The sequence below is a fragment of the Passer domesticus genome, chromosome 3 (assembly GCF_036417665.1).
Source record: "Passer domesticus isolate bPasDom1 chromosome 3, bPasDom1.hap1, whole genome shotgun sequence".
Classification (NCBI taxonomy): Eukaryota; Metazoa; Chordata; class Aves; order Passeriformes; family Passeridae; genus Passer; species Passer domesticus.
The window spans coordinates 32073714-32344611 of record NC_087476.1 but is presented as its reverse complement, the minus strand read 5'-3'; the positions used below and the strand labels follow the sequence as shown (position 1 = coordinate 32344611).

General features: G+C 37.5%; 8 long non-coding RNA genes across 14 annotated transcripts; 5 read left to right on the top strand and 3 right to left on the bottom strand.

Annotated features, from left to right (window-relative positions):
* Positions 1 to 28040: 28040 nt before the first annotated feature.
* LOC135296295 (uncharacterized) lies at positions 28041 to 140422 on the top strand. 4 transcript variants are annotated; one of them, XR_010358360.1, is made up of 5 exons: positions 47430 to 47523; positions 114790 to 114974; positions 123952 to 124182; positions 124530 to 124643; positions 140189 to 140422. It is a non-coding gene; the product is annotated as an uncharacterized LOC135296295 (long non-coding RNA). The 4 variants fall into 4 exon arrangements; XR_010358359.1 differs by lacking the exons at positions 47430 to 47523; positions 140189 to 140422 and adding an exon at positions 28041 to 28513 and having other exon boundaries at positions 124530 to 127656; XR_010358358.1 differs by lacking the exon at positions 140189 to 140422 and having other exon boundaries at positions 124530 to 127656.
* On the bottom strand, positions 111729 to 146653 carry LOC135296297 (uncharacterized). Its single transcript, XR_010358362.1, has 3 exons — positions 146559 to 146653; positions 112254 to 112469; positions 111729 to 111903 (listed from the first exon to the last, which is right to left on the bottom strand). It is a non-coding gene; the product is annotated as an uncharacterized LOC135296297 (long non-coding RNA).
* A 5281-nt stretch (positions 146654 to 151934) lies between these two features.
* Positions 151935 to 172468, top strand: LOC135297994 (uncharacterized). Its single transcript, XR_010359948.1, has 3 exons — positions 151935 to 152566; positions 172262 to 172364; positions 172435 to 172468. It is a non-coding gene; the product is annotated as an uncharacterized LOC135297994 (long non-coding RNA).
* Positions 172469 to 192332: 19864 nt separating this feature from the next.
* On the top strand, positions 192333 to 217732 carry LOC135297993 (uncharacterized). Its single transcript, XR_010359947.1, has 4 exons — positions 192333 to 192651; positions 214231 to 214354; positions 216647 to 216716; positions 217564 to 217732. It is a non-coding gene; the product is annotated as an uncharacterized LOC135297993 (long non-coding RNA).
* On the top strand, positions 193758 to 195327 carry LOC135297992 (uncharacterized). The gene is made up of 3 exons (XR_010359946.1): positions 193758 to 193855; positions 194760 to 194829; positions 195059 to 195327. It is a non-coding gene; the product is annotated as an uncharacterized LOC135297992 (long non-coding RNA).
* Positions 193851 to 196693, bottom strand: LOC135297991 (uncharacterized). The gene is made up of 3 exons (XR_010359945.1): positions 195656 to 196693; positions 194384 to 195203; positions 193851 to 194305 (listed from the first exon to the last, which is right to left on the bottom strand). It is a non-coding gene; the product is annotated as an uncharacterized LOC135297991 (long non-coding RNA).
* A 10933-nt stretch (positions 217733 to 228665) lies between the features above and the next one.
* Positions 228666 to 248811, bottom strand: LOC135296292 (uncharacterized). Of its 3 annotated transcripts, none has more exons than XR_010358352.1 (3): positions 240293 to 248811; positions 239400 to 239987; positions 228666 to 233716 (listed from the first exon to the last, which is right to left on the bottom strand). It is a non-coding gene; the product is annotated as an uncharacterized LOC135296292 (long non-coding RNA). The 3 variants fall into 3 exon arrangements; XR_010358353.1 differs by lacking the exon at positions 228666 to 233716 and having other exon boundaries at positions 234182 to 239987; positions 240293 to 240376; positions 241783 to 248811; XR_010358354.1 differs by lacking the exon at positions 228666 to 233716 and having other exon boundaries at positions 234182 to 239987; positions 240293 to 242717; positions 243624 to 248811.
* Positions 248812 to 262366: 13555 nt separating this feature from the next.
* Positions 262367 to 270032, top strand: LOC135296293 (uncharacterized). Of its 2 annotated transcripts, none has more exons than XR_010358356.1 (3): positions 262367 to 262401; positions 266412 to 266654; positions 269883 to 270032. It is a non-coding gene; the product is annotated as an uncharacterized LOC135296293 (long non-coding RNA). The 2 variants fall into 2 exon arrangements; XR_010358357.1 differs by lacking the exon at positions 262367 to 262401 and adding an exon at positions 262430 to 262717.
* The last annotated feature ends 866 nt before the right edge of the window (positions 270033 to 270898 follow it).

The window sequence follows — 270898 nt, the reverse complement described above, 5'->3', positions numbered from 1 at the left end:
GAGCATGAAACAAAAGGAAACAGCAAGAGAGTCTCAATTTACAGGGTAAAAAAAAAGCAATTTTTCTGTCAGGTAACAAGTTGCTTTATCCAACTAGAAAGATATGACTAAAAAGGAAAATAGAAATTAGGGTGAAAGATATTGAAAGGTGAGTCCCTTGAGGACCTGATCTGTATAGAAAAGCCTGGCAGTGGGAGATTTTTTATTTAAAAAATTAGGCTTGTGCAATTGCTATGCAAAAGGAAAAGGCTCAAAAGTTTTCCAGTAAAAAGACACGAACAACACAAACAAAAAACAGCCAATGGGTTTAAGAATCAGAAACTTTACAGCAAGTTTCACTCAGAGAAGGTGGGTGATGAGTAGCTGCATTTATCCATGGCTCTGGGGAAGTTTTCAGCTCCTTGTAGGACCATGATGCATACAGAGAGGGACAATAGGGTGGAGCTCCCTTTATCCAGGATTGTGAAGATTTTCCAGGCGTCTCTAGAACCCTGATAGTGTACAGACTGGGACTGTGTGTGTTTTCTTATCCTTAGGTCAATATCCTTTCAGAAACTTGCAACATTCTCCAACAGAGTGTCAGAGGAGGTAGAGGGTGGGACAGTGACATGGTCTGGTTTCACCCCTGTCCAGGTACCCAGATGTATTAGTCAGGAGAAGCAGCAAAAGAGAAGCAGCCACTCCCCATTGCCATGGACATCAGCCTCTGCCAGCCCAGGCAGCCATCCCGGGCCTCCTGTGTCACCCCTGTGACACAGCCACCAGCAGCATTCTACCTGCAGTAACTCAGCCATGGCATCACAAGGATTGGTGTCTGGAGTTAGTGCTGCGTCACTGTGACATGGCTATTGTTTTTCACTGTTCAAGAGAGAAAAAAAAAAAAAATTATAGTAAAATCTTGGCAACTAGTAATGCTAGGGAGGAAAATTAAGTAGCTGTACCAGAAAAGTGAAGGACAGCAGCTCAGCAAAGATAGAAAGAGAATTAAGCAAGTCCTACCTACTGCTCATCTTTGAAGATTTATAGGGTACTTGCTGCTGGCATTTGTAGGTTTGAAGACTAAATGTTGGAAGAATGATGCTTGTCAAGTTGACTGAAGGTAATATTTTACAGCTTTCAAATTAAAAACATGTCCAACACCAAACTTGCGTCTACGAGAGGATGACACTGCTGAGGAGGTTTCATCATGCAATTTAATTTCTGGCAAACCAATGATTTTGACAGAGACTCATCTTTAGCCATCACTACATACTTCAGCTGGACACCACAATGAAATACATGAATTAGCTTCCATCTACTTGATTCACTCCAGGACATTACGTTATCTTTAATTGACAGGACAAGGTGCAATTGGTGCAAACTGCAAAAGGAGGTTTCATCTGAAAAAAGGAAACCCTTTTGCACTTTGAGAGTGACTGATCACTGGCACAAGTTGCTCAGAGAGGTTTTAGAGTCTCCATCCCTGGAGATATTCAAAAGCCATCTGGTCATGGTACTGAGCAACCTGCTCTAAGTGAACCTGATTGAGAAGGGAGTTGGATCTGATTAACTCTAGAGATCCCTTCCAACCTCAAATGTTTATTAATTCTGTGCTCTTTGGTGCATGAAAACTCTTTCCTCATATGTAATTCCTCCTTAATTATTTTAGTTTGACAATTGTATAAGTAAAACTGGGAGCAAGGAAATTGATTATGTATGGAAGTGAGATGACCTTTAAGTAATCAAGTTCAACTTCAAATTATAATAAACTTCCAGTGAAATATCACACATCCTTTAACTGCTTCAACTTCTGTGTTTGCCAACTGTACTTACTGTTGCCATTCAGCGACAGGCAAGCACGGAAGTGGCTGGAAATTACAGGATCTTGTTGTTTAGAGATAGGGTACAAGAATATTTAAAACATACTCCCGGACACCCTTAAGAACACAGTATCCAGCTCACTCAGCTGGTGTGTAGAATATTTCTAGCTGGTCTCTATGCCCTCTGCTGCTGTGTTTAACATTGACCTGAGAGCAGACACTGTGGGCAAGACTATCCCAGCTTCTCCTTTCATCGTTTTGTATCCTTTGCTTCTAGGATGCCTTGTCTAACTGTGCCCAAGCAATTGCTGGGTTTCAAGATGCTCCAGGTATTTTGGCTGCTATTGACTGGACTGCGCTTTGTACATTCTACACTAGACAAGGCCAAAAAATGCATTAAGAAAATCACTTGTTGCTGTTGGCTACCATGCAATAGTTTCACAGTAGATCCTGGGAGCTCATGAGATCAGGTGAGGAAGTGTGGTGCTTCCCTTCCAATTGCTGTGATGAATTAGTGATGACCACTACCTTGTCAGCCCATTGTCAGTGCCAACATAAAATAATCATGTATTTTATCTCCCAGCAACCATCACACACTTTCATTTTCTGTTTTAGTCAGGTTTTGTTTGTTTGTTTTTTGTCAGGATAGGGTAGGACAACTTGTAAAAAAACAACCAAAAATAGAAATGAGAGAGCAAGCACCATCCAGTGCATTACTGCCATTTCTTAGTTCCTTCAGATGTGTTAACTTTATCTGTTCCTGGCATATGCAAACAGTCCCTGGGAATGTGGTTACTGCTCAGGAAACAAGGGTTTTGTAAAAATAGTTACAGTAGTAATAAAATATGGTACATGTCTTCAAAGGTGCAGAGAAATTTGTTTCAGCTATCCAAAGAAACTTATGGTCCTATAGAGTCGAACACTGCAGAGTGGTACTGATTTGAGAGAATTTTAAAACTTGCTTATCAGTGCACAAAAAAGATAATAAAGTTTCCAGAAGGGCGAGGGTAGGAGAGGATATAAACAACAAAACACAACAGAAACCACAGAAACCTACTGAACAATGTATCAGTCTGTTTATTTTGGCTTTAATTGGATTCTCATTTTCCTTCCAATCTATGGATTATCTGGCTGTTGAATAGTTTGAAAGGGCTGTCATGGTTATGTCACCAAAGGCTGTGATCTACTTCAATCCTCCCTCCTTCCACTCTTCAGAAACTGGTGTTCTTTCAAAAGGACATGGAAGAGAAATGGGTCTGTCAAGATTTAATGATGCAGAAAACAATAAGGAAAATATGTTTTAATGTGATAGTCTTTGTATTTTACACGGGAAATACAAAAAGGCAAAAGGGATTTAAAAGATCACCTTTAAGGCATCCAGTTCTAAGGTTTCAATAAACACGCTGAAAAACAAGGTCTTTGATTATTTTTCTAGCTCACAGAGAAGCAGCAGTAAAATCAAGAGTACCATTATAAGATGTGAGTAAGAAGCAGCACCCAAGGAAATGAAAAAAATATTAGAATTGTTATTATCTATGCTTACAATAGAAGTATTGCATAGTAGATAAGAACACTGGAAGGATGCTTTTTTCATATCTTGCATTATATCTTTCTGAACAAAACCCCTCTGTAGACAACAGAAGCTGCTTCTAATAACAAAAATGTTGGCTGAAATGAAATTCTTGACATACCAATCATTCTCAGCAGCAAAGCCATTTTTCATATAAAACATGCTTTGGAGTAGCCTTTAATGAAGGTCTCAAACCAACTCATGTAGCTTATTTTCTCAGGGATGGGAGTATTTAAATAAATTTAATATAAAATCTACCACAGAGACACCACAAATGTGCCCTGCTAAATCAGATTAGGTATTTTTAAAGGACAAAATCGTTCACTCTTCTTTCAAACCTTTCGCAAACACACAATTTTTTAGCCAAAATGGCTGGTGTTTTTGATTAAAATTAATTGCCCACTGTGAAAACTCCTCCCACTGCACCACATCAAGGAGAAAGTTTCCAAAATAAACAGGCTTCAGACCAAATGCTCTGAAAGGAGAAACTTTTTTCTGCTATAGCTACAGCTTCTCTCTCACTCTGAAGCAAAACTTACGGGCTAACATAACATAGTTGAGTAACTCCTTATATAATCTGTTATCTTGTTCTCTGAATTCATTTGCTATTATAACTTAATGGGAAATTTAAAGTGATAATTTAGGAGTCTGAATTTTCTAAGGTCTTCATTTTAGCAATGCTAAAAGGGAATTTGGTGCATGTTCTTTGGATGCCCTCAAGGTACTGCTTTGCAAGAGTACAGTCTGCTTATCCCTGTTGTAGTTAAATCATAACTCATAAGCCAGAAGTTGACAGCAAGTGTAAAAGGCCATATTAAGGATCATGTCTATAGGTTAAAAAAAAAATCATCAGTGGATGAGTTCCCACTTGGAAGGAAGGAAGGAAGGAAGGAAGGAAGGAAGGAAGGAAGGAAGGAAGGAAGGAAGGAAGGAAGGAAGGAAGGAAGGAAGGAAGGAAGGAAGGAAGGAAGGAAGGAAGGAAGGAAGGAAGGAAGGAAGGAAGGAAGGAAGGAAGGAAGGAAGGAAGGAAGGAGATTAACCCCAATTAACCCCAACAAATGAAAAACCTGATTTGATTTCTACATGGATAAACAGAATGCTAGATTACACCTCAGATAGCTCCTAAAAATTCACAAGAAAAGTTTACCTATATATTCACTAGCCACCCTGGAACAAACAAGCTGCACAGAGTGATCTTTAGGTTCAGCTTCATTTTCTGTCAGTAGGTGCTTTAGGAAACATTTGATAACATTAAAAGAAAAGTAGGAAATAGAAGTTGAAGGCTTTTTGGCTTTCCAGCCAGCTCAGTGGTTTTCAAGAGATGGAATTTAATTCCATTTACCTCATATTAAAAAGTAAATCAAATTTTCTATATTTCTTGAAAAAGAAAATAAATATTTTAGCTTGTAAACTATAGATTTGTTGTACCATGTGTCTCTTAGATAAAGAACATCTCTGTGTTGTCTTCTAGACACTTCAGCATTCCTCTGGAGGGAGAGAAATCAGCAAAGACATAAAGAAAACTGCCCTATAGCTGGAGGCTGTAAGGGGCAGCAGGAGACAGCACTGACAGGCAGTGCAGTGCACGCAAGAGTAGCTGCAGCCTCCCGTCTCCACAGATTCAGGAAGCTACATTTGTCTCATAAAGCAACATTATTGTGATCTTTCTCCAGCCTGTGCTAAATAATAACAACACCATTAAGACAAAGTAGTGGGCCTTTTAAAGATGGGGAAATTAGGCCAGTTGTAATGACCATGCCTGAGTCGTAGATTGGGGGATATAGGAAGGGCAACAGGAAAGGGTGGCAAAAGAAGCAGAGGTTTATGCGGTATAAATCCACACAAAACGAACAAAAAAAATTCTAAACAATTCAGAAAGGAAAATTGCTTTGTGTCACATTGCACTTACATTTTATGCTGGAAAATAAAACAGGTCTCTGAAACACAACAGTTGGTTGTAGCAGCAAGTTCTTCCTGAGCTGAGGAAAAGAGCCAGATGTCTTATAGATAGGCAAGCAGCTGCTCTGCAGACATTTGATTGCTGTTTTATATCCAATATCTAGCTCAAATGTGCCACACAACTATCATTTATTTATATCGCATGGCTCATACTTACAGGTTAAAATCTGACTTTTAAGGTATTGTTACAAATTTGTGTTCAAGCTTTCTTAACCTGCCCTATTTTACATTCCATCTGTCCTCCTAAACCAGAAAACAAAACAATTATGCTTGCCTATTTAATAAAATGTGTAACCTAAGTTCTTATTCATCTTTATCTAACATATTACTTCTTATTGGGTTTGGCTATTTACAGCCTGTTTCAAAATGTAAAAAATATCTCAGTGTAGTTTCTTTCCTTCAGCGAGTTAGTTCAGTCCCATACACCATATCCATTTATTAACTAGTCTTCTAGTTTGAAAAATGCACAGAAAGACACTGGGGGGGGGGGGGGGGGGGAAGTGTAAGATTCAAGCCTGTTGCACAAATCTCTATGTTGGCCTAGGGGGCAGGTTCATTTTATGGACTCCATCTCAGAGGACCAGCCTGGCAGGTTGCAGACTTTTGGAGGTCATGGTGGATGTGCTGCTTTTGAACACCTGCTGAAGCAATAAATATATTTTCCCAGTTGTGAAAAATGTATAGATTTTCTCAAAAAGTCCTTCATAAAGTACTGAATGTTTCTCTTCTCCTTCTAAAAGAAAACATCAAAATCAGGAAGAAAATGGTATTAAAACATCTGCTTCCTTTGGAAATTCTGGTTTATAAATGTATTTCAGATATACTAACAGCACAATTTTACAGTACCTTAACTTTCAGGGTCACATGACATCAATTCATGATAGCGCTTGTTCTCATCTGCCCACCAATCTGTCATCTCTGATTAATTTAACATCCCAATCTCTTAAGCAGCTTCCAAATGCTTCCAGATTTAAAATGATAATAATAAGACAAATTTAGTGGAGTAGTCTGCTAGAAAACATATTTCTCTATTTTCTTATCAAATACATGTTTTTTCCCAAAGACATCATGTCTTGAGGACTTGAAATGGAGGATTTAATGCAATTATTAATGTTAAATCCATTTTTAATGCCCTATTTTGTTAGAACTTAGAAGCTAAATCCATTTCTGACTTTTAAGTTTGGGGGTGGATAAGGTAATGCATTATACAGTGACTTGGTCACATAGCAGAAGTGCTGTCTCCCATTATAGCACTTTCGTATTTCCCCTTTAGAGGTGGACTTGTTTAGCTGTGCCGAAACTCAACCATCTTTTTGAGAGAAAGAAAGGAAATCCAAAATTATTCCAGCCTAAGTCATAAATACCTTCAAAACTTTCCTGAAAACTTTTGTTGTGCATTGTAGTTCACAAAGAGAACATGCTCCAACCTGGTGTGGCACATTAACACTCCAGATATCAGCAATACTCTCTGAAAGCTGATCTCACTTCTGTTACTGTGACATAGATGGGGAATGGCAGCGGCAACATAGTTCAAAATTTCTCATATTTTTAGAGTGTATCTATCTGGTGAAAGGGTTTGCTGGAATTTGGAGCAGTCTGCTTTCTGTTACTGAATTGCACTGTGACATTATTTTTAATTGTCCCCCCCTCTCCCTGAAAATAGCATTCAGCCATGGTGGCATTTGGGGGATTTGAATGCCTAGAAATGAACTTTGAACCAAAATCTGCTTTAAGAAACTACTTAATGGGCAGATCTGGATAATGAATATAGCTATGGAAAGTGATGGTAAACAACTACTCAAGGACAAATCTTAAACAGAAAAAGAGCTCCTTATGAAAACTTTTAAGTAGTTCTAATAGTGAAATTATACACTTCTTAAAAAAGGCCATTTGCTTTTCAGTAAATCTGAATCCAGTTCTAAGGCCCTCTTTGTAATAGACAGAAGTGACATTGCTATGCAGTAGGACAATTACAGGATGCTACCACTCCTAGACAGGACCAAGCTACTGCATAAATATTGGAACAGCATGTTTTCTAAAGAATTGAGAGTTCTCAGTTTAAAAAGTTCAGGACTAACTATATCAGAAACAAAAGGAGATAGTGCACAGGTTGCTCATGAGGATATCTGCAGTCCGAGGCATCACAGGATCTCACCAATGTCCGGCACCAAACTGCAAGGCAGGTGGGGTCAAACCAGGACAGGCACAGAGCCCAAGGATACTGATTTCTTTTCTTCCAGGATTGCCACCACAATGCAGATGGCAAGTGGCTTTTTAGAGATGTATGTTTTACCAACTCATGATCATCTCATAATTTTCTATGAGCTCCTCACTCCTTTTCTGAAATAAACACACAACAACTACATGAGGACTCTTGTCCACTGCTTGGATAGATGGCTAATGTTGTCCAAGTACAGATCCACAGACTTTTTCCTGTTGAATTACCTCCTGGTTTGCCTCACATCTCTTCTCTAAATTGTTGTGAGTGTTTTGAGTTTTAATCTGCTACGTGAATTCCCTCCTAACTAGGTATCATTTGCAAATATATAAGGCACCCGCACTTTTCCATCAGCCAAGTCATTGAAGAAAATATCAACTAATTCTGGAACAAGCACAGATTATTCCTGAAAAAACCCCACTCAATATATTGCCGTAGTTTGATTTCTTTCCTTTGCAGCCTTTTCATCCAGACCATATGTTCCCAGCTTACTTACAAGAGTGTTCTAGGAGACAGTGTCCAGAGACTCACTAAAATCAAGATGTGGTATCTGCTGTTTTTGTGAAGCCATGTGAAGCATGTCCAATGACAAATTGAATTTATTTTGGCTTGATGTGGATTTTATTGACCCTTCCTTTCTCTATGTATAGTATTTTCTAAATGTACATAACTAATATGTTATATCTCCCACTATTTCTACAGGAAATAAATTTTCTCCATGTATTATAATTTTAACTGCATTCTTCTATTTCTTTTTAAATGTAGGTACTTTTTATCTTCTGTATTTTCAGAATATAATTTTGGGCTGGCTGATCATATAATAGTTCATTTGCTTGCATAACTTCAAGTGTTTTCTTTCCCCTTTTAAGTTCTTGCCCTTTCTGTCATGATACCATCTGCTTATAACTGACCTTTTGAGTGAAACAAGGAAGGAGCTGAATCTATCAGCTTTCCAGGCATTGTTTGCAAATGTCCTTCACTCTGCAGAGAAGTGGGCTAAGTCTTTCTTTAGCATTCTCTGCCTGTTGGTGCACCAACATGCTGAGAAGCATGCATCACCTATGCACCACATGGTTTCACTCTCTGCCTTTGATTTTCTCTCTTTGGTCTCACATGTTCATCCATTCATCTTTCTTTAAATTCTTTTCCTTGGTGAGTGATCTACAGCTCCTTCCCTTCCTCCGCACTGTCATAACTTGCAATTTTGCATAGTTTTCTTTTGCATAGTTTTGCATAAACTTGCATTTAACACAGTTCCTTTAAAGATCTGCCTACTTCACTTAACTCTCTCTCAGAATTGTCTCCCACAGGATCTCACTTACTGGTTCTCTGAATTCCTATAATCTGCTCTGCTGAAGCACATTGCATCTCTTCCTGTTTGTCATGAATTCTGCTGCCTCATCGTTGCTCAAGAAGTGCCCGAGTTGCTTTTAACTTTTGCTTTTTCCTTTATGTTCTACCAAATTGGAGAATCATATTTGGAAAATGTCATCTTTCTTTGCATTTTCCAAATTCTACATAGAAAATTTCCACTAAAAATTCTCAAAAATTAGCCAACTGCCTGAGGGCATTCCTTCCAACAAGCAGATTTTTTAAATCAAAGTATGCTGATGGCACTGAGTGCTGAAGGTTGGATAATTATGCTTACAAAAGGCTCAGCATGTGATTTCCTTGGTAGCTGTCTGACTATTGACTCCCATCCAGTTACCAACACTTTTTTCCCTTTAAACTGTACTCAGAAATTATGAGACAACCTTTGAGCCTCTTTATTATTAACCTCAGAGCAAGAGATGCCTATGCGTACATTAACATATAAGGTAACACCTACGTCCTTTTCTCTGTCTACTTGCCCTGAACAAATTCCGCTGTTTATATGAATGTTCCTGCTAGATGAATCATCCCATCAGGTCTTTATTAGGTCTATTAAGTCATAACTTTGTAATGTATTTATACTGCTACTTCCTCTTGCTTTTTCTCTGTGCAACTGCTGTTCAGATATTCCAGGGACAGAAAAATGAACCTGACTACAGAAAACAGACTAAGACTCCTAGGGAACAGCAGACATCTGGCTGTAAGAGACGTGCAGAAGAGAAAGAATGTTCTGGTGGCACTCTCTTGTATTGAATACTTGTGGAAGAAAGCAGCACTCAGGCTCCTGGACACTCTCCACCCATTCATGCCAAGAGGCTGGTGGAAGCCAATCTGCTGCATCCAAAGCAGAACCTGCTACAATCAGCTCCACAGACAGATTCAATCCTTATGCCTACTCTTGATCCCTGTTGTTCAGATTTTTAGTGGTAACCAAACCCCTGTATTAAATTCTTCTCCATCTGAGAATGATAGAATATTTTCTGTCAAGTGAAAAACATCTTCTGAAGATCAACATTAAAGAACTGGCCACAAATCCCTGAAAGCATTGGACCAACCAGTAATTTGAAAAGATCTCTGATGTTAAGTTATAATGAAAGTTAGAACATCAGATAAATCTCAATGATTCAAGAAGTATTAATATTGCACAAGAAAGATTAGAAAGATGACAACCATGTTTACAGGTTAGCAGTTTGCAAGTGGTAAAAGAATAATAATAGAAAACAGGCAGGATTAAGAAATGGATAGAAAAATGAACTACACCACTGGCTGTTAGATGTCTCACATACATTCATGTATGAAAAAGACACATTAATAACCAGGCCATTCTTGTAAATGAAAAGAGAATTATACCAGTTTAATCCTAGGTTCACAGCATGTTCACTGTGAGAAGAAGCTGATTGAACATTTTTTTTTTTTTTTTTATTTACTGGCATAATCTAGTGTGATTTGGGAGTCATTCCTGTAACATCAAGAGACTGAGGAGATTCAACAGGGTAAAACCACACAAAGACTGAAATCAAATATAGACTGAGCAAATCAGACTTGCAGATTGACACTTGGAGCATTCCTGTGTCACATGATGATCCTTAGCACTGAGGGAAAGGGAAATTACTGGCCTGACAAACAAGTTACTCAGGGTGACTGAGGGATTTCCTGTGCCTTCAACAGCCTTTGGAGAGGAAACCATCTGTAAAGCTCAGTCTATTACACTTGAGAAAGGAATCACCTTCCATTCTGGAATACTGGAATGTCACCAGTCCTTGTACCAAATGAAATGCATGTTTTATGTGTTTCCAAATAATGAGCTTGCTTGCATGTTAGGAATAACACTATTTTGAATAATGTACATGAGAAACTGTTATAATAACTTTCTCTTAAAAGCAAATTTGAGAATTGCTTTCATTCATATAGAAATAAAGATGTGTATGAAGCAAAGCTTGCATTCTGCCTTCTAGAGACAGTTTTTCAAATTCTTTAGTGCTTTGGAAAACAAATAAATGTTCTTCATTCCTTGATAGCATTGATCTTAAAATAATAAATTTTAAAAAAATCTATAATTCTGTAATGTTGATAACAATTCAATAGTTATACCTGGCAAAATGTAAAGATGGCATTTTATAAATTAGTAATTTTTCATAGCTGGAAACTGCTGCTTACAAATCTTATTGTATCTTTCCAGACTATCAGTTGGAAACAACCAAACTTAGCATACTGGATTGAATTATTTATTTTGGAGATAAATTTGAAATAAAATATTGCTAAAACCATCTCATTTTATTCACTAGATACTACCAATTACATTAAAACTACAGTAAGCAGAAATAAATCAAGTATTCTAGAAATAAATTTTTTCTTTCCACACTCAGGATATTTGAAGTACCTGTTAGTTATAAAAGTGGTGAAGTGGTGAAGTGAAATTTCAGAATGCTTCTGTAGCTTCTCAGTCCAATTTATATGTTAAAATTCATCACCTGCCTTGTACTCTCTCAGGTGTGCTGGACAGCTGGTGAGCAGGCCAAACACACCAAATATGCCAAACATACCAAACATGCCAAACACACCAAACATACCAAACATACCAAACTTACCAAACATACCAAACATATCAAACATACCAAACAGGTATGTGCTGCTAAAATATCTCCCAGGAATTCACCCTCTGCTTGTAGAGGTGGCCTTCCTCTCACTCTTTGGATGACTCTGAATGCAGTGTTGCTGGAAGGTTTTATAGAAAAGGTACCAAAACTGTGCCAGCTTCCACCTTAGGCAAAGCAGAACATAGTGTTTTATCCAAGAAGACCTAACCACAACCTTTCTGGTTTTTTTGTAATGTGTATGTGTATAGATAGATAGATAGATAGATAGATAGATATGGTAAGTATTTTTTAATTTAGGTGTAACCTCTTCACAGCCACACAGTTCACACAGACAGAAGGATACAAATCAATGCTAAAAACATGACCACTTCCTGAAGCCACACTTGTCAGGTTTTTATATGCAAATAAACCCAACATTTTTCTGGCAGCTCTATGACAAAAATAAAAGTATGTAGGGTTTTGCACAAGCCAACAGATGCTATGCCAATTTGAGTAGTGTTGTCCTTCTCAATAGCTTAAGTGCAGCACTACAAAAAATCCTGTTCGATAAACAACCCATAGCACATGCTCATGAAGAGGTGAATATACTGAGATATTTATTTCTACCCATCAGTCACATTTGGAATTGATCCAGATAACAGAACAGGCTCTTTTTTGGGAGCTATATGAAATTCATTGATGATCATGGTTTTTAGTAGATCTATAATAGAACCACTAAGGTACTCAGCACTAGAAGACATCTGAACTTTTCCTATAAGGCAGGAATTTGGTGAAAACAATAGAATTAATCTCTGGGGCAGTGCAAAGAAGTCTGAATTACCATCTTTCAGACACAACTTTTCTTTCGGCAGCCAAACACAGCAGTCTGGGTTTCACTCTGCCATAAGGCATAAGCATCCACTTCACCATCATGCCAAGTTCAACATTTGGTCTGTTACAGAAGTTCATGCCACTTTCAGATTTAATTTTTACCAGCAAAGTTTGAAACATATAAAATTTTAGGTAAACATGCAAAATTTTTAAGTGTTCTGATCTCTCTCTTTTTTTTTTTTTTTCAATAAAAGGCACTAAAGCTTTATTTCTTATTCTGTAACCACAGAGTGCTTTTGCCTTTCCCAAAATGTCTGCTCTTGAACTCTGCCCTTGTAATAACTTAGTAATGCAGTTCAGTAGGATCTCCAAAATTGTAAATACAAACTAATGTTGGCTACTGTAAAAATAAATTAACATTTCTTAGATTTGCTCTTAAGTATTCCATGCAGAATATTAATAATCTATTCCAAAGTCTATGCAAGATTCCATTTATAGAAAGATCTTTCCACAGACTAATAATTTACATTAATACACAGTAACATTATAATAAGGATATAAAATGAAAATTGAAAAGACAACCTTTGAAGGAAAACATACATTTGAAATTGGCCACAGCCTTGGACAAACCTTTTTTTACCCTTAAGCTGTCATGATCATTTGATGCCTGTTAAATACAGAAGAATTTGAAAAATTATCCAGTACATCACTATCCTGTTGATAGATTGCTTGTGGGTTGGTGATTCACATATATTTGTTTATCACCTTGCTTTTAGAAGGTATTTGCCAATTATACACCATATATCTCAGTAGATATACAGTAGCAGCCAAGAAAGAAAGTGCAGCAGTCATCTCTCACTTTAAATGTCATTAACACTTCACAAAATCAATCTTTCCCATTAGAAAGGAAAATATATCCTTGGACACTTGGAGCTTACTTACTTTTTTAAGGTTTCTTGAACACCATCTAAGATTTGAACCCTGTTGGGTTTTTTGTTTTTGTTTTTGTGGTTTTTTTTGTTTTGTTTTTTTTTTTTTTTTTTTGTTTTGTTTTGATTTGTTTTGTTTTGTTTTTTTTTTCAAATCTGAAACCTATGCCTAACCATATGAACCTCAGAGAGGAAATGGCTTATTCAACCCAAACCTAAATACATCTACTGCTTCAGATGCCCTCTTTGCTGTCTGTAATTCTACAGTTTCTAGGCATCTGCTTCACTGCAGTCTTTAGTTAAGTCTGCACCAATAAACCATTGGGGCCAGGGGATCTGTCAGTGTGTTGCCATGTAGCTGTTCACACCAATAATTTCTGATCATGCTCTATGGCTTTGCCCTAGGCCAAGTGGCATTTCTCCTACGTGGTATCTTAGGTTTACAATGAGCACGTGACTACATTCTGAAGGTTGTATGGACATTGCTCTTTGTTTTGTAATGTAAGAGAACTCATTCCTGTGGATATGCTGGCCAAGTTGCCCCCCTGGGCAGAGACAGGCCTCAGCCTGCTTTATTTACTACTGGAGATATTGCCACATTTTCAAGTAGTTCTTACACTTCTACAAAGCTGTCAAAGTTCATTCCTACCAGGATTTAGTGGAAGGGTATGTAAAGTGTCTTCCATTCTTAGTAGAGAACATCCTTCTCTCTATATTATGTTTATTAAGAGAGCTCTTAGCTCTGCAATGTCTGCTGCAGTACAGCTCTAAAGCAGCCTCTCTCTGGGAAGATTGGTTAAGAAGGAGTAGCAAATTAATAACCTAACACTTTAACAGTGTTAAGTCCTTTATTTTAACTCCTAACTTGTATTTTCTTAGGCTTTCCTTAGGCTACAAATAGGCAATAGGCAATTTTCCTAGGCTACAAATCTCTTCTAAGAATGTAACCCCACAAGCCTGGCCCTATTTCCGAATGGACTACCCTTTAGGACCTGGCTACCTAGTTTAACATGTTTCCTGAAGTGCTGATTACCTTAAGATGTATATATTTAAAGCATTCTCCACAGTTCAAAGCCAAAATGTGTGGTATGGATTAAAATGCAATGCACCAACTGGTTAATGCCTCTAAATACTCTAAACAACTAGGTGCTTAGATAGGGTGCTGGTTCAAGCTGCTTCTTTGTTCTTGAGGATGTACCAGATTTTCAGAAACTATTTGACAGGATATTCTAGCCCTGAGGAGCCCTTGCACAGTTAAAAGAGACCTATTTCACTACTATCTTTGTTATAAAGAGTAATTTTAAAATAAGCAGGGGGAAAAAAAAAGCCTAATGTACTACTGGAGTACTCATAAAAATCTCCAGCCTTTAAATCTCCAGTTTAAGCAGGGAAAACTAACAAACTCCAACCTACTCAGGGTGATAAAATGTGCCAAAACTACTGAGCCCAGAAGAGGATGTAATTTACATAAAACAGAGGCGTAGAGATAATTTTCCAAGTTATAACCTGGACTGTCAAACTCTTGTAATGTACGGACCAGAAAGTCATGATTTGAGAAAGTGATTTTAAGACACTGTAGTTACACTTCATTTCTAATATGATTCTATTTCTTTGTTCATTTCCTGCATGACATTTACCACACACGAAGTCATCGTGGGATGTATAGTTATAATTATGTATCTACTGGTGAATTACATGCAGTTAGTCTCACAGAACTGTTTACCCAAAAGAAGTGACTGTTTTATGAAGGATGATTTTAAGTACTATTCACAGCATTGTTATTTTTAAGGGACAGTGAATCTGATAACTGTTTCCTGGCTCCTTGAATAAATATTTTTAAGAAATGTTTCATCTTGCTCATGCCAAGCCTGGTACTGAAAACTCCTGTCATCTTCAGTTTCTGCATGAAATACCAGCCTGTACTTTGTAAATAATTCTCAGGCAGATGAAGAAATAGATAAAATTGAATGCCAGAGACATTCGTTATTTGATTAACAGTAAATGTTCTTCTCTGTGAAATGCATTGAGGTCGTTTATCCATACACGAGATACTACCCAATTTCTACTCACAGTAGCAGTATCTGGAATCCTCAAGGCATCTTTCAGTTGCTACTTTTTCATTCTATTTTCTAGATAGATAATAACTTACCTGTGTCATAAATATTTTGTATACTGATGTATTCTATTTTCTGGTAATAATTTAGTCTTTCATTAGCATTATCTTTACTCACCCTTTGCAGCACCTTTTTGCTTCATTTGCTGCCAACTTAACTGGCCTCTATCACACCCTTTTCCCCATAAATGAGGGTTTTTCTGCAGACTGTCTACTGTTCTACTTCTCTCTCAGGTCCCAGATAATTTTCATACTGAACAGTTCAGGTACACCTCAAGTTATAGCTTTACAACTAATTCTTTCTTGTTTAAGCAGCTACTATTCCTTCCTTCACTTGTTCCTACACCGGTTTTGTGCAGCCACACAGTGAAACAGTTCAGCAAATGCATTCATATTTTCCCATGTTCTTTCTAACCCTGCTCAGACCCCAGTTTGACTCAGTGTGCAGCTGTCCAACAGCCAGGCCTGTATAAACTGACAGCATACAACCAAGGGCTAATGACCAAGGAGCACATTTTTCTACCAAAAGAAGCACTCTTCTCTACTTATTCTATTACTATTCTATTCACATATCAAATATTGCCATATTACAGAATCACAGAATGCTGGACAGGACAATATTCTGAGTTGACATGACCAACACAGATAATTGAGTCCAGCTTCTTGGCCCTGTACAGGACCATCCCCAAGAGTAACACCATGTGCCTGCGAACATTGTCCAAATGCTTCTTGAGTTCTCTCAGGCTGATGCTGGGACCACTTCCCTGAGGAGCCTGTTCCAGTGCCCAGCCATCCTCTGGGTGAAAAACCTTTCCTTGATATCCAATCGAAACCTTCCCTGACAACTTCCGGCCATTCCCTCAGGTCCTTTCTCTGGTCACCACAGAGAAGAGATCAGTGCCTGCCCCTCCTCTTCCACTCATAAGAAAGCTGTAACTGCAGTGAGGTGTCCCTGCAGTCTCCTCCAGGCTAAACAGACCAAGTGACCTCAACCACTCCTTATGTGGCTTCTCCTCAAGGCAATTAATATTGGAAAATTTCAGTATTGTAAGGGAATTTGCCTAAAAACCAAAATAATACAAAATAGGTTTAAATTCATTCTATAGGAGAAGAGAATTTCATGGGGAATTAATTTTTTCCCAAACTGTTTGGAAATCAATGACTGGAAAAACATCTTATGCTATCATGACACGATGGTGGCACACTCCTTGAGGTAATGCCTGAGTTCCTACCTAGCATGGATTGGGTTGAAGTCATGGAAAACAGACATGTTCTGGAATGGGGACAGGAATATCTTCAATCTTTGACAGCAATCTATTTTGCCAAATTAATATGATCTAATTTCACAATGAGACTGTCGCTTGTAGGCGTGCACACAGGCAGCTACAGCTCAAGTTGGCCCTCTCCGGATCCCATGATTGTGTCACTCAGGCTGATGATCCTGTTTGCTGGAGAAGTGAAGAGTTGTCACTCATCAGCACAAAGGCAACACAAAGGGAAGCTGAAGGGGAGATGCACACACGCATGCACACAGCTGTTTTTAGGCAGACTTAAGTAGCCATTATCTCAACAGACCCCTCTGAGTTCTGCAGTGGCAAGATTGTGCATATATTTTTGTGTGCTGAAATCATGGGAGTGAGGGAAGAGAAGCCTGGGGTGTATGTTGGAGATGTGATTTGATACTGGCCCACCCCGGAGGCCTTGTCAGACACTTCTGAGAGCAAAACTGGTGATAGGTATTTAGTTTGTTGCTTCTGCTTGTCAGGAAGCTTGTAGTATTTAAGGGTATAAAAAGCCAAAAACCAAGACAGTATGCATTAAGGGCTTAGGTCTGGAGTAAAATTTTCTTCTCCCTAACCCCTGTAAAGAAATCTGATAAGCTAAGTAACTGCTTACTGTTGCAGTGCCTAAAGATGGATTTGCAGGTAACTACATTGCATAATCCTTTTCATAAACTAATCAAGCTCCACTCTAAAATGCTTTATTTTTTTTCCCTGCTTCTCAAAGTGAAAGGATTTTTTTGTATTACAATACTCTGTTAATTAGGAATGTCAGTTGAACTTCCCACTTAAATCTATTCATGGCTCATTTAAACATATATATGTACTTGTGGCAAAACTGTCCTTAAGTAGCTCTTTTCCTTCCCTGGTGTTTATCTGTCCTCCTCAGTATGCTGACAGATGATAAGCATATCTGTTCAGTTTTTCTTTTCTTTGGTTGAATAATTCAAGCTCTTCTACTATTTTTTCTTGGACTCCCTGTTTACACAAGTATCATAATAGCCTGCCTCTATACCTACCTTGGTTTGAATTCACCTTTCCTAAACACTGGCAACTAGAGCTGCATAGATCTTGAAGAGCCAGACAGTCAGGATTTTGACAAGTTAGGCATCCTCTGCCAGTCTGGCTATAACCCAGCAACTTAAACACAGTCATAGAGACAGTCTCTGGGGGAGAGCAGTAACCAACAGAGTCTGAAATGTTTCCCTGACTTTCCCCCTATCTCTTTCTACAGTAAATACCCTTCTAATATTTTGAAAGAATTCTAGAAGTCTGGCATCCATTTTTTTTCACAAGAGCTTCACAAGGGTTGGACCTATGTTCATTACACATATTCTTGATCCTTCCCCTGACAATATAAATTATGCTTCTTTCTTAGAGGGCTTGTTCCAGATCAGTTTTTGAAGACTCAAGCAATACAATGTAGGCAGACCTATGAGTCCTTTAGGTTGGATTTTAATGAATTTTAAATTTAGCAACAGTTTGGACAAGAAATAAAAAGTTGAAAGGAAATTAAAGCCTGTAGAATTCTTATCACTTTTTCTTGTCTGTTATTCCCTTGCTCTTATCTGAACTCAACCCCTTTATGCAACAACAAAAGTCTGGGATATGATTTTGCTGTAGGTGTTTTGACTGCTTGACAGAACTCTAAGCAGAAGAGAAACATCTTCAAGTTCAGTATTTGGACAGCCATGCTGGGACTCAGCAGCCTGAGCTTTTTCTCCAGTCTTACTGAAACTGCAGAGGGAGAAAATATGTCTATCTGCAAGAAAATAAGTTAATACTTACACAGAGTAATGAGGTGATCACAGTTATAACTAGCTAATGTCCAGTACAAGGATCAATTTATTGGTAGGAAGGCATAGGCTGAACTACTGTCCCAAGAGTAGAGTTTCAAGCCCAGGAATATCAAAATATAATTAAAATACTAAAAAAGTGATAGATTAATTTTGAGGGCATGACTAAGACAACTGCAAATTTGGTCCTTTATGTTGCAAAATAAAGCTGTCATTGTAAATATAAACCATGAGATTTCTTAATTTGTTTTATCTGAATTCCAAAGCTGCTAATCAACATGATAAAGCAATTTAGTTTAGTTTGGTGCACTAGAGAAGTGCTTATTTTTCTTTCCCTTTTTATTTAAATCAGTCTCATCTGATACCTAACTTCTTTTTTATCAAAGTATGTCTCATGATATTTCAAAATGTTAAAAAGGAAATTGAAGCAACTTAAAAGAAACAAAACTTGTCCATCAGAACTCAACAACTAAATCTACTCAGAAACAACAATCTGAAAGGAAAATCTATAAAGTAAGATGTGTGGACATGGTTTCAGGTTTTGGTAGAAAGTCAATCTATGAACTCAGTGGAGCAATTTTAGAAGAAAATTAAATTCAGCTGGAATAAGTACTGCCAGTACCCTTTAAATTACAAATTGCTCCAGTCACCAATTTTGAGCTTAGATCTGTTTTACTTGTTTTGATTTTGAAACTTGTATTCAGATGTAACTAATTTTCTGTAATTATGTCTCTGCATTCTTATGTATACTCTATTATGAAACACGTCTTGATAAATGATGAAAAAACAATTTTAATTGCAACAACAGTCCACATCCATGTTTTACCTGCACCACTGGAGTGCAGCTGAAAACCAACCTGAGACTGTTCCAGTTTACAGCTTGAATACAGAATTAATCTGAAGCTCACAAGAGTTACAAGTCATTCCCAAACCTGCAGTGCCTTTAAGATGCAGTGGGAAAAGTCTTTAGTCTCTTTTAATGCGGAAGAACATTGAAAGATCTGCTTTAAAAAAATCCCTTTCGTGACACTCATTAGTTTAGATAGCATCTATGCTGACAATAAAAACAAGACTGAGGAGAGAAACTGGATTTCAAATTATTGATTTCCAGACAGCTTGTTCTCCTACATTCTTGCAGTTTTAGTCCAAGCCAACTAGCAATCACTGGGCAGGGCTAGGCAAAGTTTGGGGGACACAAAGGATCAGGAACTATTCACAAAGGATCAGGAACTATTTCCAGGAGGCACCAGGAGCTGCAGCAGGTTTCACTGGGTGCTGGGGGTAAGGTTATCTGGTCCAATTTTGCCTGCTCAGTTATGGGTTCCCTAGAGAACTTTACTCAGAATTGTATCAAGATGGCTTTTGAGTATCTCCAGAGAAGGAGACTCCACAATTTCTCTGGGCAACCTGTTCCAGTGCTCAGTCACTTTCACAGTAAAGAAGTTCTTCCTCGTGTTCAGATGGAAGTTCCTCTGCATCAGTTTGTGCCCCTTGCCTCTTGTCTTATTGTCTACCCTACACAGTCCTGCAGCACAACTGCAGGAAATTTATCGCCACCAAACATCCATGCAGCCTTCAGTCATGATCTGAATGTACTACATTAACCAAATCTCCTCCTAAGGGCTGTAGCAAAATCCCAGCATCACCTCAGAGATAAATAAAATAAAATAAAATAAAATAAAATAAAATAAAATAAAATAAAATAAAATAAAATAAAATAAAATAAAATAAAATAAAATAAAATAAAATAAAATAAAATAAAATAAAATAAAATAAAATAAAATAAAATAAGATAAAATAAAATCTCCCTTCCCAAGACAGAAAGTCATATTACACATTGTATTTCTGGAAGGGCCCAAGAAGAGATCCAAAGAAAAATGTGACACATCTAGCCTATACAATATGGCATCAGGACCAACACTGATGATGTTAAACAGAAGTCAAAAGGAGTTATACATGGTATAGTATATAAATAATTTTCTGAAATCTAGGGAGAATATCAAGGAATTTATGAGGGTAGAGGCACAATGTATATTATATTCTATGTGAAAAAAGGTTTTCCTTGCTGGAAGAATGAAGGTTCTAATCCCAGAGAACTGAATCAGACATCATCTGTTCTTTAGATGCAATACTCAAGAAAGGACATGGAACATCCCTGTTAAAATACTTTTCTCCACACTCAATCTCTGTAGTTTTGGTGAATACAATCTGAGTTATGGAAATATCAGAATGGTGAGAAAAAAGGACAGGAGAGGTGTAGAAAAAAAACATGAGTGTGAGGACATTCCCTGTATTTTACCCAAACATATTGATTCCATCTTAACCAAGAGTCACAGTGCCTTAGGTGTGCAAGAGGTCCAGTGGTCCCAGCCTCCTCCTGCTCCAAACCCTCCATGATTTTACCAGCCCTTCACTGACTTCCTCCAGTATGTGCATGTCTCTCTCTTGCTGGAGAGCCCAGAACTGGACTCAGCACTTGTTTCACCAGTGCAGAGTGGAGGGGAAAGATAACCTTCCTCCACCTGATGGCAATGCTTCCCTCCTCATGCAGCCCACGAAGCTCTTGGCTTTTGCTGCAAGGATGCTTTGCTGACTCATGATCAGCTTGCTATCAAGAAAGTCCCCTAGATTTTTTTCTGCACAACTTTGCCAGATTTTAAACAAGATGGGAAAAGGACAGTTTGGCAAGTGAATTAAGAATAATGAATATTTGCATGTATCTCTCTAGCTTAGCTTTAAAATGATGAGCCTACTAATGAACCAAGTGTTAGAGCAAGTAAGACACTGCCTTCTGGTTATTTTCAGCAAGTCTCTAATGTGGCCATGTAATGCACCATTATGCAAATATGTTACATAGTTTGGGATCTAATCAGAAAGGCACTTTTCCTTGAATGAGCAAAAACAATTGCACACCAGTTGTTCATATTCTGTGAATAATATTTCCAAAAATATTATGCCATGAATTATAGCTTTATTCCATGAATAGTATTAATGATAATAGTTAGAAACCTATGAACCGCATAGAAAGGATCTTGGTATATTTTAGGAGAAATCACATTTTTACATTTCTAATAGATGTTAAACTTACATAATTCTCCAGGTAAAAATGGATATCTTAAAAAATATTATTCCATTACACAATAATAATTAAAAATCCCTGCCTGCCCAACACTGAATTTTCTAGACATTGAAGAACAACTTGTCTCTTTATTTTTCTCCAAATCTTTTATAAAAAATAAAGCACTGAATTATAGAATGGTTTATATTGGAAGGGACCTTAAAGATCATCTTGTTCCAGTCCCCCTGCTGTTGTCAGGGACACCCTTCCACTAGACCAGGTTGCTCAAAGTCCCATCCAACATGGTCTTGAACACTTCCAGAAATGAGGTGTCCAAATATTCTCAGGGCAACCTGTTCCAGTGCTTCACTGCCCCCACAGTAAAGAATTTCTTCCTAATATCCAATATGAACTAACTCTCTCTCTGTTTAAAATTATTACCCCTTGTTCAGATCTGATAATCTTTTGTAAACTACTAGAGCTTTGCTACATTTAGAAAATTTTAGAAAAGTCAGTTTATGAGCCTTTAATAAGTCAGTGTCTAACACAGAGTGGCTGATGGTGAAGCTGTAGTTAGGGAGTTGTAATTTTCATGATTATAATATGAACATTTGGAGAAGAATATAGAGGGAGATAAATCTAGTTGTTAAGGCCAAAAAAAAAAAAAATCAACCTAGTACAATGTTGCTTGAAATATACAAGTGCTTGTCCGTATACTAATTATAAAATTAAAGGAAAACCCACATGATTTTCAGGATGCTAACTTGAACAAACTACAGAAGATTTTAATTTTAAAAGGAGCATCAGCAGCACCTGTGTTCCTGGAGACTGATAAGGCTGCTGGCTAGATATGCCTAAAAGCCTGAGGTCATCCCAAACCAGTGGGGGCCCAGCCATGCTTACAGCACATGCCTGCTGCAGCCACATAAGCTGGCCAACCTGACTAGAGACTCATAAAAGAAGACACAGCAAGGGACATTTTAAAAGAAATATGTTAAATCCTACAGGTATATAAAAAAAATATGATAAAGCATTCATTTGTATACAGCAAATTGCTCTCAAGTTGTACCAAATGATTCTGGCAAATAGAATAGCTGAGGTGAAATCCATGTTTAAGACATGGAATATGGGTTTAATTCCTAACAAAATTAATATTGTTCCAGACTTCCTTTTGCTATGTGTCATCTGCATTTATAAGATAGCTGATTTTTTCCCCTTACTTTAGTTGTTTTTTTGGGTTTTTTTTTTGCAATATTGTTCTGCACTGTGTTAGCAGAATGCCTCTGCAGACTAAGCACTGCCACAGTCTAAATATTGAATCCTAGTAATAGTAAATGAAATGTGACAAGCTGGTGTGGTAATTGTATTGTACATGCAAAAGCATCACTCCAGAGTCACTTGTATATATGTATACAGTCTTCAGAGACCTGTTTGTTTGCAGATGAATTTTTTTCTTTGTAGGAACAGGACTGGGGGTTTTTGTTTACCCCATTTCACTGATGCTGCAGGTCTCACTGGTAGCTGAGTAATATCATACAGAGTGGTCATACAAGCATCAGAATAAAAATGAAAAGAAAATAAATCTGTAGTAGGGAGCATACAGAAAGATTTTTGTTTACAGGGAAATTTTAAATTCTCATCTTCCCTATTTAGGAAAGTTCTGGAAGGCACTTACTGGGGAGCAAAAAAAGAGAAAAAAAGGCAGTACAAAACCCCCAGATAGTTGTCCATAACCCATTATATGATGAAGGTGACAATCAGGACTAGTTTTTCACTCATACAGCACATTGTCAGAAAATAAAAAGTAGTCAATGGTTGCATTTTGTTTGGTTGTTTTTCAAACTAATTTAGCAAATCCACCATCACTAGAACTGCAATTCCAATTATCTTTGTGTTTTCACATGAAAAACAGCACTTATCAAGGATCTAGTAATTTTGAAGCCCTTTACACCAAATATAAAGAGCGAGGCACTCTTTTAGGTCTCATAGCTGCCATTGACTGCCAGAAATGGGAAAGGGAGAGTTCACACAGATTTGTTCCTGTTATCAGGCATGTCATCCAAAATGAAACTTCCACCTTTTACCTTAACGTGTCTTCTCCCAGTGCTGTGACAAGAACTGTGATTCCTTTTGCTCATTTTCTTCTTCTAGTGCATTTTTCATAACAGTCATTCTCAAGAAACGCTTTAAATGGGAAGAATTTACATAATAAATAAGCATGCTTTGTTCCATAATGTAGATGCTGTAGGTAGTATCTTGGCTTTGCTTTAAAGCATGAAAAACTTATGTCTCAGTACAATGTTCTCATGTTTCTATGCTGACACACCATTACATTTTTAAAAGTATACATTTTTCCCACAGCTAAGTCAGTTGTTCATGATGACTAAAAGTAGCTTTGTTGGACTGTATGACAAATAATAAAAAGTTTCTTAGAGATCTAGTAACAACACAAACGTGTTATTAATGCTTATCAAAGTAAGACAGCTGAAATTTCATTAGCAAAGTAGATTAATCTTCCTCAGAATAGATATTTATTACCTATAAGAAGAGAGGCAAAAATACCTTTTCTGCTGAAATCCTTAAAAACATAGGAAAAAATTCAAACAGGAATTCAAAAATTCATAAGAAAAGGATTCAAACAGACCTTATAAGAAACTGGATTTTTTCCATGGGATTTCTACAAAGCTGTGTCCTGTTAAGATTACATGGGATGAGGTTTCAGAACCCAGACAAAGCAGAGGGTTAATCAGGCAAAGTTTTACCATACATTAAAGTATTTGGAAGGATCCAAATTTTTCTGATGGATACAATTTTTACAAATTCTCTTTAGTGGCATTTCTGTTTGACTAAATCTGCCCCACATAACTGTTAGGATTTGAAGCTAAGAGTGACTGAGCTTAGCTCTGCTAAGATGTGCTTTGTTTCAGTTTCCACACTCAAACAGAAGACAACAAGCCTCTGAAAGTGGATTTCAAGAGAGCAATTTAAAGCTCCTAGGAGAAGCTGTACTGACAGTCTCTGAGCATGCAGCATCCCTCAACTGCGGCACGACACAGCACAGCCAGGGAGATTGCCTGGCTGCCTACCTGCATACATTTCTCCACTCCCAAGGAACACGAGGTTTTATTTCTACTACGGGAAAAAAATCTTTGCAAGATTTACTCAAAGGCGACAGCTAGAGTATTGCCAGAAGATTAGAAGAAGAGAGAGCTTCAAAAGATAGACTAAACAGAAAGAATTGCCTTCGTCCCTGGGATGTGCCCATCCATACTTAGTGAATGTGCTGTCAAGGCTTTACTTGGTTTCATTGCCTTAAAACAGTCCCCAAAGAGAGCTCCTGTTAAAACACATTTTCAAGAAGAAAAACCTTACTTTGAGAGTAATGCCACCTACACAGGCTTCAAATTCAGGGGCTAATGTCTCTTGGGGCTTAGGAGTTTTTTAAACACTTTCCTTTATGTAAGAAAAGTAAGAATTCTTTTTTCAGCACCCTTCTTAAACATTTACTGGGAAAAGGAAATAACAATTAACAATGTCAGTAAAGTTATTGGTGAATTTTTCAAGAGACAAGTGAGTGGGTTGTTGTGACGTTAAGTGCCTGATGCAAAGAGTTTATTCATTTATTACTGTGATGTATGTCCACAGTACATCTTCCAGTGTTTTGAAGAAAGATGTAAACCCCAAGAAAAACGCACATCAAAAATCTCAGGAGTGAGAAAAAAAAGTTTTCCAAATATTTCATCATATTGACCAAAAATATAGAAAGAAAAATTGAAAATTACTGCATGCAAAAAAAACCAAAAACAAATGGATCTTCATTAGTAAGAATGTTTTCATATCAGAAGAAATAAGGAAAAAAGTCTGCCATATCAGTAGAGGAAACAAAATAAATATATACAAACCCAGAAACTTGAATATTTTGAACACAAAATTAAGTTTGTAAATTTTGGTCCTTGCTAGTCCAATTCCCGACTACTAGCAAAAGTATATTTCAGTGCATTCCAACTGAAAAAAAGGAAAAATATTTACAAAAATGCTTTGTGACATTCTGAACCATAGAAGGGACTCTGTATTGCCATATGCATTAAAAACCACATTGAAACATGAATCTAACCCATAACATATTTCAACTTTATTTTAACCCCATTTTAAGCTTTTACCCTAAACTACATTTTTTCTACTTACTAGCCTTCATAAATACCTCCCTGAAAATTCAGAGTGCTGCTCCTAGGGGTGCTGAAAAGGAAATACCTTGGGGTAAACAGCCCATGGGGTGATGTGTTTCAAGATTTGTGGCCAGAGCAGTGTTGATAGCACATCAGTGGTTTAGCTGTTGTAGGCTGAGCATGCACAAGTATTTGGGAAGGAGACTCAGGCAAGACACATGACCTGAACTGACCAAAGAGATGTTCCATCCTCTGTAGCACTGTGCTAAGGATTACAGCCCAGGTAAGTAGCCCTTGCTCTGAGACTGGCTGGGCTCCAGTCTGCTGGTGAGAGCTGGTGAGAGATTGCCTTGGTATCACTTCATTTTGGTTTTGTTATTTTTCTTCACTTACCAAACTTTTTTATCTTAACCTATAAGTTTTCCACATGTTTGCCCTGTGATTCTCTCCCCCTTTATGCATGAGTAAAAAACTGGGTGGTAGCTTAGCTGCTAGCTGGGGTCAGCCCACCACACTATTTTTGTCCCTAAGGATGATGTTAGGTCTTTATCAGAGCTGGGGCTCAGGAAATGGCTTCTCAGGAAAGCACAGAAAGTTGAATTTCATTGACCTGAAACAAAGCCATGATGGTCCTGCTCCTGGCACAGGAAAAGCTGGGGGAACAAGAGAGAATGTGAGAGCCCTGAAAAATTCAGCTTGCTGGTCCTGTTCTTTCCAGACACTTGCAGGGATGCAGACACAGCAATTGCTGGTGTTGTTAAAAGAGTGTGCTCCCACTCTGTGTCACACCCTCCTCCAAGGGTTTTGCACACACCTTGCATTTGCAGGGGCAGTGGCAGCAGCCAGCCTGGCTTCCCAGGGGTCAGAAACGGGAGAGGTCAGAAGCAGCACCTGTGCTGTGCTGATGCCCCCACAGTCTGCTTTCCTGGGGAGCAGAGTGGTTTGCCTGGGCTTGTAGCCAGCCTTGAACTTCAGGATGCTTTTAGAGGATGGAGTAATCTTCCACTGCCTTCAAAGTGCCATTGTCTTGAGAACAAGGACAATGCATCAGCATTTTCTGTAAACATTGTGACAGAGATGGCACCACTGCTTCTTGCCATTCAGGGATTCCCCTCTTCAGAGAGAACATTCTGTTAAGAAAAAATGAGTAAAAAAACATCTAATCTCATAACCATGAGTCCCTCTTGACATGTAACTCATTAACAACTAACTGTCTGGCAATTTTATGAGCTCTTAAGGTTTGGAAATGGGTTTGTGTTTTGTGTTGTAACAATACAGAATCTTTTTGGTTTCAAAAATGGCACCCTACTGAAGACATCTTTTTCAGATCAATACCAGGTTTTCATTTCAGATCTCTATTCCAAGCTGCCATTAGAAGTGACCAGACTGCCTTGGATCTCATAAACCTTTCTATTGCAAAAACTTCCTCAAAATCAATACCTTGTTGCAAAAAATGTCTTTTTTGCAATAGGACTAGACAGTCCTATTTTCTCTTGGATAATTCTAAAGTGACAGAAAAAACTTACTTTTATATGAACTGATAGATGAATATTTTAGCACTGGTAGCATATTTTAATAAATTGTTTTCAGACACCTGATGAAATGCTGTTTGAAATGCTGAGTTCTTACTTCTGATTAAATTAAATAAAATGTCACCAAACTGGTGAGGCAAAAAAAAAAAAAACAACCCATAACAAACAAACAAACAACAACAACAACAACAACAAACAAAAAACAAACAAACAAAAAACAAAAACAACAAAAAAAACAACAACAACAACAAAAAACCCACAGGACAAAAATTCCCCAAAATGAGAAACAGGATGAAGAAATTTTGCAGTGGTCTGAAAAGCCAGGGTGAAGAATAAGACCAAAACTATCCAGGTGGCTGCATTTAAAGCAAACACCAGGTCACAATTCAGATTGATATCCAACTGATTCCAAGAGAGAGCAGTTAAAGTACAGATAAAGTAACTCAGACAAAAACTTTCTAGTGCAATTTTAGCTGGAATGAGCATGTGATTGCAAAAGCCAGTGACTGGTAAATTAATTCTTCAGACAGCCAAAAACACTCAGAAAAACTTAAGGAATTTGACGTCAGACTTCCTAATGAAGCTACTGGAGAAAGCGGGATAATGACGTTCAGCAACGTGGTTATATCCTGGTGTTTGTAGTGGCAGACTTTGACCAGGCATATCTATATACAGTAACAGAGAGGAACATTTCTTGTAATTTTTTATATCACCACCTACAGATGATGTTCTGTATCTTTATAACAAGATTCTCAAGCCCTTGCTGTTCTCTTTTTCATCCTCCCACTTCTTTTATTCAAGTTATAAGAGAGAGATAGGCTAAAAGATATGTGAAAAAGATCACAAATGTTTCAAGAATGTAAAAATTTAAAAGTACCTCCTGTGCATTTTGTAAATGTGATTGGCAGGTTATTCACCAATTAAACCTCAATTTCTAAAGCCAAACTGCTGATGTAGAAGATGCTGACAGAAGTGAAAAAAAATTTCTAATATGCATTCACTCCCCACGTCGCCTCAGAGCTCAGGATCTGATTGATACAGACACCTTTAGACTGAGAGGTGCTTGTCGGATCAAAGAGTGGTTTGGGTTGGAAAGGATCTTAAAGACCACCTTGCTCCAGATCCCTGCCATGGGCAGGCACACCTTCCTCTACACCAGGTTGCTCAAAGCCCCATCCAAACCTGGCTTGTTCATTTTCAGACAGATGCTGTCAGTGGATGTGTCTGCTTGGCCAGGCAGTGCTGTGCATCCAGCTGTCCCGGTGTCCATGATTGTGCCCTCAGGCATCCCCCTAACTCCAGACCATCACAAGAGGTAGGTGATTGCCTGAGCTGTGTAAGGCAGGACTGGGGAGGTGAGCTGGGGTGCTGTGGGCAGCTGGAGCTCCGGTGTGTGGGGAGCACAGAGGAAAGCATTTACTCTGTGGCACAGCCACTCCTCACTGCACACTTTCTATGCATGTCACTGATGACTCACCTCCTCCTTTCCGCTCCTCAACCGTGCCAGCAGAGTGGAATACAGCACACTGCTGCAGTGGATTGAAGAAACACAAGACAATTTATGCTGGGAGGCAGAGCTTCAGCCACTCATCCCTTCCAGGCCCTGAGCCTTTCACCAGTCAGAGCAGAGGGTCAAATGAATGGTCATTGCCCTCCCCAGATTTGACACATTGCTTGTAGTTTTCTTTCTTTGTTTTTGTTATTTGTTTAGGTTTTTGTTTGTTTGCTTCATTTTAAGGGGAGTGATAGTGGATAGGTGGGTACCTGGTGGCAGCCCAGAGACTATGCAACACATAGATGTAGGTTTTTTATTGCTGAAGATCATCTGTTTGAAATTGTTTCAAGTTACATAAAGCCTAATTCAAGAAGTCTACTCTTCTTGTATCCTTATGAAGGTGAAACGGGTTAATAAACAAAAAAAAAGGGGCGGGGGGGGAATAGGTGAGAAACTCCACCTGTGTCCTAAAGAATTGCATGCCTTCAGAAATATGCCTTCCCAGCAACTTGAGTGGCTTACTCCCACCTCCTCAGCATCCCCAGCTCCCCGTGCTCACTACATTCAGTACAAGAAAAGCATATGTGCCTGAGCCAGTGGTGCAAATGCAACTCCTGAAGCTGCTCTACACCTGGCACTGGTACCAGACCACCAACAACTGCAGCACTGAGCATTGCAGCATATAAATTTCCTGTTGGAACTTGCCCCTTATCTCTTGGGGTGATAATTCACCTCCTCTGAAAATGTATTTCCTTCCTGTGGATGCTGGGGTGCCTCTGGCTCTAGACTGGTATATTTCCACTTTAGACTCGAAGACGCTATGTTTTAAGAGGTGAAACAGTTTTTTTAAAAAAAATTACAGTCCATGCAGAACAATGCTGTATTCTTTCCTCCCACTTGCCTCATTCCACAGGAAAAAAAAAAATAGAAATCAGTTAGGAAGAGTTGGATGTCTTTTTGTGAAAAAAAACACTTGGGATCTTCCTACGAGCAGGAAGAGAAAGCGTGAGATTAAAGAAACTGTACTGCCTTTCTCACCTCCTCTGTAATACGCAAGACTGGATTCATGTTGCCACCTACCAGTGCAATTTGGCACTGATGTAGTTTACAGATTTCCATTTTGTTAATTCTCTTTCTCTTACAAGCCCTGTGCTCCTGTATGCTTAGGGGAGTCAAGCTTGGATAAGTCTCAAGCAGAGTAAAAGTAGTGTTAACACAAATATCATTAAAATTGTCATCAAAACCAAAAATATTGTTCTGTTTGCAGGTCAGGAGACATGCTACCTTTCCATTCTTTCAAAGATCCATTTGTACTATTTTCCTCTCCCTGAGCTATGGAGTCTGTGTAGCCGTACATCTGGGACTTCTCATTTGAGAATATATGAGCAGGTATTCCTTTGTGCTTTGGACATCTGCTTAAGCTCTTTAAATTTAGAAACAGAGTATTCCACCAGCAATAATTTTAGACGAATTAAATAGTATTTATTCGCAGCAGAACATCAGGAAAGTTCTTCTCTGTCACCAAGATGAATAGTACTAGAGAATTATGCTAAAATTTCAATACACATATGAAGTCTTGTTCATTTCAATCAATTAACTCAGGTCCCTGTTAACATGTCTTCCAGCTGATAAATTACTGCAGCTTTGGGACTACAGCAAAAACTGTACCTATCTTCTATTTTTAAATTATTTTAGTTAATAAATCTTCTGTGGTTTTTATACAACCACCCTCTAAAGGATTCTCCAGTTGGTCAGTTGGATGATGCATCTGACTTCCAGAACTCTAAAATTTTTCAGATTAGTAATACCTGCATTGAGCTAGTCATCATAGCCAGCTGAGATGTAAAACCTCAAAACAATGACATGTCCCATACACAAAGAGAAGAGAGAATAAAGAAAGTAGCTGAAAATATTAGATGTCTATTGTTCATATGCTAATGCATGATAGATATGAAGATTATTATGAACAGTACTATTCATCCTTATTATCCCCCCTATAGCATCATTATTTCCTTAACTTTCTTTAGAATAAATGTGAGAAAAACTTTAACAAATTCTTCTTAGAAGTCAGTTTTGGTGGCAGCTACTGTTAAAAAAAAATCTAGTAGGTTTTTTTTTTCTCCAACATAACGACAACAAATTAAATGTTTCATAGGGAAATGTCATGAATATGCCTGTATTTCAGTCAGCTCTTTAAATACATATAGTTTAGGACATATGCTCCTGCAGTTTATATTTGCAGAAACAAATACATACCGCCCTCTTTCTGGATCTTCTTTAAAAATCTACAAAACTCGATTAGATGGGCTTTGATCAAAAATTTGGATGCCTGAGTACTTAACAGACAAATTTGCTAACTGAAATGGAAACGGATTTGTTAAAATATTTTCAACATATTTTCTGAGATACAGAAAATAAAAATCCACATTTTGGTTTTGAAATCAGAATATGCTTAAAATGACTAAACAAGTGACATTTTCAAGACATATTATTGGATTATGAAGGCAAAAGCAAACAATGGTAGCAATAATTCATATCCCTGCTGAAGTATTTTTAACCTTTTTGCAGTCTCACTTTTTCTGACAGATCTTTCTTATGCTTTCTCAATAATTAAAATAAGAGGCAAGAAAAAAAGGGAACTTGGAGGTACCTGCACAATTTTTATGAAGTGTCTAACCAGAGCCCCCAGTAGGAGGAAACATTCCTCTCTGTCTTAAGTTTGGTGTTACATCTCTACATAAATCTTGTAGATAATCACATATGGCACTATTCTGCAAGATGGCAGGTGCTCTGTGTGAGATGCTCTGTTTTCTGAATTTTGAGTGGGAGTTGAGAAGTGGTTTGAACTGTGTTACACTATGATGAGAAGCTGAGCAAGAATTGTTTATTTTCATGTTTACAGTTCTGACTTATTTGAATAGAAAAAAAAAAAGAAAACAGACAGAAAGGGATAATTAAACTCAAATTCCTGCAATTATTTGACGCCTTTGGAAGGAGACAATCAGTGTATCCCTCATAACTGATTCAGAGCGCTTAAAACCAGAGGCAATGGGTATACTTAGGCTTCTTTAGAAATCCCCTTCTAGATGTTTTTACAGAAGATCCAAAAACTTTAATGCAAAAAGTTCAGAACATTTTGTCCAGGTGAAAAGATGAAGTACTTTGGGGAGAATTAGCTCCAGCAAGACACAGAAGAGGAAAAAACCCCAAACTGCTGGCTAGGAAACATTTCCCCTTCTGTACTTTCCTCGTCTTTGATATCAAAGCAAGAATTGCAATTTGAGTAAGATGAAAACATGTTCTTGATGTTCTGGTATGCCTGGCAAGAGTGGGCCCCATCTCAGAGACAGCAGTCCAGGAGCCTGACTGACTAAACTTCATGATGCTGCAGCAGGGAGCAGGTGCCAGCAGGCTGGGAAGCTTCATGGCAGAATTATGCTTTCTTGTTCTGTCACCAAAAGGGAAATTATTGCTAACAAGATAACAGTTGTTGTTCTATTTAAATTATCCTGGTAAAATAATTTTTTCTGACACCTATTCCCTATAATACGTCTAAACAACACATGAGCAGGCACTGTGCCACCCAATAAACTAAGCAAGACAGTTGTAAGTGCAGGCAGCTTGCAGATGATTCATTTTTGTGATTAGTGGTAATGAGCAGTGCTCTTTCTAGAAATGCAATGATTTCTGTTGGCCTAGTTTCATGGACCTTAATGTAGGTTTGAAAATAAAAATCCTTATTCAAAGCTTGTTCTGTCAGGTGTGGCACTATGGCTGGTGAAAAACTTGCATGGGATTTTATGGTGACTTTAACACACAGCCTGCTGTAAATCAGACTCTGACCGTCAGTGGGGGATAAGCTCTGACTCACTGGGAAAGTTGATGTGAATGTGGCAGCTTCGACATATTTTGGATGACAAGACTGTCTGACAGTTTGAATCCCACAGCTGGTCTTGTATAAGAGAGAGTTGTAGCCCACCCTTCCTCTGTTAGGGCAAGCAGAATTGCTGGCCATGATCTTTCCCACCATAACTGTAGGGGTGCTGGGACAGACAGTGATCATCTTTCATACAGGACAGGGACAAGGCATGGCACCAAACTGGCATACCTCAAGCACTCATACAAGTCTAATTATAATTTACCTAATAAAGTCTGCCTCTGACTCAAAAATCCCTAGAAAACATTTTCCTGGCTTTACCAATTCTCAGATCTTTCTTTGCTGGCTTCATGTTGCCTTTACTATGAAACTGATGAAAAGAAATATGCCCACTAAGAATGAAAACTAATTTATTTGCTTGTTTCTCTTGTTTATTGAAAGTAAACCTCCTAGTAGGTTGCCTTCATCCTTTTAAGTGTGCATGTTTTAGTAATGTTCTTGTTCTTTAAGAAAATGACGACTCCTATTCATTTCTCCACTCATTTCTATAAATATTGGAGTTACCAATTGTAATACAACAGACTACTTTTAGAAGCTCATCTGACAAGATAAATCATCCCCTCTCCTCACCACTATCACCAAAATCCCCACCAAAAGGTCCGGCAGTAGCTAGCAAGTACATAGCACAAATATAATACTTAAAACATGAAAAATTCACAATAAATAATACTTTTAGTAGTCAACACTTCAATAGAAGAGCTCCCTGAGCCTGAAATACAGAATAATAGAAGGTCACTGTTCAATAAAGAGGCTGCTTAAGTACTCCTAAATTATGTGTAATTCTAAAGCATTTTATTACATTCTTTTTGATCTCAATTTTTGCACAAACCCAGATTTAATAGAAAATCTGGTTTTTACCCTAAACCAGTAATTTACAAAGGAGCTCTGAATCAATGGACATTAAATTCTAATATTCTTTTGAATCATATGTGTTGAAGAGTTTGCCTTTTCAACTTTGATGATAGGGTTGCATGGGCTCCATATAAAAGGTTTTAACTGAAATTTGGAACACGGGAGCAAGACTGGGGTATAATTTTTTGCACTGCATGGAGCCATTCAAAGTTTTAATGTCTGTGCAAGGTACAATGATTATGAAAAATACCAAACCTCTGCTATTTTCTGGAAAATTACATGTACTCAGAGGGGAATTCCCTCTGTTTTCTCTCTTTTGTTCCCAGCTTCTTAAAAAATTGAGAGCCAGGGACAAAAATCTTCATACCTATTGGAAAACCATAATGTGAGAGCAGAAGCTGGCAAATTTAGTTTTTTGGGTGCCATGCTAATTTAGGCAGGCATTATAAGGGTACAGATAATGAATTTTTTGTTGTTGTTGTTTAAGCAATGCAAATTTCACAAGAACTCCCACAGAAGTCAGATGGTGTAGAAGAAAATTTGTTGGCAGAACTTTTATAGAGTATCCAGCAAATCTCATGGAGCCAAGAGGCCCAATCACAATACAGGAAATATTTGAATCAGGATGAAACAGGAACATGCCATGTCTCCTTATCATAAAATGTTGTAAATATTTTTCATTTAATTTGAAAAGACAACAAGAATTCATAACGTCTTCAGATTAATTGATGCCTTGTTCAAAAATAGTTAATCTCAGACAAAACTATGTTTATAGGAAATGTGAGGTGTGCATTTTTAAAAGAATTGTTGATATGGTATGCAAAATTGGAGGCGTGGAGACAAGGAAGAAGGGCAGAAAGAGGAAACTCCTTACAGGAAGATAGAATGAAGGTGAATAAAACTCACGATATCTGCTGGAGAGCACAGGAGCTGACTCAAGCTAAGAGTACTCTCATGAGTATGTAGGTTTTGTAGCATTTTGATGCATTACTATAGAAATTCTGTTTAAAGATAGAAATAAAACTGAATTGAAACAAACAGTAAGGGCATCTTTATGCATTAAGCAAATGTTTGAATCTGCCTCACTGGGACGACCCCACTCTGGGGAAACAGGCTGTTTGAGAAGGAAATTATGCCAAATATATCTTACTTCTGTGAAGTGTGGTTTGTGTGGACTGCTTGTTATCACCAAACTGAAATAAAAATTAAGAACCACCTAAAGCAGCTGCAGGCTATCACCAAGGCAGTGGCAAACAGAGCAGCACACAGTGTCAGCAGGACCTGGGCACCACAGCCATTAGCAGCTGAGCACAGGAATTCCAGTATGACCTCTGTAGAAAAAACTGATATTAATGATTCTAAGTAGGTTTGCATAGATCTGGAAGCAGACTATGCTAAGGGGGCAACAACTCAGAAGATGCTCAGCCTCCTCTGACTATACAGCTAAATAAAATAGAGCGTGGGAGAAGCACCTTCGTGCATCCCTACTGCTTGACTGAGTGCACACTGTTGCCTTAGTGTTGGGTGTCACTCAGAGAAATAGCTTAGACCAAAACTGACACACTCTGAAGCAATCCCTGGGTCCAGTTTAAAGCCAGGAATGCTGCAGACCATTGCAAATGTAGTGTAGACAAGACAGATTTGCATCTTTCCACAGCCTTCCAGCACAACCCAAATACCTCCAGTTTCATGCTATGAAAACAATCACCATAAACCAGTTTGACAGGCTGGATGTAGCTTCAGCATTATTTCAGAGACTGAATTAAAACAAATAAATAAAACTAAAATATATGCACAAACAACAAGCAGTGCATCCTAGGATCATAGTGCCGGAAGAGCATCATACAGAGGCAATAAGGAGACTCAGGACCACTGCAGTGGAGTGTGGATGCAGTCAGTCTACACCACTTCATTGAAGGCCACCTCTAGCACTGCTTTATTTAACTTTATAAGCACAGTTATTCAGGGACAGTGGTGAACTCCTTTTGGTAGCCACTCACAGCACAGGACCATCCTGTTCTTGCTGCTGAGCTGGACTGGGATGTGGATGCTCTCCTCTCTGCTCTCTGCTCTCTGACAGCTCCACAGAAGGATGGGTTACTCTCTTCCACAACTCTGCCAAAGCTCTGTTAATTTAAAGCCATTTGATTAACTCATTGCTTGAGACTGAAAAAGGCTCCTTCACTATGGAGAGTCACTCAGTTTTCTGTGGGGATCCTTAAGCCAAAGAACCCTAAAAATTGACTGCAGGCTTCGTTCTGTCACATTTTTGGCAGATATCCTAGAGAGGCCATCAGCTGACCCATGGAGAAGGGGTAGAAGGAAACTTGAGGTGAGTTTGGAAAAGACTCATATGAGGGACATACTGGTTTAGGATTTATGGGATATAGTGGGTAAAATATGAATATAAAGATATACAAAGAATATATGGTACGAGGTATCAGACAAGAACTCCTGTTAATCAGCAGGAAGGAAGCAATACTTTAGTGCAATTGCTATCACTTCTGAGCTGATCTAAGGAAATTAACTTGTTGGTCATATTCTCTTTCCAGCCATACACATCAAAAATACATCAAGCCTTCTGCATGGTCAGTGTTTTTAAAAGTCTCTATTCAGTAGACACTCAAAACTGAAGTAATAGAGAATATATTAGCAATCAATTTTACTGCACTGGGGTCAGCTCACTTTCCCAGTAACATCCCTTCCATATTTTATAGGAAATAAAAATGGGATAGTATGCCAAGTATTTCACAACTTCCTAGCTGGAGAACACCAAAACCCCAAAACATAAATATGAAGTGGATATTTACAGAGGGTGCATTTTTCATGTTGCACCTCTGTCTTCTGGCAGCAAGAATGTACACTCACATTGTGCAAATACACAGTGGACAAAGAGGATAATATACATCAGGGAAATCCTATCTTGCCATAACTGTATATATTTGTAATTCACTAAACTAAACTAGTTCTGACTACAAGCACAGTAAACCAAACCACATCAATGGCTGTGACAGAAGCATAAGGGATTAAATATGGGACTAAAAGAATATCTTAAACAGTTCATTTAGCATATATATTGGACCAGCACACCTTAAAATAATCTGAAAAACACTGTATCCATTTGCACTTTAAAGACTGAAGACACAATAAAGGCAATCTTTGAATTTGTGCTTTGTTAGGAATAGTCTCCATAGGCTCTTCATTTTATTTCAGATGCAGTGTTTTGACGTGTGATCAAGAAAGCTTGATACAATGGCAGTGAGCTGATCAATGCCCCTTCTTCTCCACTTCTGCCTACCCAAGAAGTATTTGGAGAGCTAATTTTCTTACGCTACAAAATTGTGATCCCAAATTTGCAACATCCTACAGCCACACCAGGACATCCCAGAAAGAGGGGAGAGTTATGAGGAGAGGTATTTTTTTCCTGGTTCCATTATCTGATGGCTTCAAGGTTTATCAGTATCAAATATTTTATAGGCAAGAAAGAAATACCCTTGCCACAGTCCACCTGTTAACCTTGTTCACTGTAGCACCTCAGGGTCCAACCATGGAGCTGTGCAAGCACAAAGGAATGGGTGGTCCCTGCTCTACACACCTTAGCATTGTGAAATGGGGCTGGAGCACATGGGGCCTGAGGCACTGCACTGCCACTTTAGACCACCTTTGAGACAGGTGCACCCCATCTGATCCAGCAGCCCTGGTGGCCTGTAAACTGACCCACAGTCAAAAAACCTCCCTAAATTCTGCCAGTGACACCAGGCTGAAAGTTAGGTATTGATCTGCTGTTTCTTCCTGTTTCTTCTCTCATCATTCCCTGCAAGAGAAAGGATAGAGCCTCGGGATTTCCTCTGATTGAGATAATCCGAGGTGTGTTAAAAAAGTGTCTTTTCCCCAACCCAGCTGTCTGAGAAGAGATCAGAAGTCTTCGGCTGTCGTTCTCAAGGTTGTTTATTATTTCTTATCTAAAACATTTTCTGTCTGGCCTGCTGAGGTCTGTTCTGCAGGTCAGTCTGAGGAACACTCCCCGCCCACAGGGCTGGTGCTGTCTTTTATACTACAAACTACATATTCGATATTTACAGTTATTTTCCAGTATCTATCATCTATGTTAGACTGTGACTTTGTACTCTAAACCAATCCCGAATTGCCACCATCACCGAGAAGATGGAGGCTAGGAAGAAGAAGGAAGAAGGACAGGACAATGCCCAAATCCCTCCATCTCGTCTCCTAGATATCCATAGTAAAATTCTTCAAAATTTCACCTTGCACCCTGTGACAACTACTCTTATGCTATCTAAACTTTTGTGACTTGTAATTCTTTATATAAAGTTGGTAATTTGCTCCATGGGTTGCGATCGAATTCCCAGGTGTCTTTGGCTTCCTGCCAGGGTCTCCAACCCCCCCCCCCCCCCATCCCGCCAGGGCTTTGAACCATCCAGGGCATCCAGAGGGATGTCCTGGTTTCCAACAATAGAGGAGGGCATTGCTTGTGCTCCTGATCCCTTAAGCACACCCTGCAGCTGACACCTGAGTGTCAGCAAGTTGCCCCTAGAGCTGTCCCTGGGCAGCAGTGTTGTTCAGGGAGCATGCAGAGCTCAGAAAGCCCATGGCTTTCTGTGGGGTGGATGTCATTCCTCTCTGGCTGAGCTGGCAGGGCTTCAACATCCTTCCTGCACATTTCCACATGAACTGCTGCCCAAGCTGCCACACCATGCCCTTGTTGGCAGTGTTGTTTGCTACCAGCACTCCCTAAGGGCTTCTTTTATACATAGTGGCGGCTTGGCTCCCATTGCTCCTGACCCCAGAAATGCCTCACCAGCATGAGCTGCAGGGTCCTGGCAGCAGCCATAATAAGTATGGTTACATACTTATAACACAAATTTATATACACAATTACACACAATTATAACACATACATAAGTTTAGGCAGTTTAGGCATATTCAAGTTTAGAACATTATTTGACTAATGTGTGTGTTTTCTTGCAGAGGTAGTTTGAACCAATTACACTGAAGCTGTTTTAAACTGCGGTCAAAATAATATCTAAAACTTTAATTTCTACTTCTTCCCTCCTGAGGGAGGCAGGGAAGAAGTATTAGAGAGAGTTGCAGTTACATTTCTTTATTTCGAAGAAAAATTGTGTATCCTTTGAAACGCAAGAAAGCGAGAAGAGATTCTTTCAAGACTCTGCCTTGTTCTCCTTCCATAATCTCTTTCATGGTTTACAAAGGGGTGACAATGTGCCATAGCATGAGAATAGCAAAGAACAAGATGAAGGGCTTTCTTTTGGTTTGTTGCTGTACAGTCAGTGGGTGGAGCATCACAATCAGGGCTCACATCGCACATTGCCTGCAGCAACATTCAACTCTGTAAGTATGTACAAGTGAAGAAATAACTCCCAGGTAAAGAAGAGAAAGTGGTAGTGATTGATGTCTTTCTTACTTCATGTGCTTCCACTGAGAAAATCTTTCTTCTCCTCACATAATTTTTTTTTTCTCTTCTGCTGAGAGCTATTAAGAAACTAGAGCTGGAGACAAGCTGAAAGAATCAGTCTGAATAATGTGTATAGAGATCAAGGATAAGATACAAACAGAATTAAACATTTCTGAGTTGCAGTGGCAACATTTTTGAATTATTTGTGTCCATCAGCTGAGTCCATGACTGTGTTCACTTAGCATGCCCCAGCCCCAGATAAAAATAGGGTTTCCTAAAATTGGGCATGGGCAACCATGGTTGTGAATCACTTGATTCACTCACTAATTGACTGCAGCAACTTAGCTCTCATCTTAACAAGGCACCATCAAAACATGAATGTATTTTTATATGTGACAATATTCACATGCTCTGGAAGAATATTAACACATTGACCTACTCAGTTTGAAACTGGTTATGGTTTAATTCAGATACTGAAGCTGTCTGAGTCTCAGGAGATCCTTCCTATCAGAAAGTGCCTTCCTCACCTCACTGATATTGGAAATGGCCTTATTTGGGACATATTAGGTCAGTGAGGCTCAACACCTTTGTTGGCAGACAACATTAAAATTAAGACATTTTGGTTAAAGCTCTGTAGCTCTTAAAGTAGTATGGCAACAGCATCTTCTACCCAGGCTGCTTTGGGGACCCACTTATAGACCAGCATGGAAGAGGAAGTGTGACTCTCCTCTTACTACAGATGGGGAGCAGTACAGTCAGATTCTCCAGCTCAGTCCCTCACACTCTTTATTATGATTTAAGAGCAGAACTAAGGAAGAGGCTCTGTTTGTCATTACTTTTACACATGAAAAACACAGTAGGACCTCTGAGGCCATGCAGTGTGGTTACTGTTACAAGTCGTCATATATTTCTGCATTCTCTTTGTTTATTTTTATGCAAGAAAAGTTTCAGACAATTGTTACAAGTTTATCAAACCAGCGTATTCTCTTAGACTACTCAATGTAGAAAACATGCATACTAAAGGAGTAATATCCACACGCTTCAACCTTGATGTCATTGGGATGTCATTGGGATGAGCTGTCAAAAGGCAGAATCAAATGCAGAAATGTTATTAAGTGTCTCTCAAGAGTACAGATGTTCATCAAGAAACAGGAAGTAAGTTTTTTGCATTACTAGTGCTACAATTCAAATGGCCTGGTATGAAAATAGTCCTATAAGTGTAATAAAGACCTCTATGTACCCTGTACAAATTATTATGTCTGCAAATAGATGGTGGAGCAAATGGAGAAGAATTATTCCTTTAATAGTATGTCCATGATCCCCTATGATTTAGGAAACATAATTGTTCTGCATGGTCTGGAGGAGAAACATAGAAATGTTAATGCATTATTCTCATTTAATTATCCTGCTCTTCTCATATTATTGTAATTCAACACTTAATTTATCCTGAAAGCTAATAGCTCAGTACAGGAATTCAATGTCTGTTCTTTTTGTCCTGGAAGCTATACTTTAACAAAAAAAAAAAAAAAAAGAAAAAAAAAGAAAAAAAAACCAACAAAGACTGAACATATCTGCAGAAATACAAAAGAGAAAAGAGAATATATGAGTGTTTTAATATAGTCCCAAAATTCAATTTTGCATTCTGTGTTAAATACCATTTGAGAAAGAGAAAAGGTAATTCACTGATGCTCCTGATCCTGATGAAAGATATATAGAAGATTTGGAGAGAAAAAAATAGTGATAAAGGATACCACGCATGAAATTCAGGATAGTCACTGAAGGCAATTCTTAAAAATGTATTGTTTTGTGGTCAAGAAATCATGCATTATTAATTATAGACAGCAATACTCATAGAGAAACATTATCCTGATTGGGTAGCACAGTCAAGCAGTCAGTGAACTAATTGATTTTATTTATATCTGCAATTAAATGTAACAAAATGGTGCTACCATTATTGATAAGGACAAAAGGAAAGGTAAGTTGAGATGTCAAGTTCCAATAACCAAATTTCCTCTTGAAATCAGAGGAAGTGTGGCCTAAGTCCCAGTGCCACATTTTGGCTCCAAATTCAGCTTAGTTTGATGAGCTTTACTGGGCAATGTGTCTTAGGGAACTGAGTCACTGTGAAGATATAATGTTTACAAATTGGGGAACTCAGCACATGCAATGACTTCAACACCTGGAGCCTTGCATAGACATTTTTAGTAGCAGTTTTGGAAAGTATCTATCATATGTATGAATCTCCAGAGGTACTAGGGATTAACTTCTCTTATCCACAAGGGAGGCAGTTTGCATTCACTGCAACCCTGAAGTGTGAACTAGGAGATTGAAAGTGAGAACGTAAACATCCTAATCCTTGTTCTCAAGGATATTGCTACACAATATCACTAATGTTCTGAAACATGCATCTAAACTTAAATAGCCAAAGCTATACATTTTTAGATATCTTGTGGACATCGTGGGGTATCTCTATTTAGCAACAGGAGAAAAACATCTGTGTAAATATTTAAGCAGTAATATGATTATGTTTTCCCCCAGTGACCAAAAATTCAGGTTTTAGGATTTGAAATTTCAGCAAATGTATTCTCTTTCCCTTTGTGATTAAGACTTGTAATGAAACAAAGCACTTTTTTTGTTTTATTTTGGTTTGGTTTTTTATTTTGGTCAGAGCTGTATAAGTATTCAAATACTCATACAGAATTGTGAGGGTTTTATCTTGTAATTATTTCAGGACTAGCTAAAACTTCCCATCTGTTAAAAAGATTACTACTATTGATAACTCAGGAATAAGCTGCATACATCTTTTTTCAGGCAAAAAGCCAATACATGATTTAAAGGAATTAGGATATATAGAGAGGAGATTAGAGTCCTTCATAGGCCTTTTCTGCTAAAGGAAGTTGAGTAAGAGACTCCATACAGGCTCACAGAACTCTACACTTAGCAGTGGAATTCTGCCCTACTGTAAGTGAAATAAATCTAAATTTTCTCTTCACACATCTTCTTCCTCCCTATTTAAAAACATGTATTCCTCTCTGCTTTGCAGGAAAATACATTTTGCACTGGAAGGGTTTGTATGCTCCAGATATAAAATTTGCGTTGTGAAAAACATAATTACAGCTGGCACTCATCACCTCTGTGTGCTGCTGCTCTTGTCCACACTGAGCAGGGCCCTGAGTATTCCAGAAGAATGGTGTTTTATTTGCTGGGGATGTAAGTCACAACCCAGCATGAACAGGGTCTCTTCAGTGAGCAATTAGTTTCTCTTCCAGTTTTTTAGTTTTAAGAGGCCTTTGGGATTGTCAGAGCCATTGACCAAAATAAACAGTAAATGTTTTAAAAAAGGAATCTGTGGCTTCACAAGACACCAACCCTTGCAGGTCTTGGAGGTGTTTTGTTAACTATCCCCTTCTGGGTCCCTCAGGCAGCATGCTGGACTTAGCTTCTTGATGTTTCATGAAGCTGAATGGATTGCTGACTAGTATTGCATGACTTTTATTTCCCATTTTATTTCTATGTCTAGCTTTGACATTGCTCACACCCCTCCTTTGCAATCCACACCCCCTCAAAAAATGTTCTGACTGAAGCCATAAGGCAACAATCTCATTCTCAGGCAAGTTTCAGCATCTCCTTATGGTTCTTGGAGAACTTCACATTTCTTGCCAGGCCTAAGTATGGATGGGAGTGTGAGAGTAGGTGTATGGGTCTTTTCAGCCAACCCTACCAGCAGGAAAAGCTGAGTTAGTCAGAGGTGCAGAGGAATTGCATGTGATAGGGAGGGCTGAGAGAACAAGTTGTGTGAAGAGGTTGGGTGTACTATCAAGAATCCAAAAGCAAGATAGGAGATGATTTTTATACATATTTTTCCAAGCCTGCTAAGCTTGCACAAAAGGCTCTATCAGAGTACATGAAAAAGGTGCAGAGCTGTTAGGAATCTGCTCCTAAAAATTCCCATGTCAGCTCTTATGTGAAGAGGACTGGCTGAATTTACAGGCTATTTCTTTGGTAGATTAGTTTAGCATCTGTTGATTGAATGCAAAAGATTCACTCTTCTTTATAATAAAAGAGAGAGACAAGGAAAAAAAAAAACAAACAAGACAAATATGAAATTAAGGACTGAACCATGGTGACACAGTCTAGCTCTTCTTACTTGAATGGTGGGGACCTGCCTTACTTTAGAATGGACACCATCCCAACTGCAAATTCCCCAAAGGGAATATGATACACTTCTGCTCTTAAAATGAGCTGTTCTGAACTATAGTTTATAGTATTACTTCTCAGGTCCTCTCTTCTCATGAGAGAACATGTAAGCTGGGCATGGTTTATTTTGACAACTAAAGATTTATGATCCACGTGCACTGTGGGAAGCGCTTTCACTGTTGGCTGTCATTTTAAATTGAGTGCATGTTGAGCCCAGTTTGCATTTATCATTTCTGCTAGGTTCCTTCCTCAACTGTCACACTAAATCTGTTACAGAAAAATCCTGTTTTTAAATGGAAGTCAAGCAGGAATATCAGCATTGCTTACAAAAAAATGAACTCTAACAAAACAAAAACTTGCTGTCAGTTTGCTATGCCTTTCATCCTCTTAATAGTAGCCTGAAAAATTACATTGGCCGAGAAATTTTAAGGATGTCAGCTTGCAGAAAGCAAGAAGTAATCACTTACACATATCTTTTCATAACCCAAGCCATTTAATTTGCATACTCACAGTTGAAATGGGTCATAAATTCTTTTTAAATGGGGGATACTCTGTTCAATTGGTTTAAAAGTAATTTATTTGCATATTTTATTGCTTCTATATTTATGACACTATTAAGATCACAGTGAACTTATAAATCTTCAAATACCTGCTGTAACAACCAAATCTTGCAAATCTCTTTATAAAACAAAAACTTTCAAAGGGTGACACCTTATCACTTTTCTATTTTCACAAACAAATACAAAAAAAAAGGCTTTTGGACCTTCATATCCATTTAACAAATAAAGAAATTTTCTGGGTCCAAGCTTTGCCTCACTTTCATTTCTGATGTGCAGAGCACTCAATTTCCTATTTGTATGCTCCCAGCCCTCTCTACTTTCAGCTCTGGAACTGGAGTTTGCGCTGGCATTCCTCACCTTCCGCAGCTGTAAAATGGGCAATATATTCCCCTGACACTAGCCAGAGACCTCTCCAAAGTGAAGAACTCAAATTATTTCAAATATATATAATATGTAGAAGTATTAGAAGTGTTTCTAAAATGAGGTAATAGTATTTTCCCTACAAAGAGACACTTAACTATGATAAAAGAGCAAATTGTGTATTATATTCTTTAAATATATATATTTATTTTTTTTCTATGTCCAGTACAAGTTTTCTGGAAAACAAAAACTATCCTCTAACTCTGTTTGAAGCTAAAAGCACATTGAGACTTGTTCTCCTTCAGGAAATTAAAATGAAACAATGGGTTTTTGCTAACACAAAAATAAACATAAAAAGGGAACACAGTTTATAGGAAAGGGACATAAGGACAATAGATTTACCATTTTGTTCAGAGGTTCACTATTTTAGCATAAAAGATTTTAGAAAAGTTTCATTTGGCTGTGATTTTTTGGTTTGTTTTGGGGGGAGCGGTTGGGTTTTTTCTGGTTTTCTTTGCTTGTTTTTTAGACAAAAGAAAATGGAGCAGGATGGTAAGGAAGTAACGACTATCAGGATTAAAAAATTGTCAGAAGTCAGTAAGAAGAGCATTACATACTCATTTACATCACCTTTCAGCCAACAGAAACTGTTCAAAATGCACTCCCACAAGAAGCAGATTAAGTCCCTGCTCTTCCCAGAACAGGACTGGCACTCCTTGTGCCAACCTTTTCCATAGGGTGTGACTTCCTATGTAAATCAAATAATAAAATTCCTATTATTCATCTTTCCAGAGAGAGTAGCACCTGAAGAGTAATAGCCCAAGAGTTCCTGTGCCTCTCACAAGCACCATGAGGCCTGGGATGGGATGTACACTTGTGAGAAATTATGAGCCTTTATGGCCTGGTGGCATTAGCCTTTGGGGATTCAGCTTCATGCAGTCCCCTCCCACACCATCTGGGAACCTCTGAAGAGCAGCCATCTCCTGCCTGGGATTTGCTTACAGCATTGTGCATCGCCTCAGCTCACTGGAGGATGAGTTATGTTGATATTCAGCTGATCATAAATAAATAATCCATGCAAAAGCTATAAATTAAACAATAACAGAGCTGTACTTATATTCCATTCCTGCTTCTTCCTGCAAGGTTACTGCCTCTCTAAAAGACATTTTGCTAACCTTTGTGTCAAATAATCAAAGATGTAGAGCAAAAGAACTATCAAAGGTAATTCCAAAAAGCACCTCACAGTATTTTTCATTTCTCATTGAAACACTTGCAAGGGTAAAACATCTGGACATAACCAAATATGTCCATCAAAGAATAGAACTCCAAGGTTGCTTCGAGGTTGATCCAAAACATGTCTAGATATTTCTGTTGGGCAAACAAAATAATTTGTTTCTAGGTACCTTAAAATTAAGTTACATCACTTTTTCCTGCTGCAATGCTCAAAGAAAATAAAAAGAACTCATTCTCTCTGGATCCCTTAGACTGGTCTCTCACAGTGGACTACATTCTTACTGCTGTGCCATTACCAGTGTTATTGATTGCACCTCACTAGTCCAGGCAAGTTCACAGAAGGAAGAGAATTCAAATGGAGCAGCTCAGAAACATCTGCATACAGCACCTTGATTTGAAAACCCCACATCTTTCAATCTGAGACTGAAAAACTATTTTTGACAAATAATGAAAAGTAGCTATAATTAGTGAAAAATCCCACAAGTAACATCCCTCTGCCCCACAGACCCTCCAATTTTAAATCAAAAAAGATAGTCAGTACAGGGAATTTGTCAAGGTGCAATAGTATTTTCCGTTTACATTGTGAACAGAAAATTTATAATTAGAGTTACAGTATAGAAAAATATTTTAGAAAGGTAATCTGGTTCCATATCATTTATCAACTGGTTACATAAAATTTCACTTTTCTGCCTTCTTGGTATACCTTGCCATCCTTTCTTTTGCCAGTTTGCTGCCACCTGGAGCATTTAACACAATGCTCATTTTAGTGGGCCTCTCTCAGAGTACAATGTTTCCATTGGAATCGCTAACGCCTACAGATAAGGCTTGAGTCAGTAATGTAGTCAATTCTGAATATAAAATAGACAAAGGAGGTTTGATGTAAGTTGGGAAATACTAATCAAGCCCTGTGAATCAAGTATTAAACACCACCATTACTTTTAAACATATCAACACAAAGTACAAAATTACTGGTTTACAGGACTCAAGCAATGAATGCATGACTTTGGAGGAGGTTTGGTTATACAAGATTAGGAGGAGAAAATGCAGTAGTTGAAACAAAAATACTCCATGAAGAAAATTTAAAAAAAAAATCACTAACTTCTCTCTACCACAGTAAATTTCAAGTCAAATGTGTGCTGAGGGCTTTACAATCAATCAGAATCTGATCTTGATGAAAAGCAGTCAAAAAATAAGCAATGGCTTGCTTCAGATTTGTTTCTAAGTCTTTCTTTTCTACTGAAAGGAAAGTCACACATGTCCTTAGGGGAGAATTCAAATTTTTCTCTGATGTTGTTGGTTTGAGAAGAAAAATGAATATTGAGACACCATGTTCCTAAGCTCTGGAAATGCCATGTGGACTTGAAATACATGGTTTGCATTTGTAAGTGCTGTCACACGGACATTGCCTCTCATCTGAACACCACAAAAACAGAACAGCTCATACCACCAAGGACTACTGTTTGAAGAGAGAATGTAATTTGACACAAGGTCTCTAAATCTGGAAACAGAGAATTTGAAAGAGTTCTGTTTCCCTTATCTTTTTGGTTTTAACAATTTAGACAGCCTTAAAAATTTTGATGACTGACGAACACATTAATTGGGAGTGGGGGTTTGAAGTCACTGATACATTTTGACAAAAATTTGTTTTATATTTATATTTAAATAGATGGAAAACATTTTCACCACCAATTTCTAGCAATTACCATTCTTAACAGCTGTGTTGTTAGAACCTGCAGCTGCTTACTAAAATTAAATTCTTAGCAGTCACAATGTAAATGTGATAAAGAAATCAACAAGAATCTGAAAATATTGCAACCAACTGCAGAGCATTCCAAGGCTCTCACCTTTGAGACAATCCAAATAGTAAGTTAAAATGATTGCAGGCAGTATAGAGGCTGATTAATGTCAGTAGAGGAAGAAACACAAAAGAACATCAATTTTGTGAAGCTGAATGTGAAATAACTGTATTGTGATTTTATACCTGCTGCTAAAAAACAAAAACCAAAAAAAAAAAAAAGAAAAAAAAAAAAAAAACCCAAACCAAACCAAACCAAACCAAACCAAAAAAAATTACTTAAGAACTATGTGTCGGATCAAAAGGAAAGGAGGGAGAGGGAGGGAAGAGAACTATTGAAAACCAAAATAAATGTATCACTATTTGCTTCCCAGAAATGCAGGGAGGTCTTACTTTTGAGGGCATGAGAAGTAGACTCAAGCTGAAGCATGAGAAGAAGGAAAATTGGGCAAGTAAAATGCTTAGGTAAGACTATTCTGAAATAATTGAAATGTTACATTGCTGAAATGCTAACTGTGATATGCAACCTTTGCCAAAGGATGGAAGGTGACAAACATACCATCAGACTTTAAAATGAACTTTTGGAGGTGTCCTGTGACTGGCAGGATATTTTAAGCTTGAAGTTTAAAAAAACAGGATAAGTAAAAAATATTTGAATGTGTATTCATGGGTAATTATTATAGCCTTTAAAGGATACAACAAAATGTTTGTACCAGGGAGTCAAGTGCATAAATCTGTTAAAGTTCTGTGAAGTCCATAAATGCGTGAATAGGGTCACTTCAGGGAGTATACAATTGCATGCAATTTCTATTTTCAAGGTCTTCCCCAGATTCTCTTTAAGAAGGCACATGGGTATAAGAAAGGAATTGTCTGTCAAAGGTTCTTAGACTGGTAGGAACCCAGATGATAAAGGCTACACATATATTTATTGCAAATTGTCGTATTTGTGGGCGGCTACCAAGAGGATGTCCAAGAGATTCACTCTGCAGCCTACATGTTTAAAGATATCCTTAACAACTGTGAAGAAAGAAAATAAAGTAACATAATGAGAAAGTTTTATTATAAAAGACAATAATTCAGGTTCATAAAAATTTGAACTGTCTATAAGATTTGCTTGATCATCTTATAATTCACTCTGACTGGCAATAAAATGACAGATTCATTCAGTGTTGAAAATGCAAAAGATGAAAAATTAAGTGAAAAAATCCCTAAATAAATATACATAATAATTGATTGCAAATTAAATTTCACCACTTTCAAGGAAGACCTAGGAGTCTTTGTAGATGGTTAACTGAATGTGTGAGCTAAATGATAATCAAAATTGTAAAAACAAAGGTAGGAATTATTAGGCAGGAAATAGAAAATGAAGCAGAAAGATTCATTCTTCCTCAGTATATCTCCTTGATGCAGACACCTCATGAAAACCTTATGACTGCGCAAAACAAAGGGACATAATGGAACTGGAGGGATGAGTAGAAAGACTCACCAGGAATGTCCGGAGAAAGGATTAGGGTTCCTCAATTTGCAAAAGAGCTTTTAAATAAGGAATGCCTCTCTACTTCTCATGTTATATATTTATGCTAACAGGCACCTAGGGAAGTGAAAAAGCAAAAAAACTTCAAAAGAACATGACAAGGAACATTTTCACAAGATAAATCCTACAATCAGATCAAATTAATCCCTCTCAAAAAGCCCCAAATTTATTAATGTCCAAAACAAATAATGAAGATCTGCACTTCTGTGAGTTATCAAGATACACTTTCACTAATTGTTTTGAACTAGAGTTATTGTCTTTTAGCACTATTCAGCATGAACAAGGGCTTGAAACTTTCCCACTAGGTATTCCTAGATGTCACAGATGCAAGAACAAGCTTATTTTAATGCACTAAAATTTCAATATATAGAAAATAGAGAAAAGCAATTCACACAAGCAAATAAAAATAATTACAAATATCCCTTTGCTCTGCAAATCCATTTGTTCAAGCAAAAAAGACATTTTTGGAATGCGAGAAGTTAAACCTAATGTCAGATGAGAGGCTCCAAAACCTGTAATAGCTTCCAGAAAGGGGGATCAAAACAAATTACAGGCATTTGCAGCAAGCACAATTTCAGATATACCTTGACATGGGTCAGCCAAATCAAATGTCTAAAACCTGCTTATATCAGCTACTTTACAATCAATACATGCATAATTTATATCTTCTAAGTTGAAGCCACTGAAGCATTTAACTTTATCACCAGAAGAATGAACCTTTGAAAATAAAAAAAAACTGTGTCATGCTTCATTTATTCTTTTCTCTGACAGAACAACTGACCCTGGTATTCTGTTCTCTTCAGGCCTTGGTAAAACAGTGAAAGTTAGAAAGTATATCAGTGATTCCTGTGTGGCACATTCTGGATGTCCCTCCTTTTACATGTATACCTACAATATTTGTGCTAGGCAATCTAGTGGCATTTAGATCAACTTATTCACCACTCTCAGTTGAACTCTAGTCTGTGGTACCTCAAGGAGCAACTCTTTCCTCAAATGTTTACTGTCTTGAATACTCCCTCTAACAAGATCAAGAAGCTTTTGTCTTCCTCTAATAACCATTGCTTCTTTCCAAAAGTGAGTAACTAGCAAGAAGATAGCTGTTTTGCACTCCTAAGCCAAACATTTGCTTGCCTGCAGAGAAAAAACCCTGTGACAGCATATGTGTGGTTCAGCACAGCACTCGGAGACATCTGCCACAGTGATGTGTTTCACCAGCTCAGACCACCAGGGACCAACTAAGAGCACTAAGTTAGTCATCAAGGCTAACTGTAAGACATGAGTCCCTGGTGCTGTCAACTCACAGCTAATTTAGGATATGACTATTGAGGACCGAGTGCTGTGAATAACTAATGATAATGGTTGCTAAAAGTTGAGAAATTTATTTCTGGGGAAGCAGACTGTTAATGAATTTTAAGTTAGTGCAGTTTTGTTCTGAAGTGCTAACATGGCCTGATTTGCCATCCTCTGCACTTGTGACATTTTCAGAGTTTTCAAATATCTCAAATAGCAAAAAAATGCTGTTTCTTCCAGCAATATTGCCAACTCTGTGCTCCTCTGTTTCTTTCACATAACTGAGCAAACCTTTTACAAGATCCATTCTCACTCCAATATTTCAAAGGACACGATTGCTCACTATCTTCTTACTTGACAGGAGACTGTTTATTTCTACTGTTTATTTCTACTGTTCAGTTGATGCTAGTTTCTGCCTAAAAGTGTGACTGTTCTTTTCAGCCAAGCTTTTCACTTTTTGAATCTCCTCCTTAATCAAGACCTAATTTCTCTCTTTCCTTCACAGAGATTTACTTTATCTTGGCATAAAAAGTTCCCTAAAAGGGTGTGTCAAGGAGCTATATTTTCTAATTTTTTGTAGTAATTTTTCAGGTTCTCTTAGAAATACGAGATAACTTATTAAAAAAACCTTTTAAACTTTTTTTTCATTTTTTCATGTTTGTATCACCTTAGTATCCTTGCTACAATCTGAAGACTTTTTCAATTGTGCAATTTTCCATCCTTTCTCCCATGCTTTTGGCATGCTTGGTTTTGTTTTGCACCGCCAGTCTGAAGAGGCAAAAGGAAGGAGAAAACTATCTTTGTCATAGATTAAGCACTAACAGTGACCTGAAGTTTGATGTGTGGGTTAAAAATGAAATTTGATTTATCACCAGAGTGCGTTGGAGAGTTCCTACCTGAGCTTGCTGTACTGTCTGATTTCTTTTGATACTTATGAGCCATTCCTCAGCTTTCAAAATGTCAGTCTACACAGGAAACATTTCAATATTCCCAGCCAGAAAATGTCACTCCGAGCTGGATTTCTTTGTGAAATCATGTAAACAAAAGGCCGTCAAAGCTGGTGAAATTGAAAATTCTGTGAAGTTAAACATGTCTCAGAGGCCCATTTCCTGCCTTCTGGCACTGATCCTAAGAAACACAAGTTCTCTGAGCATATATTCCATTAGTGTATGCTAAAATTAATCTGTGGTATTAGTAGCAGGGAGAGGTGTGCTGGAGATAAGATTAGTTTGTTTTGAACACTGTGTTTCATTAGGATGCAAAAATATCAAGCAAAAGAAGGAAAAGAAATAATCGCCCCTGGAAAAAAAGAACCTTTGTCACACAGTCTGCAGGGAGTAACCATGCAGCCAGGATCCAGTTAATACAGAAATAAATGCCCCTTTAAGCAAGCAAAACTCAGACATAGCTAAGAGAAATCCTTCAGAAAGGAGAATAATTACTACGTTATCTTAAGACACACAAAAAAAAAAAAAATTGGCAGAATGTTTCAATGTTTCCTTTAAAATTACTTCTTATAAAAATACATAAGGAAGAAGTGCATGCACACACACACACACACACACACTCACATCTGCATGTACCCTTGAAACTGCAGTGAAATTGGTTAGTACCAGTAACTGATTTGTCTAATGACCTTTGTGGGTTTTTTAGCAATCAGTGCTCCTTACTTTGAATATTAACAGGAGCCTCGAGATGGGGCACTCGAAGGTTAGTGCCTTCTGAAACAATCACCCATTTGGAAGGAGACTAATTAACAGATTGCCTTCAAGACTGTAGCGTGGAAAGGGTCCGCGGAAAAAGGTCTGAACTTACTGGTCAATTTAGAAAATAATAGACAAGCTTTGGGTTTCAAAGGCCCTGAAACCAAAAATTTCAAAGTCACTTATAAGCTGAGAAAAACTGCTTTGAATTTAGCAAAGCAATGTTAGATCAGCCACCAAAGGGAAAAGGTAGCTGTATTATGCAGGGGGTAGAGCTAGCAGAGAACAATAGCAGGAAAAGGTGAGAAAGAGATTATCTCCTATAGATAAACGAGTGAGACAGGGTATTTATCACCAGTGGTAAATGGAAGGGCTGTCAGGAGCTCGGAGGAAGATTACAATGTGCTTTAACACTAATATTCCTCTTCAGTCTAGGATTTTTAGTATCTAATATAGTTGAAGATTTCTTATGCCTGTCTTTCTGGAGTTGCTTGCTATCTCTCCCTCGAGCATTAGCAAGACAAGTGATTGTTTCATAACAAAATGGTAATTCCCTGTTTTGCATGCTTTATGTGATCCTTGTAAGAGTTAATTCTGATGGATGGAAATGACATTGATTTTTCCACACATCTCACATTTGGTATGTTGCTGGAGTACATTGTGTTGTGGTGTGCTTGTATTAGACCTGCCTGTAAGATTTTGGTCATTCTGCAATATGCAATTCTGCATCAGGAGACAATGCCACCCTACCTATCACCTGCAAGGTTTCACATGGCACTCTCTTTTCCTCCCTCAACAACCTCTTGTTGAGGTGAAAATAAAAGAATACAACAGGATAAATGAGAAAAAAAAAAAAAGATTGATATATCCTTTAATAAAAAGAGGCTGGGAAGTAAAACTAAAATCTCTAAAATTTCTATTCTAGTAGTGTAGTCTGTATGGATAAATAATGTGCACAGTGAAGAAACAATCTTAATTTTGCAGTCTAAAGACAGGTTTTGTACTAACTGGTCCAGCTCAAGAATGGACTCTTGTGGATGAAGTATTTTGATGAAAATACCAATTCAGTGCTGATCAGGACTAAGCAGTGCAAACAAGATGTAGAAGCTGGGAAGAAATGAGTAAAACACTACCTTAAGACTGTGTAAGGCCCACAACATCTTGAATACTCTATGCATTGTTGGTCTATGCATCTCAGAATGTGTATAGTAAAATTGTAAATTAAACCAGGAAGGGCAGCAGGGATAATATAGACACAAACAGTGAAATACTCAACAATGACTCTCTGGCTTGGAAAAAGATAAAATAAAGGAGAATAAAACAATTATGAGTGACACAGGTGTAGGCAATAAGGAACAGTCAGTTTTCATCTTTGCATCCAGAAATAAAATGTATTAAATATAGTTACTGCTCGGCAAGTTCTTACTGATAGTACAGAGTTATATGTGCAGGAGATGCTGCTAGTTAATATGGGTTCAAAAAAACTTTAGAATGTTCATGGAACGAAAAATGCCTGAAAAATAAGAATTCCACACGATGTATGAAATTCAGCAACCACTTCAGACTGCTAGAAATCAAAAGACCATCCCCGTGTACTGGACTAAATTAGACTTCTGCTTCATTCAGTAAATACACTTTTCTGTCAAGTTCTTCTATATTCCATCAGGATGTCCACTGAGTTCTGTCAGAGGCCTCAGCAGGTGCCTTGATGTCTTTGTACAGTCATACATGCAAACTGATAGTGGCACCTCAGGTATTTCTCTAAAGACATCAGTGCCTGGAGGGAACTTACAGGAAAGAGGGGGCAAGACTATTTACAAGAGCATGCAGTGACAGGATAAGGGGGAATGGGTTCCAATTGAAAGAGTGGGTTTAGATTAGGTATTGGGGAAAAATGCTTCAGTGTGAGGGTGGTGAGGTACCAGAACAGGTTGCCCAGAGAATCTGTGGATGTCCCATCCCTTGAAATGTTTAAGGCCAGATGGGATGGGGCTCTGAACAACCCGGTCAGCAGAAGGCGTCCCTGCCCATGGCATGGGGGTTAGAAATGAATGATATTTAAGGTCCCCTTTCAACTCAAAATATTCTAGGATTCTATGATTCTATTATCATGATATCAAGAGATATAATGACATTACAGGATATTATCGGAGTATTTTGGAAGATAACAAAACCTCATTAGGGTACCAAATCACAGTTACTCTTCTATCACTGATCTCCTTATAGCTATTGTGATTATCTGTTAAAGACATTTGAATTTTGGTCAACTTTTTGTCCTTTTCCATAGCAGAAAGTCTTTTGCTGGGAAAATAAATATTTCTGCCTCTTGTATGTTTACAGTGAGCCTTGGAAAAAAGTAAATATTTTATATTAAGTCCTTGCTTTGAAGTCACATGATTCTTTAAGAACCTTTGCTTTTATTTAATAAAAAATAAGTCTCTTGAAGCTTGGAAAATGTGTTAGATGATAAATAAAAAGAACCTAGTAAAAAAAACACCCACAACTCCCTTTATTTACAATTGTATTTTAAAGAACAAAGAAATTGTGAGCATTGTGGTTTATAGTACTGAGTAAAATGTCCTTGACCCACAACATATTGATATTCCTGGTAGATGCATTTTTCCCATTTATGGAATGAAAATTCTTAATAATGACAAAGAAAAACTCAACAAGAGTAGAAAAAAAGAGAGGATGCTTGGCAACGAGTTGTATCAGTGCTCCTTACATGAGCAAAAAAAAATACAGTAGGGACACATCAACAAATACTTATATAGGTCTTATGGGTCACTGTATGAAATATATGGTGTTTTCATTGTCACTTGGGCAGAAATAAAATGCTTATGTACACCAGGGTCATTTAATGTCCCCCACAAATGCCTCAAGGCTTAATAGAATACTTCTGACATGTAGATTGCATTGCATTTTCTTATATGCCATACAGAAATGGAGCACACACAGTATGGAAGTACTTCAAATATAGAACTCCTACACACCAATAAAACATTTTGCCTTTAATTTCACATAAGGAGAGATGCAGAAACAAAATGCTACAAAAATTTTGTAGGAAAAATATGTCAGCTTTTGTTCCTCTCACTTAAATAAACATGAGTTTTGGCAAAGGTATCACACCTGCTCATAAGTCTGCTGAACAAGTCAGAGATGCAAGATCTCACTCTCAGTTGTACAAAATGGAGTAAAAAGCCTGCAGCACCAGAATTATATTTTTAGCATCTGCCTAAAACCTGAATGACAAATAATGCATTGTTGTAATTTCTCCACATAGTCTTCCTCATGAAATAAAGTGGCTTTCCTTTCCAGTCTGTTTTTGTGTTTCACTCCACAGCATTAGAAGAAAAGACATTATTCACTTGGTCAAGAAATTGAAACCAAACAGTATTAATGGTCTTTTCCAACATCCCATCTGATAAATTTCAAAATTGGAGGCAATGTTTATACATCAGGCAAATCGAAAAGGGGAACAGGGAGATGGACTGCATAAACACTATTGAAAAGAATAGTTCCAACTCCCTTTTCAAATCTAGATTTTTCTGTGTCCTTAATGTCAAGTGGACAGAAGGAGCACTGGTGATGCCTGCAGGTTCTCATGGGGTATTTTTTGCAGTAATGCATACAAGTAAAGGGGTGAAGAGAAAAATGCCAGCTGTGGAAGGATCACCGCAGATAGATAAAACAGAAAAGAGAGTGAAGGATTCAAGAACCTTCTGATTTGGAGCAGGAGCATACTGAGACCTATGTGACATTTTTGGGAAGTTTCTGAAATATAGGAAATGGAAAGGGGGCATGAAGAGGGTGCTGAGATGAAGTTCCTGATGCTTATCAGTTCTCTCAATCCCTGCAGCTGTGACGTGTGAGGCACAACAAGGGCTAAAATGCTGTTAACAGTAGCAGCAATACAACCATTGCACTGCACTGATGATGTGGACATAGAATGTTGGCAGTTCAAGCAGTGGGGTGAGACTTGGGTGGTCATCTCCTCAAGGATTCAGTGACTTTGACTGTTTCATATCTGCCAGTCAAGTCTAGTCTGTAGATCAAATTAGCCATTCTGGGGAAACTAATTAGGGAGTTGCAACCCTCTTGGTGATTGCATTCATTTTAGATTTGGAAACAGCTGAAAAAAGTTTGTATATCACAAGTGTTTGCTACATACTAATTCATTAATCATTATTGAGCTTGGAAGGTGGCCAAGAAAAAAAAAAAGCAGCAGTTTCAACAAGTGAAAATACACTTATTCAGTTCATGCCCCAGTTTGGGGAGTTTTTGTTGCAGTGTTGAATGTCATAGTGGTATGCTTTTTTTGGTAAGGGACTGATCAAAGCAATAGAGTCAAGAATATATTGCAGGAACAACTCCCTGGAAATTTCATTAAACATGCTCAGCTGGTTAAACAAGAAGCAACTTCTATTCTAGGAACATTTATATCAGACAATTTTCTTACTACTTTGTCTTCCCAGTTTGGGACCTTGATACTTGTCCTTTCCCCTATAAAAGAAAACAGGACATGGCTCAAGCTGCATGCTAACCCCTCCTAGAATTCATTGGCATGGCTAAAAATGAAGACGTTTATGTTTAATGAACAAAATAAAATTATCTACAAAAATTATGTAGAGTATTTCCAGCCTAGATATTTCTTCCTTGTAGAAATCAAAGTGCAAAATGCTTGACTTGATGACAAGAAGTTGAATTTTCCCCATTAAAAAAAAAACAAACAGAAAACCCCCAAAAAAACAAAAACCAAACCAACCCAACAAAAGCCAAAATCAAAACCCAACCAAACAATCAAAACACCCCAGAAAAAAATCTCCTCCTCCTTCCACAGCAACTGAATGGAATTGTCAGAACTTCCATATTCCATAGTGAGAAGAAAATGGTTTACCACAAAACCAGATTTAAAATCAAATAATATTGAACAAACTTTTTCCCATTTGAATCCTGTATCAAGAATATACTCTCTTTATTATCTTAAAAGTTGTATGTATCTTGAAGCATGACAAGTTACAGACCCAAATCTCTTGCCAAAGAACTTGCACTTTGTGAAAAGAAGTGGAAAAGCCAAAGTAAGGATTGAGTCTCTCATCTGCTCTTTTTATGTGTAGTTTTTCAGGGAAACAGAAGAGCAGCTAGTTCAGCCAGGCCAGCACCCTGCATAAAAGGAAGTTTTCCATTCATGGAAAAATACAAAAGACAAGGGACATGAGATAAGAGTGAAAAATTCAAATTATCAATAAGACTTTTACTAGAACTTAGGGATATCCCACAGACAGCAACAAAACAATGGGATCAATGCAAGGATTCAAGGTGCAAAAGTATTATGGTCAGATCAAGAGACTATTGATAGCTGTATTTGCAAAAGCTGGGAGAGGGAATTATATGTGTATTAGCACAGAGAAAACAAGACCTTATCAAATGCAGCTATTGTAATATATTTATTTTATTTTTGTCCTCACATTAAGACAATTCATATTTTTTTTTTTTTTGGTCAGCTATCAGAAAAGCTCTAGCCAAGACTGAAAAGAAAACTTATTTCTGTAGGATCAACAGGGCCCAAACAGAATAATGCATGACTGCTACTTCCATCATACAGGAAAATTTAAAAAAGGAAGGATGGCTTTCTTTATAGCTCTCTAAAACAACTATGAAATTGTATCTTTCCCATAAGCCTTGGGAAGTTCAAACTTACAGAAAAGTTATCTTAGTTCTGCAGATTTTAGTGCAATTTACTGAGGAAGAACAACATTAATTCATTTTGTGTGTGTGTGAGATACAAGGAATAACAATATGCTTACAGATAATACAATTATAATAGGGATAATGCCCACAAGTGTCACAGTCAGCAAATGGTAATAGTAGCATTATTCTCAAGACATCACAGTGTAAGTATGCACTTATATACTGGATCCTGAATATTGGCTAACACTGACAGTAATTAATGAATCAGCAATACTGCTTGTAATAACTATACCAGTGCAAAAGAAAATACTTCCATGACCATCTCATATCCACATGCTTATTCACAACAGACATAAAACAATACAGATATTATTTCAGCATTATTAGGCCAGAATCTTGTCTTTTGTTTTTAACATCCTCCCTTACAGAAATTGAACGTAAAAGCAACCTCATAAGACATCAAAGCCCTGCTTTGAGCAGGAGGCTGGAGTGATAACCCTCTGACATCCCAAATTATCCCGTGTTTCTGTGACTATAACAGCCCTACATGCATACATAGTTTCAGAAAATGAGTCTCAACAAGCATGAATGTTGATATAAGCTACCCCAAAATATGCTGGGTTTTAGAAATGTGATATTGTTTTGTTAATGCATTCAACCAAATTATAAAGAGAGCCCAAGGGCCTTGAAGTAGGTCAGAATATTTGATTCTCTTCCCACTGTCCTCCTTCTGTGTCATTCTGAAGTACCACTTTGATCCTGTCTTAGGTCTTTGATTTTTCTGAATAATAAACATAACTTTGAAAAAAATCCTCTATAGAAAAGTTTGATGCTGTTGTATATAATATTTAATCCCTCCCAAAATTATCAATTATATTTCATTTGAAATAATGAATTCCAAATAATTTCATCAACAACATTTTAAAATAGGATTTCCTTTTAAACTAGGCCCAGTAACTGATTGAAACAAACATTTCAGCAGGAGCACTATCAATGACATTTACAGAGGCATATATGGTTCTAGTTAATTCTCTCTGGCATCACCCTGCAAAATAAATGGCTCACTAAAATAAGACTGATTGTTTTCAAGTGATCTAATAGTTCACTTATACAAAACCCAATATTTTTCAGAAAAATACCTTTTTGTTCCAAGTCTGTCTGTATGTGAGTCTACGAGGCCTCATGCTAAATTTGATGATATTGTTCTGTTCTTCCACAGCTTTCAAGAGCCACACACTTGACAGGCTTAAATCACTAGAAAAGTATTGATTTAGGAAGGTGATAGTGGGCATTAATCAAGAAAGGAAGGAAGGCAATAATTCCCAACCCCTTCTCTGTCTCTTAGATCGCAGCCTGCCCTCTAAAGCAGGATGATGGAGCACAGTTGCCAGCTTACCTGGAGCAGACCTACAACTCTTCTAGGTCAGCATAAGCTCCGTGTCTCCTAAACACAAAGCAGCACTGTCTGTGTCAGCACTTGCTGACCACAGCTGACCACAGGTGCTGATGCTGTGTTGGACAGCAACACCTCAAAACCATACAGACAATCCTTATTAGAGAAAGAAAAACACCCATGAGCCAGCTCCCAGGTATGAGCGCTGCCCTAGCAGAGAGGAGGGAGCATCAGTGGTGGGGAAGGAAAGGTGGTCAGGAAAAATACAGAGAAGAAAACATTTGGGGATGGAAATGCAGGAGATGCAATGGACATGCTGGCTTTGAGAGAAGATGTTGTGTGTGAAATCCTGTTGGAAGAACTCCTTGTGATGTATGTCATTGAGTAAAAGATGTCTTGGAGAGAAAGGGCTGGAAAGGAGCAGGTGGATGTATTATCTGCAGTGGCTTCACTAGGTAAAAAATTATAAAAAGAGATCTGAAAACATTAATCTTATTTTTGAGGTGCTGAAGTGGTCTTATCCCCTTTCACAAAATATTTCCAGTAACATGTACACTTGTTTCTGAGGTGCAGATCTTTCCCTTAATAGTCCTCATAAAAGACAAAAATGAACATAGCTATTTGAACTGATGTATTAGATTATGTTTACTTTTGAGATGGAGATTTTCACACAGAAGTTTTTCAAATGTGCATTATGAAATTCTGTATAAATTATCACACTGGATTGAAGACATATTCCACCTCTGCTGTACATTTTTACAATTTTTGTTTACTGCAAACCCATCATTCCTCATTCTGGATTATGATGCCACACAATGTGCCTCTGAAATGTTCAGTACACAGAACAGTGGGTCACCATTCCTTAATCTGTTTTATTCTCTCCTTTAAAATTTCCAAAGAAGTGGGAAGAAATTCACTGTCTTCAGTCTGCTGACATTCAGAAAGTTGCTGTCACATTAGTTTACAAATATTTTCAAGTTCACTCATACTTTTATCTTTCATCTTTAAAAATGTTAGAGGTGCAACATAGGCTACATGAAGCAAAAATAATTTTGATTGTCAGCTTTTGATGACTCCTAAATTGTTGGTGTTTAAAAGTTTCAAAGTAAGATTGCACGACTCTTTCCAAATTCACATAATTTTCAATTACTACTGTTGAATCCAATTTCTGTATAAGAGGAAGTTGGATACTGTGGGATAGAACTAAGTTCTCAAGAGGCAAAAGAATATTTTCTTTCCTCCACAACTAGGCAAAACAGTAAAAGATGTAAATTAATCTGCTCTATATTAATCCCATGCTATTTTTTTTGTTGTTCTGTAGAAAAAAATTCAACTGGCTTCAAATTAAATAAGCTGAAATTTATAACAGTTGAAAATTAAACAAAGGACTGTTTTTCTGAAGGTAGCCCTTCCCCAGTGACCCTAGTCCTTTCAAAATTGCTGTGGAAAGCAATCTTTCTTTTTGGCAATACTGTTAAAAATTGTACCAAGAGATATTTAATGCCATGGAGTTAAAGTTCAGCTTCCTTTCCCTTTCAAAGGGCTTCCCCATGCCCCCCCTCCTTCAAGCTGGAACACGTTGCCAGAGCTGACCTAAAAGGTTAAAGTGCTGTTTGTGAAGAATCAGTGCCACCTCCAGCAGCTGGGGTTCCTGGTTGTAGGGCAGGGAGTCAGACACCCTCCACATGGGTTAAAGAAAAGAAACAACAGGATCACAGAATGGTTTGTGTTGAAAGAGACCTTTAGAGGTCATCTAATCCAAGCCCCCTGCAATGAGCAGGGACAGCTTCTGGTAAATCAAGTTGCTCAGAGCACCATCCAATCTTACTCGGAATGTTTCCAGGGAACAGCAGTGTAAACCATTGCTGTGGTTTAACCCCAGCCAGCAGTCTCTTGCTCATTCCCCCACCCACAGAATCAGGCAGAGTTTGAAGGGTAAAAGAGAGAAAATTTGTGGGTTGAGAGAAAGACATTTAATAGAGAAAGCAAAAGCTACAAAGGAAAGCAAAACAAGGAGGTAATTCAGCACTCCTCATGGGTAGGCCAGTGTTCAGCCACCTCCAGGAGAGCAGGGCCCCATCACCCGTGATGGTGACTTGGGAAGACAAATGCCATCAGTACAAATGCCCCCCCTTCCTCCTTCCCCTTCTTTACATACTGAACATGATGTCACGTGGTCTGGAATGTCCCTTTGGCCAGTTTGGATCACCTGTCCCAGCTGTGTCCCTTCCCAGACTCCCAAGCATCCCCAAATTCCTTGCCAGTGTGGCTGCACGAAAACAGAGCAGGCCTTGGCTCTGTGCAAGCCCTGCTCAACAATAACAAACTCCCCCCTATATATTATCAACTCTGTGTTCAACAAAAGTACAAAACACAGCCCCATTTTAGCCACTCTGAAGAAAATTAACTGTACTCCAGCCCGAACCAACATAGGCATCTACCAGCTTTCTGGACAACATGTTCCAATGTTTCACCACACTGATCACAAATTTCTTATACCTAATCTACCATACTTTACTTTAAAAACATCCTATCACTGCTCTGTTAAAAAGTCTGTCCCCATCTCTCTTAAAAATCTCATTCAAGTATCAGAAGGTAAAAAGGAGCCTTTATCCTCTTCATCAGCTTCCCCACAAGACTATTGATAGTTTAATTTTTTTAACATATGGTGTGCCTTAAGAAGCAGAGGGCAAAACATCAAATATAATGAAAGGGGAACTTTCTTTCTTATTTATGTGACCTGAGAAAGGCAGGGAAAACAAAATTACATTTGACTGAAGAGAGGATAATAAGATCTTCGGGTTACAAGTGGAGTGGGAATTCTCTATGCCCTGTCCTGATAAGGGCAATTAGGAAGGCATTATCACAATAAAACCAAGTGTTCTCCAATAATCAGGTGCAATTCTAGTGTGTGCTGGTGCTGACAGATCACAGTCCAAAGGCAGAGGCAGATAAGCTGCTCTCTGAGCAACATCTGAATAAAGATTTTTCTTTAGAGAATTTGAACTAGTACATACACCTGTTAAGGAGATAGTTTAGAAAAAGAATTAGCTAGTAAGGACAAGAAAATAATGGGACAAATGTAGAAATTATTGTCACAAATATACATTGAAAAGTTCATAAAGTAGATGTCTTTGATAAAACATTGTCTTTAGTCATGAGATTGCCTATGCTTCTGAGGTACTGTAGGGCATAGAGTGCCAAACACTTTGAAATGTCTCAGAAACAGCTTCTTCCTGGCTAGGAGGTGCTCTTTCTTCATTAATTTTCCTTTTGAAAGAGTTTGTTAATGTTTATAGTTCTCTTGAATAGAGGGATGGAACACATTTTTAATGATACCTAGCAGAAATTGTCCTTGCCCATGGGAGGCGGGCTGGAAGTAGCTGACCTTTGAGGTCTCTTCAAATCATTCTATGATTCTATGACTCTGTGATATATATTAAAACACAGTTAAACTGTTCATAATGCCTTTTCCAGGTGGTTAATAAAGCCATGAGAAGACTGCAGCTAGTACAGCATTTTTGGTATCAAGATACTAAAACTAGAGACATTTTTTGCTATCTATGACAGCTGTACAAAACCTAGCAGATGATTTATAACCAAATTAGCATGCTAATAAAGCACTATCAAATAATCTCTTTCATCATGTACCTATTCATCATCATAGCTTAAGTGAAATTATGGCTCTTACACACTATTCTCTAGGACAAGGCACATATGTCTCTCAGGACACAGGGCACTCATTTCCAAGAGAAAACATAATGCCTTAGAGATCCACATAGTGTTTTCACAAGCTCATCTTCCCTCCTTTTGCAAGATTGTAGCTTTACCATCCATGGTTTTTCTAGGCTGTGGAATTACTGCTTAAGTTTTGCAGTTGTGTTTATAGCTGTCCTTCCAGTCTTTTCTCCAAAGAAATTGAGAATCTTCCACGAATAAAATTCCTCTTCCCCCCTAACCCTGCAACTCCTGCCTGAGAGATGTCAGGAGTAAAGACTCAGGTCTCAGCCTCCAAAACGTCTCAATTTTCAAACTAAAGATTCAACTCTGACTTCTGTGTCAAGAATATTCATGTTTCATACTCTTTCATACTCAAGATTTGAAACCAAACCTGTTCTTTTGCATATTAATCACATAAGAGCCATGTGTGTAGTGGAAGAACTAAACCCAAATTTGAATAGAGAAAGGTCTCTGAAGACAGGCCAACAACAGCTGCTGCAGTTACTGACAAGGCAAAACAGAATGAAATAGGTCAGTATTTTGCATAAAAACGTACCTCCTACTGGAGGTGAAAAGGTGAAAAAGGTGAAAAAGTTCAGCTCAAGTGCTTCATGAAGCAATTTCTTTACCAATATTAGTCTTAATATTGATAAAGACAGGAATATTCCTGTCTTTCTCCAGTTAATATTCCTTAAACAGGAATAGATTCAAGGACCACTATACTAATGAGCACTGAACATAGCTATTGTCTTGATACCAAAATTTAAGCAAATGACAGAGGCAGAAATTAAATAAGAATGTGAAAATTCATAGGAATATAAAATTCAGAATAGGAAAGGTAATAACTATGGCATCACAAGAAAAACAGATAGACTTCACATTTTCAGAAGAAGGAAACCTTTCCATAAGTAAATTATTCAGGTGAGCTGTGAGGAAACTGTCATTTCAGAGGAGCTAAAGCATAACCTGCTAAGTCCTTGCTCCTCCTGACTAATTTCTTACACCTTCAAAAGCCCCATTGATTTCAATTAGTGATTTCCTAAGGAGCTCCAGTGGGACGTGCTGTATACGGTGATTATCAGGAGCCAGCTGTAATAATCTGTTTTCTCCAGTTCTCTGTGTTTCATATAAGAGAATGACAGGAAGACATTTGTGTAGACTACACTAACATTGCTGGATTAAATATTTGTGTTTCCACACCCATGTTTTGCATGATTCCTATAGGTTTTGCTAATCAGAAAATGAACAGAAAAGCATAGGTGAGCATTCTGTTTGCCTCAAAAGTTTTTTTATATGAGTCTAAAGGAATAAACTTGTCTTATTCTTAAGGTGCAGATTGCTCGGAAAATATTTAATGATATTTGTCTAAAAATTAAGATTTTGTTAACACCAAAATAATCAAGACGTTGAACTGAAAGTGTACTAATGTCAAACTTTTACATCAGATCATTAAAAAATGGCATAACTAGGAAAGATAGTTATTATTAAATGAATGATCATTGTTATAGTTGTTCTTAGTAATCTCTCCTGATGAGATTTTTTTTGTTTTCTTTTCAATAAGAAATAATTACAAGTACATAATAGGCATCAAACTCTCCTTGTCTTTCACCAGAATATAATAAAAACAAAATGACAACACAAAGAATACATTAGTTAAACTTCTGTGAGCATTTTTAAGAAGCTTCAAAAGTCTATTAAAGGCTCTTGGTCTGGAGTTGTTAATAATGAACTCCATCTTAAACATAGCAGATGAGATAAAAAGATGAAGGTATAACCTAAAACAAGGAGAAAAATCTATTACGGTAGTGCAAAGGAACAAGGAGGGCTGCATGCAGGTTTGTTATGCAAAGGGGTATTCTGAATTCAGGCAGAAAATCCCTGTATTTTATTCAAGGTGAACAAGATATCACAGCAAGGGTTTGAGAAATATAACTGGAACAGTGGGAGAAGAGAATGAACTGCTGTGAAATAAAACACAAGCTCAGATTCTGTGGAGGTCAGTCTCACATTTGTCAGTATGACACAGCTCTACAATAATTCTCATGACATCCACTAAAACCTCTCAAAATAATGATAAACCTCCTTATCACTAACCATTTTAATTATCAGTCTGGTGGTAATTTTGGGCTGCTTTTTCTTCCAAGCTCTGTCCATCATGTAAATAATGTTCTTGCTCTCATAGCAATTAATTTTTAATTAGAAAATAATAAAACATACTATTAATTTGCTTTAACTCATAAAGTTTTACATCATTTTTTAGAATTACAATCCCAATTCCAATCCCAGATCAAGTAAAAATCATACAGAACCAATTCAGTGGGTGAAATGGGCAGTGGTCTCTCCTTCCAGTGCAATTTGTCTTAAATAAATTGCATAGACAGCTAACATGAAAAACCTGTTAGCATTCAAAAAGGAGCCTCCTCTCACTAATGCAAGTCTCAAGTCTCAGAATGTCTGGAATGTCCCCAGCTGCCTTCAATGCAAAGATGTGAATATCTATGCAGAGATGTTCTTATCACACTCAGATTTGAGGGCACATGAAAACAAACACCAACTTTTGCCTGAAAAGTCTAGGTTTTGCTGAGATTTTATTGGCTTTATTCCTGCAAGAAAAAAAAAGTCTGTGAATAAAAGAGCAAGAGACATTCTGTTATTGTGTCTGGCACAATATTTGGGTAACATATGTTAGGAGTAGTCGCATTTATCCTTCTTTTAGGAATAAAGTTTATTTCTTAGGTCTACAGATAACTTTCAAGTGGTTTCACATTACAATTGGAAGATGACTGACCCTCAAATATGATATGCACCTATGGTTACTGTAAAGATGTGGCATTTCAGGGTGTTACCTCACGTTAAACAAACTCCAGCTAGACCCTCATTTAGGTATCCAGAAAGTTTGTTCTCCAGCCACCAGAGAGGAACAGTCTCTTTAATATTTTTTTATACCTTAGCCTCTTTCATATAAGTTTTTCTATAAGTTTTAGATGTGAAATTAGACATGCAATTTTTCTCTATATCCTACAGGCAGTGAACACCTGTGGACACAGACATGGGTATTTGCAGTGTGCACAGTGTACAAGCTTTGTGTTTAGAGCAAATATCACAAAAGAAACATCTTTGATTGAAAGCAATAAAGGATTGCAGGGAGCAGCAGAGACTAAAGTAGACATGAATATATCGACAGTTGTCTTCCTACAAATCTACATTTCTTGCCTCAATCCCACTTTGCTTCCAAGATGCATTCTTTTAAACACAATATCAGCAAAATAAAAGGTCTCAATTAATTGGTTTTTATGATTCATTCATTTATGAATGAATTTTCTGATGAAAAATAACATCTGCAAATTACTATAAACCTCCTGTGGTACAATAGAAAAGCTTGATGTGAGATCCTTTTGAGCTCCTCTTATTGCTTTTTTCCTGTCGCCTTTATAATTACCAGTTTCTTAATGCATGCAATTTGCTTTTGCTGCTTCCAACCTATTGTTGAACTGATCGTGTTATTGTTGACTCTGTTTTGTTCATATTGACCAGTCCTGATACGAAAACAACTTTATTTCAGAAAGAAGTCCAATCTGTTGCTGATCTATGAGGAAGATCTGGCTTTTGGGGCAACATCAACATTTGCATGATATTGTTCCATTTCAGTGACAGATTGCCCAGCAAATAATTCAGGATTATAAGTAAGAGTTTACATGCAAGAGATACTTTATATTGTCACAAAAAAAGGCACCCTTCATTAAATACTATAAATTATCTGCTTTGCTTTCTAAATCAAAAATCAACATCCACTGCTAGTATTAATACAATTGTTTTTACTGAATTTTAGGGAACAACTGAATTAAAGCAAATCCAGTTCAGAACTGGACTACTGATAGAATTTACATTAAAATTACAAGATATTAAATATTACTGAAGTTTTCCAAAGACATTTAAGCAGTAAGTTACAAGCTTCAAGTGAAATTTAAAATTCAGCATGTTAAAATTAGAATAATTCTATTATTTTTTTACACTGGGTTGACAACTCTTTTGCATTCTAATCAAACATTGGGAAAAGCCCAATGAGCAAGCAAAATTGCCAAATTCTATAGTCAATTTGATGAATGAAGTCAATATGTTTACAGAGTATGCAAGGATACACTTGACAGTACATCAAAAGCAGCATATTTGTATATAGAGTAACAGGGATTCACAAGAGGGATTAATTTGGGATTTCATCTTGGTTACTTAATAAGGAAATTCATCATGAATCCTCCTTCTCTGGTCAACTGGTCTTTGCTACCTTTTTAGTTGAATTGACTATTCACTGCAGTGGGTTTGGACTAGATGGCCTTTAAAGGTCCCTTCCAATGCAAATTGTTCTATGATACTGTGATTTTGCTTTTGAAAAGAAATATATTTATTTTCTTCTGCCTTCTCCAGGCCCCAGTAATGTTCTAGGTGAGTGACTAAAAAAGTATTCCATGCCCAAAATTGCAGTGGTCTTGAATATGAAAGTATTCTGACCACTCTGGACAAAATCTATGCCAGTTACACAATGATCTTGGCTACTAAGAGGCTAACTTAATGCATAAATTTCTTTGGAAGCTGCTAACAAGAGGAATTTTTCACTGTCAGTTTAGCCAAGTGAATCTTCATTTTCCACAGAATTACATAAATTAGCTATAATAGGTTCAAGAAAATGTCATTCTATCCTCGTGTCATATTTCCTAAAATAATTGCCATGAGATATAGAGGAAAAAGTATTTGACAAATGCAAGAATATGATACTTTCCCTCATACATTGCAGTAGGAAGAGGTGATCATGGGGACAGTAATGAAGACCAGAGCTTTCTGGTCATTGTTTTATGGCCATCAAGGGAACGGCTTGGGCACAGCCTTAAAATTGCCCTGAGCAGTGTAACTGATAAGGAATGGAAATACGAGAGTTAGGGAATATTTCAGGAAACTTGTGTGAAGTTTCTGATGAGTTTCCAGAAAGAGTTTGTGGGACTGTATAAAATATTTGCATAAAAATGCTCAGGGAAAGGACCAAATATTAGGAAAGGAAGGCTGTAAGTCACAGGACCATAGCTGTATGTGCCAGTAATTTGCTACTGGCCAGACCTGCACTTCTGCTGGATTTGGCTGGCTCTGCACAACCTTTAACAAGAATGTCTGTTGCAATCTATGATCTCTTTCTGGAATTGTGACAGACAGAACAGGTACAATAACTGCCTGTTTAAAAGGCATGATTGTCTTCTCTCCATATCTTGAATATATCTGTGATGAGTTCCACCTGTCATTTTATTTGTCACTGAGTCAGCATCACAATGCCCTTCTGTGACTCTGCAATAGGCTGTCATTTTTCATACCCCAGATAACTTTGTGCATCTGTACATTTTGCTGCACTGAGAAAGCTGACCATCAATTCCAGCTCTTATTTTTTGATGGGTTACATATCTGTGTAGTGATTATCTCTACAGTCCCAGTAGCACCAAAGTTTCTTTGAAAATATTTTTGAGCCACTACTCAGAGAAGAGATGCCACCTGGATTCTGCTTGATCTTGTTGCCTGTGATTAATTCAAACAACTGACAGATTTGTGAAATATTTTTTAGGAGCCATATTGACACTTCTCCGACAAACTCATCCATGTTTTCTCATTGCAGTCTGTATCCTCACTCCTCTCCTTCCCTTCCTCTTCCATTCCTCCCTTTCTCTGAATCATCTTCTGGTGACTTCATCTTATGTCTATGTTCATTGACAACTTGGCAGTCTTCTGCCACAGTTCATAGAGTTTCTTATTCTCAAAATATGCTCCAATTATTTTTAATATCCTTCCTTATTCATCTGGAGCTCTGCCCTGAAAACTCTTCCCTTGACTTAGATAAAGTTGCTTATTAGTATAAACACCCTTGTCTTTGGGAAACCCTGGACCTGTCGTGCACTCAAATTCTGAGTCCTTTCATACTTTTTTTTTTTTAAACCTCCCTCTGAAAATTTAAATCTGGACAGAACTAATCATCCTGTTTATATTTTCACCAAAATTAAACAATCAACTTGCAGAATGTTGATCCAAATATTTTGCTTATAGTTAGATTCTAGATTAATCAATTAACTAAAGCAGGCCCAACACAGGGTTACTTGTTCTTACATTATGATCCACTTAATGAAAAAAAAGAAAAATTTTGTTAGACCCAGAAGTGTTAGACCTTAATATTAGGAATAATATGTATTGCCTAACAAGTGTTTCAGAAGTTAACATTTCTCATAAGGACAGCATTTCTAACAGTATTCGTCTCTGCAGAAAAATTAGCCAGGTCTGATAGTGGCATTCAACAGAAGGATCCAATCATTCACTTCTGCAAGGGAAGTCTTTGTTCTTCCCCCAGTTATGCCTTTTTAGGGGGTTCTGTTTTGACTGTGGAAATACTTCCAGTTTTGTACTGCAAATTAAAGACAATAGAAGAGGATAGGTAACCCACTATTTCATTCTCCATGAGCAGCACACAATTCACAGTTCTGTTTCAATCATTACTTTCCAGGCCTCTTTCTATAGCTCCATCCTGTGCTGACTTTCACCTTGTCCACATCTCCTGTTAATTCTTCCATTTGGTTTCCTATAGCCTTGCAATTGCTTTATAAATGCTTTATACACTGGTGTGTTAAACTGACCACTCTCCGTCCCATCTTTCATTAGGTACTAATTGGATTGCAACACAGTTTTTGCTGTTACAATATTAGCACTGTCTTCTTCATTGATCTTTCATTTTCTTCTTAATGATATTACTTCATCCACTGTCACATTTTAATTCCTCTTTGTTTTATTGGAGGTTTTATGTCCTTTTTAAACTAAGCTCCTTGATCAGCCATCATGTAGTTTGGCTCTGCCATGCTCCATTACCCCTCAGTACTCTTTTGGCTGCAATCAGAGGCAACTGATGCAAAGAAGTTTAATGTAAATTTTAATGATCTAAGAAACTTGAATTAGGTTCTTTTGAAATCCAGGTACTGACTAAGCTAAACACACCACAAAAAGATGACAGAGTTGTTTACAAAAATAAAGGGACAATCTTAGTATTATTTAAAACTCTGTGATTGTTTGACTGTTCTCAGGTTGAAAAGAGACTGCTTTAGAAATGCAATACTGAAGTTTAGTCCATTTGTTCTTCATTGCAAGGGCTGAGAAAGCTGAGTAATGAGGATTAACACGGGACACATTATTTCATGTTAGCTGTGGCAATGAAAGTCTGTAATTAGGAGGTATTTGAATTAGAGACTAGACCAAACGCCAATGAAGAGAAATGTTTCTACTGATTATTAAAATAAATATTTAGATTGGTCTGTAATAGCCAGAGTTTGATGCAGCTGGTGGTGAAGTTAATACTGATTAAGGGGGAATAGAAGCCAGTATAAAATGTTTCTCACCTGACCTTCTGTACATCTTAGTGTTCTGATGTCTCAAAAATGTCTGAATAAGGATATGCACAATATTAAGGATAGAGGTCTGGTTTTCCTATTCAAGTTTCCTTTAAAATTTCAGGAATCCTCTACAGGTGTTGGCAACTGAGAAATGTATTACTTTTAACCATAGAGGTTCAAATCTGATTTTTACTTTCAAATTTATTTCATAGTCTCTTGAAAAATAGTTTTAAAGTGTTCACTGTTTTTCTGAGGGATCAGTCTGCAGAACAAAACATGACATGAATGATGAGCATCCTAGAGAATCAAAGAGAAAGGGAAAACCCGAAACCTACTTGAGAAATTATGTTTTTTCAGAATCCCCAAGAATACTACTCCGAAGTACGGGATTTGCTCTGAAGCCAATGCAGGAATTCTGCCAGGAGTCCAGGTCTCAGCTCCCATACTTATTTAACTTTCTCTTACACATATCAGATGCTGCTGTGAAGTGTGCTCTTCCCACAGAAGGGGAGCCCCTCAGTAAAGAATCTTCTTTTGAGTCTAATGTCTTCAGCTGTTTTTTCAGTATGAGATGCATGCAGTAGAGAAAGTTTTGGAAAGAAAACTACTTTGAATTGGAAGTAAAATTAGGTCATTATAAATTTCTGTCAAGAACACCGGACTCACCTGTTTACACCTTAACATAACTTTTGGGCTAACCCTTTACAGAAAGCTCTTAATAAGAAGCTGTAACAGTTCCAACCAGTAAATGGCACAGTTAATTAAATTAAAATGTACTTTCATCCACCAGATATCTTATTTTTTAATTAGACCTGAAAGGTTATTTTCCTTTCATATGTTTTAGTTGTGAAGGAAACCTGTAAAATAAGCCTGACCGAAAAGAAAAGATATTGAAAAGGTAAAAAATAAGAGAGCTAGAAACATGATTTTTTGGTTTGCAAAGTTATGTCTTGGTCCTAAAAAATAGTTTGTGAAGATGACAGCACAAGGCAAATTATATTTTTTTCTGTCACAAAGCCAGGATTAAAGCTGTGAAAATAGTTTTTAAATATTCGTTCCAACCATGCTGCATAGCAAGCGGACATCAAAAATTTATCTTATGGCTATAAGCTACACATATAAATAATCTGATAGTCCTTTTAGAATAAGAAGCTGCAGAATATTATGAAAAGGCTCTTTGTTGTGATCATGACAAATATATTGTGGGGTGTGCTGACACATTCAGAGCCAGCACGCTGACTTTTTACAGATGTATTTTGTTGTGACAATCTGAGTCACAAACTAACGAAAAATGGGTTCCTCCAGGAAACTTCCTATCACCCTCTAATCCCTTCTAATCTGCTCCAGTTCAGGAATTCCAACATTTACCCCTTGTGATTACTGTCTCCTGCAGTATGTCCTCTCACCATGAACTGCCAACCTTTCTCCTCATCATCATTTAAACTGCTCCCACAGCTCCCAGTTGGGGAAGGCATCCTGCTCCTGGTCATACCTAAAATGGAACCACTCAGATCCTGATGGGCTGCTTGGCACCAACTCAAGTTTAACAACAGCTATTCCTCTGCTGAGGGAGGGAAGAGGAGACAGCAGCAAACTGAATCTCTCTCCTCCTTCCATAAGAAACTAAAGGAGCACAAAAGCTTTGTGATCTCTACTGAACCATCACATATGGCTGGAATTATTCATTCAGTCAGCTTCCAAGTTCTCTGGGAAAAGAGGGGAGAAGATAAAGGAACAGAAATAGTATGATTTAAAAAGCCTGTTTTCCTTAGAAAGCAAGGTTAAGAAAATATATAATTGTGTTCTCAGTGATGGTGTTTCTAACTAGATGTCAAATAGTACAGCCAGGATTTCTTTTGTGAGTAGATTTTGCAGAACCTAGATAGTACAGAGAGCTTCCAAACATCAGTGGCTAACTGTTCTCAAATGTGACATCTTTTGAGGCTTACTGTATTATTCTGGCATTGACTGACCTAAAAATGCACACTTTATGCACAACAGAGAGAAATGTTGGATACCAAAGGGCTATTTAATCTAGTGGAGAAAGGCATAACAAGAATCAATGGCTGGAGCTTGCTGCCAGATATATTCAGACTTATAATGAGGCAATTTTTTAATTGCAATGGTGATTAACTATCAGAGCCATCAAGTAAAATGATGATATTTCCCCAGTTGTTGATTTGAGGAAAATCAAGACTGACAGATGTTCTGGGGCAAGCTTGAGCCCATTACCAGTTATCTGGCTTACTACAGAGCTTAACTAGGTGAAATTGTACTGCTGGTACAATTGCTGGGGTTATATTTAGCACCCTCTGAGTGATCTAGTGATCTCTGTTGGCCTTGAAATGTATGAACTGATGAAGTAAAGCTGACATAAAAAGCTGGAATTTGCAAACAGGCAGAGTTGAGGGAATAGAGGATGTTTCAGTTTGGTCGTTGAACAACAAAGAGAAGAGTGGCTTGCACTGACTGAAACACATTTTATGCAGAATTTAAGCAGTGCTAAAAAGGAATGAGAAAGGAAAATGAATAAGTCAATCCAAATACTTTGTCTTATTGTCAGATTATTTTCTTTTCATTGTGGCCAATTATTAAATTAATAAAATTTTCCTTCAGAAAATATTTTTTGAAGATTGAAGATTGAAAAAAAAAATTTCCTTTCACTGAAATTAAAAAACATATATAAAAAATTATTCACAAAATATCACAACAAAAGTTGTGATAAATTGGCTGTAAAACTGCAATTAATATCTGGTCATAATTAATTTTTTGTGGAATATATAGTTTTATATACACTATATACAGTCAGGCAAGCATTGAAAAATAAATATATTGATAAGAAAGGTTATAGATGCAGCTATAAATATTAGCATGGCATGTCCTGATTGAGAAATAAAAGGTGGATTGACAGATAGAAATTACTCGAGGGTAAACTAGAAAATGGTTAGTATGACCATTAAGAAAAGGTTTCCTACCACAGACTGAAAGTAATGGTAGTTTTAAATAAAACCTCGATAATATTTTTCACATAGTTTCCAATATGAAATTAAAGAAGACAGAGGTGAGAGCTCAAGCAATTGATACTTGTGTCAGGCAAGGGTAACAGTTTATTCAGATTAATAAATTTATAAAAATTAATCCAATGTAATTCTTGAATAAGTGTCTAATATTTTTTCAACCAAAATTAATCAAAATAATATTCATAATACATTTAGCAATTGTTTGTGATATTTTCTTAATTTATCCAAAATATTTATATTTTCTACTAATTTATGTTCAAAAACTCTGCCCGGGACAAGGCAGATTTTCCTACTACAAGGTCTTTTGACACCAAGGTGATGAGTGGCTTTTTTTATCTGTCTTCATGCCGTGGCTTTCCTGGGGCAGTGCTGCAATATCCCATGGTTCCCCTTCTACCACTGGCCTTCCTACATGGTCAGCTGCATTTCTCCAGGTATCTTCAAGGATAAACAGTCAGCTTTATTTCTTGAGAGTAATTAAAGAATATCAAGGACCATGAGGAAGGTCCCAAACCTGCCCATTTAGCTACTTTACCTATATCAGTCTCTCAAAAATTCATCAGAAGTGATCAAACATGGAGATTCACCAGCTTGCTGCCTTGGGACTTTGACATTGTGCTGATACAGCGTAATGTATCCTGTTTGTTGTCAGAGCCAAATTTAAAAGCAGTCCTGTTAAGTCTACTTCTCCTCAGTAGCAGCAAGAATTGTTTTCATGTATTCACACATAACTGAATTCTCAACAGAAACCCCAGCACATCAGTATGCAGTTTCATGAGCCATCATAAGACACGGGTCTGTTTGAACAGGCCAGCCGTGCCTGTTTTCTTCACAGATTTTGATTTTGCTGATCCCTGTGCTGTACACACAACAAATCTAACACTTTACATTCCTAATAGTTTTTAGGCTGTTAGTGAAAGTGTTTGCCCATTAAAATACAGTAAAAATGGTACGGGAAAACAACAATTACTACAGAACTGAGAGAGGTCATATATGAATTAAAAACAAAAAGGAAAAATTCTACTGTCTAGAAATGTAGGATATTTTTTCCTACTCTTCGTTTTGCATCTCTTACCTTTTCATTCTATAAATATACATTAAAAATATAATTAAATTGTTACCTTGTGCTTAAACACAAGAAGTGAGAAGTTGCACTCTTGATTACATTTGTGTTTTCTCATAGTTTTCCAAGAGAAACACATACACACAGAAAAACACACATGCATACAAACTGAGCAGTAGGAACCTTTTAGTTACGCTAAAGTGGATCTTTTGTACATTCTTATTTACAAAGGATAATGGGTCCTACATTTTTAACTATTATTATTTTTCACATCGGAAAAAAAGCTGAAATTCATAAAGCTGGATTAAAAATTCCCACAACACATGTTGTCTTCTGTGGTTACCCACAAATGCTAACAAAACTTCATGAAGATCCTTGTTAGGGCTTAGTCCTGATAGCTTTAGATGAGTTTAGTTTTGTATTCTTATACAAGATTTCAACTTCAAGCATTACCTTTCTGGTTCCAAGTTCAGCATTGACATTGACTTTCTTCTGAGTACTTTGTCATTCTGCTGTCACAGATCAATTGAGACTGTCCCTTCATTCTTCAGGTCATCATCAAAAAAGTGATTTTTTTCCTTTCAGTTGTCAGAAAAACCCACAAGCAATGATGACCTTGTATTACATATAACCTTGACTAGAAGTTCACTTAGAAACACTCACAGAAAGCTTTTTTTTTATTATTGAAGCTAGCCACTGGCATCTTTTTGTCACTAGTGAAATCCATCACATCTTACTAAAACTGTGCCTAAAGTGGGAGAGGGCTTTTCCAGATGCTACAGAGCCAAGTTTTTGAGAAGAAAATTGCAGTCTTATGTGGGAGCACTAAGATGAAGACCACACTGAAAATTTTCACATTATTCCTGTCAGTGAGTTTAACCTGACACACTGCAGAAATTAATCAAATTAGTCTAGAGAAGCATGAAACCAAGGAAATAAAGACTTGAGATATGTGTAAATGTCCTTCTTTTGGAAGATGATATTTAGTACTGCAGAGAACAGAAGTCTGTCTGTACTGGACCTCACTGTCAAATGAACTACAAGACTAACTGGTAGCTACCTTTTAAAAATCAGTCTTTCCCTACAAAATGCTCTACCATTTTGACTGATTAAGAGAAAGACAGCCATTCTTTCCCTAATGCAAAACATTAGTATTATGTGTAAACTTAAATACTCAAGTAAATTATTTAAATACCTCATGTTCAGCAGCACCAAGATTAACTTGCTTTAATATATTTACTGTGTGAGATACTGCAAGCACAGTTTTGGCTGCATCTTCTCCAGTGCTGATCCTGACCTCGGCCGATCAGTGTGCATGGAAATCAGGGGAGCCAAAATTTCCAATCATTTTTCCTTCATCTGTCTTAAACAGATATTTTGCTGAATGCCAAACAAATACAACATAGGTGAGACACTGCTCTTTGCTCAATTCATCCCCTTGAGTACTATGAAAATCATCCAATGGCATAAAGAAAAACTCTGTTCCATGTGCTAATTCTCTCAGTCCATAACCCCAGGCAGATCCTTTTCATTCACACATAGTACAACTGTAACTTGACACAGCTCCATAAAAATCACTAATGACTTTCTGCTCATTCAGTTCCTTTATTTCAGGCTCCCTTTGATCTGCATTTTAACAAAACATTGGAGATATTAAAATCACACTATGTCTTTTCCTCCTGAGCTGATACTCCCATGACACACAGCACAACACAGTTCAAGGATTAACACTAAATCCACACACCATGTTTGGTAGGATGATTTACATCGAGGACACCACATCAAGCTGGAATCAAATTAGGCAAGAAAAATTCCTTGTGCCATAACTTTGTGGAACATGCAGACTTCACAGTGTGCTCAGCATGTGTCAGCAAGTGCACCCACTGAGACTGGGATATCATAGAATAGTAGAGTAGTTTGGATCAGAGAGAATCTTTAATGGTCACCTAGTCCAATGCCCTTGTACAGACCAACTCTCTTCAGTCCAAGGAATTTTCTTCAGATATAAAATTAGGACAACTGTCTTCTATAAACCAATATGATAATGATTTAATACAGCTGAAAGTAAAAACCTAAATTTCAGTACCTAATTTAAAACCACACTGCTGCCACTGCATGATCAGGGTTTTTTGGGCTGTAGTCCTCACAAAGAGACATAAGTTTCAGGGAAGATTCTAACAGATATTTTTATTTCTTCAGAGGGTCACTTCACTTGCTCAACTATTCCCCTAAAATACATACTGTTTCAAACACGGGTCTATAAGTGTGTTGTGAATCACAAAAATTACTGGTTCAATACTTCATGTTGAATAGACAAATGGATAGATTTGGTTGGCCAAACCATAGTTTTAAACTGTTCCACAAGCATTCTATATTTTGTTATCTCTCAATCATATCATCATGCAACATGCAGTTCAGTTGATAAAATCTCTCTGGCAACTTGCTTGCATTTTTTTGAAAATTGACTTTATATTTTTTCCAGATTACACTTAATTTTATGTTCATTTGGTCTCCAAGTTCAGAAGTTGATACTGTGTTCTGTAAGTATTGAATATAATTGAGTGGCTACATTCTGCCCTTAAAGATCATATTCTCAATATGTCTCTGGGTCACCTGTCACACCCTCTGTGATTCCCAGCCTCTTATGTATCAGTATCATTTATTCTAGTATTTTAATGATTAGGTAGCATGTGAATAATATAGGGGGTACTTTTAAGATGGTCATGTATAATTTTTTCTAAAATTGCAACTCCTTAGCCTTCTGAAAACACTCTCTGATTACTTGATGTGTGGTAACAAATGAAACTACATAATTCCACATATGTAAAAATAGTCTAAAACTAGAAGATGGCCAGTAGAAAATTATACTGGCCTAAGAATGGAAGGAGAAAAGTTTTTGCAAAAGGGGGAATACAGTCATTTTTGCTAGACAATATTTTTTCCCTAGCAGATTCAGGAGCTGTCAGAGCTGTCTGAAGCAGAACATATATCTTCAGATATACAAAAGCATCTGAATGTTCTTTAGTGAAGGCAAATATACATGATACCCTCCCACCTAAGTACCAGGGTTTTCTAATTTATAGTCGCTTGATTACTGACACAAACCCCAAAATTTCTGTTCAGTAAAAACACATCTCTTTGAGCGGTTCTTATCCCACACTCAAAATAGTTATTTTGTCTAAATTCAGAAAAAGAATACCCAGGAAAGGAGGAAAAGCATTGATTAAGGAAAAAGGCCAGAAAGAAGGTCAGCCTGAAAGCATTCAAATATGCTCTGATAACTGTAACTGCAAAGACTCATACATCCAGACTCCTGCTATTGAGTGTGACTAGTTCCTGGGATAGAAATTAAGCAGGCAGAAGTAAAGAGCCGTACTCCACATGGTAAAGACTTCCAGTAGCACAAGGATTTCCTGAAGAGAAACACACAAAAGTGTGGTGTCCTGATTCATACACACTTTTTAATAGCCTTTAGTGACTGCATTATCAAAAATTTGTATAATACTAAATGAGAATCTCATGTTATTTTGGTCATCTACAACATCCTCTGATTCAGTAATTCCTTGTCTATCAAGTTTATATTCCTCTTCAGTCTTGTAGTGAAATCAAGGTGAAATGACAGAGCCCAAAAAGACAAACTGAAAAGCCAACACAAGACTCTTTAGTCATTTGGGATTCTTTCCTGTTTTGACACCAAATCCCAGTATTCCAGCTCAGTGTTTTGGGGCATCTTGACCTGGCATTAACTGCAGTTCCAAGAGCAGGTACAGTAGACAAAACTCATCCCTCAAATGACAATTTTGTACAGATTCTGAGAAAGATAACAGAAGAAAAAAAATCTCTACCAGGAAAACAGACAGGAATCCTCAATTCTTTGTGTGCGTGAAAGAATAGTCTCGAATAACCCACAGGAGCTATAGAGACACTCAATATGTTAACCATAAAACTATAGCTTATCAACCATAATAAGCTTACTGGAACATTGTGTACTAACAAGTGCTATTACCACTGTCAATGCAAGGATGCCACATGAGAATAACAATGAGGAAAGAAGATGATATATCATTAGACTTAGGAAAAATTAAGGATGTTCAGTTTCATTTTTCCTCTGCTAAATCCTTTCAAAACTAGTGTTTGAATCAAATCTTTGCCTAGACCAGTGACAAATAAAAGCCCCAAAACCATATGAGTTTTCTTAGAAAAAGGAGAACTAGTCTAAGATCAGAAAAGATGAAATCAGTAAAATTTTTTGATATTTTGAAAAAATAAGAAATAGCAGCAGGTAGGCTTAGAATTAGATAAACCCCACAATATTTAAGGAAATGATAAAACAAAGGAGCAACAATTTTGCATAAGACAGGCAAGAAAAACCTGAATATATTTCAAAACAGCTTCACAGATATCGCCAAGAGAAATTAATGAAGGAAAATTGGAGGACAGGAACAGAAGAGGAAAAGAAAATTACAAATCTTAATAATAGAACCTGTCAAGAGTGGAATGAAAGTCAAGGTGCAATACTTATGACTTCATGCTTACTGAAATGGTTTGCAAGTAATGCATCACCTTTCCCTTAAACTTGGTGAATGCTACGTGCTTGACAAGAAGAAATCCTGTGCTCAAGAAATCCTATAGCAAACAGCTGCAGAACAGCTGGGGGTTTTGTTTTCATCTACTCTATAAAATTCACGACTGGTTTGTTCTCTGAACAAGAGTTCACAGTCCTGATCCATCCTTACCAATTTAACAAGATGATCAAATATCACATTCTTAATAAAAAAATAATAATAATCTTTGTCCAGTCTAATGTGAGCCTGGATGTTCTCTCCATCCACATAAATGCTTCATCATTTTCATACCTAGTAAATTCTTGGCATCAGTGAGATTTTGTGACAGAAGGTTTAATGGATTAAAAAGTCCTGAAGGAAATGCTGTTTTTCAAAACATATAATTTAACTTTCAATTGTATTTACTGAATGGTAGTTGTCAAGCATATACTTTGCCTTGTCAGTCAGTATGATTAGTTGTGTGATGCTTCAGTGCTTTAGTGCATCTCTAATAAGCTATTACTTAGCAATAAGAAAGGAAAAAAAGTCTTCAATGGTCTGGAAAAAATCATTATCTAGTTTTCTCTAAACCTTTGACACCATGCAGTCTGTACCTTCTGAATTGTGGTTGTTCACTTTCTGAAGCCTTTTGTCAATAGTAATTTTGACGAGGATTTACTATTTTCAAAATATTCACAGCTTCTTTTCAAATTGAAATCAATAACAAACATTAGAGAAGAGAGAGAAAAACAGCATTACACAATCTACCCTGCACTTTCCTTGAGAACAGAAACCTGTTTTATGCTGGATGGTGCCATTTAAGATTTTATAACAAACATCAGTAATCTTGTTAGCTACCCAGCACAGTGAATGGGTGACCAGTAGAGGATTTTTTTTTTTTTTTTTTTTTTTTTTTTTTTTTTTTTTTTTTTTTTTTTTTTTGCCAGGACATGGTTAGTTTGGGTGCACTGCAGCATGACACAGACAGATTGAGGACTGCAGCCTTGAAACACCCTTAAACAGAATGTACTTTTTATCTCTCCAAAAGCAAATTGTCTGTCTAATAAGCAACAAGTAGATAATACATTTTATCACTGGTGTGCTTTTAAGTTACTTTAATAACACAGAGGAAAATTGCATGTTAGTTTACTGCTTGAAGGGTTTCTTCCTTTTCTGTCCTCTCTACAAACCTTCAGTGCAGGTAAAGATGCATATTTCATTTCTGCAGATGCCACTTTAAAAGAAGGGAAGACTCATCCTGTCACCTAATGCAACCTGTAAAATGATCGGGGTTTTTTAACCTATGCAAATCTTCCAGTTTGGGTCCAGGGTTTGTCATGCATGGTGTTTGGTTAATTTGTTCATTGCTTGCTATGTCCTGCACTGTGTTTTCTTCATGGTGCAGGATAGCAGAGAGGAAGCCTTGTCCTGGCAGCTATTTTGAATCAGGTTGATCCCCCTTAACAGAGTGCAGGAGTTTGTCTATCATGGAAACTACTGAGAATGCCAAAAGCGAGCAGGTCCTCAGAGACAGAGCCAGGCAGAAAAAAAAAGAGGTGCCATGCAAACACAGAGATGGAGACTATTGGCAGTGATGAAACCTAGGACCAGTCCTTCCAGAAACAGTGGAAAAACTTGTCTTTAAGATGCACAGACAACTATGTAGAATTCACTTCATGTCCTTTAAAGCAACACTAAAGAGGAAGAAGTATTTGACAATTAACTGATGTACAAACTCTTGCTATATTCATTGCCCTGAGTACGGGCTTAGTTAGCTCTTCATTAGTCTTGTTCATATTCACCTAAAATCTAGCTGAAATTCCAAGCTAGTTTTCTAGTTCCTTGTGATCTCTCCAAGAGGAAAACACAGACACAACTACCCTGTCCAGGTTAGGATCCCTGCAGGCCTTGACTATTTTTAGCTAATTTTTAGCCCTGCACCAAAGACAATCTGTCAAGGAGGCATGAATTAATCTTTGCATGTGTCAACTGACCATTGCAAGCTGAGGAGACCTACAGGGAGCATGAAATTTCACAAAAGCATTAATTCCTCTAATATGATGTAGGTAGGGGATACAGTTTCACCCATGCTGCACAAAGACCTGACCTTTTTATCTTTAGTGTAGAGGATTTAGCTCTCAATGGAGGTAAGCTTAACTGAGGTCTTTTATTAATCCAAAATTCATACCTTGACATGTTTTTTTCCTAGTGAAAAAAAAAAAACAGCAGGGAAAAGTACTAAGTTAAATACTGGTAGCTGAAGGCACTAAAAAGCCAAGGTTTGTGGCTGTCTATGGCAGAGATGTTTCCACCAGATGAAAAGGAAGTGCAAGTACTGTTCACTATTAATTTTTAGTGTCTTTTGGCCTCATTTTGAGACATGGTCTATTGTTAATTTAGGAGAGAAGGATAGGACTTGCCAAGGAAAACAGAAATGCAGGGATTCACAGTTGAGAAGTGTTGGCAGAATGTGTCCCTAGAAACAAATATTTTAATGAACACTTCAATACTGTTCCTATACTCAAAGCTTTATAAAAGGCGCAGCTAACTGTGTGTCACAAATGTGATAATAAAATGCAGCCAAATAGAAACAGATTCAAATAACAGTTCTGTAAACATTAAAACAAATAGAATATTTTTAGTCCTTTTTCTGAACTACAAAACAGACTGGAGATTCAGTTGATAAAAAGCACTAATTATCCCAACTCAAGGAATCCAAGGATACCTCAGGAAATGCACAGTAAAAAAAAAGATGGTCTGGCCATATGTATTCTGGCAAGGTCTGAGGTTTTCAGCTGATTTAACTGAAGGAACCATCATAATTATAACCCCTAAATAAAGTTAGGTACTGTCAGGACTAATATTGTTGAAGCAGACAAAGGTCTAGATTGCGCTGTAATGATAAAGCAGCAAGTAAATGAGGACACTTAGAAATATGATGGTGTGGCAACCGGAAATCATTTAAACTCCAGGAAACAAAACCTGTGATTTCAGCTATCTTGGATTCAAAAAGGGTTTATAAATAAAATAGAGAAGCTTGCCTGCTGCAGGCTCCTGGGATATCAGAATGCAAGAGTACTGACACTCTATAGCAGAAAGGACATAACCATTGTGCAGAAGCACAAAACCTTCCATTCTTTTCAGACACATTTAGCTATTATCTGTAGTGAAGTACTAACCTTTCTCACCTTTGTGCTTCCTTGAAAAGCATGGCAGGAGGCCAGTGAAAGGATGCCTTTAATGATACCAGAGTCTGTTGCAAAACTCAAAGACTTTAGAGATTACAGCAGTCATAACTAGTTCCACATACAACATGTCCCAGTGGAGTGTGAAAAGCAGGGACAATAAAGGAAGCATGCAACACAAATAGTGTTCAGGAAATGCCACAGTAAAAGCATGGGAGTCTGAAGGGATAAAAATTTCCCTTCAGAGCAGCAGATAACCTGCTTACCCTCAGCAGAGTTGCAGAGTTCTGTATGCAGCCATAGCACATTTCATAACCTCCAAATAACCACAATGAATCCCACTGAGCTTTATATCTGTGCCTATGCTCAGGTTGTCTATCAGTTTTGTTTTGCACCCCCGTTGTGAGCCAGATACAATATCCTGCAAACAATACTGCCTGCTCCACATGGCACTGTGTAGAGAGACTATGAAGTCCCTTGTACCTTGGGCATAGAGTAGTGACTGACTAATTAGACTGCAATGGAAGGTGCAGGTCACACCCAGGTTTTCTTTTCTCTGAGCCTCCTCAGGATAAAATGAGCACTGTTCTCTGAGACATCCATTATAATGGACACTGCAGCAGATTATTGCACTGTAAACTACCCATGGGGGCACCTTCTTCCTCATCCATCACCAACAGAGCTGACTGTGCCCCGAGGAAGCGGGATGCTGCATTTTTGCAGCTGGAGTGAAAGAATCAGATCTGCAGGGAGCAGCTCTCCCTGAATCAGAAAATGCCCCTTTACACATGCCAGCAGGAAGATTATCTTACAATGCTCCTTTCTGAAGTGTTTAAGGTTATCAACGTGCTCTGTAATACCTGAACAATGTCCTGACTTTTCATCTGTAACTGTTCCAAGGTGCTATTCATCACTAAAGGTTAGTAGCTGGAGTTTAAAATCACTGATAAGAAAACAAAACAAAAATTTCTGAAAAAATTCCCCAAACAAACAAACCAAAACCCCAAGCAGGCTCCAGTTTTGTTCCCTGCTCTCTGAAAGACGTTAATCACAGTGAGACTTTTCTGCAATAGAAGCCAGAATTTTTTACAGATGTGAGTTAACTTTCCCTTTCTCAGCAATGGAATAATTCAGATTGTTATCATTCTGGGCCACTTATGATGCTAGCCCTCACTGCTGGCATTTTCTGAGAAGGTTCAATGTCACAGGACAGTCTTTGTCTTCCTAACAGTACCCACAGCATTGTGCTGCATGGTATTCAAGTCAAGAACTTAATACAAAGCTTCTCCAGAGGTGCTGAGTGTGGAATGCCATACTAATACCAAAGACAGGGACACAGATATTTTCTCCACCACTGCCCTTTCAGTGGCAGTGATAAAAATGAACCAAACTTAATTTCCAGAAGTGTAATGAAAAAATAATATCAGCAAGTCTGTCGTTTACAGTGACAGTACTGTGATACCTAATTACACTTACTGATAATTTCCAGTGACTGCAAGCTCTGTAAACATACACATGAGCAAACACATACACTCAAAAAGGAAAATATTGCACATTTAGCAGATTATCAAAGGAAGTTTGCTATGGGGTTTATTCACTAGGTCTCATTTTTTGCATCTGAAAACACTGCGCTAAAGTAGTGCAAGTAGGACTCATCTGAAAACATATATAAACAGAACTGGAGCAAGGGAGGAATTCAAAACTCAGTAAAGAATACACTACTGACACTTCTGAAGCTGCTGAACTAGGAGAGCAAGATAGGCTGATAGTGGCTGCAGAGGACAACTGAGATAAAGCTAGCATTAATCCTACCCACCTACTCTCAGCCTTGCACCTGCATGACACATCCCCATTTATCGAGGTTCAGAAAAAGAGTCTGAGGCTGCAGTTCTGAAACCAGTTCATGTAAATAAAATGGATTTTGGATCAACCATTTGTAAAAGCACCAGCCACTCTTCTCACAACTCAGTTTTCAGTATCAACTATCCAGGTCCCTTGTGGCTCTCAACAGAAATCTGCATCAGATTCACTTGTGGCAGTTCTGAAGATCAGGAGGCTCATTTATTTAAGAACTTAAATATTGACTCAGATCTGAGCAAATGCTGAGTCCATCAACATTGACAATTCTGAAAGAAATTACTGAAAAGAAAGCATTTTTTTACTCTGTGTCATACAGATTTTAACAGGGGATACAGCTGTTTACTCTGATACTACTTCTTAAAATACTGACCACATCATGGATGATGTGGGTCCTAATAAAAACAACTAGAAATTTTATTCCTGGATAAAACCCAGGACTTCAGTCTTGATTAATGTGATTGAGATACAATTATCTTGAAAGAAGCATAATGAGTATCAGTTCTTGCATTTTTTAGAATCTGGAATGTGTCTGACCAGTACTTTTTTCCCTGCACTGGACTCTTCAAACGTGAAAAAAAAGAATGAAATGTTTGTTTTAATCAAAGCCCAACAAGTGGTGCTGGAAACCATGAGTTCTTCAGAAGAGGTTGTAGTTGATTTAATACAATTTATAATGCAGGCAATGTTGTTTCATCCCATATTCCTGTTGCATCAGGGTTCATTCATCCACAGCAAGAGCTTCAGCTGTTCTACAACAGTGAGTTTCATAGCTGAGTTTTACAAAAAATATAAACTTCTGCTAACCATCTGCTGGATACTCATTCCACATCATATAAAATACCAATATCAGCTGTCATTCCATATAATAAGAGACATTCCTCAAGGGTTCCCAAAAAGCAGTGTCCTGGTTTCAGGTGAAAAAACAAGCAAAATCACAAAGAATTCAGACTTTATATATCATATGTGTTATATGCTAAATATCCACTGCTTTAAGTTATAAATGAGATATATAAAATTTATATGTCTGCATATGTGTATATATAATTTAAATTTAAAATATACACATAATGTATTCCTTAAATTTTATATATATATATATATATATATATATATATATATATATATATATGTAAAATTTAAATCCTGAAGCAATAGGGTTTTTTGGTTTTCACTTTCAAATGTTGATTCATTATTAAATTTGGCTAAACGAATCTTAAAAACCCACTCCTACCAACACAAAACCTGCCATTTCAGCTAAAATCTTGATACATTTTCCTTACAAAATAGAAACTTAAACCAGAATTCATCAACCCCCAGACTCAACTTCACTATGAGACTCAAGAAAGTTTGTTTTGCTATGCTGAGCATTCAGCTTTCTGAAGACACACTGTCTTAATCCACCTTATCACTCATCTGATGAGTTCTAATTTAGTAAGGCAGAGTGACTTGACTGTTTGCAAGCAAGCATTTACCACATTGTACTTATGAAGTGGGATGTCAGTGGTAGGTTCCATTTAAAAGCTCTTTTTTAAAATCTGTCCTAATCTGAGTTACCTTCCTTAAATATGATATTGCAAAACTGCACAAGCTTTGCAAAACAATTCCTACATACTGCTGTGATAGAAAGTAAACAAAGGAGATTAACTCACCTTTTTTGATACCTACAAGAACTGACTGAACTCTGATTTTGGGTAATACACAACCTCATAAAGTATTCACCTTGAAATATACAACATGTTTTATCACTGTTTGCGTATCTTGACATTGCATTCTCCATGCCCACATTAGTTGTCACCATCTTCTGACAAGTATGGCCAGTGCCACTTCTTTGTCAATTTCAATTTAAAAAAACGTGTGCTATAAAACAGAGGTTACTTCTTTCTAAGCTTTTAATTAATGCTATTACATATCATCCTAATGTCTTTGCTTCATTCCTCGAAGATTTTGTTATTTCAAGGGAAGGGAGGAAAGAAGGAGGGAAGGAAGAAGGGAAGCAGAATCCATAAAATAAAACCACATTATCTTTTCTGTGGTTAGTTTTGGTTTCTTTGGTTACTTTTTGCATACGTTTTGGAGTGCATAGGACAGGATGAGTGGAAACGATAAGGAATAAAAAGATTTTAAAAAAATAATTATTAAATTGCCTATGTCCCTAATAAAATAAAGATATCTTCATGCTAATTACATTACAGCCTGAATTTCTAGAATGAGAAATGTTTTTACCAATTCATAAATGAAAAACAACAACGTCTGTGTGTTGTATTTAGCTTCAGCATAGGTCAAAGAATTACATTGCCTCTTTTTGTAGTTTCCTCTGTCTCCATCAGGACAGAGAACCCTTCTGAGAATCTATGCACTTTTTATAGCATTGATTTTAAATAACATGCATTTAGTTTCTGTGGTTTCTTTTCTTCTTTGAGGTTGGAACCACCACTTGCCAGGCTTTTCACATCTCTGGGTAGCTAGCAAAAGGTTTTTAAAATTTGGTGGCTCCCTATGCTTTTATGATCTGTGGTTTAGATTATTTGAACGCACATGACTTGACACTCTAACACTTCCCAGAAGCCACAGCAACTGTTTGGTGGTACACTTGATGAAGTGACTTTTGTCATGTGCCACTGTGTTTTGACTGAGCAGAACTTTGATCTGCTTATAAATGCAGTTTGAAATAGGTTGGTTCTCCTCCAGAAAATCTGGTGAGATTAGCTGTCTCGGAAAATTGCTCTCTGCAGGTTTTAACACAACAGCAGAGATCAAGTGAAGCACTTTCATGCATGGTCTACGATTTATACCTAGTCTGTGGTCACCAGAGACTAACTACCTTTGAAATTAAAGCAAGCGGGGAATGTAAAGGGAAGCATCCCTCAGAAGCTGAGGGTAAGCAATTTCAGACAACATATTACACATGTCCCACTACACTTTCCAAGAATATAAGACTGTGGGATTACAGTAGATATAGCACACACCACTAACTGATAAAATCCCCATGCTCAATTAATCACACTTTGTTTACAGTCTGTGTGGGCAGTACAGGCTTCCTGAAACAGGCACAGCGATGAGGTTACTCTTAAAAGGAGGTCAGGCTCAAACAGTCTGTCCACTTTGCTCACTACAAGCAGATGCAAAATATTTCTGCAATAGAAGCACTGGAAAATAATCTTTAAGATTGTCCAAGACCCAAACTATATTGTTTTGTTCATTAAAAAATGGAGATACAATTCTGAAAACACTGTCAACTTCAAATTATGTGCAGGTGATGTTTATGGCACATGGACAAGCTGTATGTAGCTAAGTCAGGTGAGTACCAGTGAGCAAGGCATATTGACTTAAACTCACTTAGCTTGAACTCAGTGCTCAGTCAGTGTGATTATTTTCCTTCCACACCTCTCTTAGGTCTGGTGAGAATATTGCATGAGTATTGCCCATGACAGGTTAATTCCAAGCTAGAAGGACAGCATTACTTGAGTTTTTCCCCTTCAGCTGGACTATTTGAAATACTCATTTTTCTGGATGATGAAGTTTAGGTGTGGGAGACCTCGTAATTTCCATTGGACTACAACATGGTTTTCCAATAACACTTCGCTCCTGGCTGCAGTAGAGACACACTGTTCATTCAAAGTTGTTTTTAAATAAGTACAGCACAGCTACCCTAAGGCTTTACAAATTAATTCAGAAGATTTTTTTTTGAAAAGCAGATGTGCATTAAACCATGCAGGAATTGGTCGAAAGAAAAAAGTTTTTAAGCTATGGTCATAGTTCCCTTCCTTTATTTAAAATCCTGTTTACAATCTAAGTCACCTGGAAAAAAGGATGAAATCACAAAATATTGCATGGGGAATGTGTTCTTTCATAAGATGCTCTTTTTTGCCTCAAAAAAAAGCTTAAATGCTAGTCAGGCACCACAAGTTATCAGCCTCAAATGAGTTACAAGTTTCACTGTCTAGTTTTACACTTTTCAAAATAATTTCTGCAGTTTATCTGGCAAGTCATGTGGTTTTTTTAAATAGGTAGTTGATCACACATCTCTTTACAAAGTAATTAGACCATTTGTTCAACATTTGGAATCAGATTTGCAAGAGGAGTTTTTTCCATTATTTCTTTGAAGAAGAATACCATATCTGCTGCTTCAGGTGAAAGATATGGGTAATTGCTGTGACTCAGGAACTGACTATCCTAGATACATTTACAATTTTAAAGTACTAAAGATCAGCAATGTTCATTCCTCTCCAACCCAGCCAGAAAGTGCTATACTGTATAATAATATGTCATGTCATGTCATGTCATGTCATATCATACCATATCATATCAGGTTATGTTATTTTGTTATGGTATGTTAATTATATTATATTTATCATATCTTATTATTCATATTTTATATTATTTATATACATGTCCTCCGCTTTGTCAGTATCAATGGATTTACAAAGAATTATGTGTTGACAGGAATAATTTCTCAGTAGCAAAATTAGTTCTGCAAGCTTCTGAAGAACCACTGACAGCAAGCAACATATTCAATATAAAAAGTTCTCAGATCAGGTGCCAAGATTTGTGCAAAATTTCATAGTTTTTCTGAGCATATTGTGTGGTTGTGAATGGCTGTTAACATTAGCAAAACTGCTGAGTGACAATTTCAAGGCCATAAAATTTTAGCAGTACCTACTGTATGTAGGTCTGGCAACTAATTAATGACAAGAAGTTTAACTTCTCTTTCAGAAATAAAACACAGCAGTGAAGATCCTATCACTTTATATCTCTGGATTGTCAGGTAAAGTTTGTATATCTTACAGTGCTTATCGAATGGCAGCCTTCTGAGAAATAAAGCTGACAATTAAGTGAGTCTGAAAATTAGATGAGTGTAAATTCCAGAGTCACTGACAATATACTGATTACAATCCAATGACTGAAAGCTGTTTCTTGTGTGAGTATGAAAATACTCATATCAGGCCTAGGGGTGTCGGTAGACCATAACAAGTAAATATTTTATACTAATTAGAGAATGAGGAGTTAAAGTCTCCATCTGTTGAGACCATGTACTGCACACAACCTGGAATTTACCCCAGCAAAACGTCAAGGGAGACAGATGAGCAGTTGGCAAGAGTCTGGATTCAAACTCCTTGCTTCTCCACAGTGAATTTCACCTGCACAAAACATGTGACTGTTCAGATCCCACCTCTGTTAAGATCCTAGCCTAAGTGTAAAGAGGGATTAGGAGAGGTGCAGTTATAAACTTACAGGCACACAGGTTGTGTAATCTTCATAAGTGCATTAATACATGTGGGTGTATGTAAGGCTAAATGATAATATTTCACAGAATCACAGATTGCCATGGACTAGAAATCACCTTAAAGACAATCTAGTCCAATCCATTTCTGGCAGCTACAAATGGAATCCTCTGACACTTACCTATTAAATCATGCTTCCCTTCCCATTTAATGTTTTCCAAACTTGAACCAACTGTATCAAGTGTCTGGTCTAAGCAGGATTCAATAAAGAAGAATAGACTTCCTGGAATAGAAAGGATTCGTTTTGAATGGAGAAATAATAGTTTACCCTTCTGAAAGAAAGACCAGTTTGAGCACTAAATCATTGTTCTCAGCATGGGTTTAGTTTTGTCTTCTCCATCATAAATCCCATCCTTCAGATGCCTTAATTATTTGACTTTGACAGCATTCCCAATTACCTGGTCTTATCTTCACTTTACCCCCTTGGAAATAAGGCCCAAATAAGTTAAAGCCAAAACTGTCAAAAACATTCACTAATGTGGAGCACTTAACTGGATTAAGCCATCATCCTCCTGAACACTTAGCATTTCACAGGACCTTGTATGTTCAAAGCGCAATTTCAAGTGATTTTAGCCACAGTTGTGAGCTCAAGACTTCCACAGATCTGTTCCTGGATATTTCATGCTGAGCACACAGAAATGTAAAACTATCTCTCAGTTAGTGGCCCACTGTGAAAGAACTGACTTTTTGCTCTTGGCTCAGTTTGAATTTGCTTTGCTTTTAAAAAGGACTAAACCAGATAATCATGCGCTACACAAACCTGATTAATTTTAAAGCACAGTTAATCTTGTAAGCTAAGTACTAGTGGAAAGAAGAACTGCAGCAGGCCAAAAAGTACCAGTGAGGTTTGTATTTGTTTGTCTATTTGTTTTAGAGGGATAAGGAGATCTGTACAAAAGCAAAAGGCTCAGAAATGTCAGCAGGATTTTGACAGTGAGGTGAAGAATAAGGTGTGAAAAGGAAAGAGTATGAGGGAGTATGGGTGAGCTCTCTAACATCTCTCATGAACCTTCAATCCCCCATTCCAGCTGATCTGATCTTTGATGGTGTCTTGTTCCCAAAGTCTGACTTCGCTGCCTGTGTTCTCCAGGCTACTTCTGCAGCAGTGACCCCATAGCAGAGGGCCAGGACAGATCCTGCCACAGGATATGAAAAAGAATGTGGGAAGAAATGACAAATACTATGGGGGGAGCCATCTCCCCTTTCCCCAAACCACACAGCATTGTTTTATGCTCCCTTAGCAGCAGGAGCAGCAAGCCCCATTGTGTGTGAGGCTGTGCAGGCAAGAGGCAGCCTGGCTGCTCAACATGAAGTGCTGCTGTGACAGATGGCCCAAGCTGCCTTGAAGAAGAGACAGAAATTCTATAGTCAACAAAGCTAAAAACCCTTCAAAGGACCCCAGTATTGCCCTTCCAAGGGACATTTAATTTTAATTTTTCCACTATGGATAGCCATGAACTTTGTGTCCAGTACTGGCCTTGTCTCCAGATGCGTATCCAGAATGGAAGGCAGGTGGGTAAAAGTGAGTAAAAGAGCCTCTCAGACACTTTCTCATTCCCAGCCAATTGATTTTGCAGTGAAACATACTTTTTAATGTAAATTATTTTGGATGCATAGACAGCAAACAAATCTAGAAAATATTAGAAATCTCACAAAGCCTTGAAGAATGCCATTATCCCAGAGCCGGAGAAAATAAATGGACAGGCAATCTGCTGTGCAGGATCTTTCCATCCATCTCTGACTAATATTCAGAAAAAATCTGTAATACCCTTCACCCTAATAATAACACTTGCATACTAAAGACTCCCATTAAAGTTAACAGTTTTGTTGATCCTGTAAAGGGCACAAGAAAGTAATATAACAAAAGAAGGATTACTTTCTCATTTTTTCTATACTTTGTAGTGAAGGTAAAGCCATGTGTCACCAATACTCAATAAACCTGATAGGTAATGTCCCCTGCCTGCAAAGAAATGTGCCAGAAGTCACTTTAGAAACCCCAAATTTATTTATATCTATTGATTTAGCTATATCTTCACTTCTTTGCTTTGAGAAAAGCAGGACAGTCTAAAACATGAACAGACCATTAAGAAGATGGTACTGCATGAGTCCACGTGCCCACTTCCTTCATCAGATTTCCACGGTTACTGGACATTTGCAATTATTATCTCATTCTATAGAGTTCTCTAGTGGGATGTTTGTTGCTAATTTCATATGCAGCAGAGCTTGGTAGCTTTGTGTACACTGTGCTCTGTTAGAAGGCATTTGGGACCAGAAGATGCTGCTGGAGCTTAAGCTCGTTAAACTGCCTATGACACGAATGAGAGCTGCTTGCAAAGATGAGAGACACATGGTGACCTCAATGAATACAAAATAAAACAACTTTAAAAGAAGGTCTTCCTATAAAAAGCTGCATCATTAACTGACTGTGTAACTTGAAATTGTCTTTGGGGACATATGTATGCATATATGAAAAGAGAAGAGTGCTTAATGCATCTAGCCTTGAAACATCAGTACAAGATCAGGAAATGATTGAACTTTATTATTTAATTTTTTCCCTTTGAGGAAATTCTAGATTTTTAATGTTTGGGTTTTTTTTCAATAGAACAGGAACATTATGTCTTATAAGAATCCTCTCCCCCTAATATTCACCCATGACAAGTTGCGATAACAAGTTTAAGAGGAAAATATTCTCATTATAACAAACAGCTTTCTTTTCTCTCTTCCACTTTCAGTCATGCTCCTACAACCCAATTTAGATATCTTCATATTGCCCCTTTTCTCTTTATTTGTTTTAACTCCCCCCTCCTGTATTTTGAATAATTTAGAGATGATTACCCAAACATATATGGTATTATCACATATCTCTTCATAAAAAATGAATAAAATATAATTTTTAGATGCACAGTTCTACCAAATAGAAACATTTTTTTTATTTTTCAAATCAGGTTCCAGTATATAATTGTTCCAGTATTCCTTGCACAAACTTATTTTATTAAGAATTGCAGTTACTTAACACTTCTCAATTCTTACTCGTATCCTCCTTCTGATTAGACATTTGTTCTTATAAGCTCTTAAATCAGAGCCTTATCTCTTTCAGCCCTATATCAACACTAAATACTCTACTTTTCCCGACTATGTAGCTGGACTTTATAGCATTAGTATTAATTTTGACCCCTATTTCCAAAGCCTCATTTTCAGCCAGCTTATCCAAACTTGAACTGAGGTAAAATTTCACCTGCCATTCGTAGGTAGTTTGAGATGATTTCTTTATAAAACTCCAGTAGACTGTCCAAATTGCAGATTCATTTCACATCTCCCTTTTGCTCCTCATAAGAACCAGCTGTCAGTGAAGGCTCCACATAGATTTGTCACTCTGCAAACTCGAGGTCCTTGGGACTGTCTCTGCCATTGCAGCCCTGGATTGCTGAGGGCTGCTGTAGGCTCTGCTGAAACAGAAGTTGGGAGACATGAAATTTGAAACAGAAGTAATTTATTTCTTTATATCCCCAGTGTAGCCTCAGCCAACTGCACACTGTTTCTTACACTGGCTTTTAGTATGATGTCACATAAGTGGAAATGTCAAAAGAGAGAAAAATTGAAAGGAGAAAACAAACTTTTCCAAAAAGATTAGGAAGAAGGAGAAAGACTGAAAATGAGGATGATGGTGGAATCAAAAATAAAACAGCATTTGCACTGAATGTGGGGAGGAGATAGAGGAAGATGAGCTGAAGAAGGGAGGGAGAGAGACCAAGACCTCTTGGTAAGAATGAGTGCAATGGTAGTCAGGAACAGGGCAAGAATCTATAACAGAAGAATAAAACAGATTAGGAAAGTGGAAATCTGTAAATGCCTGGGAGACAAAACCTAGAACTGGAAGCCAGGAGACATAAGGACACAAACAGCTTAGCAAAAAGATGAGAAGGGATGAGAAGCTGCAATACAAGAAGACAGTCTGGGGAAAAGGGAAAAGACCCAACATGTGGGCCTTGGACGAAACAGCAATCAAAGACCTTGTGATCAATGCAGAAGTTTCTGTGCTCACCAGTTCTCTGCTGTCAGCAGCACAGAACAGCACCTTTGCCATGCAGAGACACAGCACTCTGCCCTCTGTGAGCACAGGTCCAGTGATAACAGTTTGTCACATTCCATTAGACACTTTGTTAATTCAAGTGGGAGAAGTCTCTGCAGAGGATGAAGAAACATTCGCCTCTGCTAGTAACCCCAGCAGATGTAGATACAATCCCATATGCTCTAATGACTTCAGTGCTTATCTTTTAAAAGCTGCATACAGCTTATAAAAAAATCATGCCTTTGTAAAATACTTTAGACTAAATTCTTATAGATTACAAATTCATGAGCCATTTTTATATACAATATTTGCATTCTCCTTCTCCAACATTGGAGTCATGTATTACTTTTTTAAAGGCTCTTTCCTCTCTCGCTGTACTGAAGGACTATTATTTTGGGAATGGAGGATATGCATCTCCCAAGGAAGACCCACATATATAACACCTGCCTCATTTGTTTCAGAATGAGCATGGCAGGGATATATAAAGACTTTCTCCTTGTGAATTGCATCTACGGGATATTATATGGGCCTACGTGGTACAACAGCTACCCTATAGCAGAAGGGCAACATAAACTTCTCTGATATTTTTCAATCAACATCTTTCCAACGACAGTCATAACATGGTCAATATTTTTGCTGGTGTATTTCTGAAAAATCCTGATAGATAATCTGTAAGGTAGTGAGGCAGCAGACAGCAAATGAATACATTAATGAGTATTAAAAGTTTTAAAAAATATTAGGATACGACTTTACAACGATATAAAACCAAAGCAAATCATTAGTACTTAGACTTTATATTCTATAATTTTCTATAGGCACTTGGAAGTACCTAAGTCCATTTGCCAAACTTTCTCTAAATACTTCAGAGTGAATACTTAACTAAACTCCACATTTTACATATATAATTGAGTGAGTGTGCAGAAAACAGCAACTGACATCAAAGGACTACAAATCCTTTTTGTCAAAGCTCAGGTGAAACCTGGACTGTTTGTTCTCCTAGTCCCTGCCTCTGCCTTCTGTTGCAGGGGCAGTGTGACTGGACGACTTGTTAATGAAGACTGAGGTGAAACAGACACTGAGTATCTCAGTCTTCTACATATCCTGGGCAACCAGGTCTCACATTTCCTTCTGGAGAGGTCCTATATTTTCTCTAGTTTTGCTTTTATCATCAATATACCTATAGAAGCTTTTCTTGCTGTCCTTCATGTCTCTGGCCAGATTTAATTCCATCAGGGCTTTAGCTTTCCTAAGCATTCCTCAAGGCTGAAGACTTCATTGTGTTCCCGGAAAACTAGTGCCAGTGCGCTTAGTCACCCCCACAGCAAAATAAAGAAAAAAGCTTCTTCCTATGTCTAAATGGAATTTTCTCTAATTCAAACTGTGTATGTTTCCCCTGGTTCCATCACTGGGGACCACTGGAAAGAGTTTGGCTTTGTCTTATATAGTCCCTCCATCAGATATTTATACACATATATGTATCATAGGAACTAAGAACATGGTGTGAGAGAGGGAGTAAAACATGTGAGATAATGAGCATGAATGAGAGAAATTATTTTATTTGAATTTCACCTGGTCTTATGTATGGTCTTACATTGATTTTTATTACATTAATAGCCTAAATGTTCTGATGAACAGAAGCTTAGAATTTTTCAGCCAAAGAAAAAAAGTAGGTATGAATGTGAAAGATGTATACCAAACACTGAACAGCATAAAGAGAAAACATCCATGAACAATGTGACACATACAAGTCAAATTTCAATAGATTAGTCATTATTGAAACAGAAAATGAATACAAGTGGTAAAGTGTTGATGAACAACTTCCAGTATTTGTGTGGGCAGCCATAGACAGACACACAAACAACTTCAGTAACACACGTTCTTTCTGAAGCTTATTTTTTTCACTTAATCTTTCATATTCAAAAAAATACAAAGGACATGCTTTAAACACAGTGGAAAGTGCTGTAAGAAACCTGGACTTTCCTGAGCCGTAGATTAAATACTTTTAGTTGTAATCAAATAAGCAATCCATACAGTTCAGCAGAAATGTAGATTTCCGACCTCATTATGTACCTATAATATGATTTCCTTTGCCTATGATTCAAGGACAAAACCACCCTGCTGCAGCAGTGACTTGTCACTATATATGCAAGTGACAACTAGAAACAGTGACAAAATCCATTTGCACAGATATGAGATTATAAGTTAAAGTAAACACACTGCTGTTCAATCTAAATTCAGATAATTTTCATCACTATTCACAACAGAGAGGGAAGAATTCTGAAAGTTCTTTTAATACATCCTATTACAATGAATATTCACAAAAGAAAGACATAATAAAAGATCTAGAGTTGAATAGATAAGAGAGGACATTTTCAAGTGCTGTAATAGTGTATTAGATTATTTGACCCTTTTCTCACCCATGCCTTGTATCATCTGAGACATAATAACATGATTACAAATATGACCGTGTACCTAACTGGCTTACTCTGACCTTGTAAAACCACTAAAGCCATTTACAGTGTTGAAATACACCACCACATTGGCATTGTCAAGGCTGAAAACTAAAAGTGAAATAAATGCAAACATAAGATTTTGTCATGAGGCTACCTGAATTGCATACCACAGCTAAACAAAATAAAACGATTCTATCAGGCAGAACTAGTGTTATTGCTACACTAGTTCTGAGTCTTCCATCTTGAAACTCTTGTTTTGGCCAATTTGCTCTGAAAAGTCTAGAAGCCATTTAAATGAAAGCTGTTGCATATAATTACTTGACAATATTTCTTTCCAGAAAAAGAATTAGATCACATGCTTACATGTTTTCTGATAAGTGCTCTTATAAATATCTATTTAAAACCCTGGAAAGGTTTTACAAACAGATCATGATCTCAAGGTCCACAAGTCTCCAGGGCTTCATGGATGCCCACTGCCCATTAAAACTTGACCTTGCTGAGCAAGTTAAATTATTTAAACGCTATGAATGGAAAAAATCAGACTTCTGTTGCCACAAGGTTTTACATTGATAGTCATGTAAAAATTTGAACCATTTTAAGCACTATTATAGTTATTGCATACATTAGTTAACATACATTGAATAACGTATACATAAAAGGAGATCCCATTTTGATTGACCTATTGCAGGTCCATCAATTTGTAAGCACATCAATTCAAGAAAGTTCATTTTTTTCAGCTCTAGCCATGTCTATCCATTAATGTTTGGGAAAAAGAAAATCTTTTTAATTACTAAAATATTGTTCATAAAGATATACTTAACACCGAATTTACTGTGATACATAGATCCACATTCTGCTTTTGCCATGGAATAATTACAGCTCTCAACATTTGATTTTGTTTCAAAAATATTCTGGAATTTCAAAATTATAGGGCATCAGCATTTTCAGTGGAGAATATTCTGTCTTCATCAAAATTTACAAAAGGCAGAAATATTGTTGAGTACCAGCTTTTGAGTTCCTTGGCCAAATAGAGATTCCTTCCCTGAAGTGATTTTGGCATTTCTTTTCAGCTAATGAAGAAAAAATTATGGATGTTTGCAAGCAATTAAAAATGTCAGTGGTCAGTTTAGCCAATTTCTAGACAGCTACATGAGATTGCCTATCATATCAAGCTGTATGCCACCACAGCTGCACATGAAGACCATAAAAAAAAATCAACTTAATCAAAAATTTACAATTCTGAAAATTTTGTGGACAGTTTAAGGAACAGCTCAAGAAAACAACTCAATTTTTAAATATACTCCATTTTCCTACTTACCTTCATATCAGCTATAAAAAGGGATTACTCTGGTACTCCCAAAGTCACTGAGACACTCAGGACAAGACAGACAGCTTGTCCTGTCCTGTGCTTTGTCCCTTTGTTTGCTCATGGCCCTCAGCCTTATCATGAGATGCTCAGGGTACCAAACCTGGGGATTAACACCAGGAGTGTGGCTGTGCAGAGACTGCAGTACAGAAGGGTGGGAAGCCAGCAACAAGACACACAAAAGGGAATGTAGGTGAAGATGTGCACTTCTGCTCCCATTGACAGACCCAAAACCGACACTCCTGAATCGTCACAACCAGGTCCTGTAGAAAAGAAATGCTGTGAAAACACAACAGTGAAAGGCACTGGCCCAATCTCTCTGCCTTTCATCTTTCCCCTCTCTGCTCGAAGCCACAGGGGTGAAGAACATTCAAACAGACTGTCAGAAGTGTCTAGGTGGCACAGGTACAGAAAGTGGTGAAAGGCAGGCACTCAGAGAAGGCATCCACACACCAGAATAGAGACCTCAGTTTGGGACAGGATGAACTATTTCCTAGATTTCCTTCCTCTTCACTGATCCAAGATATGCACCTTTGTATCTTGACTCTCTTTCCCACCCTAAGTTACACTTAGGTTTGGGCATGAGGTGTTGCTAAAATTTTACTTCCACAGCCTGACAGAGAGAAGAAGAGACAGAAGATAATTAGATTTTTAAAAGTAACATATGAACAGTAACATTATTCTTATACACTCTTTTGCTTTTACTCTTTTCCATATTGAGGTACAATGTAGATTAAAAAAAAACAAATTCAACCAAACCAAGCCACAACAAACCAAACCAAAACACAACAAACAACAAACTTAAACCAAAAAGGAATATTATGCCAGTGAAAAGTTATGTTGAATGATTTTTCTCATGTCATGAGAAAGAAACTTTTGTTCTGTAAAACTTTACAGAAATTTTGTTCTGTAAAAGCCAGCTTGACACTGCTTTTTCTGTTTCAAAAAGCAGTTAAGGGAACAACCCATATTAAAATTACCCTAAGTATTTTAATTTTAACTAAAACATATGCATAGTTTAGTAATTGTACTACCACATAATTTTTCTCGCTGCAAGTATTTTAGTTCCCTATTTTGCCTGTAAGTGTAAGATTGCAGTCAGTGATTAAATGCAGAATAAACTCCAAACATCTAATTTAAATACAGCCATAAGAAAAACAACTGCAAATATCACATATTAAGACAAAGTATGGATTTTGCTCAATGAAAATGAGCAGAAGGTGCATCAAATTAACAAGGCTTCAGAAACTTCTGAAACTCTCAACTCTTCATTTGTGCAAGTCTTCTGAAGGAAATTCATAGTAACCAGAGTTCCAAAATATTTTCTCAAGGAGAAACAAATAGGCATGCTGATGGTATCATGCACCCCTAAAACCCCCCCACCTCCTAGACGGATAAAGTAGAACTATACAAATTATGGATTTTTGAAGGTCAATGACAAACAAACAAAGAAAAAGAAAATAGTTAGGATAGGATTAGGATTGATAAATTAAATGGAATCCAACACAACTTTTTTCCATCCTTCGTTAGTGAAATTGAAAAAATACTTTCTGGTCACTGTGAATCAAAAAAAAAAAGAGATCATAAGGAATTAAGATGACAAACTCAAGGGAGATGATTGTAAAAATCAGTGGCTGTTATGGGCAGCCAGGTCACTGTAGAAATAAAAAACCATTATAATAACTCACAGCTCAAGGATAGCCCCTAGCTGGTGGACTACTACAGCAATAAGCCTCTTAACTTTATCATTTGCAGAGTTTTACTTGGAGCTGCCCTATCCTGTATCCCTTCCTGTATCCTGTATGTAATGCATGTTTCCTACCACTCCCTTTGTCAAGAGGAAAAGAAAACATACCACCATTAGTGACATTTAGTGAAACTGGCCTGAAACAGAGGTTCAGTTTCTCTAGACTGTTGATGAAATTCCACCAAAGGGATGATTTTTCATCATGAAACTATAAAAATGAGAGGAAAAGGAAAAAACAAAGATGGAATATATTCACTCACCATTCCGCTAATGCTTTGTCTTGGTGGGCACATTACTTTATTTCCCTTATCATCGCATTATGTGATAAACTTTTCTGTATACTTTCTATGCAAAGGTAATCTCGTGGGACTGCTGATTCAGGGACAATATTTTTTTTTCCCCATAACACAAAAAACTGTGGTTTTCAACAAAACATAAGACCTCTTCTAGAGAATTTGCTCACAAGAGATCAGGTGCTTAAAATTTTTCATCTGCTTTCTGAGAAGCACCTGGAATGGTTAGATTGTGGAAATGTATTGTGAATTACTCAAACCATTAAACTTTTTCTTTTATTTAAACTGAAATTCAGTGCTGTGGTAAAATTTATCTCCTTCAAAAGTTCCATTCACCTTCTACTTTCAACAGGGAGCTGAAAGGAGATGGGGGGTGGGGAGGGGGGAAGATTAATATAAAGTTCATTTAATTTTTTTTCCTGGAAGTGGCAACATCTTTTGGGATAAATTTTTAAGGCAGTAGAATTTTTGGGCTGCAGCAGAGCTGGCAGCACAGTGGTGACTGCACAGACATTTCTACCACCCCAAAGGTCATTTGCAAACTGCAGTAACTCTAAAATGTCAACTAACTGATGATGGATGGATGCAAGTACTCCTATACTTTACTTTGGCACCTGGATTGTGAACTCTGTGAATTGCAACCTGGCTATAAAATGAAGGAAGTTCTGTGTCACAATGTGCATAAAGGAGTTGCTGAACAAATACAAGTACTGCATCTTGCCTGTACTAATTGTTGATGTGGGCTAAAGAACTGCTACAGGCTGAGTTTCTGTTCCTTTTGTTTCTTTACAGGAAAGTCAGAAGGGAATGGGAGATATTGTTCCAGTTTGGTTTGGAAAACAAAATTATCTGTAGAAATAGAACAGAACATTTTTATACATCCTGTCATTCAGCCCTGTGTGGGGGAAAATTATGTGTTTAGTGTTTGCATACTAAGAAAACAGCTACCTGTTTTCAGCTAACAATTATCTGATCAGTTCAGGCAGACTCAAGTGTGAACATAGTTTTTATAATGCATATATTCCTACTCTTGGAAAATTCCCATAGACAAATGAATTGCAAAAAAATCATACCCCTTTTTTTCAGTAAAACCCCCTATAGAATAGAGTGAATATTGAATCAGTTGGGTTCCACAGAAGTGGTATAAATTTCTGAACAAATCATAGGAGAATCTACAGCATTTAAAGATAATTTGAGGTGTCTGGAATACATAAATACATCCAGGGGGTCTCAACTCATTGGGTCTATAGAATAAAGTCTCTCCCTGACTTTAGTTTTAGTTACTTTATCTTAATGTGAAACAACTCATGTTCAGCACTAATAAATTAGTGTTTTCGCAGGTTACAATGATTATAAATGCATTCTATTGTGTAGGAAAGGAATGAGTACAATTAGCAGAATCCCAGGGGACCTTAGAACTAGAATATGAATCTCTGCCTGTTCTCAAACTGACAGTAGTTTGGCATTCACTGCTAAGGGGACTCCAAGGAAAGCTGGAGTCTGCGAGTCTCTGTACTGAAGGAGCACCAAGAGGAAGCTGAGAAAATTTGCTTTGTTTGAACAGCGTTGTAAATTCTACACATATAAATATGGCCCACATCTGTTGTTAAAATGTGATTCCATGGAGAAATTGATTTCAATAAATGATATTCTGTTAAGGTAAAGGAAATGGAGTACTCTGTAAGTACTCTAAGTAACATTTCTCCAAAACATTTTTCTTTACAAGTACTATGTTGCAAATTTTCAAATGCAGAAAAATACCATTTTCCAGTCATGCTTCAGCATCAGGGCCCTGACCAAAAACCAAAGTAATGCTAAGGCTTTTTAGGGTAAAATATTATATTACCATCTCTCATGTTGTCCTAATCAAACCATGTTCTCTCAAATCAATGTCCACAATCTCTGAGGCAATTTAATGAACACCAATAACCTGAATGAAAACGTAGGACTACCATTTAGTTTCACAACTCATGCAAATCTGATATGAATCCAAATTCAAGGATAATCAAGGAGCAAGGAGGTTCACTCATCCCATGGCTTGGAGACTTCTTACTCTTCTCCATTTTTCAAATTGGCTATTTCATGAAGAGTTTAAGATTCAAATTTGTTGAAGCAAGAAGGAACAAAGGTATAGAACCACTGCATAGATAAAGAAAATTGGTTTAAAAATCATTATTACAGCTCTTCTAAAAGAAAAAAAGGCAACCTCAGTAACAATAGACCAGCAGCTGAATTCTATCCCTATTTACACTTTTAAAATGAAGGCACTGAAACAAAGATCAGAGACAATTTTATCATAGGTCAAGTTATCCCCAGGTGAAAGCTTTGGTACAGAATGATCACAAAAATGATCAGTCCTCAGAAGTGTCAAGTTATACTTAAGAAAAAACATTTGCAGAATTGGGATCTAAAACATCTGTCTCTGAAGTAATTCAAGGAACATTAGTCACACTAATGTTTTCAGATTTCATTTGCACTTGAAGAGATATATTAAAAGTATTCAACCAACAACAAGCCAGTTGTTCTGAAATGTACTCTTTGAATCAAGCTGCACTAAAGCAAATCCTACACAGGGCAGGCTGTTACAGGATTCATGTCTTCCCTGCAAATTCTCCTCTACACATTATCTAGGTAACTTATTCAGTAATAAAAACAACTAGAAGCATCTGCTTCCAACATCTTAACCTTCTCATGAGAATTTGCCTAGATTTTTAAAATGTGACAGCTAGGATTGTCTATTGAAGAACCTGAATAATTTGTTTAGGCCACATTAGGAGTTACCAGTGGGTCAAGGGAGTTTATCTTTGTTTTATCTTTGTCTTCTACTCAGCATTGGTGAGACACACTTGGAGTGCGACCAGTTCCTGGCACCCCAGTATGAAAGAGATCTGGAGAGACTGCAGAGTCCAGGAGAGGGTCCAGAGACCTATGGCTGTTCCACGTGGAGAGGAGTAGGCTCGGGGCAGTTTTATCAACGTACATGAAGATCAGAAATGAGGGTGTACAGAAGACAGAGGAAGACTCCTAGTGATAGCCAGTGACAGAACCAGAGACAATGGGCAAAAACTCACAAACTGGGACACAGAAGGTTCTGCCTGAACATCCCTATTTTACTATGAGGGTGATGAATCACTGTCAAAGTCCCTGCATAAAGTCATATGGGAGGCAGTGATAGGAATTATAGCTGGTTCTCTTCCAGGGGAGTGTCCTATGTGATGGGATCATATCACTTCTTACTGACTTTACCTCCGGTCCTTCAAATTCTGTATTTCTCACCACAAAATGGGGCCAGCATGCCAAATGAATAGAGGCTTGAACCTAGGTTGCACAGATCTAATTTCAAACCAAGCTGAACCATGAAAAACAAGGGTTTGAATTCTTCCCTTGGTAAAAATTTTACCTGCAGTGAATGTTGAACAATTTACCTCTAATAATGCAATGCTTGGAAGACTGCTGTACTTCCTGCTCTGTGCATCACTACTGTGATCTGCTATACTTGTTTGTATTATCTTTTCCAGATAAAGCCCCTTTAGGGACTTTGGAGGGCTGCCAGTCCTGGGAATCCTGAGGGGCAGACAACTGCAGAGATTCTCCATTCTGCTAATAGGGTGGCAATTTCACATGTATGGCTGTAGGATTTTAGCCTTTTATAAGTCTTCTAGAGAAAGGGGAGTTTCTTATAAGTTAACTATGATATTGGGACAAGTCTGTCTGTGGATCTTATCTGCAATGCCTCAGTATGCACACCTATTTCTGAAAGGCATAGCATGTAGTTATAGCAACCTGGTCTGATAACAGCACAAAATTAGCCATATAGTATTTCCTTATTTTCCATTCAGAAACATGTTTTATTTTCCACCTGTTTGATTTTGTACTGGAAATATAATTCAAAAAGTTTGTGTAGTTTTCATCCTAGGCAGTTTTCAAGGGCTGACTAGATGAATCACTGAGCAACTTCTGATCTCAAACATGCTGCTTCTTGGAGTGGGAGGTTGAACTGCAGATATTTTGTGTCTCTTCATCTCATTTTTCCTATGACCCTATATCATGCTTTCTGCTTTATCTAAATTTTGCCACAAGTTTTGTTGGTGCTTCTATAAAGGTTTAAAGTAAAAGACAAAATCTGACTGCTCTAATGTTGGACCCATCATGAGGTCATCAGAATATAAGTTTTTTCTGATGGAAAAGGTCTACTGACATGGTCCTTTCTTTTTGTTTCTAATTGACTGGAGCTGACTTGTCTTTTTTTTACCAGGTTGGACAGATAAACTCAAGACAAATTTAGGAATGGATTTTGTACAAGCAAACACTACCATGGGCACTCACTAAAATATCAAAATATTATTTGCATTTTGAGTTGTGCAAATGATCACCTGCATTGTTCAAAACAGCTTTTGCTTCTTTCATTAGATGGCAGAGCCCTGGAAAAGAAAAGCTGCCAGATTAATTTCAAGCTTCTTATGATTCTGCTGAGAGAGAGAGAAAAATAAATGGAGAATTATCATATAAAAAATTCTCTTATTTTCAGTTTGTCTGAGTAAATTAGCCCAGGTGAAATTTTCTGGAGAGTAATGAAATGAAAGATCTCTTCCAATGCATGTCAGACCTCTTAACTACTTTCAGCACTATACATGCCATATCCTTCTGCAACAATGTGCTTTTCCCACATAAACATGCTGTATGGTCCTGTAATGATGAAGTTGCAGTTGGCCTCAAGAGTTTCTACGTCTTGCCTTTTCACTTGATTAATGGCATCCAAATCTGACAGTTGGCATCAGGTCCAGGGAGCCTCAGTCAAGAGCTTTCTTAGCTGCATTTCAAAACCTTTTTCACGTCTTACAAGAACAAGTCATTAAGTGGACCTGTTACTGAGGAGTAAATTATTCTAATAGTAAACATGTTTTAAAGCACAGTTTAGCATAAAACCCTAACCCTCTGACAAGCATGCTGATGGTGTGTCCCTTAACAGGTTAATATGATTTTATTCTGCTGTCAGTTATGCAGGATGGTGAGCATCCTTTATGTTAGAGAGAAGTGGGAATTAATGGATATTGGGAGGGCTGAGCCAGATGGGAGCCTGAGGAAAGGAAGGGAGAAGATGGGGTGGTAAGAGGGGAGGGCACAGGGCTCTTTTGGGATCTCAGTAACAAAGACCTAACCACCACTGGCTTCATAAAATAGCTTGAAACAGAATAAAGAAAGGAGGACAGATATTACACGTAATGTCTTATATCCCTTCAGATGGATGGAACCCCATGGTGGTGCTGCATTGATGGATGGGATCTGCACAGCAAGTTATGGGAAAGCCCATCTATGTTTTGTCTCTCTCACCTTATCCCTGTCTGCCTTCCTACCCTGCCCAATGTAGAACATGGGCAAGGCTGGTTAGTGATACCCCATTCCCAGTAGTGCCTCATGAAAATACAAAGAACATGAGCCCAAATTGAATTACAGGAAGTTACAGTCAAACAGAGCAAAAAACATGCTTTGCCATGAGTGCAGACATGTCCCGCAACACAGTGTACATAGGGCCTGTGAGCCCCTGTGCTTGGAGACACTTGAAACCCTGCTAGCTCCATGCAGTCTGTGTTGGCTGTGTTTTGGGCAGGGCAGTTGGACCAGACCATGTACAGAGGTTAATTCCACCCTCGTACACTGATTCCATGAACTAAAGTAAAACGCGTTTTGTAGCCTTTGCAATTTAAGTTATTATTAAGACAAAGTTTCTAAACAGAAGCCAAATCTTTTCTACTCCAGCTAGTATCTTACCCAGAAGATTAAAAAAATGAAAAGAATGTAGGATGTGTCTGAACCAAATTATTCAGAAGCTGAGAAATGTAAATTATGTGACTGCCTTAGCAAACTTTTTTTGATGTTTGCTTGAAAGATGATTTCTAAAAAGTTCCTGACTATCCTTATCCAATCTTTTTAACTCTTTAAACAGCATTAGTCATTAGATCTGTCAGCTCTTCTAATGAAACAATGAATACAATATCACCTATCTTCTTGTGGGCATGTATTTTGATGCAAAAAGGAGATTGTACAATATTAAACTTTATTTTTCTCATTTTTACATCTAGTGAACAAGCAATGAGATTCTAGTCACTATTAGCTTTGCAGTAGCAGGTTAGAAATACTTTTGTGTCTTTAAGATGCAGAAAAAAAAATCTTCATAGCAATTTATGTATTCAAAGCACATCTCCAAGCAACTCTGCCTGCAGCTGTGATTGCTCAGCAATTATTTAAAAGAAGCTTCAGGTATCAAAAGTTGGATCCCTTGATAATGCACTTTCAATGCCCAGTTCTGAAGATTTCTGCTTAACTAATATGCCCTTTCTCATATACTAACTTTGTGACAGAGGCAGGGACAGAAGGCCATTTCCCAAGCTTACATTCATCTTCTTTAACCTTTCCAGTTTCTACTCTGCCATCACCCATATTCTCTGCATAACACTCGGCTTCCTTATCCAGAGAGGCAAGGAAGGACCCAGCTACCTCTGCTATGCAACCTTAATTCTGCCAAGGGCACTGGACAGTTGGACACTGAGCAGTAACAGATACATTCTGCCTTTTGAAAGAACTGTGACCACTGAATAGAGATTACCAAGTACACAGCCTGACAGCTAAAATATATTTGAGCTAACAAATCTGAGTTTCCTGAGTAGTCATTACAACCCTGGCCAATACTGAATACTTCCTTCTAGCACTGGGTAAGTGCAGGAGAAATCCCCTGTGCTCCTCAAAATTTAAAACCAGCAGTTCATGTTCCATAAATCAGAAAGAGTTTTAAATCTTCTACATCCACCTTTTAAACCAATATACAGCTGTAGCCACATCACTTTTCCATATGGAGCAACCACAAAATGGGAAAAAACTGCACTCCTTGTTAAAATGCCAGTGATTTGTTGATCCTGGAGATATGGCAAGGCACCAACGCCCAAGCAGTTCATTTGTAGCTGTATTTTTTCAGAACATCAGCCCTACTTATCTGTTTTGGGTCTTCTCCTATCTTTGTTATTTTTTGTGGCTAGTGTTCTTATACATGAAAAAACATTCAGTGCAGTTTAATCTCTGTTACTGAGTACTTTGAAACTGCCATGATCTCCACTACACCCTTCAGGAATTTTGACTTGGAGTTTAGGATGGTCTGCATTTTACCCAAATACATCGAGACATTTCCCCCCACACACACACTTTAAGATTGATCACCCTGGTGAATCACATTCTATCACTCCTCCAGTGTCACTCCACTCCACTCATCCACTCATCATCAGTGACCTTAAGCTGGTCCTCAAGGAGTGATTTTTGCTAGGATATCAATTGTGTGCTCAACAGAGAAGGAGAAATTACCAAAAATATGCTAATAAATCTGGGTGAGATAATGTACCCCTGTATAAGTTCCATTACACTAGAAAAAAGATTGCTGAAAAAAAACATGCCATAATAGTCTCCACTTAAGATGAGGTCTCTAGCAGCCAAATTCCATGTATATTTATAAGAACAGTTTGTGATGATAGTTAGATTTCCCAAGGATATTCTAGTGGGGAAAAAAAATGCTCCATGCTCACAAAGCACAAGCAAAAAGAACTGCAATATTCACTTGTTCTGTTCTCCTTGCTGTACTGGAGCAATATTTATTTTAAACTCTGTTTGACTTGATCACACTTCCACATTGAAAGTGTCTCTATTACTTGTTGCATGTGTGACTCAATCATTATTTATGCTTTCAATTTAAAAGTCTTCCTTGGACTTAAGCAGTGAATTATCTATTTTAAAGATTTGTCAAAGTCTTTGGTCTAGATATAAAACTAATATTACTTTCTTTAAAAAAAAAAAAAAAAAAGTTTATATCATTTAAGTCATATGTCAGCATTTGCTTATTTATTCCAGAAATATGTGGGCCAGAATCACATGTGAGCTACAAATTTCTATATTAATTGGCTTAATTTTTAAATAAAATGGCTCAGAATAATTTCTAAAGATTGTAAAGAACAGGTGTGAGTGAATTTCTCATGGAGTCAATTTCATAGGAACAAAGTGAGTCCTTGTTAAACTAGCAGACCAATAGGAAAGGACTATTTTGAAAGAAACAAAACTGAGTTCCTGTTTACAGACAGCAGGAGTAAAACTAGAATAGCTTTCTCTTGGTGAGGAAGAAAAGGAATGATCAATAACAGAGTAACTTTGAGTAGAGGAAGCAGAAAAGAAACTTGATACACACAAGTTCCATGGTAACTTTTATGACAAAGTTCCCTGTAATTGGTGGATTACTTTTTAGCTCACTGCCAGTGACTTCCAGGAATTCATTCTGGTTCCTTCACAATAAAAGCATGATCCAAACAGCAATAATGAAGCTCTAGATTGAACCAAATACCAGCAAAAGTCATGTTAGCAGTCAAGGGTCTCACTGTCATAAAATCACTTGTCCTGGAAAAGACCTCTAAGATCACCAAGTTCAACTGTCAATCCAGCACTGCTAAGTCCAGCACTAAACCATGCCCTAATCTTGAACATTTTTGTTCTTTTGCAGAGGCCATTCTCCTTCCCTCAGTGTTACTTCAAGGCCCTTATTTCTGTCTCTGCAGAGGGGTCTTTTTAGGGCCTATTAATAGGCCTTGTTTATACAGGGAAAAGTTATAGTTCAGAGTGAAAAATAATTTATATGCAGGTAAAGATGTTCAGGAGTGTTTAAATGACAGGAACCACAACACTCTCTAAAAATAATACTGACTTTTGAAAATGCCCATCTATTCTTTCTTTACCCTGAAAACAGACTAGGTCTGCAGCTGGTTATAGAGAACCAAGACTAGTAATGGGTGGTTCAATGTTTCTTGAAGATGAAGGACCCATCTGCTGAAACATGAAATAATTGAAGTTATCCCAAGTCAATGCATATAAAAAATATTTCATTTCACAAAATAGCTTACATTTTTCTGCTGAAGAAGTTATAATTTTGCTTAAGCAATCAGTATATGATTGAACAGAAACAGCCTGAAGTGAATATTTCATTATAAGGAATTTTCCTCTCAACTATACTCAATAAAACAAAAATTACTCTGACTTGCTTGTAAAACTAAACGAATTTTGGTCTTTTACTTTCCTGTTGTCTTGCAGCTTTAGTACAAAAATCCATTCCAGGCAACTGGATACAGTTGTCTGCTACCTCATACCTCAATTTTAAATGCATCAACTGACCAGTGTAAGTAAATTTCAGGTATATAAAATTATTTTTGTTATGCTGCTATTCTATCTTATAAATGTTTATAACACCATTAAAGATATGTGAAAAATGGCAACAGTACCACCTGAGCAAGCATTTCAAGTGCTGATGTGTTATATAGTAGTTATAAATTAACACATTCTTTCCCAGTGATTACCCAGAAACAGTAGTCCTCTTTTCCTGTTCCTTATTTAGCATCTTGGAGCAAAACACCAATCACCTAAATTCCGTGGATTTTTAAAAATAACTAAACAGAACTTCTGAAGGAAGAAAAGGTTTCACTTCCGTTTCTGGTAGCAAAATGTGTCTCATCACATTCCTATTATAGAACCCTGCATCACAGAAGTGAACGTGGAAGACATATGCTCTCATCTCTGCTGCAAGGCAGCTCTTCTTGAATAAACATTTGAGAGCAGTAGACATAACAGCACTGTAGGACCACTTATAGTCCACATAAATAGGGATATAAGGATATATATATTAAAAAAAAAAACAACAACAACAAAAAAATATATATAAAGTTAATTCCCATACTATATTGAAATAGATGGTAGAAGGTTGAAAAATTTTTCAGTTTTGTTTAAGGAAACTTTGTTTTGTTTGTTTTATTTTAATTGTACAGTTTCCAATATGAATTCCTTTTGGTAATATTTAGCTTTATGCAAATCTCAGTAATTCAGTTTCATATCTCAGCTATTATGATTTCTTTTTCTTCAGACTATCAATTAAAATCAGTTAGTCAAGTGCTTCCGTTACTTCTGGGATCTATTTTTTATAGTAAATCTATTGGCATAAAAGGGCATTCGCCTTCTGCTTTAAATCTCATTTACACATATTTGTTCTTCCCACACTTCTCCTTCCCTTTCCCTCCTATAGAGATGATTACCACTTTCATTTCAAAGAAAAAACAGGGTGGAGGAAAAGAACAGTTCTTAAAAGCTAGGTTGCGAATTAGCTAGCAGCTATTTTCACAGAATTTTTTCCCAAATCTTTATAAGCACTCCTTTTCTAACTAACAGGAAAAAATAATTGTTTCATAAGATAGGCTTATGAAAATAGATAAAAATTTGGTAAGCTGCTATATCGTGGTAAAGGAAATATTCACATGGGGTTTTTTCACAGAAGGGTCAATTGTATAAAAGGCTTCCCTAAATCAGGGAAATACAGTGCTTGTTCACTGAGAATAGGACAAGGACCAGTGGATTATATTATTAAAGTGCTTGATATTTAGGAAACCCCTTAGGATACTGAAGTTAAACTGCTAGAGTTTTCATCACTAGACCTCTCCTCTCCTCTCCTCTCCTCTCCTCTCCTCTCCTCTCCTCTCCTCTCCTCTCCTCTCCTCTCCTCTCCTCTCCTCTCCTCTCCTCTCCTCTCCTCTCCTCTCCTCTCCTCTCCTCTCCTCTCCTCTCCTCTCCTCTCCTCTCCTCTCCTCTCCTCTCCTCTCCTCTCCTCTCCTCTCTTCTTCTATCCTCCATTCTACTTCTTTCCCCTCCCCTCAGTTCCTCTCCCCTTCCCTCCCCTCTCCACATCAAAGTAGCCCTGATTTCATGAAAGGAGTAGGGTAGGTTTTACAGGTTTTTTAATTAAAAAATATTTTAGTTTGAAGTTCATCCATTTGCAATTTTTTTTTTCAAACCTACAGAAGAACCACATATTTAATTCTATGCCTTTAGGAAATCATCCGCAGTTTGCCGAAGCAAAACAAGCAAGCAATACTCCTTCAGAAGCTCATTACATGCATTTTCCCATCCTTGCATGGCACTGGAGCTAATCAGGGAGTCCCCATGGGACAGTCATGGGAAAATGCTGTGGCCACAAGAGAAGCTCCCAATCCTTACAGGAAAAGACAGATTTTCCTGAAAAAAAAAAAAAATAAATCAGTGCATTTCAGAAGAGGCTGCCCATGAGATCTTCTCATGTGTGGTCTCATTACCTCCTCTGCCCTACTCCCACCCTCAGTCCCAGCTTCCCAGCTTCTCTGGGGGAGCTACCCCTTGCAGCACCCTGACACCCTTTCTTATTAATTTTCTCAGAAAGTTTGCATTGTTACTGAAATAAGGGCACAAATATCCAGAATTTGGGAGAACTCTTGCAATTCCCCAGTTTCAATCAGCAAATTCTCTGGGCTTTCTGGTTTTTCTATTTATTTTTATTTTTATTTTTTAAACCTGATATAATTTATTTTGGTAAATTTGAAATGAAAATTGAAAATGCTTGGTATTTTCATAAAAAAGCAGTAGTTGAGGGAAAAAGTGTGGAAAGCTATAATTTTTATTCATTGTTCAGTGGTGGAAAGGTAAACACTGATCTGTCACAGTGTGGCTGCCATCTCCCAAGGAGTAAAGACATTCTCACTTCCCTCTCAACTCCACCCAGCTACCTTTTATTTTGCTTTCCTCAGTGCAAAGCCCTGCTAGCTATTCTTACCTGTAATCTATGCCACACCCAGAGATAGTGACAGACCATCAGGAAGGAGTATTACACCTGCCAAAAATGGGGCAAAGAGGTAAAAAAGCCCCAAAGAGGTAAGACATCTGCTACATTAAATGTTTTACCATAACCAAAAGAAACTATGCATGTCAATGGAGAAATTATTCCTGTGCTCAAAATTAATATTGTACATCTTTTCTTCTGACACCATCAACCACATTTGCAGGTTTAAGAGTAATTACTGCATGCCCATTAAAAGAGTAGGTTGAAACTTTTGGTAGAGTCTGTTGATTGTTTGGGGACGGTTGTGCTGAACCAAGAAATAAGCAGTCGTGCAAGAGTGACTGGAAGAATGATTGGGAATTGCCCCAGGGAAATCTCACTCTGTGTGTTTCACACGTGTCAGATCTAACATTTTCAGAAACTTCCTATCCACAAATCCACCACATGCAACATCAGATTCACTGAGTGGATGGATGCCACCAGCTGTTTTCAAATGATCATGCTGTAGACAGCAAAAAGGGGTTTATGAAAGAAACTCAAAAGTAGACCTGCAAGTTTGTTGCATGCAAGGGACACAATTAGAAGTCATGTAGCTTTGTGTAATATTGAAGCATAGGATGGCATATCATTGTGCTGTTGTGGTTTAGGAATGGTATTCCTCAATTTAGTTCTCCCACTAAAACCACATGCTGCTGCCCCCCACTGCTCCAACTGAAAGCACAAAAGGCAAAGATCATGGTTGAGATAAGAAAAATTTGCTGGAAACATCAATGAGATAAGAAAACAAACCCTAAGTGGCAAAAATAGCAATGACAGAGAGTATAAGAAAATAAATTCTTGCTGCAGAAAAACACCAGACTATAACAGAAAATACCGTATGTCTCCCTGAACTGAACAACTTCTCCCTGAAAAAAAGTCACTTTCCCCTGCTCCCACCAATCATGTGAGGTGGTATAGAATAACTGTGTCCTGGCCATGCCCCCTCCTGTCTACTGCAAAAATTAACCCTGGCTGGAACCGGGACATATGTCTAAAGATCCCGCCTATGTACAATTCTAGGATTTCTACTGTAAATGAAGCCCTTAATACTGCCAGTTTTGGCACCACAACAGCTCTGTGGGAAAGTCACCATATAAACCCACTTAAAATAATCATATTGAAACATAATAAGACATATTGAAATGTTTTTCTGGAGATATGAGGCAATTCGAAATGAAAGTCAATGCTCTGTGTACTTCCAGAGTTCATTGCAGCAGCATGAGATCAGTGCCAGAACAAGTGGGAGCACACCAGCTGCTGCAGTGTGACATGCCAGCCAGGCTGGTACACCCCACCCCACACAGCACAGGTTATTTGTTTAAGGAACACACCAAGCTGGTTCTTACCTATCACTGGCTACCTCCAGCAAGTGGATGTATGTCCCCCTTCATCACCCTGCATGGTGTTTTCACATTTTCCATTTCACAGTAAGTCAAAAGAAAATATTGCCTCCGTGTTCCATGCTCTAGTGCTTCACAGGCAGCTACTACAGGTTTAGAAGTCTTCATTCATTTCTGAACTTTTTGATTAAATACTAAAGAGGGAAAAACTCAATCACCATCAAGAGGTACAAGAAGTCAAATCAAGTAAAAAAATGGGAAAAACTACAAGGTGTGTAACTGTGTGGGCAGAACAGAATGAGATACAGAACCTCTGACCTCTGCATTTTTTGGTTAAAATCTCCACACAGCTTTATAGTCAGCTAGTTATAAAATGTCTCTTGCCATTTGACTCATTTCTGTATGCCAAACTTCTGAAGGAAATTTATTCATAGTTATATTTGAATCACTGTCTATATGCCTTGACACTTCAAATCAAAACACTAGAGGAATCTAATGATTTTAATTCTAATGATTTAAAAAAAGAATTAAAATTAAGTCCTACCTGGTCTTCTGTATAATTCTACCACTGGGAAATCTCAGGAGTTGTTTCTAAGTCACAGACTGCAAAACCTGATGAAGTTTCTAGAATGAAAAGTCATCTTCTTGCTCCAACAAACCTATATCTTTTTGGTCATTCCCTTAACGTTGTCCATCCAACCTTGATTTGCTGTTCCTCAGGCTTTGTACTGTTTGTTTTCCCACTGGGGACATGCATTTTCTAAAAAGCAAAAATACACTCATAGCCAACAGTAATAATATCCACAATACAACACAGAAGGTACATATATCACTTCTGTAGACTTGAATAGCCTTAAATTGATTTGCTCTTTTGTCCATAGCAGAACAGCTGTGTAGTTCAGTGCAATCTGAAATCCATCCAAACTTGTGTTCAGAGCCAATTTCACAGGGCAGTCATCCAATGTGAAAATGTGAGGTCTCTATACATTAATTTCACTTTTTTTCCCAGACATAATGTTGTCTTTGAGCCCATCTCTATATTTAGATGTCTGCATCCAGGATGTCACAGGTGTGTCATCCTCAGTATCAGTCACAGTTGTTTCAAGCCAGTCCATATACACAAACATGTTTCAGCTACATCAGCTAAAATTCAGCAGAACACTTATTGATGTATGAGATAGAAACCTCTTTTTTTTTTTTACAGCAATTAATTATTACCACGCTCTGCACACTCAAAGTTAGGAAAATCAAGACAAAGGGAGAAAAAAGAGTTGCTTGTTGCAGTGTGTGGACAACCCCCATGAACTACAACAAAATGTCAAAATTGGCAAGTTGATTGGAAGCATTTTGTACTGTAACTTTCATCCCACACATTGAAATCTTTTTCCCTACAGTTCTTATGTTCTTACTAATGCCACAGACACCACACTGGGAGACACAGTGATCGCATATGAAAAAAAGTTTGAAGAAAGTGGAAAACAAAATGTAAGTAACAGAAAGGTACAGAATTAAAACATTTGAATATTTAAATCTGCTTGGAGATTTGGAAGACAGAAATGCAATACAAACAACTTCAAGATGTCCAAGTTCTATGTTTTTTACATGTGTTATAAAGTACAGAGTTGTACTTCACAGAAAAGTGGGAAAAAAAGGTGTAGTTAGCTCCAAAACATTCAGCAAACATCTATGCTGTATCTCAGAACAGCTTAGAGCAAATATAAAGCCAACAGTAAAGCACAATAGCAGCAGCCATGAGGACAGTGTGATAGTAGATCATAATCAGCACCTTTTTTGGGCAAGCAATACTGGAAATTAATCAGAAATCATTTTCAGATAGACTGTACTGTGTTCTACTATAGAAAACTACAACAAAACAAACATCCTCCCTTAAAAGCATCTCTGTTAACCTTATCAAGATAATATTTCTTCTCAAGTTAAATCTAGTCATCAGTTGAACTCTGGACTATACATGTAGGGCAGACCTGGTTATTTCCCAAAAACATTAGTCCTAAATCTCCCAGTTATTCAACAAAAAGCCTGTCTTCTGCTGAAGTCATTCTTGAGTGTCTGAATTGAGCATGGCTCCAGAAACAAAACCAAATACATGAGTTTAATGAGTTAAATGAAGGAAAAACACTAATGTAAGTGGACTCTACTTCATCTGTACATCCTGACAGTGTTGATGTCCAGTACCAGTTGGTATCATGCAGACTTCTTGAATTTGCAGAGAAAAGCAGAAACCTGGGAAGGCTGACCTCCAACACCATTAGCTGTGAAGTTGTGTTACTAACCACCAAAGCTGCGCTGGGCTCCTATAGCTCTTCCAATATAAATAGAATAAACTCATTAAAACTAATACTAGCTGTTTCCACTCATTCTGCAACACTCAAAACCTCTTCACACAGCTAAAGTACAAAGTTCTGGCTTTTCTCACTTCAGTCCTGACACTGCCTTTTGCCAAAAGAAAAAGGGAAACATTGCTCTGAAATGAACAGCTGAAAATTGTAACAGATGAGGACAGCACAGCAGGGTTAGATAAATGCTTAAGAAGCAGAAATATTTTAGTCTTTTCATGTAAATATTCCTAGTGCTAGATAAAAAATTAAAAGGTATTGTTTGCAGGGGGTTTCTGAGTTTTTGAATACTGCTTTTGAACTTATATATCAGTTAAGCATATTTATCCTTTTAGTGTTGAATGCTGCCATAAAAAGCAGAAGAAATAAGTTCTTGCAAGTTCTCAGCAGCTTTTTCCAGCACACTAGAAGCAAAAGTAACACAGGGGATGGAGGTGCGGATGTGCTCCTCACATGTTTTTTGTCAGCATGGAGAGAAAACTAACCCTTTCTCAACACTGTATTATCTATTGCTTCTGTAACTCACAGCAGCAGCGTGAAGATTTCTCAGACTTAACAGCACTTTAGAGAGAGGCAAAGGCTAAGTTTTATTATTATTAGCTTAATTTCTACTCTTTTTCTTCACACAAACACGTACTACTGGGGCACAGGGAAAAATTTACAACAGCAGTCTCATTTCTTGTTTTTAATACTGGTTTTAATTAAATGTTGTTTTTCTCCACTTAGCCAGGTGGCATGGGACATAGGAATTATTTGAAAGGACTTGGGAGTGGACTCAAGGACTGGTATAGTGGAATTAATCATATCTGTGCAAAAGGAACGACCAATTTTCTCTCAACTTCTTTTTAACCAGTCCCTGTCCATAGCGCTGTGACTTGCTCCTGCAATGTGTCAACCAAGATTTCCATCAGGTAAGAAAAGCATGATTGCTGCACTATTCCTATGCTTGGGAAAAAAAAGGAGTATCAGATATTTGTGACATGGTCAATATTGCTTGAAACCAGAATGCAGAAACCCTTCATTTCTCACCTTTATTAATCTTTTATCATACCTGAAACATTTGTCTGGAATTGGTCAACCCAAGATAGGGAACAAAGATAATTCACTGCTGCAAGAACAGACTTGCACTAAAATCTGCCTCCCTTCTCAAATTTTAATCTGGCTTCAATTAAGAAAAATAAATTGATTTTTTTTCTCTTCTCTAAAAATGAGCCAATAAATCCCTAACTGTATGCTTCTAGGAATTTGCCTGTAAAGAACCAAATCTAATGCTTATATGCATGGGGACATCTTTTATGTAGCCAAACCTAATGGGAAAGGAGCAACATATAACAGGGGAAAAAACAATGCAGAAGAAAGTTGATAATATCTTTTCACAAAAAAAAAAAAAAAAAAAAAATATATATATATATATATATATATATATATATATAAAAACATAGAATTCCTTTCAGAAAAAAACAGCATGGATTCTAGGTACCTGAATTTCTGATAATTTATGGCAACACTTTATTCCAATGATTATTTAATTAAAGTAAATTGAGAGAAATGCCTATACATTCCAGGAATGTCTTTTTTTTATTTTTCTTCTTAATTTATCCTCACAGTCATCATACGAATCCTGACTTGACAGGGATGGATATAAAGAAGAAATTTTGATTTAAAGTCTAGTATGCTAGGAGCCAGGAGACTAATTTAAGCTTAGTAAACAACAGAAAAAACAAGCCACAGGCAGTTTGGCCTACAGTTCTTGTGATCCATAGAGGTGTACAGACAACGTGAAATTATTGGAAAAACACATCTAATCAAATCATGCTCTAACTCCTGGCAACACAGTATTCAGTCTTTTACCTTTATACAAACTTTAGTGGATTGCTTCCAGCAGCTGCCTCTATCCATCAATTACCACCATGCCTTCCAAATTTTATGCTGCTACTTTTGTAGCTGAGATAGTCGCTGTTTGAAATGGGTTTTCTCTTCTCACTGGTTATTTTGTGGGACACACACTGTGGTGACAGTAGCTGCAGAAAGGATTTTGGTGTTTGGGAGCCCATGGACTGCTGGATGTGCATCACAGAGCTGAGCAATCAGGAGCTGGCTATGCACTAGTGGATTGCTGGCAAAGGGCAGCTGGGTTGCAGAGTTACAGAAAGCATCTCCAGAGTCATCTAGACCAACCTCAGTCCACATCTTCACAGCTGTTCTACAAACTTGGTCCGTAAATCCTGCAGCAAGAGGGATTCTACAAGTGCCTAACACTGTGGGATTTTTGGGCTCTACCATCAACCAAACTTATTTACAAATCACCTTCTCTCAACAAAAAATCTGTTTCACTCATTCTTATGTTCTGCATAAGGAAAATTAGAAATGGAAATTTTGTTTTAAGGATCTTCTTCATCTATTGAAGTGCTTTTCATTTGAAAGATAAACATTCCAAATCTAGGAATAAAGATGGAAATTTTATGCTAACCCAAATGCAACCAACAGACCTGTATGTATTGCCATTGCAGTATAGATTATTGCACATTTAGATGTCATTCTCTTTATTTCAAGTATTCCCAAATACCAAGTGTTAAAACTGAGAGCAAGGGCAAATGAAATGGCTCTGTCATAACAGTGCTTTGAGAACACTTATTTGGACGCATGATAGGGACACCTCTACGTTCCATCTATCTCATTATTTCCAATGTTTTGATATTGCAGAACCTGTCAAAAGAGAGAATTTATACCCATATCTTAAATCCTTAATAGTCTAAAACAAGAAAAAAAAAATCTTCTGGAATCATCGTGTTCAAAATTATATTATTTCAATTAAAATACAGCAGAAAAAATTGAAATGTTAGAAATTAATAAAATTTAGAATTACTAAGAAATAGAAATTTTTGGTAATGCCAGAAAAGATTTTTTTACTAGATAAATCTTTACATGGTGCCAAAAGCTCAGTGGAGTATAGGGCTTTTGTTCTTCTTCTCCAAGTATTTTGAAGTTTTAGTCTATAAAATATTGCTAATTAATTTACAATCAAAAATATCTTTAAACTAATTCCAAGAGTTATGAGCCATTATTGCTGCCCAGAAGACATTTCCCTTTGCTAATCCTTGCTTTCAATGAAAATTTCTAGTCACATATATGTACCCAGGTGAGTTTATGAATAATTAAAAATAGTGTCGTTGGTATGATATTTTTAATGTAAAATACATTCAGAATCCATAGATAAAACCAGATAGTTGTTAAAGGTCGTGAGAATGAAGATTATCAGATCATATTAGAATAAAGACCACAGCACTGAAATTCTCAGAGTAAAATTACATTTGGTCTCTGAAACACATGAGTGTTAATAAATACACAACAATTAACTAATAATAACCAGCAGCAGCTGTCAAATCTGCAACATTTCTTTGTTCATTTTTTAATTTGTCCTACCTCATCTGGAGCTAAAATGAAGAACATGCTGTATTTTTCTGTTTGCTTCTGAAGGCAAAGAGTAACAGGGAAATGAACTACAGGATAATGCATGTGGGGATGCAGAATGACAGGTACATGAATTGCTATTTTTGTTCAGATTTTCCTTTTTGCTTTATTAGCAACAACAACAAATGAAGAAAGTCTGATTTTGGCAAAGTGAATAAATCAAAGCTCTCATGGAAACTGTAATAAGCTTTTTAGCTGATTAGTTTCTCCTCCAAGGACACTTTAGCATTGTCTACTAAATCTACAGCGAGAAAGTAAATGCAACTTGATTGAGGCAGTTTAAGGACTGTCAGCACAGACTACTGTCTGAGATGTTTAAAGCCAGGGACATCTGCTACAACAATGTGTTGGTGTAGCAGAGTATAAGCCACATATTACACAGTGGTTTAATGTTGCTTAATAAAACTGCCACGTTTTAATCTTGTTTTAATGGTGTCACATGGTGAAGGACATTTAACAGTACATTTGTCTTCCACTTGACTCTCACAAGTCGGACCATCCTCACTGGTCAGAGGCAGGGAGGATTTCTGGCTTTTCACAAGTGAATGTGTATAAACTGAATATTTATAGCAACAATTAAAAAGATAAATACTTGTCTTCAAATACCTGAATATCAGACAGTAGTCTTAAAATATGCCTCTGATCTATGTTTGCCACAACATCTTGTTAGGAATAGTTGTTATCACTTAAAATAGATTTTTTTTCCTTGTTTATAGATATTGTTCTTCAATAGCTAAGAATAGCTCACGGTCTAAGACTATTAGTAGTCTGATACTTGCTGGTATGTACACATACAAGAGCTCATTGCAAAATTCAGGACTTACATTGTTACACTAAGTTCCTTTCACAATTAACTATTTTTTAATTCCCTCCAAACACATAAAGCAAATTAAAAAGAAAAAGAAAAAAGAAAAAAAGAAACAAAACGTCTTTTTTTCTTACTTTTGTAGAAGCAAAGCAAGTGATACTGAATATATGTACAAAAAGAGCTACATTTATTTGTCTAGCTACTGCCTGTACACCACACTGATAGATTGGGCACTGTTTTTTCCAACCATCTTCGGTACCTTCAAAGAAAAAATGAGGAATACAACAGTGCAGTTGGAAAACATGTTTTTCATCCAAGTAATACCTGAATTTGCTGTGATATAATGAGAAGAAGTTTTTCAGTTATTTATTTTTCTTTGTGAAATTACAAAAGATTTATCTAAGACCTGAGTAAAGCACAGAACAGAAAGAGGAGATATACTGTGAAAACACAGCTATATATCTTACAGGCGATGTTTTGGAGGAAATGTTTTAGAAAAACAAAAGAAAATACTACATGAGATGCAGTGCTGCTTGAATCTCTGAATAGGACAATATAACTCATGTGTCCTTGGAATGGCACCTCATACCTGAATGCATGGTCAGATGGTGTGGTGCCCAGTGCATCTGCTGTAGACAAGTGCTAAGAATGAGATTCTGCCCAGTGGATAATATTGAAGGTGTCTGGAGAACTCTTCCCTCTGTCCCTATCAGATTTTCAGTAATAATTCAGAAATAGGTAGATTTCTACATACTAACAATTATTTACTCACAATACTTTCTTGATTACATTTAAGGTGAGCTGATTGCATCAGAGTGCATGCCTGGGGCAAGCTTTGTTACATCTTTCCCTTATAGAAAGGGACAAACTTTGAGGAAATGTATGTTAGATTTAAGAACTGTGTTAGTCATTTGTCTGATGTAGAGTTTTTGTAAACTTGATAAACAAAGCCTTCAGCAGGGGTAGCACAAAACTATTTCTTACCAAGAGATGGAAGGACCATGATTTTATAGGTTTCCAATTCCCGCACATACTACTTGAAAGATAAAATACCTTTGTATCTGTCTGTAGACACCATGAAGAAACAGCTACTGAGGAAGATGGAAGTGAAGACAGCATTTTTCTCTATCAATGCAGATGTTTAAATGGATTCCAAGAATTTCTCATTTTAGAATGAGATATTCATTGGCACATGTAGAAAAAAATGCTACATTTGCACAAAGATATTTCAGAATTATTTACTTTAGCCCTCAACTCCTTTCATCATTGTTTAAGTGTATACTTACCTCCACAAATAATAGAGAAGAGTAGCATATCCACAGTCCTTTTTGCCAAAAATGACACCTAAAAGGCTTTTACTCACTGCACTGTCTCAGGTCAACCATCAACAGCAATCCTAAGCTTGTCCAGTTATCCCAGCTACTGGAATCCTTTATTGTTGTTCTGACCCAAAGTACCATATGTATTGACAAGAACGGAACCAAAGATAACAATATCTTTCATTCACTGGATGGTAAATAATCTATGAGGGGAAGCAAAAAACAACACCTGTTTTGAGGGAAATACTACTGCTATAGGAAAGGACTCATTACTCTATTGAACTTTGACAAGTAGTTTGCATCTGTTCCTTGCTAAGACAAATTCCTGGCTTTAGTATCCCCCTCTGAAGCTAAAAGCAGCTACAGCACATTGTAGTGTGAGTTTATTTGTTTAGTAAGTTCCATCAACCACAGAGTTTTCTAGTCTAAAATATTTTGTCAGTTACTCAGCTACTGGTTTTCAACTTCATCAGTGTTAACTTCTTGCTATAGTACAGTTACATAAATTATTAATTTATCTACTTGATGATAGTCACTAAAGAACTTTCCCATTTCTACTGGGAAGGGACTGAGGCAAAAAAAGGCATGAATCCATGCAGGTATTGTCAGCAGCAGAGCTTCATCTAGTACTTTACTCCAATATCTCCTCTACTGACATTAAACTCTTCAAATTTCTTTATTGCACCTGAAAGACCTTATTTTAGTTGAAAAAACTTACTATCATGCCTCATGAAAAGACTAAAAAATACTAATACTTACATTTTTTATCTCAACTTTTAGGGTGTTCCCCATACATTCACTTTTTATATTGCTATCTCACGTATTTTATTGATGTGAGGATATACCCTCAAGCAAGTTGTTTGTTAGCCTTCACCAACTTCACAGAAGAAATTATGGCCATTTGCTTGAAGTATTTGCCTCTAGAGCTCAAAACATAAAAGAAGTTATAGCAAAATGATGGAGTAACTCAAGTGACATTGAAAATCAGCAGTACAATACTGTGATGTACTGACCCTCAGCATATAAATGTCATATATCTTCCCATCATCTTTTATGAATTAGCTATATCTGGAAAAGCAGCCGATGCTTAAATTTTCAAAGTTTTGTCAGCATATTCTGATGCTGAAATGAGACTGGTGAAATAAATCTGGGTGACTTTTAATAATCCTTTTGTACTGAAATGGATATTTCAGCACAGTAGCTTTGTTACTTCTTGTTAAATTATTTTGCCTCCTTATTAACAGCACTTGCTGTGAAGATTTCTTTGTTTTCTTGGTGTTGTCAGGGAAAAGGAGGTTTTTCCTTTACTTTTTTCTTTACCAACAACAAACTCAAAATTTACAGAGTTATTGGTTTGTATGTCCCTTACAACAATTAGGGTGAAATCACTCAAATTTAGAATTTATTCTGTTTTAAATTGTCCCTTCCCATACATAAGGCTCATGTAGGCTATGACCATGTGCTGTGTGAAATGTCTCTTTCAAGGCAAGCAAAGAACCACTCAAGATGTGTTCACTGCACGCAGCACCCCAGCTGTAGGCCTTTATTCAAAAAACACCTACTAGGAATGAACCAGAAATAATTGGAGCAGCAGCAAGGCAGACATTAAATATTAACAAGGCAACAAGGGAACCCCTGTCCCAGCATGAAGGATGGGACAGTGCAAGTCTCCACCTCCACATTTTTGTTCTGGTGGAAGGTGCAGTAAGTGCATTTCCACTCTGAGGATGTTGATGGGGCCCAAGCAAAGATTATGAGGGAATAGGAGAACCAGAGCCACTGCTCTTCTATTTTACCGGAGGTGTTACAAAAGAGGAAATATAACTGTGTGTAAAAAGAGTTGAAGGAGGAGCAATCTCTCCACCCACCCAGTCACCCAAAAAATAGGATAAAAGGAGCAGCAGGAACTGAGATGCAGATTGAATTAGTGAGGTTGCCAAGTACTGAGTATAACTTCTTCGGCCCCTTTATTCTTTCATCCATTGTAAAGGACAAAAGGGAGACCTTTGAGACGTGGAGAAGAATTATCTCATAGCTGCTCAGCACATGGCAAATCAAGCACTGAGTCAGCTTAGTGCAACCTTTCTACAGCCATTCTTCTTCAGTGCTGCCTTTCACCTGAAGTGCCCTGATGACCCTTGGCTACAGTTCACCATCAGTCCTGCAGAACACACAAGACACTTACATATTTCACAAATTAATGGAAAGAGTATTGAATTTTAAAAGGTTTTGTTGGGATTTTTTTCCTTCTGTTAATGGCTTTGCCCCTTCCAAAATTACAATATTTATAGTAAAATATTTACAATATAGTTACAATATTTATAGTAAAAATAAGAGGATAGTTCTTTTTCTGCTCTGGAAATTATTTTTGCATTACTTTTCAGTCCTCAGAAAAATTAGGCAACCTGGGTTTTCTTTCTTTGGTTTTTTTTTTTTTTTTTTTGTCTGGATAGAGAAGTGTAGTCCACCTCTAGCAGTCTCCATGCAAATCCATGAGAAAGGAGAATGCCTTTTAAAACATAAAAGCATTTATAAACATGGAAGTAGAAACACACCCTGAAAGCAAGTTTCTTTCAGTAGTTCTACAGGCTGTTTGTGACAACCCAGCTGCAAGCCTTTTACTCTTCTCTTGAAGCTTTAAAAAAAATGAAATATAGATGAAGGTCACTTTTTATTACATCTCCCCCCACTGTCAATAGGTTTATTTCTTTCTGCTTTTACTGCTAAGAAACTGACAGTCTCAGCAACACAGATAGTAAAACACTTGTATTTCCCTCACTATACTGTAAGATTTTTAACAGATGGGCAAGAAAGTGAAGGGGGCTCTTGATTCGTCAGAGGATAGATTTAGGAAGAGATACAAAACACAACCTTCACTTATCCTCTAATTTAAGGACTCATATGAAAGCAAAGCAACCAAGAGCTGAGAGACAAGAATGACTGCAAAGAAGAAAAGTCCCCTGACTGGGAAAAGGAACCTCCTACTTGTCTTTGCTCCAGAGCCATCCATACCTCCCAGAAAGCTCTGAATGAAAATCAGAGACATCTGCACCTTCTGCTATTAAGATTAAAGCCAATACCTCTCCCTTCCAGAGCAATAGGGGTGCATGCTCAATATAGGCACTCTTCTTTTTAATTTGACAAGTGTTTTCCCAGTGAATTTTCACTTTTTTTTTTCATATGCTCTTGGTGATCTATTGTCCATGCATGTGCATAGGTATGCCGAGAAAGCTTTTGTGTTTGTGCCTCAAAGGGGTAAGTCAGACCCTATTAAAAAGCTAGATTTTTTTTTTAATCCTACTTTTTTGCTTTTCTTCGTGGCATCATGGAAAAATTTCTCCCTTGAAAACACACAAATAGTATAAAAAACCCCAACATAAACAAACCCTTTCATCTTTCTTTATGATTAAATCATCCTTTCTTCTCTCAGCTACAGAACAGAATCAGTAAAAAATTCAAAATTTGTAACTAGAGTTGTAACAAGGAGAGTACCCAAATGTAAGTAAAATCAAACAGAAAGCAAAAGAGATTCCTTCCTCTCTTCTGTTGATTACAACTGTCACAGTTCTGGAAAGGGAAAGATTGTTCTGAGGTAGTAGCAGCAGCAAAGTCCTGAAGGGCTAAAACCATATAACATGTATATTTGTATGCACAGGGCTGCAGTGCCCCAAATACCTTGACATGGCACATCCAATGACAGTTGTTACAAAAGGCTAATAGTTTAACTGCATTTACATAATGCAATGGATATTATAAATATTTAAAAGAGCAACGGAGTGTCTTTTCAACCTTTGAACTGCTTAATGCATTATCATAAAAACCCTTCCCATGATGGGCAGAGGTTTCTCCAATGCTGAAAGTGGCTGAGTTTATAGCTCTGCTGTTAAGAAATCCAGCTAAAATGTACAGAAAGGAAAGTGAGCACACAGAACAGCATAGGAGATCTGTTGTGGGTCTGCTAAAGACATCAGATGCTGAAAAGTGCAGCAAGAGTCTGAGAAAAAGAGAACCTAGAAGAGTTAGATTTAACAAAAAGTGACTGCAAATATCTGATAAGTATGCTTTCTGTTTCCATAGCAACTTACATCAAAGAGATGGAAAGCACTTTAAACATCAATCACTTTACCCTCAACAGTACCGAGTGGAAGGCAAAATATATATTAGAAGAAGTAAAATTGCTTCCTGGTGATTGCTGGGCTGTATTTTAGAAGTCCTTTTTGCTATCTCTGCACTAACTTCCTCATTAAGATTCAGATTTTCAATCTGTCTTTTCCATGTTCTCTCACACAGATTGTTACCTAGGAGGAGTGATCAGAGACGTTGGGATAAAGAATGAAGATCTTGGGAAGCAATGAATTTAGCTATTACTGAACACCAGATCCATATAGCAACATCTAAGCAATCTTATCTCACTGCAAGAGAGTCTCTGCAATGGCAGATGCCAGAACAACAGCGGCTTCTTTCATTAAGAATTTGGCCAAAGGACTTGTACAAAACCCATATTTTGGCTCTCTATGTTATGTAGGTACAGCATGCATATAATGCCCAGTGGGTAGGCACCATGACCCAGTATGTGCCTGCAAATGATGGGTGGCTTTAAAATATTTTAAAAATAACTTTATAGAGTCAGTATGTCTAGAGATAAAAGAGAAACCTAGCATATCTTCAATTAGTATGTGTGACATACCTGTCCCCAACAAAAGAAAATAATGTCAGCCTAGTTCTTCCTGCTCTTGAATTTTAGGAGTTGGGAAATCTAAAGCCTGAAAATAATTTTTCTGGTCTGGAGCCCACATAGACTGAAATTGAAATGGTCATCTATTGGCAAAATATTGTGGTAAATCTTTATGCTTTCTTTTATTATTCAGATGGCTCGGCTGGCTGGAATGAAAGTGAAGATGACAGACAGGATATTGGTCTCTGGAAAGAGAAGACCTTATTGTAAGATTGGATGTTGCATGATCTCCACCACTGTGAAGAAGGTTAGAGCTGGTTATGGCAAATAAATTAGCTCCCTTCCACCATCTGGTTTGGTTTCTTTGCTAGAGAGAAGGTTAGAGTTAGACCACAGGAGTCTAAAGAACAATGAGAAGTTTTTTCCCTGTGTTTTGGATTACTCTAAGAGTTTTTGAGGAACACAAAGGCCCTTTCATACAGTATTTCACATCCACTTTTCCAGAAGAAGGAGGTCCTCTTAACTAAAGTCAAGCTGACAGCTAGCATTAGCATTTGGGATCTAACAATTTAAAATTTTGGCTGAATGGCATTTCAGAGTTCAAATGAAAGTAGATGCTTCTGATGAGCAGTATTTTAATAGGTTTACTACTCACAATGGATCCTTGGGATAGAATGAATTTGAAAGTAGGAGTTAGGGCTTGGATTTTTAAATCTAAAAAATGAAAGAGTTCCTTTTTTTGCTGTGTGCTAGGTGGGTCTGACTGATGGCAAGAAGGCAGGTGCCACATTCAGTATTCACTGTTTCAAAAAAGATTGATTCCCTTAACTAGAAAGGAAAGGTTAAAGTTAACGAATGGTGTCAGAATTTGCTAATCCAGAGGGACAAAACTGTAGGTCTGTAGAGTTAGGCAAAAATTTTGTGTCAGCTCTAGGCAGTATGAGATGAATTTTTTCATTGCTGGGGTAGCTCCCCTGTACTTAATTACACTAAGATTTAGAACAAAGCAATATAAAATATAAAATACACTCTTTGTTGAATGATAATGGGCCTGAGAGTGGGAAGAGGTAAGGTATTTCTTAAGTGCCATACCTTATGTACATATTTTCTGAGGAGATGGAACCCTGGGCTATAATTAAGGTTAGAGTTAGGGCTACTGGTTGTATCTCAAAAGCAGAGATCCTGACTTAATACTCAGTGCTGCATGTCCCATGGTGAAGAACTTCACTGCTGCTGTCATTTGGGGCTGATTATTTATGCTTCCTTTCACTGCTCAGGTAGTTCTGGTAGCTATAATGAAGGCAAGAGCTGGTTAAAGATTCAAAACTCACAGGCTGAAGAAATTATCTCCTTGAACTCTGTGAGCTACAGAGATTTTGTTGTGTATTCCACAGAGCTGCTATACTAAACACATCTTGTTTCAGCAAGAGTCGCCATACCAAGTTTGCCCACTATATTAAATCTCATATTTAAGGCTGAATGCATGGATATAATTCTAGAATTAGTTAAAAGTTTAAATAACAAGGCAGATGTAAGAAATTGCTCTCAAAATAAGGAATTAAAGTCAACTGACTTCTTTTTAGCTTTGAGATGTCTCTGAGCAAAGGAAAGTTTTTGGAGAAAAATGTTTCTCAAGTTATTGCCAAACACGGTTGAGTACTGCTGTTTTCTTGGGTTTCTTGCAAGTTATTAAGTCTTGTTCAGGTAGGAGCTTCTTAGCTAGATATACATCAAGCCTTTGTTTTAATTTTGATTTTAGAGCAAGCAGGTAATTATGGTTTCAGGGTTTGTACCAGCTTTCAGCCTCTGCTTAATACTAAGGAAAAAGAACAAATCATTCTGAGGATTGAGAGTATGCTGTAACCTGCAGGTCTAGAGGAATGCACTCAAGTTTATGGTATTGTAATGTTTAATAGATTTTATTCAAAACTGATAAACTTCTCATGTTTATTTGCTTAATTTATATGACACATGAAAATACATTAGTAAGAAATTAAGGTTTTATGTATGTTGATTTTTATAAACAACTTCCAAACCACATTGCCGTTACGAGTAAGTTTTTCTTTACAATTAAGGTTTTACCATATTTAACCTGAGAATATCTGAAAACGAACATGAAGGAATAATCAAATATTTTCAAAATCTACTAATCCTGTCTATGCCTTCATCACCAACCTTCCACACAGAGCACACCCAACAAACCACAGAGGAAAGAAGAAAAAAGAAACATCTCAGTTAATCTGAATTTATGATCTATAGATATGTCAGTCTTTCAGAAGAGAAAGAATTGATGTCACATGCAGTGATGATGTCACAGAAAATATGTTTGCCTTCTGTAACTGGGGAGATTTACATCTAGCTTCACTCCTGAGTGATCTTCAGTAAAGATAAGTTTAGGAACTGATCTTCATGTTGTTTTGGAGAAGTTAGTTCCAAAAAACCTGTTTTACTGAGGTCTCAAAATGATAATATTTGTTTTATTTGGGTTGCTTTTGAACAAAATTGTAAGGGTAGCTGGAAGACAGGACACAACCTGCTGAGATGCAACCAAGACAATGTTCTACAGAAAAGCATTTGCACAGATATATATTAAACACACAAACAAACACAATATCAGACCTCTTTTGTTATCTCCTGATCTTATTAATGAGAATTGAACCATGGGCACACTAGGGCAAAGGAACCATCTGTTGTAATTGAGGCTCTGGTTTCAGAAAGAAAGTAAACAAGGAAAGAAAAACCTGTAGGGCTCATACCAGACTTGATCACATTTCTACAGGCTTCAGATGACTGATTTCATCATTCTCTAAAAGCTGTTTTATTGGTGAAATTGCACCACAGGCAATAAGGAAGATCTATGCTGCATTTGCAAGTGAAATGAATGGGCACAAAGCATGCTACACTTTTATCTTTGCAATTCATCATATTAAAACTAATCATGGCAGGTGTAATTATGTGAGCACCAAAAATAAATTAGTAAGCAAATAAATAAATAGCTCTCAAATTTTCATAACCGTTCTGCTTTTCTTAAGCATAATAAATCTATGGGTTGGAGGGGAGGTTGCAATCTTCAGTACAGCAGAAGATATTTTGGAAGAAAATGCTCGTTAGGAAACCTGCTAAGATTCTCTCTTACTACAGAGAGAAAGGATAAGAATGGATGAAAGAAGAGATGAGGGGGGAAGGAAGGAAGGAAGGAAGGAAGGAAGGAAGGAAGGAAGGAAGGAAGGAAGGAAGGAAGGAAGGAAGGAAGGAAGGAAGGAAGGAAGGAAGGAAGGAAGGAAGGAAGGAAGGAAGGAAGGAAGGAAGGAAGGAAGGAAGGAAGGAAGGAAGGAAGGAAGGAAGGAAGGAAGGAAGGAAGGAAGGAAGGAAGGAAGGAAGGAAGGAAGGAAGGAAGGAAGGAAGGAAGGAAGGAAGGAAGGAAGGAAGGAAGGAAGGAAGGAAGGAAGGAAGGACATGACTTTACTGTCAGCAGTTTCTCAGTGTGTAATCATTTTTGACAGAAAAATCCATACCTCTGTATGGAGTATATTCCAAAATCAATTTTTTTTTTACAATTTGAGTCAATTCTATTCCAGCTGCAGACATTATGACAATAGCAAGTTATTTCCCAGACTGAGGATGACTACTCCATGCTACATTAGTGAACAGAATAAAGTCTTCCAAACATCTCACTTAAATCCATATCTCCTTGGTACTGGCTTTTGCACTTTGTTCACACTGAGTGCAAATTTAAACAGCATATCTTCATGTAATCATTGAAAGTCCTGAAACAGCAACTCCTATGATAGGTGGGCTCTATTCCTTCAGAGAAAGGGAAACAACATCTTGAAAGTGGAAACAAAAATGTAAACATTTTTGTTGTTTCAAAAGGACGAATACTGCAACACCTACTTCAAATGAAAAAAGTTATACCTTTTAAAATTAATTTTCTTTCCCTATAATTATGGTTAGAAGCTACTGATTTGGGGGGGAAAAAAAACCCAAATCAAAAAACCAGTAATCCTTCACAAGGGAAACTGTATTTCAGGCAATAGAGAGTTTTTTTTCTTTTAAACTGACTGTTTCTCTCTATGAAGAACTTCATTACAGTGGATACAAAGAAATGTAGAAGAGTCTCTGCCACCAAGGAGTTTATAAACAGGAATATTTCACTGCTGCTTTTCTCATTAATAGTATTGTACAAGGAGCAAGGTCCTATTTTTTTCCCCTATCTGTTGCTTTGCCGGCATACACTGAATTTTCACAATAAGAGAGAAGACTGAAGCATGCTGCAAAGTGGCAGTGAATAGAGCCATGTTTCATATTGTGTATCTTGATCATAGTATTTCCAAGGTAAAAACCTTCAGGAGATTCAAGGAGCTATTCTGGCAGAGGTGGCACTGAGCAAGTATGGTCCATGGACTGCCAGATAAACACAATATTGTTGTGTCAGATCTTCATCAAGACTTCTTCCACATACATATAAGAAAGTAATTTTAAACACTGCTCCAATTGCAGTCAAAGTCACAAGAGAAGATGTTTCCTCTGACTTCTTTTAGAACTTGGGTTTAGACTGAAATGCCTAAAATAGATAATATATTGTGATCCAAGGTTAGCTGAATGCAAAAATCAGCATTTTGCTGTTTTCTTTTCCTTATGAAATTTCCTGCACCAGAGCAAGATGTCTTTGAGAGAAATTATGAAATTTGAAGGATACCTTTCTGAAATATATGATGCCCCTGAAAATACGGTACTACTACATTTTGGAGGTAATATTAAAAGTAATACTGTTTAGTGTCAACAAGAAGAAATTCTATCTAAAAGATAACAGCACATCACAGTACAGAAAGGGCTTAAGGATTTTTTAGTATTGGTAGTCATCTGGACTCATAGTTTCCCTGGCATGTAAAGACATAAACCTTTGAAATAAAGATAAAATTTCTAGGATGATAGACATTATAGACCCTAATGGCTGATCATAACTACAAAATATGCCTGCATCCCAAAAACACAAAACTCCATATGTTACCAGAAAATCCTTAGCTTCTGCAAACTTCAAGAAATATATTAAGACAACTATTTAAAATACTAAATATCTTCAGGCTGAGCTCTTCAAAGTTCAAGAATCTGTTCGATTTTTCATGCTTAGCAGTTAACACCTACCACTGCAACCAGTAAGTAAAAAGCTTGAAAAACATATTTTTCAATCAAATATGTGTCTGGTATGCCAACATTACATTTCCTGATGCTGCCTACAAATCTGTTTGGTTCTCTTGGAATATATATTTCTACAGTTCTTTCACAAGAAAAATATGAGACTCAAATTTGACCTTTTTTTAAGTCTTAAAGAAAATCAAGAATATTGCTCACCCTGTCAGAACTAAATTAATTACTGCAAAACTTGAAGCTGGATAGTAGTTTTCAAATGATGAATATTTACTGGTTGTCAATATATTTAGATGTTTTATGAAAGCAATAAGTTTCCCATAGAGATATAAATAATTACAGTGTTTTCAGTTCAGACTTGTATAAGTTACTTGATCTGAATGCTAAATTTATAAACCTAGTGATGATTCTTTGCTTTTGGATTTAACTTTTCATTTCCTATTGCTCATCATGGTAGTGAGTATTGCTCACTGGGAACTAAGTTGTGCCTGAATATCTGCAGATGAAGGAATGTAGGAGAGAGATGAATGTCTTACTTATGGTAACCACCCAGGTTGAGCATTAATCCACAGTATGCAAATTGCAGAGTTAAATATCATCTGTACTAATCATTATATCTGAGGCTGACTGAACTGAAATTAATCTGTGGTATGTTGTGACATATTAGTGCTCAGTGTCAGCTTATTTCAGAAGAGAACTCTCATGACAAGCTTCTGTCTCACATAAATAACCAGAGTCTTGTCTATGTAACTCACTTTTCTTAATTTTTCTCATTCTTTAGTAAGTTAATATCTCTGGCAATATTACCTTACTAAATAAATACTGACTAACTTAGGACAAGTAAAGGCTGTATTTTTATGAACTTTCACAATATCTTGTTGTTATGTTCACAGGATATTTTCTAGATCATCAACTGATTTGATGACTGCATTATTTAACTGATCTTATTGTTAAGGATCATTTTTAGAGATGGCCATATTGGAATATGCATACATGAGACTCACTGCTGTACAAATAACACAAACAATATTTGTTTTGAAGCTTGTAAAAGTAGAAACTGTTAGTGTTTGTTAAACATTCACTTTTAAAGGCCCTGGACCAAAATTTCAAAATACAATCTATCTGCTCATAATTAACCTTCTTTAGCACTTGCTACGCAGTTAAATAACCTCTGGGTATACACTAGTTTTTCAGGTAATTTCATGATTCCAAATTACACACAAAGAAATTTTTGAGCACTACAAATTTTTATACAAAAAAAACCAAAACATATGTGATTGTGTTCTACTTTTGAGTATTTTAAATAAGTTTGACCAAATGTCACCATTTGTTTTAGCCAGTTACTGGCTAATAATACTAAAAATGAATAATTATTAATAATTAATGAGTGATGCTAATAATTAATATTAGGCAGCCTCCAGTTTTCATCAGATATGCTAGAAGAATGCAAGAATGGGCACACCCCAGTGATTTAATTATGTAAACAGTAGCACAATAACAGACACAGGAAAAAATTAATCTAATATCTTTTATGTCTCTCTTTTTTCCTTCCTACTGAATTTTTATACACTACAAGAATCCCCTGTCTCTGTTCATAGATCCCTCTTTACCTGCAGAGGCCCAAAAACTGTTGACACTCAAAAGGCACTAAATGTGTGCCCCTGCCATGCCCAATATTGCCCTTGGATCTCCCTGGGAAGGGAGAAGGCTCTTTGGTAGGGCTCCTGGTGGTTCCTTGAGGAGACAGGCAAACCTTAGGTGACTGCAGCCAACCCTTAAGTCCTGCAGTCTGATGCCCTTACACTCTCCTGCAGCTGCAGCTGCTTTACTTTTCCCCCTTTTAGTCCAGGAAGGCTCTCAAAAGGCAACTGGTTGAGAAGCGCCAAAGTTCCAGATCACTGCTTTATCTTGTTGGGGATGAGGTTTCCTGTGGAGCTGGCTGCTTTTGTTTAAAGGCTCTCTCTCCAAACTGACATACAGGAGGACATAGCTCCTAGACACTATCCTTTGCTCTTTTTATCCTTGTCCTCTCAATTTTATGTTACCAAGGTTGATTACCACAGTAAAACATGTAAAATATGAAACATTACTATATAGCAGTGTTGAATCAAAATCCTAAAGGTAAGATATAAGCAACCTCTCCAGAAATAAAATGCTTGAGCACACAGAAACTTGTGTAAAATCAGCTCAAGATAAACCCAATCACAGCTGTGCTTGCATTTCTCTACTGTATAAACTCAGGCTGATCAAATGAATTAATCAGGACACCACAGGCTCCTTTCCTACGTGGCACTAAGTGGTGAATGAGCATGACCTGGCAGGGACAAGGGCCACTAAGAAACCTCCTCAGAAAGAAGATTCCTGAAAAACATGGACCAACATTTTAAGCTCCTCAGAAGATCTCCACTGGAGTCTTTTCAGGCTCTTTCTTCTATGAATGGCGTCAGTGGGTGCTGCACTGGCATTTGGCCAGTGCCTGTGCCTTATGGCTTGGATTGCAGAGCACGTGAGCATAGTTAGTGCCACTTAAGGGAACAATAACTAATCAGTTTAGGGAAGAGATGATAATGCTTTCTGTAATTGAATACATGCTTTACTCTCTTACCTAATCACATCCTCCTTTTTTCTCAAGAACACAGGAACACTTCACTGGAAACTGAATGGGATGAAAATATAAAGTGGAACAAGAGCTGGATTTAAAGCTCATGTATAATCACGCTGTATGAATGAGATGAAGGCTCAGTTCAGTCTCCTCCCCTCTTCCCTGCTCAGTGGGTGCTGACACAAGAGTAGAATTTATTGCACAGTAACTATACCACAATTGCTATTTGCAGTAGTTCCCCTTCAAGTTATAACATTAAGAAATAATATTTCAGGGCCAGATGTGTTATTTAATCACTCCTCTCCACTCCTTCTCCATTTTTGAGAACATTGTTAGAAAAACAGGATGGTGAATAACAAATTAACATAAGGTCTTGATCTGGATGTTGAGGGACAAGTTGTTTTATTACCTGTCCTTCTCTTCTGTAATTTTCTCATAGTTTCATGATTCAGAAGGCCTGAGTTCAGGAAACTGTGATTTAAGAGCATTCATGCTTCCAGGTAACATTCTGAACTTGCTTTATGAAACCCATCTCAGAGGTTAATCTGTAGCAACTCCTTCAATATATAAAAGAGGAGGAAGCTGTGTACTGAGTTTGACTTTGGTGGTCACCTATGGGACTGTCCATCCTAGAGTCTGCATGCATGAACAAAGCTGTTTGAAGATCAGAAAACTGAAAATCAGGTATGCCACTGTTTGCTAGCCTATTTTAAATTCAGTTTACTTCTTTTCAAGGGTTGGAAGGATAGGATGGGCATGTAAACAATGTCCATCAACCTGAAAATGCAATAAAGAAACAACAACCAGCAAAAAAAAACACCTGCTTTTTGCACTGATTAAAAGAAACCAAATAAATATCCCCCAGCCTAGAAAAATTAAAATTAAAAAAAAACAACTAAACAAACAAAAACCTTAGCTTATATGAAATCTTATTTTCTTTCATCCCCAGAGAAGGAGAAATTATTTCTCCAGTTCTCTGCAGAACAATTATCTATGAATTAAGGGAGCATTTATCAAGCGAGTCTAAAGCATTAATTGCTATTTCTGGAGCTCCTAAACCTTCTCTTTGTGAACAGTGCTTCAGTGCAAAATACTATTTCTATAGAATTCATAATCAATTGGATCTTTGTAATTTTAGTTCAGGCCATAAAGAATCAAAAAGGTCTTGGTCTTTTTGACACTCCAGGAAGAAACAGAGACAGAGAAACATTTCAAGTTTAGAAAAGGCAAAGAAATCAACAACAGGATATCACTTCTTCAATGGTATGCAGAGCAGAAACCATCCTGTGAACTGCCCTGTAAAGTGGTGTGAAGATATAAACACCAACAAGCATCAGTAAGAATGGGAAGTTTCCTTCTAATCTTCTTGTCAAGTTGTATTTTCAATTAGCTGCAGATGATCTGACACAATATCAGGTTCTGTGAGTTAAGGGCTTAAACAAGCCAAAGTGGGCAGTGGCATCAGAACTACTCTTAAGGCACAGTCTCCAGACAGCAGGTAAATTTCTGAAGGTCAGTGTGACATTTTTATCAGCACAATCAGGCAAGTGATGCCAAAAATGCTGCATCAAGACAAAGAGGAGCATATGAAGAGACTTGGAGACTGAAACACTGAAATAAATATTTTGTCACTAATAATATTGCATTTAAATAAACAAATATGAGAAAAAGGTCTGTGTTTGGCCCAGTGCAGTGAACCAGTTCAGGAAATCCTGCTCTGACTAAGATCCAAAATGTAGGAACTAAATCAATTTGAGGCATGGCAGAGAGACCCTTCCACTCCCACAGCAGTGTAGTCCTCTGACCCTTCAGGTCTTTTTATTTTGCACCAGCCTCTGATTTCCAGAATGAGAACAGGAGGGGCAAGGGTTTTCCTTGTTTGCAACCATACAAATTTGCTGAATTCAGCTTGTCTTTGGAAAGTTGAATATAATCACAGATCCTGATATTTTTTTTCGCAGAATTAAATTACAAAATGAGCTTAAAAGAGTTCAGTTAACAGTGCACTTTAGACTTATTGCACTGGCTGCTGTTGTGTTAAAAGACAGAGCTTCCATCTCTTTCTCTTATTCTGATATGTTCCATCATCCTACAACCTGGTCACTCTGCTGAATGGTGAAATACCTCTAAGAAGAGTATTAAGATCAGAAACTCCAGTATAAATTGAGAAGGCGTGACTGCAGCATCACCAAAACTGTGTTAACCCACAGTACCTTATTGTCAGGAATACCATTTCAGTCTTGGAAACATGATCCATAATTCAGTCCCAATGTTTTTCCTCAGCCCTTGCTTTCTGAAATGGATAATAAGAAATCCACTGCTATGATTTTGAGCCCTGCCTAAAGATGAAGATCATATTTCATCCCTGTTCTTGAATGACTTTTGCAGTGGAATAAAACAAATATCTACTTCTGTTGAACAATGCATGCAAAGCAATAAATCCTCTTCTGGTTATAAAAGGAGCAAGGATGAGTCCTCCACACATGCAGGAGGAAGACAGGAGAAGAAGCTGAATGAACAGATTTTATATGAGAAGAGGAAAATAATGTGCAATGATGTTCTGGGAGAGAACCCAGAGGTTATGCTGGGCACTGCCTGAAGCTTTCTTGTGCAAGCAGCCCAAGTGACAACAGGGAAGCCATGCTGCAGAAGGAGTGGGAGCAAGAGGTATCTTCACCATCACCGCTCAAAACAAGCAAATGAAAATTTTCAGGTTTTAAAATTTCACAGGAAAGTAACCAGGGGTATGTATAAAGATATTCACCATCTTTGCATAATTATTTAGCCTAATTTTCACCTTCTTTGGTATGCCATGTAGGAAATTAATTGTAGGAAAAAATGGGAAGAGCATACTAATTCAGTAGTATTTTCATGTGAAATTTGTAATCTCAAGTAGATTCAACGTAAAAAAATTGATAGCAAAATAGAAACCAATTACAATTTTCTGTTCATGTCCAAATATTTCTCAAGGAGAAAGGAAATTAGGTTATGTCTGGACAAGAGTTCCCTTCTCGTGTCTTATGTAAAGACTGTCCTGCTTTATGAGAAAAAAATACGAGTTTTCTCTTTGGTCTGAGAGCAGAACATTAAAAGAAACTTACATCCCTCTACAGCATGGCCATGAAACTGATTGATACTTGATCTAAAGAAGAATGTTTAAAGCAAAAAATGCCTTTATACCTTATGAGCCCAGATATCTGAAGGGACAGAACTGAGGAGAGAGGTAGTGAAATACATGAAATATAGCAACAGAGGCATGTCAGGACACAGAGACATGTGTTGTCTGATTTGGCCTACAGAAGTATAATATAAAATACATAAATGAAATTAGGAATTTCAGTGTTGTGATTACAAGAAGCACTGGCTATGTTGAGACTAGACAAGGCTGCCAGATGACCCAAAACTGCATATGCTTGTTGCCCAGAAACGTGTTTTCAAATCAAGTGGTACGTTACCAAAGCCAAAATCTGGAAAGCCACAAAAGTCTCTGACCTCTGCATGCTTAGGGTCCTCCCTGTGCAGCAGCCATGTGCTGGCAGGCATCGTGTATGAAAGCAGACCAATAGAGGTGTTAACAGCTAACCATCTCTTTCCTTTTCTCTTCCCTATGGACTGTGAACAAACACACAATAGCCAAATTGTCCAAAGCTTAAAGTTTTAGCCTAGACTAAACATTTGACCTTTACTCAGCCAAGGGTGGTTGGTATAACCTATTTTTCTGTGGCTGCTACATTAAGTGTAAACTCACAGATCTTTCACAGGGACCCATAGAGGGAACACCCTCACTAAAAAAATAGCCTCTCCAGCACTAATAGCAGCTTTGCTTCACCATGCCTGGACTTTGTTTAATCACGCCTGATTAAACAAAGCCTGTAAAAATGGAGAGGTACTGTTCAGGAGCACCAGAGCAGGCCTCGGATTTATTGCAAGTTATTGTAGACAACATACCAAATAAATAACTCCCTAAACAAACCATATTTCATATTTAGGGATTCAGGTTTCCTACAAAAAAATCTTGGTTTGCACTACTGAGTACTGTACTGCTTAATTTCCTCACTCTTCAGGGTCACCCATTTCCTCCTGAATGCTAACCCAGTTCTCTTTTGAAGTGACAACATTTTTTTAAGTTTGTGAAATAAGTAACTGGTATGAGCTCATCTGATATTCTGTGTGAAAACCTGACTCTTCAATTATTCTGCTAACTTCCAGCTTCTCTTTCTTAAGAAAGCCTGATAATTTTTCTTACATCAATAGAACAAGCATTTTACTGAGGCTGAAGCAAATTAGATTTAACTCATTTTATTTTCCTAGAAAATTAATTTTCTCTAATGTTTTAACTACTGACCAAAGACAAGTCTAAAGGGACCTCACTTCCTTAGATCAAAAAGGTTTCTTTTGGTCAATAGAGACCTGTTGTATCAAGGCAAAAGCTGGCCTTCTATTTATTTAAGAATCTGTTCTCCAGTACATACCTTGAAGATTAGTCTTCCTTAAAACAAATTTAAAGACAATTTACACATTCTTGACCCCTCATCCCCCCATCACAATTACAAAAAGAATCCCCACAATTATTCCATCATCTTGCAATGTTAAGTCCATATTTTACCTTTTATATATTGCAATTACTGTCATTATCTTGAATTCTAGAGCCCCACTCTTGAGCTCCTAGGTTGACTTGGCTGCCAGACACATTCCTACCAAGCTGCCCTCTTCCTTCTCCTCCTCAGCAGTTTAGGGGGAGAAAATAAGACTAAAAACTTGTGGCTAAAGATAGTTTAATGAAGAAAAGCTAAGGCACATGGAAGCATAGCCAAAAAAAAAATTATTCTCTATTTCCCACCAGTGGTGATGTCCAATCACCTCCTCAGAAGCAGAGCTTCAGTTTTCATAGCAGTTGGTTTGGAAGAGAAACATCTGAATAATGAATTTTAATTACAAATGTCCCCCTTCTTCTCCTTTCTTTTAGCTTTTATTGCTCGAGAAAAGACCATGCATGCTATGGGATATGGCTTTACACAGTTTGGGTCTTCTGTCCCATTTCTCTTCTAAAGCTCTGGCCCACTCCCAGCCTCCTGGCCTTTGTGGGAAAGGCTGATGCTCTACTAGCACTGCTCAGCAATGGCCAATGGTGTGTTATCAAGGTGTGTTATCAACAGCCTTCTAGCTGCAAACATAAAGTACAGCACTCAGAGAACTGCTTTAGGGAAAGTTAACCCTGTCCCAGAGAGATCCAATGTAATATAATGTGAAATGTTGCTCTCACACAACCTAAACAGCAGTTACCAACTCAGACTGACTTTAAAGTACGTCTGTGGATAAAAGTTGTAAGGTGTGCAATGGTGGAGCAAAGAAAGTCCAGAAGTGGCCTAGTTTCATGCCTATCACTGTAGCCAAGACCAGAAGTTTGCAGGAGAGATGTAAGAACTGGGAGAAATGTTAAGTAGTCTTTTCCCTTGTATGAGGGAGTCCATGGCCTCCCTGAGGCAAACCAGTATGTCTGGAGACAAATCAATAGGCCTATCGTTTTTCACTTTTATTTGAGGGTCCTAATGTCCAGTGGCGCAAAACATTAACGATTAGTTTCACTATGCATTGCTTGCAATATGCATCCTTTACCTGAAAAACCTCAGTGGGTACTCCCTAAGTTTTGGATCCAGGTCAGCATTCCAGACCCACTACCTCCATATGTTTTATGATTTTATGGTCTGCTGTCATATCCTTAGTCATTCTCTTCTAAGCCAAGGACTCCAACTATGCTGAGATTTTCCTCTGTATAACTGGTTCTAAACCTGTGGAACTTTGTTGCCTTTTCAGTGCCTTTCTTAGTTTGTCTACATCATTTTAACATCTCCAGTATAATTAGATTCATTTTTTCTCTACACATTCTCTTAAAGTATCTGTGGGATAATTTATAGGAAACTTACTCTGTACATTTCACACTGTTGACTTCAATAAAATTTATGTTAAAGGGACATGCCAAATTGCACAATTTTAGGATACTTAAGATGTGGAACTGACTCCTTTGAGATTATGTATTTACAGTATAAATATTTATCAGAAAACATGTTTTTTTAAGAGGAAGTATTAAGATTCTTCTGATAATTTTAAATATCATATTTTCTCTTGAGTATTTGAGTACTCATAACAACTTCCTTTTGAAGTTACTAGCTTTTAAAGAAATTCTACATGGTCTGCTAATTTCTGAATACTGTGCAAGTCACAGTATTGTGTCTGACTTAGATTCATATCTCATATGGATGGCAATGCTTCTGCTCAATTCATGGACATACTTGGAAGAATCCCATGCGTTATGATCCCAGAGGCAGGAGAGGTCAAGGAAGGATTTTTGAGGATCACCTTCTCCAAGTTCAAGAGTGGCACATCCTGATGAACAGGAAATCAATCAAAGGTAGCAGGAAGCCTGCAGATATGAGTGAGGAGCTCCTTACAATAGAGGTGGAAGAGGGGAGAGATGACTCTGGAAGAATACACACATTCTCTGCATGCATAAGTAGGAAAGCCAAAGTCCACCTAGACTAAAATCCAGAGAGAGGGGCTTCTGCAAGTACATTAACAGCAAAAGGAAAACTAGGGGAAATGTGGACTGATTATGAAGAAGAATAGGAGACTGAGGTCCTCCACACCCCAAATACAGAAGATAACACCAGCCTTCAGGGATCCCAGGTCCTTGAGAACAGTGGAAAAGTTCACAACAACTAAGGTGGAGGAGGATCAGGTGAGTGAACATTTCAATAAACTGCACACGAACTGATGGGACCTGATGAGATAGACATGCAAATGCTGAGAAATCTGTCTGAGGAAACAGTGCCACTCTCAGTTATCTTCAAGAGATCATAGTAATTTGGAGAAATTCCTAAGGAGTGGAAGAAATTGATCACTCCAACTTTCAAGATGGGCAGGAAGGAGAATCCAGGGAACTAGAGGGTAGTAAATCCCACCCCAATCACTGGAAAGGTGACAATGCAAATAATCCTACAAATATTTCCAAATATTTTTAAGGCAAGAAAATAATTTAGAATATTCAACATGGATTTATGAAGGGGGAAATTGCATATGAACAAATTTATATTATTGTACAGTGACATGATAAGTTTAATAGATAAGAGCAATAAATAGGTGCTGTTTACCCTGATTTTAGGGAGACTTTTGTCACTGTCCCCATAACATCCCCACTGACAAAATTATGAAATACAGACTAGACACATGGACAGTAAGACAGACTGAAAATGGTCTGAATTGTAGCTTTTCTTAAACAGCAGTCTGTCCATCCAAAGCCAGTCACTAGTGGTAAGGAGTCAATACTACTAGAGCCAATACTGTTCAACAGCTTCATGAATGACCTGGATGATGAGAATGAGCCCACCCTTTACAACCATGATATAAATAAGAAGTAGCTGATATATAAGAGGGTTGTGCTGCCATTCAGAGGGACCCCACAGTCTGGAAAAATTAGTTGATAGGAACTTCATTTTTGATCCCTTGTTGATGCAATTCAACAAGTGAAGTGCAAAATCCTGCATCCAGGGAGTAAGAAACTCATGCAGCATATATGCTGGAGCCAGCTGTATGGAAAGTAGATTGACAAAAATATCCCAGGAGACCTGATGGCCAAGAAGTTGACCATAAGCCAGAAAGATGTATTTTTTATCATAGAAGAATTTACAGCATCCTGGACTGCATGATGGAAAACATTGTCAAGGAGGTGATTCTTAGCCTCTATTTATCACTGATGAAGCACATCTGGAGTTCTGCATCCCATTCTGAGTTAGCTCTCCAATGCAAGAGAGACATGGACATACTACAATGAGTCCATCAGATGTCATGGAGATGATTCAGGTACAAGAACATATGACACATGAGGACAGGCTGAGAGAGCTCGTGCTGTTTAGCCTGGACAAGAAAAGGCTCAACAAATCTTATCAACACTCATAAGAAATAGTAAAGAAGTGGGAGCCAGGCACTTCTCAGAAGTATGGGCAAGGGACAATACAGGAAGCAGAAAATACTATTTTAACATAAGAAAAGACCTTGTTGTGTGTTTCTGTTTGGTTGGTTTTGCTTTGTTTTGTTTTACTGTGCAGGTTATCAAACACCTGGGACATGTTGCTTGGAGAGACTGTGGAGCCTCCATGAAGATATTCAGACCTCACCTGAACATGGTCTTGAATCACCTGCACTAGCTCACTACGTATTGAAGAGGAGAACTGAACTAGATAATCTTCAGAGATATTTTCCTACCTTATCCATTCTGTGTCTCTGTCAATTCTTCCAATTATATCTGATCTAATAAATTAAAAAGAAGATCGTATATAAAATATTTCCATAAATATCTATATCTTTGATTTACTTGTGACTTCAATAATCACAGGTCAGTCAAGTTTATACTGTAATTCTTTCCATGGGGTTCTTCCACATAAAAATTGCTGTTTTCTCCAAATATTAAGGACAGACTACTTTGTCACCTAGAGATTTCTTCAGTGTCACTGTATCCTTATATCACATATTTTTACCCCAGATAACTATAGGAAACTCTTAATTTAAGCAACTCTTTGGGTTACTAGAATGATTTGGGCTACTACCACAGAGGTAATATGGCCTTAACTGAACACTTAGTGAGATGCATATTCATTTCCTTGGTTTCTGAAGTGCTATCATTATGAAACATCCTTAAATTATTTATAGATCTGTTTTAAGAGATTAGACCATTTGGTGTGATGCTAATTGCTGCCAAAGAAAGGTCCCTCAAGTTACCAACTTCTGTCCATTATACTTTTTTCAAACCTAATACTTCAAAACCTAAGGTGTGTATGTAAACACAGATAAATATTTCACACCCATTAGTTTAATGGAGAAATTGATAGATGGTTTCACTCAGTCTTCATCTCTCCCTTTTGCTTGACTCAAATTCATCCAAATTAATGTAAAACTTATTGGCCTTTTGGTTCTATCCATTATCTCCTTCCAAACACAAGGATATATAGAATAATTACACAAATACAAAGCATATGAAGAAAAATTCTATTTTGGTAAATATCAGCTGCTGTTCTGTCCATCTGATCACTATCAGCTGTCTGCTAGTGCAGAGACCTTTTTAGTTGTTGTCATATAAGGCAAGGATGTTTACAACAGCAGCAAGGCTCATTGTAGTTATTAACAGATCAAAACTGAAAAGTGTCAAGAGCTGTAATAATTTTGTACCTGTTGGGACCATGGGTCACCAATCTTGTAATGACTGCTCTGTTTCAACTTGAAGAACCACAGCACTATCAGGGCAAGGCAGGAAGCTGAAAGATGTGAAGATGTGCTACAGAAAAACTCTGGGTGAGATCCAGTTTGGAATGAGGGCATCTGAAATTAGTTTTCTATGTCTGCACTAGCTGTCTAAGCACCTATTAGTCTGAATGGATTGCCAGTCAGTGCAGTTAATGGGCCTGAAAAGTGCTCAGCATTCACTGAAGAAGTTGTTTGTCGGATGGCCATTTGAATCTCACCCTCTAGGACAGACTAGGACCAAACAACAAGCTGGTTTGGGTTTACACTGAGAACTGAGTACTCCAGGCTGCATGAAGCATACTAGCTCCCAAAAGTCCTTTACGGGAGAACACTTGAAAAACATAACTTTGTGTAAAAGAATAATTATTTTTCCATGGTCTAACATATCAAAGTGAACATGTGAATACAGTTAGTTAGGCAATAAGTGCCACCCACAATAGACAAGCTGAAAGTTCAGCCTCATGAGGAAAGGAGCAATGACCTAGGCCACCCACAGCCCTACACCATTGCAAAGAATCCCAAGGGAAGTTATACCCCTTCCTGGGAATGATAAAGACCACACTTCAGCATGATTTTCTAGGTCCGGTGCCCTGTGATAATGCCTCACCTTACGGGAAGTTAAAAACTCCCAGAAAATGTGAATAAATTAACAACTATGTGACCATTTCAAACAACTGCAAAGAGAAAGTGTAATTTCACTAAAAACAATATTGGTGTGACTAATATTCATGGCACAACACTGAAGAAATAGTGGTTGCAAACCTCCTGTTGGTGACTCCCGCATTGTGCCCCTCAATCTTCCCTGCTTGACTCAGCAGTGATGGATTTAGGAGAGGAACAGCTTGAGATTTCACACACTTAGCTGTAGAAACAGGCAAAACAGCTGTGGTTGCACTCCCAGAAGACCTCCATGTCTTTGTATACTTCCTTTGCACTGCAACATCTTTGCAATGGAATTTGGCCTCATTTGTGGCTCCCTGACCTCCAGCTCTGCAGTCTCTGCCTCTCTTCTCCAGCACAGCTATGTGAGATCATAAACCTGGAACTGAAATCTTCACGTAACAGTACAGATGCCACATGCTAGGACAGCTGCCATGCAGTCTGCCAGAAATTCATTGGACTCCTTCTACTTTGATATCTGAGTCTATTGGCTGCTGTTGTGCCAATTCACTCCCTGCCAACCAAAAACCATGCAGTGCAGGGCAAAAAACCAACCTTCTCATGCAATTTCCACTACATCTGGGCCAAGACTGTAAACTATAGAATAAAGAACTCTAGTATAAAGTTTCAAGTGTCCCAAGACCTGTGCTGTGGTAATCCCTGCTTCAGTATCTCCAGTGAATAAGAAATAATGAAGCACATTGACTCCAAATACTCTCTGAATTGTTTAATATGCATGTAAAGAGATGTCTTCTGTGACAGGTTCAGGTTGGGTTTCTGCCTAGGTAGCAAGGCAACTTTTTTTTCTGGACTTCTGATACAGATCTTGAGTATAATATTATTTCAGATGTCTTTGGCAGTTCCTTTTGCTTATTTGCAAGTTATATAATAAATTAATTTTTCATGTTTTTACTGATAGAGCTTGGCTTTTCACAGTTTTCACTTTGGGCAAAAGTCAGCTGGAAATAAGTTTAGCTGGCATATTTTTCACCAAGAAATAGAATTGCATCAAATAAGGAGATCTTGTAGATTCTGTTGCATTTTGTTGTGGAGAGAAGAGGGGAAAATGTTCAGACACTGTCAAAATATTTTGGCACTTTCTTATAAAGTGATTTTAAAAATTTGTTTTATTTTGCATGGAATACTGTAACATAATGTTTAAAATTGTCAAAAATCAGACCACTTTTGTCAAAATAAAATATTTTCATAACTCTAAATGACATTGGGTGGGGTTTTTTTGGGTTTTTTTGACATTATGAATTTGGTAATGTGTTTTAGGCTCTCTTTTCAGCATGAAATATACCACATAGAACATTCACATTCAGTTCAACAGTGCTGAGCATGCCCCTCTCCAAAGGACAACAGGGTCAAGGAAGCAATAAACAGAGACAACTGTAAGATGCAGGTGACTCTAGTATTTGAACATGACCATGAGTTATAGTTGCGAGGAGTTGCACCTGATTTCGGACAAGCATTTTTAGAAAGAAAGAACAATATGTAAAGATGAAGCCAGAACAACAAAGGGTGAAAAGATTAACAGAGAAGCTGATGCAGGTGAACAGCAGTACAAAATTGGTATAATTATTTGTATAGAAAGATTTAGTCTGACATTGTGAGACATTTGTGTAAACCTCATGCCACTGTTACTCATGCCAGATGAGTTTTGTAGCTTCCAGAACAGAATAATTAAATTAGACAGGACTCTAGAAAAACTGAAGTAAAACAAAAATGTATAGTGCTACAGGGGATGCTATGTCAAAAACCCTGCTTATATCAATTTGGAATACATGCCAAAGAAACAATTATCTTTGTATTTATCCATATTGTTTTTTCCATATGTCTCCAACTGAAGCATGTGGTGCAAAGTATATATGCAGCAGTAGGATGTGATAATTACCCTGAGAAGATAGAATAGATATCTAAAAACACTAATAAATTTTATACAGAATAGAAACAAGAATTCTGCATCAGCAGTCAGCAGCCACAATCCTTAAGGAATGACTGTGAAAATACTACTGGTGTCATGATTATTTATAGACTTATAGATATATACACATGCCTATATGACAGATGTTTCTAAAGGCTTTTTAAATTATGGTTTTCTGTCTTACTGCCATGAGCAGTCTTGTCTGCCAGCATTTCCCCCATGAACAGCAATAAGGAAATCCTACAGCCATTACCAAGGCCCATAGGCTGTTATCAGAAAACAAATGGCCATATTCTAAGCAATTATTCAAGATTATGTTCCATTCATAAACTACACCTCATTTTATTAATAAAAATTCCTTTGAGAGCTCAAAATTCATTGAAACATAAAACATACATTTATATAGTAAGCCAAATAAATTATTTGAGCCAGGATTAATCCCAACTAGCTTCAACTAGAAAACCAGTCACTCTGACCCCTCTTTATATTAAAAGAATAAAATGCACTGCAATAGAAAATACAGGCAGGTCCAACAAAGATCTATGTCAGCACCTGGAAGTGCTGCATTACAAACCTGAAGTGACTGCACCTAAGATATGGTGTGAGTCCCATCCTCATGGGTGCCATTTCTGGAGTCTTTCGTGACCATTATGTTCGTGAGCATAATTTCTCGAAACTCTTTTAACATAAGCATACATGTAGCTAGCTGGGTTCAGAAGGAGGCTCCTCTGAAAGTGGCCAGACTGAGCTACTGGGCTCCATAAACCCTGACTGCCTCCTTTGATCTGTCATTTACTGCCTCAGCTCATGGTGATAGGACCTCACTTCTATTCACAGATGCAGATTTGATAAAGCTTCTAATGACAGTGTAAACATTTGCCTTTGTTTTCCCTCCAGAACAAGTTACATACAAGCTGAGTAACAGAAACAAGACCTTTAACCTGTGAAAAACGCAGGATATGTAGGGCAGCTTTGTTCTCTGGCCCATGGATGCATTCACTCTGCCTCTGCTGCGCTGCAGGTATCCAGTTGGCTTGGGCTGCTTCCCAGATAGCCTCACAGTCTGAAAAGGAAGACTCACTAGCAAAGGACTTCTTTCACTTCTAGTCCCCCAGGCACAAAATGTTAAATAACTTTCTCCTTCAGTAACAAAACCAGAGACAACTTCAAAAGGTTCAGATCCCAACATGCGCAACATGCGTTAATATTAATGGGTAGTAAATAAAAGGAACTTTCAACTAGGTAACAAATGCCTAATATTATTTAATCAAGTGATGCCTTTTCTGAATTATCACAGTTATGTGGATTTTTTTCAAGCAGAGAATTGTAAAACCAGGGAGAAACTGAAGTGTGAAATCCCCAAACCCCCTAATTGCTTTTTAAAGAAAAAGAATTGTTGAAGAGCTTGAGAACACAGAAATATATTGCACCCATTGAACTGAAACCATGTTCACTGATTCAGTGGTCCACAGTAGATTTCACCTTGCAAATATCCTAGAGAGGAATCAATAGTTTGTTTGTTCACTAAGATCTTTTATGTTAAAAAAATACTTTTTATTCTCTTCTGAAGATCTTTAAAACAAGGTGCACACACCTCCTACAGCATATGTTTTCACCATACTGAGTAGACAACCACCACAGCAGCGCTTATATTTGTTTAGAATTTCAACAAGATGGAAAATTCCTCTGTGTTGTGCCTGAAAATTTTCCTTCTTGCAACAGGGCTCTAAGATTTGTGGCAATACTGTCTCTTCTGCAATGCCTCAAAAAAAAACCCAATTAATGACAAAAGATACACAGCTCAACTTTTGAGGTGCTGCTATTTATGGTGTTTTAAGATTTGGGAAACTTTAACAACTCTATTAAAAAAAAAACAAAAGCTAAAAGACAAAGTAAAAGACTTTCTCTACAATGAGAAGTTTGATGACTGAGAAGTTTTGAACTGGGTGTCAATTACTCATCTAATAGAATTATACATTATGACATGTCCTGGGTGGTTTGTATCTATGCACCTTATTATTGCAAGGAAGGAAACTTTCAGGTACTAGCCATGTAAAACATTTCACATTTGAATGTAAAGTTATCACATGTAGAGGCAGCTGAAATGGCATGAAACTGAGGTTTTCACAGCTAAAATCCACTCCATGAAGGACTACTTAGTGTTCCACACATGTGCAAAACTGATTAGGCATTGCATAATATCAATTAAAGATGGGACACATCTGTTGTGATACCTACTGTATCTACACCTGTACTAGTTAGCTGATGCTTTCTTTACAAATAAGTTCTTCCAAAAAATTATTGATTATATCTCACCCAAAATACAGCAGATTAAATGGGTTTTAAAGCACATTTCTTTCTCCTGAATATAAACAGATCTTATAGCAACAAGCTCAGATAAACGTGTTGTACCAGTTTTGCATTAATTGACATTTTGTGAGGAAGGAAGAAGCCACCTATAGAAATTATTTTTCTGAGAGTTTCTTCTGCGCCTAACACCAAACAGTGACTCATTTTGAATACTGATACTTTGTTAAACCACTAGAAAGCTGAAAAGACCTTTGTGAACACGCATGTAAAAATGAACCAACCTTGGGAATTTTTTCTTTCCCTTCCAGCTTGGGAACAAGTAACACGGCTGGCCCTGCCCCTGTCTCCGCCAGGCTGGGCTGGGTGGGCTCTGCTGCAGGGCCAGGCTTCTTCCCAGGGAGCCCGCCAGGGAGACGGAGGCCATCGGCCGCTGAGTGCTGGCCTGGCTGCTGAGATCCTGGCCCTCCCCAGTGCAGCTGCTGAGACAACCAGGAGGCAGCCCTGCAGCCCATGCAGAAAACAGCCCTGTGGCTGGAATTGAGCACAACAGGGGCCAAAGGCCAGCCACGAGGCTAGAGTGGCTGCCACCATTCTGGCCAGGCCTCTGAGATCCTGACACAGCCCCCTAGTGCACCCTGAAAATCCATCACCTAAGTACTCCAGCCCCTGCCCGGAAGGCATCATGCGACCATCTGCAGGTCCCAGGTGAGGTAGTAACTCTTTCTGTGCACTGATAAAATTTGCAGACCTTCAATCCTCCCTCGGATGAGAGAAAAGGACAGAGTGAAGACACATAGAAAACAGCATGAGCTTTGAAGGTCAGTAAGATGTTAAATCCCAGCTGGATGTGTTGAGGAGATGCCTTTAGTTTTAGGCTGAAATCCTCTTACACAGCTATGAAGAAGAATATAATTGATACATCAAAGTCTTTTTTCCCTATAACTCATTGAAAGTATGGGGGGATGAAGTGTTCAAATTGTAGATATGAACAAAAGCATCTATGTTGAAGCAAGCAGATGTTGAAGTAGCTGTGATCCCATGAAAAATTTAAAGAGAAAAGAGTGATAAAGACCCTTTGCTTCCACAGAAAGAAGGAGACCTCTATTCCAAAAAACAGAAATTATCTCAGAGGTAGATAAAGAAAACCTTTGCTCTTGAAAAGGTCTTCCTTAAAAAAATACCCCATAAATTAACATAGCCCATAAGCGCATCTATGGGAAGGCTACAAAAAGATAGGAGGGACTTCATAACTGGCAATTCCCAGGTGGCTGCTATTCATAGAAATTAAAAGCCATGAGAAAACTTTTCTTGTAGAGAAGTCTCCATGAAATGACAAGAACAACTCCTCTCCCTAAGTGAACTGAAGAAAAAATATTCTAGAGGTGATAAACTGACTAAATTGTTTCTATATCTTGTTATGAGAAAGAAAAAGTTGTAGGGGGGAGGAGGAGTGTTCTAAAAAGTTTTATTCATGTTCTTATTATGCTTTCTTTTAGCTACTGTCAATAAAGTTTTCTTTATACCCTTTTAAAGTCTTGAGCCCACTTTGCCTTCCTCCTAGTCCCATCTCACAGCAGGAAATAAGTGAGTATATTCTAGTAGGTACACTAGCGTTTAGCCAGCACTAAAACCCACCACACGTGTCTAGGTAGTGGGTGAGATGAATGCCATCATAGGCTACTACAACAAGGAATTCTCTACCAGCAGCAGCAGGGAATATTGACAGATTATCCATCTAGAAGCATTTGGGGATTATATGAACAAAGGTGTCATTGACTGCTTTATTGAATTTCTTTTATAAGACCCATGATCTTTTTGCCTTACCAGGCTCAGAGAAGAGCTCTTGCTGCAGGGGTTAAAGAGGGTGGGGGGTATTTTGTGTGTTTCTGATATACAGTATCGTTACTCTCAGGAATCAGAGGGTTTTGCTTCAATTTTCCATTGAGGCTAGATAATAAAGTATTAATAGAACTTTTTTCTTTTTCCTTCTTTTTCATCTGAACTGCACAGTGTAGATATGTAGAGCTATATAGAAATACTTTGAAAATTCTGAATGCATAAAGGTTGCTGCAGGTTTTTGGTAGTACAATGAAGAAAACCAGGAAGTTGTCATCCAACTCTGCATGGTCTTAACCTTCATCCTGGATACAAAATCTGACCCTGTTTTGAAAACTTTATCATTATGAAAGATGTAGCATTGACGTTGCAGGAAAAGAGCTTCTGATGCAAAACCAGTGACCTGACACAATTGTTAATAAAAAGTCCACTTTAATGATTCAATTGCAATGAGTACCCTTCATAAGCAATTTAAAAGGAAGCCTATAACAGCATTAAAACCCAAATGAGATTTTAATGCATGACACCTGCATTCTGAGGGCTCAGAAGAGACAAGAAAAAATTACTGTATCTCTAGGCTGGATAAAATTAGTTGCTTGACATACTATGGCACAGATCAATATACCCACCAGATTTCTGAATGACTTGTGTTTTCAGAATTAGTTTCCATCGTATATATATTAATTAAGCTACCTGTTCTCAGGGGACACCCAGAATGTTTTGAGGATTTATGCTAATTTTTCAACTGCAATCACTGCTCACATCCTTTCCATTTTTTCATAGCCACTCTTGTTGTATAAATGGTGGCTGAAAGGAGAATTACAATACAAAAGAAACAGCAAGATTAATTAGAAAGTCAGTGTAAAATTTCAAAAAAGGCTATTTCACTTAAAGGAATTGTGAATGCCAAGCTGAACAGAAAATACTAGTGGAGATTAATTTAACAGCAAGAAAGTAAATTTTACTCTTCAATTGACTAAGCAAGAAACTGATGCAGATGAACGTACAGGAAATTTTCCACCATAGCATGAAAATATACATTTAGAAAAGATTGTGCCAACAATGTGTGTGAGCTAGGCCTAAGTCTGAACCTGACTCCGTCCTTATCTCTCCCCTCTTAACACAACTGTAATTAACATATCTCAGCTTGCAGCAGGTTTGCTGTCAAAGCTAAATTTGGTGGAGTTGTCAGTAAGTTGAAGGCCAGGGCTGCTGTTCTGAGTGGACTTGATGGGCTGTGGGCTGAAGGGAACTTCATGAACCTTAAGAAAGGTGAATGCAAAGTCCTGCATTGGGATGTCATAACTCCATGCAGGAATACGTATTGTGGGCCAACTGACTGAAGGGTAGTCAGGCAGAAAAAGGCCCTGAAGGCACTGTGGACAAGCTCAGCACAAGCCAGCAATACAACTTTGCAGCAACACCAACAGCCTCCAGACCTGTATGAGGAAGAGCATATCTAGCAGGCTGAGAAGTGATTCTTCCCTGTATTCTGCTCCAGTGAGGTACTGAGAGTGCTTGGTCCAGATCTGGGCTCCCCAGTACAGAGGAGAAACTCAAACCACAGACTTATACAAACACACTTTGAGCACAGGGTGCAGAGCACAGGACAGAGGAGGAGGGACTGAGAGAGTTGGGTTTCTTAAGCCGTGAGAAGAGAAAACTCAGAAAGATTTTACTGCTGTCTGCAAGTATCTAAAGGAACAGTGCAGAGCAGCCACAGCCAGTCTATTCTCAGAGATGCACAGTGGCAGTACAAGAGGCAGCATTCACAAGTAGAATCATGGGAAATTTCAATGCAAAATGGAGGGGAAAGAATATCACTCTAAAAGCGTTCAAATACTGGTGCAGACTGCTCCAAAAAGCTGAGAAGGTGCTCAGAGCTTGACTGGACACAATTTTTACCACCTGCTCCACCTAAACCTGCTTTGGGCAGGATGTTGGATCAGAAGACCTCTGGATCAGAAGACCTTCCAACCTAATGATCCTAAAGTTCTTGAGTCTGATTACAGTAATCACTACTACTGTCCCCAGATCCTTGTCTTCCTTTGGATAAGAGTAAGGCTAGTGTGCAAGATGAAGGTGGAGGCTAAATGAAGTTAAGCACAACATAGGACAGAGACTGTCTCTTCTCCAGAGACACCAGGGTCTCTTCTTCTATTCCATCTCAAAGCAAGTCAGTTCATTTAAAAATATGTGCTCTTGATTTTTTTTTTCCTGGAACAAAGAGGAATAGATGCTTTATACAGCACTGACACTGGTTTTGATGTAGCAATTATAACCTGAGAAAAAAGTCTCAATCCTTGTCATAAAATTCACTGTGCCAGACCGTACGGTTTACAACCTACCTCACACATGTGGGCATGAAAGACTGAAAAGGAATAGAGCTGAACTGGAAAGAAGTAAGTTAAGAGAGGAAATATGTGAAGAATGGGAGAAATCTCTCCACGTGGTAGCACAAAGCAATACAAAGCATGTGATGGAAAACAAAAATCACTGAAAATGTCCTGTAATGTAATGGAACCCATGGAGTTTATTACCAGGTACAAATTTGAGGTCAAAATCTTAATGAGATCAAATCCTAAAAAAGATTGGATAACAATACCAAAGTTTTGGTAGTTATACAACAGGTTTTTTGCAGGGTATGAATCTTCACATTGAATTTTCCAGCTAATTCTCTTGAAATATGTAAAATTCAACGCCTACTGAAAAGTTTCTTCTTTCAGATGCAGCTGATGTTTAGCTTTACCTTGATCCTCCGTGACAGTACCCATGTACCAAAGAAGACAGAACCGAGAGCAGAGCATGCTGGGAACCACATGATTCCTGTCACTTGGATTCGTATTTACATTCAAAATAAACCAGTTAACTCTTGGGAAGGAAAAAAGAATGTGCAGTGAAATAGCTACAGGAGAGTTTTTTCAATGGAATCTGAAAGCTCACAGATGCATAGCAGAAGCTGAAGATTTGGGCATTGATGGTAAAAGAAAAACTTAGCAATAACTATTGACATAAATCAGTGGAAATGGATACCAGTAGTCGTTCTTCCTCTAGACTGGGAGCACTGTCACCCAACACTACCAGGACAGGCAGGTTCATTTAGGGTTTCCTTTGGTAGAATGAGGAATGTTTACAGGGCTGTAGTTAAAATTAGAGCTTTCTTGTTACATAAAAGTTTTAGTTATCAGCACAACTTATTGTTATCTGTGATTTCTTGTAGCTAATGTAGTTTACTGCCACACAGAATTTCAAGAAATACCATAGCTTTCAGTTAAACAAAATTTCTAGTAATCAGTGGAGCCTTTGTACCATCTAGAGTCTTCAGTCGCCTAGTCACTTGTTATGTGGACCCTCTGCAGATAGGGTCAGGTTCTTAATAACTAGCAAGAGATATGATAAGAGTGCCCAATTTTATTTTTTTTTTTTGCAACAGGAGCCTATTCATAATAAAGACACATGAAAAAACAGCTTGTTGTAAAGGTACTTCTCTTTTAGAAAGAAATGAAAATACCTAATAGGAAAAATGCTCTGTGAGATTACCCAAGAATATCTGCGAATGTAGGTGAAGTGACACACTTATCTAGATCGACTGCCAGTGTTACACTTATCATTGATAAAAATGACCATCCCAATGTTCAAAACAACTAGAAGCAAAGAAAGCCACAATTTCCTCTGCAAACTAAATTAAAACTACTAAATTTGCTTCCATTTCTGACAACAGCTTTCTACGCATGGTGATTGTGGTAATCTACAGTAATCTGGTTAAAAAAAGGTATTGCACATCCCTATTATAGGAAGTATTCTGAAGACCTGTTTAGCTTTGAAGTGTGGCTACCATACAGTCTTGGTAATGCCATATCTGGAATTTCTGGATAAGATTCTTTATATTTTTACACACCTTTACTGAGCTGAAACACAGTAAGGGTTTACAGGGTTGGAAAGAAGAAAAAAGAAGATAGGTTTTTTGTTATTTAATTGGTGAATTACATAAAAGTGGGAGGTTGGCGGTTCTAGATACATTCTGAGTCAGTTCACAATGATATACGTAATACCTCCAACAAACGCTGCTCATGCCACATCAGTAAGCCTTAAGAAAAAAATATTTTTAATCCTCTGAATATTCATACATACATCATATATAAGTAAGCCAATATAATCATGCTTTGGCAACTCATGCGTCTGTTGTTTGCTAAAAGTAGGCAACTATATTTACAGTATCAAAAGGCGTTGCAAACACAGTTAAATATATTGATTCCAGACATGCAGACGTCCTGCAACTTCAGAATGCCAATCTGCCAAAGAAAGAAATAGTTCACCATCTGCTATTTTATTTTCTGAATTTGATTTGCATTGGTATTTTTATTATTGCATTATTAATGAAATGCCTATCCAGCACATGATTTTTAGAAGATGAAGGCTGCTATAGATACTGAAGAATTGGAGATTTCATGAGGTAAACACTACCATTTCTTTCAATAAACAAAAAATTATAGACAGAAGGTTTTCAAAGCATTTTGATCTGTATTCTGGTCCTATTTATATTAGCATTTTATAATAAAAGTATAATTCAGTCATAGGAGATAATTTATTAAAGAATGCTAGTAATTCAGGATGGTTTATCTAGAAAGATAAAATCTCTATGACACCCAGAATATCAAAGAGGATTACATAAATCTGATTGTATTGAAATAATAATTACTGTTCTATTGCTGTAGAATAATGTTTAAGAAGGTATTGAATTGCAGTCATCTGCCTCAGAAACCTCAGAAAACACATTGCATCAATACCAAAATCATTATCTAGGTTGAGAACTTTTCCTACTTTTTATTTGAACACCATAAAATGTCAAAGAAAATAAAATTATATTGATGTTTAATTAACGTAAGAAGCCTAGGTATTAGGAAAAGAAAAACAACTCAAATTATACAAGAAGTAGAAGCAATTGGATTGCAATATGATATATATATATATATCTTTATAAAACATTCAAGACAATGTTTTCACTCCCATTTTAATATTTATTGGTTGCTACCTATATATATTAATTCCAGTCAAATTTTCTCTATTTTTGCTGTATTTATTGTCACTCTTATCCATCATTCTTCACATCTGCCCTCGCATTATTGGTCTGAGGCTCTGCACAAGAGCTGAACAATAGCAAGGACAATGGTTTGTCTCGTATGGAGGTGTCACTGGGGTTAAGGCCTTTGTCAAAACTGTTTCCACAAAGAAAAAAAGATGGTACGTTGCCATAGGACACTCCCTTCTGAGGGGACAGAAGACCCCATATGCCAACTGGACCTCTCTCCTGGGGAACTCTGCTGCCTCCCTGGGGTCCAGGTTAAAGACATAATGGGAAACCTTCCTGCCCTGGCACAGCCCTCAGATTACTGTTCACTGTTGGGTTTTTCAGGTTGGCAGTGATGAACAAGACATCTGAGGGCAATCACAAAATACTTCAGTGGCTTGAGACAAACATTTAAGGGATCAGGAGCAGAAATAAGTGTTCTCCTTTGTCCTTCCAGTTATAAGGAATGACCAGGGAAGAAACAAGAGCCAACAGATCAATACATGGCTGTTCCTGGTAGAGCTGTGGGGTTTTTAATCGTGGGTTGTTTTACGGGACATCAGGGCTGCTGGGGACAGTCAGGGTGCACCTTTCTCAAAGAGGGGGAGAAGATCTTTGCAAAGGAGTCAACAGGACTCATTTAAAGAGCTTTAAACTAGATTTTTCAAGGAGGAAAGGAATTAGTTCAGGCTCACTAAGTGTGAGCTAGGGCATGACAGCGAGGCCATTCGGTCTGCCATCTCACTGGTGTCAGGGGATGGAGATCTCTGTGGCAACAAAGACCCAAGGATTATTAATGTGTTAGAAATCATGGAAGAACCTGAGAATTGTCATGTAGGAATTAGGGCTTCTTCCCCCAAATAGGTGTTGGCATCAATACTGCAACTGCAGAGCATTTACACCAATGCACATGTGGACAAGAGACAGAAAGAGCTGGAAGCATTTGTGTCATTCTTAACTGACTCAACCAGTAGACCTCCTCCAAGAAGATGATCTTGTACCAGCCCCTCAAGCTGAAGAAGGTATTTCTCTCTTCCAAGAAATGTAAATATTACTACTAGATAAGCAAGAGTAAATACCATCCCTACTCCCCCTACTGTTTGAAAACCTATTGGAAGATTTTCAGATACTCTGGGACTTACTCCTTAAGTTATTCTGAGGGACTGAGGAAGGGAGTGACTGGAAGTGCTGTTTGGATTTTTGTCTGAAGTATATGTGAAAATGCTCAGCCCAGGAAAGACAGACATATACTATCATGTACAAGCTCTAAGTACATGAGAAACTTTACAATTAAATGTAAGCATCAGGGGTGCAAGTTCTGAGTTAGGAAGTAAATCCACTTCTTTTCCCCTTTGCATCCCCAGGGGTAAGCTGTGACAGCTGTGACAGCGTATTCCCTATCTTGAAGTAAGAAGATCAAGCAAGAAAAGTTCTTCACTGCAGTGAAATTGTAGTTCTGGCAGTGCTGCAGTGATACTGCCCCATGCCTCTCTGCATGCAGGCATACCTTGGCAGAATTACAGTCAGCACAGTTCAGTCTCAGTAGCTACACAGGACACAAGTATTTATAATGAAACTTTTATGAGGTGACTTTATGTTTTTCCTTTAGAGCACCCTTCTTCCCAGCATAACAACAACAGAATATGAGCACAAACATGTAATTACAGTAATGACTGCTAGCAGTAAAAAAATGTTGCTGTCAGTTAGCTGCTCAGAAACTAAGGCTATTAACAATCCCTTGTTAGAGCTTATTCTGTCAAAGAAGAGAGCTCAGTCCTAGGGATGGAAGCAGATGGTCAGGAGTATATACCTGTGGGGGGAAGGGGAAGTGATCCATCTGTAAATTAATGATAGAGGGTGAAAGGGAAAAGATTTAGTTGTATGCACAAAGAATTCTGTGACAGGAGTGTAATTCAAGTTCACCTCTATAGGGGATTTCTGACACAAATGGAGAGAGGAGTCACATGGATGGTGTCACTTTACAGTATTTACCAATGGGTTAATTTACATAACTGCATGCTGTGTTCTGTTAGTAGTGATACAATCTTGTTCAATATATATACTTGTAAGCATTATTTGCTTCAGTGTTATTGGTGCAGTAAACACCAAGTGAAATAAGTGCATCTGCTTAATTGTATTGGTATTTTTGAAGGTTAAATTCAACCTAAGAAAATGTATCATTATCCAAATCAGAAGACAAAGTAATCCACTACATTTGCTCCAGTTTCAAGCACTGTGGCATTGCAGAAGATAGTAAGTCAGCAGCAGTAATCAAGTCACATTTTCCAATCAATTACTCCAGTAAACATGGTGTAACAATTAGCAACTGAATATAGGAGGCTTCTGTGGACCAGTTACTATAAAAAATTTACAGTCATTAATATGAAATAGAATGGTCTTAGCTGAGAGCCTAGAGCCTGAGGCTGAATTAGGACTAAGGTAAGCGTCCTTAAAGATTTCTTAAGGAGGTAGTTTAGATTTAGTTGCAGTGCAATCAGGAACATAAAAATCACTTAAATCAACCACCACTTCATAACTTATGTGGAACATGAAAAGCCTGAATCAATTTAAGCAGCATCATAAAACTCTGGCTGGTACTAATACTTTACCCACAGATGAGACAGAGACCTGGGCCCCACAGAGTGATCCTTTCCATCTTTCAAATTGATTAAATGATCCCTAGCCATTTTGGGGCCAAATTAAATTATGTTACTTGCAAACAATTCTTTGCATAATTGAAAGGTTAGGGGGCTGAGGACCACTCTTAATATGCAGGGTTTTGATAATAGTGCCTTTATTTTTTTTTTATTCATGTAATAACACAATAAAAATTTATATTCAAAATGAGCATGCTCCAAGTATTCAAATAAAATATTTCAACAATGTAATATTTTTTCTAATTAAACAATGTGTCTTTTATTGCAATGTTTCTTTCTTTTTTTTTTTATTGCAATACCATTAAGCAAGTTCATTAATTAAAGGTATAGTAAGATTCTACTGTGTGCTTAAATTGCAATAACTCGAACATTAAAGGTTAAGAATATGTGTGTGTGTGTATATATATGGTTGACATTTTCATTCATTGTTATAGTACGCAGTATGTATTGTATAATAATATATATATAAAAATCATATGTGAGATGAATAATATATTAAATAGAACATAATGTATAAAAATAATATATATAATTTAAATAATATAAGAATTTGAAATATTTGCGTGCATTTTAGTCTAAAATTGTGAATAGGTCATATCTGGTGTTTTGCTGGTAGCATTGCCATTCAGTTTAAATAATTCTGATATTTTCTTGGTGTTTATGGTACACTGTATTCACAAACAGCAATCATATCCACTTTTGGACAATTTATCTAAAGTGCAACATGAGAAATTATTTTTATCTCCACCTGCTAGATAGTGTCTTTGTTCCTTCCTATCTTAGTAACCATTCTCTTTGTCCAGAGTTTGACTTGTTTATTACATTCTACATGAGATCTTACAAGACTGAATAAAATGACACTATTATTGTCCAGAAATTAGTTATCTTATGATCTCTTTGGCCTTTCTTTTGTCCTGTTGGTCAACCAAATACATCCTGAACTAAAGAAGATTACTGGATTTTTCACCAGTTCAAACACATGAGGTCTTCTAATTTCAAAGAAACATGTACTAGCCATAACCCCATAACAGTGGTCCAAGTTTGTGTCATTATCAGTCATCAGCATATTCCTAATATTTACACCAACACGTTAAGGAAAACTTTTGATAAAATCTGTAGCAAAATGAATCTTTGAAATGCCAAGCGCCAAGCACCAAGCTCTGCTCTATTCAATAAATCCTGATTTTGATGTTGTCATTTCCAATACAGAAAAATTTCTGAATACCTTTCTTTATGAAGTTGAGACAATTTTTTTCTGTATAGTACTCTATGAAACTTATTCATAGTTGAACACTGAACTACCAAGATACTAGACCTATGGCATTTTCTTTGCCTAGAAAATGGCTTTAAAAGGAATTTTGAAAAAGTGCATGGGGAAGACAGAATGTTATTAACAGGTAAATAAGCCAGAAATGAGAAACCACTTCATACATAAAATTTCTAGAGTAGCTGTTTCTTACCAATGGCATCACTGTAGGGACATAGAGGCTGACATAGTCCTGCACCACCAAAAGTCATCTCTACCTAGCAGAAGATATGTGATGATTTACTGCCTGGGTCTAGTAGAAAGGAAGGAAGGAAATACATATCTGAGTCAGCCACAGTCTCTTATTCAAATGGATCTTTCAGCTTCTGTGCAAATTGTAATAGTAATTAATGGATTCAGACTTGAGAAGAGAAATTCTTCCTCTTTACAATCAATGTCAGCTTCATTACAAACAGGATAAATCATAAAAAAGACTGTTTGAAAGCTGTCCAGGTTGATCACAAAAGCTTTTCTAGTAATCCAGAAAAATTATAACACACTGCATGCTGACACTGTCATTCCAAAATGTTTGGCAGTGTTAAGAAATGTGTAAAATCTCTTACACACTGCACCTAGCTATAAATAATGTTACCTCCAAATGAGCATTGGCCTTTCTCCTTTATCCCATAATGTTTGAACAATGCCTTTAGATACTCCTTTAGTTGTCTATCCTTGATTTACACTTTTTATGTTCTTTTTTTTGCATTGTATTCCTCCTCTGGTACTATCTTTTTATATTGATGCTTGATAATTATTTTCTTTGGTTACATACTAAGCATGAATCGAACTAACAAGAAGAATGTCAAACTTAATAGGCAATAAAAATGTCATATTTGACCAGGACTCATTTTAATCAGACTAGCATTCATTTTATTATTTCCAGCACCTCTTTAAGCCTCAGATGAAATCAAAATTCTCTAGTGATAAAAGTCCTCCTCAGTCACTGTTAAATGAGAGACAGGCGGTTAGAATAAGAATGAGTCAGTACCTCTGAAGAAGTTTGATTGATGGATCTTTGAAACCACAACAAAGAGTACACAAATTCAGTTGAATTTGTCTGCAAGATTTCACTTTAAAAGAGGCTGAAACACTAACAACTAGGAATATTCATATACAAACAGGCCTGCACAACCATTTCCCAACATGCAGACAGATATCGTGCCAGATTCTAATTCTGAATACACTTATAAGCTGAATCATGGGATTCAAGATTGTAGTTGTGCTAGGATTCAAGAGTGCTCTTTCTGAGTCAAAATCTTTCAGGCATTTATTTGCTGCTTGCAAATAACAAGGTAAGAGAGTGTATCAACACTCTTCAAGTCCACATAATTCGGGTAATTTTTACTAGATCATTCTCATTCCAAGTAGGAAAAAAACATGTTTCCTGGAGTGTGTGTGTTTGCTTTTAGGTGAAAAGGGGTGGAGATTCCAAGAAGCATATACTTGGACCTCTGTCCTAGAATGGTCTGAAGAGAACATTCACTAACACAGTATTTACACAAGAATCACCACTGCAATACACTGCTTTTCAATGTGACAGTTCAACACTGCAAGTATTAGATCTGTTGGGGAAAACGGTTTTTGGCAAATGGCAATAAAAATCAGATGGGGGGGGGGAAATTTATGAAAATCACTAGTGTATCTGTCTTATATTTCACAGATACAATACAGCAAGTTTCAAGAGAGTGCTGGAGATGCCATTGTCTCTCACAGAAAAAAAGTACTGTAATAAACTTAAATAGATATCACTGCACCTGTCATAAACATGTAGGAAATTTTACACACTTCAAATGTATTTAATTCTAGCTTGTTTCAACTATTCTTTTGCTTTAATTGGGTATTGATTTAATTGAATTCCCTCCCACAAACAATCCCAATCCTCTCTTACTCAGTTTGTTTAATAAGGCATACTTTTCCTTGATTTTCCTTGGATGTTGGTGGCACTTCAGTAATTTACTTGTGCCAGACCTCTAGATACAGAAAAAAAATTATGTACCATCATAGTCAGATAACTTCCAATTCATGTGAATATTTTGTGTTGTGTATGACAAGCACTTTGGAAGTGATCCAGAATTGTCCACTGGGCAGAGTAGGAAGCCAGCTTGAGTAGTCAGATAAAGACCTGCCTTGTCCAGAACACTTTTTTATAAAGACATTCATTTTGCTGCTTGGTAGGACAGGCTGTATGCAAGCAGAGAAGCACTATTCAGATGTGTAGCAGTTCTACTTATTCTTTTCCTAGGCTGGCCAGGGTGTTCTTGAATCATTTTGTGCAAAGAAAAGAATGTTTCTTGTCTCAATACACCTATTGTTAGGGTGTCAGCTTCACACACCAGTAGTTTCCTGAATGAAACACCTTTTTTTTAATTTAAAGAGTCTCGTCTCCTGCAAGGCATGACATTTAGCTTTCATTTTTAAATGCTATTTTTTAATGTATTTTTAAATATAAAATTCAGTTTTATTTTAGTTGCAAAAGAATGCAAGCCTGTATGGGAAGCAACCAGAAAAACTCAGATATTTGTTAGAAGACCTCATATAGTACTGAAAACCACCCACAGTCCCTGACAGCATCAACAGCTGTCATGCTAAGCAACTATGTATACTTACTTATGACTTTGAACATAGATCAAGATTCTCATGAACCTTATATGTAAGAGTTGCAAAATGATGACTGAACAATATGTTCTGGCATGTGTTTAGTCTGGATCTTTTGTGTGGCTCAGCAGGCTTTTTGAAAAAAAAAAAGGAAACAGTTATCAGATGGATGTGAGTGCAAATGGGTATCTCATCAGAACTAGAGTCAGCCTGTCAGCTTTCACTCCAGGGTATATTGACAGTGTTTATTTAATTGTACTCAAGTAGTGGCTTCCTTTTAGAAATCTTTAGAAAGCACAAATTTCCTTGATATTGGGCCTCACAGTAGTAAGAACTGGACAGAACTGGACTTTGTCACGGTAGTAAGAAAAGGGCAAAACTGGCACAATATATTGCATACTTAAGAAAATTAGTCCAGACATTAGACAAATGGCACCACACCAACATGGTTAGAAACCGATGTTCACAGCATCAAGAGTATGGCATTTGATTCCTGCAATTGTTTTTAGTGCTGATTGTCTTCACTTCTTTGTCATTGTTCTAAGCCTGAGCAAAGTTGCCTCATTTCTATAGTCAGAAAATGAAACTACTTGAATAGTACAATATACGTCAAGTTTAAGGAAGGTGAGAAAAACTCCTGGTGTCATTGAAGGGACATTGACAAGTCATCTTACTATTCTGTTAATTACCAGCATAAATCTAGTCATCACCCTCCCCCTCACTCTTCCATATTAAATAAAGGTGACCCTTTTTTTACCTTTGCTGCTGCACATCAAATGACAACCATCAGAATGCAGTCAGATGTCCTTACTGCCCCAAAACCCAACCATTCAATGTTTAATGAAATGCTATCATCTTTGTCTATACATTTATTAAACAATCATTTTGATCTCAGACACTACTAGATGTGAGCCCTTCGAACCTGTAAGCAAGGCAGTATTGGAAAATAAGTAAGGGGATAAACATAATAGTCTAGAGCTTGCCTACCTTCTGTCACAGCTTCTGCTGCTGTGGAGGAAGTCAAGCATGCTTTATGGTTCAAATCACTTGTTATCATATTGTTCTTTCTGGGCTATATCACTTTTGTCCCTCAAAACTTTCAAATGGTAAAAAACTCTCTTAACTTCTGTCAGTCTTCTTTCTTTAATGAAATGCACTCTGCTTTTGGCAGTGTTAAACTTTATAGAATCCAACTTTGGCCTTATAAGGGTCCTATATCCTAAATTGTTCTTCATTCCAGAATCAATGTCATCAGGTGAGGTCAAATCACACATTTTAATTTCAGATTTTGTTGGGTTTTTTTTCCTTCCACCACCCTTAGCTATTATCTCCTTCATTCACCACTTCATACAGAGGAATTTCTTTGTAGGTCCCTGGTGGGATGGAAATATGCAGCTTGCTCTGGCTTTCCTTTTAGCCTAAGTCCTTTATCAGTCTTTCCACAATCCTGCTGCTCTGCTGCAGAAGTACTAAAGCCTAGGTCCCCTCTCCCTCTAGTGGAACACACATCAGAGTCATAGCAGGATGTGATTAATATCACCACCCAAGATTTTTTCCTTTTAGTAAACATCAAATCTTTTACGTTTGACTGCTCCATCTTTGTATCACTCCTAGAGAGGTTTTACCAAAACAGTCAGTAACAGGATCCAGGTCTTTACTTTTATGATCCAGCTTTCTCAGAGTATCTGAGGGACTGGCAAGGAGTTTTACTTGAGTGTCTATTTCTGGTAGACTGCTTTTTTAGACGCTTCCTTTCCAAGTAAATCACCAGCAAACTGGATTCTCTCTTCTCTTGAAGAGCTGGTATGATTTACGTGTGTAGGACTGCATGAATTCTAAGTTTCCTGCCTTTAGGGGATATGCACTTTCATAGGGAATTCTAAGGGGTTTCTACTAACACTCCTATTTTCGTAGGTCAATACAAGCCTGTGCAATTGATTTTCTTGCCTTTTCTCCCCTGTGATAGTGCTACTGCATTTTTAGGCAGCTTGTGAGTCATGGGAACAATTCACAGCAAATACCCTTAGCTGTAAAGAATACATGGCCTGAAGGAAGTGCAGGAAGAGAAAAACCTCAGGACCAGGAAAGTGCATAGCACATTTATTTGAAATTCTGTTATTATCAAATCTGCAACACAACAGAGTGTCTATTAAAAAAATACAATCACAAAGCAATCTTAAGGCTTCAGCTGAACCATTTCCCAGTTGCACTTAAGCAGTGACTATACAGGCACGATCAATTAGACTAATTTTAAAAAGTTATGAGAATTAATCAGAAAGTTCTTCTAAAGCTCATTAGTTTTAGGAAACATACACACAGGATAAGGATGGAGACTGGGAACTGTGTTCATCAATAAAGCTAGAATAGAAAAATATACTTACTTGTAAGTGAATTTAATCAAAATAAAGAGTGAAGGAGAAAAATCAAATCCCCACTATGTCCATAAACAGGAACTTGTGAAGACATACCGATGTTAGTGCAGAATTTTAGACAATCCCTAGATCCCTTTACAAGTAACAGAGGCTGAGAACATGCTACAGATAAATAATATTTATCTGTGTAGAAAACTTTCCAGTTTCTCAGTGTCAAGGTATATTCATCACACGTGTGTTTTAGTTTACAATTTTCCTCTTCTATTATTTACACACTTCTTTTGTTCCCTTTTCCCATTCTCTGTTTCATCAAACCTAATTTGTATTCTAAAATTCTTGAAAAAATATTATTTATTATTTGTATTAGTGTAAAAACCCATGCCAGCATATGAGATTGTTACCTTCTTATTCTCTTCAAAAATTTCCATGTCGTATGGTACAAAAAGCAAATTAAAGACTACCATTACAATCAGCCCCCCTGAAGAAAAGCAGCAATTTACTTATCAACTTCTAAAGCTTCTGGGCCATAGAAATTGTTAGAAAGGAAAAAAGCAGAGCTGCTAAGTTCTCTTCTCCTGTTCACACAATCTTACTCAGTGTGCAGTTAGTAATGAGGCTTCTCCAAAATAAATATTTTTGAAGAATTTGTACCTTGAATGCCTTTGTTCATGTCTTCTTAGCTTTCTCTGTACATTGTGTTTGTTATGTTTCAGGTGCTGGTAACATTTCTAACCATATGTATGTGTACACAGAAATGTATCAATTAATTCAGTTTTTTTCTTGATGAGTATCTTCTCTACTTATTTTTTTTATTAACTGTTCCCTCTTCTTCAGGGGTTAGTAATACTCCCTTCATCTACTCTAGTAATGTTCTTTCCTTCATAACAGAAGAAAAATTTACTGATAATATAGTATTTACTTAAATTAAAAACTACTGGTTTTAAGCTAAGAGTGAAACAATGACCCAAATGAAATCAAGAAAACTTGACTCTTGCTGACTTCCTTAGTACCAGCATCTCATCTATAATTTCAAAAAGGAGCATGAAAAGTTAGCTACTATATCTTTAGAAGAGTGACAGAAGGACTTGAAAGCAGACTAAACAAATTTTACTGAACTATTTTTTCCTTATATAGTAGAAATGCAGGTGCAATTCTTAGTCATGAATTTGATGAAGCTACTTCTAGTACAGACATATTAACAGATTCAAAATTATGTATGCAAGAAGATCTAGATATGCAGTGATATGCAAGGTCAATACACACATTTATTTTTAAATGTGTATTTACAAACCTGTCAAAACAATTCATTTGTTTACAGTACTTACTGACTTGTGTCATGTTTTACTGATATATGAAGCTCTTAATAAAAAAAAAAATCTTTTTCTTTTCCTTTTCCTTTTCCTTTTCCTTTTCCTTTTCCTTTTCCTTTTCCTTTTCCTTTGATTATACAAATTAAAGGAGAGGAAGACCTAAACCAAAATTATTAACATGTTCCATCTCCTTAGTGTCATTAAGCTTTTGAAAGCTTTTTTTGTTCTGATAAACCTTGACAGGTGATCCACAGAATGCTGGATAGGAACTGGGTAGGAACTGCTAATTAAATTAGAGGATTCAACAGCATTATATTTCCTTCTTCATTATAACTTTCTGATAATGTATCTTTACCTTCTGTACAAGGTTTGATATTTAATACACATGCAAATGATTTAGAATGTGGCAAGAGGGAATACCAAGGCTGCTGAGTTTGTAATGAGATAGAACAGTTCTGTTAGAATCAGAAAGCAGCATGAAAAGCATTCAGAAGACATGAAAAACTGCAGTGAATCATAATGACAAATGAACATCCATACCAGTAAAAAACAAACATTAGAGGTGAAACCCTGAAATATTTTAACCACGTTTAGGGTTTGAAGTAATGATTACAGGTCAGGAAGTAGACATGAATGTCATTGCACTCTAGTTAATTAAGATTTTCACCCAGTGTGCAGCAGTAATTGGAGGCAAATGAAATATTTAACAAGATTACTGAAGAATGGGATAAAAATAATTCCAAAATTGTTCTAATACAATAATAGCAGGCAGTGTTTCACACTCAGTTGGACTGCCATCACTTAGTCTCATGGTTAATGGAGCAGAAGAGAGTTTTCCATGAACACACAATGCAAACTAAAAAGAGTACATGACTGAATATTTAAATGAAAATTTTAAGTCTTTCACTAATGAGAACAGAAATGAACATGATAAAATATGCAAAGCTATTATTTCTACAGAGATGATCTATCAGAAATTTCTATTTGCATTGTTTAGAATGCAAAAATATCAGTCATAGAAATGAAAAGTTGGATAAGAAAGAGAAATTCAATACAAAAATAATTTTCCGTACAATGTACAATCACACTGTGAAATGCATGGTCAGTCGATAGTACTGAAAAGATAAATTTTAGCAAGGCTAAAAAGGTATTGGAAAGCCATGTGAGTCACACCAACATCAGGTAAGTGGCAGTACCTCACTTAGCTTTTGTGAGTGTTTTCTTCTGGTAGGCTGTAAATGGAAATGTACAGGCAGTCATAGCCTGTATAGGTTGTTTTCATGCAATAGCAATAAATTTGCATTTGAGGGGCTTGTGTTGGCCACTGGCAGAAAGAAAAATAGCCAACACAAACCCCTATTCTTCTTCTAGTATGAGTTATCTACTTAGTGTGTTACAATGAACAAATCCATCCACAGAACATCTAAATCTAGGACCTTATGCTAAATTAAAGTAGAGAAATTTTCCCTTGCTCTTTCTTCTCTTCCCTGCTATCATCTCATGTCATCCTTCAGATCACTGGTACAAATACATAACCCCAGCCACTTCCATTCACAGTCCTTCCTCAAAGGTACATACTGTATCTCTTGGAAAAAAGAAGAGGTCACTGATACCAGAAAAAGCACAGTTTTTCTGAAAACTCAGTTTGTGAATTTCACTAGCCTAGCAAGTTAAAGAACAATCTCAAACAGTAACTAACTCTGACTAAAAATTCACTATAAATGTACTGTATTCCAAGATTTAAAGTATTGCAAAATTAGGATTAAATCTTTTGACTATTGTAGAGGCACAACAATGTTAATACAATTTCTACCCTTCCCCCTTTACCAAGGGCTTGGGGTGGCCTGGATTTTTCATTTCTTTTTTAATCATCTTTTAGTACAAATCATCCTATTTCAGTTTTCCCTGTTATGGGAGAAGAGCCCAGTTTTGGCCAAATACAAATAAAATGTAATGCTGTCCACCCAGGCAATTTAATTTCATGATTTGCATACCAGGGGTATCCCAGAACAAATTGTTGAGTCTTGACAATCCCTTTCTCCTGGGCTGTCCTAGGGGTGAGATAAAGTAGCAGAAAAGACATTGGTGTAATCAGATCTGCTTGGAAACCATCCTGTTTCCACTGAAGTGCCACCAGAGCAGACATATTCCCACATTTCTGCATTTTTGGGCAGAAAAACACTCCCTCAGAGGGGAGCTGAGTGAAGCTAAAATCTGAAGCTAAAACTAGGTCTATGTAAAAGCCATCATTGTAGCTTCTGAGTTTCAAAAACACTACAAAAAGTGTCATTCTGACAGAATTAAACTTTCAGCTAAAGGGTCAGATCAAGATCAACTGCTGACCAAAATGAGTCAGAAAATAGATTAACTTCAGGACATAGGCACATGTCATTTCTAAGAAGTGTGTAAATGTGTGATTTACACTGTAAGATACAACTCTTTTCAAAAAATACATAAAAAAATTTAATTATCTATTTTATATTTGCACATGAATATTTGTATCCATTCTTACCCAACAGATACTGTTGAACTCCCATACATTTGCCACTACTATTAATTGTTTCTTTTCTCTCTTTAAAGGTGCAAATTTTTGGTATTGTTCCATCAGAAACCATACACAGACCAAAGTTTCAGCTTGAGAAGATCTGAAAGCTAACTCCTTGTACAATTGTTAAAAAAAGTCTTTAAAGTCTTTTATTATTTTTTACCAATTGCATGAGATTTGCATGGTTAAAGGAGATAGAAAAAATCTAAAAAGTTTGAAAAAGTCTTCAGTTCTTACCTTCAGGACAGGTACTTAGCTCAGAAAGACAAAACAGACTCACTTTTTCATAAATTTCATAGAACAAAAATGTAATAACTGAATTATTTCTACTCTCAGAGGAATATAAAGCTGACTTGCCACTGTCCCTCAGCTTTCTCTCAAATGTACTAAAAAGCCTTGGACTATATCTGGGCTGTGCAGACTTAGCCTTCAAATCTCCATGGCTAGGCTATAAAAACACAAAGTAAAACAAAAGCTTGCATGAATGAATAGGTGTTTTGGTGTTTTGATGCTGGCTGGATGCCAGGCATCCACCAAAGCCACTCTATCACTCCCCTCTACAACTGGACATGAGAGAGAAAATATAATAAAGGGTTCATGAGCTGAGATAGGACCAGAAGAGATCCTCACGGGTAAACCAGACTGGAATTGAGTATATTAATTGAATTTATTAACAGCAAAATCAGAGCAGAATAAAAATAAGTAAAATAAATCTTATAAACACCTTCCCCCTACCCCTCCCTCATTCCCAGGTCTACCTCAACATCCCCAGCAGTGCAGGGAAATGGGGAATGGAGGTTATGGTCAGTTCATCACAAGTGGCATCTATCCATGACATACTTTTTATGTTATTCCTTCTCCCACAGAATAAATCATTTTGCTTTGACCTGATCACAAATACCCACAACCCATAGAACTTCTTACAAAGAAAAATCAAAGGGTTTTTCTCAATTTTAAAAAAATGCCCCCAGTGCTTAAAGGCCTCCCTTTCACATTTTTTACTTCAAATCAAACTAGAATGGTGTGTCTGTTACAAGTCAAACAATTTCTTCTGTAAATAACACCCATAAAAATTGTAAGTCACCAGAAATTAGTTCCATGACTGTAAATGCCTTTCCTTTGGGGTGATGTCACAGGGATGGGGAAAGAGGAAATGAGAGGAGGATGGTACAGGCTGTGGATGTAGATCTCTGACAGAAAATTTCATATTTCTGTCATTTCTTGAAGAGTGTTCTCCAGTTCATATTTCTTGGCTCTTGTGTCAGACAGTCATCTATTCCAGCAATGGGGAAAAGGTGACAATGCCCTTATCTTTCATTTCAATGGGTTGCCAGCTTCAGGGGAGGCAGGCAGGAGAGAAAAATGTTGCAGGTCTGCAACTTAGCTGTCAAGCTGCACTCTTGCCATCTACGACCAACTTTCTAAATTTTAGCTACTCCTCTGTGATGTGGAGTTTTTAAATCAGCCATATGGAAGAATTTTTCTCCATAGGTTGTTAGGGACAGCCAATGTCTGGTTCACCGTCATGATAAGACACGGCCTCTTTTATCTGATATGTTAGCTTCTTTAAAATCTTCTTTGCAAACATCCAGAAAAGGCTACACACTGGTTTGGAATGCCATGCTTGCTTTTCAGATGCCTGTGAAATATCAGTGTTTTCGGTGGGCCGACACAAGGTAAAAAGAAAAAAAACCTCTACAGCAAGCTAAAGGTATTTTATTAAAATTATATTAAACCACACTGTACCTGCAATCAATATTTTTTATTTCCTGGAAATTAAAAAGGATGCTTCCTTTGTTGTGACAACCTATTTCTTTGCTCATTGTTCATTACCTCTCTAATATAATCACAAATAAAGGAGGGTGAAATACTGTAAATAATATTCTGACATGTACGACATGGGTGGGAGGCAGCACAGTTTACAAACAAATATCTTGAAGTCCAGGCTCCATTCCCTGGAACCTGAGTACACAGACAGTGATGCTGGGAAGAGAAAGTCACGGACAATACCAAGCAAGTACTACCAAAAAGTAATGAAGCAGCTGCTCAGATGGATACCAAATCCCTGAAATCCCCACATGGAGTCTGGACTTTCAGGCACATCCCTGCTTTTAAGTATAAGATTCAGTATAAGCATGGCACGCTTGATTCTATGAAAGCATCATTTACAGACAAACAGCCTTGTTCCCTGTGCAGATGAAAGTAAAGGCTGGAAAGGAACAAAAGCAGCACAAGATTTTCAGGCAGCTGGTTCCTGCATCACTTCCTGAGAAATTTATAAATACTCTAGGCTTAGTTATTATTATAATTTTTTTTATATTGTACCTTATCTGACAATGTAAAATTCAATTTGCTTCTTGTTAGCAGTCAGTGGAAACAATGTCAGGGCTCTGAACTGGTTTTTACATATTTTTAAGCTGTTTTGTTTCAATAATTACTGTTTTCCATTCAGTTGCAAGAAATGTAGCTATGCCAGGGTGTTTTATTAAGTATCGATGCTATCTACACAAAACAGTTAAAAGGTCGTCAACTGAGAAACCACAAAGAGTTACCCTTACATTTATGATTTTTTTTGAAATAAATAATCTCTTATGCAGTTAATTAAATTAATATTACTGAAGTTCAATATGTATGGGTTGTCAGTTTCCTTCCAACTCAGTACAAAGTTGCATTGTGCCTTAGTTCTGAAGAGCAAGATGTTCCCTGTGAACATTCTTTTATTCACAGTTGTAGGGACCTACAATACTTCTCTAGTTTTCTGGCCCAAGCCCTCCTTTTTGTATCTGACATGAAAACACAATTGACACATCTATCCCTGGTCCCTCCTGCATACTTCGTTTACATCCATTGCAGCCAGAATTTTACTGGGTGAGGATTTTTACTGGCAGTGCAAGCATCCTAAATGGTAATCTTATACTACAAAGACATCTTTGGAAAATAAAGAAGAAAATATAGTTTGACTAGTAACAATCCCAAAGCCAGAGCTATGGAAGACAGTAGCTGCTAGAGTCAGAAAAGGCAAATAATCTTACACTGCCTAAATTGGAATGAGTCCCCATTATCCTAGAAAGCCTGTGGAAATGCCAATCTGATATATGAATAGCCAGCATTTCCAGAATAAATGAAATAGCCAGAGTATGACATACATAAAACAAAACAGTGTCTAAATGTGGCAGACAAGAAGGGGTACATTTGGATTGAGCCAGTGATTTTGGAGTGTAGGTTCTTCACAGAAAATCCTGCTCTTAGTCTCTTCCCCCCTTTCACTCTCCAAAACAGTATTAGAGGTGCAGAACTTAATATTCAGCATAAACAGAACAGATGATTGGGGATACAAGGATCATAAAGCCACCCTAGGACATGAGCCTAAATTCATCTCACCCGTTTTATGCTACTGAGCATCTGGTGCCTGTTCTCAGCTAGGCATCTAGGACAAGATTCCTTTCAAGATTCAGATCTCTACATTTAAGTATCCACTTGTAGGTGTCTGCAGGTGCACTAGGCATTTATATTTACCTTGTGTAGGACTTAATTCAGTTGGTGACGCCTGAAACCATTTCCAGTCTACTTCCTGGCCTTCAACTTATACTCCAGAGTGTGCAATTCCCCATAGGACCAGTGTCTGCCTGCCTTTTCTCCTGGATCACTTGGATGTTTTCTTCTTCCTATCTCCTCAGGTTTCTGTCTACCTGCTCCTCAGGTCTGGTTTTGACATACCCCCACCGCATAAGAACAGCTCAGACTTCTGAAGATACTGCTAAGTTATAAGGAAGAACTATGAGAAGGTCCATAGACCACAGCTCAAGGGAAAATCTGTAATCAGGAGACATATAGACGCCTTAGTGAAACATCTGGGAGTCAGAAGATGACAAGTCAGAAGCAACAAGGATCAGAGCATTCAGTGAACACCAGAGGCCCACTCTTCCCATCCTGACTTAGGATTTCCGATCAAGGAAAACTTGTCAGCTTAGTGGAGATGAAAAGCATAGTAGTGCCTACCCTAGGAACTCATTAGTCCTGACTATCTATTGCACATATTCAACAAATAAAGAACTGTTTTATGCCTTTAAACACAGTACCTTGTACTAGAAGTGTCACTTGCTTACATACATTAAACTTACTTGAACAAGTCAGCCCACTGAGGGAATGTTGCACAAACCATCCAAAACAGCCCTAGAAGACCCTGTGTTCAGGCTGATGTCCATATGGTGAAACCTCAGTGCAGCCAAAAAAACCTGGTCTGATATTCCACTAGATGTTGGCTGGCCCTTCACTGACTGAAAATGGAGCTTAGATGCAGAGCACCCTTGTAGATGCTGAATTTCAGGTATCTGAATCCTACCCAGCTGTGGTGTCAGAGGCAGATTTACGGTGACAGGAAGTCATAGGGCCTCTTTTGGCCCTCCTTTATCAACCCTATTCTCCAGTCTCTAGATGTAGCCTCAGCAACTGCTCACAGGCAAAGGAAAAAGAGACAAATGCTGTGGCTACAGCAAAATGGGGCAAAACCATTATCTTCAGGTCTCTTGGTTCATGTCAGGAGATGGTTTATTCCAGTCACATGGCTTCAGCCTGCTGTGGTCATAACATTCACCATACCTTCACCAGGTCTGGACTCTCTCTCATTCTGAGCTCTGTCCCAAAGTGTTCCTGTTGTTTCATATGTATCTGCTTTCAGATATTGTTAAAAAAAATTATATAACCACTAAATGCTGATAATTTAAGTCACCTTGAAAGAAATCTATGCAGTATGAATTTAAATAAGTCTTCATGCAAGGGCTTTGTTATCCAGCTATTATTAAATTCTTATTCCAGAAAATCTGACATAATCTTCATTTTCTTAAAGTCTGTTTTTATTCCCTGTAGACAGTATAAATAATGACTTTTAAAAGTGTTTTTTTATATACTATTGTCATTTTCTAAACAAGTAATTTTCTGTTATCTCATCTGAACATACTGGCAATTACCTTGTTATATTACTGCTTTCTATAATTTAATATTCAATTTGATTTTTGGACCAAAGCCACTCTTTATATCTGAGAAATCAATTTTTTATGGTCACTATTACTGATTTTCTTAACAGCCTCTATCTCACAAGCCATTTTTTGATCAACTGAAGCACATACTGAGAGAGAAGCTATCACTCAATAATCCTTTTTTTTAATATTAACTTTTCCCTAAACTTTTTCCACTTTCTCTGTCAGAAACATTACACTTTCTTCAAAGGTCTAATATCATAATTCTGTTTTTCTCTTCCCTCTCCCCTCCTTCCCACTCATAACTTGTAATTTGATCTGTGACAGCTTAAGGAAAAAAACAAGTCTCATTTTAGTAACTTTCTGTCATTCTGTGTTTCGCTAAGTAGTTATGCAAACTGAGATCCAAATACTCCCAAATTTGGAGAAAATCAGATTCACATTCAAATTGTTCTGTGTTATGTTATAGAAAAATCCTTCAAAAATCCCCTGTAACACAAAGTGCAAGTCAACACACTTTTAGGAAGAGCTTTACTTTTTCCTAAGCAAGAAAAAAGATAATTTTCTGGTAACAGCGACTAAGGGAGAATGTACAAGAAGGACTAACATTTCTGGGCACAGAAATACCGATCAGAAAGAAATCCAGGTTTCACAATCACTGTTAAATCTACAGCAGAGATCAGTGTTACTATCTCGTTATATGTATTATTTGCTCTAGTACCCTCATGAGAACCAAGTCACCCTCCAGCACCACCTGCTGAGAGTGCTTTGATCATGCTGTATTAGAAGACGACTTCAGCTTTTTTATGGAGGCATTTTGGTCTATTCTGAATGTCTTTCCCCAGAATATCACCCCCTGCTACTTGGGTCATTATGTACTTGGTAACTGACTTCTTCTGGGACAATTTTTTTTCTGTGTTGCCACAACTCACCTGATGGGAGGGATCAGACTCACCGAGATCACACTGGTGACCCATGGATGCTGTCAGAGGCAGCTCATCTTTTTGTACAAAACAAAACTAAGATGTTTCTTTCAAGACCTAGGCCCTAATACAACAGCGACCCATACGTCAAGGGTGCAGCCCTCTCCAAAACACTACAGTTGAGACATTCAGTTAATAGAATAAGTCTATTGCAAGGCACAGAGTTTAAAACTAGAAAGCATTTGAAATCTCTTGATAGCACAGAAATGAAAGCAGAATGGTGCATTTTTCTAAGCTACAAACTAATGGTATAAGAAAGTAATGACAGGAAAACAGCTCTCTCAACAGAAATACGAGAAATATCAATGATTCAACAGTGCCATTTTCCCTTGACAGGAGTTAAAATGGAACTAAAGGATGGCAAGACAAAATCCTCCAGTGTTCTTCAAAGAGAGAAGTTTGAAAGCATGAACTGGGGAAGACACAATGTTTCTGAAAGGTAGATGTATCTACAGTGGGCTTCATGTCAGATCATATTTGAAATTCTGCTACATATCTCTTTCTCATAGGTGAATTCCAAGCTGGCTGAAAACAGAGATCAAGGTAAGTATGTCAATTTTTAACCGCAATGTCATTTAAGGTCCTCTTATCAAAAACTGAATTTGATGGCAACCTGCTCTGCACTATGATCAACTGTTATTGAAATTCCTTGAGACTAACTTTTTTATGTGTACTCATTACATATATAAGAAATTTCAATTGCACTTTCAGGTTCACTGCATACACACTCTATTTCAGTCATTGTGTATGGAATCAATCATTTGTAAATAAAACAACCCCACATTAAAAAACTTTTACTTATATAGTACCCTTGATTTCTCTCAGACAAAGTAAATTAAATAAACTTCGAAGTCTCCCTCAACCAAGTTGCAAGTTAAAGAGAGAAAAGAACTAAAAAACCCAGATTTTTCTAGTTTTGGTCCAAGTTAATGTTTGGGTTTGTATTTATTTCTTATCCACTTTTTCCTCTTCAAATTTTAAATTATCTGTTTGTCTCACCAGAGCGAAATTGCTTTGATCCTTTAATTATCTGAATTATTTTTCTGTGTTCCTTGTTTCTCTGCCAATCATTAATTCATCTTGTTGTGAACAGACTGCTAAAAATTCAGATTTTGCACAGCATAGCAATGAGGTATAAATATGCTTAGCTTTTACATCCAAGAGTTTGAAGACTTCCTGATTCATCTCATGAGCCAATGAACATGTTTATCTAATGCTTTGCAAAAAGAATAATCTTGCTCTGTCTGTTGTCATTGTTTCCCTTTTGCCTATCATATTCACTTGAGTACCACTGTTAAACTGACTTCTGTAAGAGCTAATTAATTCTGTGGTGATAGTATCTTTAAAAGAAACACTGCCTCTCTGTCATGATGATAACAATAAACCTAAGAGCTGATCCTCTTAGTGTAAACTGCCAAATCTGAGTAACTGCTCCTCAAACTTGACATGTTGGGAACACCATATGTTTCAGTCCTGTCCTGGCAGGTCTCTGCAGTTACAAGTAGTTTTCAACTCTGTACTAGATATTTAACTCTCTCTTCTACCCCAGTCATCAGTTTCACTTCTTTCCTTATATAGCCCTTCATCACCATTCTCAGTCTCTCACCATCTTAACATTTCCTTTTTCTGTTTTGGAAAATTCCCCAGTTCCTGTACTCTTTTCTGACTCCTTTCTCAAACAGAGATTCTATTTCAGATATCCCCCCAGGCTCTGAAACCATGAGACACACTACCTACAACAAATGCACGAGCTTCCTCTTCTGCACATGGTTACCTTCCAGCTTCACTTCCAGTGTTTCTGCTCCACTGAAGATACTGCTGTCTCTAGGACCCTTTCCAAAGTCAAACATCAGACCCTTTCTTAATAACTTTCATTTTTACCTACTCTTTTTTTCAGATATCAATCACCAGTTTAACCTTTACTTAAATTTTATTCTGGTACATATATAAAGTGACACCTTTTTCCTTCTGCATCCTCCCATGATTTCTTCAGCAGTCCTCAAGAAAGTAATTTTTCCTGAGAAGATTCTCAAGGTTCCTAAACTGGCAATTTCCCTTTTAAAAATCCATTTTATGATCAGTCACCTGAAGCAGACCTTCAAGGACCATGAACCATTCCTTTTTTAGAGATGCAAAAACCATACAGCATGTCCTTGAAATTTTGCAATCCAATATTTTCACCTGAATTTGTTATGAATCATCAGTTTCCCCAAGGAAATTTTTACAGTTTGGGACTATTTCCCATAAAATAATTATTTTTAAAAATTTGTATTCCTAGATGAGGAAGTCTAGAATAGAGGATTTTTTCCCCTGCTTGTGTATTAAGAAAGAGGAACAAAATTATCATGGCTGATCAGAAAGTCATTGTTTGCTATTAAGACTGGAAAAGCCATAAGAAAAGTGCACTATTAAGAAAATCAAGTTACAATAGAGAAAAAATAAATGAAGGCTAAAGAAAGAAATGCCTTTGACAGGGCTAAGATTTTAGTGAACATAATGTTTGTCTTAGGAAGAAAATCACAGCAAGACATTGGTTAATTCCTAAAACTGAACACAAATTCTAATGTTAAAATAAAAGAGAACAAAGAGACCATGGAAACATTTGACAGTTTGAGGACACAAAAGCTCTGTCCAAACATGAGTCAGTTGGTATGAAAAGCCACCAATGAGGATTTTCTTTATAAGGGAGCAATATAACTGCTCATCTAGAATTTACCAGGAAATATGGCTTGGAAATTGCTGTGTTTAAATTACTTAAAGAATTAATTTTTATGTATCAGCAACACTTTTATGAATTAAAGCAATAATTTCAGACATAATATTAGACTATTAGACTAGTCCAATAAATACTATTCATATACGATGATTAACTGTAGAAAAAGTGCATCTCTCAGTATATCAATCTCCAAACAATTGCTGTTCCACCTTTTATGTAAAGGCAAGAGAAAATATCTCGATGGGGAAAGGAGGGTGATAGGTTCTAGTTCAGCATTAGACATTGTTTTGAATTATTGTTTTGGTGTTTATGATACAGCTTGAAATAAATTGGCAGACTGAAGCTGTCATGCAGCTCTGTCCCCTTTAATTCAAAACAGAGAATGCATGATGAAAAAACTTACAGTTGCTCAAGGTATTTATCAAAACTTGGAGAGTCTGACATTTTTTGTTATTTTTTACTGACAGTACTAATTACAACAATGTACTTACAGAAAAAAACGTTGGCCAGATGTTGATCTCAGGTAGCCAAGCACAAATCTGGAGTAATCTGATTGCTCTTGAGAGCATGACTCCACAGTTATGCTCACAAGTCTAACAGTTCAATCTGGCCCCAAACTGCAGTAACTTGTAAATTTCTTCAGTTCAGTTTTTTTTTTTCCCCCAATTCTGTCCACACCTTATGGTCTGGTGTATGAAGTCCAAAAGTATGGAGGTTCTTTGATGCTTTAGATTATTATCTATTTTATTATTGAATGCACTAAGGACACATCATATAAAAAAACCAAAAAATTGTCAAAGATTTCATTCTTATCCTTTGGGCTTTTCCTGCAAAATGAAACCTTCAGCAAGAACAGAAGAAGGCCTAGTAAACTTTGGGAATATTCTTTTTTTTCTTACGGTCAATATTTTTGAAATATGTTTATTCTATTTCAAAGACCATTTTGTTAGCTGGATATTTTAAACTAAAACATTGAATCCAATATGACTGTCCAAAGACTGGAAATTTTCTGTGCTGGTAGAGAATCAGCAGAGGTAGGAATCTGGTTGTGAGTCCTGTTGTTTTACAGACAGACTCATCCTGAGTTTGTAGCCAACATCCAGCTTGCTGTGCCTGCCGTCACAATACAAATAACAAACAAGCACAGCAGAAAGAGTATAGGAGGAGATTCTTTAACACTGAGTGATTCCTCCAAAACTCATTATTTTAATAATGAACACAGCCCATCCATGACAGGCACAAGACTGAGATTTTATGCAAATAGATTCATCAGTTCTGGAACCATTCTAGCCCTGAAAATCAAATTAACAACATCCATCATGAGACATAATACAATTGCAGTAGAAAGAAAGGAGGTGTTACCTCCTTTAATAGCTGACAAGGATAGAAATATAGTTTATCGTTGACAATGTCCTCCTATAAGCAAGAACAATACCATAGCAACAGTTGCCATTGTTTAGGTATAGATGTTAAGGTTTGAGTACAAGAAATACCAGACAAATGAAAAAAATAATACAATGTAATAATTTAAGAAATAGCAATATTGTGCATCTCACACTGTTCATCATTGGTTAAGCTATAAAATTGTGTGAACAGAGACACTGAAACATTACATTTATCTTCCTAAAGATGCATCAGCTGCAAAAACTGTGATTCCTAATAGAAGCATTATAGTGAATCATTTTAATTATACAAAGTTAAGAAGTAAGTTTAACTCTTTAAAAGATGTCTCTTCAGGACCTACCTGTTAGGAAAAGAAAGCCTGAATGACTCCACTATGGTGAATAAGGATGTGAAAGGCAAACTTACTTTTGGTCAGCTTATCCTAGAGATCTGTTTTACCTGGGTAGAACAGCTGCAATTAAACAAATTCATGACTTCTAGCTAGGAAAGGGTAATAATGTCTAATTTTAGTCTGATTTGATGTTTATGCAAATACAGCAAGTCACATAGTCACAACACAAAAAAAAGGGATGCCTTTTTTAAAAGGCTTTCACAGATGGATGTATGGAAGTCTCTGCCTTACAATGTAGTTCTACTAGCATCAACTGTCCATTATTGGCATCCATTCCTTTCTTAAAAATTATTTTTTTCTTTTACCCCTCACCTTCTAGCTGTGTGTTTGACAGAAGCAAGTCTAAGACAGCAAATCCACCAAAGGGCTCTAGGAATTAGACAGCCATTGAGTAGACAAGACTGGTGAACCAACATGGAAGTAGCACAGAGGAAAAGGAAAAAAAAAAAAAAGGAAGGAGAAAAGAAAAAAAACAAACCTGCTTTTCTCTCAGACTAGTGAATCATTCATATTCAAACTACAATTTGTGGGATGACTAATGCCAGAGCAGAAGACACCATGCCAAGGCAAGAAGAGGATGAGAACTGTTCTGCCTCAATGCAGACTTAGGTCAGCATAAGCTGCGCAAAAAGCCCAAAAAAAAGGGATGCCTTTTCTGCCTCATCTTTGTATACCCTTTAGGAAAAATGAACTCAACTGCCATGTCCTAGTGTCAGAAAATCACTTTTCTGTATATAATCTAATGCCTCATAAACTGACATAACCCTTTAGGAAGCCACATCAGATATCCCTATGTTTACTTTTTGTTCTTCATGTGAATGAAGATAAAACTTATCTGTAGCAGTGGCAAGAGAATTAATATTTGAAATATCCAAAGTTGTTTCCCTGTATTCCAAATGTTTTATTTGGTACCTCTTGTGGGAGAAGGCGGCAGGGAGGGAGACAAAGAGCAAGCTAAGGAAACAGAAGCATATTCACTCAAACTATAGGAGGCTGGTGCATTTTTTTTTTGTTTCCTGACAGGATCTGAAGCCATGTCTCCTCAACAACGACCTAGCTACAACATTGTAAGATATTCTAGAGACGTTTGTTCACAGTCTCTCCCACTGATTCTGTTCCATCTTGTATGGACTATTTAAATATTCATTAAGCCAGTGAGAAGGAAAATTACTTGGTATTAAAGCACTTTCCTGAGCACTTTCCTGGAAGGTGACAAATCTTGGCTCAAGTCCATGTTTTGATTCAGAGCAGAATTAAGAATCGAGATCTCTCTTTACTCAGGAATGTACTCTAAGCAAGTTGCATTTACTCTTTTTTTATTGTCTTAGAGAATATTTAGCCTCTATAAAGTGGCAGAGACTCAGTGGAAGGTGTTGTACACAAAATACAGGATAACACAGTAGCTAAGACATCCTGAAACTTGCAAATTTAAATCTCCAGAGGAGGGGACTTGTGTGAACATGAGATGAAAAGGCCAATTTCCTCAGCTAGAGGGCATGCAACCACAGTGTAACCAGTTTTTCCTCAATCACAAGTTCAATTTTGCAATTATACTTACACATGCTGCTTTGCACCATATATCAGAGTTCAGCCCTACAGCAGAAAGCAATAATTTTCTGATGGCAGTTAATAATTTTCTGATGGCACTCAAGAAAACAAGAGGTCAGGTTGCAATGTTGTAACTCCAGTGTTTAAGATTTCACAAGAAAAAAGACTTAAATTTTATCTCACAGTGTTAGGATTTCTGAGGAAATGAGTGGTAGAAGCAGTCCAAAGAAAAGGTCCCATTTCACTTAAAGGCCTATCAAGCGGAAAGGTTGTTAATAATCTATGTTTCTGCTAATCTGTGGTAAATGTTAATACAGTGCTGCTGTTAAAAGCTGACTCTGTCTGCCATCAGCAAGTGTGAGGGCAAAACTGAAGACAACACTAAAGGACACATATGTTAGTCAGAGGCTATGAAGTCAGAGGCTTTTCTATAAAAGAACAGATTACTTGCCATAGCTACCATATCCCTGAAAGCTGGAAGAAGACTTTAGAAAAGAACCCCAGCATTCCAGCTCACAGAAGAAATGAGATCTGTTTTTTTCTTCAGTATCTTCCTTCAGAAAAAAAGACAAAACCATAAGGATATCTTGAACAAGAATGCACTATTTTAGATGATGATATTCTGAAATATCAATTGTTTTATTTACTTAAGTTGCAGCAATTTTTTTAATATCTGTGATAGTCCTGACTGAAAAGTAATTTAAGATCCCTTAGAAATTATTAGAAAAAAAGAGAAGCCCACACACATTCCCCCCCCCCGCCCCCGCCAAAAAAAAAAAAAGGCAAAGAAATACAAAATGACAAAAAAATTACTCCTTGAAACACTATTTATCTGGAGGAACAGTAAGTCACATTTCATAGCATTCAGGTTACAGCAGAAGACCTGAGGGTAAGAATCTTGGTATTCTTCCCCTTGTCTCACTGCATAAACTTGGAAGGCAAGGAGTCCCCCTATGTCAGCAGAGGGACACTGCAGTGCCAGCCTTACAGGGACAGAAGAAGGAAAATGAGGTCAGTTATGCAGAAAACATCAGCATCACCAGGTCTGCACTGCCCACAGGGGATTCTGCCTCCCCCCAAACTCAAAGGCACCCAGACAGCACAGCCTTCCCTCTGGCCTGCCTTTCTCACTGCCCTCCCAACCTCCTCCTCCAGCACCACAACGTATCCTGAGCCCTGAAAAAAACCTTGTAGGACATCCCTGATTTGAGGTTGCTGCTTAAATACTGACTTAAGCCCCAGGGTCGTGACAATGAGAATCAAGAGGTAGGAGAGCAATTCTACTGGTTTCTCAACCTGTGCATATATTAGAGAATAAAATTGCCTTTCATTGGTGTAGAAAGCTTTACTTTCCTTGCTAGTTTTGTTTTTATACTCGATGTTCATAACTTGGTGGTAGTTTTCAGGATTTTTGCCTGTTTTTTTCAAGAAAACAAAAACATTTCTGTATCATGCATTTTAACATCTTTTTTTTATTTGTTCAAGAATGGCATCTCTGAATGTAAGAACTGAATTTGCTCTCTCGTATATTTCTCTTGAAGAAAAATTATGCTCAGATGTCTCTGTAAATTGGAATTGTATCTACTATATCAGTGACATATGATAAAAAGATTCATTATTAAAAACAAATGCTTATTCCCATCGGTTGTAAGTTCAGAAACAGCAGATCTGATGAAATATTCCTTCAATCTACTGCATGTGAGTAATAGTGTGCACCTATGGACACACAGATTACATGTTTCCCAGGCAAAGAGCCCAAAGCCCCTGGAATGCAGACAGCACACTGGCACAGCAGAGTTCCAATCCCTACACTAAGTGAAAGATGTATGCCTTAAATGGCTGTACTTGGCTCATGGGTTACTTAGATTTTTTTTTTGATGCATAAAAAAATGATTTTGTCATCAACAGACAGAGCCTGCAGTAAATGAGCATTACAGCAATTTTAGACTTTCTTGCTGACAGCTCTCTATTGAAACCTTCTGAACTCTGTTAATGAGTTGGAAAAGGATGTTTTGCACTTCCAGTACTCCAACATTTTACCAGTGAGGTACCACAGAGGCTGAATCTTGCTGAGGGTTCAAAAGTGTCCAGCTGCCAGCTGGAACCCTGCTAAATGCACATCATCAGAGCAAAGTTTTAAAAAAGTTGCCTTAGAACATGAATGTGCTACAGTGAGCTCCAAACATAAATTAAATCCAAGGCAATTTTAAATTATTTATCTAAATAGGAAAATAACATCTAGTTTTAGAAGTCCTTGTCTTGCTTAGGAAAATAAATTCAGGAGAAAAGGACACATCAAATTATAATTACTGCAACATTAATTTATTTCAATTAAATATAGCCCCAGCATCCTTCTGGCACTATGTAAAGCAAGTTTTAACTTAAGGTATTCTCTTTATAAAGTAAGCTGAATGTCAGTGCATTAACCTAGGCTAAAGTATTAGTTTAAAAAAGAGTCCTGACAACCACATCTACAGCAACAGGTCATGAAGACCCATACAGATCATATTCAAGTGCAGAATGCAGTTTCTGAATTATTTAAAATTACTTTAGAAGCTAGTCACCATATAGAGAACTCACTAAAAATGTTAAGTTTTGCAAATTGTAGCAAAATTTACCCATCTATTTTATTCTGTAGCTAATGCAGTTATCATTTCTAAAGTTCCATACCATCTACAGTTTTTTGAAGACATAGTCAATTAACTGCACAAAATAGACTTTTGTAAACATTTAAATATTATTCTTACCATTTATAGTTATAAATATAAACCATGATATATTATATTAATCTGTATGTACCCACACAATTAAAAATAGAGATTTGGCCTTTGTTTTGTCAAATCACTGACAACTAAATGGCACATGGATATGCAGAGATTAATGGGATGGGATTAATAAATTTATTTCTTTATAATGCAGGGTGTTTAGTTACCAAAGCACATAACCATTCTTTAAAAAATGGTTTAAAACTCTAAATATGGACTTGATAATTTTGTTTCCTGTTGGGGAGCATGCCTTGGAAGGTTTCACTAATTAATGAGAACACATCATACCATTGTGCGCACTCTCAAGAGCCCAGGAAGAAGCAGTAGACATAGTAGCACCACATTCAAACTCCATTGACCATGGAGTACATGCAATTACATGTCCAGCAGCTCCAGCCTCCAGGGCATTTGTGGGGTCAGAAGGAGCTGATCTGTTTAGCATCTGAAGGGTGCACTCTGCAACTGATTCTTCTTTTATCCATCAAATGTCAAAAATACAGTTGACAGAACAGAGAAAGGCTGAAGGGCTTCTGACTTGATCATAGAATTATAGAATAGTTTGGGTCAGAAAGGACCTTAAACATCATCTAGCTTCAGCCCTCTTGGCACAGATAGGGACACCCCTGCAAGTGGTCAAGGCCAGGTTGGATGCTGAGTGCCCCATCCCGCCTGGCTTTGACCACTTGCAGGGATGGGGAAGCCACAGCATCTCTGGGCAACCTGTGTCTCACCTACCTCACAGTAAAGAATTTCTTCCTAATATCTCACCTAAACCAGTCCTCTTTGAGTTTCATATTCAGTGACCTATCACTGAATGTAAAAAATCTCTCTCCAGCTTTCTTTTAGCCCCCTTCAGGTACTGGAAGTCTCCTGTAAGTTCTCCCAGGAGTGTTTTCTTCTCCAGGCTGAATAGCCCCAACTTTCTCAACCTGTCTTCATGAGAAAATGCTCCAGCCCTCTGATCATCGTCGTGGCCCTCCTCTGGACTCTCTTCAAGAGGTCCTTGTCCTTACACTGGGGTCCCAGAACTGGAAGCAGCACTGCCCATAGGATCTCACCACAGAGGAGTAGAGGGGCAGAATCCCCTCCTTCAACCAGCTGGCCACACTGCTTTGGATGCAGCCCAGGATACAGCTGGCTTTCCAAAATACAAATGCACATTGCTGGGTCCTGTTGAGCTCATGTTGATACTTATTTCTTATTAACCAGTTATATATTTCATAAGTGCTTAATCTCATTTAGACGCTGATCATTTTTACTGTCATTATAACTGAGCCACTAAAGGCAAGCTTGCATGGCAGCTAACGTCAGCAGTGGTCATGGCAGCAGTGCACTTCCATTCCAGGAAGGGAGCCCAAGTCACAGTTCAAGATACCAAGCTGAACGATGAAGGCTTGCTTAAATTCCTAGTGCTCAGGACTTGCCTGCTATACAGGGGAAAAGAAACCACATGTGTTTGGCTCTGCTGTCAAGTAATCACAACAAAAGTACAGATATCAACTGTCTAAACTTGTTTATGAAATGGAAATTTCATGGTTGTATTTTTTTATTTGTCTATTACTATCTACGTTAGATTCTGGATAGCTCCTGATACTACAAAAATAAAGGGACTCAAAAAAATGAGGTCACTTTTTCCATGGTTTCAGCTTTATCAGCATCACAGTCTTTGCATTTTTCCATTTTCATATACGGACACACAGATTACATGTTACATGGGAAAAAAGTTGACATGGTACTGGAATATATAAAATATATACAGTGTGCAAAACACTTGAAGTAGTCTGTTCTTTCTGACCCACATTAGAAAGGACTCATCTCTCTAATTTCAGGCATTTTTCTTCAAGAAAATTGTGGACCAGCTGAGCAGAATCCTTAGGAGAACCATGAAGTCAGGAAACCATGATCTATAAAGAAAGTTTGTAGGGTCATTTAAATTAAAACATACCAAAGAGTCCTGCAATATTATTCAAATACATAAAAGGCTGCTGAAAGGAGAAATAAAATAACTGGCCATGCCAGTGGTGGATTGTGGAAGTAATTTATTTGAATTAGCATGTATGATTATATTAAATACAAGCAAAAAATTTCTGATGTTAAGTGTAGTATAGCGCTGGAATCAACTGGAGAAGCTTTTGAGGCTCTGGCAAAGGAAATTCTTGAGAACTGCTTAAACAAGCATCTGACAAGAATGACCAAGACACAGTCACCCTTGTCACGGAGCAGAAGAACCCACTGAGGGTCTCATGAGCTCCTTGCTGCTCCTGTGCTGTGATGCCCATACAGATAAGAGTGTTCCTCCACACCACAGCAATTTTGGGAGGAAATGCAACCTTAGCTGTCATGTTTAAATTAACTTGTCATTGTTATATATAATTGTTAGAATACTGTCTCTGCTGGAAGACAAAGCTTGAAAACAACTTTGCATCTTTTCTGGATTGAAAAAAATCTGTGATCATGATTAATAGGAAAGAACCATAATATTTCATCTATTTATCTATTTTTTTATTTTAGAGTTTGTGATTCATATCAGCTCACTTTTGACATCTAAAAATTAGATAAGCACTATAAGGCTCCTTCTTTAAGATGCAAGACATCTCTTAAGGTGCATTCACCCGACTCTTACTGCCCAAATTAAACAAGGTGCTTTGTTTACTGTGTATGTCTGTCTCTTGGCAGCACAGGGAGCTTCACCAACTAAACAAGTATTTCTGTGGATTGCCAAGATAAGCCTCAAAGCAAATGAAGAGATTTTGAAAGGAACAAATAGCAATCCTAAAGTGGAAATGGCAACCGCATCTCAATTCATATCACACTACTCATTAAATAGCACCAGTGTAAATGATCAAATCTGCTTTAGGGGTCATGCTGAGAGGGTACTGCTTCTTCCGTATACCTAGTTATATTTGCAATGTTTTACAACTTGACAGGGATTGTTTGAAGGAGGTTGTGATGTTATGAGTCAGTACATTCAAATCAGATGGACTCTTAAAAGAGGAGCTTCCAGAAGGCAGACATGCAAAACAATTCCTCTCTAAAACCAAGATATGATTGCTTCTTTAGCTCTGGATTCAAAAGCCTAACCCTCCAGCTATAGCACTCCATTGTCCTCTGCAGTATGTGGTACTTCCATGTGCCTTCATCTAGAAGAAAACATTCCTGATTTCAACAAGGTAGACAAAGTAATTTAAATTGCTTTCAGTATTTCATAACAACACTAAGCCAATGTACATTTGAATGCAAATACTAGTTTAAAGAAAAGCTCCAAATGGAAATGCTTATGGATTACAGGGAAGTCTTAGGCCTGATACCAGTAAAGAGATTTCTAATTAGGATCTATGAAGGAAATTATAAATTTATATTTGTTAGGTTTTTATTATAGTGCTGTAATACTAGTAACCTTACATTAATAGTAACCTCACTTTGAAGCTGAATACAATTTTTTTTAAAACAAATTAGTACAAATTATGTTTTGCGGCACAGATATTATTAAATCAAATCTCATTGTGTGAGAATGTGGGCACACACACAAATCAGTCTTTCATAAGTTATAACTGATGTTATACACAATATGCAATTATCATAATTACTTTCCCTAGGGCATGGAAAAATAAAATATATTTCCTAATTCTTCATACTGCTTTGCAAAGTTATCATAAATGCTGTTAAATAAAATTTAGTTTTGGTTTGGATGTTCTAATATTTTTTATGACATGAGCTCTAAATTAATTCCAAAATCAAAACACAACCCAGCAGGGAGCTGCAGCTGGTAGGCAAAGTTCTGCTCAGTGCATGATATATTAATTAACAACATTTTAAGTGTGGCCCTGCCACTGGATACAGTGTTAAATAAAGGTCCCCCCCTATAGGTCCTACCCTTAAAGGTAGAATGGATGAAAATAGACAATTTCACCATTTGAAAGGGTCAGTGGAAGAAATTTGGCGGCTGTAAACTCAGATGGCCTTCCAGTAATGTGTATATCCTCAAAAAAAGTATTTCTTTCCTTCACAAAGCCTGAAGATATTCAAAATTTCACTAGAAATAGACTGGACAATCTGCTCTTTCTAATCCTTTGTGGGCAGACTGGATGAGCTCCAGAGGTGCCTTCCAACCCCAGCCATACTGTCCTTATGCCATTCTGTGAACAAGCAAGAAAGCACAGACAGTAACGGTGACGCAATAAGATGTGAAAAGCTTTCCTTTTTCTGGAAAGTTCACTTTCCTTTGGAAAAATAGAATTATTGAGAATTTTGCTCAGCTATCCTGTACTATCACCCCAAACCTCATGCTTGCAGACAAACTAGTTGTCCCAGAGGTGATTAAATCACAAAGAACAAAACCCAACACATCACAGACAATGTCCACAACACTATAAGAAAAATACATATACCTGAGAAAAATGAAAGTAACATTCTCTTCCAGTTTTATTACCTCAAAAACTGATATCTGTTATAGTCTAACTATTCAAGACCTCTCTGTTAAATAGGTGGGATTACGGTATCTTAAGTGGATGATAACTTTACTAACCTAAAAAGGACCTTAGGAGACTGATGACTTGTTTAAACTGAGCACTTAAATTTTAGATAGCAGAGGCTATGAGACAGGAATGTCATTGGGAGAGAAATTCACACAGAGAACAATAATCTTAGATGAATGTTAGAAATGTGGTGTTAGTTGGAGAGAAGCCAGTCAAACACATATCTTATAATAGATTTTTATGTGTTCAAACCTTCACATAGATTTATTATCTGTCTTCATAAATAATTAGACCTGAGTAATTCTTCTGCAACAGGCAGAAGAGTCTACCTAAGTCCCTGCTTGAAAAAGTGCACAGTAATAATTCCCCAGGACAATATTTTTGCACAGTGGGATATGCATTTTCACCATCACATTGTTTGAACGCTTCTGTTTCTGCTCGCATTTGTTCAGAGCAACAGCCCAGCCTATGTTCCAAGGCAGACCTGGGCAGACACAGATGAGCATGTGCCCGGCACCAGGAAAGCTTTAGGGAGATCAAGTAGGATTTGCTGTGAGAGCATCTCTCCAGCACACTGCTCTATAACACTTCTCAAGGTGTATTACCTTCCTTGTGTGCTCAGTCATTTCCTCTGAGCAGATCTGGACAGCCTCGTGAAATGCATCACACTCCCTCTTTGTTTCACCATCTAGCATCTCCTTTAAGTGAATGTCCCTTTCTGCCCTCTCCCTGTCATTCTTTCCAGGTGGAAAGGCAGGTCCTTCCACCACTGTCAGCCAGCAGAATATTACCCTTGGGACAAATGAAAACCTATGAAACCTGAAGTCCTTCTCTGAGGAGTGACAGCAACACTACTAGGTCCGACTCATCATTCACAACTGTGGGGAACTGGGAAGAATTTACATGCATTTGGTTATGATATTTCTGCAAATTACTGCCATGTTTGTAAGCAGAGTATAAGTATTAAAATTAAAAAATGTATTTCTTGTCTCCATCATTTCCATGTGCTGTTCACTGGAGCAGTGCTTCTAGCCCCAAAGGCTGAAGTTTGAGGAGAGTACTGGTGAAAAGGGATGTAACACCTGTGACTGTAGTGCACAGGGAATCTTGAGGAAAGCACACTAAAAACTCAGAAGCAGTTTGCAATACAAAAGAAGACATGGAGTGTCAGTGCTTTCATACCTTTTCCTGAGATAAGGCTTGAGAAGCTTTAAGCATACTGGTTAGAGGCAACTATCTGGACCTCCAGTGCCTACCCCTACTTCCCTTGAGTGCTACACTGATTTTAAGGGCCACTGTAAAGGATTAAAAGTTCTTCATATCAAGAGTACAACCTGACCCTGCTGCACTGCATTAACTAGCAATTACAGAACACAATGCACTCAATGGTCAAGCAACCAAAATGTAAGATTTGTCTGAGTGATAAAATTCAACATTCAAATCATGCTCCAGGGAGCTCTGTGGGCCATAGTCTAATAAAATGGGAAAAGTCAGCTTAACCTTTTTTTTGGTCATGTTTTGCAGGTGCCTCACAGCAGGAAGGGAGAGCAAAGACTCGAGTTCCTTTTAGAAACCAATCCTAAATGCAGTCTTGTGGCTGGCACCCAGCAGTTATTGGGTTACATGTCCCCTGCAGCATTCATCCTGGGCAGGAACTGGAGCACAAGTCAATATAGGATTGATGCTGAAGGAGAGTTGTTTTCTATCATCCACCACTGTAAGAGACACGGCCTTTTTCTGACGGAAATCATCAAAACTGAACAAAATCTCCCTCAGACCCCAGGTTTTTTTCCAGAGATATGCAGGCAAAGAATCTAGTTGCACACCCAGTTGGGCACCTAATACTCTATAAGTGAATTTCCTGCACAGTAAGTTTTGATTAAGATTTCAGCAGACGTGCACAGTGTAGTAGCATTCAGAACAGATATAACAATGGGAAAAAAGGAGAAAGGGCAGAGCCAGTGCTGATTTTTCTCCTGGTTTCTGCACAGCTTGTCTTGAATAGGAACTCCTGTAGGGAAGCTGTGAACTCACAGTAACTCCCCAACAATGGGTGCTTTCAGGCATGGGAAAGAGTAGGGAAGGAGGGACAGAGTCAAACAAGAATGGTACTGCAGATTCCTTCTTTTACTGTGGCACAGTGAAAATTGTTCCAGAGAGAAAATGATGAGGATGAAAAATGGAAAGTCATTCTATGTAGGACTTCTGCACTTGTGAAATTTCTATCAGTTCTACTTCATTCACAAAGTGAAACGAATCACCATGGCAAAAATGAAATTAAACCATATCAGAGTATAATTCTGCCACGCACCATGAGTCAGTATCCATTACACATGGCACGCCTTCCCTCTGATGGTGAATGGATGCAATAGGACTGACTGTCTCACAGAATGACTTTCCCACTGCCCAGCAAATTCACCACTGCATCACTGAAGCTCAGGTGGGCTCTCCAGAGGGTTAAACTGCTTCTCACTGCTGCACAAAACACAATTAACTGCTCATGCCATTGAGAACTTTCACCTATTATTTCCAGCACAGAATTTCCATTTTCTCAGAAATGATCACATTTTCCTTTGGTACAAATTTTCTTATTTTAACATCTGACCAAATGCAGGTCCAAAAATCAGTGCAATTGGGAAAATATTTTCAAATGCATGATGCCTTTAAAATGGATGTGCTGTTGAAAAACTTTTTTTTTTTTTTTTTTTTTTTTTTTTTTTTTTTTTTGTGAAACAAAGCTGTTCAAGACAAGGCATTCCAAGTAGTTCTTATCTGATTGCTCTTTCAGATTGATCTTTAAATATGCCTCTCCTGAACTGTTCTCTTGCAATACTGCTGGACTGCACAATACTGACATCTACAATTTTTAGTAGGTCAGCCAAGTTTTTTTTTCATTCATTTACATAATGCTTTTGCCACCACTTGTACTTTTGCATGTAAATAAGCAGACCAAATACACTAATGAGCTCTAGTTCTGGATTATATGCTCAAAATATAACAAGCTCCATCCAAAATTTTTCCATCCTGTATTTTCTTTATATAAACATTCAAATTATCTACACACAGATCACAGTTACTTAGTTGCTTACAAAAAAGTTGAGGAGTGTATTTTGCAATTAGTCTTACATTATAAGAATATAATTAAAAGCCAAGTTGATAATAATTTGAAATTTTGAGTAGAGAAAAATAGATGTTATGAAGATTATATTGATTAAAATTTGATTGTTTTAGAAGAAATCATTGTAAAGTGCTATTTCTAAACAGAGAACATATTTTCAATATTCTTGAGTATAAGTTGTATTGCTTTACCATTGGCTACTGTACTTTGTAAAACAGTCATATTCTAAGGATTTTTAATTTTTTTTTTCTCAAGTAACAAAATTGGTAAGTTACTTATATAATGAGTTAAATATTTTATCACCCTTTACTTTTTAAATATGCACAGCCTTATTTTAAAATGTTATTCAATCTCCATTGGCATAATCTTTCTGCTTTATATTTGCCTGCCAGCTATTCATTAGCACTGTCAAAATACCCAGGTACATTTAAGTGATTTGGAGAATTTAGTGATTTGGAGAACATTGCAATTTTCTGCATCTACCTGGAGGCATTCAAAATAGATGTGACTATCAGCAGTTACAAAACTCAGTCATCTGAAAACATGCCCATGGTTAGAAATACAAGGCCAAGTGTCACTTAACAAATTTAGGAAAAAATTACCATAGCTGACTGGCTACTTCATATAAACTACAATTTGCTGAACATATATAAAAAGTGGCATTTGGAATGAAAAACATTGGACTTCTAGGTTACAGTGAAAATCAAAGGTATATCCACAGAGCTTCAGCTCACTCTCCCTCCACAATTTAGTGTTTTACCCTAGTCATGCAACATGAATTTGGCTTCAGATAGGAAGGATTGTTAACATCATCCAAGTTTTTAAGCAGAATGAGATCCAAACCTCCAAAGTGAGGCTCAGAAAAGCCAGGTGTCCTCCGTTTTAGCACAGAAGTCTCTTGCAGCCTTCTGGCTCGGGCACTTCTAATGCCAAATCTACATCGTGCAGACCAGCCTACATGGTAAAGGTTACAAGACTGACTAACTTCATGAAGCACTAAACTCACTCAGAATGCTCCTGAATAGCATAGGACCAAGCCTACTCCTTATGGTGTTGAGCCTAATGAAGATTCTCCCAAATGCTATGTGGCATCAGCAAAATTTGATAGCATTAAAATTACAATAGAACTAGGTTGAGGGGAAAGGAAAACAGGCCTTTTTTGAAATTTGTATCTCAATGTAAGCACAGCAGGGTATGCCAGTATGCTGGGTAATGCACAATGTGATCACATTAATTCTAATTTTTTCATAATCTTTATGTTCTTTGATGAATTTTTAGGCAGCTGAACTTTACTACTATGAATATTTCTCAGAAAACAATGTAATAATATTTAATTTTCAGTTCTGGGGATAGACATTCTAGTCTGTTATGAAAAGTGAAACAATGCTTCCATCTTTGTTATAAAACACAAAGAACACTTAACCACAACAAAACAACACCAGATTTCAAGTGAAAAAGAAAAACAAACAAGCCTAATAAGTTGATAAGTACTTATGAGCAATTAATTCCTTTTGAGCAATGAATATTTTTGAAGTGTTGCAATCCATTCAAAAATCTACTTTTAAACATGAATAAGCAAAACTCAGATATACTTTTCAATATAAATAATTTCTGAGCTCTCACAGTAAGCATTTCAACACATAAACACATAATAGGCAATCACACTTTTAACATCAGGCTTTCTCCTGAAGCGTTTTGGTAATCAAGTTGCTGTCCTACTGAGCATGGTGACCATAAGGTTAGAACACCGTTTCCATGTGTCTTGAGAATGGGACCCTGCCTTTTCTAAACTGGGACAAAGCCTATACATTTTGACAAAAGTCTGGGGATTTTGTTCTTATTCAAATAACGTCCTCCTTCAAAAGCAATATTGGGAACTTCTTTGGTGCTATACACAAGGGTAATACTCAGCATGGTTTATGATGAAAAAACACACTTTCAAGTACTAGTTCATGATTTTGGGAAAATGTGAGGAAAGTTACATTTTAACAACTTCTGATGAGTTTGTTGAATTAACAATGACTAAGGAGGTTTAGATATTAATCTAAATTCAATTTTATCTGGTAATAATGTAACGATTGTGACAATGAAAAGTGTGCTAGAAAGCTTGCTAATAAATATAGAAATATTTCTTGAATGAATATTGAAAAATTGTTCATTTTCAGCATCCTTGATAAAAATATGACAGTATCTTTGCAGCACTGTAATTTTCTTACTTATGTGATTTCTGCTTTGTGTTTGTCTGCCATAAACAAGATATACTAAAAAAAGATAAAAGCATTCAAACTTAAAACCTGAATTTTACTTAGTTTAAGCACAAAAAAGCAAGTTATAGTTATTTAAATTTTCTGAAAGCTTGTGCATTGTATCTCACCAAAAAAACCTTTCCTCTCTACAGAAAAAAAAATTTAAAATACCTACCAATAACATGTGAACCCTTGTTGCGATTCGTGTTCATTTCATTAAGTTATTCAAAAATGGTTCATTCTGTTAACCCCCCACATTTTCTGCAAGTTGGTTTTCCCCTAAGTTTACCCTCCCTTAGAGCTGTCCCTCAAGTTATTCCCCTCCCTTTGTTCTAGTCCCTTCCCTGCCTATCAAGGCAACCCAGCCCTTTTTTCCTGAATATTCCCTGCCACTCACTCCCTGGGCCAATCCCTGATTGAAACACCCACTTGGAAATCCCCTAATCCACTATGCTGCATAGTGACTTTTCCATCTCCTCCCCCTATCCTGATTGGTCCCACAGTGTTGATGTATTCCCCTTGAAATGCCCCTATTGGTTGACTTTCTGTATCCACCCCCTGGTTTATAGCTGCATTTAACTGCTTGCGCTGAGGTGTTTCAAAGTTTTACGCCTTTTGCCTTCACCGGGAGTAAAAATTTGTTGTGAAACCTTTCAAGATGCAAGAGCGTTATCTTTTGCTTGATCTGTGCTGTGGCTATAACAGCATGCACCGTAGAGCTTGCAGCTCTTCCAGTTTGCCTGTGGGCAAACCCCAGTCCCCAGCTGTTCCCCACGCCTGTCGTGGCTACCAGAGTGTACAGCGCCAGTCCGGGTTCCAGTGGGTTACTGCAAACCATCAGGGCTCATCTTTTATTTAGTCCATGTTTACATGTTTGGTGTTTGCGTTGTGAAAGTATTAGAAGGATTCTGAGAACTTACTGAAAGAAAGATTTGAAGTATTTTTCATTTGGTTCAGATTGAAGTTTAGGGATGCGGGCAGAGGTTGGAAGTAGATCATCTTTAAGGTCCCTTTTCAACCCGAACCATTTTATGGTTCCATGAATTTAGAAGCAGAAACAAATAATTTCACTGAGTTTTTCTGATGGTTGTTGAATTTCGTTTATGTCAGTAAATGTTCATTAAGTGCCTCTAAAATACAGTGAAACACGTTTGTGTTGGGAGTTGGAGAGATAATTACACACTTTAAACACAAACTGCCAACACAGTGATAATTGCTTGCCTTCCCAGGTTTCCAGTCACTGGTGGCGAGAACATATATTTACCAAATAATAGTATGTTGCTTGGGATTTTCATTGCTTAATACAATGCTTGGGGACATTGCTGTGAGTTTTGTTGTCCCCAGTTCATAACCTAAGGTTTTAAATAATAATCTCTGGCAATCCTTTCAAAGTAAGTATATGCTTTTGTTGATTGAGGGTGGAGGTTTGATGCCAAGGGAGAAAGAGTTCTTGTTGGCATTTACATTAGAAATGACATTCACAGTTTTTTCTAATTATACAGTTTATCAAAAGCTCTAGTTCCTCTTGGTAAAACCTGGCTTCATTTTCACATTGATGTCCCTCATCTCTGTTGCTGAATACAGGTTTCTTCTCTCACAAATATAAATTCCAAATTAGGGTGTGCATTCTTATCTGCACAAGGGAAATTAGCATGCATCACAGTTTTCTGGTGTTTTGGAAGCTAGCAAGATCCCTACTGAGTTCTGTAGGCTAAAGTGGCATATTTAGCCAATCAAAGGGAAGTATAAAAGTCCAAATTCACCAACGCACTTTGATTCTTTCTGGAACAAGAGATTATCAATATATGCAATGCTTATTTGTGAATGCATATTTAGAAGAAAAGGGTTTTTGTCTTTATTGAGTTGTGTTCTGGGTCCCTAAAAGTTCACCAAGACTGAACTTGCCAGGTGAGTTTCCTAGAGGTTCACATGTGAGTAGAGGGGTGAAGGACACAGTTCAGTTAAGCTGATTGTTACCTTGTTACATTTCATTTAGGATTCTAAGGCGTTCAGAAAGCTGATGCAATCCAAGGCCTTTGGGACATTTGCCTGTTACTGGAGTGGTAAGTACAAGAGTTTGGATAGTTCAGGCCAAGGTGTCTCAGGAGTTTAAACTATGGTGCATGAAAAAGATCACTTTTGAAGCCAGGATTGATAGACTTTCATGTAGCAAGAACCACAATAATTATTCTAGGTCACATATTTATTGCCACGTTACTGGAGTCACAATGTCCGTCTCTGGTTTTTTTCAGAATTGCCTCTGGGACAAAATGGCAGGTTCCCTCAGAATGTGTGACCATTTCTCATTTGTTCTGGCTTCATGTTTGTCCCAAAACAACCCTGTTTGGACCTAGAGGCTACGGCCAGTAAATAGGATGTTTCACCCAAATCATTCTTCACCAGTTAAGTTAGGGAACAGTCAGGTTCCTAAAACATGGTGGCCCAGAGTGGCATATGTCTATACGGTTGTATGTTTCACTCCCCAAAAGTGTGAAATGATCCAAAGCATCAATGGAAATGTCGCTTGACATGCAGTAACTCCCTGACTATGTCAGAAATTACTTGGTGAGACCCTAGGCAGTGAGGCCAAAATGATGCTAAGGGGCTGTCTCAGCCCTGTTGCAACATGTGTAATCCTATCCAGTGCCTGGGAATTCCTGACTCAGGTACCATTCAATTTAGTGGTACACAGAGTGAGATACATTTTCTGAAGGAAGTAATGATATTTGTCAGGTAGGCAATTGTCAAAATCCAGTTATTAAAAAGTTATTAGAAGTGCCTCTGCCCAAATTAAGGTGTAAAAAAGACCATATGTCACTGTCAATAGTATTGGTTTTATTTAATTGTAAATATGAGAAAGAAAGGAAGAAAGAGAGAAACAGAAAAGAGGCAGTGGGACAGGATGAGACTGACAGAGACAGAATAGAGTATCACTGCTCCATGGATCCCCCTGGCATTCCAATGATCCACTCCACCTGGTCTTCCTGGTGGCAAAGGTCCCCCGAAAGCACAGAACGCTGGGAGTTAAAATACACTCAGGTCGGGTGACAATGCCCAGGTATGTCCCCCTAGGGCGGGTAGGTGGGGGCAGTCTTTTGCAACAGACAGGGTCTGTTGCATTACCTGCAGTCCTGTGGTGCAAGGCCTCTGGGCAGCACTCGGGGTGGGTCTTTGGTGGATTGTGACACCCCCTCAGCTGCCCTCTCACATGAAGCTCCTGTGGATGTGGCTTGTGGGGTTGGGGAGTCCATAGCTGGGCCAGTCAGTGTAAGGGAGTATGGGTGATCACTGCCTCTGACCAGAGCTTACACCTGAAACCTCCTCCCCCCACCTTGTTTCAGGGAGTGGGGGGGGGGGGGGGGAGTCTGTGTAAACCTGATTTCTGTGGGCTGTGGTCTCCCCCACCCCAAATTCAGCCAGAGGTGACTCTCACCATGGCTGCTGGGTCTGGTTCTCATATAGATGCATTACTTTTCTCCAGCCTTGTTTGTTTTTTGCTAGGTTTGGTGATTGAATAATGGGTTTCTGTTTGTGTAATCAAATAGTTTGACTTTTCAGTCCAAAGTTCCACTCAGGCATCCTTTAGGAAGGAATGGCTTTCTTTATACAATTTAAGACTTTACATCAATGTTTGAGGCATGAGCTGTTTTAGTCTGTGACAGCAACTCATCTGTACAGCTCATCTGCAGCTGGACAAACATATTTGGTCTTTCTGGTCTGTAGAAAAAAAGGGCATCTTTTTTGGTCTGGTCTCTTCTCGATGCGTTAGAGGAGAATATCAACTCTAAATCCCACCTTAAGAATGCTGAGCCAACAGAAATGTAGCAATAGAGGACTTCTTGCTGAGTTTCATGTGGTCTGGAAGAATTCCGAGGAAAGGTAGTCTGGGTATCATAGTGAGCATGCTTAGGTTAGGCTGAGTGGGGAACTTCTGGCACCTCACTTTCCAAGGAAAGGAAAGGGAAATCTACCCCCTTGACTGTTGAATACACAGCAGAATTCATTGGGAGCCTGCTTTATACAAAGACCCCTTCTAATTATCTTTTGTTCAAGAGGTTTCAGGGAATTGTGCTCTAGTGTGCTCAAGGGAAAGTAAACACTGAATATGACACAACATTTGGGACAGAGCACCTCAGCCAGGCTTTTACATCTCACAGTTTTATGCCCACAGCCAGCTGCTGCCAGCATGGAAGATGCTTCTGGTGACTTTTTCCAGAGCCTCATGGCACAAAATTGCCATGGTAAGTAAGTATGGCTCATCTACAGCCATGATCCATCTGCCATGGCTTTTGCAGAAGTGCAGCCAATTCATTTCAGGCCTGAAATGAGCACTGATGTCTGCAAGTGCCAGGAGAGTACTTTTAACTGTTTTTCTCACAGTGTTTTCTGTGAAGCATGGACTTATGCAAAAATGAGATTCCCTCAAAACTGCTGTCCTGCTTCTGGCCACACTGCCTCTGTATCTTGCAGGAAGAGGCCGTGAGTTCAGCACAGCATCTGAACAAGCCATGGGTACCAGGCCTTCACAAGACAAGAGCAGAAATAGCACAGCCAGGCTTGGAGCAGCATGGACAGCTGGGAAGCCTGAGCTTGCTCCAGTCAAAGTGCAACATTTCTGAAATTAAATGAAACCATAGGCACATATAAAAAGTGCTAAATAGAGATACAGCTTTGCAATCACAGACAAGGTGGCAAGTTCTATCTCCAATAAGATGATTCACAACAGAAATTAATACAGCAGTGGGGCCAAGAAAATACTAATTTTCAATATGGAAAAAAACTATGATTTCTGAAGCAACTAGATGTAAAACAAAAACTGATTAGTGGCTTAAAAGGAGTGACTAATCAAACTGCCTGAAAATAAAACTGAGACTTCAGAAGTACAGAAATGTTAGCATAACTGAGAATCTGCAGAATAGCTCAAAAGAAGAAAATCACTTGGAAATCATGCCAGCAGCTGCTTAATAATTTACATATTAAGTCAGAGAGAGTTGTTAGAAGAAGCTTTGCCTTCACCAAGCTCAAATGAAAAGTAGATGTGACCCTTCTAGGACAACACCTGTATACCTTGTTCCACAGATTATTGCTGCTCATTTTTCTGTAATTTGAAAAATAAGGGGACTAAGCATAGCAGATTTGACCTTGTCATAGAAGGAAGTCAGGTTGGTCAAGCAGGACCTGCCTTTCCTAAACCCATGCTGGCTGAGTATGATCCCCTTGTTGTCCTGCATGTGCCATGTGATGGCACTCAAGATAATCCTCTCTGTGACCTTCCCCAGCATCCAGGTCAGCCCAAGAGACCTGGAGGTCCCTAAATCCTCCTTCTGAACCTTCTTGTAAATGGCCTCTGTCATGATAAGACTCTGTCAACTAGACTCCTAAAGAGACTAAAGTCTGCCCCCAAGAAGTCCAAGGCAACTGTCTGGTCTGTTATTCCCATTCCATATGAGAATGGAAAAATCTCATTGGATGACCACTAAGAGGCCTTCAACCATCACAGCACCCACCAGTCCTTCACTGTTCACAAGCAGCAGGTCCAGCAGGGCACCTTCCCCAGCTGGCTTCTTTTCCAGCTGACAGGAAATTATCTCCCACACACTCCAGGAACCTCCTGAACTGTTTCCTCCCTGCTGGTTTGTATTTCCAGCAAATATCATTAATTCCTTCAGAAAACATGCTTGACTCTGTGTCAGCAGACATCTGGTAAATTGAAGTTTCCCATAAGAACAAGGATTAGGGATTGTGAGACTTCTCCCAGCTGCTTATAAAAGATTCATCCTAACTGAGTAGTCAGAACAGACTCCTGCCAGAATATCTGCCTAGTTACCCTTCCCCCTGATTCTTCCCCATAAACACTCAATTCTTATCTCCACTGTCATTAAGCTCCAGTCAATACAGACACTCCCTAACACAGGGGGCTGCCCCCACCATGTCTTCTTCCTCGCCTGTCCTTTCTGAAGAGTTTATGGCCATCCATTGCAGCACTGCTGTTTTGTGAGTCATCCCACCATGTTTCCATGATGACAGCTATGTCACAGTTGTCCTGCTGTGCCATGGCTTTCCACTCCTCTTGTCTGTTGCCCATGCTGCATGCATTGGCATAGATGCACTTCAGCTGGGTGATTGATCCCACCACCATTTTGGGTGGAGAAGCCCACACAGTTCCTAATATGACCATTCTCAAGTGTATCTGTGGCTTCTAACCCTTAAATAACTCTTGCAGCTTTGCTGCTGCATGGGTCTCCATTTCCTATTCCCACTGAGACAGCAGACCACCAAAGGGCCTCACCAACACTGTCCCTCAAACACTGGTGTGCCACCCCAGGCTTATCTTTAGCAAGCCTGTTTTTTTCTCTCTTCTCCCTTCAAATCTAGTTTAAAGGTCTTGTAATGATACCTGCTGACTACTGTGTTTTTCCCCTTTGAGAGAGGGAGAATTCACTATTAATCCCTGTGTTACATCCTTTGCTCCTTACTCACCTTCTCCCCTATCTTTTCTTCTTTGAATTCTCTCCAACATTTTTATTTTTTCCTTCTACTTACTCCTGTTCCTAACTGACATAATTACATTCTTCATTTTAAAGTTAATTTGGCATTAACATAGTTAATGCTTGCAGCAATGACAGCTCTAATACCTATAACCTACAGAATCCTCAAAAGAAAATTTCTTCACGTCTGTTTGTTGTTTCTATGTGCCCACACCCATAACACAACAGAGGTTGAAGAGAAAAACTTTGTACAAAAGATCAGCATAGCTTACTCACAGCCAAAGTAATAGTAAGAAGACAAGAGTGTCAGAGAAACCAGAAAAATTACCTGTTGCCATGAAAAAGACCATATTATTTAGCCCTTTGTGTCTTTCTGTGCTCAGCTTAGGCAGATATATGTCCAGCTCTGTGAGCTTGGAATGACCAGCGAGATCCCAGGGCATGCTGACCTTGCAGTCACAAATGTTTAAGAATAGGTAGCACATTTAAGTGCTATTTCAAATGTAGGCATCTGAGGAGACAAGCTACATAATATAACAAGCCTGTACTAGGTTTGCAATATCTCCTGTTACAGTATGCCACTATTGCATGTCACGTTGAGACAGACAAAAAATGTGTCTCCATCTGCAAAAAGTCCTGGTTTTGACTCAGTTGCTTCTCTGAATGGTGATTATCCAATGAGATGATGCAGAAACAGTGAATTTCTAGCCCCAAATCCTGCTTTGTCTGAATGCAGGCTTAAGGAGGTTACGTGGGAGTAGTTACACAGGTCACATTTGGAAATTGTTTTTCCTAATTTTAAACAGAAATACTGATTTCTGTATGACCTGAAGAAGGCATGTGGATCGCAAAATAAAATTAAAAAAAAACCAACGATCCTGAAGTAATAGATACACCTGATGCTATCTAATGGAAAGTTAAAAACAAAAGTCAGCTTCCCTTGGAACAGACTCCTTGGAACATAGTGTTTTCATGTGACTGTGAAGAGAACAAAGAGCCTCTTGTCTCCAGCTAGTCACCTCATAACAATAGAGATGAGGGCAGCTAATCTTCACTTTTTTCTAAAAGCTCTCTGGGCTCTTGAAATTATTTGGCAGCTTCTGTGCTGTTTATCATGCCCAAATTATGAATATTCACAGTGTGCTCTCACTGGATCCCTCACCCCTTTACTGAAGGATAGTTTTGCAGATGCATATTCCCTCTGTCTCATTGAGCTAATCTGTAAATAATGGGGGATTGTGCATTGGAAGTTTGCATTGGCATTAGTTATATGATTACTGTTTTGTGGCCAGTCATTCCCTCAGTGATTAACCGTTCATCCAGCCATTCATTGCACTGGCACAAGCAGGAGCTCTTGCAGTCCCTTGGAATACCCTAACAGACAGATAATGAGCAGAAAGGACAAAGAAAAGTAGAATGCGAGATATCCATGGCATCTGTCATTTTTAATCAAGTTTATTCTTCTCTGTCAGAAACACGGACACATGAAAACACAGACATGAGAGTCTCCCTCCTCCTTTCCTTTTGATCTGTAGTAATGGTAATGATTAAACTGTGACTGTTTGTTCCTGATTGAAGCTTTAGTTTATGGTTAATAACTTCAGTCTTCCTTGAAAAACATCAGAACAGGCTTTTCTTAATCTGATATTTTTGTGCTCTGAAACACTCCTTACTCAGACCAAATGGAAGAACTCAGAAAGACTAAAATATGTGTCTAAAAGAGTGCTGTTGACAAACACCAGTAGAAGCAGTGCCTGAAAGGCATGTGGCACAAAGTACATAAATTTGCAACTGCACATTACTCACAGAATTCCCCCCAAGTTAAAAGAAGGGAGAGTGCTCATAATCAGCAGGCACAATGCTTGGACTTATGTACTGATGAAACAATTTATGAAAAGATAGGAGGATACAGTCAAGGCCAACAATGTGTAATGTAATTCTTCTAAAAATTAGAACACGAGGAGGGAGAGAGAAAAAGGGTAAGCATAAGGCTGGACAGCTACTGGAAATTGCTGTGTCTAAACAAATAGTGATGCTAAAGGTCAATCTGAATATGAGTTGGCAGAAGTAAAAACAAAGAGCTAGTTGAGTAGCGATAGTTGTCATAGAACTTCTAGTCTATAAAAGGTTTATTCAAAAATTTTATTTCTTTTGTTTAAAGAGATTCTTGTGTCAGCTTTAATCTTTCTAATACATCAATAATGCTTTGAAGACTTGTTATTTTACCAACAGCATCAAGGCCCTACAAGGACCTTTTCTATAACCAAGTTTACATATGAACAAATGTGGCAAAGCTGTCAAATTTGAGAGTTTCAGATGAAGGCTGGCATCCTATTGTCAATATTTTCATAGGAGAAACTTGGTGTTTTGAAGGACAAATAATTATTGATGCAAGATTTATATGGAAGCATATAAGCCAAGTCAATCCAGTATCAGGAGGTAAAATGTGGATGCCATCTACCACAGAAGAAAGGCATGCATCTCCTGTAGGACTAATAGCATCTGTCAGTTTAATCTGTCAGTTAATAGGTCTCTCAGATACCCTACATCCTTTAAAATGTCACTGGATGTCTATTTTTAGGCACTCACATTCCTTGATCATGCTCAGTTCTTTTCACATTAGTTCTGCACTCTCTAAAATCCATTTCAAAGTAAAACTTTTGTTTTAGTACCAGGGTTCCCTCTACACTGGTAGGGTTTCCTGTTTTGAAAAGACACATGAAGTAAAACAAAAATTGTAATTACCATGATCTCAGAAACTGTTCTCTCACATCAAAAAACCACTCAGTTTAGCCTTTATGAATCGATCTGGAAAAGGAGAGAGATCAGTTGATCAAATGCAGTACTTCCCATAGTTTTAAAAATGAAACGCAATAAAAATCCAGCAGTAAATTTTGTCAATTAAAAAAAGTTCCAAGATGAGATACAGACACAGAATGTTCTTGTTTTCTAATGGTGAAACAAAAAAACCTATGGCTCTTACCTGATGCCTTTGGTGACATGAGCTGATCACTGTCCAGAAAGGTAACAAAAAATATATCAGTTATGTAAGTTGTAACAATTCAAGCCCTTCAATGAAGCCCTTAAACATTCATTTAATTAAAGTCCCATTGACTTCAAGATCCTTTATATTAAGCATTTGAGCCAGTGCTTTGTTGATTCATTAGATGATAAAGTCAGTTCAGTCAATATAAATGTTTTAGGGGAGCAATTACACCTTCTCAGGCAGACAGAAACAAGACATAAAATATAACTAGAGGTAATGATATAAAATAAAGCCAGAGACAGTGAAATGAGTACATACATTTTTAAATTGAGGGTCATTATGCATCAACACCAGAATATCTGGCTTTTCCCTTTTTAAAGTCACCATGTCAAGACAGATGAAGTTTAAATTCCATTTAATTGTACCTCATTTTTAATGTTGCTCACAATCTCATAAATCCTTCTGGTATTAAAGCTTTTATATTAAATCCTTTGACACTGATATATTATAAGCCTATGCATTAAAACCTGTACATTGTATTCCTGGATTCAAAGTTCATGGTTTAGTTCTGAGTTATTTGAAGGCATCTCTTTAAAAAAAAAAAACAACCCATATGTCATCACCATTTAATTGATAAATACTGCATCTTTATAATTTTAAAATTACATTGTTGTATTAAGGATTCAATTTAGTAATCTGTATTCACCAATGTAGAGGTATATGAACTATTCAGAACGTGTATGGAATCATCAGAACTCCAAGCATTTGCAAACACAAACTGTGCAGTTCTGCCTGTGATAAAATGGTGAACTTAGAGGTAATGCACTTTGTCTACCCGTTAGTCCATAAGAAACTGTAGTATTTTGCAAAAGCACTTTTGTTCTAGATTTACTGTTTTTTAGTAAGCCTCATGCACTGTAAATGCTGTAGCTATGGCTGCAAGTTATGCTAACATGTAAACTGGTTTGCACTCCTATACCTTCAGCTGGAGTTCTTACTATCAGTAAAAATAACATCCTGGAAATCTTGTATAGAATTTGATATGTCAAAAGCATTTGTCAGAATGGAAGTCCTCATTCTGCTTTATATTGGCATTGGACTCTCTGATGCCTACCAAGTTTAACATCAGAAAATTATTCCATCCCTTACCCTGCATTACAAGTTGTTCAACTTCTTTTATTTTTTCATCCTCTACTCCAGCATTACCATAGAGTTATCTTTTCCCTTAGCCCTGTTCCCAAAATCCATTTTGGTGTGAAAAGAGCAGAAGCATGTGCAGGAAAATGAAGGTGCATCAGTTGCCACCTCCATAGCCTGTGGATGAAAAGAGCAAGACACGTGTAGCCAATTTTAATCAGATTTCAGTCTTATTTTCACTAGTATTTGCCTAATACTCTTGCATTGCACCTACCCCACACTAGTTATTGTGCTTATTGACAACATAATATGAAATTAACTACCTTAACACCAACAAATAAATGTAACTTCAAACTAATGAGGTCTAGAATGCTGCAAGTTTCCCAGCAGTGTATTTTATTTTTAATGCAGAGTGGTAAAATATATTCAACTCTGCAAAAACAGATAATGCCTCTAGGATAACATGCCTGAATGCATCAAAACAGAAAACGTGATGGAGCAATGGGAAAAGGGATTCAGAAAGGGAAAGTTGCAAACAAGGAATTAAATTGGCAAAAAGGGAAAAACGAAAGAAAAGGAAGAATAAAAGGCTGCAGTGTAATTCAAAACCTTTAAGGTTAAATATATAATTTAATCAGGAGTAAGTTAAGGTTCATCAGAACAATTTTTATTATTTATTTCTGTATATATTGTAGACTAGTAAGGTAATAACTACAGTCTTACATAAGTTTTTGTGGATCCTTGTACTTTTCTTTTTGTATCTCAGTGGATCCAATCTCTTTTGATTTGAAAAAGAATAATGAGCTCAGTAAATGTTTTGGGTCTAAGACGCCTGAAAGATTTCTTTACTCAGAGACGTACTTTCAAAAGTCTTATTAGTAGAGGACATATTCTGTATTGCCCTCTCCCAAGGGTTCCCCAGGCTGGGGAAATGAGTAGCTGAAGAGGCACAATGTCTGAGACTTCTCAGTGTTATTTTCACCTACAAATGAATTTGTATGCTTTATCTGTTGCTTCCCTAAGCAAAGGGAAAAAACAAACCTTTCATCTTTTTCATCCAAAACTCAAATACTGCTAACAAAAATTATGTTTCTTCCTTTCATATCAACTTTTGTCCCTCCATCATGGTTAACATTGACCATTTCAGGTATATTTATTTAAACAAGAAAATTCTTTTCATGCAAATCAGGTCAGCAGCAGTGACTGGGACAGAAAATCAATAGGGGAAAAGAGCAATACTTTGGCAATGGAAAAAAAGAGATTGCTAAATATTTTTGCTGCCACCTTCCTTGCTTGTTACTGTTCCACATCCAAGATAAAACAGGAAATGAAATTCTAGGCATCAGGTCCCATCTTATTTTCTTTAAAATATTTTGACATATTTATCACCTAGGAAATAATGGAGGAAAAATTAGGAATTAAAGGAAGAACAAAATTAGGAATTCAAAGAAGAAAAGCAATTCTCCTTCCTTTAATTTTTTTTCTGCAGAATGATGGAAGTATATTACTGAAAATGTTGAACAGCTCTGGCTGCTGTATTTCACAGAAATGTATGTCTAGGCGCTCAGACTAGAAACGTGCAGTTAGCATGACTGATAACTCTAAATATTATTCTTGAAATTGTTTAGCACTTTTCCTGTTTCAGAACACAGCAGAAAGAAAATATGCAGCAAATTACTTGCAACTTTTTTTCTTTTAACATCTGTGCACATCTGTATTGACTAGTCTCAATGAATCTGTTTCAAATAAACATTTAAAGCTGTCGCACAGATAGGGCCTCCCCTAGACAGACACAAGGGTACGTGGCTGCATCTGGTAGCAGACTGCTTCAAGAAAGATGTTTCCTCATTACCCAGGTCTGGCTCTATTCTGCCTTCACCATTGCTTTTTTCCAGCTTCCCTAAACCATGCCATCAGCATAACAGTTGATTTTTCTGCCGTTTATGACGAGTAAAAAGCCTTATCTTTATCATCCTGAGGTGACAGATTTCAAGTTTCCTCACACTTCTGAGAAGCTTTGGGTCAGCTCTGCCTCATCATGCCTACTTAAACCGGAGCAAATAAGCTCCCTGCACATATTTACAGTTGCAAAATCTCCTTGTAGAGTCACTCTGACTCCTTTTATCAGTCTGGTGTAGTCAGTAAATAGAAGACCCATGAGTTCTTACACAGTTTTCTCTACAGAGAAAGCCAAATTATGCCAAACAATAGTATTAGAATAATCAATACAACAGAGATTGCACTCTTTATTTACATGTCAATTGACTTTTGAGGAGGAAAATGAGGGTTAACATCTCCAGAGATTAAGATCCAGATCAAAATTACTGATTACTTTTCATAAACATTGTATTATTTAAGATTTTGGTTTTCACTAGTTGTTTCACATTTGAATATGAATATCCTAATTTTATGTTATTATATTTTCCCTACATCATAGAAGAAGTGTTCCCTCAAATTATTACTGCCATAGAAATGTTTTTAAAGGTATTTTGTTTTATAAAATCATTACTTTTTCTATATTTAGATCACATTCAGATTATTCAGGATTAATGTCATTATAACACATTTCAGAATATTCATTAATTTTGATTCTTGAACATCTGGCAATCTGGCAATAAAATTACTAAAAACAAACAATATTTGTTAGTTAGACTCTCAGACACAGGCATTCAAACAGAAGTGAAATCCAATAAATGCAAATTGAAAAGACTGCTGGCACTTTGAAATCAAAATTATCTTCTAGCACAAAGTTAGTTTTAGAGCCTGTAAGTGCCTTTCATTTCTGAGCTCCTCCATATGCTCTGGGGATTTTTACAGTAACTTTTATGTTTTAAAATTCTACCTTTGTTGCAACATGAAGGATCTACAGAAGCTGCAAATTAAAAACTTGTTACTATCCATGTGTGCAAGGAATCAGAGGAGATTGGTTGCAATTATAATGACTCCATGCATAGTTTAAAGTACCAATAAAAAAAAAAACTATCACTTAATCTTGTATTTACTTCTCAAGGCAAATATGCTAATATAATTATGTGATTATATGACATATTAATTCAAACCCTTTGCTTTTGTTCAGTCCAATGATTGGAAATGATGAACAACTTAATTAGAGAGAAGTGATCAATTTGTGATTTATGTCAAGTTTCATTTGAAGTTGAAATTGGAATTGCACATTTACCTTTAAAAGAATTTTTCTGTTGAGCAGGACAAATTTTAAACCTGAGTCCAGTTTTCTAACTAGGAATGTATTCACTGTAATTACACAAAATCACAGAATTAACTAGGTTGGAAAAGACCTCTGAGACCATCAAGTCTCACTTATGACCCAACACCACCTTATCAACTAGACTGTGGCACTGAGGACCACAACCAGTCCTTCCTTAAGGATCACCTTAAGGTGGTGACTCCACCACCTCCCTGGCCAGCCCATCCCAATGCCCAATCACTCTTTATGTTAAGTATAGCTAATTTATTCTCATATATTTGTAATTCAATATTTTAATTCAACTAGTACCACCTCTCTTAATTCATTGATATTTTTGGAAATTTCTGCCTTTCCGAGTCAGTTTGTGCTGTTTGCAGAGGCCACAGCTCAATGCAGTGCAGGCCTTCTGCATGTCCCACTCCCAAGTTCTTTGCCTGAAATCAGGTGGAGCTAGACTTGTGCCAGAAGACCATTCAGTATGGGGGCACTGTGGATGAACAGCAAGCCTGGGCTCCTTTTGCCATAAACATCACATGAAAAGTTGAGGCATTTCTCATTGACAGCTAACTATCATGGGCAGGTTATTTCATGATAAGTGACTTGTTACACCACAAACATCACAACCTGGCTCTCTGCAGACTGCTGCTCAGTGCTGAACACAGCTGCCTTGCTTCCACTGCCAGCTACATCTGATGAACAGTATTGCCATGTTTGCCCAGAGCAGGTCCGGTGCCAATAAACCTTGAAGACCAAGGCTGTCTCTGTGCCACAGCACAGACTGGAATTTGTATTCACTCTGTCCCCAGATCTGTTGGAGAAAATTGCATGCAGGGAGGCCCATGAGCATCTCTGCAGAGTCAGTTTCCACTCTGCAGGGCTGTCACTGACTTGAAACCAGAGCACCGAGCTCATCCAGACAGTTCTGGGCAGAGCCCTATGGCTAAGGCTGTGCCACACACACACAGCCTTAGCCACACACACACATTGCTCCAGATTCCAGCAGGGTGCATTTGCTTGAATGCAATGCCAAGCTTACATTGGCTCCATGTGCTTGTCTGGAGTGTGATGCAGAGATGCCCAAGTGACTTTTCAGGGGCAGCTTGCAGGACAGTGCAATAGTGCAGCCCACCTGGCAGCTCTAGAGTAACCAGCCTTCCTGTTACCAGGGAATCCCATCTCCCACAGAAGTGCAGAGATGACTACAGCAAGAACAACATCTTTTTAGTGTTTCGTGACTGAACTCTTAGAGAGTTGTTGTTATTTATGTCATAGAATCTGTAGGCTGGGAGAGACCTCTGGATGGAAATAACCCATTCCAGCTCCTTTTCTAAGCAAGCCCAGCCCCCAAAACTGAACTCTGGGCAAACTGTATAATTGGATCTGCTTTTAAGACAGTCAGTGCACCGCTATTTCAGTTGTTTTTCATTAAATACCTATGAATATTTATTATTTCAGGATATAGTCTTTGTGATTCAAGGCGCTCCTGCTCTATTGTAAATCTAAACAGAAACTTCTTACCCCAAACTCACTGGCTCATAGTTGTACAGCCAGTGAGCTCCGTTAGAATTCTTCACCTGAATTTATTCACAGAGCAGTACAGTGTCATCCGCAGAACAAGGCTTCAAACCCTTGCAGAGTCACACAGATTGCTGTGGTGTCTGTACAGATAAGCACTGACCTACACAGTTTCATGTGCAGTGGTGCACATGAGCCAACATACAATGTACAGCCAGCAGCATCTGTGATATACCAGGAACACATTTTAGAGAAGAATAGGTAAGAAATCTGGTAGTATTTTAACACAGCACAGGAACCAGCTAATCTACACAAAAAATAGCAACACAAAACAAAACATTAAAATGACAAATGAACAGTGGTTTAGCTGTTAGTTCTTGTTTTGTATCATTGCTTCCTACTAATATCAGGGCAGTAAATGCAAGAGCTTCTAAAGTGGACAGGGTCCTGAAGCTCTGGATGACACAAGCACATATAGAAAATGTCTAATGGACTCTGTCTTGCATAAAGCCATATTCTTTTAATTATTCATGCTAGACCTAATATGGTTTAGAAATCTCAATGAATTTTAGAAAATAATTTTCTAGACACAGATTTAGGAGGACAAGCACTCCAGCTCGAGAAAGCTGTGGCATTCTGTATAAATTGATCAATCAACACAAGGAATACATTGTTCAACAGAGAAAAGCAGACTACCTCTTCCTCCAGAAATTAAATGCCTGTGAAATAGCAAAGAATGGCACTATTTTCACTAGATTTATCTGTAATTGTGATGTCATTTCAGTTCACTTGTTCACTTCTTCCATTAAAACAGCTGCCAGTGTTTCTGAAAATCATAGTGTCAGCTGACACCAAGAGCACAAAAACACTGCAGCCATCTCCTTAGTGTTTTCTTGTCAGTTGAATAAGGAGCAATTTCACTTCAAGGCCAAATTGATCCAAACAAATCAAGAATAATTTTCTCAGATGTCCTGTGTCTTCAAAGCATTATTTCCTTCTTGCAGCTGATGCACTTCCATGGATTGAAAGAATTGCTGAGGCCTTTCTTTGTTTTATGTAACTGTTTCCTTATATAAATGTTTTTCAGGGAGAGGGAGGGAATATCACATATTCTAGTCTGCACACAGTGGCACTCAAGAACAGGTTGATCAACCATTTGATGGCAGCAATAGGAGCGCTGCTCCTGCTGTGCTCTGAGGCTGCCGTGGGCTCACGGGTGGTGGTGTGTGCCTCAGCAGGTTGTTGGCTGAGTGGAGCAGCCTTGTAAACTGCCCTCACACACTTCTGCATTTCTCTTGCTCCCACAACTGAAGAACAGCAAAGGTATACCCAGTGAGGCTTTTAAAAAATGTGTATGTTAAACTTTGTAATATGCCTGTAATATAGGAGGCTCTATGTCTCATTCCTGTGTTCTGAGTACTCCACAGAAGAGCAGTTTATTCCAGCTACCACCTAGCATAGCTGCTTGCTTAGCTTAAGTAGCAGAGTTTCATGTGTGGGCTTGGAGGTTCCCAGGTTCAGGCACTGAGATGCTTTGAGCACAGAATTTTTTATTCTGTTTTAGTTTGGGTCTGTTCAAGGACAAAGGAGAGACATTACTCTCAGCACACTGTGAATCAGACCTTTGTCTAAAATACAGTATTTTTTGTAACGAACCTGAAGTTCTGTTACTTGAGCACCCCAGCAGAAAGACTGAGACTAAAGCACTACTTTACTGTTTTACTTGGAGTACCTACAAAAGGGTGGTACAAGGCTTGCTTGGCTGCTAAAATTTGCAACCCTCACTGAATGGAAAACAGAGATTTGCAGTGCAGCTGAAAAGCAGTGGCTGCAATATTTCATAGTACCAGGCTGTAATTGAGCCAGGGCAATGAGGAGAAACAAAAACTCAGTTAGCACTCTGCTTTTCCCCACCGGTAAATCAGAAGCTGATTTTGCCAGTAAATTGCTAAAGCATTTGCATACAACAGCAGTGTCCAAAAAGAGCATATAAAAAGAGACTATAGGTACAGCATATGGTGGGAAATACCATATGAATGTAGAAATAACCCAACAGAAAAATAAGGACATGCTTTGTGTTAAATTAGCTAAGAGCTAAATGAGATGCTATTTAATCAGTAAGTGAGCAATCCAACTTAACCCCTTTTTAGTAGGCAATTAATGATGGGAGACTTTTAATCCCACAGTTAAGTTCTGCACAATATCTGAAACATGACTTGATTCTTACCTGGTTTAGGTGTATTACACTCAGGTCATGGTGAGCAAAGAAACTTTGAGCAAGAAAATTTATTCTTATTCTGATGTTGGTTTAGTGGCTTCTCCAAGGATACCTTCCTAATGGGGCCAAACTCCAAATCCTTCACCCTTCAGAAATTCATACACAAAAGCCAACCTAAGGCTTGTGGTCACACAAAGAAACATAGGAGAGATCTAGTTCCTTTCCTGCTCTCTCTCTCTCTCGTAACTCTCTCAGATATAATTCTTGAGACTTATGCTTATTTTCTCATTTTTCTTAGCAGTACTATACCTTTTTGACAGTGATGCTAACCCAGGATTAGGATAGTACAGAAAACATGCTTGTACTTCTTACTTGTAGGTGCACCACCAGTCTCTAGTTAAGTTCTACTGGAAGAGCTTAGCTTTCCCAGCACCTCTAGGTAGGTTACTGGAAAAATGTTTCAAACTAAATTACCTCTGGAAGAATCTCTACATCTTAAATCAGCTTCTAAAATCAATTTCCAGAAATGTTGACAAACAAAACCTGAGAAACAGACCTTTAGGCCAATTAAGTTGTTTTATTTTGTTACTGTTGACTTTGATTACTTTTTTTAAATAAAATAGTTTAAATTTGAATATTTTAAAAATCAAATTATTTTTAAAAGTTTATTTTTTATTACCAAAACAATGAGGCATCAAGAATTTGCAAACAAAAGTAAGAAAACGTCACTGAGCAATTTACATTAAACTGAGTCCTTGCTCTGAAATGTGTACGGGTTTGGCTATTTAAAATTTTCAACAGAAAGGCTTCATAAAAAAATTTTCTTGGCGGTTGTATTTTACACATTTTTGTAAGCATCCTTTCCCTTGATCCTTCCAAATAAGACATTACCAACTTACTTGTCAATAGTGAAGCTTAAAAGCAGAAAGAAAAAAATCACACAATCACATAATCAAAAAATTGGTGAGTTGGAAGGATCCCACAATCATCAAGTCTAAATCCTGGTCCTGCACTGCACCCTCCCCAAGAGTGATCCCCAAAAGGCACATCCCCATTTGTCCGAGAGCATTGTCCAAATGCTTCTTGAGCTCTCTCAGGCTTAGTGCTGTGACCCCTTCCCTGGGGAGCCTGTTCAAGTGCCCAACCACCCCCTGGGTGAAAAACCTTTCTCCAATACCCAACCTAAACCTCCCCTGACACAGCTTCAGGCCATTCCCCTGAGTCCTATCACCAGTCACCAAGGAGAAGAGATCAGTGCCTGCCCTTTCTTGTCCCCTCATGAGGAAGCTGTAACTACAGGGAGGTCTTCCCTCAGTCTCCTCCAGGCTGAACAGACCCAGTGCCCTCAGCTGCTCCTCACACAGATTCCCCTCAAGGCCCTTCACCATCTTTGTTGCCCTCCTTTGGACACTCTCAAATAGTTTTATGTCCTTTTTACATTGTGGTGCCCAGAACTGTCCCCAGCACTTGAGGTGAGGCTGCCCTAGCTCAGAGCAGAGCAGAACAATCCCCTCCCTTGCCCAGCTGGAGATGCTGTGCCTGCTGCCCCCAGGACAGGGTTGGCTCTCATGGCTGCCAGGGCACTGCCGGCTCATGTTCAATTTTCCACTGACCAGGATCCCCAGGTCCCTTTCCCTGGCACTGCTTTCCAGCACCTCATTCCCAGTCTGTCTGTACATCCAAGGATGCCCATTCCAGGGGCAGAATTCAGCACTTTCCCTTGTTCATGCTAAATAATATACTCAAAAAGGCATTGCATAACCAGTCCAGGCCATAAAAAAAATGGAAATCTAAATCAGAGTGTGAGGCTGGCTGGGAAGAGGCAGTGTTATCTGTGCATGCTGGTGTGGACAAGGAACTAATGCTCAGAGAGATTAAGGGCATTGTTCAGCAAAACCCTTAAGCACATGTATGAGTAATCCCACTGCTGCTCAGGATGTCATTACTGCCAAAAGGAAGGTCTGCAACCCTTTGTGTTAATTCAGGGCCCAGCTGACCTTTCCAAGGTCACACAGTAAATCTGAGATAATTCCTGGATTTGGACTCAAGCATCTTGTTTTCTACCAGTAGGTCTTGAAAAGGAACCCAGTCTCTACTTTTCAGTTTAGGTTTATCCCCATTTGTTGTGGTTTTGTTTAGAGATAGATAGATAGATGGATAGATACCTACCTACCTACCTACCTACCTACCTACCTACCTACCTACCTACCTATATACATAGATATAACTTCCATTAAGTTATCGTCCTAAATTTGTTGTTTTCTGATGAAGATATATTGCAATGCCTTGGTTGCATCTGGTCGTTTTCCATTAACAAACCGATGCAAATTTAGAAGGGACTTCTATGTATTCAGCCTTCCTAAGAGAAGCTTTTAAGACAAGAGTCTAAAAAATGATCATTGCCCCAAGTAATAGAGTCCCATGTACTATAACAAGACCATTTGATCAAGACAGCTAGAGGACAGGTACCAATTTTTAGATGAAGTCATATAAAAGTCTACTTTTTTTCTTCTCTCATCTCACCTCTTTCTTTCATACAAGAGAAGTTGCATAGGAGGCGAAGCTATTCCTAATCCCTTGTCACAACTCTCAAACCAAAATTTAGATTCAAATGAAGTGATAAATAGATTTGTGATAGATAGAGGTTTGGTCATGAAGTGGAACTTGTTCAGTTTCATTGCCAGGCTGACAGGGCAGGAGAAAAAACTGTGAGAGAACTGGAAATATGTTCATCCTGGAGAAGAGAAAACTGAGTTACATGAGGCGAAGGGGAATGGCTGGCACTGATCTCTTCTCTGTGGTGACCAGTGACAGAACCCAAGGGAATGGCCTGAAGTTGTGTCAGGGGAGGTTTAGGGTTGGTCATTATAAAAAGGTTTTTCACCCAGAGGGTGGTTTAGCACTGGAACAGGCTCCCCAGGGAAGGGGTCACAGCACTAAGCCTGAGAGAATTCAAGAAGCATTTGGACAGTGCTCTCAGGGACATGGTGTGAGTCTTGGGAATGTCCTGTAAAGGGCTAAGAGCATGATAATCCTTGTGTTTCCCTTCCAACTGAGTATAATTTGTGATTCTGTGGTTCTGAGAACCAGTTACATAGACAATGTTACCAAAACAAACCAAGAACCATTAAAAGGATGAAACTCCATAATTTGCCATAGCTTTACTTAACATAGTTTTATGTCTCCAAGGACAGTAACATGAGCAAAAAAATAAATTCCTCCTTCAGTATATGAAGACTGTCATCAACGTTGAATGAGTGATTTAGAGAGGCCCATAGGCACAGTGCAGACAGCAGGCTGCAGAGAAACCCTTCACTAGCAAATATTGCACATAGTGGTAAAAGCTCTCAATTTGACTTATTCAAATAGCAAGGCTTCCAGTTAGGCTTGCTTAAGAGTTCCTACAAATCATGTGATTACTCCATTTGGAAGGCTGTCACTGAGCTTCATTTGTGCTTGCATACATTATAGAATAATTATTGACCCTTATGCACATTGGTTGACACCACCCATTCCTAATGATGTCAGGGACTTTCCACTGTAACACCTTGCTTACTAATATTTTTAAGCTTGCAAAACTAAATTAGCAGAAATTTTTCAGTCCAGATGTTTGCCTGAGATTACACTTTTTAATGGAGAAATTTCAGAATATTTCAGCTAGGAACCCATCCAGAAAAATTATTTAAATGTTAAAAGCTTTTATCCTTGCTTATAGAAGTTCCATTGGCCTCTGACTCTGCAAAAAGACCATAACATTTTTCAGAGCTGAGCTTTTTTAACAAGAATATTCCTTTTGCCAGTCCGCTGAAAATCACCCCACATGGCTTCAGTCAATACCTCTGCCAAGTCAGGATTTGCTTAGTAAGTCCAACAGAAATTTGCCAACATTTCTGAGGTTTAAAAGCAAAAGTTTATAAAGATGTGTCTTAACTAAGAGTGCTTGAAAGATACCTGGAGCTAAAAGAAACTAGATGCTCTCCATTCAGACAAAGAAGACATTTCACTTCCTTTGTGAATCAACAAATTCACATCAAAGAGAGATGGAACTTTTCATCCAAACAGAAAAGAATCCCTGAATTTTGGCCAAACTGGAGTGAAAAGAGGCAACAACTTTTGCTTCAGCACTACTTCCCTTCCTCCTAGGTGTTCAAGTTTCTGCAGGATGCCTACTCTGAATTTTTAATTTAGTTGGAAAGACATGGGTTGCTATTGATCATCAGCTTAATCAATTCATACAATCTGAACATCAGCATGCAATACTGGCAGAATTTTGTGAAGCTCTATTAAATTAATAATGCACTTATTTAGAAAATATAGAAAATGGGTTGCTATTGATCATCAGCTTAATCAATTCATACAATCTGAACATCAGCATGCAATACTGGCAGAATTTTGTAAAGCTCTATTAAATTAATAATACACTTATTTAGAAAATATGGATACTGTGCAGCAGCAACCATCAGTCCCTGTAGCTTTGCTTCTTGGCATCCTCTTTTTCCTCTTCCAAATGAAAATACTTTTGTTTACAGAAGTAGATTTCTAGCATATCATAAATAAACATATTTAAATCCTACCATCATGCGAGCAGCAGCTGCTCCTAAGAAGGCATGGCTGTGGGATTTGAGTGCAAATCCAATTTAGTTCAGTCTCCAGCGGCCACTGCTCATAAACCTGAGCATAATTTGTTGCAATTGGCAACTTCTACAGAAAGAAACTTGCAAGTTCCCTAGTACTATAAAGTATATATCTGCTGTCAAAGTCTGCTTTCTGCAGGGGTAGAGGATGGAGAAAACAAGAACTGAATACAGTTTTCCAGTTCCTTCTTTGGGATCCAAGCATAATATATTATCCTTATTAAGGTTTTCTGAGAAACATGAGCAATAGGGAAACCACTGGTTTAAAGTCTGACACCACGTTATTTAAGTTTTGCTTGAGAGGAAGATTTAAAATAAAAACTCAATTGCTGAATTATTGAATAAATTAGTATGGCTGAATATATCCGGAGAGGTATTTGATGAACACTTGGAAACATCTATCCAATGTAAAACAGGAGAGTTTTTTCCCACAAAACAAAATAATTTACAGAACTGTCTTATTCCAAAGATGCTGGTAACCTAACTCAGCTGTAGGTGATACTATAACAGTTGCACAAAGGCAACACAGGTACATTGTAGTAAGTAAAATGAAATGGTGATCATCTTCTGATGCTGAGGCCAATTGGCACAGCAGAACTGGTACCCTGCAACTAAACCTTTTCTCCAACCCAGCACATGGTAGTTTCATCTACATGAACAATTAAAGCACTACACTACTCTCCAAGAAATGCCTAGATATCCTTTGTGAAGATATTAGAAGGCAAAAGAAAAACCCAAACCAAGGAGCACACTGACAAGTCATCTGGAGGGAGAATTTAATATCTACCTTGTAATCTTAATTTAAAAACAAGCAAAAATCCCCAACCAGGATTTGGGTTGCTGAATAGTTTGTATTTTTAATATTGTGGTCTCTTTTCTAATGTATGAGTCAGCCTTCCTCCATCAGGTACCAGGTGCAGTTCTCAGCAGTTACTCCCCAATGAGACAAGTACTTTAAATGACAAGACGAACTGGTCTTGATGCTGCAAGATAGGGTTCACTGTCCACCTCTGGTTTTTGAAGCCTTAGTGTCAGGAAGCCCTTCCAAACTTACTACTCCCAAAGGAGTTCTCAGGAACAATTTCCAGAGAAATAAACCAGCAAGAAAATTTTCTACTCTGTGTCATGGCTCCTTCCCAAAGAGCTTAATAAAAGTAACTACAAGAGTGCACATCAGTTATGATCAGTTTGGCCAGATATAGCAATATCTGGCACAACCTTTCCATGCACAAACGTGACTCCATGCAGTATTTCCCCAGCAAAGGTCTCTGCTAAATAGGTGTCTCTGTACCACTCTGTGGTGTAGATTTTCCCTGGAGATGGCAACATAAGTAAGTACTGCTTCTTTGCGGGCACTGGCAGGGGTACAGGGGGAAAAAAACCTCTGAAGTCATTGAGGTTTACAGTATTTTTCCACCTATGTAGATGGCAATTTCAGCAATTGTTGATTGATTTTTAGGCAATTGCAGCAAGTAGCTTTGACTACTGAAATCAGGAGTGCAAGGACACAGGAGTAAGGACAAGCATTGCAGAGAAAGTGGAAAAAGACTTTGCATGGCAGCGATAACACAGTCCCCTGCTGGGTAAGCTTCTTTATTTGCTTATCTAAGTTCAACTGCAATGTGACTGAAAGCAGGCCTGTTCTCTGCAGGCACGGTTTTAGCTCCAGCCTGCTTCTTGTGTGATCTGCCCTGTATCTGTGAGACCACTTGATTCTCCAGCACTATGCATGTGCACCCATTTGCCATAGATTCCTGCTCTGAGAATCTTGCCAGTAGCACTGCCCTCCATGAAAAATTGCTAAGAAATATTTTTGTTCTTTATTGGTTTTAATGAATGTTTAAAAAACATTGTTTATACATTTTTTTCCTGATAAAGCTTTTACAAGAGCAGACAGCTTGCAGTCTTGACATTCAAGCTATATAAAGGAAAATGTGAGTTATATGCTAGCATACATTTTATTGTGAAATACAGCTATACCACCTTTTTCAAAATTCTGTCTTGTGTGTTTGAAAAGAAAGTACACAATGGGCTAGGTAATTTTCAGGTTTCTTATCTGCCTCTAACTAGTCTCCAAACATTCACACAGTTGGTGAGAAATGTGTATTAAAGATCTTGGAGATTTTCTAGCAATTTGTCTTGCCATTTAAGAAAAAGGATGCCATAGGGAGCAGACAAAAATTATGTCCTTTAAATATATATTGACCTGTTGTAGACAAAATCCACTGCTATTTATTTGAGATATTTACTTCTCATTTATTTCATGTTTTTCCACTGTCTCCTCTTATCCTTCATGCTTCAGAGAATATCTATGAAACAGTGCTTTGATGTTACCCCAAGGAATTCATATACAGCTGTGCAGAAGTTGCCTTGTAAACATATCCCCTATAGACAAAAATTCCCAAACTGGAAGTCCAGCAAGAGAACACAATAAAACTGTTAAAGACTGCTAAGAAACAAAATAATTGTGAAATTCATTTCAAAACATGAGAAGATTTGCTAAAACTTGAAAAATGTGAATATACACAATTTGACCATTGTCCTATTAGGAATTCCCAGGAAGTAAGAAAACTCACTGCTTTAGCAGTCTTCTAAAACCTTTCTCTTTCTCTCATCATAGCCTGTAAAGCTCCTCCTAAGACTTCACAGCAAACTAACTTTCTTCCAGGGAGAAACACATTTGAGATTTATCTAGGAGTGCTTGACAATGGCTTATTTACACTTCATTAAAGATATTTATTTGGATAAATTTAGTGTTTTCAGTAGATCATAATATAAGAAGCTTTCAGATTTATGTGTAGTCTAAGGCATTTTAATAGCTAAAATAAAGTTGGTAGTACAAATTAAGTCATGTATTTACACATGTTTTTGTGAGGCCACTGCTTAAACAGCAATACATGGTGCTTATTCTGATATGACCAATGAAGAGCTGAAACTCACAAGAGGACTTTAGGAAGGTTAAAGTAGTACCAGCCTTCAAGAGAGATTGAAGACAAAGCGCCATATTGTAGACATATATTTTTCTCCTAATATAATAATTTAGAAAATATTGAGTTGAATTATCAGTAAGCAAGCAAAAACTAATTGAGTTGTCTTTCTTAAACTGTGCAAAATGATGATGAATAAATCCTTCTGGGCAAAAATGATTAGTTCTTATGATAAAATTAAATATGCACTTACTACTATGTGGAGCATTTGTCTACTGATCAAAGAAGACAGTGATTAGGGAGCAAATATTGATAGAATACATATAAAGGATTTGATTGTTAAATAAATACTGATACTGGAGGAAAACACTTTTTCAGCATATGAGTTCATCTTAGCTGAAATTTTTATTTGCTTCAATAGGGATTAAAGGTAAACTTCGCACTTGCAAGAAGCAAAGATTTATTGGAAAGTAGTTGTGGATCTGAGCAGTCACAATGTGCACAGAAGTTTTCCATAGTCAGATGTTAAACCTATTGCAGATTTGTTTACCAATGATAACAGCAACATGATAAAATTATGTCTTCTTTCATGAAAGCAAATGTCAAGTAGGTTGTCAGCACACAAATGGTACATGGAGTTGAATTGATCTTGGAAGACAATGCAAAAAAATAGCTACAACTAATTTATTTCCAATTTTTCTGTTTGAATTCTTTTTCCAAATGATTCAGCATATTGCCTTCTGCTCTGTGAAGTTTGACCTTTAACTGTGAGCATGATTAATGCTTGTTTGTAATTTTTTAAAATAAATTTAATCAAGTCTTGATCATTTGCACTTAAATTATCACGTATTATTAGTTCTGTGAAAATTATTTTCATCTGAACAGAAATTGAGATCAAAGTTCTTGCCTGTAGAACTTTAATTTTTTTTTCTTTGTTTTACTTTCTAGAAAACGCTGAATACTGGCAGCATAAAGCCTCCTGAATATGTTGGCCAGATTAATGTCCTCCTAATAACAGGTATTTTTTCCTGCCTCTTGTAGGTGGGTATTTAAATGATTAATCTTTCTGTTTTCCAGTTTGTGCTTAATCTATTAACATATTGATCTATAAACTTCTGAGATTATTTGCTTTAGAGTTGCCTGGAATTCTGAAAAAGAAAATGCTGTTTTAAGTGCCTCTTATGTCTTCTCTCTTGGCTGTCTATTAATTCCTTATCAGAAAAGTTCTAGAAATTTCAAGTTATATTCAAGCAATGTTCAACCACTTAGTGATAGTTAATAGAATCCATATAATGCTAACACAATATAAACTCCCTCTCTGCCTAATGATTGTGTTTTAATATATGTAAGCAAGGAAATAAAAAATGTCTTCCCTTCAGGACCATCAAAACTTTGACTTTCCTGTGACATCTTGATTTTATTCTCTGGCACTTACAGGACCTAAAGAATAGCTCCATAAAATCCTCAACTTCGTGTCATGTGCCATTAAGCTATTCACTGGCAGAATCTTCTTTCTTCCATACACTTGCTCCTAACACAATGCAAGCACTAGAGTAAAGCTGTTTAGTTTTGTGTTAATAGTTGTTTTTAACTGCTTATCCATAGGTTTAATTTTCCCCTTCACTAGTTGGGTATATTCCAGTGAATGCACTACTATCAAACAAGAACCTGAAAAGAATAAAGTCAATTTTTTTTTATCCTAAATGGTGAGGCATTTGTATGCATATCATAAGCACAGACAGAAGCAAGGGTGAGCTAAATTTTGATTAGAAAAAATCTAGTCTGTCGTAATTGGGTCCAGGCAATCATAATATTGAAAACAAGAGTACAATGAAAATAATCGAATTTGTATTCCTTCTCTGCAGCAGTGTCACTGGTTTTGGATTCCAGAAGCATTGTTTATCTGTGGTCTCCAAGGTGAACTACAATGCAGCTGCAGAATCACCTGACAGACAGCTTGCAATGCAGCAGCATCAATTGCTGCTCTGCTAAATGAGATGTTGTTTTACAGTAATGGAAAGAGGCTCAAAGTAAAATAAAACAATGGTACAGAGAGGAATAAAGACATGTTGAAGAGTTTCTTTGAATACACAATGGTTGCAGCCATCTGGTAATAAACAAAAAAGTCTCCCAACCACAAAATTGAAACTGGTGGGTTTTGGTAGAATGCTGATCAGCAGAGAAGAAAAATCTTATAATTACAGCAACAGATTTCCTAACATTGCATTACATATTAATTTAAACTACTATTGCTTGTATTAAGGACTGCAACTCATCACTAAGTCCTCTGGCAGATCTCTCGTTTTCAGAAAGGCATGTTCACATCTTTTCTAACAATGTGCAATGAACATAGACTGAAGATGATTTTTTTGTTTGTTTTTCTCCACCATACAGTCTATTCTTTTGCAAGACATTATTACCAAGACATAATTTAAAGACATAATTCAATTTACCTAAACTCCAAAGACTGAGGCTTCATTTAAATTATACACAGACAGAATGTGTCTTGAATCTCGATGCTTATTATGTGACTATCCTGGATCTGAGTTTCCCTTGCCTTGTCAGCACTTCAATGTAGGCACATGTTCAGCTGGCTCCAGGATGTTGTACCCTCTATACCCTGAAAGCCTGGATCAATTGGTAAACCCCTGTCTCTTCAGGAGAGGCTGCATCTAGTGGCTTAGCTGTACTCTTCTATAAACAGGGAAGCCATTAATAAGATAAACAGGCTTCTTGAGGAAAACAAATTGTGACACCCAAGGTAAGAAAAGAAATTGAGACATATGATAGAATGTGACAGGCAATAGGGGGAATTCTCCCAGGAACAGGAAGTAGCAAGTAATGCTGAAAATAACAGTGATCTAGCTTTCTTTTATTATTACTTTTTAACTGCAATAAGAAGGTAATGCATAACTATCATGGACTGAAAAATAGTGAGAGTCACTATTTTTAAGAATATCTTGGAGCTGAAAAGTGAAATAAGACCAACGAAATGTTCTTTACCATGAAAACTTCCTTGACTAAGGATTTTATGTCAGAAGAATTGTCAGATTCTCTTATTACAGTCATCATATTCATTGCTTTCAAAGATCAAATATTTTTCATAATCATGAACATTTGAAAAATTTTTCACCTTTCACTGATGATTTTTACTGCTCATGAATACTTCTGCATGTGTCCTTGCCCCTCAGACATCTTTTCTGTTTCTAATGACAGTCAGATATCTGTCTTCCTTTTGATCTGACATAGCATTTTTCTTCCACAATGTTACCAGATATTTATTATTTCCTATACCTGTTTTTAATATACTAATTTACTTTTCTCCTGGAATAAAAAACATTTTAGGAAGAACAATCAGGCAGTCATAAATTTTTCTTCTAGTTTGCTCATTTATACTTTCATTTGATAATGCAGCTTGCTATTTGTAAGCAAGTAAGAACAGACATTGAAAAGGAAGGTTCTTGTAGCACCTAGGAGTACCTGTTAATTGGTTTGCTTCTTAGGATCCTATTTCTTAATCAGAACATTTGCACTCACTCTACCACTCCTATGGAGGGTGGGGGGGATTTTAATATAATTTTTACTATGCTGGGAGAATGCCAAAATTCCCTCCTTTTCTAAAACTTCCCATTGGCAAGTCATGTCTGGCTACTTCCCAGGAAGCAGGGCCTCAGCACATGTAGCAGTTTCTCCAGAAGGCAAATGTTGTGAATAATAAATGCTTCCCCTTCATCCTCCTTTTGTTCTACATCCCAGCTGGGATATGGTAAGGAATAGCCCTTTGGGACAGTTTTAGTCAGCTGGCCTGGCTGTGTCCCCTCCCAGGATCTTGCCCACCCCCAGCCCCTTGATGGGGAAAAGGAAAGTTGGAGAAAGAGCCCTGATGCTGTGCCAGCACTGCTCAGCAGTAGCCCAAACACTACTGGGTTATCAACACCTTTCCAGTTATCAATGCAAAGCTCAGCACAGGGAGGGCTGCAAAGAGAAAATGAAGCTCAGCTCACCCAGACTCAATACAATCATCTTGAAAGCTCTCTGCTGCACCCTCCCCAGGAGCTCCATGTCTCTCTTGTACTGAGGAGCATACTATGCTTGAAAGAAATCATAATACAAATTTTTGATAATCACAGAATGCAAGACTGAAATATATTGTATGTATGTAAAGCATTCAAGCTCATGAAAAAAAACAGGGTAGAATTTTTTTATTTGTATTTCTTTGGTTTTGCAATCTGAACAGCCTACTGCTATATGGTAACACAGAAATTTATCTGCTAGATTTGATGAACAAGTCCAGTAACTGCATGAGATAACTCTAGCAGTCACCTGACATATAACCCAATAAACATGGTAGTATTTGCATTTGCAATTTATACAAACAGAGATTTTGCTTCCATCTAAATTTTTTTTTTGAGCACAAAAATATCTGAAAGCATGACTTGGATATTCTGAAAGTACAGTAAAATTGTATGGTAATTTTGAAGGATAATAGTAAATAGTTAAGAGTGGGCAACCATTTGAAAAAATATGTGCTAAATCGTCTTGTTCATCCCAGCAGTGCAGCTTTTCAGTTCCTCCAACTCCTGCAATTAACCTGCCCCTCCTCCCCTTCCACTGCAAGGTGAATTTCTGGACACTGCAAGATATCATAATGCAGCATGTGAAAATTTTTTGTTTATGAGTATGTCCAATACTCATCCAAAAAAGCACAAGTATGTTAGTTCACCTCAGTACCTTTGCTGCCATTTGGAATGAAGAAGGCTGTATATAATTGTTAGCAGTTATTTCAGACAATCAATTCATGAAAATGAATATAATTTTCTTTCTGGCTCATGTTCTTTGCCACTGTGTCTCCTTCTTACAGGACTGTTCATTTATATAACTGAGAGACTTTACAAACTGTCACAGACATAATTTTAGTTACTTTAACAACGTAAAAACGAGATCAATACATCACAGTAGGCAGAAATGTTGTCTAACCTTTGAGCTTGTCTTGACAACATTTAATGTCAGCATGCAACTGGAGAAGAACCAAGCTTTGATGCTTTTATTCACTCTTACTGGGAGAGTCTTAATGAGGGTGAATGATGTGTGTCCTCTGATGCAGAGGGTTAAATGCACACCATGATGCCTCACCTTCATAAGCAAAAACCTTTGATGGTTTCTTTACCCAATTAATGGTGTTTGTTTCTGAGAAAATCACAAGTTGAAGAATCCCAGTCATCAGCAACAACAGCACACCAGACCACAGACACAGACTGGTGCTCATGGCAATACCTGCTACTGTGAGTCCAAAAGTCAATTCCAAGCCCTTCAGGTGAGGAGTATACGCCACAGGTGTGAGCTGGCAGAGCCTCAAGCCATGCCTAGGAAGGAAGTGGTACTCTCCCATCCACATGGCTGGAACATTAGCTGCCATAGTCCAAAACCACTGAAAAAGCTCTGTCCAACCAGTCTTGCAGCTAAGCTGAGAGTTTGGAAGGAGGGAAAGCATACAAGAGCAAGCAGCACTTTGACAGCAAATAATTAGCCATCTGAACTTAGGCAAGGTGCAAAGAAAAGATAGTGCAACTCCTTCTCTAAAAACAACTGGGATGCAACATTTAATGGATATTTGGCCTAAATTCCCCACTCTTTCACCCATATATAATACATTATCCCAACTTTTAGGGGGGCTCATGTCTCCTCTACCCGTTTCCACATCTTCGTAGGAAAACGGTGTAATGAAATTCCTATTTGCAGATGAATATTTGCTTAAGTATTACAAAAAAACCCACACTCCAAGGCTCAGAATGATGTGAAGCTACAGGAGGCTTAATTTGTCCCTTTAACAAAATTAATATAATTTTCAGCTCTTGTTGCTCAATATGCCAATTTCCAGGTTTTTTCATTGCTCAAATAATTTTCCAAATCAAAACTAGGACACACATTGTTACAATGCTAAACATGTCAACATACTTCTGCAAAATTTACATTTCTAAGGCCAAACAAATCCTCATCATATCTAATTGTTTTGCGGAGCAAAAGATCCACTCTGAATCATTGAAACTACATACAATAATCTTTAGATTTTCTTTAAATTAATTACCAAAATACTTAGAACAAAGAAATATGGGTATATTTTTTACCTTGAAGCAAGAGGATTTTGATACGTTTCTAGGATTTCTTGACTTCGGAAAGGATCCTTGCTAACTTGTAAGCCATTATGTGGAACCCCTGATGTGATGCTGTACACACTCTCTGCCACCTCCCAGATAAAAGAAAGGTCTCTATTTTCTTGTGGATATTCAACTGAATCATTCAGTTGTGTAATTAGTCAGGGTTTATTTGAATGACAGAAGTAGCCAAAAGTACTTCTATTTCCTTGATATTTTGTTCTAGCCATTTGGTTTTCACCTCTAACCAATGACACAGCGTGACTGTGGTTCCAGGAGGGAAGAAAAGATAAAAACCACTTGTCAGTCATTTTGTTAATAATAACTCTGAGCTTTTATACACATTTTTATACATAAAATTTAGCACATTGTCTTTATGAGATGATGATTGCTTCTTTTGCAGACATTTTTAGGTTTTTTGTGACACTACAGCAAGCTGTGCTGTGTCAGGCTCTTGTTTTAGCAGGGTCATCATCTGAAATCACTTCAGACAGAAATCATTCATTATCTGTTCTCAGCGATTCCAGGTTTTCAAATGTATTTTACTGGTACCATTTCTGTAGTACTCTGAGCAAGTCAAATATTAAAGTGTTTGTTTCTGTTTTTGTAATGCAGAAGTATCAGGCTTTACTCTCGCTCAATGGATGTCCAAAGTTTTGTACAATTAACAGACAGAAAACCAGTTACACATTTGTCAAAAGCTTTGATGGTTAAAGATTAAATATATCTTGCAGTCACATAAATCTCCATGTACTCAGTTTTCACCAGTAATAATTATGTGCACAATTACCTGTCACCTTTAGCATCTGGCTGGAACAAGGATAAAAATACTTTACTGAGTGATATCAATTACCGTTACTTTCATGGTTAACATGACTTAGTTTTTCCTTAACTCAATATGGTGGACTCTCAATGCTTACATTAAATAGTGTAAAATCCATTCATGGAGACATTCTGGTTTGTTGATCCTACTTAAATCAGCATTTGCTTTCTTTGTTAGTCCACATTTAGAGTGCAGAATTGGGCAGCTTGAAAAACAAGAGAGTGGAAAACAGTGTCTACATTAGTTATTAAGAAGCATATGCCCAGTGGCTTCAAGACAGACACTGGGACAGAAAAAAAAAACCTTAAAAAACACCCACTGGAATGAAAGTTATTTGTCTTCTGCTTTTCATCAACGTTTTTTCCTTTCAGGCAATTTTTTAAAAGATGCTGTAAGTTCAAGTGACCTACTGAAAAGTTCTAAACTGCCTTAACTAGGAAGATTTATCAGGCTCATGATTGACAGATGGTAACAAGTCTCAAAAGGATTTATGGAGCATGAGAGCCTTTGGTCTCCCAGAGATCCTTATATTATGTCTAACGTGTCAAGGGTAGAGACTGCAAGGCTCTTTGAAGATTTTAATAAAAAGAAAAGAAGGTCCTAAATTGGACCACTGAATGAATGAGCCTGGACAAACACTGCAAAGCATGGGGGAAAGAACACACAGAAAGACCTTCTGTGTTCACTGCTCCAGTGTTCAGATTACAACATTTTGCCTTTGCAGATGAGTCTGCAGATGCGATGAAGGTACACTCTAAATTTTATCACAGGATTGGAGCCACAGAGGCCAAAACTTAAAAGGGTCTGTTCCACTAGTCTTGGATTTCTCCAGGCAGTAGATACTGGAGGCTTCCCAGACGTGAAACAGGACATCTAAGTATCCTCTTCCCAAAGTGAGTCAGCTCTTTAATTCAATATCTCCCTTTACCCACCTGCTTTTATTTATCTCATGTGTATGAGAGCTTCAGCTTTCTACTGATATCAAGCAGATATTGTCAAGCATTTTGTCTTTCTGAAGCATGCAATAATACTTATTTGTTGACTCATGGAAACTATTTCCACTCTCACACTAAGGGAATTACTAAATGCTGTTACTCCACAATTCATGCAGAAGGCTCTCTTAAAGTCAGTAATTCTGGTAGATATCAAATACATCTCACCTAACTTCAGTGCACGAGAAATAATATTTTTATTTTAAAATATCATGAATATGACATAGTACAACTTACCATCAGTACAGTGTTCTGCAGTCTTCACTGAGTGTGAAAGACAGATTTCTTTGGTCTTCTGTCAGCAATTGTGAGTACAAAATATGAGCATGTGAATCATCTTTTCTCTCTCTTCTTCCACTCCTGTCAAAGATATATCTTTAGGATTTTGATGCACTCTTACACAGCAGTTGCCCAGGGGCCACAAACAAAGGCAGGAAGTGGTCAACAACTCTTTGCATCTGCAGCCAATGGATCCTAGCCAACCTCCCAGCACAAAACCCATTAATTCTCAGCAAGGATTAAATTCTAAAATGTCTAGAGAATTACAAAGAGGTGTTACCACTACTACATTTTCTACAAGCGTTCCACTGATTTCTTGTCTTTTTCCTAGCTCTCTCTTGCCAAATAGCATAGAAACTCTTTGTCCATGAGTAAAGAAAATAGATAAACTGAGAACAGGTTGTTTGTTTTTTTTTTATGAAAAACCAAAATCCCTGCAGATTTTTTTTCTCTGTGTGCTGGTATCAAAGCATAAATATACAGTCAGAAAAGCTTAATTATATATGACTGTTTCAATATCTTTAAAGGTATTTGTTGCTTCCAAGGCAGTGATTTTTGTTAAAAGCTAGTGACTGAACTAGAAGCCAAAGGCCATGTAAACTGCTTATCTATTGATTAATTAGTAGAAAATTCACAATTACAGAGACTGAATCGGTTTTGTAAGGAGGCACCTTGAGTTTAACAATAAATGTCAAGTGCAGTGTAATTGGGGACAAAAAACAAAGAATTGATGGCTGCCTTTACACACAATCTGACAGCTGAAACACATTTTTCAGAGCAGAGAGAGCCTAATAGTAACTTATTCAGGCAAATGTGAAAATGTGACATTATCCAGGAGAGAAATATGCTGGAAATGGTTCACTTTGTATCTACATACAAATGTTTTCTGTACTTTACTGATAGTCATTGGCAAATAATGTGGCAAACCTCTCCTTTATTCATATTTCTGATTTTTTTTCTATAATTAAAATTATATTCAATTTTTGATATTATAAAATGGCTCTTACTTTGCAATTGAAATATCCAGAATATTACAGTACTCCTTATTATACAGATAGTTATTGTGTAAAATTACAGCAGCCAAAAATTAAGACTTGGATGTGTATAATCATTTTTCTTACAAAGACTTCATTTTTCTTATATATGTTTCCAGTTTAATGTCTGATCAAAATAATTATGTTGCTTATTAATTTCAGAGTCCATCTACTCTTTATCTTCTGCCACATACTGTTTATTCCCATGTCTTTCCAGTCATCTCTGTCAAAATGGACAAATGTTTCCTCTTATTGATAAGTATTATGACAACATACGTGCTGTCCCTGTGGTGCTTATATTCTACAAATCATGTTGGAGCTGTACAACGTGTCTTATTCACTCTTGAAACTCTGAGTTAATATGTCTATGGCTTGGGGCTATGGGAATGGTTGTGACAGCTACAGGGCTAAGAAATACCACTTATAACTCAATAGAGCACATAATGTTATGTGTCTTGACATGTCATTTTGCACCATTCTGTTAAAATGAAACCATTGAAAACTTAGGTAATCAGCTTTTGCTTGACCTTGTGCAAACCTCAACCATACATACCTTGATTTTGTCTCATTGGAAGCACTGCTTATGGCAGTTATTTGTATGGAAATTTTGCCTGTTGCATGGCTACACTAGTTCAGGTTTCCATTGTGAGAAAGAAATGCCTGGGTTTAGTAAGATACTTTACAAATAAAGAGCATCATTTCAGATACCTAGAAACCTCCTTGCCATTATTAGATGTTCAGTACCTAATTTTTAATTTCAGCTGTGTTCAGTCTCAGTGCATCTCCCTCCATTATGAACTGAGGGTTAGCCAGCTGAAAACTCCTGTTTATCAGCTGGATGCAATGCAAGAGAACTCTCATTTGCATTGCAGAGCATCATGCCACAAGGTGCTTTCAGATCCTCTCTAGTCCTTTGCTATTTGCCCTGGTGACCCTTCACTTCTCCCTCCCACCCGGTGCTGCTGGAGCTGCCTGTTGTCCTACTGCAAGGCCCAGCCCTGCCTCCCCTGCAGGAGATGATTAATAAGGTGATGGGAAATAAAGAGTTGTGATAGGGCCAGTGCAGCTCAGAGGCAAAGTGACAGTTTTCCAACATCTGTTACCAAAGCAGCCTTTGTAAGCCTCCTGCTGCATTGCTTTACAGCTACAAGGTTGAAGCTGAGAAACTGGAACTATGACCTCATCCTCCTCCACGACCAGGACTACAGAGTGCCTTATAGCATCAGGAATTTTTCTCTTCTTGTGCTCAGGGGCCTGAAATTCCAGCATCCGTGAACTTGGTTTGGATGACATCAAGCACCCCTAGCCCAACCAAGTCATTAAAAGCTGTGACCATTACCCTACCACTCCTCAGATGGCCTTGTTGGTACAGATGGGCAAAATAAAAAGTTAGTTTTAAGAACAAGCATGTTAGGAAGAAGGATTCAGAGTTCAGGTGCTGTAACTCCCCATCTCATTCCTCTTTTGCATGGTAATACTCTCTTATTTCTTTCTGACCTCGAGGCTAAAGGCAGAGATTTCAGTAGCAGCAGTAGAAGAAAATGATCTCCTGGAGGAGTCCAGCTACTGGATTTGTGCAGGCTCTAGTCACGAATTGCTGTGGAAAGGCAATACAGCAGCAAGGATAGGTATAATAAAAGACATTTTCTGGGCTGATATTGATCACCATCATTCCTTCTTGCTTTTGTTTCTATTCAAATGAATTCTAGTAATTTCAGGCATATAGACTTGAGTTCTCTCTGGATTTATTCTTTCTCCTTCCACTCAGATGGTTTTATTATGCAATAATACTGCAATGAGTGCTAGGTGGGAAGTAATGATTCATTTAATTATTTGTTTGGCTTTGATATAATAGCTTTCTAGAATTTGCTTTGGAACACAACATTTCTCAAGAATCTTAGCAATTATTTTAAGATTGTAATCCAGTGGGTGCTCAGATGGGCTGGACTAGTAAAAGATGAACAAAAGCTCGGAAATAATGAATAACCATTCCTACCGTTTAAATATATATTAAAAAAAAAAAAAACCAAACAAAAAAAACAACCACCAGCTCTTTCTGTCCTTCTACCTCTATGGAAAAAAAAATAAAAAACATTATTTATCTAAATTAAAAGCAAAAAAATTGCCAAATACCTCACTCAGTACATAAAATCTTAAAATCATAGAATTATAGAATAATTTGAGTTAGAAGTGACCTTTAAAGGTCATCTAGTCCAATCCCCCTGCAATGGGCAAAAAACTAACAGGTTTTTCATGTGTCAGCCCTTGATTTCAGTGTTGGAGCTGATTTTACATAGGAAGTTTCCATTGCAGTCTTTCTGCAGCAGCAGCAGGAAGGCCATTCCTGTGCAATTCTGACTAGAACTTCTAGCAGCCCCATGGCAAAGCTAGGAGAAAGGTGATAAAGCCCGCTGTGTTGAAACCATGAACAAAATGAAAAGCAAAATCCTTCTTACATGGATTTCTAGTCCTTCAAGCAAGAAGCTGACAACCTCTTAAAACACATAATAACAGCACTGCTCTTTGCAGAGCCAGCACTGCATCTTCATGGGGTCATCCTTGGTTACCGTCCTCACTGGGGTGTGAGAAACCCACTTTGGACCCAACTTCTGATTGCCTGTTTTGGCAAGGAGGTCCCAGTCCCACTGTGTGTCAGATGTAAAATTGTTCATATTCAGATGAATTGGCACAAAGTGCTGAGGCTCTTTCCAGAGTCACTGTCATATGTGTGAGAATTTTGCTGATAATTATTGTGGCAGGAGACCAGCACACTAAAAATGCCCTTTTTAAAACATTTTACTTTGTTCATGATACTTTACATTTTATTTGCTCTGGAACAGTGAGAATGCCCTCAGATCTCCTCCGAAGATCCCCACACTCTCTCTGTTCAAGAGAGAAAGCAGACTGTATTGCATTCTGCACATAAAATAAGCATTAGTCAAATTTTAATTGATAAAAAAGATCCATATTTGGGTTTAGATACAAAGAAAATTTTTTTTCCCCCAATAAAATAGCATGGATGATGGAAGCTATAACAATTTTAAAGTGGATTAAGAATCAATAAACTTGAAAAATTATGTGCCAGAGAATAGATTATAAAAAATGGTAATTTTGCTTGGGTATCTTTTTGACCAAGTACTAAAGTTTAGAGACATAAGTTTAAAATAGCTTGAAATAGCTTTTAATTTAGAATAAGTGAGAACTATATTCATTACATTTTCTTCAGTACAAGAGATCATTATTTTAAAAAGACTGCAATTGTTTTTCATTATGCAAAGACAATAAGCTTCAGCAAGTGGAAGGTTCTTGTGTACCACGAGTAAAAGTCATGTCAGAAATTTTTTATACAGGAACTATGCATATAATTGGTATTTGAAAGTAATAAAATAAGAGGGTGAAATTTTAAGAAGGTAAAATTATTCCATTCTCATCTGAAAAAAATAAATATATATGGGAGAAACACATTCACTATCTTTGAGGATAATCTACCATATTATTCTTGGAGTCAATTCTGTCAAGACCTTGTTATTCACAGTGTAGTACTTTTGTGAACATGAACATTTTTGCAGTTCCTGCTTGAAAATTGCTGTGGACTTTTACTGCTTAAAGGACTCTTGATGAAGCACTGGAAACAGAGGATCATCTCCTTCCTGTTGTGAACAGTTTGGTGTTTGGCTTCAACAGCGGCAGAGATCTCCACACTGATTGTTTTCGTTCTTTATTAAGTTTTATCTTTTTTGTGTGTAAACATATTCTGCCATGTAACATTTTTGTATCTACAGTGATGCAAGTTTAAGTAAAAACAAGGTTCAGAAGTGGAAGTAATTTTTTTTATGACACAAACTGGAATATTTTTAAAAGTAAGGGTCTTTCAGCCTCACAATCCCTCCTTAAGGTCTTCATCACATTACAGCTGTCAGTTGAGTATGTGGTTATCAGTAATTTAAAAAACCCAAAATCCACAATACAGTCCTTTTAAAATTTCTTCACAGTTTACTAGTAAAAAGTAAAAGATAAAACTTGAATAAGTAGTATTATCAATATATTTCTTTTTAATTAGTTCTTTTGCCAAAGAATCGCCCACTAAAACAATTCTTAAAAGAAGAAAAAAATAGGTGAAGCAACTAAATGAAAAACTTCATAGTCCCTCTAGAGCATAAACTGTGGTTTGAAATAAGCTGCACTTCTCCACAATTCTCAGAATACAAAACAACTCCAAAATGAAGGCTGAAGTAGTTGATTTTCTTTGCATGGTGATACACTTGTTTAAGATAAGGGTGCCACTCAGATTTGTAAACCATTTAAAAACATTTTAAATCTAAATATTCAATTTTATTTTTTAAATGTCCAATAAAAATATGTTAAAGAGAAAGTGGTTTAATTACAGAATTCAATTTAATTTTAAATTAAATTAAATTAATAATTTAATTTTCTTCAAGGAAAAAATTAAAATAAATGCCTAAGCATTTCCATCAAAAAATAAATATATACTTAAATATTTTAACAATAATAAAATGCTTTCACAGTGAAACAAATTACAAATTCCTGTCTCAGCCCATTCATTTAAGTCATTTTCAGCTAGCAATATTTTCAGTAATTTCCACGGATCACACAAAGGCAGTAACAGTACTCGATGAGACCTGTAGCTTTCACATTAATAAAAGCAATAATATTGAATAAAAACTGCTCTTGGTTTGCCTAAACCTATTTACAAATTATCCTTGAAGTACTTTTAATATAAACAACCCCATTTCCAGACAGACAGATCAGTCCATCCACCACTACTCTGATCAGAGCAAAAGGCCACTAAAAGCCTTGCCCAGTCTCAGGCCAGGAATCCACCTCACACAAATTGGAATAATATATAACATCTAGCACAGCACCTCTCACTGCAGAACTGCACAGAGCACTGCACCCTGCATGGCTGCCTCTTGAGACATTCCCTAAATCAGGCTTCCTTTCTTTGGGCATGAATATTCGACTGTTCTCTAGTTCTGAGAAGCAGCTCTGTAAAAAACACACCACTTCCACTCTGGACCTTAAACCAGAAAAGCCCCAGACTTAAATACGTGCTTGAATGTCCTTATTCTAGGGAGATATTCTAGCAAGTATTTAACTACATACTCAAGATATATACAGACATACAAAGGTTTCAGTCTTTCCAGCAGAACAGGGAATACCTGGAGCTGCAGTCAACGAGATCTAATCTGAAGAAGCTAAAGGTCCTTTTCATGACTAGTGGATAAAATTATATGATAATGATATGATTTTGATATTGAAGACTACTGATCTTTCTCCAGTAGACAGCAGGGTCTTCTCTCCTGTGATGCTCTGATTCGGGTGTGCAAAGTGATGCTGATGGAGGCAAACTGTTCCATCTATTACCTAAATTTCCTCAGTCACAGGAGGTGCCTTATCAAGAAGGGTAGATAAGACACTTAGCTTTCAGATGGCCTAAACTAGATGAAACTAATTTTTTTTCTAAAGTGTGGGAATAGTGTGCTTTCTATTTTCAGGTTTATCTGTTAAACTGTGAAAGCCAGGTAGCCAATCAAAACTCAGAGACTCAGAGATTATTCATTATAGACTGTAATTATGCAGCCATGGGGGAGTAAGTATACAAAAGACTTTAAAACACTAATTAACTCTCGGAAGTAAAAAATGAAATGTGACTGAATCCACATTATAATAAATGCAGGATAAATTGTACTGCAGTGACATCTCAAACAAAAGATTCCTTTTTAAGGTAAAAAAAAAAAGGTGGTTTCACATTTATCTGAACTTTAACTTTTATCTCACTTTTTGAATACTATGTTTGCAAAGGGAAATTATTATAGGATATGTAAGCTAGTAGTGGAATATCCAGAGATTTTCAATTATTTTCTTCAGTTCAATACCCTCAAAATATCGTGAATCTTTAATTTGACCTAAGTTTACTCACCTCTCATTATCAAGATGGGAAATCTATTTGGAGAATTTCAAGGCTTTCAGCTGCAGTAGAACAGCTCACCCCTATTCCTATTGTCCCATCTACCTACTTTGATCCCCACCTCCAACTTCACCTGAATTTGACTGTTTTTTAATTTTTTTTACTGAAATAAAAGGCATTGCTCTGAGCTCCACCTTGAACACCATGAAAAATTTCCCTTTACAATACCTCTCCCATCATTCATCATCTTCTGCTTTCCTATCTTCTAGTTATGGAGGTTTCAGTTTTCTACCATAGCATTCCTGCTTCAATCCACGTGTCTATGAAAAGCATCCAGGGAAAGAAGCAAGATAAACTACAGCAATTGGAAATGTTTCTGACTTGCATTGATCTTCAGCAGAGATTTTTAAAAAATTCTTATGACTCACAGCAACATCAGAATTCACTATGAAAAGCAGTTTAATTTAACCTAAACCACCAAAATTCAAGTCCTAGGAACCACAAAGCAGGAGAAAAATTTAATATAATACAGTCTTCTGGATCACATAATTTTCCTATAAAATAGATATGTTCACTTTCTGGAGTGGTGTCAACATCAAATACCCATGAAACACTCCGATTGTATATGACAAACCATAAAGGCACTGAGAATTTTTTTTTTTCTGAGTTTCATTAGCATAGAATAAATAATATATATGAATTTGCATTATCAATATACAAATTCAAACATATGGAAATGTGTCTCCAGTCATAGTTTCAGCCTGTTTTAATATGTGTGTGTATTACATATATATGTATGTACGTTGCAATACACATTCAGATATACCCTTAAGGTAAAAAAGTAAGGGGTTTTGATCAAATTCCTCATCACTATAATTTTTTGAGAGGAACATTACCTGCTTTGAGAGGAGCATTACCTGAGGAACATTCCTGCTGGGAATACTGCAGACAGTCCCAGAAAGCATTAAAAATTCTTGTGCTGCAGTATTTTATGTTTTGGTGGAGAGGGGAGGTAAACCTATGCTCAAATGCTGGAATATTTTGGAGACAAAATGGTTTATCAAAGTTACTAGGCTTTTCTAACTGGAAGGAGGTTTGAGGAAAAGAAAATTACAGAAGATGTATTTCACATGTTTCTTATTTTAAAAAAAAAGCACCCAACTGGTATTTTTCCTATCAAAACCAACACTGCTTACTTTTCCATCTTTCAGACAGTTAAAGATTAAGAAGCTGAGTTGCGTGGCCCTGCTGGACATCCAGGACATTATATTGTCAAGAGATACCAAGTCCACATTTTTTACCCTGCAGTGCTAATAAATAGGTTTTAAGCCATCCCTTTTGCATGACTGAACAATGTCCCTCTTTACTAAGACCAGCTTGTTTTGCAAGTAAAATTCCTTAGCTGAGGAACAATCTAGTTTCATGTTATAAAGATAAGGCAGATATTTAAAGAATTTATATAGGTAGATATTTAGAGCTTAGAGGCTTGGAACATTAAACTTTTTCTAGCCAAGGTTCTTAGGTTTGTAGAAGAGTGATGAAGTAGATAACATATTAGAGGCATAAAAAGTGCAATTAATGATCTGATCCTGCAATTTATTATATATGTATTACTTTGCCAATATTCACTGTATCTGTAGAGACAAAAGTAGCTGATCAGGCCAAAATCATAACAAGTTGTTAATCTGTGTTCAGGGATTATTTTAATGAACAGTCTTAAGATGAAAACACCAAAAATTAGGTTGAACCATGATGTAACAAGGATGGTCTGACAAGTCTAAAAAGAACAGATCCTGTTAGCACAGGAAAAGTCAATCTGGATAGCTGATATTCCTATTTGTAGTTTTTAAAAGAACACCTGCTAACCCTCACTGAATGCCAGGTGCCCACCAAAACCAAACTGCACTATCCTTACCATCCTCAGCTGGTCAGAGGAGAGAAAATACAACAAAATTCTTGTGGATTTAAATAGGGACAGGGTGAGATGACTGCCACAGGCAAAACAGACTGGACTTGTGGAAAAATTAATTTATTATCAATAAAATCAGAGTAGGACAATGAGAAATAAAATCAAACCTTGAAACATCATCTCTCCACCCCTCCCTTCTTCCCAGGCTCAACTTCATTCCTGAGTTTTTTCTACCTCTTCACCAGGGAAAGAAGGAAACATGGGGAATGGGGGCTGTGGTCAGTTTATCAGGTTGTCTCTTCCACTCCTCTTCTCCTGCTCCCCCGTGGATCCCTTCCACAGTGTGCAATCCTTGAGGAACAAACTGCTCCAGTGTGGGTTCGCCCCATGGGATCACAAGTCCTGCCAGCAAACCTGCTCCAGTGTGGGCTCGTCTCTCCATCAGTCCACAGGTCCTGCCAAGACCTGCTCCATTGAAGGCTTCCCACATGGTCACAGCATCTTTTGGGCATCCAGCTGCTCTGGGATGAGACCCTCCAGGGGCAGCAGGTGGATCTCTGCTCCACTGTGGATGTCTGTGGGCTGCAGGGGCACAGCTGCCTCACCACAGGTTTCCCCATGGGCTGCCAGGGAATCTCTGCTCTGGCCCCTGGAGCAGCTCCTTCCCTTCCTTCCACACTGACTTTGGTGTCCAGAGGCTGTTTCACTCACATGGTCTTACTGCTTTCTCTTCTCCTTCTTGAATCTCTTATACCAGAGGCTCTACCACCTTGGCCAGCAGCTTGTCTTGGAGCCAGCTGGCACTGGCTCCACCAAGCATGGGGAAAGCTTCTGGCAGATTCTTCTCTAGAGAGGAGTCATCCCTGTAGCTCCCCACTACCAAAACATGCCACAAAATAACTAAAACAGGGGAAAAAAAAAAAAAAAAAAACAACCAAAGAAAAACAACACCATGTTGAAAGGTGCTTCAAAATTGCCTTCCAACCTTCCTCCATCTTCTTTTATATTATTCATTTAAATAGAGTAAGCTTAATTCTGTACTTCTGAAGTACTCCAAAAATCTCTTCCCATACACCTATGCCCATTTTTGCCTCATAAAAGATCAGTTAAGATGAAAAACGTGGCAGCGTTGGGAAAAGAGCAGCAGAAGAGATGCCTCTCACAGTGCTAAAAAAGCTGCTAGGAATAAGGCAGTGAAGAGAGTGGACAGGAGTCAGCTGGGGAAAAAAAAAGGCCAGCTACAACCTGTAAGAGCAGAAAATAGAGGCTACACACTTAGGGCAGCTTCCACCTGTAAACATGAAAAATAAGCATTCTGTTGGCAAGAATTGAGCTTGAATTTCTGTTTCTTTCTAAGAGCTCCATTTTCCTTCCCTGACCCCTATCGTGGTACCACAGGAACCTTAAAAAAAAGATAATGTCTTTTGAGTAGTATGGCAAAATTCAGGCTTAAGTTTGTTCAGATGGTTTTCCTTATTTTATTTGCTTTATGTCTATATGCAGAGTTCCAGCTGGTGCACAACATCAATTGATATTTACCATGCATATCTCTACACAGATTTATATTTAACATTTCTTTTTTAACAGGAACACAGTCAGTAACACAGTAACACATTTCACTTGAAATATGCCCCTGCTACAGAAATGATGTTATTTATGGGCCAACAACTTTTTCCAGTGTATGTTCTGCACAAGGCAACCCTCCCTGTCTCATGCCATGCAAGAGTGGAATGAAAGCTGTTAGCACCCTGACAGCAAAATACAAGGTTGTCCCACCACTTTAAGAGGCATTTGTCTGGGCGAACAGCAAACAACAAATTTCCATAAAGGCCTTCTTAAAGCCAAACATTATGTTAAGAACCATAACTTTTAATAAAAAAAAAATCAAAGACTATGCAGTCTATATGCATTTTTAATTCTTTGAGGCTTACTGGCTCCTGCAGCTCCTTACCATCATTACCAACTGCATCAAGTCTCTGCAACAGGATGTGAGAAACTTCCCTTTTCCCTCTTCTACAAAGAGTTTTCAACTATTTAGCTTTCCCAATCTCCAGACTCACAGATTAGTTTGAAAATATGCCTCCTTCTGTTATTTGGCCTCTCACATACTGTTGTTTCTCTTGTCTCTGTCATTTCATAAAAGAAAATGTAATACTGTGTTCAATAATTTCACTTCACAGCCAACGCCAGATGAAGTATTCATAAACCCAGTACAAAATGTTTTGCATTGCATGGCACTTCACATGCTCATGACCTTCTTCTCTCCTCTTGCAGAGCATAGTCAGCTCTCCCAGATAAGGAGGATGGTGGGTCAAAGCCTTGTACCTATTCAGTATGAAAATTTGTATTTGTCATCACAACTGCTGCACTTTTAAACAAAGGAAACTGCGAGACATTCTCCAGAGAAAGGTTAGCTCTCTCCACTGCTGAGCCACTGAGATCATGCAATAGTCAGCATGAAAATATCTGGCAAATGGGATTGCAAATGGGACAATAAAGTACTACATGAAAAAGCACAAAATAAATTTATCCTTGAAAACTCAAGTGTGCTAGTCCAGGAAGAGTTTTGTTTTCCATTTAGTTTCAGATAGGTCATTTACAGAATGAATGAGTTTTAAAAGCTCATTCCTAAATAAGGGAATGTGAAGGGTTTTCCTCTGGTAAGAATGTGTATATGTCAGCATTCTACTTGATCCATTTTAATAGTCAGGGGAAAAAAGCTGTATCAGTGGGTAAGGCAAATAGATACCATAGCAGATAACAGTAGTTTGGTAAAAAGTTATTTTTCCCGAAGTTGATGCAACACATCAGAAAGAGATGGAAGACCTATGAAAGTCTGTATACTGGTAGAATGTCTCATTAAAACAACCAACAAAACATTTTCCTAGCAACTTTTCAGTATCTTCTTTTATTTAGCCTTTTATTATTGCAATTACTTTTTCATAAGTAACTTTTTAAATTGTTTACATTTTATTAGTGAAACCAAATGGGATTGAAAAAAAAATACCTCAGCCTGTTTACCAAGAATCCCCAGACAAGATGTTGATAATTTATTTACTAGTGCAAACAAAAATATTTTTGTTTAAACTCAGATCTTACAAAAAGAGCTGTAAACAAACTGCCACATCAGGATTACATCAGTACTACATCAGACAGGTGTTACATTAAAAAGAACCTTTAAAAATGTTTTGCAAATTAACTAGTGTCCTCTAAATGGTAATAATGTTAGATATTTTTCAGTTATTGTTTTAAAGAGACATCTTTATTATGTCATGAAATCATAATATACATGGGTATATGAATAAATTAATCTGAATTCACTGAAATCATGCAGTTTTATATGGCACATTTATTCTAATTCTAATATTTTTATATATATATTTGCAATCAGTTATCACCACTCTTGGTCACTAGCGTTCAAAATTGGACTTTATCCAGCTGCACAAAATATTATTTGTGAGTAGAAAGTCTTCCTTTTCTTATTTTGAAGTTCACTGTGTAATATTCCGAGTGCTGGTGCACAGCGTATCAAAAAATGCAGCCTATAGGTCACACAGGCTGTGAGAAGCATTTGTATGCAGACACACACGATCACGTAGCTTTTCTGGCCAGCCTTCCAAGGCCATGATTTTCTTATGCAACTCCATATTACATCCTAGCAATTAAACAGTCTTTAATGAACAAAACCTTGAGGCCCAGTCCATTAGCACCTGAATGACAACACGTTCAAGCAGCAAAATCCTGTATTTGCACCTGGTAGATAATGCATTATTTTTCAGGCATGCACACTCTTTGCCTCAAATGAAGCAGAAAAAAGTCTTTTAGCACGCAAAGAGCATTCAAAGCCAGGTGCATTGACAGAAACGCGTTATTTTCATCCACAGAGCTCAAAAACAATCCCATGCTCTTAGCTCTTGTTCTATCCCTGTACTGCAGCCATCTCCTCACAGAAACAGTTTTCTTTCTGCAGCACAACTCAACAGCAAAATCCAGAACAAAAGCATATGAAGCACTCTTACCCTCCTGCAAACTTTCCAGATAGACGCAGCATTTTTAGAGAAGGATGAACCTCAGATTCTCATTCCTAAAATATGGTAACTACGTCACCATATTTTGCAGATTTGGCTTGTGAATGTTGGTGTATCCAACTTGGCAGTGAAAAAGGCTCCTGCCACAAAATATTCACCATATGCTGCTTGATTGCTGTTGCTAGACAGGAAGGTAGAAAGCATCAAACCCACTGAAGCATTGTCATATACCCTGACAATATACTCATTTTCAGTTGCCTTATTGTGCTTCAGCTCAGGAACTGGTTCATGCTTGCTTCAATTCGTCCTGTCATTTGTTGCAGCAAGAACAAACAGAACAAACAACAGAAAGCATCAGCTGCCTCAGCCATGCAACTTTAATCCATCTGGTTTTGTCTGCATTTCACTGATATCTCAATAAACGTCTACAAATTCTCCCTTACTGCTGTAAATAGTGAAGATATCTAATAGATGGACAAATGGTAAATGCTATAAATATGCAGTCTGAAATAACATGAAAATCAGTAGAGTGCCAAGTTACAGTGTATAGAGATGCTCTGCACAGTAATCTGATTGCTCCAAACGTATTTGTTTTGAAAACTATGAAATTTGCAAAGACAAAAACGAGATCCAAGGGCTAAATGGCATGTAAAAGCAGCCTGGTCTAGTAGAAGATATTTCTCTCATGGAAGGGGAGTTTGGAACCCTTCTTTAAGGTTTCTTCCAATCCAAATTATCCTCCAATTTTTTGTGAAAGTGTCGACCACATTCTGAAACATGTTAATACTGAGAAAGATCCTGGGGTCATATGGTAAATGAGCTAATTAAGCGTAAACATTCAGCAAAGTGCTATAGATAAGAAAATGACTGTGATTCCTGGATGCTTAAGCCAGCAAATACTAAGATTACTGAAGAGCTGGTATTTATCTCTGTAAAGAGCATTAGTGAGACCATTACTGGAATGTTATGTCATGCTGTGCAGTACACAATTTAAAAATTATCGAGTCACAAGTTAGAAGGGATTAAAAATGTTTTCAAAATAACTTGTAACCTGAAAAATCCATCCGTATAAGTGTTAATAAACTCTTTGTAACCTGAAAAATCCATCTGTAAAAGTGTTAATAAGCTCTAATTAGTTTATTAATTAGAAGGCTAAGATATTATTTGTTCAGCTTCTGTAAATGCATATAAGTAAAATATTCATGGCTAATAGCTCTGTAAGATAATAATCTTAAAAATGAATAATGATATTTAGTAACCAGAAAACAATGGAATATGAAGTTCAGCCTCAGGTTTGCATTTCAGCCGTGAGCCTAAGGAATCACTGAGAAAATACTAGGACAGAAGTGTACTCAGTCATTTTTTATTTCTGAGTTATACCTTTTTTTCAACATATACCATGTCTTATGCAGAAATAATGTGCAGCTTAGGGACTGTCATAAATGAACATAACAGTCACCTTTCATTTTAAAATTCATATAACTTTGAGTATTCCTCAAATTACCTGGTTATTTTTTTTTAAAGGAAGGGAGTCCCCAGGAAAAATTTCTTTATTTTCCCATACATTTCAAGCAGATGTCATCTAGAACAGTATCTGATTGAATTTCATAGTTTTTCACAGCCCATTCAGAACCTATCTGTCATAATAAGAGGCACAAAACTCAGCACCAGCACTCACCAAAGACAACCACAGACAACAGCGAGACCCGAAGCACATAGTGTAAAGCACTCACAGGCAGGGAGAGTTCCAGCAGATTGTTTCTCATTAAACCATCTCTTATAATGCTCTAAAACACGTATCTGCTTTGACCATCCAAGAATAAAATCTTCTGCTACTATGGCACAGTTTGATTTTCAAAGCTTGTTTTTATAAAGTCTTCCCTGTAAAGGGTAACAGCTCTCAACAGCCACTCTGCTGCCCTCTTTCAAATTGCACCTGCATGTTTGGGATGCTTACAAAAAGCTTGAGAACATTTAGGCTGCTAATGCTCTGTAAGAAATTTCCTTTCTTGCTGAGCAGCTTTGTCCTAATATACTATACACTTCATTTATGATACCCCCATTTTACCCCAAAGGTTAAACCATATACTTTTGGGGACAAGGACAGCCTTTTCCTGAGTTCTCTACAGGCCTGGGCCAGTAGAGCACTAGGACATACCTATGTTCACTGGCAATAATTAAGAATTTAATACATTAATTGACAAAAGCCCTGCAGTTAGCAATAATTTGATATCTCCACAACACTGAACTGCAGATATGAACTACAGGCCACTAGTTCATATTTACCACTGCTGCTGTAAGAAAGGACTAAGTGCCCTTTCATTCATGGTGCACACAGAAGAATGTTTTGGCATTGAGAAATCTCCCTTCATTTCTGGAAAGTGAATCCAGCTAAGAGCATCTAGAACCTCAGATTGCTTCAAAAATTACTTTTTTCCCAACAGTCAATTATTGTGCAATGTTTTCAAGTACTGATGTTTCCAGCAAGCCCAGGAGTCTCTTTCAAAGAATATCATCCACTAATTACCGCATATAATAATTCAAAGCAAACTTACGTAGTTTCTACAATTATTCTTCACTTTTTGTCCTGCATGCCATTGTATATACACTCTGTATAGCTGTATGACTGCCCATATTCTGCAGGTAGTGGGCCTCGGTTGGTTGTCTTCCTCTTAACTCTTGTATTCAATTCCTCATTTTCTTTTGTCTTTTGCTCTTTCTTACACAAGGAACTTTGCCATGAATGTAAGACAAATGCCAGTACACCCATGCTGTGTTTTAACATTTGATTTAACCAGATTTGATATTGATAAGCACCATTTTGAAACTGCAGTCTGTGTAGGAGAGGTGCATTAATGAAGCATGGTTACAAAATGTGATTTGACATCAGTCTTGTTTTGCAAAACTGGAGGGCACTTTAGACTCCGTGTTAATTTTGTTCACGAGGAACATTCAACAATATGGGCATGTTGTGACAAAGGTTCGTCTCAGATATACTGAAAGGATACAGAAGTTTTCAAGGAGAAACAACACTCTACTCTTCATTCTGCAGCAAATAACTGTAAATGTGGTTTGACTAACTTGATAGTGCTACAAAAGCACAACACGCAGAGTAACAGAGGAATTTATTTATCCATGGTCATCTAGGAAGAATAGAAAAAGGCAATCATTCTGCATTCAGTTTAAAAAAACAAAAATATTTGTATATTAGTGTACATTTCAAATAAATACTGAATGTACAATCAAAATTATATCTCATGACCTCTTCATCTTGTTAATTCAGTTCTGGTACTAGTTTTAGGACCAAATTTTGAGAACCAAGACCATCCAGAGCTTAAGTTTATGTCTAGAAGGATAATTTATGACATCAAATGTGCCTGACATCACATATGTCTTTACCCAACTTTTCCCAGTGTATTAAAGTCAAAATCTTGTTATTTATACTCACATCCATTCTTTTCATCAGTGGATGGTGGCACAAAGTCAAGACTGCTTTTAAAGCTTCCTCTAGAACTACTTTACATAAGCTGTTCTATGAAAAGAGAAGAAAAAGTGGTAAACAAACAAAAAGCAAAACACAATTCTGCTACTTAGCACAGTCTAGATGAAATTACTTTCATAAATAATTCATTAAATCTCCAGTATTAAACAGGTTAAATCATTTTTATTTGATAGGGTTTGGTGCTATTAATCCTTCAGAACAAGAATTAGAAATTGAATAATCTCACATTATTTGTAACTGTGGTGGAGATATGTGGTTTTTTCAATGCAGTTATAAAGGAACTTTCTGAGTTGCAAATGTACTTTATTAAATTTCTAAATATTATCATAGATGGATTTGATAGGAAATTTTTTTTACCCAGGCCATCCTAAGGACAGTGCAAATTTCAGTGATGGAAGAATCATGGCCCTTTTTAAGCTTCATTCCCATATTTTTCTTCCTGTTAATTCTGAAATCAGGCATAATCTGGGCTATCTGCTGTGCTATCTATCCTTCCTATTGAGAAATTAATTTCCCATACAAACTTGGAAATCCATGATTCTCTCTATTCAAGTGAATTATTTTCAATTTCAATGGCAAATAAAAATCAGGTGGAAAAATTATATATTTGAATCAGAAATGTAAATCTTTGTGATCCTGAACAAAGCAAAAAAAAGTAGGGTTTTTTATTTAAGGATGAATTAAGGGTCTCTCTTCTCCTTTTTTTTTTTTTGAGCACCTAAATATTTACAATTTATGGGATAGACTGAGAAGAACATTATAGAATTGATTGGGAAGGTGTGGCCTCCTCTTTTTTTATTCCAAGCAGCTTAAAAGTAGGGCCTTTCAGCCACCTGAAAGACTCATGTTCAAACATATCTGCTCTTTTTTGATGGTATTCAAACATTATATCCAAGGACAGCAACTTTACTAGCAGGTTTCCTTCTATTAGTAAATTCTTCACATTCCCTCTTCTTGACACCAATAATTTTAATAGAGAATTTTATACACTGCATTAGAAAGGGAGTAATAACTATTATATAGCTGGTGAAAACAAATGGGGCTTGGTATGTTTTTTGGGGTTTTTTTTACTGCAAATCCCAGTTTTTAGTCTGTGCCTCACCTACAAAGCATTTTCTGCAAGCAAAATCACAGGTCAGGCCACAAGGGATGGCATGCTCACAATTTGTCTATAGAAAACTTGGTCAAAAATAGGCTACAGAAGAATATATGGTTAAAAAGTTCTGGAAAGCACTGTCCATTTCTAATTTTTCTGAAATATTTCTTCTTCTAAACGACCAGAAAAAATCCAGTTCAAAATTCACATAGTTTTTCATTAAAATAATTTTTAATATCTTAGATAAACAAAATAGCCTTAAACTATTTATATCATGGGGCAAAAGGTCACCCAGACAGTTCTGAACAAAATATTTTCACAGTTGGAGAAAAACACTTACAAAGCTGGATTTTAAGAAATGTCTGTTTCACTGTCCTCAAATAGTAAGTTGTCTCAATACTGGCTCTGATATCTGAAAATATCAGTGGGTTTTGGTTAAATTTTGCACTTAAAAAAACTTGTAAGGGTTTGCAGATGTCTGTCTTATATTCTGCTATAATTTTTTCTTGTTTGTTTTTCCTAGTAGGCCCATATTAAACAAAACAAAAACAAGAAAAATTCTCAAATCTTGTTCTGCATACCAAACTAGGAAAAGATTGCAGTGCACCTCCAGCTCAATTGTATAACCACACAGGCAACCAAAAATAATCACTTCTATTTTTCTGGTGAAGTGTTGAAAGAGCTGCTATTTTGACCAGCATGAATTAGCAGGCAATATTTTAACTATCAAAGTGAACCCTAATTCAATCTCATGATAAACCTCAAATGTCAAAGTGTTTTCAAGCTGCCAAAGCAGGCCTGTGAAGGCAGAATAACCCGAGGTAGCGAAATCCCTGACAGAGCCCCAAGCCTCCCTGTATGGCAGAATGGCACAGGGCAGACAGTGACAGGGTTTCAGCCTGGGGTCCCAAAGAAGTGCAGGTTTATCCCAGTGACACTTGGTTAAATGAATTAACTGTGTTTCATTAGCAAATGAACAACTTAGCTCATTTCTGCTGCATTGCCTCCAGCTGCAGTTTGGTGGAAGGAGTCAGGTGAGTACTTGTTGGAGTCCTAGGATGTGTTGGAGTCCTGGGATGTGTTGGAGTTCAGGGATGTCTCTACTGGACTCCTCTGTCTGACTTGGGCAACCCCAGATGAGCTGAGGGACACAGCTCCCCACAACCTTCAGTGGAGTTGCCAAAGCCCACCCTTGTTTTCTAGGTGGGTGTGACTTAAAAGTAAATATTTTTGCTATGGTAACATTTCAGATGGAACACATTAGATGTGCACACCCTTTTAAATAAAGAACAGAAGCAAGTATTAGAAAATCAAAATGTAAGCAGTACCTGTTGAAATTATTTTAGGAAATCATTCAAGAGTGCCCAAAAAACCCACAGCAACCCATCAAGACAGACAGCTGGCAAGCCCACAGCACTTCCAAAGCAACAGCCAGACTGTAGCAGCTGCCAGCTGATCAGATGTTGTAGCTTTTGAGATACCATTTTCCATATAGAATCATATATTTATATCTAACTCCATTACTACCTAAAACACTCTTTTTTTTTTCTCAAAAATAGAGATTATGATGGAAAACTCATCAATAAGAAATTTAGAGGCAAAATTAGACATTCAGTACTTAAATGGCAAAGTTACATTCCCTATTCCAAGAATGCACAGGGATCACAATCTTAGTTGACCACCTCTGTCTCAAATACTTCAAGGGATACAGTATATGAACCTTCAAAGAAGCAAAACTCTGCTCTACAGAACAACCTTGTACAGTATCCACACAGAGCTCTGCAGAAGTGACTTCAGGAACTGGTCATGGAAGCCCACTGGAGCAGATGAGGTTATAAATTCAAAAGGAAACACTGGTTGGATCAGTTCTTGGCCTTGAAACAGCATTATGGGACAGTCTGAGAATGGGTGCTTGAAGGTGCAAAGTTGGGAGTCTTGTGAAAACACAGGCTGTCCCCTATGTCCCAGGCTGAAGTCCAGATTATTCCTTGCTTTCACAAAGTCACCATCACTACTTGAAGGAAAGAGAATGAATGAAAGATGACAACTCATGTTCTAAGAATGTTGTCTAAAATCAGATCCCTGGACTCAGCAGTGATTCATGGCCAATGAGCCACATGAACTTTTACAAGGGTAAAAATAGCATATTTGCACACTGTTAATTATATGCAGTAAACTAACCTCTTTATACCAGCTGCTGTATATCACTACAGTGGCTCACTGGGCATTTCTTTCTAAGGTTCTAGGAGCTGTACTAGGGGGAAAAAAAATAGAAATAATGTAAAATACTTACCCTGTCTCTCAAGGTAATGAAATTCAAATGGCCACGTATTTTTTGGTGTTGATTCTCTTTTATGTGCTATGATCAGGCACCAAGGAATTTAGCTAAAACCATGATGTCTTAAAAAAGAGCATTACATGACATCTTGACTGAAACACTAGATGTGAACACTTCGTCTTCAAAGCTTTTATTAAAAATCTCAGTGCTCAAAGAAAACAAATTAAAAGCATTCCTCAAAGTTGAATAAAGACAATTCAGAGAATTCTTAGCTTCCCAAGTACTTGAGTGTGCAGCACTGGACAGGATACAAACTCTTCAGCATAGAAATCCAAAGAGGTGAAGAATATGAAAGAAAAATCCTATTTAATTTGACCAAAATATTATTACAATTTTCTTGAATAGCTGGTGTTCCTGATAGTGCCAGCTTAATTATGCCCTAAGGAAACTATGTCATGGACCACTACTAGCACAATTCCCTCCCAACTTCAGCATACCCTGAAACTCTGGGCTTCCCATCTCCAATGCCTTTGGGAATAGCTCAAACTATCACTTCATCATTGTCTATGATATTTTCAGCTCTTCACAATCTCCATGTGTACAGAATTTAAAAACACATTTCTGAATTCAAGAAGATTTTCATTTTTTCCAAGATTGAGTGCAACCCAATCTTCTTATTTCTTCCCTTTCCACACCCAAGAGCTATTGCCTTAAAGAAAGAGAGCAAGTTACATAAGGAAGAAGAAAGGAATTTGAGATATTCCTACCTGTATTGCTTGCAAGTCTTTGATTCACTTGTACGAAGATGAATATGCTGTTTTGGCTATTAGTATTTTCAGACCCTGCTGTGGAAGAGAGAGGGCTTGGAGGGAAGGGGGGGAATACTTCCTGCAGGACTAATTCTCATATTACAATATCTAGAAAGATGGCAATGTATGGGAATTGTTGCAGAGAGAGAAACAAAGAATTGGGGCAAGTTATACTCCTCACTGAATAAGTCAAAAGACACCCTATTAATTGCAAGCAGGTTCCTATTCTCTTGAAGCAAACTCAATAAATACATGTCTCAAATTACAGCTAGACTTCAAAATTCAAATTAATGTTACACAGAAGAATTTGTTAAAAGGGCATTATTAAAGCTGCCATTCAGCTGCTGGAATTCAGAGTTAGGAAATGACAGAACTGTCCGTAGAGACATCATCATTCACCTGCCATCCTCTCCAGAAATGTATGAACTACCACAACATTTTGTTGCATAATCACACTCTGAGTGCACACTGATCAAATCTCACAGAGTAACAGGTACACAAGGGGCTCACATCCCATTGTCTCCCACTGCAGCTCTACAGCACAACCTGGGATCTTGCTCCTGTGCTGTGACTTCACCTCAGGCTCCCAGGGCACATGGATCTGAGTCAGTCAGCCAGTCAGCCAGTCAGCCAGTCAGTCTGTGTGCTGCCCACAGATGAAGCACTGGGATAGGCACTGGCATGGGAGTGGTACCTGGTAGGTGATGTGCCACCTGGTGATGCACTACTGCTGTCCACTTCATATCATAGTGTCCAGATTTATTGGATTGAGAACAGACAGATGGAAAGAACCATGAGGCACACATCATTCTTTCAGCCTCTCTGATATGATGTGCAGAATGGAGTGGGTCCAATTAAGGGTCTTGCCTCTCTTCTGCACACTCTTGAAACATTTTTATATAGGCAGTATATGTGATTATGAGAACTCTCTCACAATTCTTTCTACAGAGCTCCTCAATAGAATTTTTGAAAACTTCATGACCCATCTTCCCAAAACACATCTGTGAAAAAGGTCAGTGTTATTAGCTTTGTATGGCTGAATCTAAGGCAGATGTTAAATTCAGGTTTTCTCACATAATTCTCAGGCCTAGGATTCTGCCTCACTCAAGAGATGCCCAACTTGTTGTGTAAATAGGTTACTAATGACCAGCCCAGATTATTCTTTAACTCTTCCATTCTAACTCCTGCTCTCATCATTCTGTTTTTGAACAATTGACTTCCAATTTCCCATTTATTCCCCCTACTCCAATCCAAATAATAGGGTATCCATTGTTCCTCATCAAAATGTCACAGCAAAATCCAGTATTTTTTTCCTTTCTTTTCTTTCTAATTCATTACCAAATGCTTTCACCAGGTCCTTCTCCAGTTTTCTGACTCTCACCCAGTCTCTCTCTAACCACACTTTGAATTTATTACATTTCCCCCTTCTGCTTTTACTCTACTCCCCACAACAAGAAAAGATTATTTGTTCTTCTTCAAGAGACCAGGCTCACCAGAAATCAATTAAGGGAAAGCTACTGAAGCTTCTGTAGCCCTGACCTCAAGCATACTCAAGTAATTTGTAGCAGCAACAGTTATTCAGCATGGTTATTTCTGAGGTATGAGAACCACATCCAATTATTCTATACGGATGGGACAGGTGTAGCTTGAGTATGATTTTGGGATCTGTCTGAAGAAAACCAGCTTGAAGAAAAATGGCATTTGAATTTCTTTGGCTATTTTAACTATGGAAATTTAAAAATTCTCTACCAAGTACTCACCAGTTTCAGTTTTCACAGAGATCGAAAAAGGTTGCCATGACAAAAAAACCCAACCAAACAAAAACCCAAGCAAATGAATAAAATACGCCACAACTTTTCAAACAACTTTGAAGACTAGGGACTTTTAAAAACATGATTTTAGAACATTATAGCATAGGCAAAAATAAAAATACCTTTCCCGTGATGGTACTACTGTTTGTAAGGAGCAAAGGAGAGAGAATGATGAAAGGAAATGACAAAAAAAAAAATTACTGGATCCCTTTGGCTGAAATTTTCCAAAAGAAATTCAAACATGCAAAAATTTAAAAGCAGCATACCCATTAAGGCATCCTATTCAGAAAAGTTTCCAATTGCCACTTAATATAAGGAAATGCTGCAAAAGGATTTATATAACTCTGCTTATGTATCTTTTAACTCCTGTGCTCCTGGGGAAAGTAAATTATTTATTAGGAAAAAATTGTAACATTTTGCATACTGTGTTTACAATTTTAATTATAGAATAAGAAAATCTAGGTCTTTTTAGGTTCCACAAATACTGACCAGGAATGGTTTTCATGCAGTCATTCTTGATTTGGGACAAGAGAATGGATTCATGCTTTCCTAATTTTTCTTTCAAACCTATTTTCTCAGATTAACATAACCCTTTTTACAAGTCCTACACCTACACACTCTTAGAACTACAATTATGGGCATTCACATCATCAGTAGCCTAAAAAATCCCTTTTACATCAGCAACATATAAAGAGAAGCAGTAACTGCTTATGTTAACTGCAGCTAAATTTATCAAACGGAGTATTTTGCCTCTAGCCATTTTAGTTACAACAAGTCACACAAAGGTAGCACAGAAATTAAAACATCTGAGGGCTGTTGAGGCTACATTTCCATTAGCAAGAGGTAGAGTTGCCAATAGAAGGAGTTTTATAGGTAAAACATTTAGTTCTGAGGGCCTAGTCTTGGTAGCAATATACAAATATACATATTTTGGGTTTTACTGTAGCCTAGCCTTACTCTGGTCCCATGGACCGTTGACTAGAGCAGGTGAGTTCCTCGATTGATTTTATCAGAAGGAATTTAATTCATCTCTGGTCTCCCTGAGACGCTCACTTCAGAAAAGCACTCCTACCCCAAACCAGGACCCCAATGTAGGCACATCTTGTCAGTGAGGTTTATGAAGGTATAGTACAAACCAAGAGTGGTCCTATTGAAGTTCGCATTGGAAAGGGAAGAGTACAAGATCCAAATCAGGACCCTGGAACAATATTACTGAGCTTTAAAGCTGAATTACCAATGCTTGCATAAAGGTTCATATTTGCCTACAAGGGGAAAGGAGGCAGGCAGACAGTGTGAGGTCTCAGCAGGTGAATTAGAGATGATGCTCATTACCAATTGAAAGAATTGCCAGGAACTGTTACATTAGCTGGATAAGCTAGGTAGCCTGTAAATTCATTGCTATCTTAGCTGAAAAGATAGACTACAGGAAGAGAAAACTTGCTTTACTTTTTTTTGGGGTCATGCAGGGCTAGATGCAGAGAATCCGTGTGGATTGTGTGACATGAGGAATTTGCAGACTCTTACAGGGTAGGCAGAAGTTACCAATTTCTAGATTCCCAGAAGTCCCTTTTATAGCTGAATTCTAAAAATTTAAGAAGGAACTTGATGTAAACATATGTATTGTTGTACTTATAATGCCTTCAGGCCAAGTAACTCTTATCCAAATGAGGCATATAAATTAATTCTTCTGATGAGCAAGGGAGATTCTTTGCTCATTTATCCGGTGTGGGTAAAGGGACCTGTGTGTGCATGAAATGGTTTGGGGAGTTGTTTGTTTGATTTAATGAGTATCATTTCTGTATTGAATTTTCTAGCATACATTAAATTTCAAGCAGATCATTATTTTTATGCAGAACCTCATTGCAGTGTACCCTTACAGACCTAACAAAGAAAAGCACACTATATGGTTTCAGACAGTTCTTCTTTCTGCTTTTCCATAGAATGAAATAAAATTATTAAAAATCCCATATCAAAACCTGCAATTTTATGAAACAATATTCAGAAAATATTAAAAATACAGAGAAGATTCAGGCTCTTTCTCCATGACCAGGTTTTCTACCTTCCAGATTCAGCGAGATAAGGTCAGTTCAGCAAAAAGAAATCAATGATTTATCCAGATCTCAGGCTCAGTCTTATTTCTTTGACACCTTTCTGTCTCTGCCACAAAGGTTTGAAAGATCTGGAAGGTGGGACCATGTGAACCTCATGAATATAAACAAGGTCAAGTGCAAGGTCCCACACCTGAGTCCAGGCCATCTCAAGCAGAAGTACAGGTTGGGTAGAGAGGGGATTCAGAGCAGCCCTGAGAAGAAGGACTTGGATCGGATCTGTGGATAAATGAGAGCCTCCACATGACCTGGCAACGAGCATTTGCAGCCCAAAAGCCAACCATACCCATCACAAGAGTGTGACCAGCAGGTTGAGAGAAGTGATCCTATGACTTCACTCTTGTGAGACCCCCCCACCTGGAGTCCTCCATCCGGCTGTGGATGCCCCACATGGCAAAGCTGTTTCTGTACAAAACATTGCCAAGCTTTCAAATAATTTTTAAATATGAGCTCCAAAACTACACTTTAAAGCAGAAGTTTAAATTAAAGGTTTCAGAAATGTAGGCAAAATGTTGCTTGCCTTTAGGAAACAGGCAAAATGTAGTTATGTAAAAGCTGATCACCTAAGCTGTCAAACTAGAAAAGAAAACCTGTCACCACTAAGGAGAATAGGTTCAAAGAAGTCAACCAGAGCTGGAGTGAATCAGAATGGTACAAACTGTACTGTTTAAAAGCTCTCTGACAAAGAGGTCTCAGAAGCAGAGAGAGGTTTCATGGTATGGTTCTAGATCGGCTTCATTCTAGACTGAAGGATCCTATGAGCAAAATGGGATGTTCAATATTGAGGGCAGTTACAAACACATTCCATGTACATTCTAATGGCTGATTATCCCTCAAGAAACCAGTCATAAGACACACTCCTGTGTGTAAACACAGACTGGAATTTACTGTGAACTCTGTCACCATAGTTACCATAATGTTCTTTCTCATCTCATTTTAGTAAAAATTATTTTCTTTTGTCTTTGGAACACCCTTTCAGTCAAAAAGCAACAGAAAGTAATGGGATTATTTTCTTTGTAAAGTACCATTCCTTGTTTCACACTTAAACCTCTATATAACTTTGGAGAACTAATCCTTTTGGGAACTTGTCAGGGTCTTGTATGTACTGCAAGAACTGTGTGGTGTATGAATCAGACAAGCAAAGTGTTACACAAAATGGCACAGTATTTGCATTATATGAACCCTAAGATAGTCAGAAAGTGAAGGAGACCTCATCCAGTATAAGAAAGAGAAGATAAATGGATAGCAAGAAGGTAAATGGAGACTTACTCAAATGGGAACTTATTCAATAAGCAGAACAGTGCTTAATGCCTATTAGTCTGCTGGATCTCATTCCTACCCCATGGCAGATCCCATGGCTTCGTTTTTCATTTATATTCCCCACTTCATTCCAAAACCTAAACCTCCTAAAGCAGTTGGCTCATCACAGCCAACCTTTGCTTCCTGTCCCCTCCCTCTATGTGTTTAGGCTCTGCCATGTTCTCTCAGATATGATGATTGCACAATTGCTTGTGATATTTGCTTTGTTTGCAGGAGAGGTCAGCCACACGCTACAAGCCCACAGCAGGACCTGAACCACTGAATCCACTGAATCCACTATTCCCAGTTGGCAGAGAGTGATTCTGGAGTGCCTCTTCAGCGAGGGGCAATATTCTGCACAGCACAATATGAAAGGGAGGAAAACCTCTCCCTTTTAGAAGACTTCTTTAGCCTGGATTACTCCAGCACAGCTGGCAAAGCAATGGGGACTGAGTTAAGGCATGGGAACGGGACTGAAGCAAGACAAAAGGCAAGAGCAAAGCCCCCTCAGTTGTTTTTGCTGCCAGAGACAGATGGAAATACCTATCTAGCTTGACTGGGTGCTGTTCTGGAGAGTGGAGCAGGCACATCAGGGATGGGTAGTGGCTGGAGAGAGCTACAGCCTGGGCACACAGAGCTGCCCCCCCAGCTTTGTCAAGGGCATTCACAGGAAGGATGTCTGGCTCTCAGGGCTGTGTGCTTCCTGTTCCAAGGAAAGAGCCTTACAGACACATAAGCATTTCAAAATGTATGGAAAAACCAGTCCTGAGGGCTGCCAGTTTCTGACACTACGCAGCCTTGCATTTTATATATCCAGAGAGAAAGTCCTGTCAGAAAGATTTGTTATAACAGGAGTTGTTTCGTGAGGAAGAACATGGAAGCCCCATTTGAAGAACTCTTCTCTCTTTTATCTTTGTCTCAAGTATACTGACATGAAATTAATCTCATCTGAGAGTTTAAAGGGCTTAATTCCATATTCTTTTGTGATTGTTAAAAGAAAGAAGCAGGAGGCAAATTTAACTACAATGTGAAGTTCAATTATTTCAATTACCACCTCCTGCCTAAGTGAAGTCTGTTCCTTCAAAGACATCTGCAATTTTACACTCATTTGCTCTTAAAATAGCATTAATTATAAGAGTTTAACTGGAAATTCTAAAAGAACACATGAACAAATTAAATAATTACTTACATACATTAAAAACTTGCATACCTGTTTAATTTATAAATTAGTTATTTACCTTTCATAATTAATCTTGCCGCTAAGAACAAGCCTTAAGAAGTATCTCAAGAGTGTAACATGAAATTTTGGTGCATTTTAGAAGTCATATTAATATGGGATCCTACTCTGCAGGCCATTTCACAAAACAGAATAAACACATCTTAAGTAGTTGATATCTACAAAAAAGCACAATAAAGTGGTATAAATTACAGGGGAAACTATCATATTATCACTTTGGCGCTTTTTCTGGAATGGGGATGATAGGTGTTGGCAGGACTGTTTCTCTGTGTGGGAACTTGCTACATTGTGGATCAACAAAACGACAGAACAAAGAGCAAACAAAAAAGACAGAAAAGCCACAGGCGAAGATAAGACAAGGAAAGATTGTTGCACAGTAGGAAAGGGAGTGAAGTAGCCGTGAAGCTGACAATGGTGCTCTAGGCAGCATCCCAGGGTGCCCACTGCAAAAAGCCTGCAAGGAAAAAGATGCATGGGTAAATATCCACAGCAGAAGGAAAACTGGATTTCATCACATTTTCTGTAGTATTTGTCATTCCCTATGCAAGGCATTTATTTCAGTTATGCCAAATGGTACTGAATAGACACCTTACATAAAGAAAACTTCAGTGTTGCAGGTACACAGGAATAAAGTGCACTTAATACTCTGCTTACAGACTGCCCTGTGTATGGTTGTTATTGAATTTACTCAGAACTGACACAAATGGGTGCATTTCTGAGAGATCCATTTTAAATCGCAATCATATTTTGTATCTAATCCTGGGAATTCTTTTTCTGCTCCCAGAAAAGGCAGGTGCTATGATTTTGCAGTGAATAAACAATAAATTAATTTAAATTCTGCTTAGGTTGACAGGTTCCATTCTACCTAATCAATGGAAATCACTCTCTACCTATGCAGAGAGAAATGGAATGAAAGATACATAATTCCACACATGAACAATCTGAATATCAAAAATTTTATTACCACACTTCAGCCAGAAAAGCTACAGTGGGCACTGACAACAAAACAGTGTAAGAAAGTTTTATATCTCTGCTCTTTTTCCTGGGCTGCACAGCACGGATTGATACTACTTTGCTGGAATCAAAAACACTCATACTTCTTTTCAGAGTACTTTTGTGCAACATCCTTAGTGACTTCCAAACACTTGTGCAGACCTAAGAACACACTGATTCTGCATTATTACCTTGCAATGAGTCAGAAAGACAGGAAAGACTCTCCTTTTTTTGCAAAACCGTATTAATTGCCTTATTTAGATCTAAGGATGCAGTTTGTCCTGATTCTGCAGTGCTGAATATTACTGGAACCAGACCAATTAAAATTCTCTGCCCAACACTGACAGACCTGTTGTCCATCATTATATTTTATATATTTTCATTATTATGAGGATTTTACTAAGCACAATGGCATTGGAATAAATCAAGCAAGACTCCATTTTCTTCATAAGGGAAAAGCCAAATTTTTATTTATTCACATAACTTATTTTATACAGTTTTCACAAATCTCATGTCCAACAGCTATTGGCTGGTAGTTTTTTACTACTTCATTTATTGGTCAGAAGGTGATTTGTACAGGTTAGGTGTACAGGCTAGGGTTCAGGTTATTTACATTTTTCTTTTGTGGGTTCTCATGGATTGGATCTGATGTTTATGCAGGTCCACTTACTTTTCACCCAAGAATTAGTTGTTGTGTTAATGAACTATTCATACCAAGATTGTTTTCACATGGGAACTTGCAAAGTATAGCTGAACTTAGAAGAAATGACAGGCTAGCTATTGATTTAACAGATTTTATGGGCCTGATTTTATGAGGCCTTTCTTTTATAATTTCTCTACCTGTCTGCAAGACAATGGCATCATTCAGCAAATAATATTGCATCAGATCCCAGCTGACTGCTTATCTCTAAAACAAAGAGATGCAAAAGTGCATGATTTTATTCATCATCTGTTGAAAAAAAAATCACAAGAATGTTTTCTGGAGTCACAGTGTCTATGTTTAGTTACAACTCAGTAATTCTCTGTAGGACATGTGTAAGCAGAGAATGGACTTTAAAGAGTAAGCCTTGAATACTGTAAGAGACACCACGGGCAAAGAAATTGTACACACGTAATAAAACAACAAGCATCTCTTCCCTCTTGTTTGAAGAAGTTAACTAGTAAAGGAGGAAAAAAATCTTAACCTTGGGGACTCACTAAAGGCATATTTTCACATTAGGAACTTGCTGAAAGAGATTTAGTGTATTAGGGCCAGGGGCAGGAGATTACCCTTTCTGATTGAGAAGTGATTAATGTATAGTATAAAAAGTGGGTGGAAGCACTGCTGAAATTTTTGTTCCTTGGAGATGTTCTATCTGAATAATGAGACTACTAGATAATAAAAACTGCTGGCTACTTGTTCCTTTCCATCTCAAATTATTCCAGAAGTAAATCTGATAAACAATAGCTCCCACTATCTGGCTTCTGATCCTTCAATCCTTTTCTATACGTCTTTGTATTTTACTTTATCATTCCTTGGTGTTTCTCCTTAGCCATCTGTGTCACAGTTACTAAAATTCTCAAAGGGTAGCATGAAAAAATAGACAAATCGCTAGAGTATATTTAAACCTCAAACACTGCTATATTAAAAAACATAATTCTTTTGTTCACTGAATATTATATCCCTCTGCTTAATCAGACATTGGCAGAAAAAGAGAATGATTCCCAGAAAAAGAAAGAAAAGAATACTTTATGCAAAAATGTGAATTTTTTATACACATATAAGGTAAAATTTTGGGGGGAAAAAAATCTCAAGTGCTTATCCCAAATCACCCTCGTTCATTCTCCACAGTAATAAAAATAGTTCCCTGTATGGCCTCAGTCACAGAATATAATTTAAATAGGCTTACTGCTAAAAGGGACTTGCACAAGTAGGGAAATTTTCTTAGAAATTGATGGTAGTTTTATTTTCTGTTTTACTTTAAAGGTACAGCCAGGATAGCTCATGATATCCTCAACTCTGCTCAAGAGGCTTGATGATCTGCACAGGCTGGACACAGGCCTCATGAGCAGTTCTGGAGTGCCTGTGACACAAATCACAAAATCTCGAGATAAAGCAGCTAATCACTACAGTAGTCTAATCTGTTGAGCATGTTATGGTCATTCATAATAGAAATAAAAAATACTGACATCACTCAGCACAACCCAAATCATTTAATAAATAAAAAATCATTAAAAATTGGAACACTGTTGAAGATGGACCAACCATAATTCTGCATATTGGATCCATGTTTCAAAGTCCCCATAAAAATGCAGGCCTTCCTCAGAAAAGGGAGCACAGAGCCTCATTTCCAGTTGTCTGGAGAAATCCAACCATTAGGCACGTCTAACACAAGATAGGCACCATATTTGTGCTGTTAAAGAGTATTGACATAGAGTATGGTTATCATATTCAACCAGGATTCCTATTCACTTCTAAGCTTTTAAAAAAGATAAGACATGAGATTCAAAGAACTCAAACCCAGTATTTTTATATTAAATTTTTGTATATTTATGCAGTGTTTGCATTCATCTAACTCAATTTTTGGCTTTTTGAGATTGACCTAAAACAACCATAGTTTCCTAACTGCTCAAGTAGGGAACCTAGCCACCGGTTGATGCTGCTGGGCTCAAAACCTAGCTCTTAGGCACTGCAGAATTTAGGAGTAACTTCAGCAGGCAGAACAAATTTTAGGCATAGCTCTTTTTTTTCTAGGTACTTTATCAACTAAATATTGTATTAATATGTGGTCACTAGCTAAGGAACAATCAGATACTAGGAAAATGAGGCCAAAAAATGCTTTAAATAAATAAGTACATTTTTAATGAAAGTTACAGGCACACACACCTTTAATTCACTTGGCCTCATCTTCACTCTTTTATAATTCTGCATTGTTCAAATGAGATTTTATTAAAATGTCCAGGTCTCTGCAAATATCCATAATGATACTTTTCCTGATGACCTTTCTGTCATGGGAGATGTTGACATTTTTAAAAGAAACAGTTGCCCCTCAAAACAGCATCTCTTATTATGTCATTGTAAATCATGTAGATTTTCCTCCCCACTCAATTTCTGCCTTAGTGGAAGAAAGATTTAATGTCCTTAATATCTAGGTGAGAAACCTGAGGAAACACAGAGAATTTTTTTTATTATTGCCACTGAATTATTTTTGCAGCCTAACAGCAGATGCCTGATGAATGGTTCATCATGGCATGTTACAGGAAAAAGCATCACTGCAATCACGAAGTGTTCAGTTGCTTTACTAAGAATTTTTAGTAGACAGCAAAGGCTAAAGAAAGGAAAGACAAACATACAGGTGTATGATGTACAGGTATTATTCTGTAAATGCAAATGAAACACATAAACTACTATCATTTGACATGGCTTCATGCCTCCTAACCTAGTCCAGAACAGGACAATAGGGACTAAGAAGGAAAACTCATGCAGTCAGACATGTCATTTGAATGTATTACAGAAAAGAAGACTCCCTATATGTCTGTCTGTTCCTGGGCAAAACAATTAAGATGGGAAGCTAAGTAAGAATAAATTTATTTCAATTGCATTTTCCATACAATTAGCTGTTCCTGTATTTCTCTCTCTAGGAAAAACCACCAAACTGTAATGTTTTTCACTGACCCCCTTTTTATATCCATCCAGTGTCACAATTTCTTCCAGCTCCTTTTTGTCTTTGCTATCACAGGTGTTCAGCATCTCCCCCAAGGCAAAGGAAAACTAGACTAAATTCTAATTAAAGAACAATACTGAACTATTGTTGGTGGACAGATTAGGAAAAGAAGAAGAAACCAAAAAGATTTTTAAAATATTCTGCAGTACTTTCTCTTTCCATATGAAATTTCTCAGCTAAATGCAATTGTAAAAACACTTCTGCAGAGTATAAGAAAACAATGTAATATTTTACACCTTAACTATTTCTAGATCTTATGTCTTTCTACCAATATTTAAGCTCAGCTTTATGTTTACTGCAGTGAAGTCTTTGAAAGAAGCAGCTACATGGAGCAATCCTGCCAGCCAGAAAAGGCGCATGGATTCCTGGCTAGGTAAAAACCACATGTTTGAACACAGAATTAAGTGGAAAGCTCCTTAGCCCAACAGGCTCTATCTGCCCATGGGACAGTGGCTTAAGAAAAGAATGGAGGGTGATTAAAGATTGATCCTTTCCCTAGTGGATTCTCCAGCTTCCTGAAAAGAGGATGTTGGGGGGCTGCTTCAGTCAGAAGTTGTAGATACAAGATCAGATTTTACAGTTACTCCATAAATTCATCTGTTATTAAAACCTGCAGAGTATTTTGTCTGCACAGCATCCCAATGCAGTAGATACCAAAGTTTAATTAAGTCTGAGCAGCAGGTCTTCTTTCTGTTTGTTTTGAGCAAGGTGTCTGGTGGTTTCACAGGATATCTTTTCCCACTTACATGAAAGGTATTGTTTTTACAGGCTGTGAGATCACCATGTTTAGTATTTTCTCATAGCAACAATCTTGTACCTCCGACTATTTCTTAATCCCTCGTTGTTCCTTTTCTTCTATGTCTGGGGTGAGCAGAGCTTCATTCAGCCCCTGCAGATGGAGTATACCCTGTTACAACAAACCCAAAACAGCAAAATTGATGTTTCACTCATTTTTCTCAGCAACAATTTTCCTAATTCTAGCCCTCACCACAACTGAACTTAAGCATGATTTTCAGACATAAAGTGCATAAATAACATTTTAAGGCAGAGAAATACCTTCATAATGAAATAATAGACACTGAAATCCACTTCCCTCCCTACCCCCAAGTTGTAGAAATATACTTATGATTTTAGAGATTCTTGTTTTAACTATTAGTTTCAGAATAAGGCTTTTGTGTTTCCTTATTTTTCAGTCAGCATCTTTTTCTAACTAATCCTGCAATGTCTCTAGCCAGTCCAAGGTTATTAAAAGACACGTTCTTTCGCGGTAGAAGAGTGTAATATTATACGCATAAGAATCTGCCTTTCAAACAACAGCAAAAGGACAAGTTGTATTAAGTTGTATCTAGGAGGAAAGATTCCTCATTCAAATACACATTTCTTCAATAAGCACAAGTGGAATGCAACAAAAACAAAAAGTGAATTTCTTTTTCCAACAGCTTTTTCTTGAAGTGAGAGTATCTTAATATATAAATTCACCAGAAGAAAGGGGTACAGTTAATGCTCAGCAGCATGTGACTACTTGACCTTCAATACAAACGTGTAAATTAACTCTTAATAAATAGCTTCACAGATTAACAAATTGAACAAAACTTCAAAAGCAAGCCAGTGATATAAATTAAATGGAAGATGTCTGGGGTTTTTTTATGAGATGAGAGGGGTATGTGCCTCTGTGTCTTCTGGATAAAGTTAAACAGAAAGCTTCCAAACAATGCTGTATTAAATGCCATGTCGAACTCCTATTATTTTCAAGCAGCTCCAGTTAAGTTCAGAATGCATTTGCATCTAGCAGATAATAACATCACTGCTTCTGTTGTAAACCCTGACACAGAGCAGTTCACACATGAAAGGCAGACACTTCTCCAGGTTGATCCTTATTATCTGGACTTTACAACTGGTAAATAATTCTGAGTGCAAGGACTTGAAAATAAAAGTATGACACAATGCCAGCATAAGAAACCACTGAAGTGGTTTCCTCCCTTCTTAACATTTTTAAATATCTTTGGATAAAATAACTGTTGGAGAGAAATAAAACTATGCTTTTACCATCCTGAGAGGATAACAGTAGAATTCTGTGATCACTAAGTGATCAATAAATTTATTACTTTTTTTCAATGAGCTTCCATGATTATACAAATACATGAAATTTGGCTTTTGTCATTGTAACACACAGAATATCAATATGAATGTCTTCTAACATGCCCATGATTGCTGCAAAGTCAAATAAATTTTATAGCTGCATCATTAAATAGCCATTTGAAAATACTTCCTTCACATCTAACACAGATTAATTTATTGCCAAATAATAAAACATGAGTCCTAATGAAATCTAGGAATTCTCTGTTATTGTTCTAGAATGGAAAAAATATTGTAAGACACAGCCTAGTTCATTTATTTCTTTCTTTATCTACATCCCAGAACTAATTCCTCAGCAAATAGTTTCTCTGATGGCTTTGAAAAGATGGCCACAGCAAGTCTCAATCAAATGGCATTTGTTATTACAAATTTGACATTACTGAGAAAAATGGGTCCTAACTAAAAGATGAAAGCCAATAGAGCTAAGCAAGTATAAAACTAAAACTTAGGCTTCCTCTATGTAGGAAAATAGAATTGATCCTTGTGTAAAAAAATCAACCACCACTACAAAATAATACAGCTACTCTGAATTTAGAAAATTTGCAAATTTCTTTTACAGGTTTATTTTACAGGTTTCCTTAGGCAGTAATTAGGTCCAGGCTGTAGCAAATCACTTTGCCACTATCACTTTGTGATACCGACTTTAGAAAAACACTTTCACTAGACAGTGACTTGCCTTCTTTTTGTGCTAGCAAAGAGAAAGTTGAAAAATAATTATTAAAGTTAAGAATGTTCTCCAAAACTTCTAGGGACTGATGAGGTTACTGACCTAGGCTGGATGCTGATTAAGTATTTCAGCACCATGGGATGAAAGTGGGATGTGCAGGAGCTGTTCACCTCCAGGCTGATTACTGCCCTGTGTGAGCCAGCGCCGGCTGCCGCTGAATGCTCCGGAGTTTCTGAGTGCAGTGCTCGTGTGACCACATGCAGCACCCTGGATCCTCTCGTGGGCTCCCAGGGCACAAGGAAAACATTAACACACTGCAGCAAGTTCACTGAGAGCCACCAGGGTGGTGAAGGGCCAGAGCACAAGAGGCAGTGAAAAATGACTGAGAGAAATTGACAGCCCTAGGAAAAGAAGGCACAGAGGAGGTTTTTGGAGGCTGGTCCTGTATCTGCTCTGCAATATAAAGGCTTTCCAATATCAGTCAAAGGAATCTTTTTATAAAATATCTAAATTTTCCTTCTTTCATGAGAAAAACTTTAATTGACTTTGCACTATGAATGACATCATTTTAAAATGCCAGCTGACAGGACTACAAAAGCTAGTTATTTAAAGTAAATTTTAAGAGGTGTGAGTCAGTGTTCAGAAACACATCTCATATGTATGAAAAAACATTGGACAGTAGTTTTTAGTTCTACAGCCTATCATTCATTTTCCCAGTTTATGTATTAAGTGCTAAGGTGTGTCTCTGTGTGTTTAAAAATAATTTTTATGGCATAAAAATTGCAGTTTGAAACTGAAAACCTGCAATCAACTTCAAATGTGGTACAAAATAAGTAGGCATCAGGTTAAATTATTTCTTTTTCTGAGGCAATTGCATACTGCTAAAATTTTATCACATTTATGCATCACAGTTTCTACGTGCTTTCCATTTATTTCACAAACTTAAGTTCCAAAAAAAGACAATAGTTTCCAAATCATCACCTCAACCGATCTGGGATCTCATAGAAGTAGTCCTTGCTACAACACAGAGAAATGCCTTATCACCTCAGTCTTTCAAAACATCCAAACAGCAGAAAGCCTAGACAGTGCTATTTCAGTGCTCAATTACATATCTGAGGATTTTGAAGTGTTGGCTTTGGAAAGAAACTAAGAAAGACGTAAGACACACATGAACTAGAGTTGACAAATTTCTTCTTCTACAACATAGAGATCTCACATGCAACCCACAATATAATGTTATCTTTCAAATTAAAAGGAACTTCTGATTGTGTTTCTTGTACTTATCAGAGTGAGTTAGAATTTACTTTCTAGGTTAAACACAGCAATTACATTAACAAAAACTACACTTTCCATATACAACTGCATAAAGAAATTTTACTCATGGAACCTTTGCTGTAAAATTATCAAATAGATTCTTTTAAATGCAGTTCTCAAGCCACAAAATGTCGATAAGTACTTCACCCAACTCTCAGTTTTTTCAGAATGTGCAAATGTTTCCACTTACCTTGAATGTCTAAGAAATGTATAATGCAAGAAAACAAACAGCCTGAAGCCAAGAACTTTTCGAGGGCTTGAAATAATCTCAAAAAATTGTTGAAATCACATCATATCTATGCATGCTAGAATAGAAACATTTGCCTAATGAATTTTCCTTCAATGGCATGAAAATAGTAGCTAATGTATTTATATAACCTGTGTATATGTTATTGAGAATCTCTGATTACAAGAAAAATATGCAGACTTTTTATAGATCTAAGAAATGAGGGGTTTACCATAACACACTCAGATAAATTACTTCCAAGTCATATTATTGCTTAAACATTCCAACAGTTCAGACTAAATCCTTCTTTAACAGGAACAAAGCAACCAGTTGGGCCAGTGTCTAAGCACTTCTTCAAATCCTTAGTGCTTCTAGAGCTACTCCCCTGCTACAGTGGATTGTAAAACCAGTAATTTGTTATAGGCATAGGCATGATTCAGATGAAATGTAGTTCCAGAGTGTTACATCTCTGTGAGAAACTCAAGTGAAGGCAGAGTGCAGCAAAGTCTTTATTCCCCTCCGGATGTGGCCTGTGAAATACTAGAAATGCAAACAAATTTAATTAAATCAACACTAATCCCCAGAAAAACAGATGGAACTGAGGCATTTATTTCCCAGACAGTTTCAAGAGAGGTAATTAGCCCACAAACCAACCTAAAAGATAACAGTGGAAGGGACATGGCACTGTTGGTGCTCCCTTAAGGAAGGGCAGTAAGCCAGGCCTTGGCTAAGACCTTGAAGTTCTCCAGGGCAATCAGACTCAAGGAGAGTCATTTTAAAGTAGCAACAACAACATGCATGAAGTCTACTGAACGTATTTTATTTCAGCAAAGCTTCACACAGTTTCCACAATGCTTCTGCCGCACCATGGTTGAGGTCTCAGGCCTGAAATGACCCTAAATTATCTGTCTGGCCTCCACCTAGTGATTCAGGAGCTCACAGGTCTAGCAGAAGCACTATGTCAGATCTGTAAATCTGAATCCTTTGCTTAACTGTGAAAAAAGCCTTAGCTAATGGGTTGGGTTAAAAAAAAAAAAAAAAAAAAAAAAAGGTGGAAGCCCATAAACATAATTTAGGACATTCATAAAGTTCGGTGGACAATTAATCCCAGTTAAATAATTCAATCTCTTTGAATCCAAAAGTAAGATTCTTATTCTAGTCTTATGTAAACAAAATTAAAACAGTCCTTTTCTTTTCTACAAATGAATTATCTCTTATGCTTCAGGAACTGCTGAAAAGATGATAAAGATGATTCCTAATAATCTACTTTATAAGAGAAAGATACAGAGAGACTCTTCAAAGGTAGGAACTTGCTTTCATTCCTTAGGAGTGAAATTTTTATATAGATTTTATTAAGAGAAGAAAGATTGCGTGGAGAAACATCAATGACTAAAAAGCAAAAGAGAGGCCTATACAGAGCCCACTGGGAGGATACATTTCCAACACACAAAAAAATCTGTCATTGATTCCTCTATTTTTTAAATTATTTTTGTGGAAAGTAGAAATTTTTTAAATACTGGAAAAATATTTAAGTAGGTAATGAAAACATCATTATGGGTCTTAATAACATCAGAGGACCATGAAATTTTTTATAACAATTCACATTGTTATATGTAGAATCATTGTTAAACTGTAGAATCATCTCATGACGAAAACAGAACAGACCAGCTAAAAGTTCATTTGCTGGTGTTTTTACTCAGATCATTAACCAAGACTTGAAGTTGTCTTGCCTGATACCTAGAGAAAAAAAAAAAAAATAAACAAAAAACAAAACAAAACAAAAATAAACACACCACAAAAAAAAACCACCACCAAAATACAAAACACAAGAAAAGTATTTCTCCCTTGCAAAAAAGAAAATCTATACCATTACGATTTAATCCAGCACTGGCATGCACCTTTTGAAGACAGAGGTGTGATCAGCAACAGTGCACAGGAGCAGCCTTCCAGTTTTGAACTTTTCCAGTTTGTGGTCCTTCTCCTACTACCATAAAAGCACAGTTTTAACACATTCATCCTCCCAGTACTGCTTTGAGAGAGGAAAGCTTTATGGAAATGAGCTAGACTGATCAACAAAGCTCCAGATCATCAAAGGCTTTTAAGCCTCTAACTCCCCCTCACTGCAGCCTTGGTGATCTGACCCAAGGACTCTGCTGAAGGTCACAGAGTTGTCTGTAGATGAACACAGAATTCAATCCAGCTCTCTAAATTCCCAGAATACTGGTCTAATTACACTTCCCCAAATCCTTATGCCTTAAATAGATTGCTGAGATTATTTTCCTGTATAAGCAGTACTCTGACTTTTTACACATAGATGGATCCTGTCACTTTAAAACTACACACCGTTCAGTTGCAAAATTACAGGGGATGGGAGCTGGTAGGTTTTAGTTTGTTTCAATTAGCTTTAATGTTGCATTGCTCTGGATTATTTCAACTAAAACCTCATTCCTATTGAGATAACAATTTTCTTTGTATTTTATAAGGCAATATTTGCAAATGTGAGGCAATTTTTGAACACCTGCATGGCCTGCAGCCACCCCAGCCTCTGCTGTGCACACCTTTTGTTTCTTGTGTGCTAAAGTGGCCTGAGTGTGCTGAGTTGCAGTCTCTGATTCGGTCATTAGATGTCCCTGTGTGCTTGGTAGGATTCTGCACGAGGTGTAGTCCTGGTAAACAACATAAAGCTGAACTAGGTCAGTTCTGGGAAGTCTGCTTGTTGTATTATGCTTCATACCGTCCTGTTAACAGGTCTCCTCTTTAAGAAGGCCTGTTGTTTACCATTTTGAAGATGTAATCCAGCTGTTTACATTTCCAGAAATATCAGCTAGCTAATCCCAGTTAAACAGCATTGTTCCTTATATTCAGTAGGACAAGATGCTGTTGATTGTCCTTTAAGTTAGCTCTTGCAGTTTGTCCAGTTTAGACTAACAGCTTTACCAATGAAAATTAAAGATACAGTTGGGTTGTTCATGTGCCCTATCATATTTGTACTTTCCCTCTCCACTGCAGTCTTGCCTTTGTACAGCTCTGGCTTTGCTCTCTACTCATCTTCCTTACGCAATGTGCAGTCTCCAGAATAACTGAGTAATTTCTGTGGGGAAGAAAACCTTTTGGTTTTCTCATAAGTAGATTTTGTGGGGATGAAAGCCTGTTGATTTTCTCATAAACTGTGGGTTCTCTTTAGATGGGATTTCTGGACTCAGCAATTTTATAACCAATCCCCTCTCAAATTTAACTACAAATTAGTTAAGCCTTAAAAAAACAAGCAATAAATCTTAAAATACAAAGTCAGGCATAAAAAACTACACCCTGACTGCCTTGAGATGACAAATAACTTCAACAGGAGCACCTACTGCACAGTTAAAGTAGAACAGGCTCATTTGCATTACATCAAAAGAATTGATATTATCTGTTCTATCAACAGAAGGAATGCATTTTTGCAATGCACTCAACAGGAATTTTCAGAATTGGCCATCAGTATCGAAGTATCTGTTCTGTACTTGTGGATATGAAATAAGTCTCACAAAAACAAGGGAGAAAGCTGCTTTTCTTCTCTATCAGGTGGCAAACTGAATGAGTGCTGTACAATATTGTTATACTCCCTAGTGCTTCAGTAGCTGTCATTTAATTTCACAAAGTCCTTTCATATTATGAAGTGGAAATATACTCAGAAGCACTAGAATTCCCTGATATTAAACATCTTTCTCTGTAAATTTAACAAAAGCAACAACTGTAGTAACTTTTCTGATTGCGTTCCTATAGCACTGAAAGAAATTATGGCACTTTGATGGGAAGTTAATCTGTGCAATTTACCAAATATAGGCATTCTTATTTTTTCACTTGTATTGTTTTATGTATTGTGAACATGTAAGACTGTGTCGGTTTCCTCACCCTCAACAAGCACCTCAGAAAAAATATTTTTTAGTGAACCTTCTGCTGCTCTTTTATTTTTTTATTCTGTATAATATGACCTAAGTAAACTATATATTATAAAAGAGGTTCTGAGAAAGTGAGTAAGTGTCATGATGCATTCTCATTCTAAGTTTGCACCCACCTTTGTAAAGGTCAGATGCATTTTGATTCTTGTGTATAAAATTTTAAGGTGTCTCTGAAACTACAACCTACTTTTACAATCCAGTCACAATCCAGAACAAATACAAATCGTGAATCCCAAACAAATTGCTAGTTTGTCTTAGCATCCTATTTATACTGTCTTTGACACTTATTTATCATTCTAAGATTTCTACCTCTGTAAATCATAGCTGACAATCTAAAAAAACTAATACATGTATTATTTTGAAGGGGAAAACTATAAACATAGGAAAGAAATGTACCCAGAGCTTCAATCAGATAAACACATGCATGTAAGCTACACTCTGCTCAAAAGTTGATTGAGTAGATTTTATGAAAGTGATCATTTTACTTTAAGTCAATTATATACCATTTGGTAGAAATCAAGCCAAATACATGATGGAATCAAGTCCTCTGCACACAAGTACACTTGGCAGACTTAGTTACGGGACCCTTCAGATTATAGCTCTCCATCTGTTGTGTGTTAATGGGAATTAGAATAAAGCTAATTTAAGAGCTGAAAGGCAATGCACTTTCACTAAAAAAGCACAAATCCAGTCTACTAAGACGGTTACAAGAAGACTCAGTAATGCAAATATAAGATACTTATCTGCTCTTGCTGGATCTGTGCAATTTTCTGGAAGGAGAATCTTTCTTCCCTTTCAGCAGAAGCTCTGTCTTCAGTCCCTGCAAGTTTTCAAAAGAGCTGTCTGCACTCATATCTGAGTTCTATAGCAGAAAATTATTAAGTCCCATGTGGGACTTTTCAGTTAGTTTTACAAAACACTTAAACTGACAACTCTTCTACAGCACACTGTTCTTTGTGGAAAGTAATATAATTTAATGAATGCAATAAAATTAAGTATGTAACATAATTCACAGCAATTTAAATTTATGTGCCATTAACTGCTTTCCTGGAGAAAAGCAAAATATAATTTGAAAACATTTCTTCTCCATTGTGAATAAAGACCCAATTTTGAAGTAATGATGATGCATTACAGATACATTTCTGTACTTTTTGTAGGCTCTATGATATTGAACAAGGAGCTCTGTATCTTTGCTTTATGCTTCTCAATCATCCTTGTGGTGATAGCCAATACTTTGTCTTACATAAAAGCGTTATTTCTGCCAGGTAAATAATTTGTGCTTAGGTCTAGGTATATGCAATCAGCATTCTTCCTCACATTTTTCCTTCCATTTTCATCCTGTCTGCTTCCAGGAGGCACCCAGCACACATGGCTCCAATACAGCTTCTACAAATCCAGTACTGAAAGGTTTTCATTCACCAGTTTTCCTTATTTATTTGTTTTGCTGTAAAATTTTCTGGGTAAGCACTGTTTCCAAGGTACATCGGGAAATCAATGTCAAAAGTCTTGCTAGGAGACTTCTAATGCATTTGAAATATTTTAATAAGGTTCTTAATCTATCTTACCTTCATTATCAGGAATCTCATCACATGTGTGATAAGACTTTGTTACTGCATTAGAAAATTGAATACTGATAAAAGGCTATTATATGTGAGAAAAATTTGATCAGACTGTTATACTATAGCAGAACAGAAGCCAGTTTCTAGATTCAAAGAATTACATTATGGAAGAACATGGAGTACACTAACTCTCTTTCATAGCCAAGGTAGGAATAGCGACAGTGGTCCTATTCATGGATTTGTAAAGTTTAAGTAAGATTGAACTCAATCCATCTCTGCATTCCTTTTTCCTGGTTTTGCAAAGTTCTAGAACATTTCAGCTAAAAATTACATATGTTTCCTGAGTCATTATATATAACATTATGTTCCATTGCTTTCTAGCATTTCTATTTTTCTCATTGTTGCTATTAAGTGTTTGCTACTACAGGTCCTCCTACTTCTTCTGTCTCTACTTCTTCCATATGATTAATTTTATTTCATCACAATATCTGCATTCCAAATTATTTTTACTTTGTAGGTTTGTTGGGTTTTTACACTTGCTTTTATATTATACTTCTGAATGGAGACCTGGTCATCATGAGGGATTTTTGCTAATCAGAGTGTGATTTTTTTTTTTTCTAATCATTTCCATAACTCCAAAAACTCATTCTTTTAATCTGTGTAAATTAACTTCTCTTTTCTGGCCTTCATGTGTCTCAATTTGTTTGGAAATTTTATCAATAGATAAGTTATACTTTAGAGCACACAGAGTTAAAAAAAATACGCAATTTTCTCAAAAATGGCCACTGATGTCTTCATATACTAACAGCATCAGATTTTCTGTGAAAGCAAGCATCTCACCTTTAAATCCTTTCTCTGGCATAAAAACTGTCCCACATTTTTGTTTGCAGAGTACCTGTGACAAATGTTTGCATCCAAATCCAGACAGCACAAATCCTGAAACTACAGTCTTGGAAATACCAGCATGGGAAACTGCCCCTCTTGCCAGTTGGAAAGTCTGAATATCAACAATTTGTATTGCACCCTGCCCTATATATCTGACCTGAAACTCTGACCTGGAATTTGGCTCATCCAGAGACATTCCACAAGCATATTAATGAAAGCTCTTACTGCACACCAGAAAAAGTTGCTTAGTAAGTACTGTTCTGTTTTAAAGTCAGCTCTCTAGCTTGCATTACTACTAAGACAGTACCAGTTCAGGAATTTTAGCTTAGTGAAGTATTCTCTTGGATTGTTCCTAAGGTGTGGGATTTCCCAAAATAGTTAATACCTTCCAGCCAAAAACAGAGTGCCAACTTCAACACTAAGATATAGAGACATTTTTTTCATGTAGGAAATGGAGAAAATGAGGAAAATATATGGAAAGAAATAAAAGAATAATATTAATTTGATAGTCAAGGTAGGACAGAATACTGTTTTCACCTTGCTCTTTTAAGTTTAGACAATAATATGCTTATCACTTTCCTTTAAGATAAAATCAGCATCCTATTGAAAGAATTTCTACAAAGCAAGACCATTTGACTGATGAATGCCTCAAAGGTATTTGAACAAATGGGCCTCATGTAGAGCCTACAAAAAATTTTCAGAGAAAACTCAGGTCCCAGGAAAGCAGGAACTTCTTCACATGTCATGACCACACTTACTCATGTGGAGATTCTAGGGCAAGACAGGACAGCTTCTAAACAAGATAATATGGAACTTTGGAGTTCCTGGCTGCTTAATTTTTTTTTTCCTTGTGTCTCTTTCTGGGCAACACTGAGTGTGTGCTGCTACAGCTTCAACACTAGATGCACATAAACACAGATGGACTTTTGGAACTGCTACACAAGTTACAGAAGTTCTCAAAAATGCACATTCAAACTGAAAACAGAGGCATCTGTGGTAAATGGAGGAAGCACAGGGCAGTGACATCCCTCCAAAGACACCATTAGTTTTCTTTCATCCCAAGTTATTCAAGCTGTTTGAGGGGCTAAGTTGGAGCTAATGCTGAGTCCTCATGTGTGAAGGTAGGGTAAAGAGACCTGTTTGTTTTAAACTGCTGGTCTAGAAAATTCTGCTGGAATATTTCCTTGGAATCTAGCATCCAGGAAAGCATCTGAGCCCAAAAAAGCTTCCAGCCTGGTAAGAATGTGAGCAGTTTCACAAAAAATACCTTTTTGCAGAAGCAGAATCCCAAACAGGTCTCAAACAGACAGCAGTAAAACAGCTGCCACTAACACCTTCGAGACATGACATGATGACCTTCAAATACAGTGTGATAGCAGCATTTATTTGTTGCCAGAGTGTTTATGAAAGTGGGGCTTGTACAATACACACACAACATCCCTATTCCACAACAGCTTCTTATCTAAATAGACAGGCAAATAAAAGCTAGAGAGAGGATTAAGCACACAAAAAGAGCAAGAGGAGTAAGAGCTGGCAAATTTCATGTCAGCTCACCTACTTTTGTATATTTGTCCTTTGGGCAGAGTTTAATTAGTAAGGGATTACTTGACAAAAACACAGAGGACAGATATTAAAGATGGCCGGAGGAAGGGAGGAGAGGCACACAGATGGAGTCTGGAGTGAGGCTGAGCTCAGAATCTGTAAGAAATGAAGCTCAGGGGGTTGCAGTGCTGTTCCTAACTGGAACTGTAAAAAGCAGTCAGATGTCTATGTGTGAGCTGTATGGGGACAGAGGCACTACCCTGTCTACCCTCTAACAAGTGCATAGCACACAGGCAGCCCTGAATTGGTAATAAGGACACACAGCCAGCCAGAGTGTCTCACACAGGTATGAGGCTGTACAGAAAAGTTGCTGGTTTTAACTTCTTCTGTGCCAGAATCAGCCTTGAACTGGCTCCTCCAAAACCATTTGTCTGGCTGATCATCAGTGTGATGCAAAAAGCTGCTGGATCCCAGAGGGGGCCTATTCTCTGCTGTCTCAGAGCAGAATCATGAGGAATCCCAGTTCACTGCTCAGTTATCTCAGGAGCAAGGTGAGAAGAACCCACATAACACATCCTCTTCCATCAGCACTGAGCAGAGCATCAAGCTCAGCTGACAACAGAGCCTGATTTCTGAAGCCTGCATCCTCCAGGGATGGCCCTCATTGCACTGAGGCATGAAGAATCTGGAGCCACTGTGGGAACCTGAAGGTAGCAATGGTGAATGAGATACTGAAATTAAAAAGTTGTCTGAAAAAGCAGCTAAATAAACCCTCATCTTAACACAGTACTCTGGGAAGTAGAAAGAAAATACATGGCAGTTGCTTATTTTTTCCTAATAAAGGGTAAGCTATTTGGCCTTCTAAATTGTAATTCTCTGGTAAATTTTGAAGACAGGAGCTACCTGTGTATTGCTGTAGCCATCAGTGACATACAGAGGGAAAGATGGAGGAACTGCCAGCGGATGGTGGTATTGCATAGGATAAAAGAAGTAGTTTCTTACTTCTTACCTTGCCATTATCTACCAGAGATAGCTAATAAACACAACAATCCTTCACTATACTCTTAGCTTTCAAAATAATATACCACAGTGGGCTGGAAAGCAACTTCAGGCTGACACACAGAGGAGATGAGAAAACTGCAGAAAGAAACAGAATGAAATTAGGAGATGGAATGAAATAGGAAGGTCAGAAAGCAGAGAAAGCAGATGGCAACATGGGGAAAAGAGACCAGACGAGAAGCCAGATGGTGACCAGGGGAAAGAATCAAAAAATGGTACTTGGACAAATAATTGGTTGGGAAATGTGATTTTTAAAATTGATACAAAATATCAATCAAAGACTAAGAATTTAGGGTTTATTCTGGACTGAAAGGGAAAGAAAATGGGATTTGTGTACAACAGATTTTCTTCTCAGCTCCTCCCTTCCTGCCAACCATATGCCCCATCAGGGCATCTCAGGATGCAGGTTTTTCACTAGAAGTAACTTAACCACAACTGATCCTATATTGCAAAAATATTTTTAAACTCCCATCCTATTACTTTGATCAATCCTTGCATTCATTCCTGGGTCATCTCTAATTGAGAATTTGTATGTACAATGTTTTTTGAAATTTTGAAGCCTATTCTAGGAATTGCAGAAAGAATGATGATAATAAAAATCTGAACAGGTTATTAACACCATTTCTAATACACAAAATTTTGCCTCATCACAGAATTCAGTTCCATAAATGAATGAATTCTGTAATTTTTTTTCCTATTCAGACTAAACTTTTCCTTCTTTGAAGCGTATTTCAGCTTCCTAGACTCCTAATTGTACATGGAAAAATTTTTCCTGCTCTGTGTGTATTATACTCTGAAATCTTTGTGTATGAATATATTTGCCACATCAAAGAATCCCTTTGAAAATACTCTTTGGAGCTGAATGTGTCTTACAGAGGCCCTGAAGTGATCTGAAAAGTGTCACAGAATGAGAGTGTCATGGATGGCTGAGTGAGCAAGGGGCCTGTGCTGATCACACTGTCCAGCCCCCAGAAGACCAGGGTCAGCTAGAACAATCTTCTCAGCTCTTTTGTGAAGAATGTTGACTTTACAGCCTCTCTGGAGACCACTGTCCCAGTGTTCAATCATTCTTCTAATAAAATGTCTGTTCAAATATAATTTTTTTTTTTTTTAATATTTCATTGCCTCATGTCCTTTTGCTTGGCAACACTGAGGATCTGGTTCTGCCTCTTTCCTCCCTCTTGTCGGGTATTTCTAAATGTTGTTAAGATTCCCCCCTGAGTCATCTCTTCTGAAAGCTAAACAATCCCAGCTGTATTCAGCATGCAGAGTAATACATGTATAATACATTTGGCCTTGTACACTGAAACTGCAAACACTCCCAGACATACAAATCTGCAAGACGGGGAAAAAAAACCCTGAAAGTGAGAGGTAACTGACATCTTCATAGAAAAACAAGGTCACAACCTTATTAAATTATACATAACAACTTCTCAAGCTGCTTAATAAAAGTGAAGAGGCAATTTTGAAGTATGAGAACAACTTCACAATAACTACTTTTGGAAACAATAAAAATACACTAATCCTCACATAAAATAGCCAAAAACTATTCAAAAATTTTCTGTTTGAAAGGGACACCGACTAAAAACTCATCAAATTGATATTTCCCTTAAAGTTTTTCAATATGAAGCAACTGAGCAATAAAACCAAGAACTATAGCATGGTTTTAAAGAGAGAAAATGTTTCCATATCCTTATTTTGCATCACCTACTTTTCCAAAAATGCATCTACAAATGGAGATAGAGCCCTGTTCAGAAATAATGGAAAATTATTATTACTATTATTATTATTGTTGTTGTTGTTATTTTTATTCTTATTATATTAATAATAAGAATAATTCACTTAATAGTGCAAGATAAGGAAACATGGGATATAAGGAACAAAGCATGAT